This window comes from Lepidochelys olivacea (genome assembly GCF_965140295.1).
Source record: "Lepidochelys olivacea isolate rLepOli2 genome assembly, chromosome: 1".
NCBI classification, from domain to species: domain Eukaryota; kingdom Metazoa; phylum Chordata; order Testudines; family Cheloniidae; genus Lepidochelys; species Lepidochelys olivacea.
In genome coordinates this window covers 138,044,571-138,305,902 of record NC_140411.1, presented here as the reverse complement: position 1 = coordinate 138,305,902, position 261,332 = coordinate 138,044,571, and the positions used below count along the sequence as shown (strand labels likewise).

Below are 261,332 nucleotides of genomic sequence, written 5' to 3'. Positions count from 1 at the left end.
GGCATCTCATTTAAAAGAGTAGAGCCCCTCACATCATTCTTGCTGAGATCAGAAATTCACTAAAAGAGTAGGATGCCATACAGGAAGTTCCCAAAGAGTTTTGGAGAAAAGAATTTTGTTCCAGGTATTTCCTGGTTCAAAGAAAGATGGAGCTTTCCAACCCATTCTAGACCTTCAGATGTTCAACTCTGATCAGGAAGTTCAAATTCCACATGCTTACTCTATGGCAGTAATAGAAATACTGCAGGAGAGCTCATCTCTCACAGTGTTCTTCCTCAAACTAATGGATCTTATGGTTTCAGCAACATACATAACTGTGTATGCACATCTAAATATGAACCTTCTACAGCACTAACAAGCACACTACATTCCAGATACAGAGAGCATATTTATGTATTTGACACTATCCAAGAATGTGTTCCTATCCATCATGCTGTAAATTCAACAATGCAATACCATCTAAGGAGTTGCATTCAACTGCCCAATTCAGCTAGCCAGTCACTTCTGACTTCTCCGATCTGGTTGGGGAGCTAATTGCAAGAATTTGACAATTCACTGGCACTGGGGTTTCCAGGAGAAAATACTCCACATCAGCATTCTAAAGTTGAAAGCCCAATTTGTTGCTCTTAAGTCTTTTCCTCGTCACCTACATGGGAAAGTCATTCAAGTAGTTCCCGAGAACGCTACAATGATATTTTGGGAACAAGCAATGGGGAGCACATTCCAGCCTTTTCAAAAAAACTATCACTCTTCTGGAGCTGTGCATAGTGCACCATATTTCTCCTATAGCTCTCTCCTTTGTGGAGGAGTATTGCTTGCCAAACTCCCAAGAGCCAGCATGTGCAGAGACCACTTAAAGGAGAAATAAAGGTTACGGTCCTGTAACATTTCTTCAACATAGACTTCACACACACTTCCTGCCTACCTGGGAACTACAGGCCAGTCAGCCTCACCTCAGTCCCTGGAAAAATCATGGAGCAGGTCCTCAAATAATCAATCCTGAAGCACTTGCATGAGAGGAAAGTGATCAGGAACAGCCAGCATGGATTCACCAAGGGAAGGTCATGCCTGACTAATCTAATCGCCTTTTATGATGAGATTACTGGTTCTGTGGATGAAGGGAAAGCAGCGGATGTATTGTTTCTTGACTTTAGCAAAGCTTTTGACACGGTCTCCCACAGTATTCTTGTCAGCAAGTTAAGGAAGTATGGGCTGGATGAATGCACTATAAGGTGGGTAGAAAGCTGGCTAGATTGTCGGGCTCAACGGGTAGTGATCAATGGCTCCATGTCTAGTTGGCAGCTGGTATCAAGTGGAGTGCCCCAAGGGTCGGTCCTGGGGCCGGTTTTGTTCAATATCTTCATAAATGATCTGGAGGATGGTGTGGATTGCACTCTCAGCAAATTTGCGGATGATACTAAACTGGGAGGAGTGGTAGATACGCTGGAGGGGAGGGATAGGATACAGAAGGACCTAGACAAATTGGAGGATTGGGCCAAAAGAAATCTGATGAGGTTCAACAAGGATAAGTGCAGGGTCCTGCACTTAGGACGGAAGAACCCAATGCACAGCTACAGACTAGGGACCGAATGGCTAGGCAGCAGTTCTGCAGAAAAGGACCTAGGGGTGACAGTGGACGAGAAGCTGGATATGAGTCAGCAGTGTGCCCTTGTTGCCAAGAAGGCCAATGGCATTTTGGGATGTATAAGTAGGGGCATAGCGAGCAGATCGAGGGACGTGATCGTTCCCCTCTATTCGACATTGGTGAGGCCTCATCTGGAGTACTGTGTCCAGTTTTGGGCCCCACACTACAAGAAGGATGTGGATAAATTGGAGAGAGTCCAGCGAAGGGCAACAAAAATGATTAGGGGACTGGAACACATGAGTTATGAGGAGAGGCTGAGGGAGCTGGGATTGTTTAGCCTGCAGAAGAGAAGAATGAGGGGGGATTTGATAGCTGCTTTCAACTACCTGAAAGGGGGTTCCAAAGAGGATGGCTCTAGACTGTTCTCAATGGTAGCAGATGACAGAACGAGGAGTAATGGTCTCAAGTTGCAGTGGGGGAGGTTTAGATTGGATATTAGGAAAAACTTTTTCACTAGGAGGGTGGTGAAACACTGGAATGCGTTACCTAGGGAGGTGGTAGAATCTCCTTCCTTAGAGGTTTTTAAGGTCAGGCTTGACAAAGCCCTGGCTGGGATGATTTAACTGGGAATTGGTTGAATGGACCACTCCATTCACCTGGAGGCTTCCTATTTCCCAGGAGAGCAGAATGAACTAGCAGATCACATCAGCAGATCACATCAGCCAGCTGGGTGTCTGAATTAAAGGCTCTGACCTCCAGCCCACCCTATACAGTCTTTCATAAGGACAAGGTGCAGCTCAGGCCTCACCCAGCCTTCCTTCCCAAAATAGCGTCACAATTCCACACTGGTCAAGACATTTTTCTACCCGTCTTTTATCCTAAGCCTCACACCAGTATCCAAGAGCAGAGGTTGTACTCACTGGATGTTCAGAGAGTGCTAGCATTCTACATCGAGCTCACAAAACTATTCAGGAAGTTGAACCAATTGTCTGTGGCGCTAGCAGACCAGATGAAAGGACTCCTGGTCTCATCTCAAAGAATATCTTCCTGGATCACATCCTGCATCTGCACATGTTACGAGTTAGCCAAGGTCCTAGTCCCAACTCTTATGGCACATTCCACAAGGGCACAAGCCTCGTCAGCTGCGTTCCTGGCCCAGGTCCCGATACAAGATATCTGCAGGACAGCAACTTTGGTCAACGGTGCATGCGTTTACCTCTCACTATGCTATCACCTGACACACCAGAGATGATGCAGCACTCGGCAGGGTGGTGCTCCAATCAGTGATTCCTTAACTCTGACCCCACCTCCGCGGTACAGCTTGGGAGTCACCTGATTGGAATTGACATGAACAAGCACTCGAAGAAGAAAAAATGGTTACTCACTGTCTTGTAACTGCTGTTCTTCGAGATGCGTTGTTCATGTCCATTCCAATACCAAAGTATTGTCAAAGTAGATGGCAAGAAGGAACTGAAGGGGAGTCGAGTTGGCAGAGTCATATATTGAGTGCCTTGAAGTCCCCACTCCAGGGGGCTCCACAGCCAACCTGAGGGAAGCTGCTAGGGGGAAACTTTCTGACGATTGTGCACGAGCTGCGTGCACACCTGATTGGAATGGATTTGGACAACACATCTCGAAGAACAACAGGAGAAGATGAGTGTTTTTAATTCAGAACTGGATGGGCAAGCCTCTACTCACTAGGAAAGGCACTCATGCTACTGGTGAAGGGGTGTATGAATTTGTCAAGCTCAGGTTGACAATTTGGGTTTACACCATACTCTGTCTATCAGGAATCAAATCAACCTGTCGGCAGCGTATCTTCCCGAGATATCAGTGTGTTGGCAGACACTTTCAGTAGGCATTTCACCATTGATCATGAATGGCAGATGCATGATATGGTAGTGAACTATCTCTTTGCTCAGTGGGGAACCCCGACTTGGGATCTGTTTGCCTCCAGAATAAACAGGAAATGCAACATCTACTGTTCCAGGGAAGCTCGAAGTCAGAGGTGGGCAAATTACAGCCCGTGGGCCACATCCGGTCCGCAGGGCCCTCCTGCTCGGCCCCTGAGCTCCTGGCCCAGGAGGCTAGCCCCCAGCCCTTCCCCACTGTCCCTCTCCCCTGAAGCCACAGCACACCGCGCTGCCGGCGCAACGCTCTGGGTGGCCGGGCAGCGCAGTTGCAGAGCTGCGGCCTGACCCGGTGCCCTGGGCGGTGCAGCTGTAGTGCCTCCAGGCACCGGTGCTCCAGGCAGCGCAGTAAGGGGGCAGGGAGCAGGGGGGTTGGATAGAGGGCAGGGGAGTTGGGGGCGGGGGTGTGGATAGGGGGCAGGGTGGTCAGGGGGCGGGGGTGTGGATAGGGGGCAGGGTGGTCAGAGGGCGGGGAACAGGGGGGTTGGATGGGGCGGGGTCCCAGTCAGGAAGGAGAGGGGTTTGGATGGGGTGGCGGAGGGAAGTTAGGGGCAGGGGTTCTGAGGGCGGTCAGGGGACAGGGAGAAGGGGTGGTTGGATGAGGCAGGGGTCCCGGGGGGCAAGACAGGAATGACAGGGGGGGTTGGATGGGGTGGCAGGGGAAGTCAGGGGTGGGAGGTCCGGGGGTGGTCAGAGGACAGGGAGCAGGGGGTGGTGGATGGGGTAGGAGTCCTGGGGGGGGGTCAGGGGACAGGGGGTGTTGGATGAGGCAGGAGTCCCAGAGAAGCCATCAGGGGGCAAGAAGCAGGAGGGTTCGGATAGGAGGCGGGGGCTGGGCCATGCCTGGCTGTCTAGGGAGACACAGCCTCCCCTAACCAGCACTCCATACAATTTTGGAAACCCAATGTGGCCTTCAGATCAAAAAGTTTGCCCGCCCCTGCTCCAAGTCTATGCTCAGGACGATGCTCTCCTCCCTAGTCAGGACATCTAAGCTATGCCTTTTGTCCTTTACCACTCCTACCTTGAGCACTACAGAATGTTCGACAGAGTCATCTTCATCACCCCCAGTTGGCCTAGGCAGTTTTGGGTCTCATATCTCCTTCTAATGTAATCTCGACCTCCGATTAGCGTCCATTCCTTTCCCAGTCTCTTCACCAGGAAAAGAGCAGGATCAAGCTTCCCAGCCCCAAAGCACTTTTACTTACTCATTGTTGATTTTTGAATGTGCATCAACCCTAGAATGTTCCTTCTGTGAAGCCATAAAACCATCCTTAGTAACAGCAGAAAAGATTCCATTAGAAAATGCTATTCAGCCAAGTGGAAGTGCTTTTTCCATCTCCGCACAGCTGAAAAACATATCTCCTGTGTCAGCAGATATTCCCCTTATTGTGGACTATCATCTTTCTCTCAAAATGACGGGGCTCTCCCACACTTCTGAGTCCACCTGGCAGCAATCAGTGCGTACCATCCACCATCAGATGGTTCCTTAATTTTCATTCACCTCTTGACTGACAAATACTTAAATGGCCCAATCAGAACCTTCCCACCAGTAAGGAAGCCTACCCCTCACTGGGACTTAACCTTGTACTTTGGCACTCACTAAGCCTCCCTTCGAACTACTGTCACATATTCCATGTGTCACATATCAGTGGTTGCATTCCTTGTGATCAACACCTCATCCAGAAGGATAGGTGAGCTTGGAGCCCTAGAGGAAGATCCACCGTACACTATATTCCATAAGGACAAAATCTCATTACAACTACACCCAAAGTTCACCCACAAGGTACTTTCAGAGTTCCACCTCAACCAGTCCATCTGCTTACCTGTGTTTTTTCTGAAACCACATGCATCTGAGGAGAAGAAGTGACTTCACTGTCTTGACATGCAAGTCTTGACTTTTTACCTACAAAGGACAAAAACAATAAAAAAATCACCTAGACTGTTTCTCACTGGTCAAGCGATATGTTCCCAGAGGGTCTCTAAATAGACCTCAGGCTGCATCCTACTCTGCTAATAGTTGTCACATCTTCCTCCCTCTTATGCGGTAAGGGCTCATTCTACAAGAGCACAAGCAACATCAGTTACAATGCTTCAGGAAGTACCCTACTTGACATTTGTAATTCAGCTACATGGAGTTCCATCCACGCACGTGAGATAGAACGTGAGATGTTCTAGTACAGGACTCCGCGATGCTTCCTTTGGGACAGTGGTCCTTCAAGCTACTCTGCTGCTTGCATTCTCGCATCCTTCTTTTACTTGAGTACTCTTTGTCTGGCATTGGAATGCGCATGAGGACCAGCACTAGAAGAAAAAGTTACTTACCTTATAGTAACTGGAGGTTCTTTGAGATGTGTGACCCCTATCTGTACGCCACTACCCGCCTGTGAGGGATCATAGGCCTGGAACCCAGGCTCCCAGATCATGCTCAGACCATGGCTGCCACCAAGGAGCTTGCCCGAACTAGTGGAGAAGAGGGTTAGAAAAGCTCTAGCCCATGGGACCCTGCCCATTAAGCTCCTGATCGGAAGAGATGTCCAGCCCTACCAATTGTCTGGGATGCAAGACTTAAACCAGAAAGAGGCACAGGAATTTTGTCCATGCAACTAGGTGAATCCCTGGCTGGCTGTTGCTACAGGATCTTGTCTACTTGCCTGGCTCCTGAGCCCTGCCTTCCCTCCTGTTCCTGGTTCCTGCCCTCTTTATCCCAGGTTCCACCTCTGTTCCAGTTTCTGCTTTCCTGCCTCCCTCTAGGTCCCTGCCCCTATGCCCTACCCCTGACGCTTGGATCCTGGCTTGGCACCTGACTCTGGCTTCCATTCCAGTTGTTCCAAGCTCCTGACTCTAACCATTAGACCTAACAACCCTTTCCTTGGTCCCTATACCACCCTCCTTTCCCTCTGCTTCAGATCATACCTGGGTTCCCGGTAGAAAAAGTAACTGAAGAGGTAATCGGTCCACTCTTCCTTTTATACACTTGGTTTGCGGCACAAGGAGGCCAAGAGTGCATGCATGGACCAGTGGACACTGCTTGCAAGAATTATCCTACTCTGAACACTGACAGTGGAATACAGATAGAGGGACCACTCATCTCCAAGTAATATAAGGTTAGAAACTTTATTGTGTCACTTAATGAAATAGATAAAACAATCAGTATATGTTCCTCACCATGTCTTTTACATTTAAACAGGTTTTGTTTTTCCTTTTCAGATAGAAGTCTTCTCTTTATTGCAGGAAGTGTGCATTGATTTACTGGTATCTCACCGCTAGAATCCCATATCAATCTAACAGAAATTGTAGTAAATCCCATCTATATAAACTATGCAGGTCTTGTCCATTTGTAATTTACTGGAATAGCAAAGTCAATTACAAATGAATATTTCACTTGGGAAGAAAAAACTAGACAAGAATTCACTCTCCTGCATTCCTGAAGAAGGGCATACTCTCTAAAAGGAGATGTACAGTTCACATGGTGTCTGCTCTCATTAAAATAAAAAGCTTTTACCAAAAAACAAACCCAAAAGAAATATCAAATCTGACTTCAATAAATTAATTGAGTTCTAGGATGGTCAAAAAAAAGACCCTTATGGAATTATCATAAAACATTGTCTTGAAACCTCACTGTGCATTTTATGTGAGTTCAGATTGCAACAAATATACTGTTGATGAATCTATTAAAGCTCCAGTCACGAAAATCACACTTGTCAGAAATGGACCTATAAAAATGCTTAAACTAGAAATAAGGATAATTACAGGTGTTATAAGTGGTACTGTGTGTATGTGTGTGAACACTGGATAGTGTTGTACTCTTGCACAGTATTGTGTCTTGAGATTGTGGGGAAAATATCTTTGGTTGTGATATGGACATTGGAATGGTCTAGTAAAACTCATTGCTTCCTCTTTCAAGAAAACAGTCATATACAGACAAAACTCCAGTAAACACACTTACACACAAATAACTACAGTTAAAATATATACTTTGTAGTCTAGAGGATTTAGTAAGTGTGTGGGGCCAGCTTGCAGTTTATTTTAATCAACTTGTAAGGTAATGCCCAAAGCAGCTTCTGTCTGATCACTCCTGAATGTTTCTACTCCTGTTCCCTTTGGGTCTGCTTCCCTGCCTTGGGCTTCTGTGAATCTTCTAATTTCATCATGCCCTGAGTGCTTTCATGCAGGTTGTCTTCCTGCCATAGGCCTATGGGATATCTCTGCCTCAGTCCCTGTAGCTTATGGCAGGTGAACAGTGTAACCGTTCAAACATCTCCAGTGAATATTAATGTGAAATGCCCCTTGAGGAACTCCTCTATTCTCTCTCGTCAGATCAGGGCACACACTATGCAGAAAACTCACTCTCTCATTGAAACTTCTTGCCTTTCCAACCTCTCACCCCAGCCCCTGATGAATGTGCCCTCAAATGGATTTTTTAGTGATACAGGGCATGCAGTATCTCCACATCCTTCGAAGTTATTCCCAAGTCAAGTACAGAGTTGGTGTTTCCGAAGAGAAACTTTCCTACTCTGCAACACCAATATTAATTTAAAAATATCCTCTGTTCTGTTTCTCAAAGGGGACCAAACAGTGCATGTGTGGTGACTTATTACTTACTTTGATATGAACATTGCTGAACACACTTCCTTCCCAGGAGCTCAGAGGCGGCAGGTGTGTATAATTTTTGATGGTGCCCAGAACAGGTCCAAGTCCCACCTCCCCTCCCCCCACACCTGCCTTGTAAGCCAATATGCAGTAACTCCTCACTTAAAGTCATCCTGGTAACCTTGTTTTGTTGTTACCTTGCTGATCAATTAGAGCAATGGCTCTCAAACTTTTTTTTCTGCGGACCACTTGAAAATTGCTGAGGGTCTTGGCGGACCACTTAATGATCTTTCCAAATGTTGTTTGTACCGTTAGCTAACTATTGTAAAGCACGTTGGATAAAAGTGCTATATTAAAAAAAAACCCTTAATAATAATTAACTTTTTTTGTTCTACACATAAAAGCATACGACTCATATTTTAATATCAGTAGCTTAACCTTTCTAATGTGATGGATGCGCCCTCTCTCCTGCACCACAGTAGCCCCCAAGCTGGGACTGGGAAGGAGGCTTGGGTCTCTTCCTCTCTCCCCCACTGCAGCAGTCCCCAAGCTGGGGCTGGGAAGGAGGGGGTCTCTCCCCAGCAGCCGCACCCCTGGAACTGGGGAAAGTCGCCTCTTTGTCTGGCTGCCGTAGCCCTGCACATCCCAAATTCCCCCCACCCCCTCTTCTCACACCCTGCCCACTCCCACCTACTCCCTATTCCTCCCATCGCCACCACGTCACCTTACATGTGCATCTTCTCCAGGGTCCAGGCACCTCATTAGTGGAGCTACGCCTGCGCGGCTCTACTAATGAGGTGGGTGGCCCTTCATTCTCTCGTGTGTGGCCACCCAGGAGTGCACCTTAGGGGCAACTATCCGCGGACTACCTGAATGGAGCTTGCAGACCACTGGTGGGCCATGGACCACAGTTTGAGAACCTCTGACTTCGAGAACATGCTCGTTTAAAGTTGCGCAATGCTCCCTTATCACGTTGTTTGGCAGCCGCCTGCTTTGTCCACTGCTTGCAGAAAGAGCAGCCCATTGGAGTCAGCTGGTGGGGGCTTGGAACCAGGGTGGGCCAACAGCCTCCCATCAGCTCCCCTAAGTTCCCTGTGTGGCAGCCGCCCAGCAGACTATGAATTGCCGAGCAGTTCCTCCCCGCACTGCCGTGTGCTGCTCCTTGGGGAGGGGGAGGGGCAGGAAAGAGGGGTGCTGGTGTCAGGGTGTCCCCCTCCCCCAATCTCCACAAAGTGGGGGGACGGACACGACAGAGCTCAGAATGGAGGGAGCTTGCTGGCAGCAGCAGCTGTCTCAACCTCTCTCTCTCTCGTACACAGGGTGTGTGTCTCTGTCTCTCTCTGACATGCTGTCTCTCCCCCCACCCCCACCATTGTGGTGCTTTGTAGAGTGTGAGGCTATATTAAGAACAGTGTGTTAACCCTTGAGGGCTCAGCCGAGTGCTGGTTCATCATTTAGCAGTAAGGCATTCCCTGGGAAATATCCCACCCTCTTCCACCCTCTGACTCCACCACCTCAACCAAGCTTCACAATCATCATTGCTGTGTACAGTATTCAATTGTTTGTTTAAAACGTATTGTGTGTGTATATATAAAATATAGTCTTTTGTCTGGCAAAAAAAAAAATTCCCTGGAACTTATCCCCCCCATTTACATGAATTCTTATGGGGAAATTGGATTCGCTTAACATGGTTTTGCTTAAAGTAGCATTTTTCAGGAACATAACTACAACGTTAAGCGAGGAGTTACTGTATTTTTTTTTAAATAATGTAAAAATGTGAGGGCTCTGGGGTGGGGCTGGGGATGAGGGGTTGGGGTGTGGGAGGGGCTCAGGCAGAGGGTTGGGGTGAGGGCTGTGGGGTGGGGCTGGGGATGAGGGGTTTGGGGTGCAGGAGGGGACTCAGGGCTGGGGCAGGGGGTTGGGGAGCGTGGTGGTGAGGGCTCTGGCTGGGGATGAGGAGTTTGGGGTGCAGACAGGCTGCCCTGGGGCTGGGGCCAGAGAGGAGTACTCCCCCCAGCCCTCTCCCTGCAGGCAGCAGCAAGCTCTAGGGAGGCCCCCCCCCTCTTCCCCCCTGCACCACACTCACCTTGCACCACTGTCAGTGCATGTGCACCCAGGGCCCCTGTGGTGGGTGTGTGTGGGAGGAGACTGCCATCACATGTGCACCTCCTCCCTTGCTCCTGCCCCTCACTATAGCCTCACTGCGGGTGGGGGGTGGGGCTGCCCCTTGTCCAGCATGGGGCAGGAGCGGTGAATGTGGGCAGGAGGGGGGCCCAGTGCTGGTGGAGGGTCCCGCTGGAAAATGAAAGAGTCGGAGGGGGAAGGGCAGGCTCAGGGTTAGTCTGCCCTGTCAGTAGTGGCTGTGGGGCACTAGGACCCTGCAGCAGCAGTTGATGCAGGGAGGCAGCATGGACCTGCATGGGAAAGACAGGGACCTCCTGGGGGAGCATGCAGGGGCAGCAAGTGGGGGCCGGGGGACACTCAGGGGAGGCGCACGGGGGCAGCAGGTGGGGCCAGGGGAGAGACCCAGCCCTGAACATTGGTGGACCCGGGCCCCCAGGCCCTGAATATTGCTGGAGCCCATGCAGCATGGGCCCATACAACTCGCCGCCCCTCCAGCGGCTAGGTTCCTTTCTCTCATGCTCCTTACCCCCCACCTTCTTCAAGGATCTACGAAGGTATATGGAAGGTTTTTCATTGTTAGTGTTCCCTGGTGCTTACCAATTGGTTTTCTTGAATTTTACCCATTAGTACACATTATTAGCATTATCTGAATCCAAATACTAAACAACAGAAATATTTCTGGGCTGAATATTAGGGAGGAATAAATAGGCTATTGTACCTGCAGCCATAGTGCACATTTCTGTGATCCTGCCACTTTTCATAATCAAGCAGTGTTGCCTACTTGGCTAGATCTCATTGGAACACTGAGATGATTTGACAGGTGGCATTCTTCCCTCTGAGGTCATATTGAGGTACTGCTCCATCATAATGTTGAGGAATTGTATGTTGCTGGAGATGACCTGCTTCTGAAAAGATATAAAGCCAAGAACCATAAAGACTTTTGGTCATTTAAGATCCTATAGCACCTTTCACAAAAGTGTTGAGTCTGGTGTTCTGGCCAAATTCCAATTTGAGCAATTACATTCTACCTAGAATGGTTGGTGTATTATAAATGCAATTCCTGTCCTAAACTGTTGAGAATTATTGCTGCATGCAATTAAACAGCTGCTACCTCTCATTCCACTAGTGGTTATATTTCAGTTGCAAATAAAGTAATCCCTGTGTGCAGCCTATATATTCATTAAGTTTCAGATCGTGAAACTGACTCCTCTGACATCTAGGGGACCATCTGCTCAGTCACTTACAGGATTGGGCCCTATTAAGTCTGTAAATCTCTTGCAGGCCCTTGCTCAGCTTATAAAGGCATTGTGTCTGGGGGTAATAATAGCTGAAGTCAAGGACTGAAATCCTAGTGCCAATGAAGGCCAGGATTTCACTGCAGAGTGTTTTTTTAGTTTTTGTTGACTATAAACCCCCATTTTCAGCTGCTTATAGCTTTCCCAAATTTTTCGTCTTTCAGACTGAAATTTTCCATTCATGGTCTTTGCATGAACATGAATAACTTTGTGAAAGTTTTAGCAAAAATACCGTGGCCAAGTTTGACTGAGGAAATTGGGTTTTCCCTCCTCCCACCACCCTACTACCTTTTAGTCATTCTGGATGTTCAGGGGTGTGCATGTAAACATTTGGCGGGGTCTTTGCAGAGAAATATCTGTCCTGGTGAAAACTGGATTTGATTTCACAAAATTATTTGCATTTGAAAACAACTTTGCACATACACAATGAGGTTGGTAGGATGGTTGTTTAGCATTTTTCAGCTATGTTCAAAGGTAGTCTATGCATCTTATAAATGTGCATTAGGCAATGCATCCTCTTTATAAAGTGTGCATCAGTCTAATGCAGGAAAGCCTGCATGAGACAAGGCAAACTTTATGTACCTTGAAAGAGGTCGAGCTCTGTGGGAGCATTTTTGAAATGGGTTGTGACAGAGTGAGTAGCCTAACGCTGAGTCATCACTTTGTGTGCTTTGTAAGCATCTCCCCATGGGCCAATCTGATGAAATAAGAAAAGGAGTACTTGTGGCACCTTAGAGACTAACCAATTTATTTGAGCATAAGCTTTCGTGAGCTACAGCTCACTTCATCGGATGCATACTGTGGAAAGTGTAGAAGATCTTTTTATACACACAAAGCATGAAAAAATACCACCCTTAACCCCACTCTCCTGCTGGTAATAGCTTATCTAAAGTGATCACTCTCCTTACAATGTGTATGATAATCAAGGTGGGCCATTTCCAGCACAAATCCAGGGTTTAACAAGAAAGTCGGGGGGGGGTAGGAAAAAATAAGGGGAAATAGGTTACCTTGCATAATGACTTAGCCACTCCCAGTCCCTATTCAAGCCTAAGTTAATTGTATCCAATTTGCAAATGAATTCCAATTCAGCAGTCTCTCGCTGGAGTCTGGATTTGAAGTTTTTCTGTTGTAATATCACAACTTTCATGTCTGTAATCGCGTGACCAGAGAGATTGAAGTGTTCTCCGACTGGTTTATGAATGTTATAATTCTTGACATCTGATTTGTGTCCATTTATTCTTTTACGTAGAGACTGTCCAGTTTGACCAATGTACATGGCAGAGGGGCATTGCTGGCACATGATGGCATATATCACATTGGTGGATGTGCAGGTGAACGAGCCTCTGATAGTGTGGCTGATGTTATTAGGCCCTGTGATGGTGTCCCCTGAATAGATATGTGGGCACAGTTGGCAACGGGCTTTGTTGCAAGGATAGGTTCCTGGGTTAGTGGTTCTGTTGTGTGGTATGTGGTTGCTGGCGAGTATCTGCTTCAGGTTGGGGAGCTGTCTGTAGGCAAGGACTGGCCTGTCACTCTCCTTACAGTGTGTATGATAACACCCATTTTTTCATGTTCTGTGTGTATATAAATCTCCTCACTGTATTTTCCACTGAATGCATCCGATGAAGTGAGCTGTAGCTCACGAAAGCTTATGCTCAAATAAATTGGTTAGTCTCTAAGGTGCCACTAGTACTCCTGTTGTTTTTTTCAGTGTCTATTGTGTAAGGTTAGCAATGTAACCTTGTTCAGTCTGGTTCAGGCCTCACAGCTACCTCCCACAGCAGCTTCTGCTGGGCTGGAGGATTTCGCTCCCAGCGGCTGCAGCTGGGGCAGCCAGGGCTCTGGGCTTCTGCCCCCATCCCTTCACCCCTTCTGACACAGCTCCAGGAGCTGAGCTTGGGGCTTCCTCCCCTGGCATCTCCTCCCAGGGCTGGGGGCTTGCACACCTTCTGGCTGCAGATGGGGCAGCCTGGGCTCAGGATTTCCTCTCCCTGCCGCTCCAGCGGGGTTTGGGTTGAACCAGTAGGGGCTTCTGCTGGGGCACCCATTTTTCTGGGGTGGGGGGGCAAATTGGCTGGGGGGCCCTGCCTTAATCTGTCCCTGGCATGGACTAGCAGCTAGGAGTCACCGGCTGGGACACACCCAGAAGCATGGGAGAGATCCTGCCCACCTCCAGGAACCTCCTCTAACTGCAAGATGCTGGGAGGGTACTGCTTTCAGCACAGAAGTAAGGTTGGCAATCTTGGGACCCCCCTACAACAACTTTGCAGGCCCCTACCCCCTATGATCCCATTTTGGGTCAGGACCCCCATGGTTACAACACTATGAAATTTCAGATATAAACAGCTGAAATTGTGAAATTGACCAATTTTAAAACCTGCTGGCAATGAAATTGACCAGAATGGACTGTGAATTTGGTAGGGCCCTACCTATGCCCCACTTAAGTCCCATTTCGTTAGACTGATATTATAGCCTGACAGAAATGCTGCTTCTGAAGTATATACTGCCAGGCAGAGCTCAGGGCTTTAGCCCCATAACGGCTGGGGGGGAAGCACCAGGGTTCCTTGTGGGTTTGAAAATATTTACCAGAGCTCTGCTTCAGACAGCTCCAGCTGAATTTAAGCCCTGCTCTCAGGGATATTTTGACTCAAGGATGCTGCACTGTCCCTGAGATTGGAAATCCTGCTTTCTGAGGGCATAGCTATTTATATGTGCTGCTGTTGCTGTGCGCTGCAGAGGTCTGTTATCCCTTTTGACCCAAGCACTTAGTCAAAGTTTGGAGTCATTCAGGTTATGTCCATTAGGAGGAGAAACTGATGATGGAATCAGGTATCTCTGATGCAATTCAATTTGTTTACTAAGGGTGTACAAAGTCCTGCTCCCCTGAACATAGGAAGGATCAAACAGGAGACAGAGTTTCTTTGTTCACATCTCCAAGCTCCCTTTCAGCCAGCACTCAGTCCAGGAGCTTTCTCTCTACGTTGTGTCTAGGACTACACACTCAATGCTTATTCAGGCTGTGTCTGGTGCTTCCTTGCTGCCTTCTCTCTCTCATGTCTCTGCTGTTTCTCTTCTCTCTCTCTCTCTCACACACACACACATGCAAGTGCGCGCCCTAAAAACAATGACCGGGTGCCTCTCCCACATAATTCAAATTCCTGAGCAGTCCATATGAACCTCGGTGTTGGGCAGCGACGTGTGCCTGTGTTTGGGATAGAGGCCACTACTATTTCATAAAGGAACCATCTCAAATGAAGATTGCACCCACCAGCTTCAATGCCAATTCACCCAACCCACAATAGGACCGAAAAGGATTGAACTTGAATCCCCCCACACCCTAAGGCCACAAAGCAATAGTCCACCTCTCAGAAGGGATGAAGATAAAAGGGTTGGCCAGTAGATCTGTGTAGCTGCAACTCCACTGTCCACAGTTGTCCCTTACTACTCTTCTTCCTCCCCAGTAGCTTAGAAGGGAGCCTTGGTGGAGCTGTGCTCCAGGGTACACAGGACATTCAGATGTACACAGATTAGCTGCCCCTCATACCATGCAGCAGGACTGCACTGGTTCCACTGGGCTGTGTGTCTTTCCTACCCCCAGTCCCAATGGACACCATTTACTGCTTGATCAAGGGTCTTTGAGTCATACTCAAATATACTGCTTCGAAATGAAGAGTGGTATAAATAGTTCTCCCACTCATATAAATAGCTCTTCATACTGTTAAATGTCATCTTATTTAGGTCTCTGAAAGTTTGGTGGTCTTAGTAGCAGTGTGTCAGGTACGTCTTGTGAATTAGTTTGATTTTTCTCTTCCCCTAAAACTAATTCATCTATCTTTTTAAAGATCCTGTTTTCTTGTTAACAGTGAACGTGGGCCTAACTCGTTTGTAAAGTTTCTAGAGATATTTCCAAAATGTGAGTTTGACAAATTATGGCAATATCCTGGACAAACCACATTGAATTAAACCATCAAATTAAGTTGAACATCTCTGGAGTTTGATGTATTAAAAAATGATGGGGTTGTATGGAACTTTTTTTAGCAGGAAGGCAAGATTAATGCAGTCTCTGGGAGGTATGTACTTCAAAGTACTCTTTCAGACAATACATGTGAAGTGGATTTCCTAGGAAATATTTGAAGGTGAGGGAATGCAAATGACCCATTTCAAAGCCATCCTTTTGAAGCTAGGCCCTGGGGGAGAGAAACCAATTGTCTACTGATTACCTACTCCTGAAAACTCCAGTTCAGAGACCTTCATGCCATATAAAGGAGGGACTACATTTTCACAAGGGTGCTAGTTCTGAGCTGAGGGAGTTATAGCGGAAGGGGTCCTGAACTGTGACAGTGAGTACTTTGCATGGTAACCACAGACAAAGTCAGAGCCACCCACTTGCTCACTGGGGTCCTACAGCCACAGTCTGGGATGCCCTAACGTGATCTTTCTCCTCTACTTTGCAGCCACAATAGGGCTAGTAAAAAGACCTCTTAACAATCTAGCCAAGATAGTCTGTGTGATTTAGACTTGAAGACCAAACAGTACTTATAAAACCAATGATTAGATGCTACCTTTGAGTGGAGTGGTGCAAAATAGACATCTATATTTCCAGTCTTAAAACACCCTAGGGCTATGGTCCAGATTCAGTGTCTGGCACTTGACTGCCTGCTCCATTTCCAAGAGGATCCATCTAGTGGTGGATGGATACAAAATGTTGGCATTTAAAGCACATGACTATTTTGTATCATTCTGAATTGAGATTGACAGTGTACGATAATTGGGATTGAGATGGGGGGAAATTTGCAGTGGGTAGTTTAATGTATTATGCAGTTGTCTCACCTTTATATGAACCTTATGCTTCACCTCGCTTTCTCTCTGAAAGAGATTTCTGAAATACTAGAATTCAGCCTACAGGTACAATAGTGGAAAGCAGCAAATTACTCTAATTCAGTGACTACATTATTTCAGTAATTAGTTTTACTAGTCCCAATTGAATATTTATGAGGCGTCCTTAAGAGATGGTAGAATGTAATAGGGAGCAAGCAATGCAAATGGAGACCATGTGGTCTGTTTCTGAGAAATTGCCTCTTTATCTAAAATAAAATGTTTTACTCTTTACTGCATTTGTATTGTGAAGATAATCTTTCTGATGTAAATCACTGTAACACCACTCTCTTAAGGCATACTAGCAAACTCCACAATGTGTGCAAGTGAATAGATATGGTGTGACTTATTTTGCCCAAACTTATAGAAGTTCACACTCCGTGACCACATAATTGCTTCAGGTTGTTTGCTAAGGCAGTAATATTTTTCAATAAATCCAACACACAAAAATAACAATCTACCTATCATCTGAATTATAACCTGGGGTCACAGTGAGTCTCTCAAATTATTGCACAGATCCAGTTGATTAAAACTGGCTTCTATTAAAAACGGCATCCTACACTCAAATTGAAGCTGAGCCTGCATTACTTTATTTAATAAAACTGAAGGAGCAAATTCTGCTTGCCTTATGCAAGCAAGCATTACCATTGGCCATAATTTTCAGAAGAGAATTGGGGTGGAGAGGTGCTCAGTTTTTAGATCCCCCAACTTGACACCTTAAAAAGACCTAATAATTTCAGAAAGTACTGAGCAATCAACCTTTGTCAGACACCTTTAGTGTTTCAAGTTGGGCACCCTAACGTTGAGGCCCTTCAAGTCACTAGTCACTCTCACAAACATTGGTTTCAGAGTAGCAGCCGTGTTACTCTGTATTCGCAAAAAGAAAAGGAGTACTTGTGGCACCTTAGAGACTAACCAATTTATTTGAGCATGATCTTTCATGAGCTACAGCTCACTTCATCGGATGCATAAAATTTTCCACTTTATGCATCCGATGAAGTGAGCTGTAGCTCACGAAAGCTCATGCTCAAATAAATTGGTTAGTCTCTAAGGTGCCACAAGTCCTCCTTTCTTCTCACAAACATTGTTCATAAATGTTGACTTTAGAGGGACTGCTCATTTAAATAAGATGAACAAGAATTGATCCAGATCAGTCCCCAAGGGGAAACAACAATTTTTTTTGAGACTATGGAGAAACAGCTTGCTGGGAACGATTTCTGAGAAAATACTTGATCTTGAACAGAGTTATGGCTCAGACAAAAATTCTCCTGAATTTCACCAAGGGGAACACATCTGCTCTCCATGTAGTATCTGCCTAACTAACTAGATTATTAATGAAGTGCTATGTGTGATACTACACAAAAGAGGTTAAGCAATTCCATAAGGCTTATAGATATGTGAAAAAATCAGCTCCTTTAAAACCTGTCCGTGGGAGTCTTGGCTTTAAATGGGAGTTTGATCAGACCATCATTCTTGGACAAAATTGTATTTAAATTGAAGAGCATTAGATATGTAAATTATACCTTGGAAATATTCAGTTGCAAAGTTCTAAACTAAAGGAACAATTCAATAGCCATACGTACACAGGAGAAGGGAGGAGAGAGAGACTAGCTAGTGTGCAGCTTGAGCTCAGGACTTTATTTGTATTAATCTTTCCATTTAGCAGACAATCATAAGGCTTTAACATACTACTAGGTAACAACTGGAGGATGGACTTGAGACTTGGTCTCCTTTATTTTTGTGTACAAGCTGCATGTTTCCCAATGCAACAGATACTGCAATATGAAGCTTTGGGGATCACCATGTCTGTCTGTCTACTTATATGTTTTTTACATTATGGAACATTATGCTTTTATTTATTACATTTAATAAGTAAAAATGGCATTCATGGTGGTCATGTTTTCTTTGGTATGGTGAAGAACTTGTGCCCACTATACAATGCTGCATATTTAAAAGAAATAACCTCCCACAACCCCAGAGCACAGAGTTTAATCTTGTGCAATGATTTTGGTGGAACTACAGCTGGTCAGATGGAGCCCCTGGCTGTGGTTAGGGCTACTGAAGTCTGAACAGCAAGTGAAAAGAGAAGTATTTCTGTTTGTGCTTATTCTGCTCCTTTAGGAAGTATGGAAAGAGCTTGTTTTTCCTTTCCATTTTTTTCCTGCTTGATTTTACGTTACGAATTACAAATAAAATATTGTTCTTTTTTCTGGATATTCTGTGGAGGATCTGAAAGGCGATAGTGTGGAGGGAGCTTGAAAGCTGAGATGTCTCACACTAAGAAAAAGGCTGTGCCCTGCCCCTTTCTTTCCTGCTTGTCTCCCTGAGGCATGACACACTGGGAATTCTTATGCTCAGGCCATGCAAGGACTCCACAGGACAGGAGTCATGTCACTGTTGGCAAGAGGCAAGGAGGAGATGAGGCCATGTGCCTTCCGCCCTCCTACTGGCCTACTCAGGAAGGGGAGTGCATGCTGCCTGCCTGCCTTTTACTGTCATGGCAGTGCAGCAGCTGTACTCACAATCAGTTCCAGGATGCATTTCAGTGTTCCCACTCAAGAAGCACAGCTCTTCAGCCCCCTGGATAAATTGGTGTGGCTTTAACGCCACAATTCCACCCTAAGGATTGGCATTTCCCCATCTCCTCAATTGTGGGCTGAGCTGCACTTTCGACCTTGTCTAGACTAGGATTTAAAGGGGTGATGTTAGCATGTGTATAATAGGCTGTATAATAGGATTTACTGACCCCCTTAGCAGGTGTTAAAGACAGTGTATTTTATCTAGATTAGACTTTTAGAAGGTATTAGTTAGCACCCTGTTAGCTAACACCTCTGTGGTGTCAAACTCCATTTCTATAAAGAGTGCCAGAGTCCTTCACGAAATAATTGTTGGGGGGTGGGAGGTGAAGGGGCAAGCTTTTAATATCTACAATTTATTCTTCAGGTCCACTTTTACACATCATAAAATCTGGAATTAATTGAAGGACTATTTCCACATGCGCACCTCCAGCCTTCTTGTTATAAAAGAGATTTCTATGTACTGTATAGAATACCAAAATTATGAAATATATGTTAATATGTAACTCTATAGGTTGTAAGCTCTTCAGGGTGCTTTTTTGTGCGTGTACTTGCCTAGTGGGGGTGCTATCAGAGCCAAATAATAGATTATAATGTCCTTGGCAGATTCTCTAACTTTGATTATTTTATAAAATCTTTTGCATATTTGTTTCTAGCTGGATCCACATTAATCAAACAGCATTCTTGTGTAGTAGGGTTACCACCCATCCGGTTTTCACTTGGACAGCCTGGGTTTCAGCTTGTGTGCCCGGGTGCCATTTGACGAGCCATAATGTCCATTTTTTAATCGGGGGGCGGGGGGAGGCAGAGTGGCATTGGGTCTTGGGGGGAGAAGACAGGGCAGGGCCTTGGGGGGAAGAGGTAGAGCAGGGGGCAGGGCCTCAGGGGTCTAGTTACCAGGCATTAGAAAGGTGGCAACCCTATTGTGTAGCCACACATCTTGGGGCTAAATCCCACTCATTCTACTCACACAAATGACCAGAAGTCTAAAACTTGGTTCTCTTTTCACTTCACACCATTTTCACCCTGGTGTAATTTCATTGATTTCAGCTGAGTTATTGCTGATTTACACTAGTGTGAAAGGGGAATCAGGTGCGAAAGTCCCTGTTCCAAAATCTGTCCCTAGTCAGCAAAACGCCTAAGCACATGCTTAACTTCAGGCCATATGCTTAAGCCCCACAATTTGATTTAAGCACATGTCTAAAGTTAAGCAAGCATGTACTTAAGTGCTTTGCTGAATAGGGATGGATGTGAGCATGAGCATAAATGCTTTTTGAACTGAGCTTTAATGTTTAATTCCTTGAATATTGGTACTTGCATTTTTATGTGGCTGGTGTAGTTTAGTATGGAAATCTGTATGTTGTTTGAATTCCTGGCTTGAGGTGAGCAAGATTCAACTGATGGGCCAGCAAACTGTATATCAATAGAATTAAAAGAATTCTTACACTTTTTTGCAATACGATTGTTTTTCTACTGTACAGTACTTAACTTTTACAATACACAGCCTCATGCCACCTACTGACTAGATCAAGAACTGCAATTTGTAATTTATTAAGAATTGGCTGTGTAGCCCATTGCTACACCAAATCTTGCTCCCATCCTTTTTATGGCAGCTAATTAAACATTGTGATTTGACTAATCTGTTATGAAAAACTTATTAGTCTATTTAACTGTTTTTAAAGTACTTTGAAATCCTTTGATTAAAAACACTGCAGTTACAAAATATCATATTTTTATTTTAGTCACAGTAATGTAGCTGATCATGATTTATGATAAAGCATAAATAAATCACAGTAGTTTTACACAGTTTTTTGCACAACGCACAGGCAACCTGTGGAATACCTTGCCACAGGATGTTGTGAAGGCCAAGACTATAACAGGGTTCAAAAAAGAACTAGATAAATTCAGGGACCATCAATGGTTATTAGCCAGGATGGGCAGGGATGGTGTCCCTAGCCTCTGTTTGCCAGAAGCTGGGAATGAGTGACGGGGAAAGAATCACTTGATGATTACCTGATCTGTTCATTCCCTCTGGGGCACCTGGCATTGGCCACTGTCGGAAGACAGGATATTGGGCTAGATGGACCTTTGGTCTGACCCAGTAGGGCCATTCTTATGTTCTTAGTAGTCTCATCTCTCACTTTGCTAAAATTTGTGAATTTATGTTCATATAAATATTGTGTGAGGTACCTCTGGTTTGAGTAATAGACAGGATAAAGGATTGGATGTCAGGTATATCTGTTCCTATGTCCCAAAGTTAGGTGATATTTAGCCATACCTGCCTTTAAGTACAGTATCATTTTCCCTCCAAAATGATAGTTTCTACTTGTGTGTTTGGCAGGGTAAACAATGCAATCGTTTTTGTAGTTAAAACAGTGTTGGGGAAGGGGAGAGAGTTGGTTCTTAAGAATTGTAAGTTTCCTGTTTGCAGAATATACCTTTTTAATTAAAAGTTCATTTCAAAACAGACAACTGCTTTATTTTGCTAGAAACCTCTGGAAAGCATTGTTTTGTTCGTGGTGAAAATATTTCTCACAGGTCTTTTGGTACTGTTGTGTGCTGGCCATTTCACTCAAATGTCCTGCTTTTGGCTAGCCACACCTCTCCAAATGTCCATTTTACGTCTCTTTTCCTGGTTGTATCCTGCTAAGCTGGTGTACGTATTACAGGGGGAATGGGATGGTGGGTCTGCTCCGTCATCTTTGATTGGTGCTCTGTTCTCCAATCTGTGCATAAAAATTTCAAGAAAGATAACACACCTGGCTCCACATGGCACTCTTACTATAGCGGAGGAAGGAGCAACTTGAGTCAGAGCAATGATGTGCACACATAAGTGACTGAGGATAAATTCCTTGGATAGACATTTACACTGTGCTGCTTCTACAAAGATGCATTTTAGTATTTGCAAGTGTAATTTTAGAGTCTAAAAAATTACAGTTCCTTTACTCGATGGCCTACTTTTCTTGTCTGTTTTTGAGCAGGAGATGTCAATATGTCAGTGACAATTCAGGAGGAGAGCTGGTACTACTGTACTCTGAGAACATCTCTCACTCCTTGCTTTACTTGGAGCTTAATCCTGGAGTTGTACCATATATGAAGTGGACACAGATTGAGCAGGGGTCTTCTCCTACAGGTGTGTGAGAAAGGGTTTAACATATGAGACTGATGCATAATCATCCAAATCTCATTCAGAGAAAGTTTGTCTAGATTAGAATTTGGGTTTAGATTTGGTTTTTAACTGATTATCAGTTAACGTGAATTAACTCCCCTGCTTCTAAATGCTAGTCTAGGCACTTCATAAGACGTTATTCAGGATACAAATATTTGTGGTAAACCAAGGCTGAGCTGTGTCCTGCAGCAAAACTTTGTACCGTGTCTAACTAGCATTTACAGTTGCTACCTAACTTGAATGAATTGGCAATCAATAAACTCTGCTTAAAACAGGACCAAAAACTACACCCTCGACCAACTCAGTGTTTTATAAAACTTAGGCCAGATGCTCAGGCAGCTTCAGTGGAGCTATGCCACTTTATACCAGCTACCTGAGCATTTTTGACCTCTGTTATATAGTTAGAGAGAGGTGGAAGTTTCTAATAAAATTCCACTGTCTGTTATCTAGTCACGTGGAGGAAAGTGTTGAGAGAGAACCAAGGAGACTGAATACACTGGTGATATAAATGGTGGTGGAAGTTGTTATGGATCTATATCAGTTGTAACTGTGGTTTGAGCAGGGACTTAAGGAGAAACTGCACAAAGTGAGCATGTCAAGGAGAAAAGTAAGCTAGCTAAAAACAATCCGAATATATGGGCCACAGGACATGTGATATTGTGTCAGAAGCAAACTCATGGTTAAAGAGAACCAGCGATTTTTGTCTTTCATTATTGTTCTCTGATGACTATAGGCAGGACAATTATACTTAGGGATGATTAAAGCTGGTTAAATACCAGAAAAATATATTAGCTCAAAAATCCTTCAGTGAAAAATGGCAACATTTCCAAATGTTATATTTGACCAAAAGTATTATATACGTTCTAGAGAAAACATAGAGAGAAGCTTGCTTGGGAGATGGCTATCATGATGGGTTTATCAATTGTACAATCTACATTCTTAGCATTTTTCTAACTTTGTACTTTATGGGTGACATTTTTGAGCTTGTGTGGTTTGAAGACCTGATGTTGATCAGATAGGCCTCTTCTGGAGAGTAAAAAAGTGTTTAATATTACTGGAAAGCTTTTGTTCACCTTGTATTTTAATAACATTTCCATACTATGTGTAGGTTTCAGAGTAGCAGCCGTGTTAGTCTGTATTCGCAAAAAGAAAAGGAGTACTTGTGGCACCTTAGAGACTAACCAATCTATTTGAGCATGAGCTTTCATGAGCTACAGCTCACTTCATCGGATGCATAAAGTGGAAAGTACAATGAGGAGATTTTATATATACACACAGACCATGAAAAAATATACATTGTAAGGAGAGTGATCACTTAAGATGAGCTATTACCAGCAAGAGTGGGGTGGGGCAGAGAAAACCTTTTGAAGTGATAATCAAGGTGGGCCATTTCCAGTACATTTCCAGGAGTTAACAAGAACATCTGAGGAACAGTGGGGGGAGGAATAAACAAGGGGAAATAGTTTCACTTAGTATAATGACTCAACCACTCCCAGTCTCTATTCAAGCCTAAGTTAATTGTATCCAATTTGCAAATTAATTCCAATTCAGCAGTCTCTTGTTGGAGTCTGTTTTCGAAGTTTTTTTGTTGAAGGATAGTCACTTGGAGGTCAGAAATCGAGTGACCAGAGAAATTGAAGTATTCTCCGACTGGTTTATGAATGTTATAATTCTTGACATCTGATTTGTGTCCATTTATTCTTTTACGTAGAGACTGTCCAGTACATGGCAGAGGGGCATTGCTGGCACATGATGGCATATATCACATTGGTGGATGTGCAGGTGAACGAGCCTCTGATAGTGTGGCTGATGTGATTAGGCCCTATGATGGTGTCCCCTGAATAGATATGTGGGCACAGTTGGCAACAGGCTTTGTTGCAAGGATAGGTTCCTGGGTTAGTGGTTCTGTTGTGTGGCGTGTGGTTGCTGGTGAGTATTACTATGTGTAGACAGACTTTCTGAGAGTCAGGATCAGCATAGAGTCAATGTTGTCACCTACCTTAGTGGGGTTCTCAGTGACAATCTAGTGTAGGAGCTGTTCTGACAAATTACATCACCACAACTCTTCCTTTGGAACTGGTACGTGTTTCACTATTATGGTGCCTTCAGTAGGTGAATAAATGTGTGTGTGTCCTAAATGGGGTGACCATATATCCCAGTTTGGCTGGGATGCTTCCCTTTTTAAACTCAGTCCCGGACATCAGGCCTTCTTTTGCAAAACTGGGCATTTGTCCCATTTACTCTTGCCCTTAGGGGGTGTAGAGGAACATTCGGCCAAGAGAAAACGGGACAAATGCCCGGTTCTGCCTAAAAAAAGCCTCATGTCTGGGTTGTCGGCTCAGGCCAGCCTGGTGGGGCCCTGGGTGGGTAGCAAGGCGTGGTGGGGCCCAGGACCAGCAGTAAGGCTTGACAGGGTCCAGTGTCCCATTTTCAGTTTAGGGAAATACAGTCATCATAAGCCTAAACCTATCTGCCATCTATGGGAGAGTGAATGCTTTTCCATGGAAAAAGGATATTACATTGGATGTTTCAGCCTGTGCTCATTTCAAGGGTAACTTATGAGCAGTAAACGAAGGGAGCATACTTCCTCTGCTCTGTGAAGAATGCTGTGGATGATATCTGACTTTATCATCACAGGATAACTGAATGTCATTCATCTTGCACAGTTTAGAGGACAGTCTTGTGATGGGTATAACTTATGCATTGCTATTTCATCATGCTTGCTTCCCCTGGTACAGTAGATAATGATATGAATAATGTAATTTTGCTCTTTTACTATGACACATCACTTTATGTAATGCTTCCACTGGTCAGTATCTGTATCCTGTCCAATCCTGCTGTGGGTTACAAAGTTCTGTGCATGTTCAGTGAGACTACTGTGCAGCTGTCCATTATAGTACATACCCCTTCAGCCAACCACCCGCTCCACAACTTTACATATGATTTTTTACCGTGAACTGCACCTGATGTAACATGAAGCCTCACCTCATCTCTGTTGTTCAACCCAGCATATAGTATAATTTGCCCTCTGGCATAATTTCTGCCACCCCTGTACCAGATTTTCTTACTATGGCCCATAGAGAGATAGTTAATGCGTACACACTCCCTCTTTCCCCAGCCCCTGGCTTCTTTCTTGCTACTTTCCTATTTGCAGTCAGCGAATTTTATAGCCTTCTTCCAAAACTTGTGGTTGTATGCCTTGCTGTCATGAAAATTGGTCTCTCTAAGGTCTGCTGATATCCAAGTTTTTGGCAGCCCACTTGGTTGTCTTCAGTCCACAATCATTGCAAGGGCCATCCTACCAATATAAGTCTCAGATCCCTGTTGGTCACATCCATACCAATGCAGCCTAGTCTCTCTCAACTTGTCTTCAACTGGGGTAATTGGTATTAGGCCCTCACAACCCCATTTTTGTTTCCCGTCATAGAGTGTCCAACCATTTGACCATCTCAACATCTTCATTTCCATCGTAGAGAACATGAAGATTTCCTTTCTTGTGGCTGGCCAAATCTTTGTTATGTGCATTAGGATGGGCTGAATTACAGTTTTATCCACTCTACCTTTTAACTTTATAGACATATTTTTGTCACAGAGATCTGGAATCAGCTGCCTCTATTTGCACTAAGTAGCGTTGGTATAATGCCAGGCATCACTCAAGAGGGCAGCATTGTTAGCAACCATTGATCTTAGGTATTTAAATTCTTTCACTCTTCTAAGCTTTCTGCCTGTGATGTCCTTTATGGTGAATCCTCCTCCCTCAGTTATAAAAGCCTCAGTCTTACCGATGTTCACTCTAACTCCTGCCTGCTCAAAACTGTGTTGGCACTGTTCAAAGTTGGTTTTTGCAGGGTCTCACAATCTTCCACACTTAACTAAGTCATCAGTGAACCACATATTCCAATGTGGCTCCCTTTGTATATTCTCACTTGTCACATCCCAGATGATCACAAATTAAAAAAAAAGGTTTAGTTACTGACCCCTAGTGCAGGCCAACATTTACAGGAAATTATCTGCTGTAGCCCCATTTGGTTTTGACTATGGTGGTTACTCCATATGCTTCCAGCATACCTCTCCCTTGCAAACTCCACCCAACTAATTGTCTTACTACTACATGATTGTATACCGTCTTCAAGTCCAAAAGACCATGACCAGTTGCCATGTCTTTTCTGCGTGAGGATTTGTAGAGAACACGTCATCAGTTGTACTCCTGGGCATAAATCCATACTGACCCTTCTAAATTTCAGCTGTTCCACACAGGCACTTTTCAATAATCTTCTCCCATATTTTCACAGCATGTGACATCCACTTAATTGGGCAGTAGTTAGCACACAGTGTAATATCTCCTGTATGTTTAAAAATGGGCACCACAAGGTTTTTTATACCATTATCCAGTATATTCTCTTTCTTAAGAATATCACTGAATAGACTTGACTCCTTCCCTTCCCAGTGAATTAAGCGTCTGCACCAGTACATCATCTGGCCCAGATGCTTTCTATTTTTTCATTTTTCTAAGTGCCACTACAGCCTCTTCCTCCTATATGCAGCCTCTCATGCCCTGGTTCAGCTTTCACGTTCTTGGTTCCTCCCTTAGGTTCTCCTTATTCATCACTCTTTCAAAATCATCACTCCAGACTTTGATTGTCACTATTCGTTTGCAATTTCCCGTGTTCATTTCTAATATAAATAAATTTGTTTGTATCCCATTTCATTTCCTCTCTCATCTTAGTGAGTTTGCAGATGGTCTTTCCTTCCTCATAGCTTCCTAGTCAGCTATATAGCTTATCACAACCCAAATTTTTAACTGTCTCAGCATTTCCTTTGGCCTTATTTTTCACCTCCACATACACGATCTTATCACTGCTCAAGTTGCTGGCCTGCCATTTTTTTAAAGGTTACCTTTTTCTTCTCAATGAATTCTTTAACTTGAGTATTGCACAACCAGTCTCCTTTATTATCCTTCTCGGCACTGTTTTCACCAGTCCTAGGACTTCATGTGCCGTTTCAATTATCACTTCAGTTTATACCAGTTATCCTCCATCCATCCCTGTGTGTAGTCTGGAAGCTTGCACATTACTTCTTTAAATATTTTTTATTCCCATATTTAAGTTTCTACCTCTTAGATCTTTCTGATTCTAGGGGTTCAGATGTTTCCAAGGTCTCTGCATTTTGAAGTCCATAAGAAGAAGTCTGAGCTGGTTCACAATGCCCTTGCTGGGTATTACCTTACAGCTGACTATTTGTGAGCTATCACTTCTTCTTCTTTAAAATAAATCAGTTGGGTCTTGTGTCCTCCATTGGCATAAATTGAGATGGCTTTCCCTCTTCTTAAAGTGTGTGAGTTTACTATCATCATGTCCAGTGCCAGAAAAGTCTATAGGACCACTTCCCCCTCAGAGTTTCAGATTCCAATGCCATGCCCTCCATGGATTGTTCGTATCCAGCCTTCAGAGTCCCAGTGTGCATTTAGGTCTTTTCCAGTCATCATCTTCTCATTGGGTGGTCTGTTTCCAATAAGGCACAACAACAACTCAATGGAAAAACTCCTCTTTTACCTTCTGACCCTCTCCTAACTGTGTTGCATACCCACTTACTATATGGATAGTTATCTTTTCCCAACACAGTTTAACACTCATCAGTCAGTTTGATCTTCTCGTAACTTCTAACACTATTTCAGAGACAGTAAAGGCGGAGAGCTAATGGAGCTGCCATATATGAAAGCATGTTTTCCGAAGGGCTCATACACCCTCCCAGACTGGACTCCAGAGTCAGTACCCCGGCGAAAAGGGGCTGACAAGCAGCAAGGCCCTGCTGTTGAAGGAACTCCAGACCCAACAGAGACAGTAGTTGTCAAAGTTCCTCCCCCACTCTGAACTCTAGGGTACAGATGTGGGGACCTGCATGAAAAACCTCCTAAGCTTATCTTTACCAGCTTAGGTCAAAACTTCCCCAAGGTACAAAATATTCCACCCGTTGTCCTTGGACTGGCCGCTACCACCACCAAACTAATACTGGTTACTGGGGAAGAGCTGTTTGGACACGTCCTTCCCCCCAAAATACTTCCCAAAACCTTGCACCCCACTTCCTGGACAAGGTTTGGTAAAAAGCCTCACCAATTTGCCTAGGTGACTACAGACCCAGACCCTTGGATCTTAAGAACAATGAACAATCCTCCCAACACTTGCACTCCCCCTTTCCTGGGAAACGTTGGATAAAAAGCCTCACCAATTTGCATAGGTGACCACCGACCCAAACCCTTGGATCTGAGAACAATGAAAAAGCATTCAGTTTTCTTACAAGAAGACTTTTAATAAAAATAGAAGTAAATAGAAATAAAGAAATCCCCCCTGTAAAATCAGGATGGTAGATATCTTACAGGGTAATTAGATTCAAACACATAGAGAACCCCTCTAGGCAAAACTTTAAGTTACAAAAAAGATACACAGACAGAAATAGTTATTCTATTCAGCACAATTCTTTTCTCAGCCATTTAAAGAAATCATAATCTAACACATACCTAGCTAGATTACTTACTAAAAGTTCTAAGACTCCATTCCTGGTCTATCCCCGGTAAAGACCAGCCTATAGACAGACACAGACCCTTTGTTTCTCTCCCTCCTCCCAGCTTTTGAAAGTATCTTGTCTCCTCATTGGTCATTTTGGTCAGGTGCCAGCGAGGTTACCTTTAGCTTCTTAACCCTTTACAGGTGAGAGGAGCTTTCCCCTGGCCAGGAGGGATTTCAAAGGGGTTTACCCTTCCCTTTATATTTATGACAGTAGTAGACACAGGTGTGCTTGTGGGCCTACCTGGCCCAGCTAGCTGAGCAGCAATATACTTAAACTGCTGTGGGAGGGGGTCCACAGAGGCTGCAGCGAGAGAACGGAGAAGCAACACATCAGGGCCAGGAGGCCAGTGGTGGCGCCAAGCGAATGTTATGCCTGTAGGCAGGAAGAACACTGGAAGGGCGACTGCCCCTCCCGGGATGGGAGACAGAAGCCTCTCTTAGAGAGTGGGAAGAAGCAAGAGCCCAAGAGAGTCCCACCTGTGAAGAGAACAGGGTGGGGATGAACGTGTTGGACCTGTGGGCAGCAAAGGCACCTACAGAGGAAGTGCTCGGACCATAGGTGCAGGGTCAATGCTAGCCCAGGGGAAAGGGCTGACAAAGGGAAGGACAATGGGAGGCCAATGGCCAAGGGGAGGCAAAGAGGTTGCTTTCAGTGCCACGAGGAGGGCCATATAAAAAGGCATTGCCCCCTTAGGAGAAGGCAGGATAGAAAAGAGGTGCCCAGAGGCCAAGCTGGGTCAGAGACTGCCAAGGTGGATGTGGCAGTGATGACCATGGACTTGGTGGGGAGCCAGCTCCCACACCCAGCAGGGGGTAGTATGGAGGTGTTGAATAACAGGACTGGGACAGAGAGGACCCAGACAGACAAGGGAACCCACACAGGACAGGACAGGCTGTGATAGGGACTCAGACCCTGGAGGAAGGAGGCAGATTGCTGGTCCTAGTGGAGAACCTGAAGTAGGAAATGATCATTCTGCAGGCGTAGCTGTGTGGAAAGCAGGGAAGCGGGGAAGTTGGTCTTGAGGGGGAGGGTGTGTGATGGGGTGGCTGCCCCACACTGGCTGGGTTATTAGAGCCCTAGGAAGGCTGCGCAGAAGGCAGCCAATTAGAGAGGGGCTGAGGAGCAGCCAGTCAGGGCCGGTCAAGCGCATATAATTAGGGCTGGAGGGCAGAGCAGCTTCAGTTGCTCCCTGGAGCTCGAGGAGGGAGCACTGGCTGCCTTTCAGGAGGAAGAATCCTAGGATCTTGGACTGGGCAGTGCTGGGCAGGGTCAGGGGAACAAGAGCGAGCTCCTGGCTGACTGCTAAGATTCGTATGTTGAGGCCTGGAGATAAGGGTGGAGAAGGTGCTGGGTCCGCATGGAAGTGGCCCAGGGAAGTAGACTGAGAGGTTGGAGGGGACACAGCACATGGCTGCCATCTACAGGGTCCCTGGGCCAGAGTAGTGGGTGGGCCCAGGTACCCCCCACCCCCACTCACCACTGAGGAAGTGGCTGGATGGTTGGACTGTGCTACATTCCTCTGGAAGGGGGGAGCACAGACAGTGGCACAGCCGGAAGGCTGTGTCATGAAGAGGACGCCGCAGTCCTTGGAGCGACACGGGTCCAGGAGCACAAGTGACAGCAGGCAAGACACCACTGGGAGTTGGCGTACTGACCTGTGGCTCTGATCCACAAGACAACCAGCAGGAGGCGCTAGCGTGGTGAGTTGCACCCCCATCACAAACTCCAAAACTATTTTGGGAAGACAAACTCCCTGAATAGTAGATTTTTGTAACTAGCATCTTAACTTTACAACCTTTCCATTTAGTCTCTTCTCCTCCTTAAGACCATATATAACTGAAGCTTCTTCCAGTCAATATTCCTACATTCCAACTCGCATATCTCAGCTTACCTTTCTTATTCCCTGGCACATGTTTTAGCAGCCCTTGACCAGTTACAATAGTCAGGCAAGGTTCAAGGTGAATAATCCACTTGAATAATACAATGAATTTGCTGTAGCCTCACCTCTTTTATGAGTCTTTCTCTCTATATCATATACATATTACAGTGAAAGTTTATATTAAGGGGCAGACATCAAGAACAAGTTCTAGTTGAGAATGAGGATAGCTAGTAGGTCTATTTCAGAAAGTATTGTAGAGAACAGACATGAAATAGGTTTGTATGAAACTATATAGTTCAAGAGTCATATCTGAGTCTTAATCTGTGCTTATCACTTTACTTTAGAGCCTCAGCATTAGGTTTACATAGGATGTGGAGAGGATATATCAAGTTTGTAGAAATACATCCAAGAAGCAGCAGCATTAAACCTAAATGAATAATTCATAATAAATAAATGCATTTATCAATTTTAGTCTTTTTCTCTTCAGAAATGGTCTGAAAGCAGGTTACAGTTTTCTCACATTTTGACATTATTCACCACATTTATCTGAACAACTCATAATCTGGATATGGTTACCAAGCAGTTTGTTTAAATGATTTAAAAATCTTAAAATTTATGTCAACTGGTTTTTTATTGGCTGCACTGGTCACATGATGTTGCATCTGTTCGTTGACTGGATGAATACAATTCTTAAAGTTTTTGGTGCAAAAATTCATATTTCCAAAGTTTAAAATTTGATTTCCAGTAATATTTTGTGGTGTTCACTCAAAAATTGTGGGGTCTATTTGCTGAACATCTAATTGCTGAACATTCCTGCAACTTGTTCTCTAGAGTATTCACAGAAAGTATACAAACATAGAAAAGGGTGAGAATACAGCCAATTAATTGAGTTCCGAATGATACAAGCAGGAAGTATGAATGGCAACTTTTCTTATTATTTTTAGCTAGATTGAGACAGCACCTAGAGTGGACTATTTGCTTTTAAAACATGGAGGAAGATGGTTAATGCCCCAAAGGAAACCATGACAGACCTCTTAATGGAGAAGCACATGCATTCTTCAGCTGAATAAATATCTTTTTGCTGATTCAGATTACAGAGGAGAAAAGGATGGAAACAACCCCACATTGACTGCACCAAGGTTGAATTAGAATGTTTGGGACAAATTCTTTCCTCCTGCAATTTCAGTGATGTTAGTGGAGTTACACTAGGGAAGGATGTGGTCCTTTATGTGACTACTCTGTGTGCACCAGAGCAGAAACCCTGTCAAAATGTGTTGAAGTTGACCCTCATAGTGCCCATTTACATAATTTTACTGCCTAGTCTTATGAGTACATCTATCATACAAGACGAAAGCCTCATTATGGTTACATTAAAGTATCTGAATTGCTGGTTTTCTCTTCAATGATGCATTAAAAAGTCTCACTAGGAATTTCATTCTACAGGAACTGAGCAGCTTGCTTTTAAATAACTATCTCTTCGAAAAGATTAGAAAATTGATATGATAATTAGCCAAAGACAGTAAAAGATAATAATTTGGTAATTAAAATCTATTTCCTGAATAAAATCTATCAAAGAGGCTCTCTGTTTGGCGCATCATCTATGTGTATATATATTTGCCATACTTACTAAAGATGGCAGCGGACGCTTCAAAGTATAACAAAGTTTGACATTTGTTTAAGCCCAGAGATACTGATGACAGAGAAGAGTGATGTCTGTTCTAAATAAGGTCGTCTGTTTCCTGAAGCCCTGAAGGAATGACAGATAGGAGCTGTATACGCCCTATTGTGAATTCCAGGAGAGGGAAGGAAAAAGGGCTTCATTCCTGCTTTTACAAGCAAACCACCACATAAAACACCAGAATTACGTATGCATTATTAAACACCATTACTGTGGCAGTGGAGGAAATGGTGGAAAAGTGCTACTTAAGGACGATGAAATGGGGTCAAAGAACATCTGTAATATCCGTCTTCCCGATGGCACAAAGACTGGCATACCTGCCGCTCGACGTTATTTGTTACAATTTGTATGTTTCAAGGCTGCTGTTCCACCCCTAGTTGAAAGTTCTGCATACTACTCTTTTCTCAAAGGAAGATTATAAGCGATGATAGCTTCAGCAGCATTCCGCTGCATTCATCCCATCACAGACAGCTATCGTGTACAACAAAACCAGTAAGTTCTCAGAAGGCTGTGTTACAGCACGCTGGTCATCCAGATGGGGTGGAGTTTCAGAGGCAATAGGCTGCTGTGCATCTAAAATCTGAGTGGCTGGAAATAAAAGACAAAAAAAAAAGAGGACCATGTTTTCTCTCCTTCAAACACATAAAGGGTGATATTCTGCCACCCTCTACTACGTTGAGTAGTATCTTATCCAGCACCCCCATTGCAATCCGGCCCAAAGTGATTTGAAGGCAAATAAAAGCAATGGAAGATTAAAACACCCCTCTTCCACACACTGCTCCCCCCTTAAAATGGGGAGGGGGAAGAGAGAGAGCTCTCTTTCAGTCTTCAAATGGCCCCTTGCACACTGGGTGTAACTCTTGACCATCATGACACTGCAGAGTAAAATATTCTGTGAAGACAGTTCAATAGCTCTGTGGCGATCCCCACAAATGCAAAGAGCCTCCTCTTATGAATGAAGCACTTGCCAGTGCCCTCAAGTTCCTTATCAATACAAGCCGCTTGTCTGGAGAAAGAGCAAAGGAGTGTTCATCTCCCCTGCTCTCACTGAAGACGGCAGCAGGATGAAAAGCACACCCAGCGGGAGCCAGGTAAAGCTGTAGTTGGTGAGGTCTCGCTCCTGGGATGTAGTAGCCTGTCTCAGTGGGGCTTACTTACTCTTGCTCTGCCTGTGTAAGACTGATTCCTTCCTCTGCACCCCCGCTAAAACATACCTCAAAGGAGGCAGGGGCTGGCATTCTAGGGCTGGTTGACAAGGGACTCCTGCACTGCCTTAAATCCTTTGTATTGCTCCTTGAGGGCTCCGTGGGGTAAGCACCTTGGTCTTCCTCTTCTGCCTCCCTCCTTCTTCCAGGCAGCAAGACTCTGGAAGGAAGAGTGCATTCTCCAGCAGAGCTGGCTAGAAACTGGAATTCCCATACTATGGTAAATTCCAAAATTAAAAAAAAAATCTGAAATAGAACGAAAAATGAAATTTTGAAATTTTCCGTAAAATGGGAATTCCAATGTTTTGTTTTGAAAAAGTCAGAACATTTTGTTTACCTTTTTTAACTGCTTCTATGGCTTGCAGAGCTGCCCTGAGCTCCTGCAGCCCACCAGCTGGGAGTTTGGTAAGGCTAGCAGCCTGGGGCACCTGGTGCTGCTGAGGAGCTGTGTTACACACACACACACACACACACACTCTCTCTTTCTGGAAGGTGGCACCATAACACTGCTTTATGTTTTAAAATCCAGAACGTTAACACACAAGAACCAAAAACCAAGAGAGAGAAAGCAGGTGCCTCCCTAAGGCAGGGAGGCACAACTGACTCCACCCTATTCTAGCCTGGCTTTTTCCAGTCCAGTCTGATTCTAATTGCATGCTTTCCTACAATGCCCCCTAGCCTGCAAGCAGGACCAGGAAATACCTTGCAAATTAAAGTGACAGCCTGCAATTCCAATACTGTTTTCAAATACACCACATTCTGGAAGCCAAGGAGGTATGGGAGCCCTGGCTTCTGGACAGTCTGCCTAGGAGGCTGCCCTGGGACAGGTGACCCTGTAAGCCCCTCCCCGACAGTCCACATGGCAGGCTGCCTCAGTGATGTGGCAGTCCATCTGGTAGAAGCCAGAACTCACCAGCCAGGTGGCCAAGGAGCCAGGTGGGCAAGCTTGCAGGAAACTAGGCAGGATTCAGATGGAAACCTGCCTGGCAGACAAGGACCCATTGGAAACCTGTGTGGCTTCCACTGGAATTTCATCTAAATTGACGCATGCAGAAAGTTTCAGTTTTGATGAATCATCACTTTCTGGTGTAAACTCTGATTTCTGAACATATTTCTCCCTTGGATACATTATACAAGAAACTTTGTATTACCTGCTGCACCATGTACCAATAGGATTGCCAACCCTCCAGGCTTGTCCTGGAGTCTCCAGAAATTAAAGATTAATCTTTAATTAAAGATTATGTCATGTGATGAAATCTCCAGGAATACTGGCAACCCTATGCACCAAACCCCTTAAAAACTCAACTTTTGTTAACAGTACATGGATGACAAATCCCTTCCAGTGCAACCCTCTACTAAATGTGATAGATCAGCCACAACCCCGATCAGTCCCCTCCCCACAGCACATCCCTTTCCTTCTGGCATGGTAAGGTCCTGAACCAGGAAGTGGCTTGGCTGTGTTTGGAAGCAGTGGCTGCATGGAAAGCAGGGAGCTGCAGAGAAGGCAGATGCAGAGAGGAATCCCCAGGTGCTGAATGAAGAGCCACACAGGGAACAGGTTGTGAGTGCCAGATGCTACAGCTGAGTGCAGGGTTTTGTGGGATTTATGGGGCAGAAGCAGCAGCTGGGCAGGGGAGCTAGTGCAGAGGGGTGCCAGTGTGAGAGACACTAACTGAGCCTGACTGGGAAATCCGCAAGCTCCTATTAGTTTGACTAGAGATTGAACTGCCAAGGGTCCCCCAGGCACTAGGCCTGAGGAGTCCTGACTCTCCACTGGACAGGGGCTCAAACAAGATCTGCCAATGCTCAATTTGCACTGGAACGAGGGGCGTGCACAGGAATTTAAATTTGACCGCTTTCGGACGGGCATGTTAAACACACACATACTATACACATTAAACCTTATCAACACATGCACATACATCATATGTGTAAGCAGGGGAATAGTCCCACTATTGTGGGGAACTTTGCTGGCTTCTGCACTACCCCGGTGAAGTGGGCTAGCGAAAGGATCTGAGTCCTCGCTCCCACTTCCTTTACCCAGTGGCTTCCCTGCCCTTGAGGACTCCCCTTCCACTCTCCTGTGTGGCAGAGTCCTCGTAACCCCAACAAGGCTGGGCCCAGGATTTCTGGGGGGCTCGACCCCCAACCCTGCTGTGGTCACCTAGGACAGGAGCTAGGGTGTCCTCACTCCGGGGTACTCTCTCTGCACTGGGCACTTCTCTGACCCACTGACCATTACATACAAGTTAAAGCAAATGCAAGTTATTTAATCAACAATTAATTTAAAAAAGAATAAGGAAAATGGGAAAGGCTAAAGGAAACACATCACCCCGCTCTGTGGCAGGGAACATCACAAACGGTGTCTCTGGAATGTCAGGGCAGGTCACAGTCTGTTCCTTTTAAGTCCCAGGCCTTCTTCTCAGGCCCTGGCTGTGCTGCAGGGATGCTGTGGGTTGGACACTCGCTCTGGTGGTGGCCACAGGCTCTCAGGCTCTAGGTGGCAGGACCCTTCTTCCCAGGGTCGCCCCCGCCCTGCCGGGGTTACGATCCAAGCTAGGCCTGCAGAGCCTCTTGGCTGAGGCGTCTCCCTGTGCTGGGCCCGCTGCCCAGGGACCCCCTCGCTCTTCCCAGCTGCTCACGACAACTGGCTCTGGACTGCTCCAGCCCCTACTCCAGCTCCACTCTGCCTCAGCACGACTGCTGCTCTGTCTCCTGCTACCTGGGCTGCTTCTTTGGCTCCTCTGGCTCTGGTTGCTGCAGCTCTGCTCCCAGGACAGGTCTGCTCTGCAGGCTGCTTCTGTAACTCTGCTCCCAGCACTGACCTGCTTCGTGGGCTGCTTTTCTGGCCCCTCTGGCTCTGGTTGCTGCAGCTCTGCTCCCAGGACAGGGTCTGCTCTCTCTGGGATGCTTTTCTGGTCCCTCTGGATCTGCCACAGCTCTGCTCCCCAGCTCAGCTTGCACCCCTGCTTTCTCCTTAGCTCGGCCCCACTCTGTCTGACCCAGGCAATTCCAGCTCACACGAGGGACGGGACCTCCCTGGCCTCCTGACTCCCTGGTTAGCCTGCCCGCCCTGTCATTCAGGCTGACCTGGAGCATTGGCCTCTCCCCATTGCTCCTAGGGACTGTCAATCTCAGGGTCCTGATTCCCCATCGACCCTTCCCCCTTTGTAGTACTGGGAGCTAGCAACTAAAACACCCCCACTGAATGTTAGTAAGGGGGCAACAGTCACCTTACATTTGCATAGAAATAAACAGCAGTACATGCACCATTTCAACATGCTGTGGAACCATCCGAATAAGTGTATCCACAAGTATTTGCTGTAGCATAGTTTCCCCTAAATTATTGTAATGGACTCTCAATTTTACCTCCACTTTCACATCATTTTTTGAATGGGAATACATTATTATATGTCTCTAATATAATGAGTGGTCAAGGCAACGGTTTTACTTCTCATTCAAAGGACAGCACATTTTCCAGCATCACAATGACCTTTAATGTCACTCTGGGACATTGTGTTTCAATACTGACCCAGTGGTGAGATTGCTACACACTCTATTGCATCACTGACTCAACTGTCTGGTGCACTGCAGTTTTCTTTGGTGGTCTCCCCTTCAAGTAGTGATCAGTAATGAGTTCCATATCTTAGATCTGGCACAATCACAGCACTAAGCACTATGGGTAAGTCTTATTTGTATACCTACTTTGTTTAAACCAATTCACACATTACTAAAAAAACCTGATCAAATTGCTGTTCGTTGTTGGAACACTCATTTCACCATGGAAAAAAAATACATCAGGAAACAGAATACGAAATGTGATGTTAGCTAAGTCTCATGCTACAAAAGCTCCAGGGTCTTGCAAAGTGTCTCCTCAGCTTGCTTTGAACTGGAAAGGCTTGTTTTCATGTTGCAGAGATAGGTGAGAAGGTACAGCTGACTCTTTAAGAGCTCCTGTAGAAGCACTTGTACACTGTGTAGATGAGAGAAAAGGGGAGAAGTGAATAAAGCCCACTCAATTGATATGCATATATTGCCCAGTGACCATCTAATGGCTGTGTGTTATCCTGTATGTAATGAGTGAATGCTCCTAGTTCAGTTCCCAACAGACAGCTGTCCATATCCCAGAAAACAGAGCAGCAGTTGGAACTAATTTTCACCTTTGTTGGCAGTTTCAGTAGAGATGCAAGTGTGGTTTGGACATGGCATGGAGACTGAACTACCATGGTAGTCTGAGGTGCTATGTCCGTGAAGATACCCTGGCAGCAGGAGGGAAACCTTGTACTGGTAATACCCATGCTGATCCTGTTCTGTGGACTTTTGTATCTATTCAGTCTGGGCCCCTTTGCTAGCCAATCTGCGTATCCAACTATTTGGCACACCTTTTCCAAATCATATTAAAGAGCTACTGTAATATTCCGAATATTACTGTAAAGTAGGTTTGTCTTTTACCTCTCCTCTTCTTCCCGTGACTTTTCTTCTTGCGCCTTTTATCCCTCCTCTTCTTGCGCAGTTTCCGTCTCTTCTTCCTATTCCGGTTGCGATAGCGTCGTAATTTTGTCATAATCTGTTTTGAAGATCCCACACCTGTTTTTTGATTGAATAGATCTGTTTACTTGGGGTACTGAGTTAAAGCACACTTGTCTGAAATATAAAGAGGCATTCAATTATGACATGTGAAGCTCAGTCTCCCTATGCGATTGCAATTGTGACGGCTGTTTTAAGTCAGTTTATGCAAACTATTATACACACAAAGTACATTAAAAGAACATTTAATGTTTGAGTCAAGCACTCAAAAGTTAGAAAATACCAGAATTAAAGATGCCCCCCCCAAATGCCTTCCCACCCCCACCCCAATGCTCCAACAGTGCCAGAGACTGGGATATGGGCAGTCATTCCTAGTGGTTAGAGAGCGTAAGACAATAAAAATGGCCAAACTGGGTCAGATCAAAGGTCCATCTAGCCCAGTATCTTGTCTTCCAACAGTGGCCGATGCCAGGTGCCGCAGAGGGAATGAACAGAACAGGTAATCATCAAGTGATCCATCCCCTGTCACCCATTCCCAGCTTCTGGCAAACAGGCCGGGGACACCATCCCTGCCCATCCTGGCTAATAGCCATTGATAGACCTATCCTCCATGAACTTATCTAGTTCTTTTTTTAAACCTGTTATAGTCTTGGCCTTCACAACATCCTCTGGCAAAGAGTTCTAAAGGTTGACTTGTGCATTGTGTGAAGAAATACTTCCTTTTGTTTGTTTTAAACCTGCTGCCTATTAATTTCATTTGGTGCCCTCTAGTTCTTGTGTTATGAGAAGGAGTAAACAACACATTCTTATTTACTTTCTCCACACCAGTCATGATTTTATAGACCTCAATCATATACCCCCAAGTCGTCTCTTTTCCAAGCTGAAAAGTCCCAGTCTTTTTAATCTCTCCTGATACAGAAGCTGTTCCATGCCCCTAATAATTTTTGTTGCCCTTTTCTGAACCTTTTCCAAGTCCAATATATCTTTTTTGAGATGGGGCGATCACACCTGCACACAGTATTCAAGATGTGGGCGAACCATGGATTTATATAGAGGCAATATGATATTTTCTGTCCTATTATCTATCCCTTTCTTAATGATTCCCAACATTCTGTTCGCTTTATGGACTGCCACTGCACACTGAGTGGGTGTTTTCAGAGAACTATCCACAATGACTCCAAGATCTCTCTCTTGAGTGGTAACAGCTAATTTAGACCCCATCATTTTATATGTATAGTTGGGATTATCAGGGCTGTCCCTAGGCATACGCAACATACACAGCTGTGTAGGGCACATGAAATTTGGGGCACCAAATTGCCCCAAATTTCTTGGTGCCCTAGGAAGCTGGGTGCTGCATATGCTGCAGCACCAGCCTCAGTGACCAGCCCTATCCCTCAGCCAGCCCCCCCGAGGGCTGCACCCACTGCAAGAGGCAGGGCTGTCCCTAGGGGAGTGTGGGGCCCCGGAAAACTCCCTCCACATTGCCTCTTACCCTTCCCCCCTGCTCCGCCCCAGCCTGCCCCCATTCCACCTCTTCCCCCAGCGACCCCACACTCAACAGCAGCGGCAGGAAGCGGAGCAACCCGGCCCCAACCCGTTCCACTCCACCAGGTCCCAGCCGCGTTGCTCTGCTTCCCGCTGCCGGTGAGTGTGGGGAAAGGATCGCCCCATGAACTCACCGGCAGTGGGAAGCGGAGCGACTCAGCCCCAGCCTGCTCCACTTCCCTTGCTCCGGCCCCAGCCATGTCACTTGGGTTGGGGAAAGGACCACCCCCACTCTCTCACCAGCAGCGGGAAGCAGAGTGCCTTGGGTGGGATCTGTCGGAGTAGAGTGGGCTGAGGCCAGCTGCTCTGCTTCCGCCGCTGCTGATGAGTGGGGGGGGATCCCTTCCCCCAAACCCCCTCCCCCAAGTGACACGGCTGGGGCCGGGGTGAGGGAAACGGAGCGGGCTGCTCCTGGTCCCCCGCTAATCACCTGGGCCACTCTGGGCCTGTGGGGCCCCAAAAAGTGGCCCCCCACAGCTCCTGCCTCCCAGACCGTGGTGGGGGAAAAGGGGGAGGCCTGGGGCCCCACAAATCCCCCTGCGGGGGGCTGCGTAGGGCACCCAAATGGCTAGGGACAGCCCTGGGGATTATCTTTTCCAATGTGCATTACTCTGCATTTACCAACATGAATTTCATTTGCCATTTTGCTGCCCAGTCACCCAGTTTTGTGAGATCCCTTTGTAGCTCTTTGCAGTCTGCCTGGGACTTAACTATCTTGAGTAGTTTTGTATCATCTGCAAATTTTTCCACCTCAGTGTTAACCCTTTTTCCCAATCATTATGAATATGTTGAATAGGACTGGTCCCAGTATAGACCCCTGGGGGACACTACTATTTACCTCTCTCCATTCTGAAAACTGACCATTAATTCCTACCCTTTGTTTCCTGTCTTTTAACCAGTTATCGATCCATGAGAGGACCTTCCCTGTTATCCCATGACAGCTTACTTTGCTTAAGAGCCTTTGGTGAGGGACCCTGTCAAGGCTTTCTGAAAATCTAACTACACTATATCCACTGGATCCCCCTTGTCCACATGCTTGTTGACCCCTTCAAAGTATTCTAGTAGATTGGTGAGGCATGATTTCCCTTTACAAAAAACCATGTTGACTCTTCCCCAACAAATTATATTCATCTATGTGTCTGACAATTGTGTTCTTTACTATAGTTTCAACTCGTTTACCTGGTACTGAAGTCAGGCTTACTGGCCTGTAATTAGCGGGATCACCGCTGAAGTCTTTTTTAAAAATTGGCATCACATTTGCTATCCTCCAGTCATTTGGTACAGAAGCTGATTTAAATGATCGATTACAAACCACAGTTAGTAGTTCTGCAATTTCACATTTGAGTTCCTTCAGAACAATTGGGTGAATACCATCTGGTCCTGGTGACTTACTACTTTAATTTATCAATTTGTTTCAAAACTTCCTCTAATGACACCTCAATCTGGGACAGTTCCTCAGATTTGTCACCTAAAAAGAATGGCTCTGGTTTAGGAATCTCCCTCATATCCTCAGCCATGAAGACTGATGCAAAGAATTAATTTAGTTTCTCTGCAATGGCCTTATCGCCCTCGAGTGCTCCTGTAGCACCTTGATCGTCCCACTGGTTGCTTAGCAGGCTTCCTGCTTCTGATGTACTTAAAAAAATTGCTATTACTTTTTGAGTCTTTGGCTAACTGTTCCTCAAATTCTTTTCTGGACTTCGTAATTATATTTTAGAGCAGGAATCAGTGGCCAGGTGCTAGAGCCAAGGCTCAGATCCAAGTCAGAAGTCTGGAATCTGAGGCCAGGGTTAGGATCGGGTTACCTGGAGTGAGGCAAAGCAGGGGTAAGGCTGGGCACAAGTAGGCACAGGAGCTATCACAGCCATGGGCAAGCACTTTAAGCAGCTGCTGATCTGCTGCTGGGCTTACGAGCCAATCTGCTGACTCTTCCCACCAATCAGGCGGTATAGCCAATCAGGCAGCCTATATAGGCCAGCTGCACTTGTTAGGTTGCCCAGAGAGAGACTCTGCTGTAGGATCTGCTTCCAAATTCACTCCGGTGCAGACCCTGATTCCTGACAGTACCCTCAATCCCCTGAGGGCACCTCTTTGGGGCCTGGTTTCTTGGGGTACTTCTGATGAAACTCTGAGAATAGTTCTGGGACACTGATGTTCTTTATTGGTTCCCAAGACTGCTCATCTGGCATGTAGCCTTCTCATTTTACTGGGTACTGGAACCTGGCCCTAACTCACCAAGAATTGAGGATTCGGTGGACCAAGTACTTGTGCTGTCCATAGGCTATTATGAGTGGCAGTGGAGATTTGGAGAGGGTTGGGTATGGATTCTCAGTGTAGGCCTTTAAAAGGGAGATGTGAAAGATGGAGTGGATCTTCAAGGACTTAGACAGCTGTATTCTGAAGGCCATTGGGTTTACCTGTTGCATAATCTTGAAAGGGCCAATGTATGGATAGTCTAGTTTGGTGGATTGATTTAAGAGTCTGGGCAGACAGCCACATCTTGTCCGCAATGGGCAGATTGGGGCAGCATGATAGGTTTGGTCCACATGGTGTTTGTAGGCTTCTTTGGCAGACTTCATGTGTCCCTTGGGCTCCCGATGCACCCGGTGTAGGTTAAATCTGCAGCAGCCAAATTCTTGAATTGGCCAAAATGGCCTGCAAGTAGCAAATTGTGGCATAGTTTCAATATCTGAAACCTAGATTGTCCCTCTGGAATATAAATACAACCCTTGCAATAGAAGAGGCCATTCCATAGTCAGAACTTGGATTTGGTTTGGGTACCCACGGGTTGTGCAGGGTCTGGCGGATCTGGGATGTGAATGGGTCATCGGGGAATAGGGAATGGATGGAGGACATCATACTGCTGTTGATTGTGCTATTAACAAAGTTGGATGCCCTGAGCATGGAGGCAGAGGGCTCTTTGCTGGGTTCAAGATATTCATCTTTGTGGGATATGGCACCTGTCTTCCCATTTCTCGTCCCTGAATGACAGGCCACAACAACGTTGAAAAGAATGAAGAAGAGGGACCAATGGATCTGGTGTTGGTTAAGGCACCTAGCAGTCCATAGGTACTTGAGGTTCTAGTGGTCCATAAGGAGTTGGACTGTGAATCTGGCTCCTTCTGGTGCTACTCCTCAAAAGCCACCTGAATAACCAGTAGTTTCTTGTCCCAAATATTATAATTTTTTCCCCAGGGTTAGCTTCCAAAAGTAAAATGCACAGGGGTGGAGTAGACTGCAGGGGCCTGCATGTTGAAATAATACTGAACCTATGGCAAAGTTCAAGGCATCGTCCTCAATCATAAATGGTTTAGTAGGGTCTGGGTGAATCAGAATGGGTGCTGAGGTGAATGCTTTTTTCAGTTGATCAGGGGATGGCTGAGCTTCCACGGACCAGGAAACTGGGTCCCCTTTTGCAGGAGGGCCATTATGGGTGCAAGGCTGTAGACTAGCGAATCCTTTTCAATAAATCTCCTGTAGAAATTGGCAAATCCCAGAAATTGCTGCACCCTGCATATGTCCTTGGGTGTGTCGGATATTGCTGCCACCTTACATGGGGTTCATGGTGAATCCCTTGGGCAAGATTATACATCCCAAGAATTCACTGTGTCCTTATTGAACTCTCACTTCTGGGGCTTTTCGTAGAGGTGGTTTTGGCATCAGTGCACACATGATGATTATGGAGGTTCTGACTTTTGAAGAAAATGAGGCTCTTGTCCAGGTAAATGACAACAAATTGGTCCAGCATGTCCCTAAGGATGTCATTTATGAAATGCTGGAAGCAGTGTTTAATTTATAATAAAAGGAGAGTGGGGCTCAAGCAATTTTTTTACTTTCATAACTGATGCAGCAAGTCCATAGGTGCCAGGGCTATGAACTGCCAAGCCTAGAGGTGTGGGGGGCTCAGCCCTGGCAAGCCCTGGCACAAATTAAGCACTGGCTGGAAGGTTGCCAGGATATTGCACAACCCAAACAGCATGACTAAATACTCGAAATGGCCATACTTGGTATGGAAGGCGGTCTTCCGTTCAGCCCCTTTCGAGGTCCTCACCAGGTTGTAAGCTCTGTGGAGATTACAGTTTGTGAAGACCTTGGCAGAGTAGAGTCTTTTGAACAGCTCATTTAAAAAATGGTAAGAGGTACTAGTTTTGGGTTGTAATCTTGTTCAGAGCTCAGTAGTCCATACAAGGATGGAGGGAGCTGTCTTTCTTCACTACAAAGAAGATTGGCACACCACTTGGGACATGGAGGGGTGAATGAACCCCTTCTGCAGGTTTTTCTCAAGATAACCCCAGAGAACCTATAGTTTGGGTTTGGAGAGGGAGTAAATGCACCCAAAGGGAACCTCTTCTCCCAGTTTGAGGTCAATGGGTCAGTCATAGCTGCGATGGGACAGTAGAGTGTTAGTTTTCTTTTTGTCGAAAACATGAACATAGTATTGATATGTAACAGGAATCCCAGGAGCTATTAGGGGTTGCCTTTGGACCCTTCCTTCATATCTCTGAATTCTTTGGTGGGCGGAGTATGCCAAAGGGGGCTGCTGGTCCCAGGTCAGCTCTTGGGGAAACAGGATTGTCAGCAAGGTGAAGAGTTAAAGCATACCATGCCCAACTGCCAGTAGACACATGGACCATGGGTGATGTGCCAGGGGACGCCAAGGTCAACTGATGAATGCAGTCCACAAATTAGTCTAAACTGGAGAATTTCTCAGTGGCCTCAAAGGGTAGTTACCTCTACGGGAGCTGTCTGGTGGGTAACCGGTCCTGACAAAGGAGTGACCTGTCTTTGGACTCCACTAACTTGGGGAAGTCCTTGCACTGAGTGTTTGGGTGAACTCCAGGTCCATGAAATTGCCTGAGGCACCCAAGTACACCAGCACCTGTAGATTGATATTGGGCATTCTGGAGTGCTAGAGAGGGAGCTGGAGATATGTTGGATGGTGATTGGCCCTCACCAGGGTGCCAGCAGACAAGAGTTGGTGTCGGCTCTGCTGGGGAGAGGAGAAGGCTGTCACCCCCAGCCCAAACCCCCCTATTGGGGCTGGGGCTTGGTGTATCCCAACCAGGGTGCACCATGGACCTAGACAGGCCAGCTTGATGCAAAGTGTCCTGGCTCCCCTCAGTATAGCCATGGGCCCAATGCCAGGTGTAGATTCTTCTCCATGTTGGAAAGGCTGGACCTGACCAACTTGCAAGCTTCTAGGTGACAGAGTAGGGACTGGTGATGGCAGGGCCAAAACTGGTGGGAGCTGGGAAGACCATCTTTTATACTGATGGTGTTTGGTCAGGCAGTCATTGACCTTGATACACAGGTTGACTAAGGCACCCAGGCCAGACGGGGATTCTATTCTTTAATACCATTGTTTAGGCTGAGTCAGAAATGATACTGCAAAGTGGCTTCATTCCACTTCATATCTACTCTCAGGCATTGGAACTCTGCGCATATTTAGCAATTGGCTGGCATCACTGCTTCAACACTTGGCTTCAGCTATATGCTCGTGACTTGGGACATCGAAGATCACCACCATAGCTTGTGTGAAAGTAGAATGAATTATACTGAAACTATAATTCATTAAAGAAAGGTTGCTTGAAGGGTTTGTTGAAATATAGTTGTCAGGAAGAGAAACATTAAGGAGTGTGAGACAATGGGTCCTCAAACTAATTAACATGTGCTCCAAGAAAATTCAATTTTCCTCCGAAGAGCAATTGTTAAATTGGAAATAAAATTCCCTTTAAAAATCCCAGAGCTAGATACTATGCTGATACTGCCTTGAGGAAAGCCTAACAGAGGGAAATAGATAATTTTCTTCCTAGTTCGATTACTTCATTTAAACTTCAGAATCTGACTGGAAATGGACAAAGCAGCAAAGTTAGTCTTCATGTTTCAAGCAAAATAAAGATGAGGATGTGTAGGGATTTATTTATCCTATTCTAGAAAATGTGGTGAGCCCACTCAGTTACAAAGGCCTGTTTTAATTCTTCAACCATCATTAAGTTGCAAATATTGAGATTCAGAGAACACTAACAGTCATTTTGTAGTCTGGGATATATAATTGCTCTATCCAATTTTATTTGCTTTGCTTACAATTGTACGTCAATTCACGACATACTGATTCAACTTATGGAAGTAATTTATTTTCAGTTAATTTAAGTGATGATAATTTGGAGTGAACATATTCGAAGGAGATGGCTGTAAAATATAATCTGAGTTTTAAACAAGTCTAATTAAAAAATACAGTCTGCCTAAAAAGAGGTAACTGATCTGTTTAAACCATTGATTTGAGTCTACCCTGACTAGTGTGGGAAATCGGAGGTAGGCAGAACACAATTATCCAAGTTGAATTTGGCCAGATCACCAGGATCATACAGAGAAGAGTGATAAGATATTGCATCATTCAGTCTCCTGGAACCAAGATGGAGACATTCTATTCAGTGCTGACTCTGAAGAAAGTGATTCAACATACCTATCTACCTAATATATTTGTCTAATCTACCCCCATAGTATAGTATCCAAGTGTCTGCAGCTTCCTGAGCTTTTCCAAGGAGGTTTCACATCAAAATACTGGCCAACCTGTTGCTGCTTAGTGTATGCTGAAGTGCTGATGAGATCACAGTCTGAGATGGTATGACTGCCAATGTATATGTGTATATAGATGTCCTACATGCTGTCCTTAGGCTGTTTTATCTTTTCTGTGGCCCTTTGTTTGTGCAAACACACTTTAATGAGGTTCTTAGAGGCTGCCACTGTTGGAAGAAACACTGTTAGTATGCCTCCTGAAGAACCCTAGAACAACTCTGCCAGAAAGGTTTAGTTCCAGAGCTAAGGTGGAGGCAGAAGTTGTCTGTCTAAATGCATAGATTCCAAGGCCAGAAGGGACCATTGTGATCATCTGGTCAGACCTCTCGTGTAACTCGGTCTAGAAGACTCACCCAGTGAGTCCAACAATTTGTGGTTGAGCTACTTCTTCTCTTTTGAGAGACATCCAAGCTTGATTCAAACACTTCAAGTGATGAAGAACCCACTACATCCTTGGTGAGTTGGCCTATGTCAGGTGGCTCTTGTCTCCAGTAGATGGTATTTTTCATGAGCTATCAGAGCTAAAATAGTTTTAAACATATTCTGGTTAAGCAATCTTATACTACTATAATGCTAATCGTTTTCTTCAATGAATGCTGTATTACTTTTGAAGGGTACATTTACTATTCCTAAAAGATTTCAGCAGTGGTTTAATGAAAACTTTTTCTGATATTCTTCTGAAGGATAACATAACATTTGTAGAAGGATTTGAAAGGTAATGTACACGATTCTAAAACAATTTCAGGATAACTTTAAACTCATGCTTTTGAATTGCTACAGACTTAATGCCAAAATCCTTGTGCAAACATTCTGGGATTCCTTTCTTCCATTACAAATCTTCGGCTTTCATTCTCTGAGGAAAACGGAAGGCTACAGCTCTTCTCTCCTCCTTATTGAATATTTTACATTTGCTCATACTTCTCCGTTAAAAACTCTTTCTTCTGTTTTTACTACGGAATAATTCATATAGTTACAAGTAAATTAGGCCAGACTAAGCTCCCCAGGTGCTCTTACACTGCTCTTTGGCTAAGGTCTGAGTGGAACAACGTCAGCAATCCTCCTGGCAAAGCAGTTAAAGGGTCAAAAAGCATTAGACGGGGATTTGGAGGAGGCCGAGAGAGTTTGTTTGTTTATTTATTTATTTATTACCAAATGGAGGGCACTGTGATCACTCACTGTTAAAGGAAGGCTTGTATTTATTTATGTAGGGTCAATTCAAGCAGATCTGGAGTTCCCTGTGAAGTCGGGAAATTGCAATCTCTTTCTGCAAGGCCCAAGCTTGTGTGTGACCTTCTCACATCACCTGCCACAGACTCTTCTGTCACACAAATTCCAGGAGATTGAGTCTTGTGGGGAACTGAAAGGAGAAGTAATGATGTGTCTGGAACTGGGGGCGGTGTCTGTGGGGAAAGTTAGGGGAACGGTAGATTGAACTTTCCTGGTAAATAGAAGAGAACCCACGATGTTCCCCAGCCAGGGCAGTGATAGGAGATGTCCTGATTCCCCAGGAAGCTCAAATTATTGTCCTCACAGAGCTCTCAGCCAGCATGAAACAGCTTGCACTCCATGTGGCACCAGAGTATGAGCAGTAAACATCACATTAACATTTATGGGGACCCAATGACCTGTCACTGCAGCTTTGGCAGCGTTATCTGAACTCTCCCTCTATCTGTGATCCACACTGATGAGAGAGGTAGGAGCACTTAGGGACAGATTATCTGTCCTTGCAAGGGTGCACGGAATGGGAGGCCTTCCCCTGACTTGTGTAACCTGTGCAAGAGGAGACACAAGAAGAGTCCCCATGAGCCCACTTCTTGCTCCCTCCAAGAAGCCAAGCACCAAGAAAAGGGCTGGAACGGAAAGAGAAAAGGTAGTGCCCTCCAGTGCCCTCCTAGGGGCAGGAACTTACAAAAAGTTCTGCACGTACAGATGAATGTTCTTGGCTCAGTATTAATGCTTGCTATTCTTTCCTTAAAATGGAAATTACTGTATAAGTTTGTTGATAAATGGATCTGAAAACTTTGTATTCTACTTTCGCCACAGTAAGTACCCTCCCTTCAGGAATGCTATTTGGTCAGTTCTTCTGGCATTATTCTGAAGTTTAGATTTCTATCCCCCTCCCCAAGCTCCTTTGCACAGTGCTGCAGTAGGTCAGTAAGGAGGCTGTTCCCCTCTCTCCAGGACTGGAAGCACAACAGTGCCAGAAACCCCCACTCCACCCTGATATCAGTAGGCTCAGTATGAAAACTGCGCACATAAATTTTTTTTTTAAAAAGGAAGTGGCAGGGATGGAGAACCTTAAGAATCACTGGTACAGCAACATATGGCTCCTGACAGGATACTTGAACTCAGAAGGGATCAGATCAGATGCAAAAGCATCTGGATATGCTGTGTTCCTGCCAGAAAGGATAAGCCCGACCCAGTTATGTGGAGAAATTCTTCTTTTGATATTGATATTCCTAAGAACTACTGTAACGCTCCTTTGGAAGTCTGGAGTGAAAAGTGCCCCCGGAGTGGGGGGAAAAGGTGTATTGCTTTAGGAAGATCTGTGGACAGGAGGGTATTTTTAAAACCTTTTTGCTGTTAGGCCTTTGCTGCTTATTGCTAGCATATGGCGGGATCTCCTGCTGGATTTGTCTCCCTGGTAAGATGTGTGTTCTTAAAGAAAGGCCAAGATTGCCTTGGCACCTCTTCACATTTGTTCTTATAAATTCAAATGAGTAAACTGAAATACAGGGCAAAGATAACTGAGATTTGAAAAGTGGAAGGGCCCTGTGAACGCATAACCATACTGCTTGGTTTAGGAGGCTGGGTAAAGCCTTGTCTGTAATTTTACAACAGAGAGGCCTGGTAATTTGAAAGATTTAAAATCTCAACTGGTATAGATTGGCATAACTCCACTGAAATCAGTGGAGCGATGCCAATTTATACTAGTTTAGGATCTGGGCCTCAATTTTTGTAGAGTTGGGTCCTGCAACAGAGCAGAAGAATAAAGAACAAGTAGGCTGCGACAAATGTCTAGATTCCCTCCAGATTTTGATTTGTGTTTAAGTGGAAGATATATTTTGTAATCAGTCTTCAGCTAACTTTTGTTGTTCAGAAGTAAAACAGAGGAGTCTAAAGCTGTGCCATGATCTGTTCAAAATGGGCTCAGAGGCCCTGAGCTTAGAAAAAGTGAATTCACGTGAATATGGATTTCCCATAATTGAAACTCATTACAAACCCATAGGCCAGCTTTGGGGTCATGCCTGTTCATTCTGGTTCATTGGAATCAGTAGTAGAACTAACAATGGTTAGATACAGGGACAAATGAAGCTGGTGTATGTGTGTGAATGTATCAGGTGGATTAAAAAAAAGTGGGTAAACTAAGCTAAACTGTGTGTGTGTGGCACAGGAACTGAAGTAGACAGCCTCTCACAAGCCCTGATGTAGAGGGTGTGGTAGCAAGCGGAAGGCGGGAGCAGATACATAGTGTTGCTGTCTGTAGGCAGGCAGGGTCAGGCTGTCATAACTTAACTGTCCCACAGGGCTCTTCATTACAGTCACTGCGTCTTCCTATATATCTGTAAAGTGCTTAGTATGTTTTGAGTGCCATTGTAATATAAATATCAGCCTCCCTCTTGTTTCTCATTTCCTCTTTCTGCCCCGACCCCCTCTGTGCCAGTGACGCCAGCTTGTTCCATCCATCTGCTAGTTTCTCTCATGAGCTTCTCTATGCCGTCTTGAATAGTGTCCAGTATCCATGGGGGAATCCCCCACGCAAGGAGCATTCTCAGAGGGCTGGATCCACCAGCTTTCCAGTTTTGCACTGTTGCGGACGTCAGAATTTTGTCCACAAACTATTAATTGTGAAAGAAATCCCGGAAGGAGGTTACAAAATAACGCTCTAAGATGGAATTTCCTTACAGTGCATGGTGTAACAGAACTTTTTGCTAATATATATTATTTTATTGTAAAACTTAAGGCAAACTTTTTCAATTGTGGCTAATGATTTTGAGTGCCTCAGTTTTTGGGTGCCCAGCTTGAAACATTTTAAAGATGCCTAATTTTCAGAAAACAAGCCCTCAGCCCTTTCTGAAATTTAGGTCCCGTTAAGGGCATCCCAAAAATCAGAGGCATCTAAAATCAACTAATGATTTTTGAAAATCTGACATAGTAGTTTCAGAATGAACAAACGACACTATCTTTTTAAAAAGAGACTAATGCTAGGCTCAGACACCTTCTGAGATCCAACCATCAAGGATTTTGAAAGAGTTTTCCTTGAAAGATTTTTTCTCTGGAAGACAGATTAAACAATATCTATGAAATCTTATCCTGTACTTTTAGTTGTGTCAGGAAGGATAGAATTCTTATTTGATATTAATGGAGCAGGTGAAATATGAAATGATATTCCCCTAATCTTTAATGAAATAGCTGTTTTCAGTGTTTAGCTTGTCTGTTCAGTGACACAAAAGAGCTAATAATATCACTATTTTTGAAGGATTTATTCACTACAGGCAGCCTGATTTTCTGAATCTGTATGAGACATAGTTTAAGGTGCTGTAAAAATGCCTTGGAAAAAAAAAATCCTGCATCCTTGAACTTTGCAGCAGGATTTGAAAGGTATAGTTTACCAAAAAAATAAAATAAATAAAAATCTCCCAGACAGGCAATACTCCTGGAACAGTGACAGAATAGTTTAGTTCACACCTGTTTTAAAGGAGCTGCAGTAATTAACTATGGTGATGTATGCTTGGAAAGTCTTTAACCATTGGATCTGCACATAACTCAGTATAAAGTTACATGATCCTTTTTTTAAAATAAAAAGTTGAGTAATTGCTATACTTTCATTGAAGTTGCTTTTCTGCTCAAGTTATTCAGCTGTTTAAATTGAGATTTAGTGGGTTTTAATACCCAAAGATATGAGTTCATATTAAAGGCTAATAATGGTTTGCAATATTTCCTTATGAAAATTGAAGTTAAAGGTGCGTAAACTGGAAAAATAGCTTGTATGGGAAAGTTATCCTCTCTGAATGCCACTGCTGATCTTTTAACCACCATACAGGTCTCAGTTGCAGAGTAGTGTGTATGCAGAACTCTTTCATGTCAGTGGAAGGCTTGTACGGAGAGGATGGAATCAAGGCCTGTGCAGAGCGCCAGCACAAGGGCTAGAAATACACCATGTAACTCCCACAGAAGCCCTATTTTTAGGCCTTAAGTACATCGACCTTGTATGACCCTCCCTCTGCAAAGGGATGAATTTCATCCAGAATGAATGCAGAATATAAAATTATATTGCTTAAGTCTTACATAGCACTTTTTCATCTTCAAAGCCCCAGTGCAGACAGAACCTCCACCAGGTGGTGCTGTATATTTACCTTTGTGTTGTCTTGGTATGATGTTATGAGGTTGTCTTGGCTGGGGGAGAAGGGGTGCTAGGAGGAAGTTAGTTCTGGCTAGGTGGGCTGGAGTTGTTACACTGAGTGTCCCGATATATCCTTTGCTTTCTATAAGAGAGTATTACAGTAGGTAAAATCGGTACTCCTGGGCTGAAATATTGTATGCCACGTTTCAGTGTGTATTGGATTTCTGCAGCCAACAGATATATGCCTTAAAATAAGAGTTTATAATAGAAATATTCTATGACCTTTATTCCAGTGGTGCTAGCATAAATGCACCAATATGGTTCTTTAGTGGGAATAGAAGCCAGGGTCTTCAATTCCAAAAGCATTGTCTTCTTGAGCTAAAAGAGTAGTATCATTAGCTAGTAGTAGCAGGCTTCCTATTCTCTTAAAGTCCTGGCTTATCTCTGTGAGGGAATGGTTCTTTTGAACCAGAAATATGAACATCAGTAAAATGAATAGTATTTTTAATATAATAAGAATAGTATTGAATACAATATTTGTAATTACTTACTACCTTAATGTCTGTCTTCTAGATAAATTTATATTTCTAAATATCAAAGCTTTTATTCAGTAGACAAGAGGCCTGTCAGATCTATGGCTAATGAAGATAAAATAAACCTTGGCCATTTGACCAGCTGACCATTCTAATAATATTGTTGCCTTTTGGTCTGAACAGTTAGCCAATATTTTGGGCCTTGCCAGGCTGTTTCCGTGGAAGAAGAAGGAAGGAGTCAGCTCTTCTTCAGTACAATCGTGTTTATTTACAAAGAATGTACACAAAGTCCTGTTTCCCTGAACACAGTAGGAACGATCAGCAGCAGGCAGGTTCCTTGCTCATAGTTTCGAGCCTGCCTTGTCAGCAAGTCCTGTGCCCCATGGGGTTCTATCTCTCTTCACCTTCAGGGCCTTGTGCACGACTTTTTCTGCTGACTTTCTCGTTCCTTTCTGCCTGTCTTACACACACAGCTCCATCAGTCAATGCCCCACTCCCTGCATTTACAATCAGTCCCCAGGGAAACCCTTCAACCCACAGGGCTTAGCTGCTGATCAGCCTTGTGTGCAGCTAGTGCCTTAGGCAGTGTCTGCTATTGTTTCAGCTGTCTTACTCCATAAAGAGATGCATTGCTTCTTCTATCTAGGCCTGGGGTTCTCAAGCTTCAGTGCATCGCGACCCGCTTCTGACCACAAAAATTGCTACATGACCCCTGGAGGGGGGAACGAAGCTCGAGCCCAGCTGCCCTGGAACGAGGTGGGGGGGAGGAGCTAAAGCCTGATCTCCACTGCTCCGGGAAGAGGGACCAAAGCCAAAACCCAAGGGCTTCAGCCCCAGGCAGAGGCCTGTGACTTGAGCCCCGCCACTAAGGGATGAAGTCCTCAGGTTTTGGACCCGGATGGTGGGACTCGGACGTCAGCTTGGGCAATGGGGCTTGATCTTCGGCCCCAGACCATGGGTTTGGGCTTGGGTTTTGGCCCCTGGCCCTAGCAAGTCTAGCAGATCCTCATCCACAGTTTGAGAACCACTGATCTAGGCCACATCTATCCCTACGGTGCTGGAGCAGCGAAGCTGTACCGATACAGCGGTGCCGCTGCCGGGCGTCTGGCGACAACGCTCTATGCCGATGGGAGAGCGCTCTCCCGTCCGCATAATAAAACCACAAGCGGCAGAAGCTATGTTGTCTGGAGAAGCTCTCCTGCTGACATTGCACTGGGCACATGAGCGCTTATGTCAGTGTCACTGATAATGGTCAGGGTTTGTTTGTTTTTTCACACCCCTGAGCAACATAAGTGATGCCGACATAGGCTGTAGTGTAGACATAGCCTTAATTTGAACACAGGTGGCTAGCACTGCCGTCACTTTAACAAGGTCTGTGATTGCCCACAGATCAAAATCAGGCTTGATGGCAGCCGTTAACGCCTTCCAGCATAACAATATTTAATACTAACATTGAATTGCAATTCAAGAGAACAGTTTGCATATGTAGCATTTCAGGAGTGAAATACTGTGCCGTGTTTCTAGGAGGTTTCTGTGATGGTTTTAAGCCACCCATGTGTCCTTTTGATCCTGAGCTGCTTCAGGGCCTGGCATGACCCTGGCTGAAATTAGACAGCCCCGAGGGCCCATCTCAGTTACAGCAGCCTTCCCAGGCTACCCGGTGGGCAGCAGTGCTCAGAATCCTTGCAGAGTGGTGCCCTGTGTGCTGCAGGGCTTACACACTGTATGCCAGGGCTTACAGTGGGATCCTTGGAAGGATTCCTCAGTTCCTGCACCATGGGACTGAACCCAGGGTTTGTAGACACTCTTTTCCACTCTCACACTTTTACCCACCATAAAGGGGCTGGGGTGGTGGTAAGGATCTCCCTCTGGATTTTGAGTACCCATTTCTTTTTTGGTTCAGTAATATTAATGTGGTATTTAATTTGCTGAAAGGATGTGTCATACTACTAACTGAAATGTTTTATTTTAGACTCTTATCTCTTAAAGTGTGACCCAGAAACTTTATCCCAAAGCACACAAAATGCCTACTTAGGAAAACACATTATAGTTATCCATATCCTGTAGTTTGCTGGATGTCCAAGCTGTACCTCAGCTATTTCAGCTGATCTATGTATTTTAATCCATTACAGTATATTAGCAGATCAGACTTAATCAGTCTTAAGGGAGCTTTTGGACCTTTTCCATAAACAGGTCAGAGATAAGTAAGGCAGATTGTTCTGTGCTACAATGTCTACAGTAAGTGAAATTTTCAGGGACATCAGCCAGCAGGATAGACTAAAGAGATTAAGGGAAGCAAAGAGAAGAGGGTGTGATAGGGATACTGATATTTTCAGACAGAGTCACTTACTTTGCATTTACATTTTCTCTGTTGTTACACTCGTAAATATGCAAATTTGCTTCGATAATACATCCCCCTTCATTAACTTAGGGCAGCGATTCTCAAACTTCATTGCATCACGACCCCCTTCTGACAACAAAAATTACTACACAACCCCAGGAGGGGGGAACCAAAGCCTGAGCCCACCCGAGCCCCACCACCCCAGGTGGGGATAGGGCAAAGCGCAAGGGCTTCAGCCCTGGGACAGGGACCTGGAACCTGAGCCCTGCCACTCAGGGCTGAAGCCGTCAGGCTTCGGCTTCAGCTGTGGGCCTCAAAAAGTCAAAGCCAGCCCTGGCTACCCCATTAAAACAGGGCCGTGACCCACTTTGGGGTCCCAACTCACAGTTTGAGAACTGCTGACTTAGGGCATGTCTACACTACAGTCTTAAGTTGACCTTACTGTGGTGGCTGATGTCCACACTACCCTGCTTCTGTCAGTGGTGCACATCCTCATCAGAAGGGCTTCCACTGACAGAAGAGGGGCAGTGTGTGAGGGGAGATGGGGGCCGAGAGCCAAAGGTCTCAGCTTTGTGTAACTCCCCACCAAGAGGCCAGCTGCCTCCCGGGGCTTCTCACCTTCCCACTCCCAACTGGGAGTGTAGGGAAACCGCCTGGGGCTTCTTGCCTCTGGGGAGTGAGGGGAAGATCCACACCCGGAGTCCAGTCAGCTGCCATGCTCACAGCAGGTAGCAGGGACCCTGGGGGGCGGCATGGCTCCCAGCGGGGAGTGGAGAGCCTAGGTGGTAGCCCAAACCGGGAGCCCGGCTTGGAGCAGAGACCTGGCAGCAGCCCAGCTGTGGAGCCAGGAGCTGGCTTTCTTGTTAATTTCAGTGACCGCCAACATCTGATGTAAGGCATGCAGTGTCTACACAGATACTGTGTTGCCCTAACTGCATGGACATAAGCCCAGCATCTCTCGTGGAGGTGGAGTCATTATGTCGGTGCAGTAGGGCACTTACATTGGTGGGAGCAAGGCTGTAATGTGTACACTGACATAGTTAGGTCCACAGAAGCTGCCTAATGTCAATCTAACTCTGTAGCTTAGACCAAGCTTTAGTGCCATAAGATCAGAACAAATCACTGATATTGAACAGACAGAGCTACACTAGAAATGTTGAGTGTCAGAAACCAAGGAAAACCATTGCATACTGAAATGAACCTCCATTGAGATTCATCAATGGGTGGATCCCGTCAAGAAACAGTTGGAAACAGTATCTCTTAAAAAAACCAAACCCACCACAGTACTGAAGTATGTTGCTAAAGCAATAGTTTAATTTCAGCTTCTGATCAGAGAATTTGGTTAAACATAGTAAATGTTCTCAGCAAATTCTTGATTTTAGTTAGTTTGGTTTTTGTTTGTTTTTCAGAAAGTAGTGGACCTTAATTCTTAGAGCTGATTTTAGAGATTGTTGGACACCAAAGAGGAAAGACAGTGTGAAAAGTTAGTAGAGATGAAGAGGGAAAACCCGGCCCTGTTGAAGTGAATGGGAGTTCTGCCATTGACTTCAATGGGCAGCCAGGATTTCATCCCTAGTAAGTGCATGAGCCCTCCTTTGTTTTTGGTTTGAGCTTGTAAGAGTGAAGGGCCTCAAGAACTGAGGTTTAAGATTTACGCCTTTCATGTGTAAGTAGAGCACTGTGATATTCTTCAGTGTAAAGGACAGATTTTCTCCCCTCCTTCCCACAAAAGTGACACCATATTCACCTGTAGCATGCAATTCTTTTAGCTCTCTTTCTTCCTGTTCTAATTGCTGGACAATGAACCTTTTCCTCTTTATTCCTCTGAAAGTAGGTATGGCAACCTCTGTTTACAGCAACCGTGAAGATCTTCTGTTTCTCCCCCACAGAAGTGCATTTGTTAGCTTATCATGGGAGGGATACACTAATTCCCAGTCAGGTAAGGGTTATTTGATCATCACAGGCATTTGAAGCTGCAAGTAAAGTCTGGTCATGTTAGTCTCTTAAAAAAAATTACTACACTCCCTTTTGCACAGCTGCTGTCTAATGGGCCATTTTTAACCGCACAGTGGCAGACTTCTCCATTTCCAGATTCCTATGTTCGTTAACATCCTCTGCCTAACAACACAAAAAGAAGATGTGGTGTCTCCTATGTGAAATAAAAGATTGATGAAATGAAAGCACTAATGAAAATCCCTGCTAAAAATTCTTTTCCCCCTATTTGTGGTGTTATTTTCTTCTCTTGCTTGGGGCACCTTGTGTTTTATTAGGCTTTTAATAATAGGGTTTCCAGTTATATTACATTAGCTCAGGGGTTCTCAAACTGGGAGTCAGGACTCCTCAGGGGGTTGTGAGGTTATTACATGGGAGGTCGTGAGCGGTCAGCCTTCATCCCAAACTCTGTTTTGCCTCCAGCATTTATAATGGTGTTAAATATATAAAAAAGCGTTTTTAATTTATAAGGGGGGGGCTTGCTATGTGAAAGGGGTCACGAGTGGAAAAGTTTGAGAACCACTGCATTAGGTGAAAGTTGTTCCTAGCAGATATCCTGAAAGGAATGGAAATGCTATTTAGCTTAGCATTGTAAATATATATTTTAGAGTACTGCCGAATGAGTTTTGCCTATTACCAAACGTTTCAGAAGATATGCCAGTTGTGTTAAAAAGTTTCAGGTCTGGATTGGGAGTCAGGAGACCTGGGTTGACCCACTGAGTGATCTTGGGTAAGTCACTTACATCTCTGTAGTTTTCTTTTCCCCTCCTACTCTTCGTCTGTCTTGTCTATTTAGATTATAGGATTTGGGGCAGGGACTACCTCTCTCTTTGTGTTTGTATAGCACCTAGCACAACGGGGCCCTGATCTCAGTTGTGGCCTTTTGGAACTGCTGTAATGTAAATGATAAATAACAATAATAACTTGATTTTTTTCTTTGTAATTATATCTATCTTCATCTTTTATATAAATATACATAACAAAAAAAAAAGAAGGAAGATCTTTTCAGAGCATTAGATCACAACATTCAGTACCACAGCATACTTTACAAAGGACCACTCAGATTGTTCTATCATGGTTACAAAGAGAGTACCCATCAAAAGGAAAGGCAGCCAATGTTGGAACTGATGGTAGTGAAAATAGAGATCTTGTAGAAAAAGACAGGCATGGGATTTTCAAAAGTGATCAGCATTGGCCTAATTCTGCTGCCCTTGATGTTAGTAGTAAAACACCCATTGACTTCAATGTTAACAGAGTTAAGCCAAAGCACAGAGAGGTTGTGAAAATCCTATCCTATATTTATAAGTATATTGCATAAAGTACTAAGGAGTGTAATCCTTCCATGTGACCTCATGTGTTGTATTCTACCATACAGTTCTTTCTACCATATAGTTTATAGAAGATGCTTCCAGCTACCATATTCTCAGTTTGACTTGTATTTGCCAATATCTTTGCAACAGAAATCCACTTTATGATGCTGAAAAGCAGATTCACATCTCCTGGAAGGCCTAATGAGACTGTTTTGGTGGGATTGTTGTGATGATTTGAGAATCTGTCTGTACAATTTATGAATTCTGTGTGAGATTATGAACTCTCTGCATGTGTCTTTACCAAGCTTGAACTCCATTTTGAATGGGCAGCCGTTGCCTTCTCTGTTGTTTACCTCCTGATTGTATTGAAATTCCAACAGGATAGCAGTACAAGGCTGACAGTAGAAGGTCATTAATTCTTGAGTGCTCTGCCATTGCAGTGGAATAGCTCTAAATACGAGACTGGCTCCCAAACTAGAGAGGTCCCCTGGCAATAAAATCACCTGGCAGAGGTCTCTGATCACCTGAGAAGATGAATCCAGGAACAGATGCTGCTCTATTGGGTATCATCTGGGGATGATATGAACAACTGCATAAAGGAGCCTGATGAGACAGGGGGAATCCTGACTACCTGAACACATATGGTGCCCCAATAACTTTCCAGGGAAGGGTGAATTAGCAAAGGGCTTTGCATTTAGGATGTTCATTGTTTTGTAAATGAGCTGTACTCTCTTGTGCTTTATCTGTTAGTAAAAGATCAGTAGTATTAGGATTCTGCACAAAGTGTCCATGTGTGCTGTGTACTTCAAAACTGCCTCCTGTGACCGTAAAACTGTAACTCAGAAGGCTCAGATCTTTGGTGGTAGTCTGGGATAGTGTATGTTTAACATACTGGGTTGACTTGCGGCCTATGGCAGCTGGACTGAGGGGCTCCATTTCCATGAAGGGGCAGCAGACTGAGAGCTGATGCCTAGGAAATGTGTCAGAGAGGCCAAGGAAAGAAACAACACTGCAGCCTGCTGTAACCCAGGCAAGGTTAAAACCCCAGGGGGCTCAGAGACTTGGATTCGCCTCACAGCAGTCCAGTAGGCAGCTGGCTGGAAGTACCTGACCAGATCTGTGACAGTTGTGCATTAGTTTCCGAGGCTATAGAGCCTCTTATATAACTTGTCCCTGTAAAAGCATTGTTTCTGGCATGAAATAAATGGGGCTCTAAGATAAATGGACATATTGCTGTCAGCACCACCAGCATTGGCTGTGTTATGTTAACTTACCCTTCAAGAACTTTGCTGGGGGGACTAATAATATTGATTCGGTATTTTGTTTTGGTAGCATCTTAAGGTCAAGGAACTAGAAGTATTCTTGACATATTGTTGAATGTTTTTTCCAATTACTGTCTGAGATATGTTGAGTTCTTGTGCCCATTTCTCCTGAGTGTTAGGTCCAGAAGATATTGAAGAGAATTGAGCCATCTACTCCTTTCCCCTGCTAAATGAATCCTACTGTCAAATGTTTTAAAGCAATCGTTATTAGGGATTGATCTAAAACCTACTCAAGTCAAAAAACTGCCATTGATTTCAGTGAGCTTTGGATCAGGCCCTCAGAGAATGTTTGTTTCTTTTAGAGTAGTTCTGAATGACTTCCACCAGAATCAGGTACCCATTTTGCTAGGCACTATACATATACATAGTAAGAGACAGTCCCTGTCCCAAATTGTTTACTTTCTAAATAGACAAGACAATTAGAGTGAGTAGGGGGAAAAGACACAGAGAAATGAAGTGACAGCAGACCTGAGAAGAGAATTCAGCTTTCTTGATTCCTAGTCCATATCTTCCACACCATGCTGTTTCCAGTTATTATGGCCCATTGCCTTTGTATATATGTTTTAATAAGCTTGTACAACTGTTGATACAAAGAGCTAAGTGATAAAGGACAATTAAATTTATTCTGCATATATAGGCTGATTAAGGCTAAGATTTTGTCATGGTTATTTTTAGTAAAAGTCACAGATAGGTCAAGGGCAATAAACAAAAATTCCCAGAAGCCATAATCTGTCTGTGACTTTTGCTGCTGCATCTCCATGGTTTCCCCGACCACAGTGGTGGCTGGGAGCTGTGGGGTGCCCCCTCTGCCTGCGGCAGTGGAAGCTTCAGGGTGACCATATTTCCCAAAGAGAAAATGGGACACCCCCAGCTGCTCGCCTGAGGCGTCCCCCTCCCGCCCGCGAGGCTGTCCCCGTCAGCTCAGGAGGCTGTCACCCGTCGCTGGAACCTTGCAGGGGCCCCCTGTCGCTACTGTCGCCTGTTGCTGGAACCCTGCCAGGGCCCCGCTGGCTGCCAGCTCTGGTCCCGCAGCCCATGGGGCTGAAGCTGAAAATGTCACAGAGATCTCTGGAAGTCATGGATACCGTGACCTCGGTGACATAAATGTAGCCTTAAGGATAATTGTTCAGTTTTTTGTTAATATGCCTTGTCTTTCTAATATTTTTTACAAATGGTCCGAAATTGAATTGGAAAACGTAGGTGTTTCCATGTAGGTGTTAGAAGCCAACTAACTAGTTTGGAATTGGTGATGTTCTTGATGCACTGGAGTCCAGCTCAGAATGCGGTGTAAATTGGATTCCTAGGCAGTGAAGCTGGTAGTCTGGTTGACAAGGGAAGTCCATTTAGTGCCCCAGATAGTGTAATGAACATATTATCTATTTGCAGCCAAACGAGGATAGATTACTCATTTTAAAAAAAGCCCTGTCAGGGTTCTCTCCCCACTCTGAACTCTAGAGTACAGATGTGGGGGCCTGCATGAAAAACCCCCTAAGCTTAACTCTACCAGCTTAGGTTAAAAACTTCCCCAAGGCACAAATTCTTCCTTGTCCTTGGAACGGTATCGCTGCCACCACCAAGTGAGTTAGACAAAGATTTAGGAAAAGGACCACTTGGAGTTCCTGTTTCCCCAAAAATATCCTCCAAAGCCCTTCACCCCCTTTCCTGGGGAGGCTTGAGAATAAACAAGGTGAGCACAGACCAGACCCTTGGGTTTTTAGGACACTAAAAACCCCAATCAGGTTCTTAAAAGCAGAACTTTATTGTAAAGAAAAAGTAAAAGAAGCACCTCTGTAAAATCAGGATGGAAGATAATTTTACAGGGTAGTCAGAGTCAAAACACAGAGGATTCCCCTCTAGGCAAAATGTTAAAATTACAAAAAAAAAAACCAAAAAAAAAACAACCAGGAATAAACCTCCCTCTTAGCCTAGGGAAAATTCACAAGATAAAACAAAAGATAATCTAATGCATTTCCTTCCTATTACTTACAATTTGTAATCTTAGATGCTTAGTTCAGGTATGGCTTTAGGAGATGTATTTTTCCTGTCCTGGTTCCTTGCTGACCCAGAGAGAACACAAAGAAACACAAAAAAAAACCCTTCCCCCACAGATTTGAAAGTATCTTCTCCCCTTATTGGTCCTTTTCTCAGGTGCCAACCAGGTTATCTGAGCTTCTTAACCCTTTACAGGTAAAGAAGGGATTTTATACTACCCTTAGCTGTATGTTTAGGACAAGCCCTCTTTCTGAGAGGGCAAGTGTGGAAAGAAGTATGAGTCTGGTAAGACTCACTCTTCCTCCAGACAGCCTTATTTGGCCCCAACCCCTCCACCCCCCTCAAAAAAAATCCTAGAGAGGATTTTTATTTTCCCATTAAAAGCATTAAATTAATTTTAGTTCTTTGAAAATTTTAGCAGCAATTTTCATTTGCAATAATCTCAGGTTGCAAATAATTTTTAAGACATATGTTCAGTTCAGCTGTTTCCCTCCTACTCAGTAATACAAGGGTAGCTGCAACATCTTTCTGTATCTTTGTTTAGTTCTATTATGTTGTGATCTAAATTCAAGTGGATGAATCAAAAGCTGCGTACACACCTTTATGCCCATATGTCTATTCCGCTTCCAAATACAGAAGGGTAGATGTTAATACTGTATTGGGTCTGGTCTTCTGAATATATCCATTAAGTCTGGCTTCCTTTTTATGTGGAATCTTGACATAGAGACAGAGTTTTCAATTAAATCCATTAGGTGTGGAAGTGAGGTAGCGGGATTATGTAAAATGTCTTCTTCATGCCTTTTAATTTTGGGTGCTGTTTTACTAGCATTGCAACCTTGCTGCTTTCCACTGTAGCTGGAAGACCTCTGACATAACACCATTCATTAAGACTGATGCAAGCACGGAGTTTACAGGATCTCTAGCCATCTTTAAAAGGCTGGACTAAATCCAGATTTGGTTAGCACTGCCATCAAATACAGTCAGTCAGCCCGCTCAAAGGCCTTGTCAGCATGAAGAAGATAAGCCTACAGATGGATTTCTTGACAGTTTGTGCCTGAAACATTAAGTGAAATATTTTTGCGGGTGTTATCTGCCTCAAGCCTTCCTTTTACAAACCCTGCTTGGTGCTCCTGTATTAGGATAGGAATAATTTCTCTAAGCCCTGGTCTACACTAGGACTTTAGGTCGAATTTAGCAGCGTTAAATCGATGTAAACCTGCACCCGTCCACACAATGAAGCCCTTTATTTCGACTTAAAGGGCTCTTAAAATTGATTTCCTTACTCCACCCCGACAAGTGGATTAGCGCTTAAATCGACCTTGCCGGCTCGAATTTGGGGTACTGTGGACACAATTCGATGGTATTGGCCTCCGGGAGCTATCCCAGAGTGCTCCATTGTGACCGCTCTGGACAGCACTCTCAACTCAGATGCACTGGCCAGGTAGACAGGAAAAGAACCGCGAACTTTTGAATTTCATTTCCTGTTTGGCCAGCGTGGCAAGCTGCAGGTGACCATGCAGAGCTCATCAGCACAGGTGACCATGATGGAGTCCCAGAATCGCAAAAGAGCTCCAGCATGGACCGAACGGGAAGTACGGGATCTGATCGCTGTTTGGGGAGAGGAATCCGTGCTATCAGAACTCCGTTCCAGTTTTTGAAATGCCAAAACCTTTGTCAAAATGTCCCAGGGCATGAAGGACAGAGGCCATAACAGGGACCCGAAGCAGTGCCGCGTGAAACTGAAGGAGCTGAGGCAAGCCTACCAGAAAACCAGAGAGGCGAACGACCGCTCCAGATCAGAGCCCCAAACATGCCGCTTCTATGATGAGCTGCATGCCATTTTAGGGGGTTCAGCCACCACTACCCCAGCCGTGTTGTTTGACTCCTTCAATGGAGATGGAGGCAATACGGAAGCAGGTTTTGGGGACGAAGAAGATGATGATGAGGTTGTAGATAGCTCACAGCAAGCAAGCGGAGAAACCGGTTTTCCCGACAGCCAGGAACTGTTTCTCACCCTGGACCTGGAGCCAGTACCCCCCGAACCCACCCAAGGCTGCCTCCCGGACCCAGCAGGCGGAGAAGGGACCTCTGGTGAGTGTACCTTTTAAAATACTATACATGGTTTAAAAGCAAGCATGTGAAAGGATTACTTTGCCCTGGCATTTGCGGTTCTCCTAGATGTACTCCTAAAGCCTTTGCAAAAGGTTTCTGGGGAGGACAGCCTTATTGCGTCCTTCATGGTAGGACACTTTACCACTCCAGGCCAGTAACACGTACTCGGGAATCATTGTAGAACAAAGCATTGCAGTGTCTGTTTGCTGGCATTCAAACAACATCCGTTCTTTATCTCTCTGTGTTATCCTCAGGAGAGTGAGATATAATTCATGGTCACCTGGTTGAAATAGAGTGTTTTTCTTCAGGGGACACTCAGAGGAGCCCATTCCTGCTGGGCTGTTTGCCTGTGGCTAAACAGAAATGTTCCCCGCTGTTAGCCACAGGGAAGGGGGAAGGTTGAGGGGGTAGTCACGCGGTGGGAGGAGGCAAAATGCGACCTTGTAACGAAAGCACATGTGCTATGTATGTAATGTTAACAGCAAGGTTTACCCTGAAAGAGTGTAGCCACTGTTTTATAAAATGTGTCTTTTTAAATACCGCTGTCCCTTTTTTTTTCTCCACCAGCTGCATGTGTTTCAATGATCACAGGATCTTCTCCTTCCCAGAGGCTAGTGAAGCTTAGAAAGAAAAAAAACGCACTCGCGATGAAATGTTCTCCGAGCTCATGCTGTCCTCCCACACTGACAGAGCACAGACGAATGCGTGGAGGCAAATAATGTCAGAGTGCAGGAAAGCACAAAATGACCGGGAGGAGAGGTGGCGGGCTGAAGAGAGTAAGTGGCGGGCTGAAGACAGGGCTGAAGCTCAAATGTGGCGGCAGCGTGATGAGAGGAGGCAGGATTCAATGCTGAGGCTGCTGCAGGACCAAACCAGTATGCGCCAGTGTATGGTTGAGCTGCAGCAAAGGCAGCTGGAGCACAGACTGCCACTACAGCCCCTGTGTAACCAACTGCCCTCCTCCCCAAGTTCCATAGCCTCCACACCCAGACGCCCAAGAACGCGGTGGGGGGGCCACCGCCCAACCAGCCACTCCGCCACAGAGGATTGCCCAAAAAAAAGAAGGCTGTCATTCAATAAATTTTAAAGTTGTAAACTTTTAAAGTGCTGTGTGGCATTTTCCTTCCCTCCTCCACCACCCCTCCTGGGCTACCTTGGTAGTCATCCCCCTATTTGTGTGATCAATGAATAAAGAATGCATGAATGTGAAGCAGCAATGACTTTATTGCCTCTGCAAGCAGTGATTGAAGGGAGGAGGGGCGGGTGGTTAGCTTACAGGGAAGTAGAGTGAACCAAGGGGCAGGGGGTTTCATCAAGGAGAAACAAACAGAACTTTCACACCGTAGCCTGGCCAGTCATGAAACTGGTTTTCAAAGCTTCTCTGATGCGTACCGCGCCCTCCTGTGCTCTTCTAACCGCCCTGGTGTCTGGCTGCGCGTAACCAGCAGCCAGGCGATTTGCCTCAACCTCCCACCCCGCCATAAACGTCTCCCCCTTACTCTCACAGATATTGTGGAGCACACAGCAAGCAGTAATAACAGTGGGAATATTGGTTTCGCTGAGGTCTAAGCGAGTCAGTAAACTGCGCCAGCGCGCCTTTAAACGTCCAAATGCACATTCTACCACCATTCTGCACTTGCTCAGCCTGTAGTTGAACAGCTCCTGACTACTGTCCAGGCTGCCTGTGTACGGACTCATGAGCTATGGCATTAAGGGGTAGGCTGGGTCCCCAAGGATACATATAGGCATTTCAACATCCCCAACAGTTATTTTCTGATCTGGGAATAAAGTCCCTTCCTGCAGCTTTTGAAACAGACCAGAGTTCCTGAAGATGCGAGCATCATGCACCTTTCCTGGCCATCCCACGTTGATGTTGGTGAAACGTCCCTTGTGATCCACCAGAGCTTGCAGCACTATCGAAAAGTACCCCTTGCGGTTTATGTACTCGGCGGCTTGGTGCTCCGGTGCCAAGATAGGGATATGGGTTCCGTCTATAGCCCCACCACAGTTAGGGAATCCCATTGCAGCAAAGCCATCCACTATGACCTGCACATTTCCCAGGGTCACTACCCTTGATATCAGCAGATCTTTGATTGCGTGGGCTACTTGCATCACAGCAGCCCCCACAGTAGATTTGCCCACTCCAAATTGATTCCCAACTGACCGGTAGCTGTCTGGTGTTGCAAGCTTCCACAGGGCTATTGCCACTCGCTTCTCAACTGTGAGGGCTGCTCTCATCTTGGTATTCATGCGCCTCAGGGCAGGGGAAAGCAAGTCACAAAGTTCCATGAAAGTGCTCCTACGCATGCGAAAGTTTCGCAGCCACTGGGAATCGTCCCAGACCTGCAACACTATGCAGTCCCACCAGTCTGTGCTTGTTTCCCGATCCCAGAATTGGCGTTCCACCGCATGAACCTGCCCCATTAGCACCATGATGCATGCATTGGCAGGGCCCATGCTTTCAGAGAAATCTGCGTCCATGTCCTGATCACTCACGTGACCGCGCTGACGTCGCCTCCTCGCCCGGTATCGCTTTGCCAGGTTCCGGTGCTGCATATACTGCTGGATAATGCGTGTGATGTTTAATGTGCTCCTAATTGCCAAAGTGAGCTGAGCGGCCTCCATGCTTGCCTTGCTTTGGCGTCCGCACAGAAAAAAGGTTCGGAACGATTGTCTGCCATTGCTCTGACAGAGGGAGGGGTGACTGACGATACGGCTTACAGGGTTGGCTTCAGGGAGCTAAAATCAACAAAGGGGGTGTCTTTACATCAAGGAGTATTTCAGGCAGGACTTCACGGAGGGCTCCAATAAGAAATGGTGCACCTAAGTTATCGTTCTTATTGGAACAAGGAGGTTAGCCTGGCCTCTGATTGATACATGGCTAGATTTACCTCGCTGCACCTTCTCTGTGAGTGACTGCAGTGTGACCTAGAGGAATGAGTCCCCTAGACAGGGGAGGGGGGGAAGCAAATGAGTACAAAACAAATCTGGTCTATTTCTTGTTTTGATCCACTCCATCTATCTTTTACATCTTTGGCTGGCAGCAGACGGTGCAGAAGGACTGCATGCCATCCACATCTCATGGCTGCTCGGCAGAAGATGGTACAGTACGACTGCTAGCCATCCTCCTCTCTTGCCTGCCTGGCAGAAGATGGTACAATACGACTGCTAGCAATCCTCATCTCTTGCCTGCCTGGCAGAAGATGGTACAATACGACTGCTAGCAATCCGTATCGCCTGCCTGCTCGAATATATAAAACCGATTTCTAAAAAAACGACTTCTATAAATTCGACCTTATTCCGTAGTGTAGACATACCCTAAGTCACATTGCTGATTTCCTGGACAACCTTACATGCCATTTGCAGGAAGGAGATGGATCAGTAATTGCCATAGTTAGGCTTGTCCTTATCTTTTTGCTTTAAATGAGTGAAATAAAAATGCCTTTCTTATGCCACAAGACAGGATTCTTTTCTGAGAAATTTCCACGAATCCATTGTCTGATTTGTACCAGCTGTGCCCACAATGTTTAAAAAAATGTCAGCTAGAATGTCATCTGCACCAGGTGTTATTCCTGTGTTTGGGTCCTGTGTGGTTTTTTTCAATCTCCCCGAGTATTATAAACCTATCTATTTGATTCACCTGATTCTCAGAGAGTGAACTGAAATCAAATGTATTCATAAGGAGTTCAAACCAACACTGCTTAGACTATCTGTTAATAGCAAAAAAAGATTTGTGGAACTTCAAGAACTGGGTTGATGATGTTGCTGGTTCCAGCATTACCTATCTAGCCTTATATGTGCTAAGTAATATGTTATTACTAAGCCTGCAGAATCAAACTCATTTTGTGGAGAGAGTCAAATTCCATTTTTAATGATGGTCCATAAGACAACATATAAATGTAGCCTGACATACCAGCCTTAATCCACACTGCATTTCGCATTGATGCCAACAGTAGTTTTGCACAAAGATCAAGGGAAGATAAATGTATTATTGATATGACTATAGTACCTGACACATACCAGGACCCCATTGTGTTAGTGTTGTACAAACCCAGAACATGGCCTGTATGTAGTAAGTGAATGTTGTATTATTGTCCGGTCAGTACCTTCTTGCTGAATTAAGCATCTCTCATTGAGGAGAGGGTGGGGTAGGCAGGGAATGGGATGAGCTGCACTGCAGAGACTTACTTCCCGCTTCTGCGGCAGAGGAGGAATAATGACTCTCTGAGGCATAGTTCCCTTTTGGAGCTTCTCCTAGGACAGCACAACTATGCCCCTAACTCATGACTGAGACTCCAGGCTCCTCCGTCTGACCCGCTATTTGTACAATGAAAAAGAGTACTTGTGGCACCTTAGAGGCTAACCAATTTATTTGAGCATGAGCTTTCGTGAGCTACAGCTCACTTCATCGGATGCATACCGTGGAAACTGCAGCAGACATTATATACACACAGAGATCATGAAACAATACCTCCTCCCACCCCACTGTCCTGCTGGTAATAGCTTATCTAAAGTGATCATCAAGTTGGGCCATTTCCAGCACAAATCCAGGTTTTCTCACCCTCCACCGCCCACACACAAACTCACTCTCCTGCTGGTAATAGCTCATCCAAAGTGACAACTCTCTTCACAATGTGCATGATAATCAAGGTGGGCCATTTCCTGCACAAATCCAGGTTCTCTCACCCCTCCCCCCCCTCCAAAAACCACACACACAAACTCACTATCCTGCTGGTAATAGCTTATCCAAAGTGACCACTCTCCCTACAATGTGCATGATAATCAAGGTGGGCCATTTCCAGCACAAATCCAGGTTTTCTCACCCCCCCACCCTCATACACACACAAAGTCACTCTACTGCTGGTAATAGCTCATCCAAAATGACCACTCTCCCTATAATGTGCATAGTAATCAAGGTGGGCCATGTCCAGCACAAATCCAGGCTTTCTCACCCCCCCCCTTTTTTCCCAGGGACACACACACACACACACAAACTCACTCTCCTGCTGGTAATAGCTCATCCAAACTGACCACTCTCCAAGTTTAAATCCAAGTTTAACCAGAACGTCTGGGGGGAGGGAGGGTAGGAAAAAACAAGGGGAAATAGGCTACCTTGCATAATGACTTAGCCACTCCCAGTCTCTATTTAAGCCTAAATTAATAGTATCCTATTTGCAAATGAATTCCAATTCAGCAGTTTCTCGCTGGAGTCTGGATTTGAAGTTTTTTTGTTTTAAGATAGCGACCTTCATGTCTGTGATTGCGTGACCAGAGAGATTGAAGTGTTCTCCGACTGGTTTATGAATGTTGTAATTCTTGACATCTGATTTGTGTCCATTTATTCTTTTACGTAGAGACTGTCCAGTTTGACCAATGTAAATGGCAGATGGGCATTGCTGGCACATGATGGCATATATCACATTGGTGGATGTGCAGGTGAACGAGCCTCTGATAGTGTGGCTGATGTTATTAGGCCCTGTGATGGTGTCCCCTGAATAGATATGTGGGCACAGTTGGCAACGGGCTTTGTTGCAAGGATAAGTTCCCTCAACCCACCTAGCAATATTGTTAACCTATCCAACTATACTCTCAGCCCAGCAGAAGCAGCTGTCCTATCTCGGGGCCTCTCCTTCTGCCCCTCCACCCCCACGAACATGATACAGTTCTGTGGTGACCTAGAATCCTATTTTTGACGTCTCCGACTCAAGGAATATTTCCAAAATACCTCTGAACAACATACTAATCCACAGAGGCCTCCCTACCAACACTACAAAAAGAAGGATTCTAGGTGGACTCCTCCTAAAGGTCGAAACAGCAGACTGGACTTCTACATAGAGTGCTTCCGCCGACGTGCACGGGCTGAAATTGTGGAAAAGCAGCATCACTTGCCCCATAACCTCAGCCATGCGGAACGCAATGCCATCCACAGCCTCAGAAACAACTCTGACATCATAATCAAAAAGGCTGACAAAGGAGGTGCTGTTGTGATCATGAATAGGTCGGAATATGAACAAGAGGCTGCTCGGCAGCTCTCCAACACCACTTTCTACAAGCCATTACCCTATGATCCCACTGAGAGATACCAAAAGCAACTACAGCATTTGCTCAAGAAACTTTCAGAAAAAGCACAAGATCAAATCCGCACAGACACACCCCTGGAACCCCGACCTGGGATATTCCATCTACTACCCAAGATCCATAAACCTGGAAATCCTGGGCGCCCCATCATCTCAGGCATTGGCACCCTGACAGCAGGATTGTCTGGCTATGTAAACTCCCTCCTCAGGCCCTACGCTACCAGCACTCCCAGCTACCTTCGAGACACCACTGACTTCCTGAGGAAACTTCAATCCATCGGTGATCTTTCTGATAACATCATCCTGGCCACTATGGATGTAGAAGCCCTCTACACCAACATTCCACACAAAGATGGACTATAAGCCGTCAAGAACACTATCCCCGATAATGTCACGGCTAACCTGGTGGCTGAACTTTGTGACTTTGTCCTTACCGATAACTATTTTACATTTGGGGACAATGTATACCTTCAGATCAGCGGCACTGCTATGGGTACCCGCATGGCCCCACAGTACGCCAACATTTTTATGGCTGATTTAGAACAACGCTTCCTCAGCTCTCGTCCCCTAAAGCCCCTACTCTACTTGCGCTATATTGATGACATCTTCATCATCTGGACCCATGGAAAAGAAGCCCTTGAGGAATTCCACCATGATTTCAACAACTTCCATCCCACCATCAACCTCAGCCTGGTCCAGTCCACACAAGAGATCCACTTCCTGGACACTACAGTGCTAATAAACAATGGTCACATAAACACCACTCTATACCAGAAACCTACTGACTGCTATTCCTACCTACATGCCTCCAGCTTTCACCCTGAACACACCACACGATCCATTGTCTACAGCCAAGCTCTGCGATACAACCGCATTTGCTCCAACCCCTCAGACAGAGACAAACAGCTACAAGATCTCTGTCAAGCTTTCTTACAACTACAATACCCACCTGCGGAAGTGAAGAAACAGATTGATAGAGCCAGAAGAGTTCCCAGAAGTTACCTACTACAGGACAGGCCTAATAAAGAAAATAACATAACGCCACTAGCCGTCACCTTCAGCGCCCAACTAAAACCCTTCCAACGCATTATTAAGGATCTACAAGCTATCCTAAAGGATGACCCAACACTCTCACAAATCTTGGGAGACAGGCCAGTCCTTGCCTACAGACAGCCCCGCAACCTGAAGCAAATACTCACCAACAACCACATACCACACAACAGAACCACTAACCCAGGAACTTATCCTTGCAACAAAGCCCGTTGCCAACTGTGCCCACATATCTATTCAGGGGACACCATCACAGGGCCTAATAACATCAGCCACACTATCAGAGGCTCGTTCACCTGCACATCCACCAATGTGATATATGCCATCATGTGCCAGCAATGCCCCTCTGCCATTTACATTGGTCAAACTGGACACACTCTATGTAAAAGAATAAATGGACACAAATCAGATGTCAAGAATTATAACATTCATAAACCAGTCGGAGAACACTTCAATCTCTCTGGTCACGCAATCACAGACATGAAGGTCGCTATCTTAAAACAAAAAAACTTCAAATCCAGACTCCAGCGAGAAACTGCTGAATTGGAATTCATTTGCAAATTGGATACTATTAATTTAGGCTTAAATAGAGACTGGGAGTGGCTAAGTCATTATGCAAGGTAGCCTATTTACCCACCCTCCCTCCAGACGTTCTGGTTAAACTTGGATTTAAACTTGGAGAGTGGTCAGTTTGGATGAGCTATTGCCAGCAGGAGAGTGAGTTTGTGTGTGTGTGTGTGTCCCCGGGAAAAAAGGGGGGGGGGTGAGAAAGCCTGGATTTGTGCTGGACATGGCCCACCTTGATTACCATGCACATTGTGAAGAGAGTTGTCACTTTGGATGAGCTATTACCAGCAGGAGAGTGAGTTTGTGTGTGTATGGGGGTTGGGGGGTGAGAAAACCTGGATTTGTGCTGGAAATGGCCCACCTTGATTATCATGCACATTGTGAAGAGAGTTGTCACTTTGGATGGGCTATTACCAGCAGGAGAGTGAGTTTGTGGGGGGGGGGGGAGGTGGAGGGTGAGAAAACCTGGATTTGTGCTGGAAATGGCCCAACTTGATGATCACTTTAGATAAGCTATTACCAGCAGGACAGTGGGGTGAGAGGAGGTATTGTTTCATGATCTCTGTGTGTATATAGTCTGCTGCAGTTTCCACGGTATGCATCCGATGAAGTGAGCTGTAGCTCACGAAAGCTCATGCTCAAATAAATTGGTTAGTCTCTAAGGTGCCACAAGTCCTCCTTTTCTTTTTGCGAATACAGACTAACACGGCTGTTACTCTGAAACCTGTTATTTGTACAGTATAACTCAATATCCTCAGAGGTTGTCTTACAGAATGAACAAAATGGAAGAAAGAAAAAGAAAAGGGGGTTGGAGGGGGAAGAAAACTTGAATTTATTACTATTTGTGCATTTTTCCACTTTCTTCCAGTTAATGTAGTCTTTTAAAAGACCCCCTTCTTTTTCTATAAGATCGAAATAGCTGAATAGCTTTATGAGGAGAAAAAATGTCTGTTTTACAAATCAATTAACAAGATTTAAATTGAATAGCGATACTCTTGTTCTTTGTAGCACCTGGTCTCTGTTAGTGAAGCACTTGCTAAACCTCTTCTGGTCACCTCAAGCACTTAGCAGAGTCACTCAAATACAGTGGTGTGAAATAGCAAAATACCTAAGACCTTATGTAGAAGGCTACGTTTTAGTCACGGATATTTTTAGTAAAAGTCATGGGCAGTAAACAAAATTTCATGGCCCATGACTTGTACTATATTCCCCTGACTAAATCTTGGATGCTCTGTGGTGGCCCTGGGGTGCCACTGGTGATCTGGGGCAGAGGGTGGCCCGGGGGCACCGTGGATGCTCTGGGGCTGGGGGAGGCCCAAGACCCCCGCTGCTGCTTAGGGTGGGGCACATCAGCTGAAGCCCCACTGCTTCTGGGAGTGGGGGGCTCACACGGTGGCCCGAGACTGCCCCAGCAGCAGCCAGTGCGGCTGGCCCAGGGGCTGCTCGAGTAGCCCCCGGGTCAGCCACACCAGCTGCTGCAGAAGTCACGGAGGTCCTGGAAAGTCACAGAATCCATGACTTCTGTGACAGACTTGCAGCCTTATTTATGTAATATCAGCTCCTTTGAGGCTTTTCTTCAGACAGTGGAATGCCACTCCCTTTTTTTAAGCTCTGTTGGGAAGTCTGCATTCATTATCATAATTTTGTCATTAAATGTGAGTAGCTTAAATATCATGGGGCTTGGTTTTTCTTGACTTCCTTATCTGAATTTGATATTCTCTATTTCAATTGGAGGAAAGTGCCCCGCAACTTTAACAAGGCAGGTAGCAGTTTTTATAGCAAGGACATTGACTCTCTCCCTCCCCCCCCCGCCCCTTCTGCCAGTCCTAGTATGTGAAGGTTATTCCTTTGAGATCTATTCTCAAAATACTCATTTCTCTTCCATTTTCTCCATACGTGCCTTTAAAAGAAGCTGCTTCAGCATTTAATTCATCTGCCCCGTGGTTGTGTAATTTTTTTAGTTTTGTTCCCCCAGATAAACCCACATGAGCATTCATTTGAGAAGCAGCCTCTGAGAGGGTTTTAATATCCCCAGAACTCAGGGCTAACTGTAGATGTCATTTTTCCGAGCACCACAATTTCCTGTGAGAGAGTTCCTGATGCTGAGCCACCATTGTTTCTTTGTTTGGTAAGTCCTCTGACACGTTTTTTTTTTTTTTAATCGGTATGGTCCATTTTTTCTGGTTCATCTTTTGTCTTGCTGCTGGCAACTCTATGTTACCAGGAACTTTTTAAGTAAAAGCGTAGGTTTTTATTTTCCTTGGTGTGGGAGAGGTCAGGAGTACACAAAACAGGCTGCTGTCTTTCCCTCCCAACTTCTAGCATAACTGACACATTTTGTGCTGCTCCATGTGACAGATATGTAAATTACTTAATGAGCTAATTTGTGTGTCTGCAATTAATTTCCTTATAGCCATAAACTTTATCTTTAAAAAAATTGTAGAGATTTAGAGCTTGTATTGCTGTAATGAATGAAGCCCTGGGTTTATCTGCAGGGCAACAGCAAAGCAAGCTTCCCACTCAGAGTTCTCCCAATCTTGGGAACATCTGCTAAGAAGTTGTTTAGCCACTAACAGCCAGTTAGTGCAAAGTGTGCTGGTGAGTTTGTGCTGTGGCAGCTGGACCTGAGACCCACCAAACTCATCTCAGATAGGGACTACCAAACATCCACTTGATGGGAGGAATTTTTAATCTCTACTAACCTGGACTGGATGCATACTGGTCACCAACAGGCTCTGAAGCTCATTTGTAATGTTTTGAGACTTCCATGCCCCTCAACACTGTCACACCTTTGAGACTGAAGTGCATTTTCTGGAAAGATGAGTTTGTTAAAGTTCTGACCTTTTTGCATAGGCAGGATCTTCCACTCTCTGCACAGACAGGCAACATCTTCTGTCCACTGCTGTCAGGATGAAATCCTGACCCCATTCAAGTAAATGGTAAAACTCACATTCAGTGGGGCCAGGGGTTCACCTTCAGTGTTCTTAAACTATCCCTGTAATGTGTCCCCCACCTAGTGCTTAAAAGGACATTAACTCCCATTTCCTGGAATATTAACACTACAAATATAAGAAATAAACACAATATCCTCATTCACCTCAAAATATAATTGTGCAATTAAAAAGTAATTTTGACAATTATTCCAGCATCCTCCTGTCCATTTACATATTTTATCCCCATGATTCATCAGTCATGTTTGAAGCCACAACCTTTAGATACATTTAAACCTTTAGAGACCTCTTCCACTTCAAGCATAGGAGTATCTGGTGGGCAAGTCCAGAGTGTGTGTTTGTGTGTGTGTGGCGGCGGACAATACAGTTTATCACTGAGTTACAGAACTATTTGTGAATTAGAATGTTGGTAATCATGATTCCTGGGTTCTCTTCCTGGCTCTGGGAACACAGACATGGTTTAGTGGTTAGACAGAGAGTAGCTAAGTGTAACAACATCCTTGTTTGGGTTGGTTGTAGAAAACGAACCTGTAATCTCCGAGCATGAGCTGCTACTATCTGACTTAAAAATTAATGCTTCTACAGCCCCCAGGCTAATCAGACTCACTAACCTCTATATGTAGTCTAGCCACTAGAGAGGGACAAAGGTCCTTATTGTGACTGTTGGCTACACAAGTACATAATCTGGGCTATTTCCTCTGACAGGCAGTGTGGCAAACTGGATGGATGAGACTTGGCTGTGTCCTGTGAGTGAGCTGGCTTCTATTCTCAGTCTGACTGCACTAACCACATCCAACCTCTCCGTTATCTTAGCTGTTAAGTGGGCAAGTGATAGTCCCTAAGATAGGGGTATGTGAGGCCTTAGTTGATGAAGCTTGTGAAGTGCACAGAAATATTAAGACCAGTTTGGAGAAGATTAGAGCCAAGAGGCTTTTGGTTTGTAGTTCATTGTACCTTCCCCTAAGGCTACAGGTTATCAGGGGGAAGGGTCTCCTTTTCCTCTCATTGTACCCTGCAATACAGAGGTCTGCCTTGGGTGGCACTCTTCTCCCCAAAGGCACTACAGGGCTGATATAACTTGTGCTGATGGATAAAAGCTCTCAAGGCTCTGCTCAGTCAAACAGGATTGCTGGAAGTGTGTTAAGATCCATCCTCACCCCCTCGCCTGCCCTGGGGTGCCTCCTCTGCTGTGGTGGGAGCAGGAAGCTCAGGAGGACTAAAGTAGGCCTTCCTAGAGTTCCCCCAGCTGCTGCTTTAAGTCCCTTTTCCGCTGCTGGCGTGACTGAGAAGCTGGCTTTTATTGCAAATAGCACTACCCGAATGAAAAAGGAGCTTGAAAAGAAAAGAAAAATTAGTAGCACACTTAGCTTTATTGAAATTGAACAAATAACTTTTTTAATAAATGCTTTTACAGCAAGTGTAAAATTTTAAATGATCTTGTTATGTTTTATCTTACAGTTTCTTTTTCTGTGTAAGCAAAAATACCTTTATTTCAATTTTTTATTTTTTTCCTACTTTAAAACATGTAGCAAGGATCTGAACCATGTAGCTCTGGCACCAAAAGGTAACAGGTTATGAAAATCACAGTACAGTTTTAAAATTCTTAGGTTAGTCAATGATATTTAAAATGATCGCCACTTCGAGTAAAGATATAAATTAGAGGTCTGTAAACAAGTTGTGTTTACCTACAGAGCTATTAGTTGCAGCTACAATGAGAGCAGTAATAGAAAGAAACAGAAAGTCAATGCTAAACTGAGCTACACCAGCCAGGAAACAAGTTCTTAATAAATAGTGTGGTACAGAGTAGCACAATAGGTAAAATACAGTTTGGCACCTCAAGCTGCATGTAAAAACAGCAGAAATGAAATGAAATAAGTGCACTCTCTTAGAACAAAAATAAAATGGGCAGTTTAACTGGTTTCTATGAGTGTCAGCTATCAAATAAATAGCACAATACACAAGTTTGACCCCAAAATTACAGTTCTAATAAAGCAAGATAATATTAAAATGCACACCCACAAGGATATTAAAGTATAAATCATTTTTCCCTGTTAGTAGAAATCAGTGACAACGCACAAAAGGACTTCGTGGTGAACTGCTAACTACAGACATTTTAATGGAATGTAGCTCAGTAGACTTGTTTCAAATAGAAAGGCAGCATTATCCTGAATAAGTTTGGTCCTCTTATAACTCACTGTACTGTAGCCATTACAGTCCCATAATAGGTGTTTCAGGTTGGTCGGTTGTTTTTATTTTTTTCAATATCTTAGTGACACTGTTGAGAAAAATTTGGCCCTGTTTAAGAATGTCTGATCAATGCAGAATCTGGAAGAACAATATTGAGTGTATGTAAGGGGATCCGTATTGCATGGTCCCACGGCATTTTTTTTTGGTAGTCAGTCACTTTTTTCCTATGCTTTTTCTTCTGTTCCATTTTTTTTGTCTTATTCTCTTCAGTAGCATGGGTGAAAAAAAATCCTCAGTCCAAATGACAGAAAGACATTTCATGGTTTATTTACAAGCAAATCGCTTTGGCTACAAGGTCCCAGCAACCCCAGAGAGTTGCCTACTTCTTGTGAATATCCTCGTGCCGTATAATTTTGTACGTAATCCAGTAAAAGATGTTGAAAATGAGGAAGGCTAGTGGGAACGCAGCTCGGGATATTGTATCAATCCTTTTTGCACGGTCAACAAACTTCTTTTTGATGGACTCTGAATCTTTTGGTGGCGCCAGAGGGGGGTTTGGAGGAGTGGCCTTGACTGCGGTGCCGTCTTTGACCTGGAGACAGTGACCCATCCCATAACCACTGAAATTGAATCGACTGTCACGGGTGATGTCATCTTCCTGGAGAATAAAGGACAGAAATAAGAGGCAATCAATTGTCTGTGTAGAATACAATTAAGGTTGTAGCATCCAGGAGCACTGCAAAGTTCCTTAACAAACCAGCGGACAAGCTTTGTGGTTCGAGTTAATATAACCCTGCCCTACAAAATTCCACTGGTTCACTCACCTCAAGCTGTATAATATTTTTTGACAGGTGAGTAAATATCATGCCCTTTATCATCATCCTGATAACTAGGTGATGAAGACTCCGTGCCTGAGCTGGTAAATTGTCATGACCGTTTTGCCAAGCTGATAAAATAACAATGTTTGAGCTATAATTACTGTCAGCCCTCCACAAATGATTCAAAATCACCAAACAAGTGACTCCATTCTTTTGCGTTCTACTCGGGATGAAATGCAAGCCCAGAAGCTGCTCTAGTTCCTAAATTTGATGTGGCTGAGGACAAGAAAAGTCAGGAAGAGCGTAGAGAACTCACTTGCTGTGCTATTTATTTCACTGTTATTATTATTATTATTTCACTTTTTTTTGACTGACAGACATTTCACTGTTGATTTTAAATAAACTTTCCTGAGGCTCACGAGTGCAGAGTGCTCTCTCATGTCTCTAACCCACAGCTTTCTGATGGCAATACAGGGCAAGGGTCTGCAAAAAACAATGGGCCAGAGCTACAGCTCGTGTGAAGCTTTTTAACTCCACTGTCTCTCCTTCTGTTGAGGGTCACCCATCTGTACCACCTGCATCATCAAGCTTGCTTTGCTTACCTTAGAGCTGACATACTGATGTGAGCAAACAACAATGCATCACAAGCCATGATAAAAGAAACTAGTTATACTGAGTGAGGATAAAAGAAGTGAAGGCAACAAATAGTGCCTTTCAGACCCAAGTACTTTGGTGTGAAGACTGCCATATGCTATAATCACCAGTAGGTGTATAATTGTATTAACACAAGGCTTGTTATCGCTTGGGTCCTTTTCATCTCAAATCTTCAGCAGCGTGAAAGCGAAATGTTTTGCTCTCTTGTTGCGATTTGTTCATTTTCAGTCCTTCTGGGAAAAGCTAAAAAGGTAGAAGTTCTGCTCTTACTATTATTATAAATAAGTAAAGTGCTTAAAGATGAGACTGCTGAGACACGAGTTCAGGGCACGGTGCTTCTCTTGCATTAGTTAGTGACAGTCCTAAACCCTGCTACAATGCAGGCAGAGCCACTGCCTGCAGTGCTTTCTGGGTCACTAGCCATTGTAGACAAAATACAAAGGCAGGATGTGGAAGGTGATTAAAGGACAGCAGTTGTGTTATCACATGTATTTATTTTAAATATATACATATATTCTGTAATTTGTGAGGGTGCTTTAGGAGGAAGTATAGCCTATCGGACTGAGCACAGGACTAGGAGACTCCAGAGTTCTAGTCCCAACTCAGCCACTGCCTTGTTGTGTGTCGCTGGGCAAATCATTTCAATGCTCCAGGCCTGATTCTGATCTTACGCTACTGTAAATCCAGATAACACACCTGGAGTCACTTCCAATTTATACCAGTGTAACTGAATGCAGATTCTAGCCCCTGTATTCAATTTTTCCATCTGCAAAAGGGGTATAATAAATACCTACCTCATGAATTGTAAAGAATAAGTTGTTGTTATATGTGCAGTATATCAAAGATAGAAAATGCTATTCTGTAGGAATACGGTAGTATTACCTTTATTATTTTGTTTTTAAAAAGAACTTTTTCAGTAACCTTTATAAATACCAAAGATACACATAGAAATGCAAGCAGCAAGATGTTCTTACAACAGGTAACAAACTGGTTTTTCTCTGTTGCATGATAAATTATTCTTGCTCAACAGCCCACAGGGTGGGGGAAGTATAGTTATTTTACTTACTGAAAATATACAATACTAGTTTCTAGGTGCCTCGATGACATGCAAAATACAATCCATTATAATAAAACAAAACAATAGAGAAATAGCAACGGCTCCCAACAAACCAAGCCCTTCTGCAAGAAACATAACCCAACATCACATTCTTCTATTCTCCCACCCCCAGCTCCCTCCATCTCACACATTTTAGCTCTTCCCAGAATGGCCTTTGCTGTGTTCCTTGAACATCAACAGACTCAGGCTATATCAGACCAAGGGAGGGAGTGTATTCCAAATTTAAGGTGCCTTTCAGCTCCAGCTCCTCAATGTGCTTGTAGCCCAGAAACCGAAAGCCTGTTTCTCAGGTCTAAGCTAACCACAAACTTGCACCAGTTTAACTACAGTTGTGTGTTTTTAAATAGATTTAATTAAATCAGTTCAAGTGTGTGTGTAGATAAGGCCTCAGATAGTCAAGCCCCACACTATTTATGGCTTTCTAAATTAAAAATCTATGTTAAACTCCATCTAGAAGCCAACAAACATCCACTGCAGAAGATAATGTGTCAGTGTCGTGCCCACTTAATAAGTGAACTTGCTTCAACTGCTAAATGAATGCAAGCTTAGCCTAATACAGCACATTGCCACTAGCCAGTCTAGATGAATTAAAGATGTGGGTTATCGAGAGGAGGGTCACAGCTGAGTGAAACAGTCCCAATCTCCTAGCCAGGCACAGACAGAAAAAAAGCAGCCATTTTCACTGGTAATGGTCTACGAAGACTCCCAAATTCCACACTTGAGTAACTCACTTTCAATCAAAGAAACAGCTGTGGGCCCAGATCCTGAACTGTGGCCAAGAAACATTCAGAAACAGGCTCCATGATATGGAAATGAAATGTAACGGTCTCCCTGTAAGATATTCTTAATTTTATGTCCATTTATGGAAATGATAAAGGGTGTGTGTGTAGTTTAGTTTGTATGGAGAGCTGTAACTTGCATGGGGTTATAATAAATGAAAAAGAAATATGAGCAAGATTGAAGTGCTGTGTCCCTTAACTGTTCATTCCCAGACTGTCAGAAGAATTGTGCTGTGAAAATTAAATATGACACTTGTCTGTAGGAGGCGACACCATAGTGTAGGGCATAATTACTGTGCTCTCTACATGTACACCAAGCTTGATCAAATCCAGTGGATTGCCTGGAGAACCAAACTATCTGGGCTCCTCTGCGGTATGTGAATGACTCTGTCTGGATGTTAAGTCTCTCAGGACAATGAAGTTTGGAGACTTCATTCCTGCTGGGGCACCTGGATTGGCCACTGTCGGAGGACAGGATACTGGGCTAGATGGATCTTTGGTCTGACCCAGTATGGCTGTTCTTATGACTCCATAACCAGGTTGGATAACAGTTCTGCCAGTCCATTTGTGATGTACACACAGTCGTCTGGTCAGCATATCAGCGGGAATCTCACATTAGTCTGCCTCTGGGTATACATAGCAGAAGCATTCATTCCCATTATTTTGCTTTGGGGGTTATTTCCCTTTCTGCACCAAATGGATATAGCATAACAACCTCACTTTCCTTGTCCTGCCTGGGCTTATGCAGGTCTGAGTAGACTATAGTGTGGTTATTTTAAATGTATGTAATTAGTGCTGCATTTTAATTAAAATGTGAGACAATCATTAACAGGGCTGCCAAATTGTGACAGAAGGGAACGGGAGTTTTATTAAAGAAGTGAGTTTGCATGCAGGAAAATCCTTCAACCCAGAGATCCCAGCTGAGATGAAGCACACAGAGCAATAGAGGCAAATGCCTGAAGAACCCAGGACAGAGAGGCAGAGATCAGAGATGCACAGAGACCCAAGGGAAGTGGTGTGGTGGGAGCAAAGCTGATTTGGGCTTGATTCCACTCTGTTTAAGTTTAAAGCTGCACTCACTGCAGGGAAGTCAGTGTAGTTAGACCAATGTAAAACCAGATCTGTTTGGGTGAGGTCTGTGGGTCAGTGACAAACTCCAGAACCCTATCTGCCCACAAGGCAACCAAATACAATTTAATTTACAACTACATTTGCTAAAACCTAAAAACTTCCCAAACTGTAAATACGTAGGATAAACTTCTCTGACACAAGTCTGCCTGCCTTTCTCATTGATTTCTATGGGGAATGAATTTCTGACCAGCCTAATTGCTCTCAGTGAGTGGAAAATGGTTGCCCATTTTTAAAGGGGCTTTAATTCTGCTCACTCTGTGCACCTGGTGCATGACAGCCTCCAGGTACCACCACCATGTATCCCTCACCGCTACAGTCCGGCAAGGGAAACACCTCCACCAGAGCCAACAATTGAGATCCTGAGGTTGTCTGCTGCACTGGGATTATTCTTTGACAGTAAATTCCCAAGTGCTTTCACCCAGCCCAGGTTTAAATGTTTCAGGCAATGTGGCTTCCACGACTTCCCTTGGGAAATTACTCTATGGTCTATGCTTCAGCTCGAATCAATTTGAGGGACTTATTCTCTGTCCTGGACAGTCCCGGTCATCTGATCCAGTGAAGAGGACAAAATGATGTAGCATTGTAGTGTCTTAGCTGACTCCCAGGACTTGGTTACAGTTCTAGTGTGGTTGGCAGCCCAACAGATCTCACCGTTAGGAATCTTTTCCTGATTTTTTCAGCTTTGGTTTTCAATTCTTTCAATTTTCCCTCTTTTCAGTGAGACCGTATTTAGGGCTAGATTGTAAGAAAACAATCCCCCCTAAGTAAGGGGCAGCGCCTATCTCGGAGTCACTGTGTGGTCCCTGGGGAAGCAGTGTCACCTGCAGCAGCCTTTTGATAGACAGTGATGACTTCCCTTTTTATGCCTGCTGGCTTGTGAAATGGGTGAGGGAGGGTGGATTTAAGGATTCACCCATGCCCTGCATGCTTACCTACATCCCACTCATATGCATGGAAAGGAGAGTGGCAACCCTACAGAGGGTTCCCCAACCTGAGCTGTGACCCACAATGTAGGTAGCCTATACAGGAAATTAAGTGAGTACCTTATGCACCCATACTCCCCCTCTAGTTCCACTGAGCAAGCAACAGTCTTCCCCAGCAAAGAAGGAAGCCTGGCAGCTACCAACAGCAAAAGAAGGAATGATAAAAGAGGACAATCCATGCCATGTTGTGGGGATGTGGGGAACCAGCTGAATTCCCCTGCCATCTTTGAGTGTTTCCCATATCACTGCCACTTACTTCGGTCGAACATAACAAATACATGCATATAATTCCTCCAGCTAAAGATTAGCCATGCGGAGAAGGAAAAGAACATGCTTTTTTCCTCCACTGATAGATCCTCTCCTTTAAACTATACACTAAAACCACAAACATCCAGAGAGAGAGATTACCACAGCTTCCTCAGACAGACCTCATGCATTTAATTTATGCAAATGCTTCTCAAAACTAATTAAACATTTCAAATGATATTAATAATTTAAAATCCTTCGCTAAAAATAGACAGGAATGTCTGCACGGTCTTAAAAGTATTCACATGGAAGTTCCATTAGGTTTGTTTGGGTTTTTTGCAGCAAGTAAAGACAATTGACAAATCAATGCCTTTTCCAATTATCAGTTTTAAGCACTGAGCTTCTCATCAGTAAAGTGTTGGGTTTTCTCCATATCTTACATACTATAGATTATCCTCTTTCCTGGCTTTGCATATCATTTATGTTCTGCTAGCCAAAAATCTCAATCATCTGGATTTCACTGGTGATTTTTACATGGCTCTGAAGTGAGATTGGGTTAAACAAAGTTGTTGCATTTTAAAAACATCCTGACAGCTTGATGCTATTAGGAATTTACTACCACAAATTCTCCGTTGTCTTTTCATTTTTATCTGCTTTTATAAAAGGATCATTCTATTAAAGCATTTTTTTATTCATAGCAAATGAGACATCATAAGATTAAAGATCAATAGGCATTCAAAGATACAGCAACCTGATCTGTTAACCTTTTACGCAATAGTTTTTTCATTGGGTAAGTGATAAATGCAAACTCCCACAAGGTCATTAATAATATGCATAGGATGGAAATGAAATAAGGCCTGTGTAAAATTTGACCATAATCATGTACACCAAGCCCAAGTTTGCTATATGGTCTTGTACAATTGATAGTTGTTTACCATATAGACTGCATTGCATGTATTTGTGTTTGGGCATCTCTTTGCTATAATGGTCTGCATTCCTTACTTGTTGTCTATGGTATGATAGATTTGGAAGGAGTTTGGGGAATACTCAATGGGATAAAAATTAACTCATCTGTATAGTGGGCCAGCCCACTTTATTGCTTTCCAGTCTTGAGAACAGGAGCAGTGACACATCCAGTAGAGAACAGGAGCAGCCTTTAATGGAAAAAAGGGAATTATGGAAATAGGAGTTATTTTACATGCCACTATCAGTTTCCTCCTCCCAGCTGTCTCCTCCTTTGCCTCTGCTGGCTGCAGTAAAATCTCAGCAGTCCACTCTCTCCCTTTTACTCCTTTTCCCATCATATCATCAGCCTGCTAACCCCCAGCCCTGGCCATCGCCTGTTTTCTCTGCTGCCACTCCCATACCACTGCCTCTGGAGAAAGTCTCAAGACCATGCAGATTTTCACCGGGGTGGTTTGCTCATCCTTCTTTTTCAAAATGGTCCTGGCCAAACAGCATCATGTTGCCATTGTCACTGGCTCCTAGGCCCATCACATCCATTGTCTATTTGCCACATGCAACTCCCTTCACAAATCCTCTTCTCTTCCTGCCCCCTCCTCCTGTTCTATATAAGATCTCGCTCTCTTTTCCAAAGAGAAGACCAACAAGCTTTCCCATGATTTCTCTTTCCAGCCCCTTTCCTTTCCTTCTCTAAGGCTATGACTAGACTGGGTGGGGATGCACGGATGTAACTATGCCAACACTCTTCTCATTCTCCTCCAGAATTAATGCCCTCACCTGCTGAATACTTCTAATCCCTCACCCTGCTCCTATGAGTCCATTCCCTCCTGCCTCTTAACCTGATTTAACCCCAACATCTCCCTCCTCCTCAATTTCTCTTTACTCTTTGGATCCTCCCTCTCTAAATAAAAGCATACAGGGGACTCCCCCATTCTCAGTAAAATGCCATTGGATTCACCAGACTGTCCCGCTTCCACCGTATCTCTTTCCTTCCCTTAATCTCTAACCTCTTTAAATATGTCATTTATAATTATTGCCTAAAATTCACTGATCTCTGCCAGTCTGTGTTCTGTCCCCTTCACGCCACCAAAACCACCTCACAAAGATCTCTAGTGACCTCTTCTTAGCCAAATCTCAAGGTCCCCACAGCATCTCACTCTTGACCTGTCCACTGCTTCTGCAATTCTGTCCTCTCCCAGTTCTATTCCTAATGTTCTAACTGTTACTTCAGCATCTCTTTTGGTGGGTCCTTCTTGTTCATCCTCCCAGTATCAATAGGAGTGCCACAGGGCTCTCTCCTCCCGCCTTCGTGATTTACACCTTTTCTTTGTGTGGCCCATCACTTCACTCAGTTTCAATCATCATATCTATGCTGATGACTCTCATATCTATCTCTGTACCCCAAATTCGTGTCTCTCCATCCAATCCTGCACCTCAGTTTCTCTTTCTTAACTTGCTCCTAAACAAACGCCTTATCTTCCTCTTCCAAAGCATCTCCTTTCTCCGTGTCACTGGATCATGTAGGAGGGTACAAAGCAGCTGGAGCATTCTGCTGAATGTGACTTTTAGATATTTGTTAGCCCAATAACCTCACCCAGTGCCCTCATAGTCAACATTTGAGCTTCTTGTGGACTTCAGATTTCTGCATTCTCATCCTTTGTCCAAAAAAAAAATTTGCTCTTAGAGGAACAGTTCTGAGGCCCAGCTGGACTCCTAAGAACACTAACATAAAAAACGTTGGGTCACAGGCTCTTGATTGCCAAACCTGTTTCAGTGAAAACAATATAGACTTGGCTACTAAGGTACATGAATTTCTCTCTCTCTTTAGTTTCTGAGAATAACTAAACATGCTTGAATGCTTACACTGATTTTAAGTGACTTCGAAATGTAGACTTTTAAATAGAAGTTGAACAGAAAACCAGCTAAACAGAAGAACACACATCTGTTTTTGGAAATTCATATAGTTTCCCATATCTCAAAATAGTTCTAATTATGCAAGACATTTTGCAACAGCTCATGATCTATTTGTACTACATTTCACTAAATAGGCCATTCCCAGATCCTGACATGAAAAACTGAAGTATCGTTGAATCATGTTGATCGGCCCTTCCCTGTCTTGGCTTATTCTGATGGCTCAGAAACTTGCTGCATGATCCGCTTACTGAATTTTGGAAAATGAATACTAAAAGTATGCAAACCCAGAATGTGGGATTTTGTTATTTTTCTAAGTTTGGAGCTTAACAGAAAGAGTTGCCAATCATGCATATTAGATGGTGCTCTATGCTACGCAAAACTCAATAACTTGCTAAATTATCCATAAGAAGAGAGATTAATGATTCAGCATAGTGCTGGAACTGCAGTGCCATGCCCGGTAATAACAGGTACAGTAATGGCATCTGCCTTTTCTTATATGTTCTAAATTTATACCTGTGTGCTAAATTCTATATTAGCATACACAACGCCTACAGGAACACATGCTTAATAGATAAGCAATATTTGTTTAAGCTTTAGGTGTTTGCTAAAGATAAGGCTCAAACTGATGTGTTTTCAACTACTGTTGGTTCTATTCTTAGAGAATGAAGTTTGGCACTCAATAACATCAATTGCAATATGTTCTTTTTATACTTGAAGGAATGTCAGTGTCTTGAAATTAAGGGGTGGAGGAGTGGGGGAATTAGGAGAGAGGGATTTGGGGCTGCAGCAAGGGGAGGGGGGCTTTGGGGAGCAGGATAAATGGGGATGGGAAGTAGGAGAGGTGAGGGAGATTGGGGGCTCAGATGAGGGAGGTGTGGCACGCCAGCTCTGCCAGTGCAGCAGAACCATGCAGCCCCAAATTCCCCCTGCCCCCAGTGCACCCCAACCCCCTGCACCCCACAGCTCTGCCAATGTACCCCAATCCATGCACAAACCCTACACACATCCACACCCATAGACTGTAGCTCTTTGGGGCAGGAAGCGTCTCTGTTATTAAAGTGGTGCAGCAGCACCCCTACAGGTAAGGTTGTCTCACAACTTCTATTTAAAAGTCTACCTTTCTAAGTCATTTAAAATCAACCTGTTTTGTTGGATTCCTTTGAAAATTTGGTGCATCTCAGAAGGATGCAGGGTAAGGTTAGTGACCCAAATTTGGGGTCCTTTGAGCTAGGGGTCATGGAGAGGTAAACCCTGAAAAAAACAGCATTTTTTCAAAAGGTTTCTAAATGGCTTTTATTTTATTTATTTATTTATTTATTTTTGGGTACAGAGCTGGAGATCCAACTATCGAGGTGATGCAGGTCAAAATGGTCACAGTCTGACTAGCTTTATCCAAGGTAGTGCATGGCACCCACTACATCTTTGGGAGACCCAAATTGAGAACAGCATCTAAGCACATATTCCCTTCTTCTCTTACACAGATGTGTAGTCTGGAAGGACTGCAGTGTGCATGCACCAATAAAGGAAAAAAACAGGAGAGGGTTTCTATAAAGCCACTTTATGCTTGCCTGGGTGGTTCAAAGGAATAAGAAAATGTATCCATGTCTTACCTGAAACTGTCCTTTCATGGACTAATGAGGTCTCCAGACCCAGGACGTTGGGCACTCTGCTCTATGCAGCCCCAGAGGAAGGCCAAACCTGTCAATAAGAGGCAGGGGAGTTGTGGCTCCACCTCTGAGAAACTGCCAATTGAGACACTTCCATAGCCTAGCACTTTATATCAGTAAGGAAAATTAAGATCTAAGACAAAAGAGAACAACCCTCCTGCAGAGCAAGGAATTCAATGAACAAAGAAACACTGAGTGCCAATTTATTATTCAATATATTTTCCCAATTAACACCCCATACAGGGCAGGGGGATCTGTGGACCTCAGTACTCCAAGAAAGGAAATGTTCAGGTAAGACAGAAAAAAATGTCCTATTCTTATTTGTAATGATGTCCATTGAGCCATCACATTGAGATTTTCATAGAAGTGCCCACTTTGGGAGGGATGGGGGGGGGTGGAGAACAACAACATTCAGTTATGTATAGATGTGAAAGAGGATAACCTTTTCCTAATAGTTACTGGGATACCACAGTAAAGAACATCTGTCTACTGAAGGCAGCATCAAATGGCTGGATGTTCAGCTTGTAGAATTTTGAAGGTAGCATGAACAGTTGCTCAGGTGGCTGCTTTACTTGTATGAGGAATATGATCTTTCTGCCCATGAATTTGCCATGGCTCTGAGGGAGAGAGCTCCGACATTGGAAGATGGAGCTAGGCTTTTTGATTTGTAAATTTCTGATATACGGTATCTCAGCCATCTGGAAATGGATGTTTTCAAAGTCTGACACCGGATAATAGAGCACAAAGCTTTTGTCCTTCTGGCCTGAGCTGTGCAGTGAATAGATCAGGGGTTGGCAACCTTTCAGAAGTAATGTGCCGAGTCTTCATTTATTCACTCTAATTTAAGGTTTTGTGTGCCGGTAATATATTTTAACGTTTTTAGAAGGTCTCTCTCTAAAAATCTCTATATTATATAACTAAACTATTGTTGTATGTAAAGTAAACAAGGTTATTAAAGTGTTTAAGAAGCTTCATTTAAAATTAAATTAAAATGCTTATCTTATCAGTTTAGTGCAGTGGTTCTTAACCTGGGGTGCACGCACCCTCCGGGGGTGCGAGACATGTGAGATTTTTTTAGACCGTAAATCATTGAAAACACGAATGAAGCACAGGCACATAAGTACAACTACTTTGTGTCATCAAACATTATGTATTTATTAACATTATACATTTTTTAACCATTACTGTAATATACAAAAAGTTTTTAAGCTAACTGTAGTGTAATTTTTTATAAAGCGCTGGGCCCAGGCCAGGAGCAGAGCCCTGGGCTGGCTGCCAATACCCCAAGCCGGCAGGAGAGCTGAGCAGGGCCAGGGTCCCGGACCCCAGCTGGCAGGGGGCCAGGCAGCTGGAACCCCAGACCAGCAGCAAGGTGAGCAGGGTCGGCAACTGGTATCCCAGGCTGGCAGCAGGCTGAGCCGGGCAGATGGCTGGGACCCCAGCTGGCAAGGGCCTGGCAGCTGGAACCCCAGACTCAGCGGACTGAGCTGGGTGGCAGACAGAACCCCAGACCGGCAGTGGCTCACCCACTGCCGGTCTGGGGTTCCGCCGGCTCCTGCCAGCGCGGTCCTGGCCACTGGCCCCACTCAGCCCGCTGGCAGCCGGGGGTTCCGTTCACCCAGGCAGGCAGCGGGCTAAGTGGGGCCGGCGGCCAGGACCCTGGCTGGCAGCAGCATGCCAGTAAAAATCGGCTCGCGTGCCACCTTTTGGTATGCGTGCCGCAGGTTGCCGACCCCTGGAATAGATACATTAGGAGCTCTGCAGACATCCACAGTATGCCACAGTTTCTCTTTGAATGGGTTGGAGCTGAACAGAAGGATGGAAGAACAATGTCCTGTGCTTTTATAGAGCCTGAAGCTAATCTTTAATATGAAGCTAGGGTCAATTCTGAGGACCACTTTAGCTTTAGGGAATGTGCAGTGTGGAAGTTCCAGGAAAAGAGCTCCTAACCCCAAACCCCTGTGAACAGACATGATAGTCATAAAACAAGCCATTTAATTATTAAAAAGTAGGGACACCTTCGTGAGTGGTTGACATGGAAGGTCTGTAATGGCACCGAGAACCAGATAAGGTCTCATAGAATAACTTTATGCAGGGCAGGAGGAGGTAGCAGAGATGCTGCTGTCGTAAGAAAAATGTTGGACATCTGGGTCAGAAGAGATTCACTACGTCTCTACTGCATAAAGGATGCAAGGCAAAGCAGTAACTTGTTCTTTGCGAGTGTGAACTGCCATAGTCCATTTTGAAGAAATTCAAGAGTCTATGGTACCAATGCAGATTTGGGGTGCGGAGGAGTTGGGGGAGGACTTAAGACCCTTGTCTTGACACCAGTGGTTAAAGCTCCATCAAACCCTGGCATACGCTCAGTTAGTAGATGTACTGGCTAAACCTCGTTGGCTTACGAGGCTCTGTTCAAGAATTAGGCAGCTAGGCTCAGACTGTCTGGATTTTGATGCATGAGATTAACTGGCCATTTTAATACCATGTCCCTTCTGGATGGAAAGCAGATGGGAGGTCTTTGTACCCTGTCAAGGAGATCAGAAAGCCAAGGTCTCCTTGACCAAAATGGGGATGCCAGAATTACCAGTGCTGCTTCTCTGTAGCATTTTGGTGAGGAGAGAAAAGGGTGGGAAAGCATATGAATACCTTTTGGCCATCTTTGCAACAAGGCATCTTTTGCCTTGTCTCTGTGATCCCACCAGCAAAAGAATAACACTGAAACCTTGTCATTTAGGTAGGAGGTAAACAGATCTGTCACTGAGAGACTAAATTTCTTTTACCAGGAGATGAAACACCTCTAGGTGTAGTTCCTGTTCTGGATGATCTAACTTTTGCCTGATGAGCCAGTCAGCTGTAACATTCAATTTTGCCTTGGATCTGGGAGCAAACTGACTGCGCATTGTCCTTTTCCCAAGTCGTCAGGAGGTGAGCTTCTCTTTGAAGGACTGCAAACCTTGTTCCCTTTGTCTGTAGATGTATGACATGGCTGAGATGTAGTTTGCCATGATTAGCACTTGAGGTAAGTCAAAATATGGGAGCAGAGTCTTGACACCATATGGATTGCCCTGAGCTATCGCAAGTTTATGCTGTGCTTGCTCTCTTGTTTGGACTAGATTGGACAGTCTTCCTTGGACAGTCCTTAATCTGTGTGAATGACCCTAGAATCCTCCTGGTGTGAGATGCCTTTGCTGGTGGGTGGATAAAAGATAGTTGAGAGAGGAATAAGAAAAACCTCTATAATGTCCCCATGTGAGCATCGACCCACTAAGAATATCCACATGGGAGACCACTGATCCTGGATGAGACAGAGGCATATGAATGCATACTCTCCTGGAGAGGCTGGCTGTTTTGAAAAGATTTCTCTGCTTCTCCAGCCTTTCCTTCAATAAGCAACTTTGCAGAGGACAGTAACTCAGAGATTGGGAATATGCTGAGACTGGTAACTGACTCACAAAACGGTGGCTCTGCAGTGTCTTTATTGCTTCAGTGGCACAGGCTCTGGCTGACACTGGATGAGATTTGGAGAAGAAGGTCACCCAGGAAGGGATAGACATAGAACCCTTGTTTTCTGACAGCTGCTATTAACACTACCAGCACTTTCGTAAACACTTGCATCATTGTAGCTAAACCAAAGGGCAAGGGCCTGTATTGGTAATGTTGCGCTCCCAGAGCAAAACTGAGGAAGCATCTGTCAGGCTCTTGAGTTGGGATCTGGAGAAAGGCATCCTTCACATCTATAGATGTCATTCAGTCCCATCCGTTGATGGCAGTGAGTGTGGATTTTAAGGTCACCATTTTGAAAATTTTATTTTATTTATTTTATTTATTAATTTTAATGATCTGTAGAGATATTTGATGTCGAGACGTGCCCTGTAGCCATTTAAAAAAACAAAAAACAAAACAAGGAACAATACAATGTAAAGCTTTTTTTTTCTCTGAAGAGACAGGATGGGTTCAATTGCTCCCATTTGTAGGACATCTAGGATGGATTTCTGCATACCCTGACTCCTCCTCAGGTTCAAAGCTCTTTTTTTAAATAGGTTGAGAGAGACCATACTTGCAGTACCATCCACCCACGTTAGCATTGCTTGTGAAAGCATGTGAGGCACTTAGGGTGTCAGCGGGCAATTCTCTGGTGTTTGTTTATTCTTGTTGGCCTGATGCCCTAAGTTGCAGGGTCTATTGCAGCTGCACAGGTGAGCCTCAGGGAAAAAAGTCTGGGAACGCCTGTGCTAGAGGCATCCCTGAATCAGATTCTTTAGAAGATGGAAATTGGGGGCTTTCTTGTGCTTTATGTTAAAGTGACGAAAGGGTTCTGAACATTTGTGAGACTTTATTATTCCTCCACTTGATCCTCCTCCTCCTCAGATTGATGGTTCCCTAGAAGTGTGTGTGTGAGGGGGGGAAACTTTATAGTTGCTCTTTTGAGAAGCTTTCTTGCCCTGAGAGAGAGGAGTTTGTGCTGAACTGTGGCCGGAACGGGACTTCCCAGGGTCTTATGATTTGTTAAAGGGAACTTCCTGGAAGTGGCCTGGAGATAGTTGGAACCCATTCCAGGAGCACCACAGGCTCCAAACCTGGACATTCACAGGGAGTCCTTGGCCTGTTTGCTGCACTGGGAGAGAGTGCTGGGCTGACATTCCTGGCAGGGAGTAACCGAGCCACTGCAGGGTTGGGCAGGGATGTGCTGTGGAATAGAGGCTCCTGAAGGCTCCTTACCAGGCTCTCCTTGCTCTCTCTCTGTCCAGATCCCTGTCAGTAGCGCCTTGCCACCGCAGCAGTGCTGGGGAGTGTCTGGGCAGCTGCTCTGTGATTAATGGAGGCGGCTGTGAATGTCGGCTCCAGTGGCTGGGTCAAAAACTTCCCTGGCTCTTTAATTCTGTATATTAATCTCTACTCCCACCGCATGGGGGATGAGGAGGAAGGAACCTCTCCTGGCTGATCTCGAAGTGCTGCTGTTGCTTGTGCCAGGCCCCACGGGATTTTGCTGCTGAGATGTTGCCCATGTTTCTTGGGGGCTTTCCTATGTGGGGAAGGAGGCTGCTGGAAACGCTGTCCCTGTCTGACCACTTGAAAGAGGCTGGGGCCTCCACAGAACAGGTACAGGTACAGGTCTCCCTGCAGGCATGTAATCAGCAGGGGAGATACAGGAGACCATCTCTTGTGTTCCCTCTCATCATTCTCCATCATGTTGCAAGTCAGTGGACTGGGTCTTAGGACACCTGGGCTCAATTTATGGCTCTGCCATAGACGGTGTGAGTTTGAGCAGTCTCTTAATCTCGCAGGCCCAGATCCTCAAAGGTATTTAGGTGCCTAACTCCCATTGGCCCTGTCAAAAGGGGTGAAATTAAATTCCTACACACACCCCTGGGAGTCACCTAGATATGACAGTGAAGGGGACCAAGTAACTGGACAGATAGTAAAATGAGAGGACCTTGTGTACAGATCTAGAGCAGTTGCCCAGCTTACAGTGATGGAGTGTACTACCTACTGTATGACTTTTCTCCCCGTGATGTTTCTTTGCAAGTTTCCAAAGCACAGTTGCGGGTACAACAGGCAGATTTCAATTTAAAATTAAGTATAAGCCTGTGACAGCTAACATCAAAGCAAAGTTTCATTTCCAAATGCCTCTCAATATAGAGGAATATATGTCCCATTGTACAGGAAAATATAGTAACCCTCAAATGAAGCCACCTCTGGGGCTAAATGCAGCCGCCAAACTGAGATCACACTGCACAACGGGGGTTGGGGGGGAGGGAATATTAGCCAAGGAGAACAAGGCAAAGCCCCATTCTTACAAACAGTGCAATGGAGTCTCTGATAGCCTCTGTTTTTAAACTTCCATGTACAAATAAGCTGCATGGAACGCAATGCCCCTGCCTCAGAAGGATGAAGAGCTGCGTCATCCCTGGAAACTGGTTTGAGGGAATCTAGGTATTTCAGAATGTGATGCTTGGGCCACTAAGACATCACCACAAGGAACAGCTATGCAGGGGACATTTTAAATGTGTTTGTCATGTTTAAACAGTTGCTTCCAACTTCTCTGTCTTGGAATAGCTCCTAAAACAAATGAAAATATAATAAATACAACAATCTGTTTAGTCTTGCTATGAGTGCAGGGGACTGGACTAGATGACCTCTCGAGGTCCCTTCCAGTCCTGTGATTCTCTGATTAAGAGATTATATCCAAGGTATGACATAGTCATATGTTCCCTTTCTGCTCAGCAGGGACTGCTCTAATAACTATATAAAACAAAGAAAAAATAGAGAGGCAGTTCCTCCTTATAGCATTATAAGATGATGTTGTGTTTAGTTTGCCTACTGCTTCGAAGGTGATAAATTATATGATTTTTTGCCGTTCTATACGGCTGCTGTTTATTAGGTTGTCAAATCCTTGTGCAGAAATCCAATACTGCCCTCTTGTCACACACTTATCTAAAACGTGTACTGCTGCAAGGCCCAAAATGAAATAGCTATTGTGTGCCGACCTGCCAATTTGCCAGTGTTGTCTACAGAGCCTTGTAAAGGTCCTTCTGACTCAAACTACAAGTGTCATGTTAGTAGCCAATATGGCTAGCTGCTGCCTTTTATAGAATTATAGAAGCACAATATAGTCCAGGGGTGGGCGAATTTTTTGGCTTGAGGGCCACATCAGGGTTCCAAAACTGTATGGAGGGCTGGGTAGGGAAGGCTGTGCCTCCCCAAACAGCCTGGCCCCTGCCCCCTATCCACCCCATCCCACTTTCCTTCCCCTGAGGTGCCCCCCTCAGAATCCCCCCCATTCAACCCCTCTGCTCCTTGTCCCCTGACCACTCCCTCCTGGGGTCCCCTGCCCCAACCCGGGACCTCACCCCCATCCAACCCCCCCTTGCTTCCTCTCCCCTGACTGCCCCAACCCCTATCCACACCCTCACCCCCTGACAGGCCCCTTGGGACTCCCTTGCCTATCCAACCCCACCCTCGGTCCCCGTCCCCTGACTGCCCCCACCCGAACCTCCATCCCATCCAACCACCCCCTGCTCCCTATCACCTGACTGCCCCCTAGGACCCTCTGCCCCTTACCCAACCCTCCCCCCCACTCCCTGCCCCCCACCACCTTACCACGTCACTCAGAGCGGCAGGACTGGCACCCGTGCTGCCCGGCCAGAGCCAGCTACGCCACCGCACTGCCTGGCAGTGCGCGGGCAGCACAGCGAGCTGAGGCTGCAAGGGAGGGGAAAGAACAGGGGAGGGGCCGGGGGCTAGCCTCCCCAGCCAGGAGCTCAAGGGCCGGGCAGGACGGTCCTGCAGGCCGAATGTGGCTTGTGGGCCGTAGTTTGCCCACCTCTGATAATAGTCTCTACTTTCTTTTCATTCGCCTAATGTTGCGTGACGATAATGAAGATTGCACATACCTTAAAAAAGTCATTTGGGCACTTTAATCCATAGTTCTGCCTTCTCGCCATCAATCTTTACAGAGCTCTGACTGCTAAGCTAACTGCAAACATTCTACAGTCAGATCTGCTTTCTGAGACTCCACTGTGCATTTAAGTTTTTGTGTGCCACCATAAAATAATTATTGGATTAATCTTTGCTCATGACGCAAAACTTGAAAATTGCTTCCCCAACCAAAGCAGAAGTTAGAACTGGGAGTAACTTCTAAAAGGGTCTAGATAATGGGGAGCAGTTCTTAAGTCTGAGATGGTAAGCAAAGACTAAAAAGACAGATAAGCTGACGGGAGACTGACAAGGATATGAAATCATATCCCTATATAACTCACATCACATGATTTGAGTTTCAAAAGTTGTTTAGCCTCTGTTGTTACAGTAGAAAGAGAAGTCAGAGAGACCAGTCCTAGAATGGAAAAGATTATTAAGATTCTTGGCTGGGACAATACTTGTTTTTTAAAAACTGACCTTTTTTCCCAAGTCTCCTTGGAAGTCAAGGAGAATTATAGGACGTCATCAAAAATACTGTGCTTGAGGTCAGCACATCCAAAAAGAAGGTATAGCCTCACTGAGGAGCTGGACCCTCACAAGTCTCGGTGATGAATTCACTGACTGATATAACATGTGATAGCCACGCGATGGAACAAATTATATGAAAGCACTGATTAATATTTTCACCTGCTCTGAACCTCTGACTCTGCTGCATGATAGTTCTCTCCATAAGAGTGGGACAGAAATGAACAACCTACAAGGCCAAATTGTTTTCACCAGTTCCAACTGCTGTGTGCGTCCCATGCAGGACAAAAGAGCTGGAATCTTGCAGTACTTGCCCAGCTTAGAATTACCCCGGCTGGACGAAGCTCTCAGTTGGTATAAAGCTGGTGCCAGCTCCGACAACCACCACTCCCTCCTTTTGGTAAGGAGGGCCCAGAACAGGGACAGAATAAAATCTCCACTCCACATGGCTTTGCCAATTGTCAGCTGGCGTATGATCCCTTAGGGAACATAATCACCTGACATAAATCAGAGCAGATCTTAGCATGCTCTAACTTGCACCAAGGCCAGAGCAGCTGCAGTGTGAGAATCAAGGAGCTATAATCTGCTCCCTAACAGCCCTCTCTCTCTCTCTCTCATGTGCTGAGTGGGTCTCAATGGTGCAGATCTGGCCCACTGGAACTTAGGTATGCTTCTACAATGCAAGGCCACAGACAGCATATGGCATTATCTTTAGAACAGTGGGATATCAGTAAGGAAAGTGAAATGTGAGAGGAAAAACTAAACAGAACTCAAAGAACATATGTTCTTTGTTGGAATGAAACAATATATAAGATCATATAGGATAAGAAAAGTATTCTTGAAAGAACAAATGTTGAGATCAAATGTATGCAGCTGATAAAAAAAAAGATCCTTTGTCTGCTATTAGGCCCAGATTTCACAAACACCCGCAAGATAACACAGGACCAGAACAAAGAAGGATGATAAAGTCCTGAGTCCTCACATGGCAAAAAGCAAAATACAAGTTGATTATATTTACCTCAAAACAACACAACATGAGCCTCAAGAAAAAAGAGAATGATGATCTAAGAGCAAATAAGAGAAACGGACAACACACAAAGATGCATCCCCACCATATAAAAATAATAAAAGAATATAAATGGGCAACAGTAGTGAAACTTAAAAGGGTGGTTGCATATTTGAAAAAAAATAGACACATAAGTCCTTCTTTGTATAGACTCAAAAAGAATCTTTTTATCTGCAGCAAGAACTCTGGACATCACTTTTTGTGTCTGCAAAATCTGCTTGCGTCAGACTCTTAATACTCTGACAATCCCCTTGGTCACTAGAAGGAGGAACAGCATTATTAATCCCCCACGTTGACATCCAGAACATAAAAACGGCAACAGAACAGAACATGAAGAGCTCAACCCATGTCTAAAAAATGGAAATGCTTCACTTGCTGTGCATGACAAACACATCTACAACATCTTCAAACCAAGGAAATGTAGGACTTGAATGCATTTTAAACGAGAATTGCTACTGTTAGCCATTCAATTGCATTTATGTCATACTTTTAACTTTGTATAAAGTAGGAGTCACAGCAAAGGGCTGAAACTAGAAACTCAGTTTCCAAATGCTTGGATAGCACAGGTGCGATGTAAAAACCTTGACAACCTGCATCATCCCCAATCTCACATTGTCTTAGCCAACAGAACCATACAGCTAGTGCTCTAACCTACAGGGTTCTTCATGCACCTTGCTGAGTGCTGCCTTTAATGGAGTGCACAGCCCTTAGCATGATCGAGACCTTAAACATCATACTAGGACTGGTGCGCTCTCTCACTCTCTCTCTCTCACACACACACGGAAAGAAAATACAAAGAACTGGAACTCCTTGCGCAACTAGGACCCAATCCTGCTGTCATGCTGGCCGGAGGGGATCACAGCTGTGAATGCCAGCCTCAGGGAAAACTGTCAAAAAGCAGGGCAGAGATCCCAAAACTGGTGGTATTATTAGATTTCACCAACCCAGTAACAAATGTGAACTCCTGGATCATTGTGCTAGTCTTACCATGAAGTCACAGGCAGTCTTCTCGGGCACTCCATCTATCTTGCCACCCAGACAAGCTGGACTTAGTGAGAAATGGTCACTTGCACCAATAATCACAAAATATTCAGGTTGCTTCCAGTCCCAAGAGACCAGTCACTTACCCCAGATCAGTTGGTACCTTAGACCACACACCAAAGATATATCTGGTAGCCAATCCTATAGTAAACTAACTAAGGATTTATTAACTAGGAAAAAGGAATTAGAGAGTTATTACAAATTAAAGCAGTCAACATATAAGCACAAATGTGTTACAGCCTTAGGTTCCAAAGGCTGACAGAGATATAGTAATCTGTCCACTGAATGTCTTTTAGGTCTAACTCAGGTTGACTCTGGGGATTTCTGCTTTTGTTTTTTAGCTCCAGACTTTGTGAGAGTCCAAACAGAAAAAGATTAAAAAAAATCTTCATGTCAGCTATCTTTAGTTGCCTCTTCCAGAATTCAAACTGATGGGATGAGACCTTCTGCATTAACCTGTGTAGGGGCAATTAGCAAAGTCTTTGTAACATGATGTCTTACAATGACCCACTTAGTTTTGATAATCCTCTTTGTTGGGTGGGGTGAACCACTCTTCCTGTCTGAGTTCACAAGTTCAGACTAGGCATTTTTACAATGATAAAGCAAAACTTTCAGATAACAAGTAAGATTAATGCATGAAGCAACTTACAAGCATTTCTAGAGTCATGCTTAGACGTCTAACACCCATCTCGAACAATACTAATATACAGGTGAGCTGGTCTGATTTCCAGCTATGAATTCATCAGTGCTCAGCTGACACCTACACACTTGGCAAGAGCTGGCACCTGGTCTGTCAGCATCACACCTGCTTTCCTAGCAGATTGAAGTCAGTGATACTTTTGTGCAGTGAATGCTGGATTGGGCCCCTAGCAAGACACGAGCATTTGCAAAATCAGAGTTCGTGCACTTTGTATCACTAATCTGTCCATCTTGCTTTCATCTAATACTTAGCTTCTTTATTTTTCTTATGACCTCTCTTGATTCATTTTACATGCTATGTTCTCACCCCCACCTCTTTTTCATTCACAGTGGGATATGTGCACATTCCCAGCTGCCCCAATGGATACTCACTCAGTTCTAAGACCACTAAGGTTAAGTACTACTAAGTACTTCATGACCAATTTTGGAAAGGTGCTAAATAATTCATAAATGTTAGTGCTGAGTTGACTGGTCTAGCTATATATAGAACCTTTCTGAATTGGGCCTTCCATCCTGAGGAGAAACAGCAGACCGCTGCATGACTCCATTGCAAAGTTCAAAGCTCCATTGTCTAATTTATTTGCAAGTATAAGAAATAGCCAAGAGGTGACATCCCTACCAAGCACTCTGTAGACATAACTCTATTTGCATTCTAACTATGGATTACAATGCAGGACTGCAGACTGTTTAGCTCAAGCAGGTAACATCTTTCTTTTGCTCTCGGTGTGAAATTTGAATTAATATTTTCACAGTTATGCATTTCTGGCCACATTATTAAAATTGTTTTCAAGTACAGACATTATACCCAATAATGATATTACTCATAATAAATAACTATTACTACTCCCCTCTTCTTATTCAGATCCCGCATGATGACTCACTTCTGCTGTGATTGCTACAAGAAATTAGTCACACACACACACACATCAGAAAAGATGGCTAGGTAAGAGGCCATCTGGAGATAGAAAATACATAAAAAATACATGGGAGGGGTAGTGCAGCCACCAAAGGAATTGTTAAAGAAAGACAGGAGAAAGAGTAGTGAAGCACAGTGTTGGAAGCAGAGGAGTTAAGGCCAACCAGCCGTTTTGAAGGCAGCAGACAAATCAAGAAGAAAAGAATGCCTTGAGCTTAGCTAGGAAGATGTTATTAGCAGGGATCCTAGAAACCAGAGTTTGCCACAGAAAAATGTGGAATTTATATTTTTACGGAGAATCTTTAGTTCTTACATTTTGAGAAAAAATAAAAACATATAAAGTAGAAACTCGTTTATCCAAGCCTTCATTATCCAGCTCTCCGTATTAACCGAACTGGGGCTGACAGCCCAAGCCCTGCACAGTAGCGCTCAGGCTGTCAGCCCCGAGTGACTGGGCTTGGGCAGTGGGCCTTAAACTCTCCAGGTTACCCAAATTTTTGATGGTCTGATCTGGCAATTAGAGCGGATAAACAGGGTTTCACTGTATCAGTAAAACATTGTGTTCCACTGATAGTGTACATATTTTTATCTATAGATAGATGATAGACAGATATATAGAGAGATATTGTGGCTAGGGAAACAAAAGCTCAGCATTTCAATGTGTTTTTATTGGAGAATTTTGGATTTTTTTTATCATAGAAAACTAGGCTCCCGGTCATTAGTAGTCTTGGTAAGGCTGGTTTTGGAGTGAAGGGAATGAAATCCAGTTTTGATGGGATTAAAGAGAGAACTAGAATAGATGAAGTAGGAAAGATTTCAAGCAGGACAATAAAGCTAGGATTTCAGAGGCGAGGGAATTTCACACAAGGATTTCAGAGGTGAGGGAAATTATGTGGTAACTGAAGAGTCAGGTAGGGGCAAGGAAAACCAGAAGACAAATATTGTGCTAGCTGGTAATGGCATCACTCTTTGTTGGCTCTTTAAAATGGGGATTAGAGTCTGTACTGGAGCCTCCCTGGCCTGCTGGGGTGAGGACAGAACAAAGCCTGTGAGAATGAAACTCAGCAGATGTAGTAAACAAGAAAAGTGACAGTATTTGATGCAACCCAATGCTCTGTTAAGCCTGAAAACAGTGATCATAGCAGAGCTGGGTCTATGCTAGAATTATTTGTTGTATAGCTCATTTTTATCGGCTTGAAGACACAGGTAAATTGCACTGCAGGGGTCAGACCTCAATGCAAGCATGATGAGGAACCAGTTACAGGTTACAAGGGAGCTGTTAGGTGAATCTCTTGGAAAGTGTCTGTTCAGCTCTGCACAGTTAGAGACATAAGAACTTTTTATCCAGGAGGATAAAAAAGAAAACCAAAAAACTTATTCTCCTAGAAAGATGGGAGCTTTGACTTGTAATTTAGCTTCTCTCTAATGAACATGGACTGCAATCTCCATTCTTAATTAGCAATTCTTTTGGCAGATGAAGATTATGGAGCACCAGGAGGCAACTCTCTGTTACTGATCAAGAAGGCACAGCATTAAAAATGAATGAGTGACTCACAAACAGAGTGTTCTAGTAAATGAAATGACTTCATACGGACAGCTGAGAGATACCCATGTTGGAAAACTACATGCAGAACCGACAGAAGAGTGGGTTGCGAGGACTGACCAAGAAGTGAGGTGCAACTAAATCAGAGTACGGGTGTCAGAATCTGGCCCCAGGAGTTTAAATTACAAGTAGTAAGGCTTGCAGATTTGAATCAGAATTACAAAACCACCACTCTTTCGCTCCTTCCCAAAAGAAAAATAAAAATTAAGGGGTGAAATCCTGACCTGGCTGAAGTCGATGACAGAACTCCCACTGACTTCACTGGAGCCAGAATTTCACCCAAGAAGTTTTGCAAACCATCAAATTCTCAGCCTAATTAATACAAGGCACTTTTGGTGTGGTCTACACTGCAAGAAAAGTGGCCCAGGCTGGCCCAGGTCAGCTGATTTGGGCTTGTGGGGCTTGGGCTGTGCGGCTATAAAATTGCAATGTATTTGTTGGGGCTCAGGCTGAAATCCTGGCTCTGAGACCCCAGGAGTGGAAGGGTCCTAGAACTTGGCCTCCAGCTCAAGCCTGAATGTCTACACTGCAATTTTATAGCCCTGCAGCTCAAGCCCTGCAAGCCTGAGTCAGCTAACCCGGGCTAGCCACAGCTGTGCCCAGGGTCTTTTATCACTGCATAGGTGCACCCTTTGTTTTTGCACAATGTTGTTTGGACAAAATCATTACAGAATGCTTTTCCACTGATTACATTCAATCTGCAGCCTTTTTTCCCCTCTGGAGAATTGGATTAATTGGGTCACATATAAGTGTGCATTTCATGGATCCTATTAGACAATTGTCCACCTCCCACATTTACCACATAATTTGAAACAATTGGTGTTATATGCTCTGGAGAGGGTCAGCACCGGCGTGGCGGACTTGTTGCAGGTCAGGCTTAAAATACATTGGTCATCTTGCACAAGCCTTGCCTACATGATGCCTGGCTGCAGTGTGTTTGTTACTCTCTCACTTTCCTGCAGGAATCCGGTTGTATTTATTTATTCTGAAACACTGTGGTTTAAAAAAAATGCAAAATTCAGAGGCGCTATGCAGATGACATGTATTCAATTCCATGGCTTGGACTGTCCCCTGAGCTCAGAAGGACCCATCCTCGCATGGATCGCCTCACTCCCAAATGGAAGTGAGGGCTCGGCCCTCTTTACAACACTAATCCTCCTGAGTCCTATGGATGATATTCCCTGGGTCCTGGATCTTGGCAAGGAAGGGGACAGAGATTGGGTGGGATGCGGGGAGGAGTGAGTGGGCCACATTCAGGGCAAACAGCATCTGCCCTCCAGCCCTATGGAGCTTAAGCCAAAAAGGTAACAAATCTTGGGAGTGCATTATCTTTTCCACAGGGTGTCCATTACGCCCCGGGAGTCCTGGGGGCAGCTGTCAGAGATACTCCCTGGAGCTTCCCTCAGTTTGTTGTTGAAAAACATTTTTTGATGACAATTTTTCCAATCAGCTTCACTCCAAAAGATGAGCTGATCCATGAGACATTACTCATGGAAGTAGTCATTACTAAAAGAGTTTTGCCATTGACTCTAGTGGGAGCAAGATTGGGAGCCTGGGTAGACAGAATGCAATTATTGAGTTGAAGAACTCTTCTGATAGAGAATTAGGATTACCTTATTTAAAACATTGGGAAAAATAAGGGTTTGCCAATATAACTTAGGCCCTATTTGAATCACGAGATGATTGTCAAATAATTACAGCTGAGTTGCAGTCAAGGCATGGAAAATCATGGAAAAGTAATAACCTTTATTACTTGCAGATGACAGTGGGAGCCTGGTGCATGGCGGGGCTGACAGCTGGAGCTAATTAACATAAAAATTGCAGTGGAAGCCTAATATTGCGGGATTTGCAATGTCATAAATTAAGCAGGGACTTAAATATAACACATTTCTTCAAACAGGTGCATTTAAGTTTGCTCTTGTTGCTTTTAAACATCAAAATATTCACTTTGCTTCCTAACTTCTTTTCCAGTTTAGCTTGCCCTATTTTCAGTTTGCACTCTCCTCTAGGTACAATAAAGAATGAGACATTTGCACCCAGCAGGGGAGCACCTTTCACAATTTGGAGAACTGCAGAGTTCATTTCTGATGTGTTCCCTGCTGTTTATGAGTAAATTCTATGACAAACTCACTCAAGTGAAGTGCAAACTCTTTAGTAATTTAGGCTTGTCACCCTAGTACATATTATTTCATGCACTACATGTTTGGTAATAACATGATAGGACTTGTTTCTAAAGCTAAACTGGCTCTTTATTAAGAGATACACTTCACTGTATATACTCCCTGGCTCATCTCAGACATGTCTTTATCCCCAGGTGTGAAACGTGCATCCATCTCATATCAGCTCTTAAATCTTCTGGGATTACTTCTTGGTACTCTCTAAAAAACAGTCTTGATTTGCACACACAGCTCATCCCTCCCCTAGTAGTACGGGGTAACCTCCTGTGACACTTGCTCCTTGTAATCTGGCCAACCCTAGATTATGAATTGTTTTATTGCCTGTAGCACCCCATATTTTTGGTGCGGTGTTGGATTGTGTGGAGCCTCCCATCAGAGATGCGAAGGTATTGTAGCATGTCTATAGATTCTAGCTCCAGTTTCACAGAGCCATCTGTCTACCCTGTGCAGTGCATCTGCCACGAGTAGTGACTTTCCTGAGCAGTGCCTTCCCCTCACCTCATAGCACTGCAGTCTCAATAACATGTTGTAGTCACTTGGGTGCACTTAGCAATGGTGGCTTCATGGCACTCTCTACTGGTTTGTGCTCAGACTGCATGTGCACCTGTGCCCCATCACTCCACTCCAAAGAGCCCTGCTAGTAGTAGCTCCTTCTCATGAGAACGTAAGAATGGCCCTACTAGGTCAGACCAAAGGTCCATCTAGCCCAGTATCCTGTCCTCTGACAGTGGCCAGTGCCGGGTGCCCCAGAGGGAATGAACAGGACAGATAATCATCAAGTGATCCATCCCCTGTTGCTCATTCCCAGCTTCTGGCAAACAGAGGCTAGGGACACCATCCCAGCCCATCCTGGCTAATAGCCATTGATTGACCTAACCTCCATGAATTTATCTAGTTCTTTTTTGAACCCTATTATGGTCTTGGCCTTCACAACATCCTCTGGCAAGGAGTTCCACAGATTGACTGTGCATTGTGTGAGGAAATATTTCCTTTTATTTGTTTTAAACCTGCTGCTTATTAATTTCATTTGGTGACCCCTAGTTCTTGTGTTATGAGTAGTAGTAAATAACACTTCCTTATCTACTCTCTCTATACCAGTCATGATTTTATAGACCTCAATGATATCTCCCCTTAGCCGTCTCTTTTCCAAGCTGAAAAGTCCTAGTCTTTTTAATCTCTCCTGATACAGAAGCCATTCCATACCCCTAATAATTTTTGTTGCCATTTTCTGAACTTTTCCAATTCCAATATATCTTTTTTGAGATGGGACGTCCACATCTGCACACAGTATTCAAGATGTAGGCGTACCATAGATTTATATAGAGGCAACATGATATTTTCTGTCCTATTATCTATCCCTTTCTTAATTATTCCCAGCATTCTGTTCACTTTTTTGACTGCCACTGCGCATTGAGGGGATGTTTCAGAGAACTATCCACAATAACTCCAAGATCTCTTTCTTGAGTGGTAACAGCTAATTTAGACCCCATCATTTTATATGTATAGTTGGGATTATGCTTTCCAATGTGCATTACTTTGCATTTATCAACACTAAATTTCATCTGCCATTTTGTGGCCCAGTTACCCAGTTTTGAGAGATCCTTTTGTAGTTCTTCGCAGTCTGCCTGGGACTTAACTATCTTGAGTAGTTTTATATCATCTGCAAATTTTGCCACCTCACTGTTTACCCCTTTTCCAGATCATTTATGAATATGTTGAATAGGACTGGCCCCAGTACAGACCCCTGGGGGACACCACTATTTACCTCTCTCCATTCTGAAAACTGACCATTTCTACCCATTGTTTCCTATCTTTTAACCAGTTACCAATCCATGAGAGCACCTTCCCTCTTATCCCCTGGCAGCTATCTTTGCATAAGAGCCTTTGGTGGAGGACCTTGTCAAAGGCTTTCTGAAAATCTAAGTATGCTATATCCACTGGATCCCCTTGGTCGACATGCTTGTTGATCCCCTCAAAGAATTCTAGTAGATTAGTAAAGGGAAATCATGCCTCACCAAAAACATGTTGACTCTTCCTCAACAAATTATGTTCATCTATATGTCTGATAATATTGTTTTTTATTATAGTTTCAACTAGTTTGCCCAGTACTGAAGTCAGGCTTACTGGCCTGTAATTGCTGGGAGCACCTCTGGAGCCCTTTTTAAAAATTGGTGTCACATTAGCTGTCCCTCAGTCATCTGGTACAGAAGCTGATTTAAATGACAGGTTACAGACTACCGTTAGTAGTTCTGCAATTTCACATTTGAGTTTCTTCAAAACTCCTGGGTGAATACCATCTGGTCCTGGTCACTTATTGTTGTTTAATTTGTCAATTTGTTCCAAAAACCTCCTCTAACGATACCTCAATCTGGGACAGTTCCTCAGATCTGTCACCTAAAAAGAATGGCTCAGGTTTGGAAATCTCCCTCACATCCTCAGCCATGAAGACCGATGCAAAGAATTCATTTAATTTATCCGCAATGGCCTTATCATCCTTGAGTGCTCCTTTAGCACCTCGATCGTCCAGTGGCCCCACCGGTTGTTTAGCAGGCTTCCTGCTTCTGATGTACTTAAAAAAAATTTGCTATTACTTTGAGTCTTTGGCAAACTGTTCCTCAAATTCTTTTTTGGCCTTCTTAATTGTATTTTTACACTTCATTTGCCAGTGTTTATGCTCCTTTCTATTTTCCTCACTAGGATTTAACTTCCACTTTTTAAAGGATGCCTTTTTGCCTCTCACTGCTTCTTTTACTTTGTTGTTTAGCCATGGTGGCTCTTTTTTGGTTCTCTATGTTTTTTTAATTTGGGATGTACATTTAAGTTGAGCCTCTATTGTGGTGTCTTTATCTGAGCATATCCTCTTTCTATCAGGCTCTACTGGCAAATGCTGTGGGCTGCTGGCTTTGCATCAGTGCTGCTCCTAGGCCTCCTTCTTGGGCATTACACTGTACCTCTAGCTGTTCCCGTGGGTTGCAGTACTTCAGGACTGGTGCCTTACTCTTTTAGTGCCTGTTCTTGGGTCTCTGGCCATTCCCACATTGTATCATTGTGTGTTGACTGTGTCAAGAGTTCACAGGCTTCCAACAGGAGTGCACAGAATCTGGAAAGATAGTTTGACCATCACTATACATCGCTGGACTCCTTTCAACGTATTTTGGTGTGTTCATTTCCTTAATCGTTCTCTGCGTCTCACGGTCTGGCTGGAGTCCCACAAAAGTCAGATTGAACATCTGATGTTCAATATAGGGGATCTCCAGTTTTCTTCAGCTTCAGCTTTTCTATATTCAGCCTAATATTCTACTCCCAGCACCTATTTAGGAGATGTCGCAACTTGGTATCATGGTCCTGTATTGCCTCTTCCTTGCCATCTCCTTCTCCTATGATAAGAATGTCATCAATTACAATCTGGATGCATGGGAGCCTCTGTAGCGCCTGGTTCAGTTTCACTGGAACACTTCTGAGCAGAGGTGACCCCTCTCTGCTGATAATTGGGGGGCAGAGTGAGGGTAGTTGGCTTTAGCAGGGTTACAGAGTATGCTCAGTACAAACCAAGTAGCAAATGAGGGTGGGAGGAGGCATGTGACCACACATGGCCCCACCAACACCCGTTGGCTCTTCCCCTGAGTCTGAGCTGGTGGCCACAGGCATTCATACCCAGCAAAATAAACACCTGCAAAAATGTGTGGAAAAGGTTGCCAGATGGCTGAATGGCTCATCTAGCTCAATATGCCAGAATCCATTCTTCACAATGAACTCTTTTGCCCTGGATAAATCGGGTAGCATGTCCTCAATCATTGGTAATGGGTAGTGACTTCTTTTCAATGCATGGTTCAGTTGTTTTTGGTCAGTGCAAGATCCTCAGTTTACTTGAAGGTTCTCTCACCACTAGCAGGCTACTCGTCCACTCTGTGTTAGTTTCAGTGGGTCTAATGATGCCTTTTTTGGAAGCTTTCCAATTCCTTCTTCAGTGGCTCCCCCTGGGCTAAGGGAACTCTGCATTTTGGTAGTATCATGGGCTGCACAGTCTAACTTTAGCTTTCCCTCTAAATGTCCATCTTCTTGCAGTATGAATTCATATTCCTTTAGAATGCTGGGCAGGGCCCACTGTGACTGTTTTCTCTCCTCTCTCACACTGAGGGTATTCTGGTGTTGTCCAGCAATCAAATCCATGGCTTGCACTGCCCTTGGTGCCCAAGAGTGGGTGGTATTCCTGTGTGTCAGCTAACATCACTTGTTTCATGGGTTTCTTATCTACAGCCTACATTTGCTCATTGGCCTCAGAATAGTTTTACTGTACATCACTAGCACTTGGTTACATTTCTCCAGTGTAATGTTGCTGCGTATCAGTGTTGCTGAGATTATGTTGCAGCTGGCTTCACAATCCATCTGGAATCAGACTGTTCATTGGTCTAATAGCATGGTTTCAGATGGCTGGCAGCCTTCTTCTGCAATGCATGTGTACTGAGAGTCTTTGGATATGCTAGTCACACTGCAGACATCTTCCTCTTCATTGGAAGTCTCTACATCTCAATCACTGCATTTACTGCTGCTTTTTAGTTCCTGGAGTAGCTGTGGCCTTGGGACATAAAGTGGTCTGTTGCCCACATCCCTTGCACTGTTGCCCATAGGTGGGGCATTTTTCTTTATGCCTTTTGTGTTGTTTTCCACAGTATAAACACCGCTCAGTCTATTTCAGTCATTTGGTTTCAACATTTTCAAAATGAAAAAAAATCTGGTTTTCTGGTTTGAAATGACTTTTGTATTTAATATGTAAGCTACGTATCATAAAAAAAAATTAAATAGAAAATGGCCAAAATGAAAAATTTCCAGATTGTCAGAACAAAATATTTCAATAGCCCCAAACTGAATTTGTTAGGGGATTTTTGGTTGGCTTCTCCCCACCCCCCAGCTCTCAACTTTTCATCCCAGTTTGGTAAAGGAAACTTTTTTGAAATCTCAAAAATTTTAATGGGCCAGGAAAACTTTCCTGCCCTGCTCTATTCACAGCCCTTGATTGCTCTGCATTGCTAGCCTACTACTAGGCACAAGAATTTCTTCTCACACCTCCATGGAGCTTTCAACACAAGGAGGCAAAAGGCAAAAAAGTGTAGGCAAAATACTTTCTTACAATCAAAATGTCACTCACAAAAGAGCATGGAGTTTGTAGTTTGATCTAAATACATATGGACATACACTAATCTGTCACAAGTATTAATAAAAAGAAAAGGAGGACTTGTGGCACCTTAGAGACTAAGCTTATGCTCTAATAAATTGGTTAGTCTCTAAGGTGCCACAAGTCCTCCTTTTCTTTTTGCGAATACAGACTAACACGGCTGCTACTCTGAAACAAGTATTAATGAATCAGATTGACTGTGCATTCATACATACAGTAATAGAATTAGTTGAACTAGTCGTTTTAAGCAAATTATTTGTTGGATTTTCCCCTTTCCCCCCTTTGTGTTTGGGAATTGTATGTGAGCCCTTCAGGATTATTACAAATTTGTTCATTAGTCAGAATCACTAGAGAATCATTTTTATAAACATACTGAACTAGGGGTTGTTCTGCACATGGCTGGGGGTATCCCGTTTTCTTTTTGGGAAATATGGTCACCCTACTTAAACTACTACAGAAACAAAGAAGGGCGGTGCGAGCAAATTTAAGAACCACTGCTGTAGAGAGTCATCCTCCGACTGCACGTTGTGTAGTTCAAGAGCCCACGCCGAAGAGACTCCCTTGGATGAAGGGATCAGCTCACTGAAAGGCCCCAAAGAAAGCCAACCTTAAAGAATTCAGCGTCACTCCCTGAAAGGCAGATCTGAGGAAGAACCTCAACTAATTGCTTAAGGATCTACAAGTCACTGGCTTGTAGACATTGCTTCATGTTTCAGCAGCCTAGGCCCAACCCTCCAGCATTCTATAAGCCATGAATCCCTGGCAGTGGTCTATGACTCACAGACCTTCAATAAAAGGACACCTCAGCTAATTGGTTAGCTATTGTCCGTGCAGCCAGCCCCTGCCTATTTAGCAAGACCATGAACTGTCAGATATGGGGTTCTGATATAGGCCAGGCCCTGGGTAGACCCACAACCCCCCTGAATGCCTGACACTCTTCAAACGCCATTGTGTGAGCCAAAAAGGTGCATGGTGCTAGTGATCCCTTAGCTGTGGATACTGCTTCTAGGAATCAAGATTCAATACGGCCACCAGCATCTGGTTGGGCACCTCTGTGACCTCCAGTGCTAGTTATCAGAATCGGTCGACCCTGAAGCAAGGATCAGGAGTCTCACGTTGCACCTGACAATTGTTTTCTGGGCAACGAGCTCATCTGAAATGGACTGTATCATCTCCATGAGTTGCCCTCTCCCTGGCCACTTTGGACATGGTTTCCTTCCTGGCCTCTTGCTCTTTTCTCTCTCCTTCCTGACCTCCTCAGTTGCATCCTGGTCCAAGATAAGGAACACATGGCTCCTTGCATCAAGTGGCTGCAGTGGTTCTGTTAACCTGTTCTGCTGCCCCAACAGATCTTATCCCAGCCCTGCAGCCAGCCACCCATGTGTCCTGCATAATTGAGCAGGGTTTGGTCATTGCCAGACTGCTGCCTATGACCCATGTTATCTGCATGCTCTGGTCCTCTTTGGCTGCTAGAAACCAACAAACAAGAAGTGGCCCTGAGAACAAGGCTCCTATCATGGCTCTAAATTTCATGCCAAATCCCACAAGACCTCAAGCCCATCCCAGAAGACCTGTGGAGGCTGGAACTCTTGTGGGATCCAGCCCATGCTATCCTTTTCATCCTCTCCTGTTGTGGGAGCCACCAAAACTCACTCACTAGGCTCAGGGCCCTCCTTGCTTCAAAATCCCTGGCTTTCTCACTCTCCTATTCTCCTTCATCTCGAGACCTTCCCTGACTAACACACACAACCAAGAAACAGAGTAGCTGGGCAAGCCCTTCTAGTGTGAATATGTTCCTTGCCACACAAATACCCCATTCTCACAAAAAAGGGCATGCATGGGCAGATGAAATCACAAATTGGTTTAAGCTAATATGTTTGTCAATAGATTATCCCTGCCATTCACCAGGCTCTATGCAGTAGTACAAGTCTCACTGTAATTCAGAGCTAAACACCAATTTTGGTATATTTATCTTCTGTTAGCCTTCCTGTGTAGTTACAGTAGAGTGCTCGTGTAATTGCCTTCAAGAAAGAAAAATTACCAGAATATCTGCAGGATGTTTATCTACAACAAAACCTACTTCCTTTTTAATCCATTAAGTAAACAAGAGGTTAAAGAGAGAGGAAGTCATTCAGATTTGGACTCTTGTTTTTCACAATGAAACTCACGTGCCTGAGCTTGCTATGTGAGTGCCAAAAATAGCACAGCAAAAAGGGTTTTCCTCAAGCACTTCCATTATTCACATGATGCGGCATGTTACATAATGCAGACTGTGCATGTTAGACCACAGAGTGCTGTACACAAGGATGTTAGAGTATAAAAATGTCCATTGGGGACAGTAGTACTGAATGTTTTAAAGGCAAAGCCAGGCTTCAGAAGCTGTCTATTACTACATACAAGGCTAAGAAACTTTAGAAAATGAATTATTCGGCAGCCCGATAAAAAGAGGATTTCAATTAAAGTAGAGACACTTCTTTATAAACAACCTTAGTCTGTGTTTACTTTCTCTCTCAGGTTATGGATATGTAAATATTTTATCTTGACAAATAGTCATACTGATTGTGTTTGAGTACTGCAGCCGCCTGTCTATCAACTGACCATCCCACCCGCAAAACAACATACCCTTTAGGCTGCTCTACCACAGATCTCAGGCCTGGTTTAGTAGGAGTGTCATTTTCTGATATAATAATTTAATCTCAGACCTAATATTTTAATCTGAGTAGAACACCCATGCCAATTTATATGTAGGAGTATGTAACCCACTGGTTAGTGGCAGCTAGACACATCCCTCTGGGCCCGATCCACAGGGGATGTAAGTCCGTTATAGCCTCCCACTGCAGAACTGAGCTCTTTAGTTCAAGCCGTGGAAAGCTGTGCTTTTAGTGCTGCCAATCACCAGGTCAATCCCTGGTTTTAGCCAAAATGGCAGCCACAATACATACATTAGTGCTAGAAGAATAATTCTCAAATTATTTGCAATGTACTTACGTGCATAGGAGTACAAAACACTATTGTAAGATCCAAAAGTGCAAATATCCACTTATTCCTTTTACCTTCACCTTGTTTCCTTTTTATATATGTAATTGGTATTCCTTTTACAATGGGTTTTTAACACTGCACGGAAAACTACACAACTGTTTAGGACAGGAAGTGACTACTATAGCCACCTGAAACTGCACAGAGAGAATGTGATCCCCCAGAATGCAATGTAGATACTGGGAAATGTCCTGATTCTAGGAAAAATACCATGGGATCTTTAATGATTACACATGGTCAGGAGCAGCTCAGGTTTTATTTTGTCTGAAAGTTGACACCTCCCTCTAATAACTCAATGCTCTGCACTGCAATGGTGAGGCATTGGTTCACTACTGAAGCAGAGAGAAGAAAGCCACTTACTGGTTTATCAGTATTACTTCCTGCAGCAACCTAGGCTTTCCTTGGAGATCACTTAGCCAAGTACTGGTTGGGTCTAACTCTCATCTCATAAGCCAAATAAGTTCATATTTCCTGGCTCTCCACTGGAACTCCACCTCTGACTTTACTACCTTTTCCACAAACCACTTCTCCACTGAAGAATTACAATTCTCCTATTTCTCTTAGGGGTGTGTATTATATATATATATATACACACACACACACACAGCACCAATCATCAAAGTCGAGAGCAGTGGTTCCCAAACTTGTTCCGCCGCTTCCCGCAGCCCCCATTGGCCGGGCACAGCAAACCGCGGCCAGTGGGAGCTGCGATCGGCCGAACCTGCGGACATGGAAGGTAAACAAACCGGCCCAGCCCGCCAGGAGCTTTCCCTGCACAAGCGGCAGAACAAGTTTGGAAAATACTGGTCTATAGGAAGGCTCCTGGTGACCTACTCATAGAGAACCTGGAGGCAGCTATTGTAAGAAGTCTCATGGGCTCTACAGGTAAAGTGGATATGCAGAGCCTGCACATGAAAGTCCAGGTTCTCCATCAGGTCCCTTTGGACCTATGCAGATATATGTGGATCTTGGGGGATCTCTAGTGTGCAGTTCATGCTTGCTGTTTCTTCCATGGAGAGACAATCCCTTCTCCCTAAACAGAAGACCTCAGAGCAAACTCAATGAGTGGAACTGTTGCAGTTTTCTTCCCCTTAGGCCCCATCTCATGGGTTTACTCTTGTAGATCACAATCTGTTTTTCTGCTCTAGCCCTAGTGCTATGAAACCATAAACAGAGGCTCTAGTGAAGACTGTGAGGGTTAGCAAGATGTCTGTGCATTCTGTTTAAAGCCATATGTCTGCGTGAAGCATTAAACCCCCATGAAAGTTAAGAGACCTCCCCATTAAGGATGTGTATGAACCTAGTTGGTTACTCTGTTGTTCACGTACCACATGTAAACCTGTGGAGATGGTATATATGTTTGTAACAGACTGGCTTTGTGTGTGTATTCACGTTGTGCTCTGGGAGTTGCCTCAGAGAGGAACAAGAGCTCGTGGCAATTAAAGGAGATCTCGATTAGGTCAATGAAAGTGGCCTTGTAATCCTTCCTCTGCAGGTGTGTTATTTAGAAGCTGTCTTCTGACTGCAGCATGCGCATTTCACTGTAAACTCTGTCCAAGCCTTTCAGGGCAGTGAATGATGACCCAGCAAACCAGCTATGTGTTTGTGAGCCTTCTCAAGGCCCCAAGAAGTGTAAAAAAAATATAATTACGAAGGCCAGAAAAGAATTTGAGGAACAGTTAGCCAAAGACTCAAAAAGTAATCGCAATTTTTTTATAAAAAGAAAAGGAGTACTTGTGGCACCTTAGAGACTAACAATTTTATTTGAGCACAAGCTTTGGTGAGCTACAGCTCACTTCATCGGATGCATTCAGTGGGGAGATTTATATACATAGAGAACATAGAATCATAGAATATCAGGATTGGAAGGGACCTCAGGAGGTCATCTATCCAACCCCCTGCTCAAAGCAGGGCCAATCCCCAATTTTTGCCCCAGACCCCTAAATGGCCCCCTCAAGGATTGAACTCACAACACTGGGTTTAGCAGGCCAATGTTCAAACCACTGAGCTATCCCTCATGAAACAATGGGTGTTACCATACACACTGTAACCAGAGTGATCACTTAAGGTGAGCTATTACCAGCAGGAGAGCAGGGGACGGGGCGGGGGGAGAATCTTTTGTAGTGATAATCAAGGTGGGCCATTTCCAGCAGTTGACAAGAACGTCTGAGGAACAGTGAGAGGGTGGGGGGGGGATAAACATGGGGAAATAGTTTTACTTTGTGTAATGACTCATCCACTCCCAGTCTCTAGTCAAGCATTGCTGGCACATGATGGACAAAACACCTACAAGATCTCTATCAAGCATTCTTACAACTACAATACCCACCTGCTGAAGTGAAGAAACAGATTGACAGAGCCAGAAGAGTACCCAGAAGTCACCTACTACAGGACAGGCCCAACAAAGAAAATAACAGAACGCCACTAGCCATCACCTTCAGCCCCCAACTAAAACCTCTCCAACACATCATCAAGGATCTACAACCTATCCTGAAGGACGACCCATCACTCTCACAGATCTTGGGAGACAGCCCAGTCCTTGCTTACAGACAGCCCCCCAACCTGAAGCAAATACTCACCAGCAACCACACACCACAAAACAGAACCACTAACCCAAGAACCTATCCTTGCAACAAAGCCCGTTGCCAACTGTGTCCACATATCTATTCAGGGGACACCATCATAGGGCCTAATCACATCAGCCACACTATCAGAGGCTCGTTCACCTGCACATCTACCAACGTGATATATGCCATCGTGTGCCAGCAATGCCCCTCTGCCATGTACATTGGCCAAACTGGACAGTCTCTACGTAAAAGAATAAATGGACACAAGTCAGACATCAAGAATTAGAACATTCAAAAACCAGTCGGAGAACACTTCAATCTCTTTGGTCACTCGATTACAGACCTAAAAGTGGCAATTCTTCAACAAAAAAACTTCAAAAACAGACTCCAATGAGAGACTGCTGAATTGGAATTAATTTGCAAACTGGATACAATTAACTTAGGCTTGAATAGAGACTGGGAGTGGATGGGTCATTACACAAAGTAAAACTATTTCCCCATGTTTATTCCTCCTCCACCCCGCACTGTTCCTCAGATGTTCTTGTCAACTGCTGGAAATGGCCCACCTTGATTATCACTACAAAAGGTTCTCCCCCCGCCCCGCCCCCTGCTATCCTGCTGGTAACAGCTCACCTTAAGTGATCGCTCTGGTTACAGTGTGTATGGTAACAACCATTGTTTCATGTTCTCTATGTATATAAATCTCCCCACTGTACTTTCCACTTTATGCATCCGATGAAGTGAGCTGTAGCTCATGAAAGCTCATGCTCAAATAAATTGGTTAGTCTCTAAGGCGCCACAAGTACTCCTTTTCTTTTTGCGAATACAGACTAACATGGCTGCTACTCTGAAACCAATTTTTTTTCAGTACATTAGAAGCAGGAAGTCTGCTAAACCACCAGTGGGACGATCGAGGTGCTACAGGAGCACTCAAAAGGCGATAAGGCCATTGTGGAGAAACTAAATGAATTCTTTTAATCGGTCGTCACGGCTGAGGATGTGAGGGAGATTCCCAAACCTGAGCCATTCTTTTTAGGTGACAAATCTGAGGAACTGTCCCAGATTGAGGTGTGATTAGAGGAGGTTTTGTAACAAACTGATAAACTAAACAGTAATAAGTGACCAGGATCAGCTGGTATTCACTCAAAAGTTCTGAAGGAACTCAAATGTGAAATTGCAGAACTACTAACTGTGGTTTGTAATTTATCATTTAAATCAGCTTCTGTACCAAATGACTGGAGGAGAGCTAACATGACGCCAATTTTTAAGAAGGGTTCCAGAGCTGATCCTGGCAATTACAGGCCGGTGAGCCTGACTTCAGTACTGGGCAAACTGGTTCAAACTATAGTAAAGAACAAAATTGTCACACAAATAGATGAATATGATTTGCTGGGGAAGAGTCAACATGTTTTTTTGTAAAGGGAAATCATGCCTCACCAATGTACTAGAATTCTTTGAGGGGGTCAACAAGCATGTGGACAAGGGGGAACTAGTGGATAAAGTGTACTTAGATTTTCAGAAAGCCTTTGACAAGGTCCCTAAGCAAAGAAAGTTGTCATGGGATAAAGGGAAGGTCCTCTCATGGATTGGTAACTGGTTAAAAGATAGGAAACAAAGAGTAGAAATTAATGGTCAGTTTTCAGAATGGAGAGAGGTAAATAATGGTGTCACACAGGGGTCTGTACTGGGACCCGTCCTATTCAACATATTCATAAATGATCTGGAAAAGGGGTAAACAGTGAGGTGGCAAAATTTGCAGATGATACAAAACTACTCAAGATAATTAAGTCCCAGGCAGACTGCGAAGAACTACAGAAGGATCTCTCAGAACTACGTAACTGGGCAACAAAATGGCTGATGACAATTCAATGTCAATAAATGCAAAGTAATGCACATTGGAAAACATAATCCCAACTATACATATAAAATGATGGGGTCTGAATTAGCTGTTGCCACTCAAGAAAGAGATCTTGGAGTCACTGTGGATAGTTCTCTGAAAACATCCCCTCAATGCGCAGTGGCAGTCAAAAAAGTGAACAGAATGCTGGGAATCATTAAGAAAGGGATAGATAATAGGACAGAAAATATCATATTGCCTCTATATAAATTCATGGTATGCCCACATCTTGAATACTCTGTGCAGGTGTGGTCGCCCCATCTCAAAAAAGATATATTGGACTTGGAAAAGGCTCAGAAAAGGGCAACAAAAATGATTAGGGATATGGAATGGCTTCCGTATGAGGAGAGATTAATAAGACTGGGACTATCCATCTTGGAAAAGAGACGACTAAGAGGGGATCTGATAGAGGTCTATAAAATCATGACTGGTATGGAGAAAGTAAATAAGGAAGTGTTATTTACTCCCTCTCATAACACAAGAACTAGAGGTCACCAAATGAAATTAATAGGTGGCAGGGTTAAAACAAGCAAATGAAGTATTTCTTCACACAATACAGAGTCTGTAGAACTCTTTGCCAGAGGATGTTGTGAAGGCCAAGACCATAACAGGGTTCAAAAAAGAACTAGATAAATTCATGGAGGATAGGTCCATCAATGGCTATTAGCCGGGATGGGCAGGGATGGTTTCCCTAACCTCTGTTTGCCAGAAGCTGGGAATGAGTGACGGGGAAAGAATCACCTGATGATTACCTGTTCTGTTGATTCCCTCTGGGGCACTTGGCATTGGCCACTGTCAGAAGACAGGATACTGGGCTAGATGGACCTTTGGTCTTCCCAGTATGGCCATTCTTACGTTCAAGATCTCTGCTTGGCAATCATCTACACTGTACAGATAGGCGATCAGCTGCCTCTTTGTCAGCATCTCCCCAGGAACTTGCTGGAGATCTTCACCTGGTGAACTGATGCTGCGCGGAGGAAGTGGCAGGCCTGGCGTGTGACTCTGGGGAATATGCAACATCTCCCGCTGGCCCAGTGAACATTCCCCAAGAGCAAACCACTGTGGTGGTTGTTCTCTGGACCCAGTTCATGACTACAGATACCTTGATAATGCAACTCCATTGGAGCCCAGCCTGCCAAAAAGTGGGGCCAAAAATACTGCAGAGGTACACAGCCTGTATATGGATGATCCTGGTCTTATGTGCAGTAGGGGCAATGCCATCATGGAAATCCAGGAGAGATCTCTGTAGATTTTTCCTTAGGAAAAAGGGAAATCAGACCCTATGCTGGTCTCATCTAGGTGTCTCCAAAAGGTTAAAAAGAACTGCACAGCAGAGCACCTACTTCAACTAGTTTTGCTATTTTGAATTTGGTTTCCAGGAATGCACATTATGCCTGCCATATAAAGCAATTAATTTTACCTTGCAATGAGAACCTGACAATTCTCTTGTTATTGTCAGTTCTGTGTATGTCAGTTCTGTGTATGGTCACACCTGGGGCAAAAGCACTCTGTTCACATGGCAATGCCACTATTCAATCTTCTGAGTTGCATATGGAATCCAGCCTGGCTAATGGCTCCACCTGACAACAATCAGGTTATTGAATGATACAGGGAAGATAGCAGAAAGAGCTCACACCAGGAGCTGTGTGGGTCTGCTCTGATCATGAAAGCTGATGCTTCTTCTATAACGCAGCAAAATCTCCTGAAATCACTTTTTTACTGACCTTGGTCAGAGTCAGAGGCATAAAACAATAGCCAGTTGTAGAGCAGAGATGAGCTGTGTTTTTGTTTTGGGAAACCAACAACTCCAGGGAGGTTTAGATTCTGGTTCCATTTTATCTGCACCACCAGAGTTTTATAGGTCAGCCACCAGCACTGTATAATGAGCAATATCCCTAAAAGTATTTCTCCCTCCAGTGCTGAGTTTATTACCCCCACCCCCACTTTTCACCCATAATCTGGGTCTATCAGCTGCCAGTACATTACTGCAAAACTGCTAAAATAACACTCACTCTGGGTGGTGTATACTGTAAATATAAAAGGTTTCAGACCAACTGCTCCTCACAAAAGAACAACAATAAAAAAAATCAGTAAACTGGTTTCTTTTTAATTCATGGTGTTCACAACCCAATAAACAAGAGTCAGAGTATGCCGAGAAGGAACACTGTAGGGTTTCAGGTTTAGGAATGAACGTCATGTCAATCAAAGTGCATTTCACTACACGAACCTAGTTTTGTTGGAATACATTCATTTGAAAGATGAGATAAAAGAGATTTTTTCCGTCTCCGGGCACTGTCTACTCTCCTGTCTCCACTCACTACACAGTAAGTACATTTACAGGGGAAGCAGGCTACACAATGCAAATGCACTTTTCCTGAGAAAATTGGGGATGACAGTGCCATGAATGTAGTGATGGGGTGGGGGTGTGGAGATAAAGATTGAGCACAAGGGGTCGAAATGTATAGCATAGAACAGCTTTTCATACTCGGGATAGGACTGTATATTTTGCTGTGGCATTCAGCAAAGAGAACACAAGAGGTTACATGTGATGCCATGAAAACAGGCTGTGCTGCAGATTTATGACATTGTTTTCACACCAAGTGTCTCTCTTGGTCCCTCTTTCTCTCTATGGTTTTACCCTTGAGTTTGAATTGTAAATCTGATTCACTTTCCTATATGTTGACGACTCTTTGCTTTGCAAGCCATTCATGTGCTGCACCAACTGGATGCTTTCATTCCCAACAGTCACAGCCAGTGCCTGTCCCCAGATTGTCAGAACAGATAGCAGCAGTGAGAATGGAAATAGCACAACAGTGAAAGAAAGAAAGGCACAGTGAGAGAAGACCATCATGCAAAACCATATGGATTACTTCAAAAGGAAATAAATTGTGAATGGTCAACAAACAAACAACAAACAAATAACAGTGGAAATAATAAAATAAAAAGGAAGTCTTAGAAACTTTATTCCTTGTTGTGAAACACTAGCATCAGAGTTCCTAGGAAAGTCAAGCAAAAACAACCCAAATGGATAGCTGCTCTTGTCTCATTTGACATTCTTTTATTACAACAAAATATTTCCTGTATCTTTCACATTTGATTGATTTACAAGAATCAAATTAACAAAGAGTAAAGACAGGTCATCACAGCAAGTGATCCTAGACCATAAGACTAGCCATACTGGGTCAGACCAAAGGTCCATCTAACCCAGTATCTTGTCTTCTGACAGTGGCCAATGCCAAGTACCCCAGAGGGAATCAACAGTACAGGTAATCATCAAGTGATCCATCCCCAGTCGCCCATTCCCAGCTTCTGGCAAACAAACAGAGACTAGGGACACCATCCCTGCCCATTCTGGCTAATAGCCATTGATGAACCTATCCTCCATGACCATATCTAGTTCCTTTTTTAACCCTGTTATAGTCTTGGCCCTCACAACATCCTCTGGCGGAGTTCCACAAGTTGACTGTGCGTTGTGTGAAGAAAGAAGAGTATCACAACTACTGTATAACTACTGCTATTGTTGATCAATACACACACTTTTAGGGCTGTGTAGTTATAGTATTGTCACTTGCTAATATTAGCCTGTTAACAACTCATTCCCCTCCAGAGAAGTCAGTATTTCTTCAACTAGAATTACAGTACAAATAAAACAGCTTCTACTGCCACCACATTACTCTTGGAAATAAAGACTTCCAGTGGCAGCAATTCTGGCACACATGCCTGCAGATTTGGAATTGTATCTACAGCCTCGTATATCTGGTATTTAACACACGAAGTCACAATTGCCTCAGGAAGTCTGGTTGGAGAATGAGACACACAGGATCAATGACCAATCCACTGACACCTATTTATAAGGGTAATGAACTGCAGCTGGAACCTGTTGCAAGTTTTCAACTCCTTTTATCTAGGAGTAATCAGTCACTGGAAAGGAAGCTTTAGAATGTGAGTCTAAAGTAGCTGTACCTTGTTTTGTCTCTTTTGTCTTCTTCTAAGCCTCAGAAACTCCTTGTGCTGCCTTGAAACAAAGTTGACTGCTGCATATTCCAGTAATGCAGCAAACACAAAGAGAAGGCACACAGCCATCCAGATGTCGATAGCTTTTACATAGGAGACCTAGAAGAGAACAGAAACAGAATGCCTGATAAGTCATATATGGAATCACAGTCCTTCTTAAATAGGAGATTATTATTACAGAAAACATCTACAACTACAAACACAAACAGACTTCAACATAGCAGAAGTTCCAGCTTTGTCTCCACGCTATGTCTAGAACATTATAAAGCACACTGATACACCTAGTGGCTGAACAATATACTTCAAAGTAAACATCTGCACTCAATAAGTACTCACAGTTGTCTGAATGACAGAACAGGTAAGGACACATCATATCTGTCTAACTCTTCAGTACTTTTAGTAAACACATTGGCCAATTCTCTGCAGTGGGTCCCTTTGCACATATTATCAAAGCTACTTTGTTTCTTTGCTGTTGGTCACCTTTTCACACTTCTAACAGGGCATGCCCATTTAATATGTTTTTGCATATGAACAGCTTCAGCCTTATGGGTCTGACTGAAACCCATAGTGGTCTATGGGAGCATTTCCATTAATATCAGTGTGCTAAAGATGGCCCTATGCACAGAGGGCTTAGAAGGCTGTATGTGCAAAGGAATTAAATATTTTAAGAATTGCAGAAAGGATACAGGGCTTTGTCCTGCATGACACTGGGCAGCACGCAGAGAATTTCAGAGATTCTGAGCACTACTACTTAGCATTCCCTGGAGGCTAACCTGCTGCCCTGAGCATATGAATCTAGTCATGCCTGCCCCTGCAGTGTAGAGTGGCCAAACTGGATATGTCAGTAGGGTGAGATAGGGTGGGGCTAGTAGCCTGGTATAAAGTTAGGAAACCAGGCATTTAAATTAGATGCAAAGCAGGTGTATTTGAAGTTGCAGGCCACACCCTGGTAGGAATGTTCAGCAGCAGTATTTAAGCACTCTGCACAGCACAGTGCAAACCCCTCCATGTTCCAGGCAATCTGGAAAGCATGGGCCACAGGCTGAGATATATTAATAATCAAGCCACTATAATTTCTTCAAAAACATAGCTGTAATTGGCATTGTGATTGTTTGTTAGCATCTTTAAAGGGGCAGCTTGTTTTCATGTAGAAATACCTTAGTAATCACATTAGGAATGCGCAAACACCTGGAATGTGCTGCCACAGACATTGCATTGTGGGACATGAAGCCCCAAGGATCAGCATTTCTGATTGAGCAAATCCTGTGCTCATGTGCATAAGGCACTGAGGGCAACCTAATAAAGGAACTCCGGAGTTAGCCTGCCTGCCACTTATGTAGTGCTACTGTAAATTACATCCACACAGTTGCTGAGCTAATTGGATTATTATAACTCCACCTTGCTCAGCTGAAATCACGTGAGTAGCAACAGCAGCATACTTGATAGCTGTCCAACATCTGGCTGGGATGATTTAGTTGGGGTCAGCCCTGCTTTGAGCAGGGGTTGGACTAGATGACCTCCTGCTGTCTATTCCAACCCTAATCTTCTCTGATTCCCTTGACTCTGCATGACACAGCACTCAATGAGGACAAGAAAGCAATCACAATGTAATACTACATTAAAAAAAGGGCAAAAGTCCTATAATAGGGTAGCATCAATCCCTTCATTTCCAAAGCACTATGCATCATTCTACCTATGCAATCCTAGTAAGTGACTGATGTAGCTAAAAACCCATGTAATGCTTTGAAATCAACCTTTGTGCCTTTTTCCAAGTTCCCCAATACATGGAACAATCTCTAAGTCAGGCCCTTTCCCTCTGCTGGTTCAAATACTTCTAAAGGATTCACTTCTTCTCCAGGCCCATACAAACTAACTCATGGCAGTCACTTGTTGTTGTTGTTGTTTTTTGGTACCACAATGTAATGTAAGAGATCCCATTGGCTTCCAAGTCTATTTTCTCTTCCTTCAATTCTGCCCTATTCCTCACCAAACAGCACTATTTCTCCAGCCTCCTTGACTTCCATACCCACAATCCTAGCTGTTTCTTTGTCACAGCCAGCATATGAGGTGAGATTGTTCCCTACTTGTGCCATTATCCATCTACAGTGAGCTAATGCCCCAAGGTAATTCCTGGACACGAAAACCACAGCGGTTACCTTTGAAAACTTTCCACTTTTGCCCTTGATATCTAGTTCAATTTACCTCAGCATTTCCTGTAATTCCTTATATAGGAAATACTGCAAATTCCGAGGAAATATTTTCTCTCTCTCTAGTGTAATTGAAAAGGTTTGGATTTTTTTAAGAGTGACCTCCAGAAAACCTTTAAAAAGTCCTAGCATATTGGCTCACCCTACTCTATAGAGTATTTTAAGAATTTGATGTTTGGAACCATCGCCTTGTTCAGTTTTATCACATTCAGGAAGTCCATTAAGCATTTCTTGTATTTTTCTTTCTTTAACTCACTCAATTGCCATGTACCTTATGTTGCAGAGCTTCCGCTCTAGTGACTTTTTTAGAGCGTTAATGGCTCCCTACCAATCACACCATAAATGATATAAATTATTCAGATGCTCTGTAAATGTTTTAGGATGAGTTAATGAGGAAAGTTTTTCAGAATGAGGTCTGTCTGCACCAAGAACAAGACATGATAAGGCTGAGCATAACAAATGTGACAGAAGAATTCCTTTTCCTTTTTAGCATTTATACCTTTCTTATCTTCACTTAGTTGATATTTGGCCAAACTATACTGTACATATGAAGGACTAATTTTTGCTCTGACATATTTCTGCAAAACCCAAAACTCCATTCATTGGAGTTCCCTAAGTTGTAAATAAGCACAGAATTTGGCCCCTTAAAAATCAGCTGTGTTTGCAAGCTGTCATAGGGTGACTGCCCTGTTTAAAAGGAAGCACGGTTCAGTTTACCCATGATTAATAAACTGCCTCCCAGTTGGGGTTAAAAGAACGCAACAGGATCTTATAAAGGAAGAGCAAGGAGATGGATGAGAGAGAGTTATCTCACAATAGACTGAGTGAGATAGACAGAGAAGGGCAGGTGAGAGCTGCCTGAGGAGGAAAGGAGAGACCCAAGGGAGAAACAGGAGCAGAGAGGAGAGCTGGTACGAGCTGTTAGGAAGAACAAAAGGTTGATTTGGAGGAATGGCCAGGCTGGGGAAACCCTGCTGAGTTACAGGAGAGTTGTGAAGAGACCCTGAGAAACAAGGGGAAGAACCAGCTTGGTTAGGAGAAGGTGAGCCCAACTCAGGAGGGTTGATGCTAGAGAGGTAGGACTCACAGGCAGGAAGCAGGCCTGAGTGGAGGGCTGCACGAAACTGAGCCCAGATCAAGGACATTCCCTGAGCATGGGCAGGATTCACAGGTAGGGATGTCTAGCTGAGTGAGTGGATGTCTGAGTCATGGGATACCTGACTTGGGGCTACAAACCAGCCAAGAGTTGCAGGAAAGAAGTAAATCTGGGAGCTCTCAGATGGATGGCCTGGAGAGTGGAGCCCTGAAACAAGGGCAAAAAGAGTCTGAGAACAGACTGGAGATGGACTCATGGAAGGGTGAGCTGGAAATTATGTCCTGGGAGAGGGCATGGAAAATGGCTGTGATTGTATCAGTTGTAGGTTGGGGGTTTGGAAGACTGGTTTTATCATGAGGGTTCTGTGGATGATTGTATATGCACAGGAATAAACTATACCTAGAAGCAGGCTTTTAAATTGGACAGAGAGAGATTATATTTCTTTTAAGGCTGAACCATGGGGACACAGAGATGGGTACACCTGTTGTAATAACTATACTCCTGCATAGTAACTGTACTTATTTTGGGCCCAATGTATTAACTTGCGTTTTCCCAATCTGAATCTTATTTTGTTAATTCAAGTCCATGTTCCTAACCTCCCTGATATTTTGTGCTAGTCTCTGTCTTCGCAATACTTTCCAGGTTATGGTCATTTGTACCCTCTAATTTCAAAAGCCAGATTCTCTGGGTGATAGCCAGCATAAAATGAAGCATAACTGAAGACAAATACGGCTGTCCCTGCTTATGCCCGTACTGAAATTTGGCATCAAGTATGTACTGGATTTGCCTTAGTAAATGCATTAGCCTAGACCATCCCCTCCAATATTAAAACTCATGGGATGGAACTCTGTGAGAAAATCTCCACGAAGATCACTTGCAGAGTTCTGTTCCACTGGGCGTGCTGGGACCTACCCCCAAACCTGGCTGATCCTGCAGGATGAAGGAAGGACAGGACCATCCATGGTGTAGATCCTGTACCACAACACCAACTCTAGCCCTCAGAAGCCCCCTCTCTCTCCAGCAGTGCAGCTTCACTGCAGCTGTGCTATCAGAGTCCTCCTGGGCATGCGACTCCTGGAGCATGATAACTGCAATTTTTAACTTTAAAATTCTTGTAAATCAGTGTAGTGTGCACTGCAGAGATAGCTACAGCAGTCAAGAACTGCCTAAACTTAAGAACTTAAACTGATTTTCAGAAGTGCCAATTACCCTCACTCTCAATAAAGTCAACACTTACTTAGGTACTCACATATGAAAACGTGGGCCCTACATTTTAAGTTGCTAGGTAGAAATGGACATGGGTAGAAAGACCACAGATGAAAACAACTGTGAAAGATGAAATAGAAGATACAACACCATGGTCTGCTTCAGGAAACAGACTGCTAATAGGATTTTGAAACAAAAACACCATTGTTAAAAATCATACACAGAGCAACATGCTGACACTAACGTCCACTGCAAAAATGTATTAACTTGAGAGGTACAATTTGACCAAGATCATGGCAAGTACTCATCTTGAGAGATAATATACTTAAACATTCTTAAGATTCACTGAAACAAGAAATCTCTACATGCATTGTTATATACATTCTGAATGGCTGCATCAGAAACATCAGTAAATCTCTTTGCTGTGGTCACTAATTTCTGAAATGTCCATTTTGAAAAAAATTAAATTAACTTAAGTCCAGAAAATACTTTATTTTCCTCTGAAGAACCAAGCAGAATATGTGCATTTCCTTATTCTATCTGATTGAGTCATCTGAGGTGAATAGTAATCTGCATTCAACTCAGCAGCTGCCAGCTAGGGTGCTGTCAGTACCTTTACTACCTGGTTGGGTAGAATTGCTCCAGAGCTCAGGATTCTTTGACCTTTGAATAGAATGACCTCGTGCATGGCTCTTTTTAAAATTACGAGAATTTAGAATAAATGAACCCCGTTCTTCCATGTAAGCCAAATAATAACCACCAAATTGAAAACTGATAATGTAGTTGTTGTCACTTATACTAGGTGTGGGTATGTATAAGTGTATTTATTGTTTTTTCGACTTGATAGCACGAAAATAGTGCTGTGGTTCAGGGAACTACAGTACGCTCCAACACACAGTTACCATACTGTAGTTTCTATGGTAGTCGCAACTAAGCAAACCATTAAAAGTGATCCAGTTCACTGAAACAAACAAGAAGAACCTAAATTTAGAAAAAATATGCCATGGGCAATACCCTTTTAAACTCTTGAGCTCTGTTTGTGACTAGACCAAAGACTCGTTTATTTCCTCCCCCTCGTTCTGCTCCTCCTCTTCCCTAAATTGTAGACTTCCTCCAAGGCATAATTTGGAGATAAAAGGCATTTGCTTATTTTTGTGACTGTCAGTCTCTCTGTATTAGTAATAGATAAATTAAACAAGTCCTTTGGTTAGTGACAATTGCCCTACCAACATTAACAACAACATCAGATTAAACAATTGAGTATGGGGAAATCAGATGCCCCATTACATTACGCTCACTCTTGACCACACATACTGTCTTCCTAATCTGATACTTGAGCACACGCTTATGGTTTTTGAGGGGTTAAGCATCATCATTCTTAGATGTAAGCCTGTCTGATTCTTTTGGCATTATATTCAGTATTGCTACCTCCATCAGATCAAAACATATAAGCCAGGCAAGTTCGTTCTTTGTGGGTAGTTGAAGAATTTTTAGATAAAGATCATGTGACAAAAAGTACCTGAATATGCACCCTATCAAATTATCCTCTTCCTATATTTGGAAAAAAAAGACTGGCAAAAAGGATATTACGAGGGGCTTGCATTACCACACAATCGAACTAACTGGCCAAGGGTCTGCAACCTAGGTTGCATGCCTCTGAGATCAAACCAGGCCCAAACAACCCAAAGCAGATTTGAGACCATAAACAACCAACCCACATGATATTTTTCCTGTTTACAGTATGCTGGGTTGAATGACTCAATCAATGCATTTTTCAATTTCAGAGCAGTATTTGTAATCAAGATCTAATTGCCCTGGATGGTCTGAGATGTCTGACCCAGAAACTTGTTTCTTTTCTGTTTTTTAATTAAAGTTAATTATGATCCAGCTGTATTTACAAACCTAGAGAGAATAAGTTCAGCCTTTGGAATGAAGAAGCAGAAAACCAGTTGGCTGGGAGTATATTCTCCCCTCAGTGCACATGCGTAACTCCCAGAAGTGCTCATGAGCACTATGCACTTGCATCCAGGGTAGAGCAGAATAGATAGTACCACATTTTATATTCATTTTCTCTGATGATTCTGATTGACCAGAATCACTTTCTGAAACACTGATGCTAACACAGCAGATCAGAATGCAGTGGTCTCCTATGCTGTTAGGGATATAAAGTAGCCTATTGACTTCCGGTTCAAATTTGCAGGGATTTGAATGTTTGGAAGCAGAGCCAAGTGATAGGGCTTTGTCTGGAAGTGGCAAACTTTGGGTAAAACTCCATTCTCACCTCTGCTTTCCGACCTGTACTATAATATTTTCATCTGACTCTATGTTCTCATTTGTACTCTATTGCCAAGGGCTTTGTCTGCTTGAAACTGTGCTACCCCAAAGCAAGGCTCAGGGAGGGAATCCTCAGCTGCAACCTACATTGCAGGGCCAGGTATTTAGCATAGGTGGCCTGACCATGACAATTGCCGAGGCTGATGAGAGGGGAATAGCAAAGAGACATGCGCATGTGTAAGCGGGGGAATAGTCCCACTACTGTGGGGAACTTTCCTGGCTTCTGCACTACCCTGGCGAAGTGGGTTAGCGAAAGGATCTGAGTCCTCGCTCCCACTTCCTTTATCCAAAGGACTCCCTGCCCTTGAGGACTCCCATTCCACGCTCCTGCCTGGCAAAGTCCTCATAACCCCAACAAGGGTGGGCCCAGGATTCCTGGCGGGCTTGACCCCCAATCCTGCTGTGGTCACCTAGGACAGGGGCTAGGGTGTCCCCACTCTGGGGTACTCTCTCTGCACTGGGCACTTCTCTGACCCACTGACCATTACATACAATTTAAAGCAAATGCAAGTTATTTAAATCAACAATTAATTTAAAAAAGAATAAGGAAAAATGGGAAAGGTTCAAAGAAACACATCACCCTGCTCTGTGGCAGAGAACATCACAAACAGTGTCTCTGGAACGTCAGGGCAATTCACAGTCTGTTCCTTGTAAGTTCCAGGCCTCCTTCTCAGGCTCTGGCTGTGCTGCAGGGATGCTGGGTTGGACACTCGCTCTGGTGGTGGCCACACGCTCTCAGGCTCTAGGTGGCAGGGCCCTTCTTCCCAGCATTTGCCCCTCCCTGTCGGGGTTATCAATCCCCCTCCGAGTCTGGCCTGCAGAGCCTCCTGGCTGAGGCGTCTCCCTGTGCTGGGCCCACTGCCCGGGGTCTCCCTCGCTCTCCCCAGCTGCTCACCGCACCCAGCTCTGGACTGCTCGAGCCCCAGCTCCACTACTCGGTCTCAGCGCTGCTGCTGCTCTTCCTCTAGCTCCCTGGGCTGCTCCTCTGGCCCCTCTGCCTCTGGTTGCTGCAGCTCTGCTCCCAGGACAGGTCTGCTCTGCAGGCTGCTTCTGTGACTCTGCTCCCAGCACTGACCTGCTTCGTTGGCTGCTTTTCTGGCCCCTCTGGCTCTGGTTGCTGCAGCTCTGCTCCCAGGACAGGGTCTGCTCTCTCTGGGCTGCTTTTCTGGCCCCTCTGGATCTGGCACGGATCTGCTCCCCAGCTCAGCTCGGGCCCCTGCTTTCTCCTCAGCTCGGCCCCACTCTGTCTGACCCACGCAAATCAAGCTCACATGGAGGATGGGGCCTCCTGACTCCCTGATTAGCCTACCCACCCTGTCATTCAGGCTGACCTGGAGCATTGGCCTCTCTCCCCATTGCTCCTAGGGACTGTCAGTCTCAGGGTCCTGATTCCCCATCAACCCTTCCCCCTTTTAGTACTGGGAGCTAGCAACTAAAACACCCCCACTTAATGTTAGTAAGGGGGCAACATGCTCCTCCTCCATGAAGGATGTTTGGTGTCTTGTTGTACAGAGGCCCATTAACATGCATTCATTTGTAGGGATCACATCTATTTTCTCCCTTCCACATTCCAGAGTAATAAATAAGTCACTTTTTGTGGCATAAGGATCCCTTGGCTGGGTTCTTGGTAGATCCCCCCCCGCACGACAGAAAGGCATGATTAAACAGAGAGGCCAGTGCTTCAAGATTTGATCCTTTGTTCCTCACCCACTGGCTGCTGCTAAACATACCAGGTGTGTGATAATATTCTGTATTTCCTGCAGCCAAAGTTCCAGCTTAACAAGCTTCTTACCTCTGGATTGGAAAAGCCCGTATCTGAATATCACCAAGCTGTAAAAGTGTCTGCAGGGACTCCTCTCCACAGATGGAGGCAATCCAAAAGTACAGCTGTGAGCTTATGAGCAGGATTTTGCAGTTCCCTCAATGAAGAGTTGTCTTAGGAACTGTAGGACCACAGCATTGTAACCAGGGCTGGGGAAATGGTTTGCATGGGAATCTGACCACACATGATCAAGACATGTTCAAGTCTGCTGAACCCGAACAAGGAAAGCTTAAGTTTACTTGATGTTTGCAGTACAACTTCATTATATTGCAGCACAAACTCTCAGGGCAAACAAGGCTGGAGACAAGCCACCCACTCTCTGCTCTCCCGTGTTTGGTGAAGAGTGTATTCCACTGCTCAGGGAAAATACAGCATTCAGGGTCAGGCTCGCTGCAGTACACACAAAACCCCTGCAGGTTCCCTTACCTCTACTTGTAAAGCGGCAGGCCTGTGCTGTTACATCTAACATATTGGGTTGTCAATGCAGGATGGCCAGTGCTGTGCCACTTGCTGAGAGTACATACCATCTCACAGAGCACAAAGTCACGATGCCCTGTGGTAGATCCCCAGCTACTCATGTACCACCTATAGAGTTCATAAGTGTTTCCATTGCTTTTCTTCTCTACAGTCCCTGGGCTACAGTTTTACTAAGCAGGAAGAAAGATGTTTTGCTCACCAAGACTATGATTCACCATTGCCCTTCAGTGCCAACATAAAGAGCAACTAAATATCTTTGGTGCAAGAGATTCTCCAAGGGTGCCAGAGAGTCAACTTTGTGCCTCGCTCCCCACAATAGGCTCAAGGGACAAGTCAGAGCAGGCATGGACTGGGCAGGGGGTATGTCAAGTGCATAAGAGGGATGGGCCAAGGCATTCTTATGTCCAGGTGATTCTGCAATGGCTCTTCGGGCTATTGCAGTCAGAGGGTAACTCAGAAGAACATCAGGGCTGACCTAACCTGTGCCAGGTAAGAAAATGGCTTTGGTTGCCCTGGAATTGGGCACAAGCTGCCTCCCATTTGCCTGCTCAGGGATCAATGAAGGCCTGAAGTTTTACCAGCAGTGTAATGAGTCACTTTAACTCTTTCTTTAACTTTCAGCACTTTAAAAAAGCTCAGAAAACACACTGCACAGCGTTTTAAATCATGTACCTCAGGTTTTGAAATCATAACTCGTTCCTGACATTTTAAAACACATTTGTTTGCTAGAAAATTCTGTTCACAGGACACGCTAATTTTGGTACAGAAGATGACAAATTGTGAGCAAGTGTCATGCCCACCCGACTTCCAGGGCATTGGTTTTTATTGGTAAATCAAACAACAACAGCAGGACCTCACCCTGAGTTTTCTCGCCAACCCCAGTTGGCCCTATGGTTTCCTGCAGCACCAATCTCTTTCTGCCTCTAGTTCCTTCTGACCAGAGAAAAGGTTCACACCCACCTCTCTGGTAGCCCGCTGAAGTTTATAAGCCACATCTTCCATAATAAATCATCAGAATTAGCCGCAACATGCAGCGTTCTAATTCCTGTATGGACCAAAGAAGAGTCCTGTATCTCTATGCAAAATTGTAGAACATACCACCCTGGTACAGAATATTTTTATTATAATGTATATATTAAAGATAAGTATATCTGAAAAATTCTTGTTTAAAAATAATTACCCTGCTAGCAAATTGAAGAGAGGAGTGACACATGGCTAGAAACATGAAGAGAAAAACTTAAACGCTATATTTAAAAGATAACTTTATGGCTGATAAGTTATTAATAGATGTCAGGAATTTTCAGTAACCCTTCCTCTATCATTCTTTATCAGAGCTGCAGTGAAGTGTTTGCCTTGTTGTTGAACCCTAGTAAATGCTTCTCACATAAGCTGACATTTATTCACCTGCCATTACAAGTGCACAATGCTTGTGATGAAAAATAAATAAATTAAAAATCAGGCCACCAAGCCAGAAGAAGATCCAGAGAAATAAAACCTCCTGCATGAAAGAACATCACATTGGCAGGGAGTAGGCTATACTTAGTGGTTATTTAAATAACAATGCTCAGAATTTCTATAGCTCTTCCTACCAAGGGTCTTACAGCAATTTACAAACATTAATGATGCCTCATATTATCTCTGCATGAGAAGAAAGTAGTATTAGCCCCGTTTTACAGATGGGAAAACCAAGATAGAGATTATTACTAAACAACTGGCCCAGCTCCACACAGAGAGTCAGCAACACAGCTGGGAATAGAAAACCAGCTTTCTTGCCTGTCGACAAGTGTAGACAAGAGAGATGGAAGAATCAAAGGTGATCCCGCACGATGTGGGCCCGAGTGAAAGGAGAGATGATGGTGTTGAAAGAATCATGTTCTCCTTCCTCATGAAAACATTACTTTTTGCAAAAGCCCACTCAAGTCACTCATGAATACATTTGATCTGATGATCTGTAAGTAAATTTGCTCCCTCGCATCTCTACTCCTTTCCCCACCTCAGTCCAAAGGGTTTCTCCCTCCCCCAACAGCCCCAACTCCTCTCAACAGGTGCTCTCCTCCTCTCCATCTGGAGGCTGCAATGACGAAGAGAGGGTAGCTAAGCAGAAGAAGAGAACTTCATTACTCTTTCTTCTCTGCCCAGTGGCCCCCTTCGTATCTTCTTCTGGTCCCTTGCAGGTTTAATGACTGAGCACACCTACATCCATGTAATCTATCTAGCTACTTTATGAGCCCCCTTCACTTTAGTGCAAGAGCTCCTCTCCTTTCATAATGTGTTTCTCAAAAATCTGAGGAGAAAGGCAGAGGCAAAATCTTCTCATTCCCCAGCATGCAATGGGGCAACAGCTGGAGATAGTCAACCTCTTCAATCTAGAGGACCTATCTTCTGCTCTCCTCTTTTTTCTCAGTTGGCTGGACTAGCTGCAGCATGATGTCTCCGTCTTTGCAGCAGCTCCTGTTGTCCTAAAGACAGCAGGAGGCACCGTAGAGAGAGAGAGAGAGAGACCCAGTCTGCTGCTAGTGCTGATGGCTGATAGATTGCCACCTCCTTTATTTCCTACTTTACAAGGCCTCATGACATCTCAGCAGATAACAACCTATTGTTTGCAATTCCCCACCTTAGTTCTACATATTTTTATCCTGAAAGCACTTAAACTTGTTTTCAGTATGTTTGTGAATATACAGGCTCATTAGGCCATTTCTAGACACTGAGGAAAACACACAAGCTACTAGATAAATGTATTGGGTGGAATGAACTTTAATTGTGCAGAATGGAAAACAGAATTTTAGATGCAACCTAATTCAAGGGTAATGCATAGAAACAAAGCTTTGGTTTTGTATGGATTTTCTGACTGGATAGACTTGTATCATATTTGATCAGCATGTTCGATACAATTATTTTCAGAAGGTCCCAAGTGGATGGCTAAGTAGCATTACAAATAGAGATTGTGAACACTGATTTTTAACCACATGGACTCCACACATTGCAGTAGGGCGAGGCATGTCTCTCAATCTTTAGCAGAGTTTAGATTTTACTTTTAATGCAATACTTATTTGACTGTGACATGGAAAGACCTGTAAAGTCTTCACATGTCATTGTCTGGCTATACTGAAAGGACAGGAGACACCTGATATGGTTTTAATCAGGCTGCAACTTTATCATTAGATGCCCGGCAGATAAAAGTGTACAGTGCAGGTAACCCCATGTTCGTTCAATAACTCCAGTGGGCTTCCCCCAGCCCCCACTCTTTTTCCATCCAGGTCCTCCAGCCAACCCATTGCTGGGACCTTACCATCCCCTCCTCTTGTAGGAGGGTTAAGGTTGGCTAAGAAAGGGGGGTTGGCTTCCTGCCTTACCAGTCATTGGAGCCCCTCCACACCATTCCATTGTTCTAACCAACACCTCCTTTCTAAGTCCTTCACCAAGGCCTTCTTCCGGTCACTGTACCTCCCCTCTGGAGTACCTGCACTGGACATCCACCCCACACTTACATGATGAGTTGCAACATATTCCCTTCATCCCACACCTCAACAGAGCCCTTCCCAAACCCTGCCCCCCCACCCCCATACACTCCACCTAGGCCAATCTGGTGGTGAGGGAAAAAATCCTTCCCAGCCCTCTAAAAAGGGGCAGCTAGCACAATGCCCACAGCAGGTCTTGACCAAACCTGTTATTTCACCACCAAAAAGGGAGGGAGAGTGGGTGCTGCCTCAGTCTGCTCCATGTAAAAGGGGGCTTCACCACACAGGGATGCCTGTTTTTAAACCTTTCCGCCCTTCCAGTTCTTAGGTGATGAGTCAGCATCACCAGGCTGACCGCTTCTCCCCCCACTTTTGCAGCAGTTTCTGACCTCTCCCTCTCCCTCCCCTCGCAGCCATAAAGCACTGTTCCCCTTCCTTCAGCCAGCTGGTCAAATTCCTCCCTGCTTAAAGGTGTGGTGCGATCCTTCTGCGTGAGAAGAGATTGAAATGATCAGGACTATTAGGAGACTAATAAAAAAGGGTATGATAAAGGTATATTAAATAATGCATGTTATAAGGAAGGTAGGTCTCATGCTTCTAGTTACTGCTTCTCATAACAAGGAGAAAGGATCATTCAATAACATTGAAAAGCAACAAATTTAGGGAAATACTGCCTCTGACAGAGTGCTTAATTAGACGGTGGAACTCATTATCACAAGATTGCATTCAGACCAAGAGCTCAGTAGGATTAAAAAAGATATATCAACAAGAACATCCACATTCATATTAGATAGGACAAAAATAAGAACTATAAACCTTTATGTCCCACGGCATAAGCCAACCACTAACTAGAGCAAGGAAGAAACTACCCTTATGGCTAGGTTATGCTACAGTTGTCCACTATGGAGTTTTTGTACTTCCTCTAAAGTACAAAAGCTGGGAACTAAGGAAAGAAGCATCTACTGAAATTTACCAAGCTGGAGTTACTTACAAACCATTAAGAAACATTGCTCCGTAACGGATTCCCTCCTCTTACCTCTTAAGACCTTATTGAGACAAAGCCTCCTACGGTGAAGAGCAATTCCCTTGTTATAAACTGGTATACCTATTTAATTAACTTCAGGGCTTTACAGACACAAACATATTTAAAACACAGTTTGAGAAGGCTTTCAACACTTCCATTTATTATAAATAATATTGTTTAATCACAGATTTCTCATGCTTAGGTTTTGGGGTTTTTTAAATTGGTGTTTTATTGTGGTTTGGTGTGATTAGTGCAGAAGCCTTGTAATAACCAAATAATATGATACTCTAATCTAATAATTTGTGCATACATATGATGTTCAAGGGAATTATTAAAAGTATTTTCTCTCATTACAATGATATCAAGACCAGGAAGCCTTGTTACCTACCTATGTTCTAGGACCATGACTTTTCACTGCAAATATGTTTAATGAAATTGTATGCAACAGACTGTAGTTGTATGTTAAAATAACTAACTCCATTGAATGACCCTTTAAAGGGACCTTGCCATTTCCTGTTTTTTATTGCAAATGTTTTAAAACAAATTTTGGTTTAAACTGAAAACCAGAATCCCTGATTGCAGACAAGGACCAGATATGTGTTAGCCAGACAAGCCTTCCACTTTCATTGATTGAAATAGAATACGGGTACTATTAAACCTTGCCCTTCCTAATAGTTTTGTATTTCAGGTCACTAGGACAACAAATTGGAACAATTTAAGGGTGTAGTTTGTACATCATTGCACATTAAGCTGGAAATATGCCCCTTAGTGTGCATCCCTGACGTATAACTCCCCATTAACACAGAGAGACAGAATAATATGAAGAATTGTGAACACAGGTACCATTGCTCAGAATTCTTTGATCTGTGGCATCATTTGGTGCTTAATTTGATATTTCTGAATTTCAAAGCCATCTTCCTCCCTCCTCTCCCAGTGTAGCATTTTGAAATACAATACCTTCTTATGTATACTAAATGTCACGGAGGCACTGTCATACAGTTTATGCCTAAATACCTAGTATTTGCTGCAGAAGATCTCACCATCTAATCTAGTAATTTACTCCTGGCAATGACCAATACATGACACTTAGAGGAAGCTCTCTTCAACAATGTACTTGGCTGATTGGCTTGGCAGAATTCGATTTTTATTTCTTGGATAATTTTGACAGATATCAATGTTGATTTTAAAGCATTTTTTTAGATTTGCTTCCATTTAAATTTTCACAGTTATATCAAATTATTGGCTTTCATCATTTTTTAAATTTTTATCTATTTAAAGTTTCACAGTTATAGGAAATCCTATTTCACAGTTATAGGAAATGTGGGATCAGACAATGGGGGAGTCAGACAATAATTAAAGAAAACAGCTGTTGAGACTCAAAAAGTTAAAGCTTATATCTGTGAAAGCACAAATTGTCAACATCACATTTCAAAAGATACAAAGCAAATACCTTAAATCAAATTCTAATATATTTCTGAAGCAGCATGTTTCTTACTTTGCCTATCAGTAGATTTTGATTATTTATTGGTGGAAATATTTTTTTTGTCAGTGAAATTGATGTTTACCAACATTTCCCAATACAAATCTAATCCTTCCAAGACTACTAATAGTGCAGTTATGACCAAAGAAGAATGACCTGTGATAGATGTTCAGATAAATATAAAATGAAGTTTCATAGATTACTGACATAGCCGTTGACATGACGTGCTTTTCTCATGGTATTTGCAGCTCACTTTTCTAGTTTGAAAAATAATCATTGCTTTTGTTTTTGTTTCTTTTGTAACATTTTTGTAATAACTGTGTTTTTCTGTGAATTGTTTTAGATTTTTTTAAAATCACAAAATTCATGCTTAAAAGTCTTCTTGTAAGCCAGATTCCTTCCACATATATTAATGAGTCCTCCTCAGAGACATTAGGCTGACAAGGATTGACCTGCTCTTTGTATAGCTCTGTTACTTTACATTGATCACTGCAGAGTTTAACGCTTATCTCGGCTTCATTAAACAGTGAGGACTAGCAGATGAGTCCAGGCTGACATGGTTTCATGAGCTGTAATATATCTTCAACACCACCAAATTGCTGCTGATGTAAAAAAAGTAAATAAATGTCTGTCTGTTATCATTTATGATTTACATCATTATATGTGGGTATATCCACTGATGTCCACCTGTCAATATCCCTATGTATTTTTCACAAAGAATTTCTGGCATGTGCAAACTGGAGTACAAACCTGTATATAATCTATTATACAATGCTACGTATACCAACTATCTCTTTTTGGAGTCTGGACAATTGTGTAAATCAGTATTAAGAATGAAAAGTGAATAACTACTATCATTTATTGATTAATTACTGCTTTTATTCATACAAATCCCACCCAAGACCAATATTTCATGGGGGAGGGGGTATTTTGCTAACAGCAGTAGCAGTGGTATGAACACATCCATGAAGTTACAGTGTTTTCAACTAGTGAGCCTGGAAAGGGAATTGGGATATGATTTTGGACTTCAATTTGTACATAGTTTCAATTTTATTTCTAAAATAATTTTGATAAAATATTGAGAAAAAAAGAAGAATTAGTAACAACTTCATAGTTACACGAGGCCCTTCCTGGTAACAAATAGATAGCAGCATAAGAACCCCTTTAACAGCACAAACAGCAACTATTAATATACAGAATTTATGGCAGCAGATTCATGAGCACTGCATTAGCAGGGCTAAGTCACTGTTTCCACTATGGGTCAACAATATCATTAGAGCTATAAGACTTTGCAAGACAGCAAATACTCTATAAAGAAACTACCTGCGCTCTTAAAAGTTTTCTGCGACCTACAGACTTTCGCGCTGCTAGACATCCTATTTAGGCTAATATTGACCCTCGGGCAGTGGATCAACTTGTTTTCAGGTTCCTTTCTTCTCTTCTGAAGAAGAAATGATGATGGAAGGAGAGGGTCTTGGGGAACTTTCTGATTTTTTTTCAGGCTTTGCCCTTATTGTCTCTGCTCCCAAATAATGCCATAACTGAATGAATATTTCCTTGTTTAATTGAACAACAGTTCTCTCCCACTCTACCCAAATATTACCTTCTAACCTCCTTTTATAATTAGAGAACTAGTTTCCTTTCTGATAAATAGTTCAGGACCAATGCTTGGAAAATATACTTTCATCTGAAATTCAGCAATATAGTTCTGTGAACTTTAAAATAGTCTTTCTCTTACAGTTTTAGCAACAGATGTCTTGCAAGTCTTGAAACTGCTGGTGATCAATGCATTACAACATTTGAGAGCTGGATTTCCAAGTATTCAAGAGGTATAAATAACTGGTTTCTGTCTCTAATGAGTCTTGAGATAATGACTGTTGGAGTTATGTTAGAATTCAAGTAGAAAAGCTGGTAATCAGAATGACATGATTTTAATGTCTCATAATTTGCAATTTGCCAGTAGTAATACTGAATGCTTATACCATATGAAATCTATGTTTTCAAGAAGCACAAAGCATTACATTCTAACTACGGGTGTTCAGTAAAATAGACTGCAAAACTATGGCATGGGCATATTTATTAGTCACTCTAAAGGTACTTTTCTGGCCCTGGTCCAGGATTGAATATAATAAATCCCAAACCAGTGTTATTTTCAACCTTTACTTCTATTCTCTAGTGACCTATGTCTGAGGCTCTCAGAAAACTCTGCCTCCAGCTAAATACTTTCTTTCTTCTTTAAACTTCTTTAGTGAGTCCCTGCGTAGCAGGTCACACAACCTCAGATGGAATTTTCCTCCCCCATCCCCCCAATCCACTGTGAGCCTGACCCACAATATACATGTGAAAAGATGTCATAATTGCAATTTTTAAGAGAGTCTATTGGGGCATCTTTACCTGACCTTAAATTTTCTGGTGAACAGCTCTTTGTAGTTCACTTCTCATCAACATCACTGTCATTAATGGGCTCATCTTCATTCATGTGTAATAGTGGAATCTCCTGTCTCCATTTCTACCCTTAGGTAATGGCACAATACCCATCATTTGTGGGTAGTGACTGTTTCTTTCAATACCGCATTTGTCTTCATTGAGAAATGTAACATATTTTCTACATCGCTTTTTTAGTTGTGTCAAGACAAGTGAAGTAAAATGAGGATGCCTTAGCATCTGATAAAATCTGATGTCATGGCAACATGTCATATTATGCAGCCCTATTAAGGTCCTTTTCCTTCAGCAGTTGGCAACCAAATAAAAACATGCACTCACCTCTCCATATAAACACCTTTAGTCAACAGGTTTCTGGCCACACTACAAGACTCTAGTTGTACCATTCACAAAGTTTATAGGCTTTGCTGGAAAAGGGCCAGAGTGCTCATCACAAGATTGAGCCCCAACAGAGCCATGCCAGAAAAGACGAGAAGGTGACCTTTGACAAATGGAAGTCCTTGCAATATTTCCAGGTGCTATTACTTTATTTGTTTTGAATAACGCCAAGCAGAAGCCTCATTTGAATGAACAGTAACCTCTGATGCCAATTCAAACGATTATTATTTTCCTTTGTCAAAGTGTTAGTTCCTTGCCTAAAGCAGATAGGAGGAACTCAGATCCCACTTTGCCTATATGTATATTTTTGTCTATGGTAGTGCATGCCAGAATAATGACCCAGATCCTGAGTTGCATCAAGAGGGAAAGTGCAAAGGTGCCATTTACACTCGGTGTAAAGATGGCCCAGTCCTGAGCCAGTCCTGAGTCAGATGGCCCAGTCCTGAGCCAGTCCCCTACCAGGTTGCGGCTCTGTAAACTGCATTTGTAAGGGCACTCTGGCCCCCTTTTCCATGGTTATGCTCCATTCACTGTGATGCGGGTGTAAGTATGGAAGCGGGGGGGCATAGGAACCATTACAATGGCTCTATGTCACCCAAGGATCTTGCATTGGTGACTCCTCAAGTTGACAGGTAAACTGTCTTTAGGGCTGTTTTGTGGTGCTGGAATGGTGCAAAGCTGCCTTGTGGCTGAGGATGCATCCCAAAGTCTCTGGTTACTTTTGCTCCCATTTACCAATGTTTGAAAAATGACATCCATGACCCTTGGGTGAATAACAATGGCACATTTACAGCTGGAGACTTCTTCTCTTTTATTCTTTTACTGAGCAGGGCAAATGTGAATCTTATCTATCTCAGTCAACTTGTCTTCCCAAGTAAAATGTAACAGAGAGTTTGCACTAATGCTAAAGGTATTTGTTTTTGTATGGAGAACAGGCATACTTCTTTCCTTTTACAGCTCCCGACCTCATTTTGAAAAACAATTTTACAAGAAGAAACTCTTAGGTTGTATGAAGTCAGTAAAAAAAGGGAGTGAAAGATGCCCACAAAACAGTGATTCAAAATAAAGTCTTAAAAATAATGTCCACATTAAAATAATTTTGAAATGCCAACATCTATGTGTAAATATAAAGACAGTTATTCAGCAACTTTAACAAAAGCAGCATGATATTAACATTCACAGCTGGCATTTTGTTCCTTCGAGTAAGTTATCTGAAACCACTCTGGTGAAATAATGACAATGGTGTATCATCATTTGCACTCATTTTGCAAGAGGCTTTGTTAAATGACTATTGTATCCGACATAATGACATTTCTGAATTACCTATGTATAAAGTGTGGGTAGGTGGTGGGAAGGGAATGAATGAGTGTGCCTCTCAGCACGTACTGATTCACTGCTTTTTTTGTTGTTCTCTAAAAACAATGTTTAGTTTTAAACCTTTGCTTAAATTACTGCAATTCCTGTTCAAGTTTTAATTTGGAAAAATAATCTGTATTCAGGGGACTGATTATTCTGCCAGTTTTAAGCAGATGGCTCCCAAAAGGAAACATGTGCAACTGATGGGATAATCTAGCCCCCTTAGTGCAAAACTGGCCACATGGCAACCTGTAATATGTTCTGTACACTTACTCCAGAAACTATTGAGCAGGTTTTTATAAATCAAACACCACATTGATTCTGTGGGCTGGTCTACGTTACAAAATGCCCACACCTTACCATGAAGAGCCAAGGTAGCTGATATGATGCTAATCATAACACACTGGCCAGTGTAGACAAGAGTAGATCTCATTCAGAATCATCTAACAAGATATCTCTAATTGTCAGCTAACTGTTTAATGACACAATATGCTGATACAATGCTAAACACAATTTCCCTGATTTACATTCTTTGGTCACTCGTGCTCACCATTGTCTCAGCTAACGTGACTTTTCACAATTTTCACATGCAAAAAATTGTCTAGTAAAGACCCCAAAAGACTTTTCCTCAGCTCTCCAGAGAACATTTTACCCTTTCAACCTGTTTAAAACATTTCATTGTAGCAACTGGCCTATTCTGCACACTCTCGATCACACCAGGGATATCTACACCAGGTCTGAGGCTTGGTCTACACTAGAAACCTGTTGGTATAACTACATCACTCAGTGGTATGGAAAATCCACTCTCCTGTTGTGGGTTTGTTGGGAGGGGTGGGGAGAAAACCTGGATTTGTGCTGGAAATGGCCCAACTTGATTATCATACACATTGTAAGGAGAGTGATCACTTTAGATAAGCTATTACCAGCAGGAGAGTGGGGTGGGAGGAGGTATTGTTTCATGGTCTCTGTGTATAGAATGTCTTCTGCAGTTTCCACAGCATGCATCCGATGAAGTGAGCTGCAGCTCAAGAAAGCTTATGCTCAAATAAATTGGTTAGTCTCTAAGGTGCCACAAGTCCTCCTTTTCTTTTTGCGAATACAAACTAACACGGCTGTTACTCTGAAACAATTATACCGACCTAACTTCTGGTGTAGGAGGACTTTTCCTGTTGATATAGCTACCACCTCTCGAGGAGGTGGAGTACCTACACCAATGGGAGAAGATCTCCTATCATCATAGATAGGATCTTCACTGAAGTGCTACTGATGCAGCTGTGCCACTGAAGCATTTTAAGTGTAGCCAAGCCCTGAACTGCAATGAAGGACGAGAGAAACACATTCACTGTATTTACATACGCTGTGTGATTGAGAAACCCCGAATGCTAGAGAAAGAACATTAGAAATAAGCTATTCAGCATTTTGCTTTTCTACTTTTTTAATATGAGTTTGTTATGCTAAATCTTTTACAGATAATAAAAACTTATGGAAATTGACTGGTTTAGAAGCCTGAAGCTAGTGGACCAAATTTTGATATAAACTACACCCTTCAAAATGCGTATGGATCTTTGAAGTCCTCCTTCATGTAAACAAGACAGTATTTAAACAAACAAACTGATAATTAGGCACAGTTTGAATGTGCAAATGTCTCTATGGGGATACAAAAGTGGAGTTTTGTACGCGATGGATGAAGAGAAAATATTTGCACATGAAATTCAGGCAGCTAGTTTTGAAAGTTTGGACAGTCAACAGGTTCTAGACCCAGTTGTTCTTGCACTTATGCAAATGTTTGTAAGCTTTTCGCCCCCTTTTATCTGATTTGGCTACTCTCTTCATGTCTGGCCACTTTGGAGACAGTTTCTTTTCCAAAATTGGAACAGTAGTTCTGAATGGTCTTCCCATCAGGAGCTGTGCTAGACTATATCCAGTAGCTGTGGTTGGTGTTGTCTGTAACTCAGAAGAGCAAGAAATGGATCTTCCTGCTGAAGGATTTTCTTGGTTGGTTGTACAGCTCCCTCAGCCTCTCCATTCACTTGTCAGTAACATGGGCTGCTAACAATATGATACAAATCATATCTCACTTGGACTGACAAATTCCACTGCAGTGAATTGTGGGTCCATCACTAGTTGTTCAGGAATACTAAAATGAGCAAAAGTGCACTTCAGTTTCTCAATAACACTGCAACATGTTATATCTTTCAAGTGCATTATTCTGGAAAAACAGTCCACTAGGACCAGGTAATAATGTCCTCTGAATTTGCATAAATTTGTAGCTGGTTTCTTCCAAGGTGTGTCTGGTACAGGTATTGTTTTTCCACATGGTTCAGCATTGTCACTTAGGGTTATTTGTATTTGGAGCTCCTTTAAAAATTCCAGTATCACCAAATACTCCATTGGATTCTTCCCCCTTTCTCACCAACCCCGTCATAGCTGCCACACCATGGCTGGGAAGGTTGTTGGTCTTTGATCCTTTGATCACATACAAAGACATAAAACTTTGCATTCGGAGTGTAAGTTGTTCTGCAGTGAACTGGCCCATATAGTTCAGAATACCTCCAGGGCTAAATCAGGGCTGTGTCAGGTGCTTTCAGATGGGAGAGGGGTTGAAGGTGATTGTAAGTCCCTTCTGATATGACTGTCATGTCTGCTCCTGACTCAATTTTAAAGTCAACAATCTTTCCATTACTATTCAGTTTCACTCTCCAGACAGTCTCTGTGATTACGTGTGATAGATTCCAGAAACAATAGTTCTTGATTTTCTATATTGTGAGTCAACTCCCTGACTGTTTTGGTGTAAAAAAACAGCTGCAAAATGGCCATAGTTTCTGCATTTATTACATCTTGTGCCTTTGGCTGGACATACATCACTTGGGCTATGAATTTTCCCACATCTTGTGCATTTAGTCTGAAAGGCTTTGTAGTTAACCTGGATTTTGTCATTCTTAGCTTCGTGGGTCTTATGATACTTTTAATACTCATGCTGAGTCTGTTTACAGCGTCTAAGCTAGCTTCTTGCTTCTCAAGTTTAGCAATTTGCTCTTGGTTTTGCTGTTTCTCCAGCTCAGACTGCCTTGCTAATTGAATAGGTGTGTGCAGGATTAGGTTTGCTTTTAATTGTAACTGCTGTGAAATATTTTTATTTGCAAACCCTATGATTAATTTCTCTCTCATAATTTCATGTTTTATAGGCCCCTAATTACAGTTTTCAGCCAATGTATGTAAAGCTCTGATAAAAGATTCAACCGATTCCCCTGGATTTTGAATTTTCTGCCCTTTCACAAACCCCATATCTCTGAAGGTATAAAGTATGCACAAAACATAGCCAGAACTCTTTCATAGTCATCTTTGTAACTGTCTTCAGTAAAGGTCAAAGATTTAAAGATATGCCCTACCTGCTCCCCATAGCATACATTAAAGAGATACCAGGATGTCTCCAGTTTCCTTGTGGAGTTTGGTTGCAGTGCAGAATCTTGCAAAATGTTATTTCCAGTCTGTCCATTCTAAAGACTTGTGAAAGCTGAAGTTCTCTTGGGCATTGATGAGTGGCATGTTGATGAGATCAAGCTAGCAACATTTTTTTCCCTCCTGCTTCCAGAATTTGTTGCTGCTTCGCTTCTGTTTCTGTTTTTCTCTGGCAGTTAGGTTGCCTTTACCTCCGACATCATGTGACGTACCAGATATGGACTGGTTACAGAGATTCCATTATAGAGAGATACAAGAGATGCTTACCCTTTAAGACACTGCTCACTCTGGCTATTATCAGCTCAGATACTAAACATGGCACTGCCTGATGGCTAAATATTCTAATGCAGTTTTACATTCCATTGCAACAGATGAGCAGGAGTTTTATGAATGCCAGTGGTGCCTAAATATTGGCCTTAAGTGCCTAAAGTGGCAGCTAGGTACCTAAGTTCTCCCTCTGGGTTACTACTCTCCTAGCCATATGATAGACTCTGACACTCTCTCTTTGTGTAATTTTGACAGTTCTGTGGCAGATGTGTGCACACACTGGCTTAGTTCTAGGAGCCAACATATAAGACAAACTACTGGAATCTGCTTTGTCTTTAAGCAAGTGATAAAGTGTTATTACAAGCACTATGTCAGAAAGGAATACCCAAATGTTCTCAGGGGTTTGCCTTATCATCAATCACAGACAAGTCAACAGCAGCTGGAGCTTGTCATTTTTTCCAAAAGGGGACAGAGGACTTGTTCACTTTTACTCTTCAGTCTATATCAAGGCTTGTGTACTTATAAAAAAATGGACATGTGCTATTGTCCTAATGGCTTCCAGTTTACTTCAGAGAAGACACAAAGCAGTTTGGCAAAGGGTGAGAGCAGGGAAATATTGTTCATAATACTTTTTGGGGTTTCCCCCATGACCACTTCCACTCGGTTCCTCAAGAATGTCCTTTATTTGGCATACATCAAATCTACGCTGAGTTGATCAAATTCAAGCACAGGTGGGTAGAGTGTGTACCACACATCTAAAGTTATGCATACAACCTCTTCCTTTATATGCATTTACCCATTGCATTGCATTTACTATATATTGCATTGCATGCTTTGGGATTAGTTTAGTCACTTTGTCGGAAGTAATCCCTGGACAACATGCTCTGTCCATGCCTGATTTACTCTTTACCTCATTTTACACTCCAGGCTTATCTTATCCATTGTTATCCTGTCCACTGTAAATGGTTCCCTGGGTGTTCCCCCTTTTCTTAACTAGTACAGCCATTCTGTTTCCAGCCTGCTGATCCATTTACCACCCTAATCCTGTCTCCCACAAATGAAGCCTCACCCCAATCAAGTACTTATGTTAAGCCAGGTCTACATACTTGTGCCAAATCCTTCCTATCCTACTGTGCTGTCTCAGAGTTTACTCCAGGCTTCCACCCTGTCTCAGGCTTTGGTGTCCTCACTTTTATGGGGAGTCTGAGGTTCAACCGGCTTCTCTGCACACCCTTACTGAAATCATAATAGAAAACAATATGAACTTTGCTTTTGGGAAGCCAAGACATTGTGAAACTGTTCATTCTGATTCTCTTAGTGTCCCTGTATGTGACGCCGCCACTTAATTCTTGTTCTTTTAAATGACACTTCTTTTGCTTTGCAAGTTTTAGTTACTGTTGTCTAAATCTCACTTTCATTTGTCAGTTTAGCTACCTGCAGCACATAAACTGGTCTTTTCTTTTGAGGTCATTCACGTGAATGGACTGGATTGTTTAGAATTACTGACTCCTTATACAGGCTAAAAATATTGGCTCTGTTAATGCCCTTGTAGATACTGTTCATGAGAGGATCAATTAACTCATGGCTGCAAACATGCCGATATTGTGGTTACCCACCAGACTGCATGCACAAGCAATAGTGGAGAAAGAGCCAAAGACCGCAGGCTTCAGAAATACAGGCCTGTGTTGCTTGACCTACTGAACATTTTTTATCTGAGCCAGATTAAGCTTGACTCTTAAGCAGGTGTATAATGGCCGTGGGCGGGGGGGGGAGAGGGAGGGGGGGTGGCGACAGACAGGGCACATCAGGTATAAGGAACCTCCTCCCCTTTTTATGGTGTGCATAAAGACCAGGCAAAATTCCAATTCTTGCACTCAGGGGAGAGCAGGGAGTGCTTCGTCCCTGTTCCTCTCCTTGTGCAGAGTGCCCCAGAGGCACAGGGATCTGCAATTCATTGGCTCTGCCCCACATGCACCAACTATAAGGGATACCTGGCTGCACAGGGCAGGATTCAGCTGCACCCCATAAAAGATGACAATAGGCCTAGTCGTCCTGGGAGGAAGAATGCCTCCTACTGCTTCCCCAGGGTAGCGTGACTTTGCAATGACCCTTACTACAGACAGTTTCTAAATAGCCCAATCTCTCAGCCTCTGTTCATAGCACCAGTAGAGCTTTAATATCCTATGAGACAGCACCGAGACAGCACGCAAACGAGCAGAGCTGTGTGAAATAGGGTGAGTTCGCTTCTCAAAGGTTTGAATATGTTCTCTCATTTTTGTCCATGCAGGTTTCCAATTCACAGTTCCACATTGTATCTTAGATCCTAATATGGGTGTAAATGTATCCACTGCTAGTCAGCTATTTCCCCGGCCAATCTTAAGTGCTTCATTGCTCCTGAGGGGAGCTGGTAACCATAAGGTTTCAATGATATAATAAATAACTGTCTGAGAGAATTTCAAGGATTATTTTCTTTTAAATAGCTGGAGTTGCTGCAACAGAAATGGGTCACAGATTGATCGTCGGGCAAAATATGAAGAGCTAAATTGATCCCTGCTGTAATTCAATTGACTTCTGTGGATTTGATACGATGTGTCTATCAAACTTTCTGCATTGCCATGAAAGAAAGTTTCGGGGGTTGTTAGTATTTTACTTGAAATTAGTGGAATTTGTCAGCACTGTCATAAATGTTATTCATTCATTGGCTGAATCCCAAGTGAAAGTTATGTGCATTCCACAGACTGTGGGTGAGGGGGGAAGTTTTCCTTTCTTGGTTTAGAGTTGGAGTCGGTGAGGAAGACTGAAACCTTTCCATTTGGTTGTCAGCTTGTGGGAAGGGTATGGTTTTGGCCAACATCTAGAAGAAAATCCTTTTCTCTAAAGTCACATTTGGGAAGATTATTAAGGGACATTATGATTTCATTGGTATTCCTGGAAAAAGAAAGAGTTGAAACTAACATGAGACTTTCTCTGTGATATTTGAGCTAACGGATTCTCTTCACTTAAGTATGTTTTGATTGGGAGTTTGTTTTGAACTAATCTGAGTAAACCTAGTGAACAGAGAAGCTTAATTCCTGTAAAAACAATTAGTCTAAATGGGTTTAAACCCTGGATCACATCTCCCACAAAGTACAAGGGGAGAAAGTTAAGGTTTTTCCCCCCCTTAGGTCATTGTTTTGTTTGTGTTTAATGCTCTGTGGATAGCCAGCATGTGCATTTATAGACTGAAGCTTCTCATGTGAGTATTGCACCACCCAAACTTTGCCAAGATAGAGAACAGGAAGCCTTCAGGGATTTCAGTATGGAATATAGAAGACTATAAGCCACTACCACCCATGTCAGCAAAAGCAGATGTTAGTCAAACCAAACCCATCAACATTAGACAATGAACATCATTTTCAGTTTTATGATGCGTGAGTTCAAATCTGTTGTTTCTTTACTTGGCACAAAGCAAAAGGGGCTGTTTTAAGGGAGTGGTTTATGGATTCTGGGCCAAATTGAGGCCCATATTGTTGGTAGTTGGAGGGATGTGGACAGGCCGTTCTACAACAGGAGCCCTCAGAGGAACTGTTGTGGACTTTGACAGAATTCCTCCTGGAGCTCGGGAGAGTGCAGGCTAGACCAGAAGTGGGCAAACTACAGCCCGTGGGCCACATCCGACCCATGGGACCATCCTGCCTGGCCCCTGAGTTCCTGGCATGGGAGGCTAGCCCCCAGCCCCTCCCCCGCAGCATCAACACGCTGCACCACCAGCGGTCTGGCCCACCGCTCCTGCTGGCCAGGCGGCACGGCTGCAAGCTCCTGCTGCTCTGAGCGGCATGGTAAGGGGGCGGGGAGTGGCGGGGGGGGGGGTGGATAAGGGGCAGAGTGTCCCGGGGGCAGTCAGGGGACAGGGGGCAGTTGGATAGGCGTGGGAGTCCTGGGGAGACTGTCAGGGGGTGGGGGTGTGGATAGCTGTTGGGACAGTCAGGGGACGGGGGGAGGGTTGATGGGGCTAAGGGGGTGGATAAGGGCCAGGGCAGTCAGGGGACAGGGAGCTGGGGGTTGGATAGGGAGTGGAGTCCTGGGGGGCGGTTGGGGCAGGGGTCCTGTGAGGGGGTGTTCAGGGACAAGAATCACGGGGGTTGGATGGGTTGGAGGTTCTGAGGGGGGCAGTGAGGCAGCAGGAAGTGGGAGGGGGCGGAGGCCAGGATGTTTGGGGAGGCACAGCCTTCCCTACCCGGCCCTCCATACAGTTTCACATTGCCGATGTGGCCTTCGGGCCAAAGAGTTTGCCCACCCCTGGGCTAGACAGACATCTCCCCCACCCACTTTGTAAAGGGGCTTTGTATGCTCTTCCACCTCCTATGCTGGATTAGTTCTAATGGCCAGAGTAGGGACATGACTTCCTCTCCCAGCCCCCTTTGATGGGGTTTGTGCCAGTAACAGCACGAGCCTGGTCCAGGATTTATGTTCAGGGAAGACAAAGACTATGACTGGGTCCAGATATTGTTCAGGGTACAAAGGAGGAGAATGACTCTTTGTGTCCTCTGCCACCATGTCTCTATACTTATGTACCCTGGGCTGGAAGGATCTGGAACTATAAATATTACGAGTAAAATATTGCATGGAATGTACAAGTTTTGTTCTGTAAAATCTGTTACATTTTAAAACAATTTATAGGTAACATTTTATATAGTGATTAATTTTAAAGGAAGGTTTGTGTGGGGAGGGGTTGATTGGGGTTATGTTTGGAGGGTTTTTTTTGGGAGGGGCAGGGTTTGTTAAAGAAATTACGTTTTCACTTTTCCTTCAAGCTAATACCATTGTTTTAGGCACTGATTTGAAAAACAAACAAATAAAAACAAATAAAACCCAGTACTAACCACATTTTACCCAATTTCACTTTGAAATCACAATTTTCAAAGGATTTTGACTAAAACATACACGTCTGATCACTTTCATGCAGACAAGTTTCGTGTGACTTGTGGCTGGATTGCAAACATTTTTTAATTAGCTCCAGTTGTCTAGTACATTACAACTACTTTTGCCCATTCCTTTGGTTTTCCTCAGTCATCTCGTTCACAATATATACTTTATCTCATAAAAAGATGAGGTCCTATTCAACCAGAGGAAACATTCTGTTTTCCCATTTTATTTAAATTTGGTTTAGAGTTTTAATTTTAAACTTCCAAATATAAGATTGTTCCTAAATATCCATAATGAGCAGATTTTCCATTAACTTTATATTTATTTTTATTGTTTTAGATTTTAGAAGGCTCTGTGGGACAGGGACTGTCTCTTACTGTGTGTTTGGACAACACCAACAGAATCGTGCCCTGATCATGACTGGAGCCTCAGGGTGTTCATGTAGCCATCAACCTCTTCTCACCTCACCTCCATAACAGCAGTAAACATCACAGGAGCCGAACAACACTTATCACAGACAGAAGGGAAAGGCAGGCTTACAGAAGCAGTTCTGAGGAAGTGCATGCTTCGGTCTTTACTCATGTTGCCATATCTCACACGAATGATGCTAAAGGAGAAGCCTCCAATAGCTCCACTCTGACACTCATTTAAACTATCCGGATCTCTTGGGTCCGCAAAAGTGGTCTGGAAATTTCATGAGAACAGGTACTCTCCAAAGATATCAGGCACTTCTGTTTCTGGTCACAGCTGGAACGCCTGAGAGAACAACCTTTCTTATGGTATCCTAGCAACTCCACTTCCAGCTAGAAAAATGAAATAAGTGTGTGTGTGTGTGTGTGTGTGTGTGTGACAGAATGTTTTAAAAAACTTTTTTTTTTATAAATATGCTCATTTCAACTTTGCTTCTAGAAATGGGCATATTAGCAAGCAGTGGAGTGAATTGTTTTTACTTTTGCTTACTTTTGAAACTACCTTATCTAATGTACAAATTTTAGGCCAGCCCAGTCATCTTCAGAAACCTCTGTTTAGAGACAAAAAGGAGGTAAATTCCAATTTAAAGCTGAAAGTCCTTCTTTTATTGCTGTTAACTGCCATTACACGTACCTTTTATTCTTAGGTATTAATGGCAATTGCTGAGTATTCTAGGCCCTCTTGGAAGACTGTACTGTAATTCAGTTGTAAGCAAAGGTATTAAAATGTACCAAAATACAACTTGCCCCGGCAATATTCCCAGAGCAGGAGAAAGCTGTTTGCAACAGCTCCCTGGCAAACTGCATGCTTACTTGTCAAATATAATTTAACACTTACTTTTTTTTAATTCCAGTCATTGAATTATTACATTTTTTTGGAGAATATTTACAAAACTAAAGAAAAAAACCCATCTTTTTGAAATCTACTAAGATCACTTACATCAGGGGTGGGCAAACTACGGCCCATGGACTGCATTTGGCCCACCAGCCATTTTAATCCAGCCCTTGAGCTCCTGCTGGGGAGTAGGGTCTGGGGCTTGTCCCGCTCCAGCACTCCAGCTGGGGAGCAGGGTCAGGGGCCTGTGCGGCTCCCAGAAGCAGTGGCATGTGCCCCCTCTGGCTCCTACGCATAGGGGCAGCTAGGAGGCTCTGCTCCACATGCTACCCCCGCCCCAAGAACCGCCCCCGCAGCTCCCATTGGCCAATGGGAGCAGCAGGGGCAGTGTTTGCGGATGGGTCAGTGTGCAGCAGAGCTGCCTGGCTGCACCTCTGCCTAGGAGCCAGAGGGGGGACATGCCGCTGCTTCCTGGAGCTGCTTGAGGTAAGCGCCATCCACACCCTGCACCCCTGAGCTACCCCCCTGCCCCATGCCCCAATCCCGTGCCCCAGCCCTGATCCCCCTCCTGTCCTCTGAACCCCTCGGTCCCAGCCCAGAACACCCTCCTATACTCCAAACCCCTCATTGCCAGCCCCACCCCAGATCCTGCACCTCCACCCAGAGCCCTCACCCCCCGCCCCATACCTCTTCCTCCTGCCCCAGCTCGGAGCTCCCTCCCACACCCTGACCTCCTCATTTCTGGCCCCACCCTGGAGCCTACACCCCCAGCCAGAGCCCTCACCCCCTCCCACACCCCAACCCCAATTTCATGAGCATTCATGGTCCACCATACAATTTCTATACCCAGATGTGGCCCTCAGGCCAAAATGTTTGCCCACCCCTGACTTTCATACATACTCATGTAAATAGTGAAATTTAGAAAAACTAAACCGCTACACCAAGATGCAAGATACAAGATGCAAGACAGTTGCTAGCTTTAGAACAGATGCTGCTGCAGTGAAATATATCTAGTTAAGTATGAGAAAAATAAACCAGGGCTGCACAAGATTGGGATGTACTGGACGCTGACTATGGATCTAGTACTGTATTTCTCAAACAGTTAAAGTCCCTGTTGATTCAGGATCAGGTCTCAAAGGGGACCAAGGGAGCACAAGGTAGGGAAAGTTGAAATGAAATTATATTAATGGTGTTAAAATGCCTCAGTAATAGCCAAGAACTGCATTGATGTCACATAACTAGAACAAGTTGGAAATATCTTTTCCTATGGAAAATTTCAAGTTTGGCAAATTCAAAACCGGAAAAAATGTCAACCAAAACAATAACAAAAATCTATTAGGAAGTGCTGCTGGGATGCCTTGTGGGTTGTCATTTCAGTGCCTCATGCTCCCATTCTTCTGCATAGACTGGGCTTCCTGGTCAGATCTTCCACAGTGCACCTCAGTTTCCCCTCTTGAGAAGGGAGGTGGTGCACCTTAAGAGTCCAGCCCGTCGTGGAGAATGGGGACACAAAACAATGGAGCTCCAACTCCTGTCAGGCACGGTGGCAGCATATTCAAATAGAAATATACAGGTATTGACCTGCATATTTCAGTTTTCAGGTCTTTGGTGTGTCAATGAAAAATAAAACCAAAGTTTCCACATCAAGCAGACCTTTTTCTCAAAAAAAAAAAAAAAAATTGTTTAGTCAAAAAAACTATTTTCCATCCAAAACCAGCTTCCTCCAGCCAGTTCTTCAGCTAGTGTAAATTGAACTGAGCAGAGACATGCCAGTTTATAGCAGCTGAGAATCTGTCCCCCTTTCCACAGAGCAGATCTCTATTGTATGTTCCGCATGTGTTCTGTGCAGATAAAAAAGCTACAGTGCTCATAAAACTGCAAGATTTTATCCAATTTATCCAGACAAGCTCAGCATTATATTTTCAGAGAGCATCTACAATTTGTTCTATAGGCGGCCGGGCCAACTAAAGCGTAGGAGAGCATCCATAAGCTTACATTAAATCTTGAGAACCACATTCTACCCTTATCCTGCATCCAGAACTCCCACTGAAGTTGTGTAAAAATAGAAAGTAAAAAATGAGTATGGGTGTTATGAAAGGAGGAGTTGGCCACCCCTGGTACAGTGACTGGCATATGCCTGCATCTGACTTCGCCCTCACTCAAACATGCAGATGCACAGTGGCTTCTACAAAGTCCTCCAAACAGCGTGTGAATAATTGAGAGGCTTAGGTACTCTGATTCCACGGTGAAACATACTATGTTGTTTGTCTAAAAGAGATGCTCTTGTTCAAACAGGAATTAATTCAGAAAATTAAGTCTGACCTAGTTACACAGGAGGTCAGACTAGACGGATGATCACATTGATCCCTTCTGGTTTTATAATCTATGATTGTACAAATGCCCCCAAAATATAGGCAGATGTATGTAGACATGAAGCCATACACTCTGGCACACTACTCTCTGCTATGCAAAAGTACCAACATAGGTCACAAACAATAATCAAGATGGAATATGAGCAGCTTATAAATCAAAGTTTTTGGGGCAAGTACAGTCAAGTGATTATGAATTCCAGAAATGTGTAATGACCAACTTACAAGACAATTTTTATATCTGAGAAATATCACAGCCCTTTTCTGCGATCACTGACTAGACGACGATACAAAAGCCTTTTTTAAAGGGCCAGTCCACTCTGGGAAGTGACTTCATTAAAAAAAAAATAGCTACCTGTTTGTTGTTTCAGTAATTTTTAATGCAAATGTGCTCAGTTTACAAGTAAACATGACTCTTTCTTTTCTCTCATTTCCAGCTGCAAGAGTAAAACTGAGTCCTGTTGGTCACACATTTCTTCACCTGTAATAGAGGTTCTTCATGCTGAATTATGCACTCTGTGCAACTCCATTGTCTCTATATCAGACCTGCAGTGTCATTTGTGTAACCCACTTGCCCTCGGTGGGTTTGCAGAGGTGTAACAGACTTGAACTAAAACAGTTGTTTAGATCATACTTGAGATGGAATATCATCCACAGCTCTCTCATTCTTAGCTGTGTTGACTCTGCAGGGCTAACAGGAGTATAAACAAATTTTGTGAAAACATTTTTATCAGTAAAATCAGTAGATCAGACTCTGACTACACACAAAATTGCACCTTATTATTTTCAGTGTTTATGCATTATGACAGGAATTTCTACTTTTTCCTCATATTGTACATTTGGTCTAAAAACGATTGTATTTTCCCTGTGATTTAAAATTGGTTGTAATATACAGAAGCTTTTGTGAAACAGTGTAAAAAGTCATTACTATAGGTGCTACGACTCAGTTTTGCCTTTCTGTTTTAGGTTTTAGAAATGAAAACACAGTAAAATAGCCTCTGGGGGCAAAAGTCTGGGTTCATTACACTCTCCCTTTAAGCTCCTATTATGAAGCACATAAGCAAAAATAATCTCATACCCACGTCCTAAATATTAATTTAGATTTGCTTTGAGCAATTTCTTTGCATGTATAATTATTGATTTATTTTAAATGAGCTTCATTAATACTATTTCACTATTTTTCTCCCTCTCTCTCTCATTTATGCTTGGCCAGTTTTCTTCTTTTTGCTGTTTATTCTTTAGCATGTGTGAACAAAATAAAATCTACACTGTAAACTTTCTAGTTTTAAATGCCAAAGCCAATGTGCATTTTTATTTTGGCAATATTTTAAAGAAGACTGTAATAGTCTTTGTTCATTTCAAGTTGCCGAAATGGTCGTCTATATACCTTTGATGCTGAATAGCTCTCTATCATTTTCTTTCTTCTAAGGCTAAAATTGCCACTGGCACTTTGTTGTCTCATAATTAATGAAAACCAGAAACGTGTAGTTATTTTTTCCTAAGCCCTGTCATTCATATTTAATGTTACATATACTTGACTTCTAATATTTTTTAAAATTCACCTCAGTGAATAGCACACACAAATATAGGCAAACAATAAAGCATATCTTTCTGATATCCTCTTTGCTAAACATTCCCACTGTCCCATTAGATCATTTCAGCTATTTTGGTCAGCATCATTTTAGCAGACATACGAGATCTAATCCACTTGTTTCTTAAAGTAAATGTAATGTTCAAGGCAGACGTACAGTATAGGCATTTGCTACTGCATTGGCATTTCCCCATTTGGAGCTCATTTAGCTCACTTGGGATTTGGTAGGTGCAGAGGTGTACCTGCATGGTACTTAATACAGTATTGGAGTTGATCTGTATTTCATTAGCTAAATGAATTTGAATCACTGTGCAATATAACTGCTTTTATATCTTTTGCAAGTTATTACTTGACTTTACTTAATTGTTCTGCTCTTTGATTTCAGTTTCATCAGCAGTACATCTACATATTCCGTGACTGATAAGAAAATAGAAGCTATATAATAGAAGTTATAGAAGCTTTCAAAGTCCAGTTTTTTGTTCCTATTAGTGTTCTAGTACATCTGTCTCTATCATCAGGATTTTGATATTTAACTATTTGATGCCTGTGTGGAAGTTATACAATAAGTTAATGAAATAGTTTGTGTTTCATTATGAGTCAGTACAGTGCCATGGACAAGCTTAGCCTGAAAGAAAGTAAACTGTTAGAGCCCATTGCAGCAGCAAATACATACCAGCAATCATTGCTGTATTGTGATACAAATACACAGAACACTACAATTAAAACAAAATAAAACACCCTGTTCCTAATAAAAATTCGGAAGATATTGAGCTTTATTAGTTTCCTCCCATTCAGAATGCTAAAGTTAGCCATTTAAGCAAAATTGGCTATACAGCAAACAGACCTTGGCTTGAATTTGTTGAATTTTTTAGTGATGTTAGGAATGTTTTAACTACAAAAGATATAAAAGATTGTGGAAGTCACAATTCTACAAGAGCAAAAGACAACAACATTGGTTAAAAGCCCATCCTGGCTAAGAGGGAAAATAAATGCAGCAATTAGAAATTTTAAAAAAATCACAACATCTAACAAATGGGAAAAAGGGGAGTAGACAGCAATAAATATAAATTAGAAATTATGAACTGTAGGAAATTGATAAGGAAAGCTAAAGAGATCAGGGAAAAATCCATAATTGGAAGGCTAAGAACAATAAATATTTTTAAGTATATCAAAAACAAAAGAAAATATAATTGTATATCCATTACTAGATGGAGATAGTAAAATTGTTTATGTGGATGCAGAAACGGCAAAAGTGTTCAATAAATATTTCTGTTCTGTATTTGGAAGGAAGCAGAAATGCAATATGAATATATCAGAGCCTATTAGTAATTAAGTAGGATGTTAAACAGCATCTTCTAGAGAGAGACAAGGTGGGTGCGGTAATATCTTTTATTGGACCAACTTTTGTTTGTGACAAACACAAGCTTTTGAGCTTACACAGAGCTCTTCAGGCCTAGGGAGAAACATTTTAAAGTGAGCAAGCCCAGATAACTTGCATCCAAAAGTCCTAAAATTCTTAAAAGATTGCTGAGGACATCTCTGGCCCACTGATATTAATTTTTATTTAATTTTGAAGTATTGGGGAGAGTAGAGAAGACTGGAAGAATGCTAACGGTGTGTCAATATTCAAACGGGGAAGGGGGATGACCCGGTAACTATTGGCCAGTTAGCCTGACATTAATCCAAGGGGAATAAATGATCTAGGATTCAATCAATAAAAAAGTAAGGATGGGAATGTCATTAATGCTCATCAACATGGTTTTCTGGAAAATAGGCCTTGCCAAACAAATCTGATTTAAGGCTTTGACTAAATAGATTTGGTTGATAAAGGTAACTGTGTAGATGCAACATACTTAGACTTTTCTTTGGCATTTGACTCAGTCCTGCCTGACATTCTGATTAATGGGGAATCATCTAGTGGGGCTCCACTTGGATCAGTTCTAGGCCCAACACTGTTCAATATTTAGATCAATGATTGGGAAGTAAATATAAAATCACTGCTGATAAAATGTGTGGATGGCAAAAATAAAGAATATGAGGATGGGAGAGTCATACAGAGCAATATGGATTGCTTGGTAAACTGGGCCCATTCAACAAAATGCTTTTTCATACAGCTAAATACAAGGTCAGACATCTAGGAACAAATAGTGCAGGCTGTATCTATAGAATGGGTGGGTTGTATCCTGCAAAGGAGTGACTCTGTAAAGGATTTAGGAGTCATAGTGGACAAAACCGAGCATGAGCTCCCAGTGAAATGCTGTGGCAAAAAGGGCTAATTGCAGCCCTTGGGTGTCTAAACAGGGGAGTAGTAAGTATGAGTAGGGAGGTGGTTTTATCTCTGTGTACAGCACTGGTAAGACGGATACTGAAATACTGCATCCAATTCTGGTAGCTACCTTTTTTAAAGGATGATAGAAAAATTGGAAAGGGTGCAGAGAAGAGCCACAATATGATTCAAGGACTGGGGAAAATGCTTTGCAGTAAGAGACTGAAGAATGAAGCTTATCAAAAAGAAGATTAAGAGGTGACTTGATTATGGATTATAAGCAGCCTCATGAGGAGAAAATACTGGGTACTAAAGTGCTATTTAAGTTAGTGGAGAAAGGCATAACAAGAACCATGGGCTGAAAGTTAAAGCCAGACAAATTCAGATTAGGTACAATTTCTTTTAACAATGAGGAGAGGATGAGTAATCATTGCAAAGCAAAAAGAAAAGGAGTACTTGTGGCACCTTAGAGACTAACCAATTTATTTGAGCATGAGCTTTCGTGAGCTACAGCTCACTTCAGTGGTTTCTCCATCTCTTGAGGTCTTCAGATCAAGACTGGATGCCTTTCTGGAAGATATGCTTTAATCAGACATGGATTATAGGGCTCATTACAAGAATCACTGAGAGATTTAAAGATGAAAAACACTATATAAGAGCCAGGTTAAAACAACAACAACTGGATGAAGTTCAGTGGCCTGTGTTACACAGGAGACCAGACTAGAGTATCTAATAGCCCCTACTGGACTTAAATTCTATGAATCTTAGAAGTTGCTAAGCAATACTGTTCTGCCCAGAAGATAGAAACAGCCAATGATATTTTATTCTGATGATGTAATTCTGTAAATTAATATCCTTGCTAGAGTTTGTGTGGATGGAGTGCTTTGAACTGGTTTCCTTAAACCAGTTTGAACTCGTTCTCAAACTCAGAACATTCCAGCTCTCTAGCTTGCTCGTATGGTTGAATTAAGATTTGTTATTAAGGTGTGCCTCTAGACTCCTAATATCATTCCAAGCACAAAAATGACCCACGAGCATTTCAATACTCAGAGAGGGAGAGGATATGGTTTTCCCATCCCTTGAGAATTTAAGATTTCAAAAATATTTCCTGTTCTGAATCATGACAAGAAAACCAAAATCTCAAAATTTTTCACAAATCTAATATCCAAAAAAATGTTCAGATCTGGTCAATCAATGTTTCATTTCAATCATTTCGAAACATTTCATTTCAATTTCAACTTTTTAAATTTTGTTTACTTTTTTTATTTTACATTAACATTATAAAGAAAAAGTTGTTTCAAACTGAAGAATGAAACATTTTCATTTTGAAAATGTCAAAATGGGACAGCTCTTCTATTTCAAAACTGAAAATTAATCAAAACAGAACTTTTCCTTTGGTTCTGACAAATCAGCATTTTATGATGAAAAAACATTCCATCAAAAAATTCCCAACCAGCTCTAATACCCACCTCTGTTGCAAGAGAAATACAAATCTGGTAGAATGTGTATTGTATGCAAAGAGGACTTCAGAGCAAATTCTAATACTATGGCTCAGAGTTCACGTTCATTCTTTATTCAAGATGATTTGCTATTACTACAGAGCTTTCATCTTTGAAAAGAGTATGAATTACAAGCACATCATGATGATGATGGTTAGCAGTGGCTGGCATTTGTTTAAAAATACTGCTTAACAGCTGGCAGGAGAAGAAATCAGTGAAGACATTTTTGAACTCTGTTGGGTTCAACAGCTGCTATTAAGGCTGTCATTCTTTAAATAAAAGGCAAGTACATCTGGAGGAAGCCAGTCTGACCATGCAAATCATGAATGGACCTGACCAAATGAACTCGCTGTACAGTGCATTACACATATCCAAGAAGCCCAAAGTCTTAGATAAATGGGCTGAGCCTATCTTGTAAACTGTGAAAAGCTTTTATTGCAACTTCATTAATATATGGAAGATGTGCAGCTAATCAATTCTCATAGCCACACTCACTAAGAAAGTTTTACATTAACCAATTTACCAATAAAAAACATTTGCTGTTACTGTCTTGTCAAGGGTTTTAACAGGTACAGGACACACAGTTTGGACAAGGTTACAAAACATCTGTCTCTTGCAGCTGCCAACCTAGAAAACATAAGAATTCTTATCTTCCTACAAACCCCACCTGAAAAATGGCAAATACACCACAAATGACTAAGAAACAACAATAATGCATTACCCTTGCCACTCATTAGAAAGGACAAAGAGAAAGCAAGACACGAAAAGAAGTAAGACTGCTGCCTGGATCACTACTTCAGCCATTTCTGGATGTAGACAGGCAATGCTATTTCTTGTCTGCACACTCAAGGATCCTACTAGATGTGTGCATAAACAAGCTATTGGTCATTGATTTCTTAATGGCATAACCACTAAATGTCACCCCAACCTTAGGGACAAAATGGCAAGGAGTAACAATGACAGTACTGCCTGAATTTTCTCTTGAACTTGAGTCTCTCCCAATGGCAGGATTTTATTTTCATTTTGAGCAGATTTAGCACAATGCAACAAAAAAAAATCTCATAAAACAGGACTTTTCAGACAATCCCAGCTCCATTAAACAAAAGAAAGTGATTTGATTATTTGAATAACAAACAGCAACTGACCCCATTGCCTGGCTCTAAGAGTATGGGCATCTTTACATATGCACACACACCCTCACCCTTCCCCCTCTTTCTCCCCTCCCCCCCATTCTTTGCAATCTCAGGCAAATGAAAACTAGAGACTTGTTTGACAAAAAAGTCCTCTCATGCATGTATTCCATATGTTGATTTGTCCTCCCCATTACCATAAGTTAATGATTTATAAGTATATATGCATGCGCCACTAATTTATACATATACATGTACTGAGAAGGGATTTTTTAAAAAACTTTTCCCACTTTAAAAAAAAAACTATTTGTTTACTTTTTGTTTCGTGATCATGCAAACCAACTCCTTCATTCAGTTCAAATTTAATATTTTCCGAACATAATTATCTTAAAACTTTTCCTATAATATAATTTGGACAACCACAGGGCCTGATTCGCTACAGCCTTGCTTCTTGTGTAGAGCAAATCAGAATGACAATGTTTTATGCCCACTGTCAACAGATGTAAATGACTGCACAAGGGGTCAAGCAGTGATGCACAAGGCTCATTTTGCCTAGTCTTCCCTCTCCCTTCAACAAAATACCATAAGTGGAATCAATAGCAAACTTCCAACTTCTAGAAAGGATAACTAAGGAGGAAAAGAAAGAACTTTGTTGTGGTTTTAGCTTTACTATCTAGGCATCTTGACAATGATTCATAAACTGCAGTCATGACTGAAACACATACCATGTTTTCATGCCTTAGCAGGCAAACTAAATTGTTTTCGTACCAAGACCATGTTTAGAATACTCTGCTGCTGCAACAGCTGACATCCCTAACACTGAAAAGGAAAGCATTTTTCGGCACTACCAGCAACGAAGTGTTAGTGAGGTCATATCCCAGAAATTATAGAAGAAAAGGATATTAGGTCATCTAGTTCATCCTCCTGCCAGTGCAGGATTGTTCTGTACACTGTATTTTCTAAGGCTTTGTTCAGTCCAGTTTGAAATAACTAATAGCATCACTAGATAAGCTGGGGACCAATAATGTTGCAGATGAAGCCACTCGTAAGGTTGCCAATTTTGGTAGCACATATTCCTGGAGATTTAATCACATGACATAATCTTTAAGTAAAGATTAAGCTTTAATTCCTGGAGAGTCCCAGCCAATCCTGGAGGGTTGGCAACCCTAAGCCACTGGAAGTTCTTCTATGGATTTCTGCAGGATTGACAACAGAACAGTCCCTAGGGTGAAACACCCAAAGAGGAAATAATGTTTTCTATGCTTTCTACATTTGTTTGGCTCTCTTGAGCATCTGTTGTTGAGCTTAATGCTTGAGTTTCAAAATAGTAATTCCAAATGAAAATGCTGTTGCTCAGATCAGTTATTTCAGACAGCTTAATTATGTCCTGTAACAAGACATAGCAGGGCCCCCCTTGGTCCTGCATCTGCTCTGCTCCAAAAATCACTCAGAGACCTTCTGGCTCAGCAGTCACCTGTGCAGTTTATTTACACAGTGCAAACCCACCACTCTCACCACATATCTCTGGGGGTTCCAGCCCTAGGGGCTTCTCTTTCTTGCAGCCAGGAGGGGGAAAGCTATCCCTCTCTTTCCACTCCCTGGCTTCTTCTCCTCCCTTTTGTTTCCTCACTCTGAGCCTGTCTATAGCCTCAGGCTAATCAGGCTGGCAGCTGTTCCACCTCTGCCAATCAGGATCAGGTTCCTTGTGTCAGCTCCAATTCACCTCCCTTAATTGGAGCTGGAATGACAGAGGTCAGCACCCTGTCACATGTTCCAAGAAATATTTGATGAATAAAACTTAGATGGGCCAACTGCCCAATACACTTTGTTTTACAGTAATGCGCTGATTGGAATGCAGTAGCTTGTTACCTTCGGGTCTGCAAAGGGAAATGCTTTGCAAAGAACCCAGAAGGGTTTCTAGTAGCATTATTTCAAATAAAATATTAACAGAAAAATTTTCATAAGTAATGTTCCAGAAGGACTGGTAATTAATGTAAATGAGTGAGCTGCAGTATTGTACACTGCTAATCTCAAAGAAGGTTCATGGCACTGGTGTGTGTGCAATAGTGGTACTGCACACCCCTCTGAGAGTTGCTAAAAGCTGTAAGGTACTGGAGGGTGTGCAGAATAAAGCAAAGAACACTAGTATCCCACCAGTGTTATGAAACACAACAACTTGTGTCTTGTCTGAGGCTTGAAATGGGCCTTGCTAAATGTCAGCACTATCAAACCTTCAGAAAATGTACCAGAAGTACTCAGCCTCCACCCCAGAGGTATTCAGACACATCTTTCTGTGTATTTTTAGCAGTCATGCACTACAGCGACTACTGTTTTCGTAGTACAGTAAATACCAGAATATTTACTATAAAGCCGAGTCAGTTTTACAGTACTGTGTAAATGTAATACATTAACAATTAAAAGTTTGGCCGACGTACTCATTGAGCACTTGGATTTTCTTCTCCATGCAGTGGAACCCATTTATAGGGGTCCAGTGCAATAATCTCTCTTCAAATGAAAATTTCACATGGGCAAGGACTGAAGGATCAGCCACATCTGGAACATGGATATAACTAGGGCCCTACCAAATTTACAGCAGTGAAAAACGCATCATGGACCATGAAATCTGGTCTTTTGTGTACTTTTACCCTATACTATACAGATTTCACAGGGGAGACCAGCGTTTCTCAAACTGGGGGTCCCAACATAAAAAGGGGCTTAAAGGGGGGTGTCGCAAGATTATTATAGGGGGTCGCGGGTTTGCCACCCTGACTTCTGCACTGCCTTCAGAGCTGGGTGGCTGGAGACTGGTGGCTGCTGGCCAAGGCCCCAGCTCTGAAGGCAGGGCAGAAGTGTCAGTACTGTATCAGAACCCAAATGCAGTTTGTGGGAGTGAGATTTTGCTCCAACTGAGTTGAGGAGCTCTATGTGACACCCAAATCCTCTATCTTGCTTTTACTGTCCCCACAAGTATCGTGGCTTCTTCTGTTGGCCACTTCTGCTCACTCCTCCAGTAATCCCAAGGTCCCTTGCAGAGCTATTAAAGCCTATGGGAGGGGAGAAACTTAGAAGGTGGGGCATATCTCCTTTAATCTGAGCCAGACATTTATGCTTTACACTCACATAGACCCACGCCTCTGCAAGAAAGTCTGAGCAGGCTGGAAATTACTCAGACTTGCTGCTCTCCTCATTTTGGAAGGCTCTCTTTCACACTGCTTCCCAATTTGTTCTTTTAAGGGCAGCAGCTCAGGAGAACATGAAATCCATTGAACTCCTCCTTCACTGGGAAACCACAGAACAAAAATAACACACCCACAAAAGGAGCAAGAAGTCAGAAAGGTGAGATGGCAGGTGGAAAACCTGAAGGGCGAAAGAAGGCAATATTCTTGTAGATATGAGTCACAAGTAGGGATTTACGAGCAAGCTTACAAAGGTGAATTGCATGGCCATTTGCATGACTGCATTTGTTGTGCACAGAGCCTTGGATTCAGTGACAATCTATTTATAGTGAAGTAGTTGTTTCAATTTATTGCATTGTGCAAAATGTCTATCCAGTTGTTTTGAGCCCCTTTTTATTTTGAAGCTCCTCAGTGAACAAGGTGACTTCACAGTTCTGTAGATTTTTACTGAACAAATCTCCATAACCAAAATCAAATACTAACATGGGGTATAACAATGGACATTGTAGAACATTGTTTAAATACAAATGCAGTAAGATTTTGTTTTATGCTTGGCAGAGCAAGATACGAAGAGAGATCCCTGCTAGGGCACATGTCCCACAGAAGGAACAAGACTACTGATATGAATAAAGGAGGGAATACATGATTTGACTCATAAAAATCATAATAGAGAGAGCAAGGGAAAAAGGCACAACAGTACTACAAAAGAACAAAATAAAATAAGTACTAAAACCTATTCATGTGTATGTGCACACAAAAAAGCAGAAGCTGGTGGTTATCTGGCCATGGGCTACGATTTTAGGTGGGTTTTGTCCTGCTGGATCATTTGCATAGGTGCTGGAACGAGGGGTGCTGGGGGTGCTGTTGCAACCCCTGGCTTGAACTGGTTTCCGTTATATACAGCGTTTATAGTTTGGTTCATAGGCTCTAAGCACCCCACTAAACAAATTGTTCCAGCACCCCAATCATTTTTATTTACTTATTTATTAAAGCCAAGAAACTGTGTCAATATCAGGATACAATGGATGCCCGAGTACAATTTGCTGATGTTTTGTGACCCCCAAATTATTTCTAGACTCTTTAAAGTCTGGTAAGCTAGTCTGCTGTGGGGTTGTTTCATCAAAATCAGCATCATTTTAGAATAAGAAAGCCAGGTGGCAACTGTAGGCTTTAAGGCTCCTCATGCTGTCCATTACATGTTGTCCCCTTCAGGAGGTTATAGCTCACCAATAAATATAAGGTTGACCTAACCATTTAAAGAGCAGTTCAAATATTAAAAAATCTGGATAAGCCAAGTGCCCAGTTAACAAATCTGATGATAGTTGCACAATCTTATTATTTATTAGTTTTTATCTTCATATAACAAAAATACTGAGGTTAAATTAAAAGTACTATGACCTCAAAAATAACTTTGATTCTCAATTATTTTTATTAATGTTTTTATGATATAACTACATCAAGGAAAAACTTCTTCTGTTTACTGAAGAGATTTTAAACAACAGAAATTAGTGACACAAAAAAGTAAGCTATCCCCACAGAAAACAGTTGGACACTGAAGAATATGTTCCCCAAGAGTAGTGTCCCTCCACTTTGTTTGCTGTTCTCTTTCCTCACCTCTTCCTTATCCATGTTTTATTTTTCTTGTTGGCATCGCTCTCACATATGGCCACATCCACAGAGGTACTGGACACCTATAACTTCATTGACTTTAGTTTTACAGATGCTCAGAACTGACTTAAGTTTTTCATGTTTCTGCAGCTCTCAGAATTTAGTGCTCCAAAGTGCCCCAATTAGTGACCCAAAGAGTACTGAAGTGAATAGAAAGATTATCCTTACTTCAGTGAGCTTTGAATCAGGCCCTTAGTCCATACAATGCTCTTTGGGATAGAGACCTATGCTCTTATGATTCAGCTCTGACATCTCCTCAGGAGTCCGACAGCGTTCTACACTCAGACAGTTTTCTCCCAACACATAAACCCTGCTGGGGCCATGCAGGGTGTACACGTTACTATGGCTCTGGATGAGGAGGGAGGGACAGTCTTTCCCCCTTGTGTGTTCATATCCCCGGTGATGGGCAGAGGACCCATCGACTCTGATTGGTGAAGTGAACATCTGGGAAGGCCTCTGCTGGTGGTGCATTGCCTTAATCCCCTGGAAGGGGCTTGATAAATTAGCAGAGACTTTGTCAGCCACTGACTGGTGTGTGGTCAAGGGTAGGAAAGGGCCTCCTCCCTATGGTAATTGAGGATAGGGGGTGTTGCCCAATCAGGAATTTTCTGGGTTCCTTGTTTGCTCAGAAACTCACTCATCTTCTCCCCTGTTCCAATATCTATTGATGGGGAGAGAACTCTTCAAATCACTGGGGAATGTCTTCACTCCCCATCCGAGCTGTTGATGGGGAGTTGTGCTTCTTGTCACATGACCCCTTAGGATTCTTCTCTGGCAACAAGGAGAGGATAGTGACAGCCCTTGCTCAGCGCTGGCTGGTAGGGGAGCTCCGCACAGTAGTTAGGGCCAGTCATGTGCGGATGGGGGAGTACAGGAACCTGGGCCCTCTCACTACACCAGGCTCTAACCCAGGGCCCTTTGAGACATAGATGCTGAGTTTTCTTTTTTCCCAGGGGTGCACCACCCCAAGGCTCCACCTCCAGTCCACCCCCTTCCCTGAGGATCCATCCTGGCTCTGCCTCTTCCCACCCTGCTCCAACCCCTTCCCTGAGGCCCCAGCTGTGCATGACTCCCTGCTTTCCACCCTCCCCTAAGCACCTCCCCCAGCTGCCAAACAGCTGTGGCTGGTGGGTGTTGAGCACCCATTATTTTCCTCTTATGGGTAGTCCAACCACAGACCACCCACAGAGTCAGCACCTATGCTTTGAAGGCTATCAGTGCTCTGACAGCCGGGGAGACAAGGCTGCCCTCCCTGGGCCACTTCCTACCACCTCTGTGCAATTGTCCCAAGGTTGCTCTCTCAGGTAAGGCAGCATGAGGGTTGTTTGCTCACCACAAGGCACCTCCTGGCAGCAGCATGGCAACTGCCTCCTCCTGTGGTATGGCGCAGCCTCATGGGCAGCCCAGTCCAAGGTTTTCCCCTGCTGGGGACAAAAATAAAGGAGATCTATCTAGTCCAGAGTTCATAGCAGAAAGGAATGTTTCCCTTTCTGGCTGTCTCTGCAGCAGGCCCTCCCTTCCCTCAGGGAGGGGTCTTTGGGCAGTTGTTTTGGGAGAGATTCTACCTTCCCTCAGTTCGTCTCCCCCGGAGCTGCTGGTAGCAGGTCTGCTCTCCTCCCTGGTCTGCCCCCAAATGAGCTGCTCTCCTGCCTTTTAACTCCTCTTCCAGTTGGTGCATTTGCTACAGGTGTGGCAGGGCGGGCTGGCTGAGCTCAGAGTAGTTCCTAAACCCCTTGTTGCTCAGTATGAGGGTTATACATCCCATCACAAGGACCCAATCCTAACTAAAATATCAGGTTTCAGAGTAGCAGCCGTGTTAGTCTGTATCCGCAAAAAGAAAAGGAGGACTTGTGGCACCTTAGAGACTAACAAATTTATTTGAGCATAAGCTTTCGTATTTTCCCCTACCGTTCCTCACATGTTCTTGTCAACTGCTGGAAATGGCCCACCTTGATTATCACTACAAAAGGTTTTTTTCTCTCTCCTGCTGGTAATAGCTCACCTTACCTGATCACTCTCATTACAGTGTGTATGATAACAACCATTGTTTCATGTTCTCTATGTATATAAATCTCCCCACTGCATTTTCCACTGCATGCATCCGATGAAGTGGGCTGTAGCTCATAAAAGCTTATGCTCAAATAAATTTGTTAGTCTCTAAGGTGCCACAAGTACTCCTTTAAAATATCAGGGCATGCTGTGAGCATGATCAGGGCTTCCCCCAAACCATTTCCTATATCGAAATTAGGCGCAGCAGAGTCTATTAGTCCACCTCTGGGAAGGGAGAAGGTCGAAGTGGCTACTTACCGCCAAGATACACTTCATGCTGGAACTGCAAGGAAGAAGAAAGCTCATGCATTCAGAAGCAGAGTCTGCAGCTTTCACTCCCCAGAAGAGTAGCCAAATTAGGAGCTGTAATAACTTGTGATTTGGTGCTGCTTCTGTAAAAATGTGTCCAATTTGTCTGCTATTTTGTCTATAGCAAGTAGAAGTATTCAAAAATGTTCAACGTTTTGTATATTATTTTGGGCCAAGTTCTGATCAGTGTAACTGACTTGGCCATGTATATATAACTACTTCAATATACTGTACAGATCAGAGCATCCACAGAATTAACATGATAGTTTACCACAGAGGTAATACGAACTATTATTTGAAAAAAGTTTTTTGGCAATCTTTACCTATTGCACAGCATCCACAATCCCAGACTGGGAATTACATCCATTTCATTCGCTTCAGATTACAGTATTCTCTGTTTTCTTTTTATAGTTAAAAGTTCATGTTTTATTTTTCTGTAGCTTGAGTGCATAATGCCTGGCTTGTCTGTGATCTACCATTATGCAGCACTATGGGGGAAAATGAGTGTTTGTTATTAATGTAGGGAAGAGTGATTCAAGCAGCTCTGTTACATAATCTCATATACTGGTGCAATAAAATGTGCAGTTTATAATGGGTGATTGCTTCTAAACGGCACTTTCTCATTATTTACCATACTTGTTCGGAGACTGATACAAAAGCAAGCTAGCTCTGAACCTCCTCATTCTATTCTCTCTTGGACTTCATTCAAGAAAGGAATTATTGTCTCAAAAGACAATTGGGGAGTTTTGTTTGGTTTTTTGTGTGCATCTTTGGTAATGTTCTCATAAAATAAAGAAGAGGAAGAAATATTCCATATGATGCAGTCCATAAATTAAAAGCAAAATTAAGCTCTTTAAATGCACGTAAATAAAAGTAAGATGTAAATAAGATAAGTACACATTAATAAAAAGGATGTGGGGGAAACAATGAAGGAAACAATCATTGACCAGCAAGATGTATTCAAAGCTGGGCTAGCTTTCATGCAAAGTGGTGTCTATTTTTTCCCAATAATAATTCTCCTGGCTTCTATTATTCGGCTAGATATTCATGCTTGAAGCAATTTTTAAAATGATATAATGTTGGCAGATTAGCTTTTTATATCTTGGCAGATATGAAGACAGGATTTGGAAAATAATTTTTAAAGAGTCATTTGGGATTTCAGATTTGATACTAATTTGATTCATAGTTTTATTTTCTCTAAAGGCACCTAGGTCATCATTGGTAGACCGATGCCTAATTTTTATTAAGAAACATAATTTATTATCTTAATTGCACAAGAACCTTTAAAATAATTGTCTCCCTTTAACAAACAAACATCAAAAATTGGCTGATTTTTTTACTAACGTTGAATGGTTTGTAAGCAGTCAGGTGCTACAGAGATGGAGACCATATAAGTACCCAGCTATATATGTACTGTACTTTCAGCTTTGTGGCACTTTTTAGAATTTGTATTTCTTAGGTAGAAAGCAATCCCTTTAATTACACATCGGAGAGTGGCACACCTGTTGGGATTAATGTCAAGATCCCCAAGGAAACAAGACACAACATCTCAATATGTTCAAACTCCAGAAACAAAAAGATATTTCAAACTGTTTATATCCACATTAATCTGCGACATCTTCTGTCTTTATAATCTATTAATCCTGATTTGTCCGCTTCATGTACTATGTTAACTCATTTCAATTAATGTGCATGCCTTGTTTTAAACATGCTCAAATGTTACTAGTACATGTAACCAAAGACAAGTCAAAATATTAGCACAACTCCAGCTAGTGAAGTATCACAATTTATGCTCATTTAGGTGCCTAGTCCTGTAGACTTCTACTCACTGGCCAAATACTATTCTCATTTACAGGCATGTAAATCCAGGGTCACTAATTTGACTTTACTCTTGTTCTAGTATAACACCAGAGTAACTGAGTGCAGAATTTCACCGCATGTGAATAATTCTTATTCACAAAAATAGTCCCATTGCCTTCAGCATAGTATGCCACTGACATTAACAGGAGTACTAACATGAGTTAGGACTACTCGTGAATTTGGGAATGCAGGATTAGATCCCGAGGGTGACATTTTGAAGTCAAAGGCAAACTATTTTTGGACGAACCTCAAGAACTTCAAGATACAGGATACTGAATGGTTGATTGCTCATCAACTTAACAAATTCAAGACCAGCAGACAGACATGCTGGCTTTCTCTCAGTTCATATAAGAGCACTCTTCCAATGGCAACTTCAAACTCCTCACATAGGTGAACTACGTTACATACTTTCCAAATTCCTCACATGGGCCAGTCATAGCTATAAGGGATAGCTCTGCTTAACTGCAAACAGCGGGCCTGAGTCTGATATCACGTACATTGGTATCAATCAAGAGTAACTCCAATGAAATACATGGGCCAGATTCTCTAGCAAGATCCATTTCCCTTTGACCAATCCTCCAGTGTAAGGATATTGGAAAAATGTTGGGGTAGGATGGAACACAGCCAGAGCAATGCTACCTTCTGACAATCCTTGGCTGGCAGGCGCCCCTTTGGGACCACTTGCAGTCTAATCTATGTACTAGAACTACCCGCAGAATCAAGGAGCCACAACCAACTCTTTGGTATCTCCTCCTCTCCCCTATCCAGCAAATGTGTAAAACCAGCAAGAGCACAGAATCAAGTCCAGTATTTCTCCATCCCCACAAAGGAGGATACAAACAAAAGAGGAAATATTCCAACAAGAACAGGGGTTGCTTGATGAGATCGCATTCTCAGGAAACATTTTGTCTAATTCTGCCCCTAACTCGATATTCAGAAGCCCACCGGCACACACTGGTTCAGAATCAAGTTAGTTCTTTGGTAACATGCTTTCAAACTCTTTACTTGGTACTGCAAATAAAATAAACTGTGCATATGTTTGGAAATCAACCACTTGGAAGTCTAAATTCATACATGAAAGATTTTCTTCTTCACAGTAGTCTTGAAAAATTATACATATTTTAAGGGAACAAGTGAAGTTGAACCAACTGTTGTAGTCACCAGATTTTTAAGTGCCTCTTTACGTTACCAACTGAACAGCAACAAAATCTGTGCAATTTTCAAAGTTTCCCCACATATGCTCCACTTAAGCAGAATACAGTGTTTTTAAATAAGACAAGATATGATACTGAGGGTACAGTAGAGCAGAATACAACATACTTTCAGGAATGGATCTTATTCTGTGCAAACACACAATGAGTATGTCTTCATTCCTGAGTTAGCTCAGATGATTGGCACTTGGGTAAGCTTACACCAGGAGTGAGCAGACACAGTGCAAAAATCTACCCAAATTACTGTATTCTCACCTGTCTCATTCTCCCCAGTGTATGGTAGTAGGACTTTTGGGGCATTTCCCATGATTATTTGTGCTTCAGTAAGCTGGCTCATTCTGTGATTCTTTCCCAGGGAATTGTGATAAGACTTGTCTGTACCTCTGGGCACATGGGAATAATTGTTGAGGACTTGTGAAGACTTTGGAGGACCATCAGATCTTGAGTTGTTTAAAGTCATTCCAGTCTCACTTGCATGACAATACATTTTTTCTCCCTCAAGCAAAAATGCTTTTCCATCTTTAAGCAGATGCCTCCAGTTGTAACACATGCTCACTGAATCAAAGGATTTACTGGAACATTGCAAATAACTATAGCACAAGATGGGTGAGGTAATAATTTTTATTGGACCAACTTCTGTTGGTGAGAGATACACACTTTTGAGCTTATACAGTTCTTCAGGTCTGGAAAATATGCTCAGAGTGTTACAGCTAAATACAAGGCAGAACAGTTTCTTTAGCATAAGTAATTAGCATATATTTCAAGGGACCATTCAAGAAGAAGTGGCCAGTTAACATCCTTGCAGTCATAGGAACCTTTTACTTTCTTCCCAAGACGCACAAACAAGGAAACAAGGGAACACAGGCAGACCCATCATATGTAGCCACAACACTTTTACTGAAAGACTATCAGGACTCATAGAAACCATCCTCAAATCACTCACCGCATAAAGGACCAGCTTCCTCCAGACACAACTGACTTCCTCCAGAAACTCTGTAACATTATCAAACTCCCTCAGAATGTCATCCTTGTCACCAGGGATGTACCTTCCCTATACACCAACAAGGATGGCATTGCTGCCAGCCTAAAATATCTATAAGACAATGGACAACACTCAGATATCCATCCAAACACATTGCCAAACTCATCCTCATCCATAACAACTTTATATTCAACAAAAAACATGTTGTCCAAACTATGGGAACAGCCAGGAGTACTAAGATGGCTCCCCAGTATGCCAACCTCTTCATAGGCCACCTCAAGGGAGAATTTCTGGACAAATGCACCAAAAAACCAATGAGATACCTGAGTTACATAGATGATATTTTCATCTGGACAGACGACTTAAACTCCTTCATAGATTTCCAACACAAATTCAATAACCACTGTCCATCCATCAAACTCTCTCTAGAACACTTCCACAGTAGCAACACCTTCCTAGACACCACAATCAGCTTCAATAACGGAACCCTACAGGCAACTATATACAAGAAATCAGGGATCACCACAACTACCATCATAGTTCCAGTAACCACCCCAAACACACCAAGACATCTGTTATCTACAGCCAGGCACTCAGATACCTCAGAATATACCCACAGGAGAAAGCCCAGTCTACACACCTTAACATACTTAAAACCACCTTCACCAAACAAGGACACTCCACCAGAGGAGTGGATCACATCATGGAGCAGCCACCCCAAATACCCCAAGAGAACCTGCTTCAATTCAGAAGTAAAACCCACTCCAACTGCACTCTCCTAGCTGTCACCTACCACCCCACATTGGAACTCATATGAGGTATCATTAAACAATTACAACCCATACTTGATTGGGACCACATCCTGAAAAAAATCTTTTCTGAACCCCCTCTTCTGGCCTTCAATCAACCCCCCAAACTCTCCAAGATCACTATCAGAACCAAGCTCTCCATAGACTAGAACACACAAACTCAAAATGGCACCAGACACTGCCATAGCAACAGATGAAAAATCTGTAGAAATATCTCCACTGCTATGAAGATCAATACCCCCACATTCAAGATCCATGGGTCCTACACTTGCCTATCACGACATGCATCCAGTGCACTAAATGCCCCAATTACAACTATGTGGATGAAACCAGAAAATCACTATGCTCTCCAATGAACTGATGCAGAGAAATGATAAAAGACAAAAATGCCATATTACCTGTGGGTGAACACTTTTCATACAGCAGCCACTCCACATCTGACTTCTCAATACTCATCTTGCACAACACTTTCAAAAGGAAAGACTGGGAACCATGGCCACTGGGAGTTGCAGGGGGCCGTGCCTGCGGATCATCTACATTAGCAAAATGTCTCGCGGGCCCAAATTCTGTGGCCTGCGTTGTGCAGGAGGTCAGACTAGATGATCATAATGGTCCCTTCTGACCTAAATATCTATGAATCTATGAATCAGATTACCTTGATGGGCCACATGTGGCCCTCGGGCTGCAGTTTGCCCACCACTGATCTAGAACCACTAACTCCCCCTCCTTTCTTCTCCCCTTCTTCTTCCCTATGACTGCAGAGGTGTTAACTGGCCATATCACCTAGAATGGTCCATTGAAATATGTGTTAATTACTTATGCTAAACGATCTATTCCAACTTGTATTTAGCTGTGACACTGTCAAGGTTCCTCCCCCACTCTGAACTCTAGGGTACAGATGTGGGTACCTGCATGAAAAACCTCCTAAGCTTATCTTTACCAGCTTAGGTCAAAACTTCCCCAAGGTACAAAATATTCCACCCGTTGTCCTTGGATTGGCCGCTACCACCACCAAACTAATACTGGTTACTGGGGAAGAGTTGTTTGGATGCGTCTTTCCCCCCAAAATACTTCCCAAAACCTTGCACCCCACTTCCTGGACAAGGTTTGGTAAAAAGCCTCACCAATTTGCCTAGGTGACTACAGACCCAGACCCTTGGATCTTAAGAACAATGAACAATCCTCCCAACACTTGCACCCCCCCTTTCCTGGGAAATGTTAGATAAAAAGCCTCACCAATTTGCATAGGTGACCACAGACCCAAACCCTTGGATCTGAGAACAATGAAAAAGCATTCAGTTTTCTTACAAGAAGACTTTTAATAAAAATAGAAGTAAATAGAAATAAAGAAATCCCCCCTGTAAAATCAGGATGGTAGATATCTTACAGGGTAATTAGATTCAAAAACATAGAGAACCCCTCTAGGCAAAACCTTAAGTTACAAAAAAGATACACAGACAGAAATAGTTATTCTATTCAGCACAATTCTTTTCTCAGCCATTTAAAGAAATCATAATCTAACACATACCTAGCTAGATTACTTACTAAAAGTTCTAAGACTCCATTCCTGGTCTATCCCCGGTAAAGACCAGCATATAGACAGACACACAGACCCTTTGTTTCTCTCCCTCCTCCCAGCTTTTGAAAGTATCTTGTCTCCTCATTGGTCATTTTGGTCAGGTGCCAGCGAGGTTACCTTTAGCTTCTTAACCCTTTACAGGTGAGAGGAGCTTTCCCCTGGCCAGGAAGGATTTCAAAGGGATTTACCCTTCCCTTTATATTTATGACAGACACTCTGAGTACCTTTACCAGACCCGAAGAAGAGCTCTGTGTAAGAAGAAAAAAAAGCTTGTCTCTCTCATCAGCAGAAAGAAAAGGAGTACTTGTGGCACCTTAGAGACTAACAAATTTAAGGTGCCACAAATACTCCTTTTCTTTTTGCGAATACAGACTAACACAGCTGCTACTCTGAAACCTGTCATCAGCAGAAGTGGTCCAATAAAAGATATTACCTCACCCACCTTGTCTTTCTAATATCCTGGGACCAACACGGCTACTACACTCCATACAACTCTACCACAAACAGGCAGGACTAAAACTTCCTACTAACTCTTCCCAATCAAATACAACAACAACATAACATACATAACAACAACTTAACATTAAGATACAGCACCATCTATTGGTGGAGGTGCTGTCTACACTGATCATTACAGTTCCTCAGATTTGTAGAACTCTGCTTTTTTTAGTAAAAGTGCAAGGATGTGTATGTAGTGGACATCACAGCACTATATCGCACCATTAATGTCCACTGATATGCAAATCTTTTCAATTTCAACACAAGACTTAGGCCTTGTCTACGCAACAAAATTGCGCCAGTCTAGCTTAAATTAGGTTTTAAACTGCTTTAGTTAAATGGTGCGAACCCCTATACGAACATTCATTTTGATTTAAGAGTGGCTTATTTCGGTTTAGCTTAAACAGATTCCTAACTGATTTAAACTTAAACCAATAAAAACCTGTTCAAACCAAATGAAAAAAGTGTTTACACAGACTTTTGCACTAGTTTAACTACATCATCACACCTTTAGTTAAACTAGTGCAATTTTCTCATGCCGTAAGCATATTAAACTGGGTTTACAGAATCTCTAAAAAAATGTACACACACTTCTTGGCAAAATACCAATCAATAAGGAATGCATACTAAGCAGAGACTCCTTACTTTTGGTAGAGAAGCTCTGGATCCTGAACTCTGAGTAGTCATTGTCAAGACAGTAGTGATGCCCAAAGCGACTCTGGCTGGAGCAGCATCCATGTTGATCCAGAAAGAAACCCAGGACAAAATGACGATCAGCAGGCTAGGAATGTACATCTGGATTAAATAGTATCCCATCTGACGCTCCAAATGAAACTTGACTTCAATGCATGTAAACTTTCCTAGAACATGAAATTGCTTTTATAAATGTTTTTGCACATTTTGTCTTATTTTATGAGCATAAATTAGCTTCCTGACCTCAGGCATATATAGATTTCACAGCATGCTATCATAATGTCTTAGCTCTAAAAGCAGATGCCCCAATATACAAACATTGTTCTGGTTTAACTTTTTGGTAACATTGTAGTTTGGTAGAGTTGACATCATGATGTTCACTTGAAACAGCGGCCATTTATTTTTGTGACTGAATGTTATTACTTTGTGTAATCACTTTACAAGAGGTCTAGTTCCCCCCAAAAAAACTTTTTAAACAAATGAGTCCCATTCTCCTTTGGTTGGGTGGGCCTCACCTCATCCAGAGGTTCTCTCTCTCCATCTAACCAGTAGACCAGTCATTTGCCTGCATCTAAGTATGTTGGACTTGCTTCATCCTTAATAAACAAAATTTTATTGGTACACTTATTGGGGCAGAAGAAGAAGCTGTTAAAAGTAGACACTCAGATGTGGGTAGGGGACTGGTTCTTTGGCTGAACAGATGGTGCTGGAGAGCATTATCTCACCAGGAACTGGTTGAATGGTCAAGTACAATACAGAAGGCATTAGTGTACCCTAGTTACTCAAGAATTCTGTTTCCCGAAGTCCTATGGATCTAAAAGGGCTGAATGCCAGGCAATGAGATGGAGGGCAGGAAAGTGGCAGGGAAGATTGCAGTTGAATAATATTGCTGTTCTTTCACAAATTAAAATTAAAACTATAATATTATGTGAACATTTAGCAGAGAAAAATTGTATAGTTTTCTGTGCTAGGTCCCAACTAAATAATTTGAATAGGTCGATAACTTCAAACTTCAGCCACTTCAATCAACTGGTAACAGGAATCACTTGACATCCACAGGTACTTCTGCTTACTTTTTATCGTTGTGAACAGCAACCGTTTCTCAGTATTATCAATAATTATAAGAACAATATGTGTGTCCAATTCTCCCCAGTGCTGGAAACCCCAAAATAAGGAAACTCCATGTGCCTCCTTTTACAGAGTTCTCTATGGAATGTTTCTCAGAGGGAAGGCAGTATTTGTCCCCTTCAGAGCAACCACACTTTTCAACTCTCCAAACTTGCGGTTCTGAGGGTATTTTCTGGCGACAAAAGCCATTCATATGTAAGGGCCTTTCAGAATGCACACTGCTTCTCAGCATGCTCTGCCATGCTGGTCAAGGCTTTCTTTACTGACCACTGCCCCCAAATCTTTCCCCTGGGCTGGAACTGCTACACCATGGACACAAGGTATTATCCTATGCAGGGAATCCCCATGGGCTTGCTAGGAAGCTGCTGATCAGAGATTACTCATCCCTCCCCACTCCAGCCTGTCTTCTCCCATATTCCACAGAGCAGAATTTCAACCCTTTCCACAGCTCCTGGGGACAGTGAACCACTGCGTTTTCATCCCCTGACATTCTGAGCCATAGAAATTAGAAGCAATTTTTAAGCTGCACTGGGTTTTTTTTTTAAAAACCAAACAACTAAAAAAATTAAACAGTAGTTTCGTTTAATAAAAAAACAATGTAACATTAACTGACGGATTGGGGCCGAACTGTTCATGTCCTGTCATTTCACTGAATGAAAAAATATAACGGATGCAACCAGACTGGCTCTCCTGCTGACACAATGAAATACCTCTTTTAGATGGGAAGGATTTATATTTCAACCCAGCAGCTACCAAGAAAATCATTCATAAAAATCTCTGAACACTATCTGCATATCATAGACTCCAAATACCCAAACTTGTCTTTGGGTAAACTTCCCAGGGGCAGCGATTCTGCCACCAAGTGTGTCCAGAGGTGGTGGATAGTGGAACGTTTTTTAGATATGGACATATAGGTGGGGAAAACTGTTAAATAAGCAGACATTGACAATTTGATGTCAGTACTAACAGGGCGTGGTGGATGACACTGCTGCCCCTAGAAAATGCCACAAAAGTCCAAAGATGGTACTGTGACATGGTGAGCTTAATCAAGTATGCCCACAAATAACAGATGAAAAATTCATGGCAGCAACAAAAAGACTTCTGTGACGCTGGCAGACCAAGTCATGTTAGGGTGTATTCAGGCCAATTCACTTGTGTATGAGCAGAGAGGAAAGCGATTGTTAAATATATAATGACAGGTTTCAGAGTAGCAGCTGTGTTAGTCTGTATTCGCAAAAAGAAAAGGAGTACTTGTGGCACCTTAGAGACTAATGCTCAAATAAATTTATTAGTCTCTAAGGTGCCACAAGTACTCCTTTTCTTTTTGTTAAATGTATAAGTGTTTTAGGTGTTAAAACTTCCTAAAATGAATGGGATGTTAAATGTACTGTTTTTACTTATCTGTGTCCGGTCATAAGGTAATAGCAAGCATTTACATTGTAAATACCCTTGTAACTAAATAACTCATCATACATCAAAGAAGCCTTGTAGAATGCTAATGAAGGACTTTATCAGAAAAAAAGTGTTAATTCCAAATCAAATGGCCATTGTGCGTGATACCTGGGGGTCAGAGACTCAAAGTGCATTCCTCATTCACTCATCAGAAGAAAAGCCCACATGGGTAGAGAGAGTGTCAGCTTGTTTTCTGTGAGAAGAAGGTATAGGAAGTGATTCAAAGAAAGATTCTTCATCTCGGGACTGTTTGGACTCCTACAGGGAAGCGTACCAGATGCAAAGTGGAGATCCTCAGAAACAATCTAGGTACCCTGAAAAGATTTGTGGGAAACTGGCAGTTTTTTACATCATTGCCACCATTTGGAATTACAAACTGTGATTCACATATATATATATATATATATATATTACCTGCTTTAACCTCTCAATAACTCATTTTTTCCCTCAGCTAATAAATCTTTAGTTAGTTTACTATAGAATTGGCTAGCAGCGTTATCTTTGGTGCAAGATCCAGAGAACCACTGGAGCTGGGGTATGTGATTGGTACCTTGGGACTGGGAGCAACCTGATGTGGTGTGATTCTTGGTTTAAGTGACCATTATAGAATAGAATCATAGAATGTCAGGGTTGGAAGGGACCTCAGGAGGTCATCTAGTCCAACCCCCTGCTCAAAAGCAGGACCCATCCCCAATTAAATCATCCCAGCCAAGGCTTTGGCAAGCCTGACCTTAAAAACTTCTAAGGAAGGAGATTCCACCACCTCCCTAGGCAACGCATTCCAGTGTTTCACCACCCTCCTAGTGAAAAAGTTTTTCCTAATATCCAACCTAAACCACCCCCACTGCAACTTGAGACCATTACTCCTTGTCCTGTCCTCTTCCACCACTGAGAATAGTCTAGAACCATCCTCTCTGGAACTACCTCTCAGGTAGTTGAAAGCAGCTATCAAATCCCCCCTCATTCTTCTCTTCTGCAGACTAAACAATCCCAGTTCCCTCAGCCTCTCCTCATAAGTCACGTGTTCCAGACCCCTAATCATTTTTATTGCCCTTCGCTGGACTCTTTCCAATTTATCCATATCCTTCTTGTAGTGTGGGGCCCAAAACTGGACACAGTACTCCAGATGAGGCCTCACCAATGTCGAATAGAGGGGGACGATCATGTCCCTCGATCTGCTCGCTATGCCCCTACTTATACATCCCAAAATGCCATTGGCCTTCTTGGCAACAAGGGCACACTGCTGACTCATATCCAGCTTCTCGTCCACTGTCACCCCTAGGTCCTTTTCCGCAGAACTGCTGCCTAGCCATTCGGTCCCTAGTCTATAGCTGTGCATTGGGTTCTTCCGTCCTAAGTGCAGGACCCTGCACTTATCCTTATTGAACCTCATCAGATTTCTTTTGGCCCAATCCTCCAATTTGTCTAGGTCCCTCTGTATCCTATCCCTGCCCTCCAGCGTATCTACCACTCCTCCCAGTTTAGTATCATCCGCAAATTTGCTGAGAGTGCAATCCACACCATCCTCCAGGTCATTTATGAAGATATTGAACAAAACCGGCCCCAGGACCAACCCCTGGGGCACTCCACTTGACACCGGCTGCCAACTAGACATGGAGCCATTGATCACGACCCGTTGAGCCCGACAATCTAGCCAACTTGCTACCCACCTTATAGTGCATTCATCCAGCCCGTACTTCTTTAACTTGCTGACAAGAATACTGTGGGAGACCGTGTCAAAAGCTTTGCTAAAGTCAAGATACAATACATCCACTGCTTTCCCTTCATCCACAGAACCAGTAATCTCATCATAGAAGGTGATTAGATTAGTCAGGCATGACCTTCCTTTGGTGAATCCATGCTGACTGTTCCTGATCACTTTCCTCTCATGTAAGTGCTTCAGGATTGATTCCTCTCATGTAAGTGCTTCAGGATTGATATCACAAAGTCCAGTTTGTCTGGATGGCAAGATAGACTGGAGAGTCTGCGGGGACTGTCTGTGACTCCATGGTAAGACTGGAATAGTGATCCAGAAGTTCAAATTTGGTACTGGCTTGATGAAATCTAATTACAGGACACACCACCAGTGTGGGGTGTCTGCCCTGTTTTCTGACAGTCTGCACTCACTGTTGTGAGCCATTCCAGACAACGTGACAACTTCAGAATGGAAAAGTACTAGGTTATGATAGAATTCTGGCTGAATTGTTAAAAAGCACAGAAGATGGAGGCTTGAAAGCCCTGCCAGAGGTAATAAAGAATATATTTGAGAGAAGAGATTTGTCAAAAGTTTTTACAATTTCACTGTGTATCGAAATCCCCCAAAAGAAAAACACTATGGATTGTAAAGACTACAGAACAACCAGCCTGATAGTGCATGCCTCTAAGATTCTTTTGCGAGTTGTTCAAGACCAAATACATGGAGAGATAGATAAGGAAATAAGTGAACAACAATATAGTTTCAAACTTGAAAGGGCATGATAAATGTCATTATGACTTAAAGCTCATATTAGAAATATCAAATGAAACAGGGAAAAAAATACACTTGTGTTTTATTGATTTCCAAACAGCATTTGACAAAATCTACTACTATCAATTTATCAACATATTAAGATCTGTTGGGATTGATTGGTATGGACTCCAAATAATAAAACAATTTTACTGGAATCAGAAGGTGGTTATAATGGGAGATGAAAACGAAAATCTAATGGAGATCCAGAGAGGAGTGAGGCAAGGTTATATAATGTTACTGACTTCATTCAACATTTATAGTGAGTGTTTGATTAAATTAATTGAAGAAACAGAAGAAGGTATTAAGATGAATGAAAATGGGTGAATAACATTCACTGTGAAGATGGCACAGTGTTGCTGGCTGATTCAGAAGGTCCAATGAAGTTAGTGGAGATTATTTATAAATATGTCAAAGAATATGGGCTAGAGTTGAATGTAGACAAGACAAAATCTGTGGTGGGACACAAGATTCCAGTGAACAACACAGCCATACAGATAGTAAAAAATGATTGGTACATCAGAAGCATCATTACAGAAGTTGGAAGATAAGATACTGAAGTCAGCACCAGAACAGCAAGAGCAAAGGGGACATTATGGAAGAACACACATCTGAAGAGAAGGGACATAAATCTGAAGATTAATTCTGACTCTTAAAACTTATATTTGGTCTATGTTAAATTATGGCTGTGAAACATGGACATTCAAACAATTGATAATGAAGAAACTGCAATCCTTCAAATTATGGTATTATAGAAGAATTATTAAAATATCATGGCAAGACCACATAACCAAGGAAAAAGTATTGGAGATTATCAGAATTTAGCAAACACTAGTCAGTGATTTTATGGGAAAAAAATTGATTTTCAGGGCACTTTTTAAGAGGTTCAGAGGGTGACGCATATTTATAGGCACTGGAATTGAAAGTTAATGGCAGGAGAACATGAAGAAGAAAAACATTATCTGGAATGGACAATGTGATATTCTGAGTGGATCAAAAGAACTATTAATCCACAAATAGATTAGCAGAGAATCATACAGAATAGGCTACCACGGTTGCAAACCTCTAGTAATAGAAGAAGGAACATAAGAAGAAGGAATAACCAAATCCAAACTCCAACAGAGCAATTCCTGCTCCGGACACAAGGTATGAAGCACAGGCATTTAACATTTTTAAAGGGAAAGTACTGACAAAATATTACATTTTCCAACATTTTTACTGTTCTCGGCCTTCCTGCTTTGCCTAAACCCCTGCTTTCAAACACCACACCTAATAAATGAGATCTGTTACAAAACTGCTTGTGGATACTAGTAGAAGTAATAACTAATGGAAAAATTAGAAGAACACTCACCGGTGTTGTAGTGTTTTGTGCAATAACCAAGTTCCTTGTCTTCTTTCAAAATAAATTGTGGCAGGGTTAAGCCTTCGGCAACTTGCACTGGACCATCACTTAGCCACTCAAATATCAGATCATTCATAGTGTACCCAACTAGAGTAAACAAATCGCAGTTCATTAGATAATCAGATGGAAACAAATTATGATTCAGGAAATATCGTCACTTTTGAATGGTCAGACTTCAATACAAGCATTTCCAGTTGATCCAGGAGCTGAACTACATTGACTACAGTTATCATCAAAACTTTGAAATAGCATCAAATATGTAATTGTACTAGAGGCAAAATATTAACTAAAACCTCAAAAGTGCGGCATATCTGCTTTGGTTTATTTCTAATAAAAAGTCAATGTTAATAGCCCGTCAAGGATATTAATGTTCGCAGCACAAATTATATTTCACTGTAGCAATGTATCAGTTTCTGTACTTTGTTTTATTTTCGTCACTCTGGTTACAGAATTCTTGCACTCTGCCAACAGGAGTATTTCTAGATTACAATATTTTGGATGTTATAAATAACAAAATTGAACGACTTCTATAATTCTTTGAAACTCAGCATAGAGAAATACACAGCAGAAAGAGAAAAGCGGAGAACAGAGTGGACAATGCAGAGAAAAAAAAAGTGAAAATGCAAAAGGACAGTCACTTAAAACACTCCCAGCTCCTGTTTCACTCTAGTGATACAGCAGCCCCGTGTCTCACTATGCAGATTACAGATTGCAGAGACTTTCTGGAGTGATGATCACCGCTGTAAGGCACAATAGTGAAGCTGTGAAATTTGATTTTAAAAAACACAGTTCTTCACTAGGTAAGTCAGCTCGTTACTCACAGCTTTCTAGTTGCATTGTACAAGTCTGCACATCCATCGGAAAATTCTTCAAGTCCATTGGACAGGATAAGGTTAATGTTAGCCTAAATATGGGCAAGAAAGGAAACTACTGTTAGAAATCTTTGCAAGTTATATCCTAAGCACAACATTTATAGTCCATCAATGTTTAAAGTGATGCAGTCAAGCTTTAGAGACCCAGAGGTTTAGTCTTTCGCCCCATCCTCTTCGCGATTTGGGATGAGTCCTGCACTCGTGTTAGAATTCTAGCTTCTAAGACAGAGTGCCCATAAGCAAGCAGGATGCTCATTGATTGCAGTGGCTTAGGAGCCCAGAGCAGCAGGGGCTGCAGAAAGACAGCGGGATATGCCAATGTGTTTTTGTGCAATCTGTATGTTTTATGTATACCAATGAAACCAAACAATGCAGCATCTTGAGTTAGAGGTCATCCCCTCTAGGATCTGAACTCTTGTAGCTTCTGTTCTAGGGAGTGGGGGAGCAAATGGTGAAAACACAATCACAGGGATATTTTAAAACAGAAAGTGTAATGCATATAAAGTGAATGCTGAGCCCATCATCCTTGCCACAGACCTTTGAAAAACAAAAAGGTAGTAAAGGCTAAATCTGCAACATTAGACATTGAATGCAAAAGTTAAAAGACAAGCATAGACAGGGAAAGTAAGCTTAAAGGAACTTTGTCAACTCTGATTTTTTTTTTTTACTTACTACTGCTTAACTACTGTAACACTTAAGAATACTCTAATTGAGAGACTTTTTAAATTTTCTCAAAATTTTTAGTTTACTTTTTGCATTTGACAGGACTTTGTTTACAATCAGTTTCACGAGTTTCCCCTGTACAGTCAGTCGGTTTCCTCTGTGCAGGGAGAGAAAAACATTTGTACCAAAATAAGAAAATGTGATGATAAAATCATAAAAATGTGCAGGAGGACTCATATACAGGTGTAGTAACCAAAATGACTTATATCATATTAAAAAAAAACCTGATTAGATTTAAAGATACCATGCCTTCAAGCTATGTTGCCATCATTCTTACCACCAAAATGAATATTATTGTTATGGATGTCTGATCATTTTAAGCTGTAGTTATCTCTGAGATATTATTTAAGATTTATATTGCAGCAGAATCCAGAGGCTCCAATCAGATTCAGGCCGCCTCCATTGGCCTAGGTTCTGTACAAAAATATAGAAAGAGTCTGTTACACCTGTATACCTGGTCCACTACTGGAGTTCCCAGCCTCTCAGGTCTCCTACCATCATCTGTCTATGGGAAGGGACCCTCATCCCATTCCCTTCTGACTGGGTGTTTTAAGGCTGCACAGCTCCCTGCCTTAAACTATGCTATCTCCTGCAAGCCAGTCTGCAAGCCAGTGCCTTTGTTTTGCCTTCTCTCACAGGGCTATGAGCAGTGTATTGCCAGCAGTTACCAGTAACTCCACAGCTCTTTCTACGCAAGCGCATCTATTCTTAAGGTAAAAGCATTACACAGAAAACGTATAAAAACAATGAAAATCCCTATGCACATGCTAACAGATAACCAGAGGTCCCCAGTCTTACAGGGCCCTAGTAAGACCTTCCGCGAGGTCTGGAAGAAGGTCCTGTCCTTTTGCTGGATCAGAAAAAAGGTCCTGAGTCAGTTTAAACCTAGCCTTTATATCAAAAGCCCTTTCACTGTCTCTTGGTCTCTGGAAAACTCAGTTTGAACACGTATATGGAAGCCTCCCCAGAGGGTGGTATCTCTCTAGACATGTTTACAAACTAAGTGATTCACCTTAATCACCCTGGGACTGTTTTGGTTCCTAGAAGAACTGGGGTTCATAGAGACAGTCCTTATCCCATGGAACTCACAAACTTATCTACTCACTTCAACTACCAAATAAAGAGCGGCATCTGACCATCCCTGTTGGTGGGCCTTGTGAATAGGTGGATTTGAATAGGTGGATTTTAAGTGATTTGAAGATGGACAGGGCTTGGCATTAAAAATATATATATATATACTGGCATTAAAAAATATTGGCATTTCAAAAACTATATTATTTGAGGTAAATAAGAAGAAAACAAGAAAACAAACCCAAAAAAATCCACAAAAGTATCTGCAGTAAATCTACTGTACTATAACATGCCATCAGTAGATTGGTTAGCTATCACACCTACAGTTGGGTAAAATTTAAAACAAATGCATGTTGAATATCTTTGTGCCCCTTTTATGCGTGCTTTTCAGAAGTATTTTTATGAATGAGCGTTTACTTGTGAGAATGCTCACAAAAATAAAATGTTAAGCTTGTATGTTTGAATATTTCCTGAAAATGTATTTTGAATTGTATCACTACTGATTTTATACAAAAATTAATTTTATACCTGAATATACAACTTGAAATTTGTACCATTGTTGATTAGTTACAGAAGTCCTCCAATCATAGAACAGACCCAGTACAGCATAATTTAAATAACATGGCATGAATTTTTAATGTTCATGAATGGTTCATTGCAAACAATCTGCAGACCAAGAATTATTCACTGAAGAAATTAGTGATTAATTTCAAACAGAAATTCAAGAATTTCAGAAAAAAATTCCTAGGAGAATTCTGATAGCAAAGAGGCAAAATTCATGAAATACATTTTTCATTACAAATTAGTCTCCTAGTTCTAATCAATCCAATACCTTGCTTAGGGCCTATACCAACGTTCACTGAAGTCACTGAAGACTTTCAATTGACTTAAATGAGATCAGGCCTGTAGATCAGTATTTAAACATTATGGTGATGGGTGCTACAGAAAATCAATGGAAGATATTTCTCCCAAATGAAGAGTCAAATAGGATGTGCATGAAAAATATCAGAAGGAACTAATTCAACCCATGTCTCTTGAAAAAGATGAGGCTGGTCATCAAGAAAACTTCGTTTGTAGAAATATAGTTGTAATGGTACAGTGTTTTGTTCGCTAAAATAGTTGTCTATTACCCACAAACTTCCTTGGATTCCCAGGGTATGTCTACATTGCAATTAAAATCCTACGGCTAGTCCATACCTGCCGAATCGGTCTCAAAGGGCTCAGGCTAAGGGGCTGTTTAATTGCAGTGTAGACATTTGGGCTTGGGCTAGAGTCCAAGCTCTGGGACTCTCCCACATCACAGAGTCCCAGAGCTTGGGCTCCAGCCTGAGCCTGAATGTCTACACGGCAATTAAATAGCCCCTTATTCTGAGCCCTGCAAACCTGAGTCAGGCACATTAATATGAAAAATCCAATAATAGCAAAATATTTAAAACTAGTCAGAGTATTTCAATGGATCATCTTCCAATCTCCCTATCTAATCTTGCAGTTTTGTACCCTAATGCAGTAGTTGATCTCCTAAAGTTAATACATATGAATGAATGAATGAATGAATGAATGAATGAATGAATGAATGAATGAATCCTTTTTGTGCAGCACAGGGATTTAAACTTTAGGAGATCAAATACTAGAGTAATATATATATATTACTTCCTCTGATTTTCCGACAGTACTAGACAAATACTTCAAGCTACATATGGCGTATAACTGATATACATATGGAGCATACCTGATAAATGGTGAGCTATGCAAAACTAAAATCAAGAACTATTAGTGCATGGATTCAATCTTTTAAGGAATTATATGTACAGTACATAATTCAAATAAAAGCCTTTCTTACTCTGTTGGCAGTATAATAGAATATCTAACTTTAATTAGGATTTAACAGATTGCTAATCTATAGCAAACATTAAACTACTGACTACACTACTTCATATTTTTAAAGAGCTAACTTTTGATTAGCCTGATGTGCTATGACTCACAGCCAAAATCCCATTTGATCTAAAAGACAAATCTCATACAGGCATGGAATATTGATCCTGCAAGAAAAAGGACCCCTAGAACTCACAATATGATATCATATATGACTTTGAGAAAAAGGGATAATGGCATTTTCATTTTTTACCCTGAAAATGTAGTGGTTTGCAAATAGATTTGGGGATTGGCTGGGTGCAGGGGAGAGAGCTCAGAGCTGGGAGTGGGGCAATGTGTGTGTGGGGAAGAGTGCAGGGCTGAGTGTGGAGCAGCAGGAAGGGAGCATGTGTGGAGCTGGTTGCATGGGGCTGGATGTAGGGGGAGAATGTCGGGGAGAGAGCTTACTGCTGGGTGCAGGGCAGAGTGCAACCTTTAAGTTGAAATGTTTCCAATTAATAGTAAGCTGTTAAAGATAAGGGTGCAGTAAAACCCAATGTTGTTTTCAGGTTCAAGCCTTTAGGTCAGTTACAGAAACTTTGTTTAGCAGAGGCCCACTAGGCAACACTTTGAATGATTCAACCAAGCCTTATTAAAAAGAAAAATGATCATTTAAGTAAACAGACATGCAATTACCACTTACACAAACGCTACTATTAGACTCACACTCCAAGATGAAATGGTGTATCAATGGGTGATCAGTCCACTGACACCAGAGTGAAGTACAACCTTATAATCCTGGAACCTAACAGTATCCTTTTGATGTTAATCGCAATTTAACAAAACTACTCCTTTTATACTCAATGTTAATTAGCATTATAATAAAACTTGCCTTTACTATAATTATATTTCTGCCACCTTCTTACTAGCTCTTTACATTACACATTTTTAATTAACATCTGCACCAATGTCTATCAATATAGATAGCATTTTAATACAACCCCCACGATTTTTAAAAATACTCATTAAACCTTGTTCAAACCGGTTATAACCAACCAGCTATAACAGTAACATAAGCCTGGTTCATGTCCTTGCTAGCTCTTACTTTGCCATAACACTGTCTCTAACTTATCTCTAACTTTCTCATACTAGCAACTTCCATTGCCCGTACTCCTCTACACTTAGGCTAACTTAGGCCCTAAACCTAACTTCTACTTATTTCTTAACCCAAACCAACCTATAGGCTACAAGAGGAGGAAGAGCTCTGGGCTAAGAAAATTCTGGTTGCTTCCCATCTGGAGCAATGAGCTAAGACCACATTGTCAAACAATCCAACACACCCAACAGCAGCTGCCTCACCTACAGCTGGCAACAGGCAGCATCACTCCTCAGAAAGAACACTTTGTGTCATTTCTCATTGCCCCAGGCTCTCTCAGACTCCCACCTGCAACCTACCAGTGGGAAAGGGAACAATACTATTACCTTACTAATATGTGATAAAATACTAGCACAGAGTTAGCACAAAGACAGTGATGGGTAATATGATATAAGGACCCAGATATACAAGCAGATATGTACAGCAATGTGGCCAACTCCCACGATTTTATCACAAGTCTCGCAATTTTGGATGTTTTTTCTCAAAGCCCTGTCGAGGTTCCTTCCCCACTCTGAACTCTAGGGTACAGATGTGGAGACCTGCATGAAAGACCCCCTAAGCTTATTCTTACCAGTTTAGGTTAAAAACTTCCCCAAGGTACAAACTTTGCCTTGTCCTTGAACCGTATGCTGCCACTACCAAGCGTGTTACACAAAGAACAGGGAAAGACGTCTTCCCCCAAAATATCCCCCCAAGCCCTACATCCCCTTTCCTGGGGAAGGCTTCATAAGAATCCTCACCAATTTGTACAGGTGAGCACAGACCCAAACCCTTGGATCTTAAGAACAATGAAAAATCAATCAAGTTCTTAAAAGAAGAATTTTAATTAAAGAAAAGGTAAAAGAAGCACCTCTGTAAAATCAGGATGGTAAATACCTTACAGGGTAATCAGATTCAAAACGTAGAGAATCCCTCTAGGTGAAACCTTAAGTTACAAAAAGACACAAAAACAGGAATATACATTCCCTCCAGCACAGCTTATTTTACCAGCCATTAAACAAAAGGAAATCTAATGCATTTCTAGCTTTATTACTTACTAACTAACAATTGTAAGGCTGCATTCCTGATCTGTTCCTGGCAAAAGCATCACACAGACAGACAGACCCTTTGTTCCCCCCCCTCCAGCTTTGAAAGTAACTTGTCTCCTCATTGGTCATTTTGGGTCAGGTGCCAGCCAGGTTAGCTGAGCTTCTTAACCCTTTACAGATAACAGGATGTTGCCTCTGGCCAGGAGGGATTTTATAGCACTGTATACAGACAGGTGGTTACCCTTCCCTTTATATTTATGACAAACCCCCAGTCCTGGAAGTAGGTGATTAAGTGAAAGCTGCAGCTTTTTTTTTTTTAAGAGTAAGTTTCTAGCCCTCAAGATTGCTGAGAAAAGCTTGAAAGTGTGATCCAAGTAAACCCAAACGATTCAGAGACCAGGCCAAGAAAAACAAACAAGTTCATTATGTTTTAAAAATCTCTTCATTTTTAAGCCCATCCCATGATTTGGGGCCTGACTCATGATCGTTGAATCCTTGGGGATGGCAATACTGGTATTTGTATAATTTACTGGCAGTTCCCCCTTGCTTTCTAAAATGGAGCAGCCAACCTGCATGTTTTCTCATGTTTTCCAGAATTGCTGGATCCAGTTGTCACAGTACAAGGCAACTGCACCTGTATTTCCCCTCAGTGGTCCAGCCAGGGCACCCACCCTCAGGCTTCCAGATCTCCAGTTGCTGCCTCTCTTGGGTGGAGACCCACATCTCACTCCTTTCTGAGCAGAGTATGTCCAGACTCCACAGTTCCCTGCCTTCATTGTGTATTTCCCAGCACAGTCTGCCAAAACAGACCAGCGTGCTTTCTTTTCAGAGACTGATAACAAGGGGATTGCTGCAGATATAAGTTATCACACAGCACTTCCTGTGTAAGCCTACTTTATTCTCAAGGTAAAAGCACTACAGAGAAAACATATGAAAAACAATAAAAACCTATACACATGCTAATAAATTTACTAGGAACCCCAGCATGGATTCTGACAGGCCCAGACCTTCCAACCTTACCCTAAGGATTGGGGCCCTCCATGAGCAGGGTCCTGTCTGTTTGCTGGATCAGGAAGAAGGCCCCGAGTCCATCTAAAACCAGGTTATTTTCCCAAAAGTCTTTTCTTTGTCTGTTGGTCTCTGGGGAATCCAGTTTGAAATAATATGTACATATCTATCCAAGTGGGATGGCTTCACAGGCTGATAACAAGGAAGTTTAGTAGCAACCCCACTTCTTACTAGAGAAGGTATATACAATGCCACAGCAACACATACACAATTGCATTTTCAATACAATATACCCCAAAGGTATTAATGCTAATTCAATCAAGGTTTTCTTAATTCCATAAGGTTTGTTCAGGATATGGTCAGTCTTTCACACCAGTAACTCTTTGATCCCTTTCATGTGCAACTTCGTTTCTGAGATGTGGAGACGGAACAAAAACTGAGGCTTATGGAAAATATAGAGCATCCTCTATTGTGACAAAACACAAAATACAGACTGAAGCTTCCTATACTTCAGTTTCTTAGAATGTTCTGTCTACGCTTCCTTAGTGGTTCACAGGACTTCATTTTGGTTCACATATTGCTTAACAACCCAGTGACTGGACTAGAATGGTGTGGCAGGTTTTTCATTAATAGTGAAAAATTGCTTTGTATCTCATTTTTTATTGTAATGCAGTTACTGTCTGTTGATACGCCATGCCAATGAATATAATGAGTTTCCAATTATCTCTCAGTCAATGCCATGAAATTAAGTTTGAGTATGATTTCATTTAATAGTTAAAATAATGTAACCCACCTGTTTCTTCTCCAAGAAGAATAAATTGCCATCTCTGATTTTTCTTGTGTTGTTTCTGGAACTGGATATTTACTCTACACCACTGTTTATTTGGTCTGGTTTTGTTTTCCTTCTGGCACCATGATCCTCTGTCCTAAGCAACATGTTTAAATACAACTGGCAGAAGGCAGTTACTCCTGAAAGCATGCATGATACAGGGACAGGATTTTTTGCATCACTCATTTAGAATCAGCCTCACGGCTACACCCTTTTACATTTCATCTTGCTACTTCTGTATTTACAGGGAGATCATTACCTGTGGTAGATGTCGCCATGGGTCACTGACAATTCAGTACAGACTTAACGATTGCCTATTAGAAACTCATGTACAGAGATGTGTATCTTGGCCTGCAACCAGTCAGCAGTATCCCATTAGCACATATTTCCATAACTAGTCACCTGCCAATAATTTTTAACCTTATAATCAAGAACAACTCTATATGTACAAATTATTCACAGGATATGCCAAAAAATCAATTTTTATTAAAATGACACTATTTTTGATTGAAACAATGTGGGGTGTGTGTGTGTGTAAAGGGGTATAAATTTGGGCTTTGCCAGGTAGCTACCAGTGTCAGGATCCTTAATTCACTTTAACTGTCTTATGATCAGAGAACAGCAACCAGCTGGTGTCGTTAAAAAGCTAATTTTTCTTCAAGCAAAATTGTCTATGGGGTTTTGACAATAGCTGTGCTGCTTGCATAACAAACACTCATACTAGTCTTTAACATAATCAAACCAAGTACTCAGGACCAATGGAAAGTTAGGAATATGACAAATGCAGTCAGATCCTCCATATAGATCTGGACACTGTAGAACGGGGGAGTGAGAATAATGAAGTCCATAGAGGGTGATGAAAGGGACCATCAACAAGCAAAAGAAAAGCGGAGAATTGTTTCAAGGGTTGAGGCAAATATCAGGAAAGAATCTGAGGTGGCTTAATAAAAGGAATCAAAAAGGGAAGAAGAAGAGAGCAAGGATGGGTGGGAAAAGTATTTGTGGACATCAGATTGTAGCAGAAGGACACCAGTTTCTGTCATTATGAAAATGGCTGACATCTCAGTTTTAAGTACAGTAAAACCTGCCAAGAGTGATCACTTACAGGAGTTAGCAAAAGTGGTCACTTGTAAGAGGTGGTCTCTCTTCAAAGGTTTGCACACCAGAGACCGATGGCATTCCAGGGCTTCTGCAAGTAGTTGCTCATGACAGGTGGTCTCTATCTTCAGAGGGGGTCTCTATGGCAGGTTTCACTAATTTGAAACCAGTGTTAATTTTTGTAATCAGGTTCATGTGAAGATGAATCTGGCAAATATTTATCAAAATGATAAAAAGCATTTTAAGTGTGCCCACTGTATGAAGGTGCTCTACTTCCATGAGCATTTCTGCACTTTGTTATTCTCAGAATGTGCTTTCATTAATTCCGGAAGTTACTTTAAGCCCATATGGAGAGCTTTATGTTTTTAAAAAGTCATTGCATAGAACACTGAATTTTCATACAATTTTGTCTAAGGATAATGGAATTATTTTTCTTGTGCCAGATAAAAAGCACCTGAAATTTCCCCAGAGGAAACAGGAGCCTATGCTAGCAAAGTTTGGCTTCCAAGGGAAAATGCCACCTGGACAATATTACCATGGTAGGATTTGGTATAACCAATGAGATCAGAGAGGAGTGTTCACAACAGTCACTGATTCTTATATAGCAAACAGTGGTGTTAGTCATAATAATGGCCTCTCTACTCCCACTCTCTGTTAATCTCCCATGACAAGACAATGCTGCTAGTGAAGTCAAAATCCTCTTAAATCCTAACATTGGATTATAAAATAAATTGAAGTAACCAAATGTAAGCACAGAGATTCATACCTCATTTTAGATCTATGGAACATTCTCTACAGCACACTAGACTATTTACATAGTATGTTCAGTTGGGCTGGACATTATAATTTAAGTACCACATGCCAAATCCTCAATTGGTAAACTGCCATAGCTCCATTAAAGTAAATGGAGCTGCACCATTTTACACCAACTAAGAATCTGACCCCAAGAGAATCTTGGAATGCGTATACCTAAACCAGCTGACTGTTTGTACTGCGCTACCAGCTTCTATAGCTGCCAAACTAAAGAGCTCTCAGAGGTTATTTCAATCCAGTGCTGAAGTAATGCCCAGTGACTGTTACACATGACCACCATTCACACACACCCTATAGGGAACAGAAGGAACTATGCTGCCGTGCAGCCTCTGACTTTGTTCAGAACCACCCGTGCCCTAGTTCCCTTCTAGTCCCTTGAACCTCCTTCCTGCGCCCAGAACCGTTGGCACAGTAGATGACACCAGTCCCACTGCAGAAGGACCCTCTGCAGCTGCAGACAAAAGGTCTGGGTTTTCTTCTAATAGGGTCTATTGAAAAAATAAAATTTAAAGTAAAATTCACCACCAGAGTAATGGATTTTATAATCTGGCTGATATTGCCTTCTCTCCCCTGGGGACAAATGTTGAGTCAGTTTTTTAGCCTTTGTATTTCCTTCATATAGGACAAAGGATACAGGTACAGAGGAGATTATTAAATGATTGCAGCTTCATTCATTGTGGCCACTGCATTTCCACTAGCACTGACTTGCCCACGTTGCAGTAGGAAATCTAAAATACTACAGTGCTAGAGACTGCTTTTGGCACTAAGTATCCTGTACGTTGTAATCTTTATTATTCATAATTATGCTTGGAAGGATTATATTTTTATGGGTAAATGTTGATAAATGTTGATTTCACTGTACACACACAAAGTGATAAAAATATTTCCATCTATAACAGACATTTACAGAGAGGCAAAGGGAGAAAAATGTTGCTGGAGAACTTATTACAGTTTGATGTAAGGCTATTTATTATGTATATTTTGACATGTGATTTTGACAATTAGTGTTTTAACAGTTTTAAAGCTCTAACTTTTTGAATCTAAACTTTTACTATAAAAGAATCATTATTTTCTGTCCCCCCATAAGTGCCCAGAACTGAACATTTAAAATCGATTAAAAATGCCTAAACCCCATAATGTTGCTCAACTAGTGAAAATTTGAACAAATAAAATTAAAACAAATAGTGATATTTTCAATTGAAATTATAAAAAACAAAACTGAATTCTGCCAAGCCTACTCATGATATAACCAGACCCATGTTCTGGGGATGGAGCTGGAGCAGTTTCTCCAGCACTCAGCACAATTGCCATGGTATGAAAGAGGAAAAGAACAAACAGGAAAAAAAGAGTACAAAGAAAGAAGTTGTGGAATAAGAATTGATTGAGCTTTGGACTGTGATCTCCTGATTCGCACGAGATAAAGCAACTGGCGCATGGGCGTGTCACTCCAGAGGGATCGCCATTGGTACGAATATAGAGCAGCTCTTTCGGATGGGCAAGCCAGTGATGACTTTTGGATGTTGCAACTAGCAATAGCAGCTGGTTTTTGCAGTATGGAGGGTACAGAGGTAGGGTTCTGTTGCATAAATAGAAGGGAATCAACGAGCCCGATTCCTCTCCATGCCATGGGGTTTCAGCAGCATTATTCCTTTTTACACCCCAGACACTGACACCATTTTCCCTTTTAGATTCTCTTCCCTTCTCCATAATAACATTTTACAGTTGGATCAAGGTCAGGACATGACACCAGAAAGAGGCAATAACCTAAATAGCTACATCACATCCAGCACAATGAAGACAAACAAAATAGAGATAGCAAATCTGAAAATGGATGTAGCTATTTTGAAATATTTTGAGTACTTTCCTGGGCAGCTCCTCAATGATATCTTATAACCAGAGCAAGGAGGATACAGGAGAAAGAATGATAAATAGTTAAAACAAATCTCTTCCCCCACAGTTCTTTCCAAGGCAATTCCAAATAGCCCTTTACTAAATAACACAAAAATCTCAAACATCTTCTCATATTTTTAAAGTGTGATGGTCTGCTTGATAATTTAATCTGGATGGAGAAGACTTCAGCCAATCTCTTAGGTCCTAGATTATGTGCATCACATTCTGCATCAAGTTGATATGGCTGAAATCACTAGATAACATGAACATGACAAAGGGGGCAGCTAGTGCGGCAAGGAAACCCATTTATTTAAGCAAAAGTTTTCAATCTCCTCTCACCCAGGTAAAATAAGCCCCTGCTGGCTGGCTGTTACTAATAGTTTGAGCTAGCTGAGTAGTCAGAACTGCACTGATGGCCTTTTTAAGGTTTCTAAACAGACCTATGTTCAGGGATTCCATTAAATCTTTTAACCATTTTGTCATATAATACTATTAGTCCTTATTATTCACTGTCTGTAGCAGAGGCGTCATCTTGCTTAGCTGAAGGAGGGGTGCTCGACCCCCACTCCGCCCCAGACCTGGCCCCCACTCCACCTCTTCCCCCAGGTCCCCACCGCCTACTGCTTCCCGTCCCCACTGCTGCTCCTCCCTCTCCCTCCAGTGCCTCCTGCAAGCCGCTGAACAGCTGATTGCGACTGGCGGGAGGTGCTGGGGGGAAGGGAGAGGAGCTGATCAGCAGGGCTGCCAGTAGATGCTGAGCAGGGCTGGAGCAACCATGGAGTCGGCGCCTATGGTTTGTAGTGCCCAAAGTGTGCTAGAGAAGACACGATCCACATCCCAAAGTACTTAAAATCTATACAGAGCATGACACAAAAAGCAAATGGAAAATATAACAAAATGTACTGTGGGAAACAGGCTGTGGGAAGAGAAGACAGGATTTTCATCAGTGTCATGATATTGCATTGGTCCAGATACTGTAATGAACTGTAGGAGAGTGGGCCTCTACTCAGAGATCCACCCACATGGAGCTCATTGCAGGATTAGAGCTTTAGAAAGGTATCACCACACAACTTTAGGGGTTTACATTTTGTTGATTTATATTTTAATTTAGACTAGTGTTTGCTTTTCAATTTATTTTTATTATATAAAATATACACAGTGAACTTTGGTATAGTGAAACTCCATTTGTAGGGAAGGTGGATGAAAGTCACAATTAGCTAAATGCATTCAAGTTACAGTGCACCTCTGCTTATGGTGAAGTTGTTCTGGGAATGTGACTTTATTCTAACTACTGATTGTAACTGCCAGAGGACCTTCCGTGCCTGCAGAACAAAGGGCAGGATTTGCCCCTTAGAGCACACAACAAAATAAGCGGAGTGTCTCTGTGGTGGAGCATCTCGCTGCATTTCTAAATACTTTTATAATGCTACCAAAGCAGTAGGTGGGGAGGCCAGACACAATAGAAATGCCTAACTTCTCATTTAGTGCATATTGGAAACTGTTACACTTTTATTTTAGAGAAAATATGGTTTATGCTTAGTTCAGATTAACTTTCTCATGATTTTATGACATCTACAAACATATGATAGAGCAGCCTGAGATGTAACTTGTCAGTCATATTTGTAAAATGCTTTGAACATTCAAAGTGAAGTAAATGCCACATATTATTATTATGCAAGTGCTAAGTACTATGATTATGGTAATGAAAGTGGTGTAGCAATTACAACTATAACATCCTAATGCAATGGGACTAACTAACCATTGCATTACTTCAGTTTTATTCCAGTGTAACATCATTAAAATCAATTATGTTATGGAGTGATCAATCAAGGCCAGTATATGGAGAAGAGAGTCAAATAATTATTTTTAAAATTGTTTCTAATTGGTAACTCTCAATTACCCTTCAAACATAAGTTCTGCTCACTGTAAATGTTATTAATGTGTAGATTTCACGCTGCTGTGTTGTAGAAGCACCAGGTACAATATACGCTAATGCTGTGCAATGCAGATGAGAAACAATACACTTTTCCTTAGCACAAAATATTACCGGTGTTTACTCCATTTCAAATTAACTTTCATTGAGCTTTGTGAATTTTACAAATATGATATGACAGCTTGAAATATTACTTTTGCAGCACGGACAAATGTCAGGAAAATTATCCATCTGTGCTCAGAATGGCACCCAACTGCATTGTTGCCTCCAGTAAGATGGTGTCTGATGTCACTCAAATGAACAGAAGCATTCATTTCTTTCTTGAGATTAAATAAGAGGTATTTGTCCATGACAGAATGTTTAGCGTATGGTATATCACTCTGTGAGTTCTGTTTTCACCCTTGCATGCTGTTATTTTTCTCCCACTGTTAAGATATGCCAATTTCAAATTCTCCCCACTGAACAGTTACATTACCTACCAACCCATCCACATATTGTGGTGTTCCTATTGCAGAATTTCCATGGGAATTAAGCAAATTGAGTGGGCATAATTTTTTGTCCACTGCAAATCTACTTTCTCATTACACAGAACAATCATAATCAGATATTAAAAATCTGTTTCCATATGCTTAAGAATGCTGTCAAGGTTCCTTCCCCACTCATATTTATGACAAATGCCTAGTCAGAAATATCCACGCTGTGAAATATCTCACTCTCCTACAGCTTTTACACATGAATAGCTCCTATTATAGCTAATAAGAATTTTGTTCAGGTTTATAAAGAAACAGCTCATCAAGCAACTAGTTAAACATCTGAAAGAATGTAAACATTATATAAACCAAGCACTGCAAGAAAAGAAGTCTGCAGGAATTCAGAAATTATGATTAATTTCTATAATAATAGTAATAGCATTTAGAGTGCTGTACATCTTCAGATCCTATGACAAGCATTAAGCAATTAATCAAAGAGAATGAGTGCTGTAGATTTGCTGCAGCCGATTCTTAAGCAATGCTTTTTTTTACGTCTCTATCATTCTGTGTCCCATTTTATAAGGTCACATCAAGTTATGTTGTGTCAAATAGCATTTATTAACTCAGCCTAAATCAGTCAGCATGCCATATACTACACTGCACTTTGTATCAAAAATGAAAAGCAATTTCACTGATTTTTAAATGTATGCAAAGGCCAGCAGATACCTGGGTGATTTTCATATTTATTGTATGCCAAGTTATTACATGGCAGGAATGACTTCACTTAAGATGTTCTCCAGCCATTTAAAACAACATTTCCCCTTTACTTTTAAAATTCAACCCAAAAAAGATTGAAAGGTTGATTTTCTCCTCCGAGTAGGAGAGGAATACCAATTGATGCTAATGGGAATTACTGATGCACATCGGTAGGGCACTAGACCCCTTCATTTTTCAGCATGGCTAGGAGATATTGCTGTGCCACTTATATTCCAATTTGTAAAGTGTAAAAGCTCACCAAATAGACAGATTTTCCTTCTATTCTGCTGAGCTTATGTCTCATTAGAGTGTACACAGGGGGCAATAAAACTTAAAGATGTAAATTCTATGAGTGTGGCCATGGCAAGAAAGAGATGGAAGCAAGGGGACTTAAGAAGCAAAAAAGCTGGTTTACCTGATACTGTATAGCACTTTCCCAGTCTTAGAAATCCTCAGCAACTTGTTGTCCGTTGTAACATCGTGGAAGTTTGCACCTTTCTCATTGGCGAAGAATAAATCAGGCTTCCAAATAGAGTCCAACATAGATGGATCCAAATCCAAGGAGTCATCGGGGTATTCACTGTAAGCCAGGCGTGAGTCATTCCATTGCTGTCTCAAAAAGATGTTCACTCTGTAGTCCTACAGAAATGCCATGCACAAAAGTCAAGCTCTTGCCAAGGTGAGAGTTCATTTCAACTTTCCTGATGCTCACAATGCTTTTAGGTTCAGTGCGGTACCAATGATATCATAAACCTACATATTACTCTTCCCTTTGAATGAGAGAGCTATTGTTTAAAAAGAAGGCAGTGCAAGTGGCATACTGCACCAAACTAGTGCAACAGGTACATTTTCCAAATCAAAAATAACAGTCCCTTTTCACCTGATGAAGCTAATCTTAACTACAACCCCCCATGGATTACTGTGGATTCACATGAGGCTCAGAAATATCAAAGTATTACTAGCTGAACAGTGTTCAGGAATCACAACGTAAAATAAAAAGATATGAAAGTATCCCAAAGAGTAACTTAACTCAGTCATTCGCAATCTATAAATTAACAGATTCCAATACTCCAGGAGATAGGTACTAAAAGCTTTTGATATGGTATTCTTGCCAGCAAGTTAAAGAAGTATGGGCTGGATGAATGGACTATAAGGTAGATAGAAAACTGGCTAGATCATTGGGCTCAACGGGTAGTGATCAACGGCTCCATGTCTAGTTGGCAGCCGGTATCAAGCGGAGCGCCCCAGGGGTCGGTCCTGGAGCCGGTTTTCTTCAATATCTTCATTAATGATCTGGAGGATGGTGTGGATTGCACCCTCAGCAAGTTTGCAAATGACACTAAGCTGGGGGGAGAGGTAGATACGCTGGAGGGTAGGGATAGGATCTAGAGTGACCTAGACAAATTGGAGTATTCGGCCAAAATAAATCTGATGAGGTTCATCAAGGACAAGTGCAGAGTCCTGCACTTAGGACAGAAGAATCCCATGCACAGCTACAGGCTGGAGACCGACTGGCTAAGTGGCAGTTCTGCAAAAAAGGACCTGAGGATTACAGTGGACGAGAAGGTGGATATGAGTCAACAGTGTGCCCTTGTTGCCTGAAGACTAATGGCATATTGGGCTGCATTAGTAGGAGCATTGCCAGCAGATCAAGGGAAGTGATTATTCCCCTCTATTCGGCACTGGTGAGGCCACATCTGGAGTACTGCGTCCAGTTTTGGGCCCCTGACTACAGAAAGGATGTGGACAAATTAGAGAGAGTCCAGCGGAGGGCAACAAAAATGATGAGGGGGCTGGGGCACATGACTTACAAGGAGAGGCTGAGGGAACTGGGCTTATTCAGTCTGCAGAAGAGAAGAGTGAGGAGGGATTTGATAGCAGCCTTCAACTACCTGAAAGGGGGTTCCAAAGAGGATGGAGCTAGGCTGTTCTCAGTGGTGGCAAATGACAGAACAAGAAGCAATGGTCTCAAGTTGCAGTGGGGGAGGTCTAGGTTGGATATTAGGAAAAACTATTTCACTAGAGGGCGGTGAAGCACTGGAATGGGTTACCAAGGGAGATGGAGGAATCTCCATCCTTAGCGGTTTTTAAGGACTGGCTTGAAAAGCCCTGGCCGGGATGATTTAGTTGGTGTTGGTCCCGCTTTGAGCAGGAGGTTGGACTAGATGACCTCCTGAAGTCTCTTCCAACTCTAATCTTCTATGATTCTAATTCCATAGGAGCTGATTATGTGATATAATTTCTCTTCCTATCTACATCTTAGTTCCTGTTCATAACCTTTGTGTACCTATTGTATGTTTTCCTCTGTGTGTTCTCTAATTCTCTACTCCTCCACATCTTTTCTACTTATCTTCATGCTAATTGCACTCTCCTGCCCAGTAGCCTTTTAGTTACAACTGGGAGGACAGAAATTACTAAGTGGTTCATTTAGAACTAACTTCAGTAGTGTGGCAAAACTGGCCATTAAGAGGACTGTTATAACAGCATGTAGGTACTGATCCAAAGCCCATTTAAGTTGATAGGAAAGACAGTCACACATATTCTGAGTGTATCATTCCTACAGAGGTTCCATGCTCAACAAATACAGGTCTGGCATCGCTCGCTTTGTTGCTGTAGTTATATATTTAACTGACATCAAACCCCCTACATTTAACTGCCCTGAGAATAGTTTATCAGAAATCCACATGCCATTCATCTTGAATATTTTAGTTTCAGAAGTATTTAAGGCTATTAAAACTGATGATATTATCTGAAAGAAGAAATCTGTTAGTGAAAGGGTCTCAAAATAATTCAATCTTCTGCACAAAAATCCTGCATTTAGGATTTATTCTGCAGTAGTTAGAATATATGAAAATGGCAGCAATATGCTTCTGACTTGGAAAATGTATGAGTTGACATTTGTTTAGTTAGGCCACTGAATTGCACTGTCTAAAAAATGTATCATCACTGAAAAGTAAGATAATATTCTCCCTATGATTAGTGATGCAGTGAGTTATTTGCCAAATATGAAAACTCTGATGAATAAGCCCCTCCAAATTTAAGAGTTTCCCACTGTTCATTCATGAGGCTCATGATGAAAAGTGTGTTGCTGAACTGACAAAACATTTCAAACAGCTCTTAGTGTAGCAACTGATGAAGCTTCTGAAACCATAGGATAATGTTTCGTGATTTCATTGGTAGCGTGATTTTTTTTTTAATTTTGCCTGTGTGGATATGAGCCAAACAGGAGTGTCAGAGAGTACTAAGAGGCTGATAATGAGGGGCTGAGCTCAAGGAAAGTCAATTATTAGAGGCACTGATAGAATTCTTCAAAGACAAGCCTACATATATTTTTCACAAGTCATTTTTTTCTGTGCTATGGAATTTCATATGGTTTATAATTTAACAAATATTTTGAATTCTAAATTGCCAAAGCATCTTTGTATCACATAAGGAGACAAACTTTAGGCGTCTCCTTTTCTCATTTTCTCAGCCTTAGAAATACAGTAATTATCTTGTAAATGTACATGGGACAATTTCCACTACAAAGATATGAAAATACTCTAACAAAATTACTACATGAAAGAGGGCAGGTGCTGGCAGGAAAGAAGGGAGATTGCTTAGGACATAAAGTTAATATATTCAAGTGTGTGAGTGGCTTTTAATTTCTCTGCAGTAGGACACATACTGAAGTTAAATGAAAGCAGAGGGATTTTTTATTTCCAGGACACTTGTATAATTGTTCACTTAAATCATTACAGTCTTTAAATTTCCTAAAAACCTATAAAAGACATATGCTTTCATCAGCTGCAGTACACACTAAATTTAGATTAGAAGGAATGAACTGCCAAGTACTTTTTGTTAGAAGAGTTAGTATAGGATGATATACATTATACCAAAGCTGAATTTAAATATCAACAGCCTTAAATATTCTTTACTGACACAGCTGGAAGGATAATGTTCAGATCGATCATTTTGGTATATTTGGAAATGTTCTCTCTCAGAACATTTTTGTGAGAAGCAGAATAGCGTTATTATAGCCCCTGTTTGTCTCTAATTATTTTTGCTTCCCATCTAGATGAAAAATTAAAATGAAACACAAACTTTAAAAGGTAGTCCTGGTTTTCTTTCTCTGCTGCCTCTTTGCAACAGGGTGAGCAGGAGAGTGTGGAATGCTAGGGGGACTCTAGGTTAAGTACAATGATACAGTATCCTGTCTAAAATTTTGTATTTCTCTGAGATTATGTTTTTTGCTGATGCTATGAATATCATCCTGGAAAGCAGTCTTTTCTGAGAATGATCTCACAATATGGCATATCGAACAGCACATCAGTTATTTGGTAAATTCCTGAAGGCAGGCATGGGTGGAAGATATTAAATCACTCACAGAGGGCTGATTTACACCAGCTGAAGAACCAGTTCACAAACTATCTAATTGCATTTGCTGCTCTCACAGAGAAATGAGGTCTGAACACAGGACTGGGAAACAAGAACTCCAAGTTCTAATCCCATCTGTGGCCCTGGGCAAGTCATTTAACTTGTTTACCTCGGTTCCCCACTATCAAGTGGGGGTAACCACACACACTTTTTCACAAAGGAGGGTTGACTATTAATTATTATTATTATTTATTAGTTGATATTCAAAAATTCTTTGAAGATTACGGGCTCAACCTATGAATGCACCAAGTTAATACTAGGCACAGCTCAGGAAATTGGCTGAGCAGAAGGGGCGGTAGAAGGTGCTGGGCCAGCTGGGGACCTAAATAGCCAGCACCATAACTTAGAAGAGCTGCAGGACTATTCTAAATTACTTGGGCTGCAGACAGCTGCAGTGCTAGCTGGAGATCTGTCAGAGCGCTGTGCATTCCATAGGGCCTTTTTCCATCGCACCCTTCCCCGAACAGGGCTTTGTTCACCCAAGGATGTGATTCAGGTGTCTGGGGGAATCAGCTGCCCCACCCAGCCTCAGCAGCACAAATGCATTTGCAAGAGGGTCAGAGAACTGTGCTATATAAATTCTAAATATGAATATTATCTGGCAGAGAGTTTTAAATGACCTGTTGTAGGGTCCTGAATCAGCCAGGTACCTGAGTACACAGACTTCTGTGAGACCACTCATGTGCTTAATGTAATGCACATGCTTAAGTACCTGGCTGAACCAGGGCCTAAGTGGCTAACTTGGCATCCTGTTTTTTCTAGTGAAAAGATGACACTGTCCATTCAGCCACAACCAAGTTCTATTGCACTTTACCAGTTGTAAAGAAAGGGCTAATTTATTTGTTGGAGTAAGTGGGTGGAATGCCATTGAAGCCAGCAGAGAACTTTTCCCAAATGTCAACCATTGATTAAAGTACACTCCAGCAATACAATATCCTTGCAATTAGTTATGTCTATAATTAACAATTAGTTTGTCAATCTATAATCTGCTCTTAGCTTCTCCAAGGGCAATAGCTAAAACCCCCTGGTCATTAGCTATGATGAACAACTGAATTCTCTGGCAGTGTTGCTCAACTTGAGAAAGATTACTCATCTATGATATTTAATCACAGCTATTTCATGCTGAGGTTTTACTGATTAATTCTGCGTGTGTAAAAGCATTCAAAATAGTTATGTCAGCCGACCAACTTCATCCCCGCTGTATCTCTGCTTTCTTCAGTGGAGTTACATGAAGGATGAGGTGGCCCACTCTTCATAACATAAGGCCTGATCCAAAGGAAAGACAATGAAAAAACTCTCATTAACATAAAAAAGCTTTGTATCCGGCCCTTTGTTATCTACCATTGTTCTGGCATAATGTACATCATCCTCACAATTTCCTTTGGAACAAAAAAAAAGTGATACTGTCCCATTTGTGTATTACAATTCAGAAGAATTAACAAGACTGCATTTTGTCTCTATGGATCATTTCATAGAATTTAGAGTGAAAACTCAAAGCAGAACTGCAAGTTGTGTTTTATAAACTGAATTTTTAAAAAATAAATATTTTTCATAATACATTTTAAAGTATGCATTTCATACCATTACAAATAAAAAACCCCAAAGCTAAAGTACTTCAGTAAATAAGGGTAGTAAACATGTAGGATGGAATTTTCAAAAGTCCTTAGCATTGGTTTAACTCTGCTCCCATTGAAATCACCAATAAAACTCCCACTGATTTCAAAGGGAGTGGAGTTTGGCTAATACGGAGGTTTTTTTAAGAAAAGCCCACCAACAAAATACAAAATTAACTTCAGTTTCCCACCAAACTTTCATCATTAGTACAAAGGTATCAAACTATGCAGTCATTTCAAAACCTCTGCTGGCTGTGAACACAGAACCTGTTACTGTTTAAGGACAAAGGGCCCATTCCACCAGTCTCCTCAGGGTCAAATTGTTCTCATGCATTCAGATCAGTGAAACTTGTGCATATCACATGAAATTCACCCCTCTGCAGGGGACCTGCACAAGGAAAATCTACCCCTTAAGTTCCATTTAAACCTTCAAAAGAGGGCTTGAGTGGAACTTAAGTGAGGCAAGGGACTTATGCTGGCCTACAGGGTTGAATTTCACTCCTGTATTCATCCTACTCAGAAGTCAGAAATGAGGCCTGTTGGTGTTAAGAATTTTGCCTGAGCAAATACTGCAGGATTGGGCCCCAAATCCTGCCTTTCTCCTAGTGAGCTCATCTGAGAGCCGAATTTCATCCCCAAAGATTTTCAATATGCCTCTTCCAAGCAATGTTCTGAAAATATCCCCTTTAGTACTTAAAACCTAAGTACTTTAAGCATTTTGGTCCTGTGAGATATGAGCGTCTTCTTTTGATTTTCAATCTTATGTATAACCTGCTTAACGATGTATCATTTTTTTTCATTTTACTTTTATGTCAAAATCATCAAGAGCATTTGATGGGAACAAAATGAGTTCTAGATGGCAAAAAAAAAAAGCCTTAATTATTTATCACAAGGGATGCTAAACTTTTCACCACATAATTAAATTGACTTTGGAAAGCGAAGTAGATGAGCAGTAATTGATGCCTGCCTCTAGGAATATTTTTAAAAACATATTCTAAACTAGTCATTAATGCAGTAACAGTATTAGGAAAATCAATATCAAACAACTGAACAGCACCCACTTTAACAGAACTCATTCAACACTGTCTGCAGATATGATGAATAAATCAAAACGAGGAAGCCAACGGTTTTTGTTTTCATTTACTTGAGTGTTTAGCTTTTTTCAGCAGAATGTGTTAATGAACATTGAAAAGGTGCACATTAACATATTTGATAGATAATAAAATGCAATGAGGGGATTTAATCAAAGCAATGAAGGAGTCTAATTAATGCAATCCGCATTAGGTCGTGCAAATATTTTCATTGAATGCCATCTTGTAAAGCCAGTGACGTGCAGGATTTTTGCTACGTAATGCTGTGCCTCTCTCAATAAGTGCTAAGACTAACAGAAAAATATGTGACTGAATGCAAAACCCATGGCTATATGCACAGAAATTTCTTCTCAGAATCCTTTCGATTTAGGAAATCTGACCAAGACTTTAAGGATACTGAAAATAAAGTCTGTTGATTGTTATAAATTATGTGGCATTCTGATTTTCCCCTCCCTCTCAGTTTCAATGTTGTTTTGATTTTCTTGTCAAGGTCACTTTAAAAGACTATGTATAAATACAGTAAGTCAGGGCTTTTCAACCTTTTTCATTTGAGGACCCCTAAAACATTTCAAAAGGAGTTGCAGACTCCTTTGGAAATTCAACCTGTGGTCCCTTGCCATAGAAGTCTTATACTGAAACTGACTGAACAGAATTCAGCTACAAATGTTGCATGGGCTTGACACGGCATTTGAAGCAGCATGAAAAAGGGCGCTAAACTGTGGGTTTCTATGGTAACAACAACACTTCGAGGTTTCGACCTGTAAGTGGGGATATTCACATGCTTTTGATTGATCAGAAAAATGGAATGCCTTTTCTGGGATCTGAAACTTTATTTTCACTGTCACCTTTTGCAGACCCCTTAGACATAGTTTGTGGATCCCCAGGCTCCGTGGACCACAGGTTGAAAACCACTGCTGTAAGTTATAACCTATACTGCCTCCACTCTGCTGTATTCCCGTATTGTTTATATCAGGGCCACTCTCTTTTCACATAATGTAAGAAAATTACCTAGCTTGTTAAAAATGCAGTTCATCGATTCTTTAGTGAAAAGTTAGAGGTTTTTCAAAAGCACCAAAGGATTTAGGAGAATTAGTCCCTCTTATTTCTGTAGGACTTGAGCTTCTAAATCTCTTCAGTGCTTTTTAAAATTTAAAATGATGGCATAATTTAAATAAATATTTAAATCAGGTATCTATTAACTAGCTAAGATACACACACGTTCTTTCAGAATGCAAACATTTCAGGGCAACATTTATAACCATACTACTCAAAACCTGTGCTTGATTTGCCATGTCATTTTATAGATAATGTGCTTGACATTGATTATAGGAGTTTGATCCTGCCAAGTGCTGAGATATCTCTACTGTCTTTGACTTCAGAAGGTCTATAAGGCACTCATAAGGGGACTAAACAAAACAATGTCAGAACTGCTGTGTGATTACTTCAGAATAGCTCACAGCTCTTTCTTTAAAGTGGTACACATGAATCTCATTGGATTTTGTTGTGGAGTGAGGTATATTCTCATTTCAATGGGGTTGTGAATACACCTGATTTTTAGGTAGGAGGGGGCAGGGGAAGGTTAAATCTGAATCCAAATTGCAATAGTCCTTATCTATAGTAGACTGAACTAAATCCTTGGATCCAGATACTCCAGAATTTTCAAGTATTCAAAATATGAATCCATTCTGTGGTGCCAACCCATTTACAGTTTCTATAGTGGATTGAACACTTAAAGTACTATGGACAAGACTCCACCACCCTCAATCACCATAGCTTGGCTCCATGTACAGCCCCATCAAAGTCTATAGGCCTATTTGTAGCGTAACAATCCATTAATGGAAAGATGGCAGAATATTACCGGTCAGGAGCGCTGTGTAATTTTTAAAAAAGTCCCTTCAGCATTAACAGGAATTATGTGTACTGCAAGGGAGCATGTGCACCAAAAGTTCTTCTCTTTTTAAATTATAGTAGAGATGTATGAATCTCAGCAATTAAGGTTCACAAGGATTTGTGGGGAAACTTTTCCGTGAACCTAATTGTGTAGATTAACATCCACTCAGTTTTGCTTTGGGTTGTCAGGTTCAAACAAAAGCAAAGACTCAAAGCAAATCTGGGAGAAAATTGTCTCAGTCTACCTGATGTTGAGTTGAGTTTTTCCTGGTTTCAATCTCAAAACCATAAATAGGCCAAATTCACTGAAATGTAGTTAAGATTGCCCCTATAGGGTCACACATGTTTTGGTGAAACTGGCCGAAGTTTCCCATCTGTAACAAAACCTAAAGTCAGAAGAGTTGTATCTGGTTCATTTCAGTTTCATTAACGAAATTTCACACAATTCTAATTTATAGCCCTGGATATTACTAAAATATGTAAAGCTCTAATTGTAGCATTATCATGCAAATGTGAGACAGAGCCATCATACATTTATCTTAGAGTTAACCTTGATTTCCGGGTGCATATCCATGCTATACATTTATTTAAGTCATATCCATATTTTTTTCTCCTTTGACTAAGTATTTATTATTTAAAGCACCGTTTCCGACAAAAAAGCAAATACCAACAGTAGCTATTCCTGACCTTTAGCACTATGGTATGTAAAGTTTATTGTATTTTTATACTATAGGTACATTCTTAGTAGCTTAGGAACTCAGTAACTATCCCCACATCTATAATAGCACCATTCTATACCACATCCCACTCCTTCACAAGATGGCTTCAATGGTCAGTCCCACTCACCATTGTAGTTTCTGCTATTGAACCAAAGCTGTTGATAAATATGTTGCAGGTAACATTTACAGGAGGACCTGCAAGTTGAACAATAAATAGAAAAATTGACAGGTTCTGTTCATGACATATCAAGTATTGTTGTTTTCTTGCCAGTGGCATCATAACACTTACCATTGTGGTTTCTGTGACTGATCCAAAACTGTTGATAAAAATATTGCAAGTAACGTTTACTGGAGGACCTGTGGAATGCAATAAAAATGTTGCAATATACATTGAAGCAAAAGCACAGATCCATCGACATCTGTACAGACTGATACAGATGTGGATGAAACTAAGTAGAAAAGTGAGATTTCACAGTCAAAGTCATGTGCATGTCCATCAAAGAAACAATATCACAACAAATACTCTGATTAGACTGGTGCTGTCAGAAAACATTTTTACTTTTTTTATGTAAGGATTTATGAAAAGTGTTCGATTGACAAGATTAGACACAAAAGTTCTTTGTTGATCCACCAAACCAGAACAACAAAGACAGCAGCATTGTAATCTTCCCACATCTCAGCCCAGTGATGGAGAGACCATCTCTGGCAGTTCAGTCATCATGCCTATTCCATTCAGTCCTTGGCCTTTCTGCTGAGACTTCCAGCAAGGACAACTATTAACGTAGACTCCTGTCCATTAAAAAGAGGATTCAGACAACCAACCCTTTTCACATCAGACACCAAGATGCCTAGTAATCCTAAAAAGAAAAGGAGTACTTGTGGCACCTTAGAGACTAACAAATTTATTTGAGCATAAGCTTTCGTGAGCTACAGCTGTACTCCTTTTCTTTCTTTCTTTCTTTCTTTTTTTTTTTTTTGCGAATACAGACTAACACGGCTGCTACTCTGAAACCTATTAATCCTAACAATTCTTGGTCACTACCAATCTTGACTAGGCACAGCTTTTGCTAGACAGCAACACTATATTTCCTCTGTTCCCCACTCCAACCGTCCCCATTATTTAGGAATCACTGAACAAGTATGAACATGAAGGGAGCCTAAATGATACTTAATTTTTATCTACTAGCTCTTTAGCTATGATGTAACAAAGAGGTGTTTTTACATGAATTCCTAATCAATCAGATTGGACTAAAGCTAGATGATTGAATTCAGGCACTGAGAGATTTCACATATGCAGTTAATATTACATACTGTTTTCTATTTTCCCATTATCAATTTTTTAATCTTAAAATTTTCCTGATATGTAAAAACTCTGTGTTTCACATTTGCATTTTTGTGAGATGTACAGAATATTTGTAAAAGTTAAAAGTAACATTCCTTTGGGATGTTCAAAAGTGCATTCCAGTGGAGTCCAGCAATCTTACTATTATTAACAAAAGTTTTTATTTTATCTGGAACAAATAGCAACCTACAAGCTACTGCAAATGAAGTGCTGCATTGTTCTCTTTTTCTCGGTCAGAGGTGTAGTTTTTAACAGCATTTCCTTTTCTTCCCTTCTCCCAAGTTTCAGTCTAGTAAACCCAACATTTTGATCATTTCATATCTTCTCACTCAAAGCATTCATTCCAGCTGCGGAATTTTGGCCAACAATTTCTGTATATTTAAATATTGGCAATGCATCCATGCTCCTTTTCTGCACTTTCACCTTGCTATCCTGAAATAATTCCAATTTATCAATGAGTCATGAATTTGTTGTATCCTTATTTGCATTCATTTATAAATCCATCATATGATTTATAGTAGGTACTTTACAGACAAATAAGCAAAAAAGGCTTTTTGCCAAATAAAGTTACACTCTATGGCCCCAATCCTGCAACATTCATAATGTGGGATTGGTGGCTGCAACTGCAGAGAGCCCCAGTGAAGTCAGTCTGTTTGCACATTGTAAATGGGGGCCTCGTTAAACAATGTACAGGGAAAGAATAGGAGATAACGTGTAATAAAAAAGCAAAATGACTCAGCAGTCCAGTTTGGCACATCTTCATTCCCTCTATTTTTTCTTTTGAAGATTTTTCTGTTATTGATTTTGTTAGTAGTTCACAGAGGGTGTTGGGGATAATCATTTGTAGGCCTTAAAGGGGAAGTATGCCTTTAAGTAAAGAGTGTTCACAACACTTTTAATTTTAAAAAGTTTCATGCACTTATATCCCTTGTTGAAGATTATCTCATCGAATAGTGCATTTGGAATTATAGTGGCAAAACCTCTTAAGCTGCACTTGAGGTTTCAGGGCCTGTTCTAAACCCCTAAGGGTCTGTTCCAAAACCCACAAGCTTTCACCTGATTTGACTACTCAAATCCCTACCTCTAAAAACCAAGCAAAACTGGATGTTAAATCAAGTCCTCTATTTTGATATGCATCTAATCTTTTCATTAAGTATTATTACATTATTTCGGGCTACTTTTTAGTCTTCTAGAATGGGATCAACCATGGCTGAGTATGCAACCATACTCTAGGGTTTTGACGTTCTGCTGACTGGATTACCTATATGTTTTGGATCCATATAAGAACTAAGTATTATTATGATTATTTAAAATAAAAAAATTAAAAAAAATCTTCATCCTGGTTTCTGAATGGCGTTATTCCCAAAAAAGGATAGCTGAAGCGTGAATCCATCAGAAAGAGGACAACTGCTTATCTGCCAGATAGCTAGCGTTTTGCAGTATGTACGATCTCATCACCTCTCCAGCAGGCCTGAGCCTAATGCCAGCTAACCAGACTTCCTAGTGTGCATCCTTCTAAAAGAGGCTGGTGCTTTAAAGTGCAGCACACCTCCTGTAACTAGAGTAGTGGACTTGTTCCGCCGCTTCTGCAGGGAAAGCCCCTGACGGGCCGGGCTAGTTTCTTTACCTGCCGCGTCCGCAGTTTCGGCTGATCGCAGCTCCCAGTGGCCGCGGTTCGCTGCTCCAGGCCAATGGGAGCTGCTGGAAGTGGCGCAGGCCGAGGGATGTAGTGGCTGCCACTTTCCGCAGCCCCCATTGGCCCGGAGCAGCGAACCGTGGCCACTGGGAGCCCCAATCAGCCCAACCTGTGGACGCGGCAGGTAAACAAACCGGCCCGGCCCGCCAGGGGCTTTCCCTGAACAAGCGGCGGACCAAGTTTGGCAACCACTGAACTAGAGAGTACTTAGTACCTCACAGAACGTTTTCCTGAATCGAGCCCTCAGTATACTAGAGATAATTCTCCAGAGTTGGCTGAGCCATACTTTTTTGGCAGTTCCCATATTTATGATATATAGCTGTGGACTCTTCTCTCTATGAGTAGCATGTAAGCCTCTCCCTGTCAGTTGCTAGAGGGGGTCTGTGCACTCCATCACACAGGAGTACGGCTGAATTGAATTAAGTGTGCATAGCAATGTCTGCTGAGACTTTTCCAGTTGTTAACTCTGCTTTTGTCAGTGGCCTTTGATGCACATTCTCCGGTGCTGGTGTCTTATGTTGAATACCTCATTTACTAGATATGGTCATTTCTAGATGTATCTTTTCTCCTTGCCCTGGAGAGTTTTTCACCTTCATCCAAACTCTGTATTCTCTAGTGTTCAGTCTGCACATGGTGGCTTTTTTCTTCATGTGAATCAGATTTCCTTTAACTACAATGTCAATGGTGTTGTCATTATATAAGAGGTATAAAACAATTCCCAGGTGTTTGACAATTTTCCGTGGACATATATTTGAGTAAAGGGGTATATAAGGAAAGAATAATTATTGAAAATCAACGAATGGGATACAGGCACACACATGAACTCAGCGGGGGGGGGGGAGCGGAAAGATGTGTAAGCAAAACTAGAGATAGAGAAGGAAAAACACTTCTTTTCACATATACACAAAATGAATGTGAAATCCTAACAGGCTAACTGAGCAAAGAATGACAAGCATATTCAGGGCCTATCCTTGAGGTCACAACTCATTGTAATCTCTCTCATTAGGCCTAAAGTCTCCCTCGAATTATGTGCTCCCACAGGGAAGTAAGAACCCCACTAATGGCCCAGTGTGGTATAACCCCATCTTGGGTCTGGGCATACAGGAATAAGAGAGCGCTAATCACCCATTATTGCCCCAACCTGGAGCAGGTGGGCAGGGAATGGATGGGGAATGAGCAGAGCCTTGACTCCAGTCACCAATATGTCAGTAAGCACAGCTCAGCCGGCCTGGGGAACTCTGCAGTTTGCAGGTGATACAGGACAGCAGCAAATTACTTCCCCCACCTCCCAAAGCAAGGGAGAAGTAAGGAGGCAACTGTGCTGAAGAAAGGTGCCAGTTTTGAGGTGCAGGGCCTCCCTGAAGTGATGCAATTTACACACTATTTGCTCAGGGATATACCTAAAGGCCTAATCTAGCCCTATACCAGACAAACTCACATGGAAATCAGTGAGTTTGCCTAAGGACCAGGTGAAAAACTGAAAGCCAGATTGTACCTGGCCTTTATGGAGGTTCACAGAGGATGAGTGGGGAAATCAAGGAGCCTTCCTCCTACCTTACATGGTCCATGTAAGTTGCAGCACCTGTGCTCAGAAGAATGCAGGCTCTGCTTACTCTCTGCACCCCACAGGCATCTAATGCTCCCCAGCATGGGGTGAGGAGAAAGTCTGGCCATAGCACCACCCCTTTGCCATACCAGCCTGCAGGAGCAAGACTGATGAAACTGGAAGAGGAGCCAGGAAAACATATACTGATTTTAGCTGCCATGAGCTTTGGACAAATACGACTTCCATCTAAACAGAGACACCTAGCTAGAGTGTTAACTGTGAGGAAAGAGGGAGCAGCACATCACTTACAAGAGGCAAGAAGGAGGGGGACCAAATGTACATGTGGTCACCCAAATGCTTACTTATAAATGTGGCATTTCTCACCAAAGAGTGATGTACTGTGTTTACTATGATGTCTTTTCAGAGTGAATCATGCTGTTTCCCTAAGTATGATAATGACTAATAAAAATAGAAATCCCTTTCCTTTAGTGCCTATTTAGAAACATTCTCCGTGGTGCAATGTATTGTAACCATTAATATCCTTAAATCTCTTTTGTTCTTCACTGATGATAATTTCAGCCATTAAGCACAAAAAAAGGGCAAAGATCTTAAGGGACCTCTGAAATGCAGTAATTGTATGGTATTTTACGAGGATCCAATTTGCTGGAACAAACAAATAGACCCAAAATTATTATTCTGCTTCATCACGCTAAAGCCAATATCATCTTTAAGAGCCTCCCTCTTTACAATAACTTAGTTAACTGAGCATGTTGTGTCTAGTATCATCTGACTATGGCAACACACAATTCTGGGCACCTGCTGTAGTACTGAGACTATGGAATTGCATTTTGTGGAACTGACATACGTGTATCAACAATAGAATAAACCTATTCAGCCTAACCCAGGGGTGGGCAAACTATGCCCCGCGGGCAGAATCCGGCCCATGAGCCGTTTTAAGCCAGCCCATGCTCAGCCCTGCTCCAGCACTCCGGCCAGGGCGCAAGGTCGGGGCTGCACCACTCGTCTCCCAGAAGCCATGGGATGGCCCCGCTCTGGCTCCAACGTGCTCCAATGGAACCTGCAGGTGTGGTGCCTGCAGATGAGCCAGCATGAAGAGCTGCCTGGCCATGCCTCCGCATAGGAGCCAGAGCAGGGACATGCCACTGCTTCTGGGAGCCCCTTGAGATAAGCACCACTCGGAGTCTGCAACCCCGAGCCTCTCCTCAGCCCCACCCCAGACTCTGAACCCCCTCCTGCACCGCAACCCCCAATTTCATGAGCCCGCCATACAATTTCTATTCCCCGATGTGGCCCTTGGATCAAAAAGTTTGCCCACCCCTGGCCTAGCCTGATTCCACTTGATCCTTTCACAGGTGCACAGTGGGGAAAATGTGCAAGGAGCAGAAGGCCAGGCAGAAATGCAGCTCCTGAGCACAGGAAATGTTCCATCCTCTATTCCCCTGACAGCGTACAGCACCCCAAAGTGGGCACAGAGAGATGGACATAGGATCTGGGCTCTACATTGCTCCATGTCCATGAGGCACCAGTCCATGGGGCAGGGTCTACAGGAAGCACGCTGGGTGGAAAGCTATGATACATGAGTAGGGCCCTACCAAACTCACGGCCATGAAAAACGCCTCACAGACTGTGAAATCAGATCTCCCCCATGAAATCTAGCTATTGGAGGGAAGAGGGTGGGGCATGGCTGGGGGCACCCCAGTCAGGGGCTCCTACTGGGCACTAGGCTCCAGTTGCTAGTCCCGGCAGGGCTGGGGTGGGATGGGATGGGACTTCTTCTTCCTCTGCATGTCCACTTTTGGGGGGAGATCAGACCCACCTCTGGGTACCTCCCCTGGCTGCAGGAAACTCCACGGCTGCATTGCCTTCAGAGTGAGGGGTCTTCTGTCCTGCCTTCAGAGCTGGGCTCTGAAGACAACAACTGTGGAGTTTCCTGCAGCTGGGGGAGGTACCCAGAGGTGGGTCTGATCTCCCCCCTGAGAATGACCATGCAGGGGAAGAGGAAGTACTGTCTCTCCCCAGCCCGGCCAGGACTAGCAGCTAGGATCCCCCAGCTGGAGCACCCCCAAGAGCACGCGAGAGATCAGACCCCCTCCAGGAACCTCCCCTGACTGTGGAAACCTCCCCTGACTGCAGGAAGCGCTGAAGCAGGAAGCGTCCTGCCTTTGATTAACCCCAAGAAAAAACCTAAGCAAATATACAGTCTTGCAACATATACATAACCTCAATGTCAATGGAATCAGACTGTCAGACCAAAGAGATGCGAGTTCCAGAGTTAAAGGCCCTTCACCAAGAATGCCTTGTTCTCCCACCAAAGACAGAGGCATGACAGATCAAGGTGATTACAGAATGAGTCACGAAAAGGAAGCATTTCCTTTTGAGTAGCTACTACCAGAGCTATCTGCATATTGACTTACAGTGAGGTCAAACACTACACATTCAGCAATACAGTTTTGAAGTGTTGCATAGGGTTTTGGCTGAGTATCTCTTGTTGAATTTAATGTGAGTCACGTAGGTAAAATCCCAGAACAGTTTTGAGGAAAGAAAATCTCAGTTAAGTCCAATTTTTATATGCATTAAAGAGCTCATGAAAGTTGCTGGATTAACATCCCTGAAGAGTGATGACCTCTGTCCATTGGACAGGAACCAGAGGAGCTGGGTAAGTTTCCTCACACCATACAAGAGGCTCAACTCTGCACTAGAGGGACCACCTCTTGGAATTATAGGATAGTACATTCACCATGCCTATTAATTTCTGTCCCTTTCTGATAAGATTCCCAGTAGAAATGCATGTAGGAGCCAATTATGGGGTTACTGTACTGAGATCATTCCACTTAGGGCTTGTCTACACAGGAAGTTACTTTGCAGACAGCCCAGGTATGAATCTACCGCACATCAACTTGTCACGCAATAACATTCTTGCGATCACAGCTGCAGTGCTGTGAAAGTCCTGCGATGTAGCTTAGTGTACTAGGGTTTCAAGCAGTAGTACGCTAAGCTGCACTCCAGAACTTCCACTGAGCTGTAGCAGTGATCACATGGGAAGTTTCTGTGCAGCAAACAGGAACTTGACATGTAGACAAGCCCTTAGGCTGTCTAACATTGAGTCTCTACTTAGCTGCTCTGCCCCCAGACCAGTGATCTAGAGGTGAAGGCTCTATATGCAATTGCCAATCTCCTGAGCTATCCAGTCTCCTTACTTTCATAATACACAGTACACGTGTAAATCTCTGTGCATAAAAATAAGACTATGGGTAAAAATTTTAAAAGCACCTAGCTGACTTAGGAGCCTAAGTTCCATTGACTTAGGCTCCCACTGCAACCTAGTGACAGAGGATGTGGAAAAAGCTAATGTACTCGATGCTTTTTTTGCCTCTGTCTTCACGAACAAGGTCAGCTCTCAGACTACTGCACTGGGCAGCACAGCATGGGGAGGAGGTGACCAGCCCTCTGTGGAGAAAGAAGTGGTTCGGGACTATTTAGAAAAGCTGGACAAGCACAAGTCCCTGGGGCCGGATGCGTTGCATCCGAGATTGCTAAAGGAGTTTGCGGATGTGATTGCAGAGCCATTGGCCATTATCTTTGAAAACTCATGGCGATCGGGGGAGGTCCCAGATGACTGGAAAAAGGCTAATGTAGTGTCCATCTTTAAAAAAGGGAAGAAGGAGGATCCTGGGAACTACAGGCCAGTCAGCCTCACCTCAGTCCCTGGAAAAATCATGGAGCAGGTCCTCAGGGAATCAATTCTGAAGCACTTAGAGGAGAGGAAAGTGATCAGGAACAGTCAGCATGGATTCACCAAGGGCAAGTCATGCCTGACAAATCTAATTGCCTTCTATGATGAGATAACTGCCTCTGTGGATGAGGGGAAAGCGGTGGACGTGTTATTCCTTGAACTAGCAAAGCTTTTGCTTCGGTCTCCCACATTATTCTTGCCAGCAAGTTAAAGAAGTATGGGCTGGATGAATGGACTATAAGGTGGATAGAAAACTGGCTAGATCGTCGGGCTCAAAGGGTAGTGATGAATGGCTTCATGTCTAGTTGGCAGCCAGTATCAAGCAGACTGCCCCAAGGGTCGGTCCCAGGGCCAGTTTTGTTCAATATCTTCATTAATGATCTGGAGGATGGCGTGGATTGCATCCTCAGCAAGTTTGCAGATGACACTAAACTGGGAGGAGAGGTAGATATGCTGGAGGGAAGGGATAGGGTCCAGAGTGACCTAGACAAATTAGAGGATTGGGCCAAAAGAAATCTGATGAGGTTCAACAAGGACAAGTGCAGAGTCCTGCACTTTGGATGGAAGAATCCCATGCACCGTTACAGACTAGGGCAGGGTTCGGCAACCTATGGCACGCGAGCCCATTTTTAATGGCACGCTGCTGCCTGCTGGGGCAGCAACAGCGTGCCATTAAAAATCCGGCCCGGCCCGGCCTGGCCCGGCCCGATCTTCACCACCCGCCATCCCCCACCCCCTCCAGTGGGGGCAAGGGGCAGGGGGCAGAAGCTTGGTCCTGCTGGCTCCCCTGCCTCTTCCCGCAGTGTGCTGGGTTCCTGCCCCTCCTCCTCCTATACGTCCCTCCCTGCCGGCCAATCAGCTGATGGCCCTTGCGGAGGCGGGTGGGGAGGAGCGGGGTCAGAATGCTCTCTGCTCCTGGCAGAGGCAGAGAAGAAGCGGGGGCAGGGCCTTGGAGAAGGGGGGGTGGAAGCGGGGCATACCCCCTCCAGTCCCCTGCCGTGAGCACCTCATGTCCCCTGCCCACACCCCCAGCCTTCTGCCCTGACCCCCCCTCACACACACCCAGCCCTCTGCTTGACTCCTTCACACACACACCCATGACCCCAGCCCTGACTCTGGCACCCCCACACATACCCAGGCCCCCCACACCCAATGCCCTGACACCTGCACTCCCCTCACAGGCCCCCAGCCCTCTGCCCTGAGTCTTGCACCCCCCCCACATACCCAGCCTCCCCACACCTAATGCATCCCCCACATCCCCACCCCCACCCTGGGCACCAAACAGGAGCTCCTGCACCCCCCCACCCATATTCCCACCTTCACCCCTCCCACCAAATGGGAGCTGCCCTGGTAAGCTCTCCACACCCAAACCTCCTGCCCCAACCCTGAGCCCCCTCCCTCATTCCAGCTTCTGGCCAGACCCTACACCCCAAGCCCCCAGCCTGCTTCTTCACCCCCAGCCCTGTGCTCAGTGCACTCCCACCCTCAGCTCAGTGCAGAGAGAGAGGAAGAGAATGGGTCAGAACCAGGGAGAAGGTAGGTACTGTGACAGGGTCGGGCCAGATGGCTACAGGAGAGTAATAGAAGGCAGAAATGTTAGCCCCAGGTTAGGTAGGTCCCTTTTCTCTGGGTAAAGTAACAGGGAAGGTTCCAGAAAAATCAGGAACTTTCTGGAAATAATTAAAGCAGACAGGCTGATTAGAACACCTGCAGCCAATCAAGAAGCTGCTAGAATCAATTAAGGCAGGCTAATCAGGGCACCTGGGTTTAAAAAGGAGCTCACTTCAGTTTGTGGTGCGCGTGTAAGGAGCTGGGAGCAAGAGGCGCTAGGAGCTGAGAGGGAGAATGCATACTGTTGGAGGACTGAGGAGTACAAGCATTATCAGACACCAGGAGGAAGGTCCTATGGTGAGAATAAAGAAGGTGTTAGGAGGAGGCCATGGGAAAGTAGCCCAGGGAGTTGTAGTTGTCGCACAGTTGTTCCAGGAGTTACTCTAGACAGCTGCATTCCACAGGGCCCTGGGCTAGAACCTGGAGTAGAGGGCAGGCCCGGGTTCCCCCCAAACCTCCCAACTCCTTGTCAGACACAGGAGGAGTTGACCTGGACTGTGGGTTCAGAAAAACAGCCAAACTAAGGGCTGCCGTAAAGCTCCGAAGTGAGGAAATCTGCCAATAAGTGCAAGACCCACCAAGATAGAGGAGGAACTTTGTCACAGTACCCACTGTATGTGGGCAGGGCCAGGACCCCAGACCGGCAGCGGGCTGAGTGGATCCAGCAGCTGGGATCCCGGCTGGCAGGAGCCGGCAGATGGAACCCCTGAGCAGCAGCGGGCCGAGCCGCTTCCTGAGGTCCCTTCCAACAGTGATATTCTATGATGCTATGACTTGCAATAGGAGTTAGATTCTTAGATGCCTAACTCACTTTTGAAAACTTTGTCTTACACCTTTAATTCTTCCTATATATTTCAACCCAAAAATACCATATGAGTCCTCTTCTTTCATGCTCTTCCATTCCAATTTAATTGAATCACTCCACTGCAAGCCATTTAGCTCTGCAAATCTGTCTTCATTACTCCACTGTAACAAAGCAATTGCTACCACTTATTTCTTCCTCATGGGAATTGGAATGAATTGTTTATAGTACTGATTGGTGTGTGAAGACCCAGGAGTGTGCTTCTTGTCTGGTCTCTAGAGAGTGCTCATTGGAACCAGAGAATGGGAGGCTAGCAGCTTTTCAGGTATGAGAGCTGACAGCTCCAGGACTACCCGTGTGAGCAGATTGCAAAGGCAGTTGTTTCCCAATAGTCTATGAAAACGGCCAGTTGCTTTACATTAATGGCCCTGTGCTGCTGATCAACATGTAAAGTGCATAATCTGTGTCAAGGCATGAGTGTGAACCTTGGCACCCTAAACACTAGTGCAATGCTATTTGTACACAATATATCTTCTAAGGCATCATTTGAAATAACACACTGGTCAATAATATCTTTGGGAAATGTATATGACGATGCTGAGGGTGCCTTTATGGATATTCAAGGATATTATCCTTTAAAGTCTGTGTCTAAAAGGTGTTTAAACCAGGCATGTCAGGAGTTGATAAACAGGTTTTCTCCAGACAAAGTAAAGAGTCCAACACCTCAAACCAGGTGTGGCCAAATTCAATGGGCTATTCATTTGTATCAAGAGTTTCAGGAAGAGAACATTTATATTGTAAAATTGCATCAGGAAGCATCACATAGGAGCACCCCAGAGATACCTTAATCAAGATGGGGTCAGCCCCTGAGAGGAGGCAGGAGACTGAACCCCAGGGGATCAATTTAACCCTGAAAACATGGGCAGACTGAGATATAAGGACACACCAAAAGACTAAGTTATCCTTCACCTGAAGAGACAAGGTAAACCAGCACCTTGGACTTTTTGAGGACTCAGGCTAAGAGGTAGCAGCTATTTTGGGGAAAGGAAGAGTGGTGAGGAAACTACCTTGAATAAAGACTGTAGCTTGTTAAGTTAGGTCTGACACATTAGAAAGCGTATCTTCACTTTTACTTGTTTGTAACCATTTCTAGCTTTATTCCTACTACTTGCTATCACTTAACCTGTGTCCCTTTGTTAACAAATGTGTTTTATTTTTACTATAAACCACCTCAGCGCTGTGTTTGAAGGACAGGATGTGGTTACACTAGATAAGTTAATAAGATGTAATTTACTGACTCTATAAAAGAGCAGCAAACTTAATATCTTCTGTGAATGTACAGAGATAAGTACTGTGCAGTGCAAAGAGACATCTCTGAGGAGCTCCGAGGCTGGAGTTTCCTGATTATTACCTCCTATCCAAGGTTAAGACTGGTAGAGTCTCAAGAAGTTTGCCAGTAAGGAAAACAGACAGGTGTGTCAGGGAGCTGACACAGTCTAATCTGCAGCAAAATTCACTCTTGCTGAGGCAGAGGGATAACACAGTGGCTCACAGCTGTGGGTGTCCCCAGAAGCATGTTATAATGAGATGTTCCTTAATATGGTCAAATAAAAAGTCATGAAATTTGCATTCCAGCATGGGATAAGCCAAACTCCCCCCATGCACCATTATTTTTAATATTTTTTATGAATGCAATGAAACCAACTCATCCAAACTACCACATGGTAGAACCATGTGATAAAAAAAAAGATGCATTGTGAAAGGTAGGGGTGTGTGTGTGTGTGTGTGTGTGTGTGTGAAAAGATTCATATTGAAATTCTCACCAATCCAGTCTACAATTCAATTTTCAGTCATAATGCACTGCTCCATTGTTCTGTTCAATAAGGATAAGTGCAGGGTCCTGCACTTAGGACGGAAGAACCCAATGCACAGCTACAGACTAGGGACCGAATGGCTAGGCAGCAGTTCTGCGGAAAAGGACCTAGGGGTGACAGTGGACGAGAAGCTGGATATGAGTCAGCAGTGTGCCCTTGTTGCCAAGAAGGCCAATGGCATTTTGGGATGTATAAGTAGGGGCATAGCGAGCAGATCGAGGGACGTGATCGTTCCCCTCTATTCGACATTGGTGAGGCCTCATCTGGAGTACTGTGTCCAGTTTTGGGCCCCACACTTCAAGAAGGATGTGGATAAATTGGAGAGAGTCCAGCGAAGGGCAACAAAAATGATTAGAGGACTGGAACACATGAGTTATGAGGAGAGGCTGAGGGAGCTGGGATTGTTTAGCCTGCAGAAGAGAAGAATGAGGGGGGATTTGATAGCTGCTTTCAACTACCTGAAAGGGGGTTCCAAAGAGGATGGCTCTAGACTGTTCTCAACGGTAGCAGATGACAGAACGAGGAGTAATGGTCTCAAGTTGCAGTGGGGGAGGTTTAGATTGGATATTAGGAAAAACTTTTTCACTAAGAGGGTGGTGAAACACTGGAATGCGTTACCTAGGGAGGTGGTAGAATCTCCTTCCTTAGAGGTTTTTAAGGTCAGGCTTGACGAAGCCCTGGCTGGGATGATTTAACTGGGAATTGGTCCTGCTTTGAGCAGGGGGTTGGACTAGATGACCTTCTGGGGTCCCTTCCAACCCTGATATTCTATGATTCTATGATTCTACATACTCCCCCACTTAATGTAGAACCATAGAATCAAAGAGATGTAGGACTGGAAGGGACCTCGAGAAGTCATCTGGACTGAGGCAGGACCAAGTAAACCTAGACCATCCCTGACAGGTGTGTGTCCAACCTGTTCTTAAAAAATCTTCAATTACAGGGATTCCACAACCTCCCTTGGATGTCTATTCCAGAGTTTATGTACCCTTATAGTTAAAAGTTTTTCCTAATATCGAACCTAAATCTCCCTTGCTGCAGATTAAGCCCATTACTTCTTTTCTTACCTTCAGTGGACACAGAGAACAATTGAGCACAGTGCTCATTAAAACAGACCTTAACATATTTGAAGATTATCAGATTACCCTTCAGTTTTCTTTTCCCAAAACTAAATATAATTAGTCTTTTTAACCTTTCCTCTTAGTCAGGTTTTCCAAACCTTTTACTACTTTTGTTGTTCTCCTCTGGACTCTCTTCAGTTTGTTCACATCTTTTCTATGGTGTGGTGCCCAGAACTGGACACAGATCTTCAGCTGAGACTTCACCTGTGCCAAGTAGAGCAAGACAAATTTTCTCCCATGTCTTACATATGACACTCCTGTTAATACACCCTAGAATGAAAATAGCCTTTTCCACAACTGCATCAGGCTGTTGACTCATATTCAACTTCTGATCCACTATAACCCCCACATTCTTCTCAACAGTACTACCTCCTAGCCAGTTATTCCCCATTTTGTAGTTGCACTTGATTTTTTCCATTCCAAATGAAACACTTCACACATGCATTTTTATTCAATTTCATCTTGTTGATTTGAGACCAATCTCCAATTTCTCAAGGCCATTTTCAATTCTAATCCTGTCCTCCAAAGTGCTTGTAATCCCTCCCAGTTTGGTGTCATCCATACATTTTATAAGTATACTCCACACTTATTCAAATCATTAATGAAAATATTGAATAGTACCAGACCCAGGACTGACTGCTGTGACTCCCACTGGATTCATCCTCCCAGTCTGACAGCAAACCACTGACAACTACTCTTTGAGAATGGTCTTTCAACCAGTTCTGCATCCACCTTGTAGGAATTTCATCTAGACACATTTCCCTAGTTTGCTCATGAGAATATGTTGTGGGATTGTGTCAAAAGTCTTACTAAAATCAAATATATCGCTACTGCTTCCCCTCTTCACTATGCCAGTAACCCTGTCAAAGAAGGAAATTAGGTTGGTTTGGCATGATTTGTTCTTCACAAATCCATGCTGGCTATTCCTTATTATCCTCTAGATGCTTACAAATTGATTGCTTAATAATTTGTTCCAGTATCTTCCCAGGCATCTAATATAGGCTGACTGGTTTGTAATTTCCCAAGTCTCCTTCGTTCTCCCTTTTTAAAGATAGGTACTGTGTTTTCCCTTCTCCAGGCCTATAGGACCTCATCCATCCTCCATGAGTTCTCAAAAATAATTACGAACAGTTCCGAGATTGCTTCAGCTAGTTCCTTAAGTACCCTAAGATGAATTTCATCAGGACCTGCTGACTTGAAGACATCTAATTTATCTAAATATTCTTTGACCAATTCTTTCTCTATTTTGGTTTGCATTTCTTCCTCCTCGTTGTTAATATTAATCTTGTTGAGTATCTGTCACCATTAACCTTTTTAGTAAAAACTGAATTAAAAGAGGCATTAAACACCGCAGTCTCCTTGATCTCATCTGTTATTGGCTCTCCTTCCCCACTAAGTAGAGGATCTACACTTTCCTTCATCTTTCCCTTCATCCTAATGTATTTATAGAACAATTTCTTATTGCTTTTTATGTCCCTTTTGTGTATGTTATTTTGTACCTTAGCCTTTCTGATTTTATCCTACATGCTTGTACTATTCTTTTGTCCTACTGCTTGGGAATTTGTCTATATTTCCACTTTTTATAGGATTTGTTTTTGCTTTTCAGGTCATTAAAGAGTTTCTGATGGAGCCATTGTGACATTATAAGCATATTTCCATAAAGAATATGGAGTGTGATATGGATATGGTATAACTAGGATATACTTTATACAAGGATATACTTTGGCTCATGTGAGGCATCACTGAAAAGGTTATGATCTATTGAATGCGTTTATCCAATTTGTACACATGTATCATTTTTGTATCTGAAGCTAGGAATATGGACCATTGTGACAGGGTCGGGCCAGACGGCTACAGGAAAGTAACAGAAGGCAGATGTATTAGCCCCAGGTTAAGTAGGTCCCTTTCCCCCGGGTAAGGCAACAGGGAAAGTTCCAGAACAATCAGGAACCTTCTGGAGACAATTAAGACAGACAGGCTGATTAGAACACCTGCAGCCAATCAAGAAGCTGCTAGAATCAATTAAGGAAGGCTAATCAGGGCACCTGCAGAGACATGTGACTGAGTCACCTGGTTCTGGACACCACTCCTGCCCCGTTAGAATGCCAATGTGTTTCCACTGGAAGACAAAGGGTTCCTGCCATACACAAGAGCTATATAAGGCAGGAGAGTGACATCATTGAGGTTCTCCTCTGTCTCCACAAAGAGACACTGGGAAACACCTGGCAACAAGAACTGAACTGGGGTGAGAAGAGTTGAGCCCACCCTGGAAGGGTGTCCAGCTTGTGAGTAATAATACCTGAAGTTACAAGCTGCAGGCCAATGCAGATGGTTTTCAAGAATCTGTGTAATCTGCCTGAGACAACATTTAGGGTGAGAAATTACTATTTGTAGCCAATTTCTTTAGTTAATCAAGCTTAGTTTGCGTGCTTTGTCTTTTTTGTTTTGTTTGCTTTTTGCTTAGTAATCTGCTTTGTTCTGTTTCCTATCCCTTAAAATCTGCCTTTTATAGTTAATACATTTGTTTTGTTTATTATTAAACCCAGTTTGTGCAATTTCTAACTTGGGGGAGGGGACAAGAAGGTGTGCATATCTCTCTTCACATGGAGGAAGAGGGCAAATTTTTATGAGCTTGTACTGTACAGATTATTTTATACAGCACAAAACACTATACCTTTGGGTCTGCACTCCAAGAGGTGGGCACCTGAGTGCTGCTCCCTTAAGCTGAACCTTCCCTGAGCTCATCTCAGTGTCTGTGTCTTTCTGCATAGCCCTGCCTGTGTGTGCTAAAGGAGGTTTAAGAGCCTGGCTCAGCAAGACAGGTTAAAGGTGGCCCAGGCAGACTCAGTGGTATCTCAGTACACCAGGTGGCATCTTAAAGGGGGGCAACTCATCACAGCCCTATTCCTATTTTTCTTTCACATTGGAATAGTTGGCAGTTTTGCCTTTAATATTTTTCCTTGTGAAACTGCCAGCTCTCCCAAACTCCTTTATCCGTTATATTTTCTCCCCATGGGCCATTACCTATCAATTCTCTGAGTTTGTTAAAGTCTTCTTTTTGAAGTCTGTCTTTATTCTGCTGCTCCCACTCCTTCCTTTCATTAGAATTATGAAATCTATCCTTTCATGATCACTTTCACCCATATACATTTTCACAAACCATATGATATCTTATTACTGAATTCCTTATTTTCACACCCAAATCCTCCCACTCCCTTCCTTCTCTAAGGCCTGATCCTTTACCAAAGAAGTGAATTGGAGCTTTGGAGTTCAGTGAATACAGGATCAAGACCAATAATTCCATGATTCTCCCTCACCCACATGCCCAAACTCAGAATCAGTTTTGACTCCTTTCCTTCACTTTGTTTCCAAAGTCTGCCAGCTTTTTACTTAACTTCGTCATAATTCACCGTACCTTGTCACCTCTACCACGAGAACAGTTCTCTGCATTTTGAACACCTCAGTGGCTGCAACCTCCTGCTCTTTAACCTCCTTGTTTTACCACTAGTTCCCTTTGCAATCCAGGCAGAACGCTGCTCTGAAAATAATTTCCCCTTCCTTCTCAGGCCGTACCATTCCCTATGTGAATGCCTTCATTAGGTACCTATTAACTTACGTTTTATTCTCAAGCTCCTGGTCCTCACCTATTTGACCCTGTATAACTCTGCTCCCATTTCATCCTACTCTCTCTAAATTGTTCCTAAACTCCACCATAGCCTTCTAGATTAGTATAGATACATCACTTGTATCCTTCTCCACTCACCTTTATACTTTCCTTCTGTGCTACCTCTTATGCATGGAACACTTTCCCATCCCTTATGCACCAAACAACTCTCTCTTCATTCAAATTCCTTCTTAAAACACACTTCAGTGATTCGTTTAATCAATAAACTGTCATTGTCACCAATTCTTCCCATATATTAAATTAAAAGAAATGGCATCATCTTGTTAACTGGGCTAACCACATTTTATATCTGTGCTAGATTACCTGCTTTACTGAAATTGTGTCTTCTGGGACATTAGAAGCTGCAAGGAACTTCAGTGAGGCTTCACAGGGGCACAGGGGTTCTAGAGTTTCTGCATTTTGAACATTCTAGATTATACAACCCTTATTCACATTGAACAGCATTTTACTATACAAGTAACCACATTGAAAGCAACAGAGCTTCATGCAGAATAAGGAGCTAATTAATGTAAGAGTGGCAGAAATTGACCGAAATTAATTATAATTGCAGTGATTTATGAAAAAATATTTACCTTTTCATCTATAGAAAAAATGAATTAACATTCTGTTTTGAATATACAAAATATGCACACACACTTTAAAAGTGTGGAAAAACTGTAGTTCCAAGGGGGTATGTATCATGAAAGCTGCAAAATTCTCTTTCACAGCTATTTCTATGTGGTTGTAGCTTGTCCATTCAATCTGATCAAAGCTTTAAAAAGTTTTGTTTTGAAACAGGAAGTTAGCATTTGAGCATAGGGTAAATATGCTGTGGGGTTTTCTCCGAGAAAAACACCTCATTCTGGCGTGATTTTATAAGCTATTGTCATTTGGAAATGAAAATTGCAGTTAAATTTCCATATGAAGTCCCTGTGAGCCACGGACCCCCTCCACACTTTCAGTTTTTTATGAGCGTGTGTGCATTTATATGTGAACAGGAGCAGCAAATCAGGGCAGTTTTGCAAGGGAGTAAAAGGAGGCAAAAGAGGAGATTACATAACCCTGGGGGTGAGTTTGTCATCTGTTAGTTTGTTGTTGTGTGCTTGTTTGCTTGCCCTGTGCCTGCTTAATTGAAGTTTATAATGTGCTCTGTTTGGGGGGCTGTGTGCTGAGCCTTGCAACCTCCTAGGCAAGGATGAGAGCTCCCTAAAGAGGATCTAGCTTGCCATCCTTTGATCCTTAATCCCCTTTTGATCCCTTGACAAGGGGGCAGGGCTAACTCAGGGAGAACAAGGGTATAAAATACTAACTAAGTGACCAGAGGAGCTAGCAAAGAGGAGCAGCAAACAGGGAAGTTTTGTGAGAGAGTTCAGAGGTGGAGCATGAGAGCCAGATACACTTAATAAAAACATTCTATAAACTTAAGCCAATCATCCCCCCCACCCCGCCCAAAACACACACACACACACACACACACACAGATAGAGAACAACCTAACAACCCTGCAAGATAATAATGCAAAAATATTGCAGGCAGAAGTCCAGCAGCAGGATGGGGGCTATCCAGTTTATTGCACTGAATGCAGTATGTAAGATTACCTGCCTTGTGGGCAGGTGGCATGTGTGTGCAAGCAGCTCATGGCCCTCAGAGACCGAATAAAGGCTCTTGAGACCAGAGTGGCTGAACTGAAGGAGCTAAGGGAGACAGAGAGGTACATAAATGAGACTTTCCAGGATGCAGTAGAATGGTCCAATCCCCAATCTGATGGCCTCTGTGCTGTTGAGGAGGATGAAACTCTCAGGGAAGGAGAACATCCAACTGGAGTGGAGGGAAACAATCGCATAGTTGGAACCTTCCTTCCATATGATGTCATGGTGTCCTAAGGATACCTCTCGCAGGGAGGGGATCCCTGTTGTTAGGAAGAGACAGGGAATAGTAATCAGTGATTCAATTATTAGAAATATAAATGGTTTGGTTTGTGATAACAGAGAGAACTGCATGGTGAATTGCCTGCCGGGTGCGAAGGTGATAGAATTCTTGAGACATCTAGACAGATGTATGTGCCATGCTGGGGAAGATCCAGTCATCATGGTACATATAGGTACCAGTAGCATAGGGAAAGGTAGGAAAGAGGTCCTGGAAGCCAAATTTGGATTGCTAGATAAGAGATTGAAGTCCAGGACCTCCATGGTAGCATTCTCTAAAATGGTTTCAGTTCCACGTGGAAGGCTAGGTAGACAGGCAGAACTGGAGGGTCTCAATGCATGGATGAGATGATGGTGTTCAGAGCAGGGATTTAGGTTTATTAGGAACTCGGGAAACTTTTGGGAAAGGGGGAGTCTATACAGGAAGGATGGGCTCCACCTAAGCCAAAACAGAACCAGCTTGCTGGCATGTAAAATTAAAAAAGGTTGTAGAGGAATTTTTAAACTAAGGGCTAGGAGAAAGCTGACAGATGTGGAGGAGCACACAATTCAGACAGACACATCCCTTAGAGAATGATTTATTAAAGGGGATACTCTATATCCTAGTAAAAAGGAGAGGACAAACATTGATAAAACACAGGTAGGAACCAAAGTCAAATGAGAGAGTCCCATTCAGTTACATCACATGAAGGTGGACAACTAAATACTGACAAATGTTATAAGTGCTTGTATACAAATACAAGAAGGCAGCTGTGGCTTCAAGAAGAGTCAAGGAAGTTGCCAGAAGTTGGAGAGCCAGAGACCCCAGGGAGGGGTGGCCTTGAAGCCAGGGACAAGGTATTGACATAAGACTGCCTTCTGCTTGTTTGTCAACCTTTGTTATAAAAGAGTAAAGCTCCTTAACTTAGACTGGGTGTGGCAGCCCATGCTTCTAGCCGGGGAGCAGCAGCAGATCCTGGTGATGGGGATTCAACTATCCCCATATTGACTGGGTACATGTCGCCTCAGGATGGGATGCAGAGATAGTTTCTAGACACCATAAATGACTCCTTCTTGGAGCAGCTAGTCCTGGAACCAACAAGGGGAGAGGAAATTCTTGATTTATTTCTAAGTGGAGCACAGGATCTGGTCCAAAAGGAGAATATCGCTGAACCACTTGGCAATAGCAACCATAATGTAATTAAATTTAACACCTCTGTCAGGAGGAAAATACCAAAGAAACCCACACAATAGGATTTAACTTTGAAAAGGGGAACTAAACAAAAATGAGACGGCTAGTTAAATGGAAATTAAAAGGAACAGTCACAAGAGTGAAATGCCTGAAAACTGCATGGAAAAATTTTTAAAAACAATAATAGAAGCTCATACCATATGTATTTCCCAAATTAAAAAAAAATCAGTAAGAGGACCCAAAAATGCCACCATGACTAAATAACAGAGTAAAAGAGGCAGTTAAAGACAAAAAGACATCTTTTAAAAACTGGAATTCAAATCTTACTGAGGAAAACGGAAAGGAACATAAACTTTGGCAAATCCAGTGTAAAAGTGTAAATAGAAAGGTTAAAAAAGAATTTGAAGAGTAACTAGCAAAAGACAAACTAACAGCAACTTTTTAAAGTATATCAGAAGCAGGAAACCTGCCGAACTCTCAGTGGGGCAACTGAATGGTCGAGATGCTAAAGGACTACTCAAGGAAAATAAGACCGTTGTGGAGAACTAAATGAATTATTTGCATCAGACTTCACTGAAGAGGATGTGAGGGAGTTTCCCACACCTGAGCCTTTCTTTTTCGGTGACCCATCTCAGGAACTATCCCAGTTTGAGGTGTCAGTAGAGGAGTTTTTCGAACAAACTGATAAATTAAATAGTAATAAGTCACCAGGACCAGATGGTATTCACCCAAGTGGTCTGAAGGAACTCAAACATGAAATTACAGAACTATTAACTGTGGTATGTAGCCTATTGCTTAAATCAGCCTCTGTACAAGATGACTGATGAATAGCTAATGTGACGCTGATTTTTAAAAAAGGATCCTGGCTATTACAGGCCAGCAAGCCTAACTTCAGTACCAGGCAAATTGGTTGAAACTATAGTAAAGAACAGAATTATCAGACATATAGATGAACACAATACATTGGCAAAGAGTCAACATGCCTTTTTTATAGGGAAATCATGCCTCACCAATCTACTAGAATTCTTTGAGGGCATCAACAAACATGAGAACAAGGGTGATCCAATGGGTATAGTGTACTTGAACTTTCAGAAAGTCTTTGACAAGATCTCTCAACAAATCTTCCAAGAAAAGTAAGCAGTCATGGGATAAGAGGGAAGGTCTCTCATGAATCAGTAACTGGTTAAAAGATAGGAAACAAAGGGTAGAAATAAATGGTCTGTTTTCAGATAAGAGAGAAGAAAATAGCAGGGTCCCCCAAGAATCTGTACTGGGATCAATGCTGTTCAACATATTCATAAATGATTTGGGAAAAGGCATACACAATGAGGTGGCAAAAGTTTGCAGATGATACAAAATTGTCAAGATAGTTAAGTCCAAAGCTGATTGCGAAGAGTTAACAAAGGGAACTCACAAAACTGGGTGAGTGGGCAAGAAAATGGCAGATGAAACTCAATTTTGATAAATAAAAAGTAATGCGTATTGGAAAATGTAATCCCAACTATGCTTATAAAATGATAGGGTCTAAATTATCTATTACCACTCAAGAAAGATCTTGGAGTCATCAATGGACATTAGCCATGATGGTCAGGGATGCAACCCCATGGTCTCTGGGTGTCCCTAAACCTCGACTGCCAGAAGATAGGACTGGATGACAGGGGATGGATCATCGATAACTGTGGAGGTTACTTACTGTAACTGGAGGTTCTTTGAGATGTGTAGTCCCTATCTGTACTCCACAGTGGGGTATACATGCTCATCAAGTACCCAAGTTCATAAATTCTTCAAAGCAGTGTCCATTGGCCCACACATACACAGGAGTTTTCCTCATGCTCCCAGCCAAGAGTATAAGAGGCAGTGCAGGTTGATGCCTCTCCAGTTCCCTTTTACCGCAAATCCAACAGGATCTGAAGCAGAGGGGATGGAGGGTGGGTAGTGGAATACAGATAGGGACAACGCATCTTGAAGAACCTCCAGTTACCATAAGTAACCTCCATTTCTTTTTCAAGAGCTGGTCCCTATGTGTATTTCTCACATGGGTGATTGGCAAGGAGTGTTCAGACTGGAGGTGGATGCGAGGAAATTGGTAGCAAAAATTCTTGCAATACTGCTGATCCCACTGCTGCCAAGGCATGAACTAGGGTATAGTGTGTCACAAACTTGTGCACAGAACTCCAGGTGGCCACTCTGCAGATGTCCTGCAGCAGAACGTTTGATAGGGATGCCATGGAGGCAGCTTGTGCTTGCATAGAATGAGCTGTGACAGCTCCAGGGAGAGGAAGTTTTGCTATCTTGTAGCACTGTAAAATGCATCCCGAAACCCACTTAGAAATCCTCTGGGAGGATATGGCTTGCCCACACCGTCTCGCTGCTATGGTGATTAAAAAGTCTTGGTGATTTCCTAATGGGTTTGGTTCTTTGCAGGTGGAATGCCAGGGCATGCCGAACATCAAAGGAGTGAAGTCTCTTGTCTTCAGAGGAAGAGTGGGGTTTCAGACGAAAATAAATATAAGTGTATTGTTTGATACAGAACTCAGAAACAATCTCAGGGAGAAACTTGAGGTGAAGTCAGACAGGAAACCTTTCTTGTGAAGCACTGTATACGGAGGATCAGCCATAGTAGCTCTGAGCTCCATGATCTCCCTGTACAAAGTGACAGCCACTAAGAATGCTACATTCTTCATGCACAGGTGGGACATGGCACACATTGTCAGGGCTCTGAAAGGCAGACCTGTGAGTGTCGACTAGACAAGGTTAAGGTCCCATTGAGATGTAGGTTTAAGCACTGGTGGGTAGGTCCTGATGAGATCTTTCATAAATCATATTGTAGCAGGGTGAGTAAAGATGAAACATCCTCCCACCAGAGGGAGGAAGGCACTAAACGCTACTAGGTTTACTCACAGCGAACTAATGGAAAGACCTGACGTTTTCAGGGACAGAAGGTAGTCTAGGACAACCAGAATGCTTAGGGTATCTGTAGAACATTGGTGGAGTTGTGCCCAGGTCAAAAAGCATCTCCATTTGGCCAGATAGTAGGTTCTAATAGAATCCTTTCTACTTTGGTTAAGGATCTTCTGAATGGGGGCCAAGCATGAGCATTCTATTTCTGACTCCATCCAAACACCAGGCCATGAATTAGAATGAGCCCAGATTGGGATGTTAGGAGATCTGGGAATGGGCAGATTCTGACTGGTGAGTGGGAAGACATTGTTGGAAGTTCCATGAACCAGAACTGTCTGGGCCAGTAGGGAGCTAGAAGAATGATGTTGGCTGTGTCACGATGTACCTTCCCCAGGACTTGTGGAAGTAGGGGAATGGAAGAAAAGGCACATCTGAGGATGTTCATCCAAGACAGCAGATAAGCATTGCCCTTGGAGTTGTAACCAATGCCTCCTCTGGAACAATATAAGCACAACTTTATGAAAAGAGATTCAATAGTGGAGTAACTCACTGTGGAAATATACAGGGGGAAGGGTCTCCCTGGCACAGATTGGGAGGGGCCTCAGCTTTCTCCATCAGGTGCTTTCATAGGTTAAGCTCCCGGGCTTCTTGAATTCTGGGTGGGAAGGAGCAACAGATACTGCATTTTGCAGAGACATGCACCTCACCCACACAGTACAGGCACCACTGATGTTTGTTACTAATGGAGAAGGAGCAAGGGAAGAAGATGCAATGCTTGAATCCCAGGACTCTGTGCATAGTCCTGGAGCCAGGGAGGGATTCTCCAACTGGGGGAAAAGAAATACTTTAAATACCAACTACTAAGCCAAGGTATATAACTAGTTACACATGTTTTCTTTCTTTGCAAGTTACACAACAGAGTGAAGGAGGACACAATTCCAACTCAGGCCATGCAGTGGTAAGAAGGAACAGGAGAGGCATCAACCCACACTGCCTCTTATCTCCTTGGTTGGGAGCACAAGGAGAGCTACTGGGCATGTGTGGGCCAATGAACACTGCTTTGAAGAATTACTGGACTCAGGTGCCTGGTGTGGAATACACACAGGGACCAGCACTCAAAGAAGAATGTCCTGTTCTGTTCATTCCCTCTGAAGCATCTGGCACCAGCCACTATTGAAAAACAAGATACTGGGATAGATGAACCATTGGTCCGACCCAGTATGGCTGTTCTTATGTTCTTAAGTGTATATATAAATACATAAACACATTATATATCCATACACATTAAATATATATGTCAATTGCATGTGTTTTCTAAGGCAATCGGAACACATCAAGATGTTAGCTGAGTGAGTAATTCCAGTGCATCAATCTCCATTGCATGAAATATTTAAATCTATGCAGGATATTTAGCAATTTAATATGATCAAAATAAAGCAATTTAAATAGAATTTTATCAGAAAATCACTGTCTCCTTCTTTGATATCAAAGATCTTGGGTTTTGCTTTGACATTTGTTTTTCGTAAATTCCCTCTGTAGTTTAAGTGGCAGCAGCAGACCAATATTCCATAGCAACAGTCAAATGCACTGATATTGCTTAATTAAATCACTGATTCTGAATAAAGACGACACACCATAATGACAGTGATCACTTTCAGTCCATGGAACTCCCATTGGCCTCACTGGTATATTGGAAGAGAACCCTAAATTAAAGAGTCATGGGCATGAAACATAAGCCCCCACCAGTGCAGACGATAGCAGAATTTAAACAGAAATAGAAAAGAGGATGTTTCCTGCATAGCTATGGTATGGTATCCATTAAAACAGAAGATGACCTGTGCATGCCAACAGACTGAGGCTGGATAGCATTCCCTTTATTGTGTTTCACACAAAGGATAAAACAATTGTTTATGAACAGTTTGTCCTTATAGGCAGCCAAATTCTTCACTCAGATACGCACACAACTTCCTCAACTCAGTTGGAAGTATTTCAGGGCAGAATATTGTTCCTGATATTTATCCTCATACTGGTGTTCCCCCTAATGCTCACAGGCAATGGTAGCATATATGTACTGAGGATGACTATTTGGTCATGTCCCCAGACTGACAGATCATTGGCCAGGGCCAGCCACCTGCTTCTCAAAGGAGAACCTGCCTAGTTGCAATGTGGATGCGCTAGCAGGAGGGTAAACTGCATCCTTTTGCTCCTTTGACGCACCCAGTCAAGACACCACAGGATTTTGCCATTTGTTGGATTTGTCCCTTGTGGATCTTGAATGGTATGACAAATACCCAGTTTTTTAAAACTCATTTTGTCTGGTCTTAGGAGGGACATTGCTGCTAGCCACTGAAGTCTGGCCATAGCTCTCCAGTTTCATAGCCAACGTTGCATGGTGAGGTTTTCAATTTTTATCTGTTATATTTTACAGGAGTTTATAAAAAGGTATTTATTTTAAATTGGAATTTTTTGGTTCATGTTGAGTCATTTGCATACACTGCTTCCTCTTAGCACATCAAGAAATGACAGTATCGTGTTAACTGTGGCTCCATTCATTCCCCTTCCCTTGTCACATAATGCTTCTCTTTCTCTTGTTAAATGCTTATGTAATTTATTTCAGGTATCTGCAGTGGACAAACAAGTTAGCAATGGATTCAAACATAAGGGAAAATCTGACACTTGGTGCCAAGGAGCTAAAGTGCATAAGCCATTTCCTGTAACAGTTGTGAGGCTAATTTTTAGTCCATGTTTATTATCCGATTTAAACCCACTGACTAAGCACAAAAATGACATGGCACAATTATAACAAGCAGCTACTCTTTCACAACATTACATGCCCAAACTTCCTCTCTCTTCACAAGATTTGAGTGAGTTTCACGTGCACTCTTGCCCCAGAAACAACAGCTTTGGGGTAAGATACCACACAATATATTGCAATAGCAGCACTATACTATCGGATGAAAAAGGAAAGTGCACTGCCGATGGACCCCTAAATGTAAGTGCACACAAAAATGGAAAGATTTTTTAACAAATCATGACTTAAAGGAAAACAGCTAGATGTAACTATAGCTATGAACATGAAGTTTAACAACATCACTGTAACCAACACTGTTAACTTCTTCTATGCCAAAATAGAATGTACCCTCAGAGACAATGGGGCCAAATCCTCCCCACCGCCTGCCACACAGAGACCCCCCCCCATTCCACTTGCTTAATGATGCCCTACAGCTCAAAGCAGGCAGATAACTATCTTAGTCAGCCAGATGGGGAGGCCCTTGGCATAACTGGATCTAGACCGTCACCCTCTCCTGCAGAGGCACGTGCAGGATTGGTCCCAAGGCATGCAATAACAACACTAAAATACTATTCCATTTTGAGGATGTTGTATAAAATCCTTACTATAAAATTCCAGCAAAATGGAAAGGTGAATTAACACATAGGGCTGGATTTTTCAGGAAAGCTGAGGAGGGTTGTGAGAGAGTGACTCTGAGTCACTGACAGAGCCTGGTGCTTTGTTAATCCTCATGATCCCTTAAGGAATTAAGCCAAAGAGAGTGGAGTAAAGCTGAAGGGAGATGGTGCTTGTGGGCTGGTGAGAATATTACGCTCAACAGCTATCATGAGCCACTGGCTGTGAGAAAAATAGATTCACCAAAGCTCGTGCAGGGAGATGCATGTTACTTCCCACTGCACCAACTAATTCTCCCGTGCCCCAGAGGGGAACTGTCTTGTGAGGTCAGCATGTCAAAGAAGTCCTGTATTCTTACTCTCACCACCCTCCCTCAGAATTTCCACTTAGGGAGCAGCTTCAGATTACAGGCAGGATTCCATGGCATAGACTACTGAGAAGATGTGTTAATACATCTTCTGGTCACCCAGACCACCTTCCCTTCTTGTCCAGAATTTCCCACTTGTTGGGCTGTCTTTGTCATCCATGTCCTCCCCCACACCCTCCCAGCAAAAGCCACTGGATCCCTGCCTCTGAATTCAGGTCAACGCAGCCAGGCTGAATACGATCAACTGTTTTATGAGAACCATTCAGAGCAGGTATGCCAGTGGTTAGTTCCTCACAGCTTCACCTACTCATATTTTCCTTTAGCTGCAACTATTAAGCACACTGGAGTGAGCTGCTCCTGGCTGGCAATAGGAGTAATTGAAAATCCTAAAATAAATCTAGGGCATTCACTGAATTGCATATAAGCACCTATGCCCATTGAACCAGATCCTGAACTTGTGTAAATCAGTATAGCTCCTCTGAAATGAATGGAGCTGGGTCAATTTACACCAGCTGAGAATCTTACCTCCACTCCCTTTCATGCCCATTGTCCCTCTTCACCTGTGGTCTTTTCAGTGTGGATGTAGAGATTTGCTCACATTGGTGAGGGCTGTGTTCATTTTTTCCTACTTTGTTAAACCTCAGTGTACAGGTACTGAGCAAACAGTGGAGATGAAATCCTTGCCCCATTGAAGACAATGAGAGTTTTGTCATTGACTTTGACAGGGCTAGGATTTCACCCAGCTCAATACTGACATTTTGGTTGGCTCTTCACGCTGCTTTCAGCAGTGCTCAGCAGCCTGCAGGATTGAATGATAGTGAGAATCCATTGCAAACTTCTGCTGAAAGACTATCAGATGAGTTCATTCTGACTGCATTTGGTGTGAAGGATAGACTAGTATAGCTGGAAAATGGTTTTTCACATTTGATTTGCTGTAGTGTGTGTTTACATTTTAAGTTTGTTTTTAGACTATAGAGTTGTAACAAATTAAAAAATAATTAAAATAACTTTAAAGGTCAACAAATGCAAGGAGATTCTAATTTTAGGCTGTCTGTCACCCCCATGACCCATGTTGTGATTAAGTTGTTGAGATGCATGGCCATCATGCCATTGCATGTGCTTTTGCACATAGAATATCAGGGTTGGAAGGGACCTCAGGAGGTCATCTAGTCCAACCCCCTGCTCAAAGCAGGACCAATCCCCAATTAAATCATCCCAGCCAGGGCTTTGTCAAGCCTGACCTTAAAAACTTCTAAGGAAGGTGATTCTACCACCTCCCTAGGTAATGCATTCCAGTGTTTCACCACCCTCCTAGTGAAAAAGTTTTTCCTAATATCCAACCTAAACCTCCCCCACTGCAACTTGAGACCATTACTCCTTGTCCTGTCCTCTTCTACCAATGAGAATAGTCTAGAACCATCCTCTCTGGAACCATCTCTCAGGTAGTTGAAAGCAGCTATCGAATCCCCCCTCATTCTTCTCTTCTGCAGACTAAACAATCCCAGTTCCCTCAGCCTCTCCTCATAAGTCACGTGTTCCAGACCCCTAATCATTTTTGTTGCCCTTCGCTGGACTCTTTCCAATTTATCCACATCCTTCTTGTAGTGTGGGGCCCAAAACTGGACACAGTACTCCAGATGAGGCCTCACCAATGTCGAATAGAGGGGGACGATCACGTCCCTCGATCTGCTCGCTATGCCCCTACTTATACATCCCAAAATGCCATTGGCCTTCTTGGCAACAAGGGCACACTGCTGACTCATATCCAGCTTCTTGTCCACTGTCACCCCTAGGTCCTTTTCCGCAGAACTGCTGCCTAGCCATTTGGTCCCTAGTCTGTAGCTGTGCATTGGGTTCTTCCGTCCTAAGTGCAGGATCCTGCACTTATCCTTATTGAACCTCATCAGATTTCTTTTGGCCCAATCCTCCAATTTGTCTAGGTCCCTCTGTATCCTATCCCTGCCCTCCAGTGTATCTACCACTCCTCCTAGTTTAGTATCATCCACAAATTTGCTGAGAGTGCAATCCACACCATCCTCCAGATCATTTATGAAGATATTGAACAAAACCGGTCCCAGGACCGACCCCTGGGGCACTCCACTTGACACCGGCTGCCAACTAGACATGGAGCCATTGATCACTACCCTTTGAGCCCGACAATCTAGCCAACTTTCTACCCACCTTATGGTGCATTCATCCAGCCCATACTTCTTTAACTTGCTGACAAGAATACTGTGGGAGACCGTGTCAAAAGCTTTGCTAAAGTCAAGAAACAATACATCCACTGCTTTCCCTTCATCCACAGAACCAGTAATCTCATCATAGAAGGCGATTAGATTAGTCAGGCATGACCTTCCCTTGGTGAATCCATGCTGACTGTTCCTGATCACTTTCCTCTCATGTAAGTGCTTCAGGATTGATTCTTTGAGGACCTGCTCCATGATTTTTCCGGGGACTGAGGTGAGGCTGACTGGCCTGTAGTTCCCAGGATCCTCCTTCTTCCCTTTTTTAAAGATTGGCACTACATTAGCCTTTTTCCAGTCATCTGGGACTTCCCCCGTTCGCCACGAGTTTTCAAAGATAATGGCCAATGGCTCTGCAATCACAGCCGCCAATTCCTTTAGCACTCTCGGATGCAACTCGCCCGGCCCCATGGACTTGTGCACGTCCAGCTTTTCTAAATAGTCCCGAACCACCTCTTTCTCCACAGAGGGCTGGCCATCTACTCCCCACACATCATGTTGAGTCAGCCTGAGGTAAACAGGTGGTAATCCATGCCAGAACACTGCAACACTACTTCATTATCTCTTGCTCTTATCTACCAGAAAGCATATCCTTGGCTATCATATTATGGCACAGATGCCCTCGTCCATTACTACAGCTATTCCTAAAAAAAATGAAGTAAGTTAAAGAGAATGTGCCCCTCTCCACTTAGAGTTTCTTTGTTTTTGTAATTTAAGACAGGATGTTGATATTATGTTAGCGAACTGTGTGTGCAGGACAACTTGCAATGATTATCTTTTAGAAACAAGGTTCTCCCGACAAGGTAGCTAAAAGAGAGAAACATCAGCTTGAGTGATAGCACCTGATCCAATGCTGACTTGAGACAATGGAAGGATTCCCATTGACTTAAATCAGAACTGGATTGGGCCTTTAAATATTTAAACTTAAATATGGATTAACATTCATTTCACTGTCCTTTGTTAAGCTATTAGGACCTTCAAATTAAGTACCGGGTAAATGCAAGATAAAGTGCAGGCCACCTAGGGGTATGTCTACACTGCATTTAAACACCCTCAGCTGGCCTGTGTCCACTGACTTGGGCTCATAGTGCTCAAGCTAAAGGGTTGTTTAATTGTGGTGTAGATGTTTGGGCTTGTGCTGGAGCCCAAAGTCTGGGACCCTGCAAGGGGGGATGGTCCCATCGCCTGTTTTGCAAAAATTGGGGATTGGTCCTGCTTTGAGCAGGGGGTTGGACTAGATGACCTCCTGAGGTCCCTTCCAACCCTGATATTCTATGATTCTATGATAAACAATATCCAGAGTACTTTGGTTCACAGTTTCTTTTGTAAAATGCAGTTAATAATATTTACCTGTTCCATAACCATATGCAAAGTCAAATAATAGACCTATTTTTAAGAGACTTTTCTTGTGAACACCTTTGTGGGTTAAATTAATGAATATATTGTTTTCAAATATACAATGTAATCAATAATGTAATAATTTGATATTTTAATACATTTCTGCTACTTTGAATGTTGCTATTGTATGGATGGGTCTGATCACAAAAGCAAAGTAAAATAGATCAGTAAAATCTTAGAAACTAAAATATATTTTGTAACATGATCATAATATTGAACTCAGAACAATAACACCTTTATAATATCCAGATTCATAACAGAAATTCACTATGATCCTCCCCACAAGCCATCTGCCTTTTTATTTATTCATGTATTTATTTTAAGGGGAAATTATGCAAAACTAGAAAGACAATGCTTTCTACTTGTACTTTTTGGAAAATTTTAATGAGATCCGGACATTGGCCAAAATTGTGTTTTTCAGCTAACTAACTGGAACCTGGGATATATAGTAAATAGGCCAACAACACTGCTTATGGTTATTCAGGGTTTTCACTGGTGGCGTGAAGTTCAAAACTCCATGCATAGCATCTTCACTCTGGTTCACCAAACATGATGGCTTTGTAGAGAGGATGGGACAATAGAAAAGAATGAGATGTAACCTGTTAGATCCTTCACAGAAAAATTCAGAAGAAGAGAAGTTGTGCAAATATCGAAGTGAATTTCTGATTTAAAAATGCTACAAAGTGAAATTCTGCTCTGAAAAATGACTTTGTGAAAATAGCATTGGGGGAGGGGTTCTGTGTTTATTGACATCCAAGGCTTAACTATGCCTTGCAGGCACAGCCCTCCTTTGGAACCAGTGGGGAGCCACTACCTCCCTGGGGGAACATTGGAAGTAACTCATATCAAGCACTTTGAAATGGAACAGCATCCCCACTTTTACTGGATGTAGCTTATTATCTCCTACGCAGCCAGTCAGCTCTGCTTACCAGTGCATTGAAGGAGAGAGTCACAGGCCTCTCTGCTCCCACCCTTCTACCTTGGAGGTGCTACATGTCCCCCAGGAAGAAGGGAAGAAGCAACCTATGAACCATTGTGTATACAGACTGCTATTGTGTCTGGTCTTATGTATACAAGGTGTAGCATGGGATGGCTTCTTGCACTCTTCTCCCCAACTACACTCCCATGAAATGGCCAGGCAGAATCTGTCCTTAACAATTATTTATCTGTTCAGTTCAGGACAAATTTGGCCTTCCTTTACACCCTGTCAAACTTCACTGAAGTCCATGTGACTGCATGGGGTGTGAGTGAGAGCAGAAAATGGTTTGGGGTTGTTGTTTTTACTATAACAACACAGTCCCTGCTACAGGAAAGCACTTAAGCACATGCTAAATGTTAAACGCATGCTTAAATGCCATTGATGTCAATGCCTAAGTGCTTTCCTGAACTGGGGCCACAGTTTGTCTGGCAGTTTCATCAGCTTTACTTGGAATCTGGAAGTCACACTAGCTTCTTTCTGGCTCATGCATCATAAACAGTAAAAAAGATTCCACATTACAAATTTAGCAGTTTTCACAGGAGGGACTGAAGGCAGAAAATGGTTCTTGATTTGAAATTTAATTAACATTGCTGTCACTGATGTGTGAGCTCCCTCTCTCATACTAGCTGAACTCCACTGGCTGAACAATATTTTTTCACACCAACAGTTTTCATTGCAGGGTTAATAGGAGTAAAAAGAAGTAAAAAAAAAAGTCACCAAAGCCAACAGATATGCATCTGAAATACACAAACAGGGGAGCAGAGCTATTGAGGAAGAGAGTACATTTTCACATAGTCACTTTTCAAAAAATAAATGCACTTTGAGCCTAGATTTCTTTGTAAAAAAAAAAAGGCAGTTTGATAGAACTGTAGAGCTCTTGAGCCATTCTAAACGCTTAAGAGAAAACTTGATCTCCCCTGTTATTGTCTGGGGACCAAATCCTGAACTCACTGGCATGAATGCTGAGAGGACAAAAGCAGCGAAAACACTGCTTATCCACTGACTAGTGGCCACAGTTGTGGAAGCCTCAGCATCTGCAGCCTCACATGTGCTGATGCTAAGATGCTTATGGCAATTCTCCACACAGCAATGAAAATGGTGTGAGAATAGGGCAGGGCAGGGAGTGTCCAAGCAAAAGCACAAACCTAGGTAACCCTAAATCAGCATAGGAAAGGAGAATTGGGCTATGCCCACTATCCTACCTCATAGCCAGTAATGGCTGGAAGAAGCCTACTATGTGGGTACCCTGGCCCCTAATTCCCTCATCTCCTTCAGAGTTTTATGTGAGTGCAGCCCTTTAACTTGGGCTTTGCTCGAGAGTTCAGGATTTAGCCCTGTATGTCTAGAAACTTCAGAAATCAGCAAATCCAATTTTATTTAGTAAGGGAACCTGGAACACTCTTCTGTTTATTGTTTAGATCAGCAACTAGAGAGATTTACAGAAGAGACTTCTAGCAAAACCAAAACCTGGATCCTTTACAAATATTTAATATATGGCTAAATTCCAAAAGAAGGCTCCATCTAAAGCACCAAGGGCCTGATTCTCCACTGTGCTTCTCCAGTTTTATGCCAATGAAATAATTGGTTTCAATGGAATGATTATTCTGCAAAAGTGGAATAGTGGAAAGGAGAATCAGGCCAAAGATGTAAAGTTATCAAAACCCATAATATGTCAAGAAGACTTCCAATTAGTTGATCAATAGACATAGAGAAACTTACCTTTAAAATTTGGTCTGATTCTTGCATCATACCCTGATGTCCTTCCCATCAATTTGTCCAAAAAATCTGAAGGAGACAGGGTCTGTGAAGGGGATTTTCCAGATCTGGAATCATGTTCTTTACAGAAAGCCGCCCTAAACAAATTATTAGCCACCATTAGCGACGATTCAGCTTTCATTGCCTTTATGTTTAGGGAGGAAATTATAATACTCTTTAAAAAAATCTTCATCAACATCGATTGTATTAATGAATAGATAGGTAGAAAATGGATCAGAAAACTTTATTTTAGAAGTGAAAATAAGTTTCAAGTAAAAGAAATATATCTGTGCATCACAATTTGCTCTATAGAATACATAAGACTATAAAAAGAAAATTGTTAAAACTGTAGGATTTTAAATAGATGTCTTCAACTTATCTGATTATTTAAAGCATTCTCATGTGGACTTTGATCTCCCAGTTCATGTTATTGTCAGAGTTACATGTATGCTACTGAAACCAGTTTTCACTTTAAGCTAGTCCTAAGGTGGCTTCAAAATTCCATACAATGATTGGAAAAACTCATCACAAAACAGTGAAAATTGTTGACTTTGTTAATATCCAAAACAAAACAGGAACATAGGAGCAGCAATAGTCTTTACAGATTCCATCTAAGTTGGTTTTAAATGGTGTTAATTAAAGACCCAGTTTTTTACCAGCTGTATGTTTTTTTTCCCGGAAAAGGGAAGCAAACACATCTGATTTTAATCTTCTACCCACAGCAAGCAATGACAATAGTCCTTTCCCCCATGTTTACCATCAATTTGTATTTATATCCAGACTTTTTTGAATAGGTCTGTGTCTTGAGGTTTTAACATTAAGTTAATAGTACCATCATGCCTTTGTAGCTTTGTAGATACAGCATATTAGATATTTCAGAGGAAGGGAATCTCAGATGGTTGTTCCCTAAGCACTTGAACGAATTTGGACTGCAGGGACATGGATTCTGTCATAACCATTATTTAATCAGTGAGTTTAAAATATGACTAATTCTTTTGGTTCCTAAATTATCTGTTTTATATTTTAATATAATCTCTGAGAGGTATCAGAAGTAATTCTATCACAATGTCTTCTACAGTATTGGTGTATTTAAATATTTGCCCAAAAGACATCATTCACTTTGAGCAGTATTTCTTGTTACTATTTTTTATCATCAGTGTGTGAGTACCTATCTGTAAACAGCCAAACATGATGATCTGAAATCTAAAGGAAATAAATACTATTTCCCCCCACTAAAATATTTAATTGTTAGAATACTATGTTGTCTTCAATGTTTGTGATATTATCACCATATTTTGCAAGTTCCATTTTTCTGACAATGACATGGTACTGCTTTGATATTTTAACAAAGATAGAAATTATTCCCCACTTAGCTGGTAAAATGTAATATACAATAATAAAAAGTGGATAGCCATTCAGTATACTTATTTGGAATGACCTAACACAAATCACTTGTGTTTCCACTTGGAACCACCATGCTGAGTGATGTGGTCATCCCAAACTTGCAAATATAAATAATATTTCACTCTGTCACTGTACACACACACACTTTTTATATGTATGTATATACAAACACACACTACATTAATAAAACTCAGGTGAACCATTGCTTTGACAAATAACCTTCCAATGTATTTTTGGAATGGTAAGGAAAACTCAATAACTGAAGCAATATCTCCTCCCTTCTTTGAAATTTCAAGAACATTCCTATATACTGCTGCTTGAAGTAAGGAGTGTAAAGGAATTATTGATTGGTTCAAGGTCTTCCCAGATTCAGAGGGCTGGTTCTCTAGATACAAATAACCACATCCCTGACAAAACTGGTTGTATCATTCCCACAGCTTGGGAGGAAAAAAACAAGGCAACCTACTAAATAACTTCCAATGGGAGTGGAGAGAATAAATTGCGTTCCAAAAGGAAAAAACGATGAAAATGTTGTTCAGCTATGTAGACGTTATTAATATGTTATTAAAACGTGTCTTTAAATCAGAGAAGTGGAAAATGTATTGCACAAACTTGGGATTTTTTGTGTGTTACCAAGCAACGGGGCTCTTCCAGTGTAAAAGGTATTGCCTATATAAAATTAATATGAAGCACTTTCAGACGTAGCAAATAAACTAGGTTAATGTAACGTGGTTGCTTATAGCTATGTTTTCCACACCTTTTGGTAAATATCAGCATACAGTTATTTCACCTACCTGAAATGGTTTGTCTCTAAGAAAAATGCAAACAAGGCTATCAAAATTTTCACTAGCTGCCCGTTCATTCCTCCTGTTTTGTGTGATGATTATGGAAAATATCCCAGAAACGATTCCAGAGAGAAGCAGGGGCAAGTACCTTGTGCTGTCTAGATTCCCAAATCCAGCAATAATTTGATTTTCTTGAAAATCAAAAAGAGGAGATCTGGATGTCTACAAATTGGGGGTAAAAAATAAGAAGTGCCAGTCCTCGGAATCATGGTCAGGTCAAACCCAGGCTCATCCCCAGCAGCCAATACAAAACAGACAAAGCATCAGAACTGGTGGTTCCCCCGGCTGCTTTTACGGAATGATGAAAAAAATAAAATAATAATTGCCCTGCTATCTTAAGAACATCATGCAAAAGGAAATCGCTGGCGCGCTGGAGAGCTGTCTGCTGTGGGTTTGTTTGATTTCCCTTTTGCTTTGGAAATCAGTATCTATGAGTCGTCGTGGGGCCGTTTCTTTTCTTTTTCTTCCCCCCCCCCTCCTTTCCCCCCTCCGGGGCAGCGAGTTGTAAATATTGCTGTGGAATGATTGGTGTGGGCTGCAGAAAAAGCTACGCTCCTGTGCCGGAATGAGAGAGACGGGAGCTCACCCTGCCTATAAATTTCAGCACTTGGACAGCTCCGAGCCCCGCTTGTGCGCATGCATCTTTCTCCGGCTGGGGGGGGGAGAGGAGCAGCAAGCACAGAACGTGACTCGAGTTCAGAGCCGTCCCCTCCCCAAAGAGTGACTAACTCTCCCGCCGCCTCCCCGTGTGCCGGGCTCCGTGTGCTACAGAATCGCAGGGGCTCCATTTCCCGGCGCCAGGGGCAGGGAGGCGCCCGGCGCCTGCCGGCAGATGGTGCAGAGCTTGCTCGCCTCTCCCGTGCCCAGCTGTTCTGGGAGAGGAGGGCGACAGGGCAGAGCTGCAAAGCGGGGCGGAAGCCGGGGGACTCAGACAAGTCCCAGCCCCTCTCCTTGGAACGCTCCCGGGGCCCGTCCACACCACGGGCTGAGCAGGGGGCAGCCACCACCTGGGCCCTAGCGGAAGAAGGGAACCAGTCTACACGGCCTGGGGGAAGGGAAGGGCAGGGCAGGGGTGGCCTGGGTGGGGGAGGCAGGTAGAGGCCCTCCCTCCAGAAACAGCAGGGGCCTCCATTGCTTTGGCCTCTGTGGAGAAGGGAAGGGTAAGGACAGGATGGGTCACTGGCCCTAGGGAAAGGGGAGGAAGAGGAGGCCCCCTTGCCAGTCCCAGTGGAGAAGGTTGGGGAAGCTGCCTCCTGCGCTGGGTCACCTAGGGAAGAGGCAAAAAAAATCACCCTCTTGCTGTGGCCCTCAGCTGCCCCCCGGGGAGAGGGAACACCACCTCCTGGGCCCCAGGAGAGGGGGGAGAAAACAGCTGCCCCCTTGTCCCAGTGGGAAAGGGCAGGCAAGAGCAGCCCCTGACCTCTACCCAGGTATCTGAAGGCTGTAGGTGCAAAAGGGTTACCTGTGGGGCAGGAATGCAGCCCCCCTGTCTGATGGGTGTGTGCTCCAGACAGAAAAGGGCCCTTCCTTGGCCATTATGAGAAAGAGGGAAGGGCCCCAAGACCTGAGCGCTTGTGGGGCAGGGGGGAGAGCCCTCCAAGAGCATTTGTGGGAGCAGCAAAGGCCAGTTTGCCCCTTGTGAGGAAGGAGACAGGTGAAGTGGTTCCTTCATCCACTCCCCCACTTCTCTTGCCTTTCATTTCCACAGAAGGTGAGGTAAATGGACTTACTGAAAGTCACTCGGCAGGTCAGTGATGGAGCCCAGGTCCCATGCCCTGTCCAAAGTTTCTTCCAGATCCTGTATTGTTTATTTGTTATGTCTTCATGTGATAAAGTGGAGCGAGGCCTGGTGTGATTGAGAACTTAATACAGCAAAGACGTGCCACATCACTTGGTGCATCTGAGGTACATAGAGAGCTAACATTGGTAATGGTAATTGCTAATCACTGCTGTGATGGCATTTCTGAGGTTGTTACAAGCTGACACACATTAGAGCAGCCCTGAAGGGCATCAGGGACTGAAGTAGTCCATAGGTGGTCCCACCATTGGGGGAGGGGGGAGTAAAAAGGTTGCACAATATCACCTTTAACCCTCATAGGTGCCCTGCATACCTGAGGATGGAGTCTATGACTGTCATAAAAATAGTCCAGTAATTTCTTTTAGGTAAATAAATGAATTTATTGGAACCTGCTGTCTATGTTAGCATTCTGGAAATCAATCAATGGAGAAAGAAAAGGCATTTATCCCCTTTGACACCTCCCAAAGAAGTTACTTTTCCTACCTCAGCTTTATGTCCAGCTATATCCTTGTCCTCCTTCCCCTCCATGAACTCAGTTCACCAGAAACACTATTTCACTCCTTTAAATAGGTTCCCAGAAAACAAATAATTTTAAACACTGAATACAAAGATATTTCTCGTTCTCTTTGATGTGAAAAAACCCACAGTTTATGATACATTTTTTCTAATGATTGTGATCATCTTTAAAAATTGCCTATGAAGAGCTGTTGCTGTGTTCCCAAGTTAGTCAGGGATCAAGGCTATTTAGCATCATTCGTTAAAGTGGAAATAGTTGTTTGTATTTAGTCAGGTACCGTACCATTTACCACTTATTGGCCAGGCACAGAAGTTACCAGACATTGATTTTCTGCTCCTTTATGATAATACAACAACTCTCCTAAAAGACCACAAAAGGAATAAAATGTACAAATATAAACCTAACACAATTCCCTCCCCTCTTTCTCCATCAGGACAACAACGTCAGCTGCAGCTTAGAAGGTCCGGTATATGAAATGTCAAAGACAGAGTGTATTTGTTAAAATCACTACCACCAATATCTAACAACATATCACAAATATATCTGAATCACTGTACTGAATCACTGTACTCCGACATCCAACAATACCTGCAGCAGATAATTCTGATTAAAATGGTATTAAGAGAAGCCATATGTTTGGTACCGTGGTATCTCATTCTGGGAAGCGCTGTCTGGGAGACTCTCTTGGAAATATCGTAACATAGTCAAATTTCTCTCTCCTTAGACAAAGGCATACATTTCAGAATGCCTTCCTAGCTCCCACTCTCAGGCAGGGAGTTGCTGATAATACTAGGTAAATTATTCCTAAATATTTGGACTGAAGGAAAATTGTGAAGTAACAACTTCTTCCAATAACAGGAAATATCTGTTATGTCTCTTTAACCTACACTGCCACCTGCTTAAAAATGTGAGGAATCTCAGGAATGTTTGTGGATGTCATGCCAAAGAAATCATTGACTACATCTGATATCTCTTTGCGGAGGATATTTAAATAGTTTTTGTGACATGACTATTGCTTTTAGGGGCAGGCAGATGTATAGATATACATTCAAGACGTAGCAACTGATAGCTACAATTTATACCCTTAAAGTAAGTTCTGTACATTTTTAACTTTTTTAAGCCAAGTTTTTCCAAGCCATGTCTCTTAACAGCTGTTTGTGTTTCTCAGCTGTTTTTCTCAAAACATTCCTCCAAATATCCTGTCCTCAATTTAAAAAAAAAAAAGTATGTGTAAAAATGTCACAAGAGGCATAACAACAATAGATCAAATCCTTAAGTTTTAATCAAGGTTTTATTCTGTCCTTTGTGAGGAAAAGTTCCTGCTAATTTCAATGAGAGTTTTTTTCTGATTAAGGACGGAATACATTGAAGGGCTGAATAAAAAAAAGTGCATACATGGTCTAATAACAAAACAAAGAAAGATATAATAGCATATTTTATGTGCATAGCTCTATTTATCTGAGCAACTCAAAACATCTAAAAGAAAAGGAGTACTTGTGGCACCTTAGAGACTAACCAATTTATTTGAGCATAAGCTTTCGTGAGCTACAGCTCACTGTAGCTCACGAAAGCTTATGCTCAAATAAATTGGTTAGTCTCTAAGGTGCCACAAGTACTCCTTTTCCTTTTGCGAATACAGACTAACACAGCTGCTACTCTGAAACCTGTCAAAACAGCTAGGATCTCTATCTTAGGGTTCAGGGCATGCTACCATCATTCGTACATAAAGAGGACCTTCCATGCACAGATGTCCCCCTCTCCTGTGAAGCGATGGTGGAGAGAGGGTCAGTCACCACTGCAAGTGTTTCTCCCTCCCTCTATAGAGGGCAATGAAATAGGGACAGTCTCTAAGGACTTGTCCACACAGGGACACTCAGGAAAGTTTAGAGTGAATCAGCTAAAGGTGTGAAGTCAATTAGCATAAATTAAAGTGTTTTAACATCCCATCCCCCCAGTACTCTCACTCAGTAGAGGAAGATTTAACTTACAGGGAACTAAGGCCACTTTAACCCTGAATGGAAGTGTCCACACAGGGGGTTGACACTCAGTGCACACTGACTTCACACCTTTAGTTGATTCATCTTAACTTTCTTGAGTGCCCCCATGTAGATATGCCCCACACTATCATTTGTCTAGAAATGGATTGTTTCTTTAAGGCCTAGCCTCTTGTGAGGGGTGGTATAGAGCACCATAAATCACAGGGGAAATATTCTGGCTCAGAGAGATGCAATGCCTCCCAATGCTTCCTCTGCTGTTCTCGGGAGAGTAATTTCTACCTTCAAGGAGCACAGTGCACTTCTCTTAAGCCTGCCTGGCTAGCTCATCAGCACACAATGGGACACTTTCTACCCCTTTTTTGGTGAGTTGCTCCTAGGGGACAACCTTGGCAGCTTCTTCTACACACCCCTGTGTTCAGAGGTTGCTATTGGGGCAACCCTTAATCCAAGAGCTCCTTATTTCCTCTACCCCAATGAACAACTGCCTTAGATGCAGGCTAAGCTTTTAGAGTGTAATCTCCTTGGGGCCTGTCATTTATATTTCTAAAATGTTCCATGCAAATCTATGGTACTGTATAAACAACAGATCATTGAATCTGAGAGGAACCCTCTCTCAGGCTGCTCGGCCATTAATTGTGGTGACACTTATTGCAAACATTTTTAATACATGAGGTTTTTCTTTTTAGGAATATGCTTTAGCTCTAATACTCTATGGAGTATTAGCTCTAATACTCTATGCTTTAGCTCTAATACTCTATGGAGTCACCCTTCCTCATTATTTCCTCATGTTACATAGAGGAGAATAAAAAAATAATAGTACAAATGGATCACACCTAAACAGAAGCCACGCTCCTGTTACCATATTTGCTCTCTCTGGGTTCCCCTGTGCCAGGTGCTGAGCACTCATGTGACATGTTGAGTGCCCTCAACTCCCTCTAATGTCAATGGGAGTTAAGGGTGCTCAATACATTGGTCAGGACCTTGCAAGACTGAGCCCTCTTAAGTGCTTCTTCCAGGATTACTTTATAATTCCACATTCCCACAGGATCTGTATATTCCTACTATTAATTTATTCTTATAGTATTTGTCATTTTGTATCTAAGCACAGCCATTTTAGCATCATGCTAGTGTTGATGGAGAGAAGAGTGATTTTTTAAATATTTGAGAAGATTTTAATCCATTGCTACATGATCTGTGCATGCAGATTTGTGTTTCTTTCACTAGCAACTGATGTGATCTGTCACCTGATTCAGTATATTTTAGATATATTCCCTTTCAAAATTTCTGTATGCAGTCAAGAAGCGTCCCCCCATTTGTTCCCACTCCACCTCCCCCCCCACCACACACACTTTCTAGCTCTACAGGGGCACTCCTGATATCAGCCTCTGTGATATAGAAAGCAGGATTCCAAGAAAGAGGTGAGGAGTGGAAGATGTAGGGTCCTGACCGCATCCTTCTTTTGACATGTATACTAACACACTGGCCTGCAGAGCAGCTCTGACAGACCCAGGGGACCAATCTGCTCTCTCCATTCATGAGGAAGAACTACAATCTAGAGCTAAATATGTAGTGGGAAAGGGTCCAGATTTTATCCTTATGCTAATCAACTATTCTGTGAAATACCTTCTTAACTTTGGTATAGTTTTGTGATTGTGGACACAGGGAGGTTGTGTTTAACTGGCAAGTCATCAAGGGGGAAAAAAAAACCTCTGTCAATGAGTCTATAGAGAGAGTATTCCCTTATAAATTCCTTCTTTCCACTATGAGTGCAATGATCCTGATTCATCATAAGATTTAAAACTTGCTTAAATCTACCCCTGTTCAGCAAAGCATTTAATCTCCCTTGCTTCAACAGGTCTTCTGTCAAACCACAGCTCTGACAATCTACTAACCCCCAACCTCATATTGTCTTCGTGAGAGGGAGACGTTCATCACCTGCTTCCCTCCTTGGCTTATTTGCAGCTCTGTTTCCTCCTCTGGCATCTTTAGTGAGCGTACATTGTCCCCATTTTTCTACAAAGCATGAAAAATCAAAGTCCAAATGTCTTCTGCTGACCTTCCTGAGCAACTTAGGTAGATCCTGATGCCTGATTGGCTTGAGTAAGAAACAACATATGACTTAACCATATGACAAAATCCAACTAAACCAACTCAAAACTTGAAAACAGACCATGAAAAGTTGTACTGAATTTTGAATGCTGATAATCAGATAGTAAGGGGGGAAGTTGTATCCAATTTTGATGAACTGTTGACAGGAAACACTGTATTTCCATGAAAGATCCATGAACTATTTGACTATTTTACAAAGCATAGTAATAAAATAGTTATAAAGTTTATCACATACAATCACTGACGGACATCAGTCATTAAGCAACCTACAGTGGAAGGCCCCTTCTAGTAGAAGAAGTTTTACATCTGTATCTATGATTCTAAAACTTGAATAATACCTAACCTTAGTGTTGATGAAGGCTTCATAGTATTCTGTCATATGAAATTTCTTTCTATGCCTCAAAGAATACACATAATCTCGTCACATGCAATTCGGCCTCAGGACATCATCCCTCCACATTCAACACCCTTATCACAGAGGAGTGCCTAGGGGAATGATGATAAGAAATAGGCTGCAACATGTTCTACTATTGAGGTCTCATTTAAAAACCGCACACCTGTTTGTGGTATGTTTCCGAAGCAACCTCAAAAGACATTGCATTCTTAATAAAACTCAAAAGTTCAGAGGCAGAAATAAATGAATTCATATGATTTAGGTCAAAAGTCATCTAGAGCATCTTGAAACTGTTTAATGTAAGTCATTGCAATTAAAAAGAAAAATGTAAAAAGGTGTGACTGGATTAAAAAGGAGGCCAAAATCATGGACTTACATTAAAAGTCAGATCGCCCAGCTGAGGTAAATTGACATCACTCAGTTGATCACAGTAAAAATGTACCAATTCAGAGCAGATGATGAGGATCTGACTCTAAGTGTGCATTGTCTGCTGTAGAGTAGAGAAAGGGTCTGATCCAAAGACCATTGAAAGCAATTGGTAGCCTTTCCATTGATCTCAGTGGGCTTCAGATGAGGCCCAAAGAGTCAAATAAAAAATAAATCAAGTCCAATATATGACCTTTAATAGATGTGCTAAAACAGAAATGTTTGAGTTAAACTTGTATAAATTGACTTCAATGGAGCTAATCTGATTTATACTAAGTGGGGATCTGGCTCAGCAAATCTTCTGATCACCCAGATTCCTGAGAAATTATGCAAAGCTGCATTATTTAACTCTTCCCCCATCACAGGGTCTCAGAAGCTGGGTTCTAGCCCAAGCCCAAATGTCTACACTGCAATTTTATAGCCCTGTAACCCAAGCCCACCCCAATTGACCCGGGCCAGCTGTGGTTATGTTGTGGGTCTTTTATTGCAATGTAGACATCCCCTGAGGTGATGTCTAGGTGGGTGCTTTGCAAATCTCTTCTTATGAAGCTTGAGCCTTCTTCACTTTAGAAAGTATTTGCTGATTTGGAGGGAAATGGGCCATGATATCCAAAAGTAGTTTGGTGTAGACCAGCAGTAATTTTTTTTCCCCCACTGAGACACCTTTATTAACACTCAGCGATCCAAATTACTATGCCCCTGCACTATGCTGGTTCAGCTACCCTAGCCAAGATGCAGGGAACGTGGAGCCAAAGCTCTGCTCATTCCCTGTCCCCACTGCAGCGGTTCCCTGGGGAGGGAATAAGCAGGCAATCCTGTTTACTTCTACACTTGGTCTGGTTGACAGGGATGGGGAATCTTATTCCCCTTTCATGGGCTTGCAGTCTAAGTCACAATCTAGCCCATAGTAAATACTAGGAGAACATTAAGAAGCTGCCTTTCTACCAAATATGGCTTTCATCTCAAGTGAGTGGAAACATCAGATACAATTTTTATACACTACCTCAGATGTAAACTGAGGGCTTCTATACACTGCCCCCACAGATCAGACTACAGGGCTGTGAATAGCAGTGCACTCCAAAGGGCTGTGCTGTAATTCCCTCGTGTGGACACTATGGTTGTGAATGAAAAGGTTCCTAGTTCACTTTAGGTAATCCTTTTTGGTAATGTGAACTAGGAACCTTTTAGTTACCACCTGCAGCGTCCACACAGGGGAGTTACAGCACAGCCCTTTGGTGTGCACTGCTATTCATATCCATGTATTTCGAAAACCGCAGCAAGAAAGAACTACACAAAAGATGTGTCTAACATATGTCTGATTGGGTGGCTAACAAAGAATTCTGGTATATCAGACTATTAGGATGATTTATGTAGCGAACACTAGATTCCAGTTCATATGTACATGAAAACTCTGTCACAGTTCTTGATTTCATTTCCAGTAATTACTTTGCTCCAGCTGTTGTACGTTGATCTGATGTACAGAACATCTTGCTTTGTACTGTAGGTTAGTGATTTTAGTAGACACCAAAAATGTTTTAGTAATCCATGCCACACATTATACAGTCTTTCCTTAAAGCCATCAAGTTAAATATGCCTGTGTTGTGATACTAACATTTGTAAATCTTGGACTTTGATATTTTAATCATATCTGAATCCTTCCTGATTTGCAACAAAACTGATTTTTTTAAACTTTACTCCTTCTAATGCTCACTAAGCTTAGTCACAATAACATTTAAATTGTCTTTGCAATATGGCATCCTATCAAGTCTTAAGTATGTTGAGATCTAGAATGGTGTAATCATGTTTACAGACAGAAGACGACTGGCAAAGCTTAATTCATTTGCAAATGGATTACAAGAGTTTCCTTAAACTGCTCTTTTAATTTTTTATGCCTGGTTAAGAACATGCCAAAAACAATAGTAGTACAAAATATGAATGATTTAGATAATTAGTCATGTTGGAGTCTGTGCTATTGTGTGCAGTTGTCCTGGTTCTAATCATCAAGATTATGTATGCCCCAGTAAATCCAAAATGTGGGCGCCACTATGTCTGTGTACAATGTCCCAGAATGTAAAAAAAAGAAAAAAAAAAGCTTGCTGAGTGATATTCCGACCTAGCCTTGTGATGTTTGCGCCATGATATTTCTTTGTCACACAGTCCAACTGAATGTTCAGTATTGATGCAATATCAAGACACAAATATTACAATGAAACACTGATTTTGTGGTTCTTCATGGCCTGATTCCACATAATGTCTCCTCTCTTATTTTCTTTCTCCAACCTTCAATTGTTTAATTAACAAACAGGAGGGATGGGTGTGCATGTGTGTTCTCCCCACAGTTCTGGCTGCTGGGATGGAGGGCTCTCTCTCTTTGCTATCTCGCACAGGCTCTACCTCCTCTGGCAGCTAGGAAGGAAAGGGAGTGATCTCAGTGCCTTCATTCCAATTATTCCCAGTAACCCCACTACCTCATGGGCACCAAGCAGAGTTGTGATATTCCAGTGATAAGAACTCCCCTTAAATATCAAAACAGGATGAAAGACCCTAGGAAATCTTTGGTGGTTCTGGAGCCGCAGGCTCAGTATCACTGGTTTGGATGTTCAAAATTAGTTTTCTCTATGCTTAAAGGTGAGACCTGCACAGTATCATCTAAATGATTATTTTTAGAGTGATCACTATATTCACAAACTTTATAACATCAAACTTTTATATCTGTGGTGTGGCTAGGGCAAGGGAATAAGCATTAGAACGTAAAGTGGTGATTTACCGCTGGTTCTGCCACCAGCTTGGGCAAGTCATTTATCCTTGCTGGATCTCAGTTTTCTTTTTTTCCCTCCTTAAGATATTAGTACTGCTATTCAGAGATCTCACTATGCTCCACAAAGTTCGTTCTCTCTCACCACTGAAATGCAGCCACATCTGTATGGTCAGCATACAGAAACACCATAGGCTGCCCATATCTGTGAATGACTTTGAAACCTAAAGATGAAAGCTACTCTGCACTGTGTTATTTATTAACTATTGTGTCAGATTGGCATACTATGGACTTCTCATATAAATGACATTCATGGACTCTGTCCAGCATACACAGAATAGTACATGGTACTACAAAATGGCACACGTTGCTATCCACATTTGTATAAAAAGTATTATTTGAGATGTATACAGCCATACAATTAATCATAATGTATATGCATAGTGGAGCAAAATTAAGGCTGCCTGTGCATTTCCTGACTTTAGTGCTTAACTATGCAACCTGTATATTTTCTTAACTTAAAATTCCAAACAAAAAACTATGACCTCAATGTTCAAAGGTTTAAAATATCAACTGGTCTCTTCTCACATTTGGTGATGTCCTCTGGCAGCAGCAATATTGAGTAACAGCTTACAGAAAGATGCCAGAAGAAAAATACATTACAGAAGATTTGTGTGCAAACCTCTTTTACCTTTGAGAAATAATTAGGCAACCAAGCAAAATCTGCATCAACAACATTGTACTCATATTGTTGCAGCATCAACATAAGTTTGACTTATAAATATTAGATCAGTGTATTAAGTAGTAGTCTATAGAGTAGAAATAATAAGGTCTGGTGAAGAGTTACCAATGTAAAAGTTTATATTCCCTCCCTCCCCCCCCCCAGTGCATTACTATTGACAATAACTATTGACACAGAAATTAGGTTTCAGAGTAGCAGCCCTGTTAGTCTGTATTCGCAAAAAGAAAAGGAGTACTTGTGGCACCTTAGAGACTAACAAATTTATTTGAGCATAGATAAATTATGCATTTGTTACACAGTACATACTGAGAGGAGAAGAGACTGCTACAGAGATTGTGGATCCTTTCATATTGATCCTTTAATTGTGTACACACTAGAAAATAAACAAAGGTCATTCTCCCAGACAGCAGTGAGGTTAAGGCAAAGAGACTAGGATGTGAAGAAAAGGAATTCCTCTTGTTTAGACAGATCTTCTTTGGTGCATATCTGCTGAAGCCTCTCCCTTCAACTATTATGGCCTTTGTTTAAAATACATAAAGCTAGATGGGTAGTAAAAAGTAGGTCAGTCCATGTCACACTGTGGTATTCACTAAAAGCTCAAGCCTAACAGGAAGATAGTTTTCTTTTCATTGAAATTATTTACCCACCCAGTGGCAGAAATGGTCCCTTTAGAGCAGCACTAAAGAAGTCTATTCATACTTGGTTTTTACTCTGAAGGCTTATCACGTGGCATTGGTGATATTTTTTGTAAATATGCAATGCACATAATTTAAAAAAAAAAGATTTATTTAATGAGTGTTCTGCCCAAATCTTCCTATTACTTCACTAGCCAATTCCAGTGCAAGAAGTGGAATTTCTAAGGGAAATTTTACCCACATAAAACCAGTTGAACATTCAACTCATGAATAATCGCTTAAATAAGTTTTGCAAATATTTTTACATAAGCATGGTAAATAATTTTTAAAGTTATTTATTTTAGTTTTCAGGCTAAATTCTCCTTCCTAATATGCAGGGATAAGCTCATCAAAGTCTTGCGTACAACTCACATTAACATCAGTGGGAGTTCTGGCATTTAGGTCCTGATCCACCTCACACTGAAATCAAGGGGAGCCTGTCTATTGCCTTCAAATAGAGTTCAGGTTCACCCTGGGGGTTACAGAACGGAATTTAGACATTTATTTCTGTTTTTTACATTTGTAACATCCTCTTAGAAATACAAAAACATTACTTTGGCTATCAATGTTAGCCTTTTTCAGTTAGCAAACATTTATTTTGTCTTGTGTTTTTTTTGGAACACAATCTTTTGTCACTTAATTTCCTTCCCAGTGACTGAGCATCATTCATAAGGTGATGGATGGGCTGCAAAACATCACAAAACATTAGGTCCGACAAACTGTCTTGCTGCAACAGATTGGTGGTTCACTGTTTTTATTTATTTCTTTATTTTCAAGACAGATTTCTCCCAATCTGCCCCTTTAGTCACATGCTAGGCTGTCACTCAGTCCCCAAAGCCAGTGCTGCTCACGGCAAAGAATTTTAAGCGTGATCCACAGAAAAGATCTCTCAGATCCCAGATAGCCTCATAGTATAACAGGCACCTTGGCTATATGACATGATACAGAGCCCTCTTCCCCTATAAGAAATTAGACCATTCATGGAATGCTGAATGAGTTAGTTGATTAATGAAATAATTGATAAATGTGGTCCTGAATTGTCATTTTCCATTACTACTTATACTGATGTATAAAGATTAGATTTCTCTTACGTTCCACTGTCCATGTTCTCCATTCTCAGAGATTTACTGTTTTGGTACAAAAACATAATTCATCTGCTATTTCCAGCTGCGTTGCAAGAAGGAACAGTCCAAGCCATCCCAACCTTCATAATACACATGGATAATGAAAACACACTATTGAGATAGGAAGTTGCCTCTTTGTTGTAGTATTAGTTATATACACTAGGAGCCTAAAGGGAATGGGTATTAGGGGGCTTATTCCTTCACCCGCCTACTTCCCTGGTCCTTTTCACATGAACAGAGAGCAACAATAAATACCTGAAGTCCAAAGGTGCAAACAATTCAATGTTTATTGGGGTGAACTTCCAGCAAGCATGATTCCAGTTTCCTTCCTTAGTGTCCCCATTCCCAGCTCTGACACCACAGAGCCTTACTTATGTCCCTATTCCCCCCCCTTAGCAAAACATGATTCCAATTTTCCCACCCCCATTCCCTGTTCCCATTCCCCCCGCCCTTCCTTCCTGATTGACTGCAGACTATATAGTAAACTTGAGTTCTGCTTAGCTATACCTTAACCAATCATTTTCCTGAAATTTAACTAACTAATCCTAACATATTGTAACATGATTTAAACAATTATATCCCACCACCTTAATCAGTTTACACTCAGCAAAATTAATTATACAGCAGACAGGAACAATCACAGAACCAGACAGAGATTATACAGACAAACAATAGGGAAATGGGGACTACAGTGATAGAACAAACACAGAAATGAGGATTTCACATCCCAGCTATTGATAAATGAGTTCTTGCCAGACAGGATGCTATCAAACCTAGTTTCCTTTTACATTTTACATTTCTTGCATCCGATGAAGTGAGCTGTAGCTCACGAAAGCTTATGCGCAAATAAATTGGTTAGTCTCTAAGGTGCCACAAGTACTCCTTTTCTATTTTCTAGGGACTTCCCCTTCTCTGGAGGTGATAGGCATTATCAGGACAGGATTGTATTCCTAACAGCCCAATAGCACCTTATTTCAATGTGACTAGTGAGGATGTGACCGATCGCTTCCCAGCTTATGGATGCCTCTGCTGCTTAGCCAGCGGCCTTAGCCTAAGCACAGGGCCTCAGACTGTCACAGTGAGAGAAGGCCCTTACACCAGCAGACATTGATTTTGATTCTTTCTTTCTTTTATACCTCTATAACTAGCTAAGTGATAAGAATACACCTAAATTCTTAGAATATAGACCTTTATAGACAGGCCTGAATATCTATATCCTAACACTAGGCACTCAACTACAAAATTGAATTTCTTACTCCCTTTCATCCAGAGATCCCATTATACACAAAGTGTACACACTATATCTATGCACAAGGATCTGTTCACTTGCCACTAAAATGCAGCCACATCTGCATGGTCAGTGTACAGTAACACCATACAACAGTTCTGGACAGAAAAAGTGAAAAGTACCTACTTCAGCAAAAAGAAAAGGAGGACTTATGGCACCTTAGAGACTAACAAATTTATTTGAGGATAAGCTTTCGTGAGCTACAGCATGTAGGAGGAATGTAGGTAACCAGAACAGAATTATCCAGTTGGGATCCTGCTGGCTGGTTGGGGTTAACAGTACTATTCTGATTAACAGAGCTGTAGAATATTTAAATTACCACAGTTGTTTAGGATCTGAGTATTATGCCTCATCCAAATGATGGCAGTTCCAGTAGCACAGTGTCTCCTCCTAATACCATGCTATAGCATTGGGTCTGTACTGACCTAGAATAAAGACTGCCATCTACTGAATGTATAAGACATGCTGTGATGGGCTATTTACCCCCCACACCAGCACTGGCCTGGAAGAGGCCAATTAACCTTCACAGTTGTACCTAAAGGAAGGCCCAGGGATTTATAAATACTAATAGTGGATGAAGCCCAGCTGGGGGAAGAAGATGGGAGAGGAATAAAAAGAGGAAGTTTATACTAGCAGGAGGGAGGTAGGGGAAGAGTCTGCAGTCATTCGCTGCAAGCGGAGAGATGGGGAGGAGGAAACCCAGGGGAAGAATAAACTCTGGAATCCCAGCCATGGAAGAAGGGTCAACCCCAGAGGAACTGTGGAGAACGAAAGCCTTAGAAAGCAGGGTATGAAGAAGCCCAGGAAAACCACAGCAAGGAAGGGAATGGTATAGACCATGGCTGATGGTTATAGGGTCACTGGGCTGGAACCCAGTGCAGTGGGAGGACCTGGGTTCCCCTACCAGCCACTGGGAAGTGGTGCAGGACTGTGGGAGGTGCCACCAACAGCTGGTTCAATGAGATGGATACCCCAGAAGGGGGCGGGGACCATGTAGAGACTTAGCCTGAGGGGTGAGTCGCAAAGAGGAAGCACTATGTATTGCAGGAAGATAGTACTCGGCAGCAATGGAGTGGTCATCAGCAGGGGGTACCAAATGGGAAGAAAGGCATTACACCATGCCTGGCCAGTAGGAAGTGCTCTTGCAGTGAGTGAATCCCATTTCACATGCCCTCCAAACAAAACAAGAGTCTACAATCAAAAAGAGGTACTTTTTCTCTCAGTACTGGAGCTGCAGTGCACTCCTTGTGCTCAACCACCAATACTGAGGCGGTACTTGAGATGCTCTCCTGCCAACATAGCTTCCGCCTGTTGTTGAGGTGGAGTAAGTACATCCATGAGAAAGTGCTCTCCTGCCAACAGAGTGCAGTAGTGAAGACAAGACTTAAGAGGTCCCTGCAGGGATCTGCTCTTTATTTTCAATGGAGTGGAGGGACAGGGAATGAGGGCTTGGGGCTTCACACAGATCAGTTGCCAAAGAAAAAAACACTCCCAGTTATATAAGGAAAGTAGATGCTTCCAGTACAGTGGGGGTTGGTTGCCAGCCATCCCAATTATTGAGAAGCTGCCTCAACTTCCAGGGCAATTTCTCCTGTCTTGAACTGAACTTGGGACAGCACTTCAATGTCTTAGTTCATGGAAAGCTACCTTTTTAAAGGAGTGGGGACTAACAAAATGAATAGCAGTGTTTCTCAACCTTTTTGATACCAGGGATCAGCTTGCCAATTCCTAACCTGTGTCAGGGAAATCTCAGGGACCGGCGCTGGTCCACGGACCAGTCATTGAAAAACACTGCTTTAGAGGAAGCCAGGGACAGAGTGATCTCAGCTCTTAACCGAGATCTGCCCACCTTTCCCCTTCTGCAACCATAAAGAACTCTTGAAATAAATCCATCCTATACTAAATCCAAATATTTTACAGAGTTTTTGGTTCCTACAAATGACTGAACAAAAACATCTGGAAAAAATATGTTTTAATACAAAATAAAACAAAAGGTTTTGTCAGATGAAAAGATTTGAAACAATTCATTTCAAGTCAAGTGAAATGTTTCAGGTTGACCTGAAACTATTTTTTTGCAGGGGGGATGGGGTGAGTTTTGTTTTGTTTGTTTTTTGTTTCATTTTGAGTCACTAAAACATTTCAGTCAACTGAAAATGAATTTCTGACTGAGTTTCGTTTTTATTTGGCCATTTTGGGTGGTTTTCACCCTGTTTTCTTTTTTAAAGCCACCATATTTAAAATCGAAATGTCATTTTAAAGAGAAAAATCAAAATGAAATAGTTAAAATGAAAAGGTTTCAACTCTTACAAATAAATTTTCCCTACTTGATCTAATCTAGTAGTTTTTGGACCCTGAAGAAAAAAAAAAGAAAAGCATTTCTTGGTGAAAAAACAATGCATTGAATAACAATTTGCCCAGCTTTGGTTGGAAGCCATGGGAATTTAGAGCTATGATGTTGTCCACTAGAGGACCTGCACATTTATTTTCCATTAATGCAATAGAAACATATAGAGCAGGGGTGGCCAAACCGCAGCTCGTGAGCTGCATGTGGCTCTTTTACAGTTAAAGTGCAGCTCGTGGAGCCCTCCCATCCCCCCATTCTCCACCTATCAGGCTGGGATGGGAGAGCTTGAGGCTTCTGCCCTGTGGTGGGACGCTGGGGCTAAGGGCTTCTGCCAGAGATGACTGCTGAGAGTTGGGGGGGTGGGGGTAACAATTTCAAGGTTCACCCCCCCCCAACAGCTTGAGTTATACACCTGCCAGGCACACACACCCTTATCCTCAGCAGTTCTCCCTGCAGCTCCCAGATGTTTGCTGCTGCTTCTCCCCATGGCCATAGCTGCCAGCTTGCTGGCTCCAACAGCTGCTGTGCAGAGAGTTGGTCTGGTGGCACCATGTGACTGAGTGGGGCCAGCACATCCCAGTAAAAACCTGGGGAGGCATGTGACCCTATGTGCCCCCCCACCTATGCATCACCTCTGGCTTCTGCCTAGCAGGGAGGAGCATCCCAGGGCTTCATGCCTGCCAGGGCTTCAGCGGGAGTGGGGCTGAAACCCTGAGACCCCTTCCCCACAAGGCTGAAGCCCTAAACCCCGGCAGGCGCCTCCCACAGGGCCGAAGCCCTGAGATCCCCATCCCCGCAGGGCAGAAGCCCTTAACCCCATCACCGGGCTAAAGCCCTGAGCCCTGGCAGGCACACCCCTGCTCTTGAACTTCTGAAGATTGTTGGTATTCGGCTTGGAGGGTCAGTAAGTTTGGCCACCCTTGGTATAGAGAATGCAGGAGAAAAAGTGAATTGAAATATTGAATATTATATAAGGGTTACAAATGACTCAGTTTTGTAGCCACTTAGTGCATAGAAAAAGGAAGTTGCTCATGGGAGTTTCTTGTTCAGAATGGCTGCAGGGTTGAGCTTAACACAGTACGAAGTAACTGTATGCATGTTCCCTAATATGTACCAAAATATAAATGCTTTAAAATGCCATGATAATCAGATTTAACGTATGATGTCATTTTTGCTTTTCAAAGTGTGAGAAGCATTTCCCTATATTTTGGCTATTCACTTTTCCTAAATTAGGGCACCAGCTACACCGATTTTATGTGATGTTAGAACTATTAGGTCTGTCCAAAAGCACAATCAGAACAAATAGATATAGGGTTACATTGTCCAAAGTGCCATTTTCAAAATTTAGGCACTTAGGAGTCTAATTCTCACTGAAAGTCAGAGACAAACCAGGCCATAAAATAGAGGGGTATAAGTATAACTTCTTCACACTGTTCTCCTGTCTGTAGAGTGCATGAATCAGGTTCTCAGCCTTTTGGTCCCAGTTCCCAAGCTGCTTACTCCCCAGGCTTCTCTCTGCTCCCAGGCTGCTGCCTCTCACCTGCTGCTCTTGCAACCTCTGGCTTTCACTTCTCCTGAGCGTGGTCTTTCCTTTTCCTGTGCTCTAGAAGCTATCTAGTGGCTGGATGTTGTATAGTGCCCAGTAATGAACCAGATTCATTACAATATTTGAAAAGGAGGACTTGTGGCACCTTAGAGACTAATTATTTGAGCATAAGCTTTCGTGAGCTACAGCTCACTTCATCGGATGCATTCAGCTCACGAAAGCTTATGCTCAAATAAATTTGTTAGTCTCTAAGGTGCCACAAGTCCTCCTTTTCTTTTTGTGGATACAGACTAACACGGCTGCTACTCTGAAACCTACAATATTTGAGCATCTGAAAGGATGAAAATGTTTAGCAGTCAGCAGCCAAGAAAGATCTACTCCAGGCTGTGCATCAAAACAGTGGGCACAAAGTAATAAGTGGGCATTGCCATTTAATAACTTGAAGGTGCTCAGTCCTGCACATAAATATTCCTGATGCATTTCCAGAAGGCCCAATTTAAAATTATAGTATTTTCTCAGTAGGAAAGAAAGCATCTCAAAGTTGCTGAGTTATTCCTAGACTTCTCTTAGAGCACACCTATGGACAATTTTATTCGGTTCCAGACAACACAGCACACAAATGCCACATTACCAGGATTAGCAAGGAAATGAGGTACCACAACAGGATGTGATGCTCCATGCATTTTACTTTGAATCATTCACATTGATGAAACCTGCTATTCCTTCTGATAGCAAATTACAAAACACTGCACTTAAGCACAATTTGCATCAATTAACTGAAACTGCACTCCAAGATATTCCTCTGGTTTTAAGTGGCATTTGTTTTCCTGTTAGACAAGCCATATATTTCAGTCAGGCATGCATATGTATTAAAGGCAATTATGAAAATATACATTATTTATCTATTAGTTGCAGAGGAAAATATTTGTGATGATTTTTACTGGTTTTGCAGTAGTCAGTTTTCCATTTCTTACTACCTTTCCCCTGGATTACTAATGAGTCTGAACTTGTGGTTTTTAATGACGTTTAATTCAACTCCAGTTAAAGGGACAGGCACCAATCCAGCTAAATGGATGACCCTTTCTGAAGCCTTGTTCCCAGATAGTTTTCTATACCCAAGAGACAGCTAAAGAGCTACATCTATCTGTGCCATTTTCTACCATCATGCTCTGAAATACAATACTCCACCATCAGCAAAAAAGGATGATAACTGAAATATGTTCTTGAATTCAAGCTTCCCTGGGCAAAAATATGTAGAAAAATATTTTAAACACATGCTGGTTTTGCAGAACTATGATACTGATCTGAATCAACTGACTTTTGGAATCAATTGAAGTGAGCATGATCACTGCTAACAGCTAGATCTTCATGCTCTGTCCTGTATAAATCTTTGTTCACTTATAAAGCTCTAAACTGCAAGATTTTGGGGAAGAGAGTTCCCTGGAACAACTTCAGTGAACTGGTGAACAGTGATATTTCTACTAGTTCCAAAAGCTTTCCTAATAAGATTATAGATTCCTTCCCCCACCCTCTTTCCTCTCCCTCACCTCCTTCCCCATTAAATAGTTATATATTTTATAAATATATAATTTATTTTTCATAGCACTTTTGGGGATGTCTAGTTCCCAGACATTTTGCTCTATTAACAGGAGTAGCTGAAGAGAGATACAACATCATCCTATGCAGAATTTCAAATACCACCCAGATCTGAAAATGTTGTTCTGGAAGCACCACTGCTACTGGTTTTAATTACAGTGTTAAACGTAGTTAAGATAAACAGAGATACTGCAGATGTAGTTTCAACTAGATGTTAGACAGCTTTTTTCCAGAAATACTGAGGCTTTAACTAATTTGCATTTCTCTAGACAGTGAGCTATAGACAGCAGCCTCAGATCTGAGAATATATTAACATGCAAAACAGGCATAAAATAACCACTAAGGAATCTGTAGAGCAATCCAGTTTCTTTTAAATAAGCTATGTAAAGTAAATATTAAGGACATCATGGTAAGTAAATGTTCAGCTTCTCTGGTTTTTAAATTTTTAATAAAAGAACAAAATGTATGAGAACTTTTTTTTAAGCTAGCTGAATTCATTGTGTGTTAAAGATCATTTGGGATGAAATTAAAACTTCTCACCTTACCTCTCACCTTGAGAAATGCTATGGCCTGATTTTCAAAGGAATATCTGCAATTCCCATTGACTCCAATGAGATTTTTGAGTGCTTGGCATTTCTGGAAATGAAGCCAGCAGCATGTAAGAGCGACTTATTTTGATGAATCAATCTGGCAGTACGGGACATAGGCTGGTACCAAGACAACAGCCTGCATCCTCAAGAGGCACCTGGAACAAAGCACTGATATTCTTCTGTACTTTTTGTCTTCTGTTAATCTTGTTACTTAAAACACATAAGCTTATTTATTCTGATGCTTGCCTCCATATGAACAGAAGAAGTGAATGAACGCCTAGTGTCAGGACATTTGAATTTTATTCCCACCTCTGCCAGGGGCTTCCCATGTGTCACTTAAAATGTGACTAGCATTGTGGTTTTCCATATTTAGTGTGTCAATAATTCCCATGTTAAATATCCTTAGTTGACAAGTAAAGGCTGGGTTCTCATGTGGGAATTCATCCCTTGAACCTGTGCTAGGACTGGTGCAGATAAAGAGGGAAAATGACTTTCATAATAGAACCCCAAACTGGGTAAAAACTCACCTTTTTGTGTGTTTCTTTACAAACCCAAAACTTGGGGCAGGTTTACAGATGGGAACATTTGACTTCCCAAACAATTTCTTTTCATCAAGAAGGGGCTGGAGGAATGGAAAGTTTACCATCTTCTGAAGGGAACACGGTGGGGTGTTGTATAAAGACTGTCACTTCTGATCTGGTTCTGGAAAAAATAGTAGCAAAAATCCCCAACTGCTGGAGACCTTAAAAGTCTATGAGATTAAGCAACGATGAATATTTCAGCCATGCTGCAGCAAAGGTAGTGACATGCACTGGCAGTATTGTGAAGGCAATAATAGGCAGATGTGTGAGATGTGGGAAGGGAAGAAAATTCAGAATTAGGGATAACACAGAGGTTAGCAAGTGGAAGCAAATAAGATCTGAGTTGAAAAGGGCGATAAAACGCAGAGGCAATGGAGCTGTTGTGCTTGAGGAATGAATACTGGTTTGTAATGTCTTCTGTAAACTAGATCGGGAAGATAAACACATTTGTCAGTTAGCTGCCACCAAGCAATATTTGAACTCAAGTGTCCAGATTATTATAGCCGGAGCCACATTAACTCCAGCCCCTCAGTTCTTTCACATTTCTGTAACTATCTGCAGAAAGAAGCACTAATTAACCATAATAGCAAAACAATGTAAATCCACATATTGAATTCAAAATATCTTTTGACAGGAAAGCACAATCCACAGCATTATTATCCACAGTAAGTATTGCAGGCCTGTCAATTAAACAGGACAAGATATGGAATGAAGGCAGAATATATTCATATTGTTTCCTTGAACTGAAAGGATCAACAGCTCAGGCAGTCAGAAATAGTTGTCCGTATTACTGCCTACAATCACCTTTAATGGGACTGTGATAACATCTGCACAATCTGCTGATAAAGAACTTGAGAGTCAGAGATATAAAGAACTATTTGTTCAGCTTTGTAAAATGGATGAATCTCGTAAAGGTTCTTTATTGTGAAATTGTAGGTGTATTTCAGACAATAGCTGTATGGCACTTAAATGCTCTGTAAAAGTATTGAGTGCTGTTGTGGATTCTGTCTACAAAACAAGTGTAATGACTTTTGCAATAGGCCAACATAATTCAGAAGGCATATTATCAGTGACCTCCTCAAACACCACTCGTGAGGCTCTGTCTGAGAAAACAACATCACTTTAGACTTAATCTGACATCTGTGTGGAATCAGTTTTAATGAAAAAAGTCAGTTTGATTTTCCATTGTAGAAATGCAAACAAGTAATCCATCCCAAGCTTTTAGGTGGGAAGGCCAAAGAAATAGGAAGCTCTACCTCCAAGTAGAAAGGAAGGACAGTCCAGTGGTTAGGACGCTGGCCTGGGACTTGGGAAACTAAGGTTTAAGTCCCTGCTCTGCAAAAGACTTCCTGTGTGACCTTGCTCTAGTTGTTTATCTTTACTGCCTCTGTTCCCTATCTGTAAAATGGGGATAATAATACCTCACAAGGAGTGTTACGAGAATTGATACAGTAAAGATTATGAAGTGCTTTGAGATCTACTGAAAAAGAGTGCTAAGAGTTAAGTATTATCATCTTTGGTGGAAGGCACAATTCAAATTCTTCTCTTGTTACCCCTCTAGAAGATGAAAAAAAGAGGTCTTGACTCAAAGCTCCGAAGGCAGCTTGCACCCTGACTTCTTCTGTGAGAAGGAAAGCCATCTCCAGGTGAGGACTTGAAGGGGAGAAGAGCAAAAAGGGAGTAGAGAATCCTTAGGGTACAGGGACAAACAATAATGAAGACAGCGGGCAGTAGAACTAGATGAATTTTTTCAAATTTTGAATTTGAATGAAAAACACTCAAAAATTTGAGGAAAATTGGGGAAAAACAAAGTGTTCAGTTTTGTTTTTACCTGTTTTTGTGTTTGTTTTTACTAACTGTGGAGGTGGCTGACCTTTTTTCATCTTTTGACTTTTTGGTGGAAAAATTAGGTTTTTTGTTTTTTTTTAAATGATCCACATACTTTTCAGCTATTTCTAGTCAGAATATTTTTCTTCATGCTCTTATCAATCCGTTCCAGTTTATTCATTTGGCTTCTGGTATTACAAAGTTTATACCAATAATAAAATGTCATTCAAAAAATTAAGATACAAACAGACATTGCTAGTACCTGATTATATGCCTTCACTATGCAGACTCAGCAATGGAGGTTGAGTGTGGCACTTTT

At 42.7% G+C, this 261,332-nt stretch overlaps 1 protein-coding gene across 3 annotated transcripts; it reads right to left on the bottom strand.

Moving 5' to 3' along the window:
• Positions 1-75,106: 75,106 nt before the first annotated feature.
• On the bottom strand, positions 75,107-239,186 carry GLRA2 (glycine receptor alpha 2). 3 transcript variants are annotated; one of them, XM_084623518.1, is made up of 9 exons: positions 238,655-239,186; positions 236,421-236,554; positions 203,191-203,258; positions 193,588-193,811; positions 178,496-178,578; positions 177,624-177,761; positions 171,139-171,353; positions 118,231-118,380; positions 75,107-76,534 (listed from the first exon to the last, which is right to left on the bottom strand). In XM_084623518.1, exons 1-9 carry the CDS (start codon positions 238,720-238,722, stop codon positions 76,256-76,258), a joined length of 1,359 nt encoding a protein of 452 aa, XP_084479644.1. In that variant the 5' UTR covers positions 238,723-239,186; the 3' UTR covers positions 75,107-76,255. The 3 variants fall into 3 exon arrangements, with proteins under 3 accessions (XP_084479644.1, XP_084479645.1, XP_084479646.1); XM_084623519.1 differs by lacking the exon at positions 203,191-203,258 and adding an exon at positions 203,029-203,096; XM_084623520.1 differs by having other exon boundaries at positions 236,421-236,502; positions 238,655-238,717.
• Positions 239,187-261,332: the final 22,146 nt, after the last annotated feature.

Bases quoted from the DNA above. Each gene is read 5' to 3' on its own strand.
- GLRA2 (XM_084623518.1), bottom strand. From the start codon at position 238,722: ATGAACGGGCAGCTAGTGAAAATTTTGATAGCCTTGTTTGCATTTTTC. The intron at 236,555-238,654 runs GTAGGTGAAATA...TAATTTGTTTAG, and splicing joins TTAGAGACAAACCATTTCAG to GGCGGCTTTCTGTAAAGAAC. The intron at 76,535-118,230 runs GTACAGCTACTT...TTTATTCTCCAG, and splicing joins GACAAAAGAGACAAAACAAG to GAAGATGACATCACCCGTGA.